General features: G+C 42.2%; 20 protein-coding genes across 33 annotated transcripts; 11 read left to right on the plus strand and 9 right to left on the minus strand.

Annotated features, from left to right (window-relative positions):
- The first annotated feature begins 8,065 nt into the window (after positions 1-8,065).
- LOC116707610 (somatostatin-1-like) lies at positions 8,066-11,176 on the plus strand. Of its 2 annotated transcripts, XM_032545025.1 has the most exons (3): positions 8,066-8,090; positions 8,159-8,323; positions 10,790-11,176. In XM_032545025.1, the coding sequence occupies exons 2-3, from the start codon at positions 8,177-8,179 to the stop codon at positions 11,000-11,002; spliced, it is 360 nt and encodes a 119-aa protein (XP_032400916.1). In that variant the 5' UTR covers positions 8,066-8,090; positions 8,159-8,176; the 3' UTR covers positions 11,003-11,176. The 2 variants fall into 2 exon arrangements, with proteins under 2 accessions (XP_032400916.1, XP_032400915.1); XM_032545024.1 differs by lacking the exon at positions 8,066-8,090 and having other exon boundaries at positions 8,097-8,323.
- A 9,839-nt stretch (positions 11,177-21,015) lies between these two features.
- On the plus strand, positions 21,016-55,136 carry ece2b (endothelin converting enzyme 2b). 2 transcript variants are annotated; one of them, XM_032590974.1, is made up of 20 exons: positions 21,016-21,048; positions 29,634-29,720; positions 32,330-32,465; positions 40,644-40,859; positions 40,942-41,066; positions 41,862-42,008; positions 42,091-42,156; positions 42,262-42,450; positions 44,142-44,284; positions 44,778-44,892; positions 44,969-44,974; positions 46,700-46,810; positions 46,895-46,993; positions 47,122-47,199; positions 47,322-47,425; positions 48,144-48,254; positions 48,359-48,426; positions 50,617-50,807; positions 50,926-51,021; positions 52,002-55,136. In XM_032590974.1, exons 1-20 carry the CDS (start codon positions 21,016-21,018, stop codon positions 52,176-52,178), a joined length of 2,298 nt encoding a protein of 765 aa, XP_032446865.1. In that variant the 3' UTR covers positions 52,179-55,136. The 2 variants fall into 2 exon arrangements, with proteins under 2 accessions (XP_032446865.1, XP_032446866.1); XM_032590975.1 differs by lacking the exon at positions 44,969-44,974 and having other exon boundaries at positions 52,002-52,178.
- A 1,496-nt stretch (positions 55,137-56,632) lies between these two features.
- On the plus strand, positions 56,633-74,982 carry LOC116737658 (anoctamin-7-like). 3 transcript variants are annotated; one of them, XM_032590981.1, is made up of 23 exons: positions 56,633-57,181; positions 60,850-60,901; positions 61,161-61,288; positions 61,484-61,591; positions 61,663-61,799; positions 61,887-61,944; positions 62,352-62,462; positions 62,534-62,699; positions 63,312-63,402; positions 63,554-63,650; positions 66,047-66,190; positions 66,269-66,406; positions 66,481-66,576; positions 66,717-66,819; positions 70,141-70,252; positions 70,416-70,470; positions 71,431-71,528; positions 72,392-72,540; positions 72,626-72,831; positions 72,902-73,032; positions 73,114-73,204; positions 73,941-74,060; positions 74,167-74,979. In XM_032590981.1, exons 1-23 carry the CDS (start codon positions 57,092-57,094, stop codon positions 74,314-74,316), a joined length of 2,631 nt encoding a protein of 876 aa, XP_032446872.1. In that variant the 5' UTR covers positions 56,633-57,091; the 3' UTR covers positions 74,317-74,979. The 3 variants fall into 3 exon arrangements, with proteins under 3 accessions (XP_032446872.1, XP_032446870.1, XP_032446871.1); XM_032590979.1 differs by lacking the exon at positions 56,633-57,181 and having other exon boundaries at positions 60,312-60,901; positions 61,161-61,591; positions 72,392-72,522; positions 72,611-72,831; positions 74,167-74,982; XM_032590980.1 differs by lacking the exon at positions 56,633-57,181 and having other exon boundaries at positions 60,312-60,901; positions 61,161-61,591; positions 72,392-72,522; positions 74,167-74,982.
- Positions 74,983-75,840: 858 nt separating this feature from the next.
- LOC116737645 (anoctamin-7-like) lies at positions 75,841-95,142 on the plus strand. Of its 5 annotated transcripts, none has more exons than XM_032590954.1 (25): positions 75,841-75,864; positions 76,314-76,384; positions 76,493-76,608; positions 80,089-80,140; positions 80,376-80,503; positions 80,817-80,924; positions 80,996-81,132; positions 81,207-81,264; positions 87,051-87,161; positions 87,233-87,398; positions 87,702-87,792; positions 87,926-88,022; positions 88,582-88,725; positions 88,804-88,941; positions 89,433-89,537; positions 89,685-89,787; positions 90,114-90,225; positions 90,381-90,435; positions 91,606-91,703; positions 92,941-93,083; positions 93,169-93,374; positions 93,447-93,592; positions 94,071-94,161; positions 94,306-94,425; positions 94,519-95,142. In XM_032590954.1, exons 3-25 carry the CDS (start codon positions 76,519-76,521, stop codon positions 94,675-94,677), a joined length of 2,658 nt encoding a protein of 885 aa, XP_032446845.1. In that variant the 5' UTR covers positions 75,841-75,864; positions 76,314-76,384; positions 76,493-76,518; the 3' UTR covers positions 94,678-95,142. The 5 variants fall into 5 exon arrangements, with proteins under 5 accessions (XP_032446845.1, XP_032446846.1, XP_032446847.1 ...); XM_032590955.1 differs by lacking the exon at positions 75,841-75,864 and adding an exon at positions 75,903-75,920; XM_032590956.1 differs by lacking the exon at positions 75,841-75,864 and having other exon boundaries at positions 75,968-76,384; positions 92,941-93,065; positions 93,154-93,374.
- An 840-nt stretch (positions 95,143-95,982) lies between these two features.
- On the plus strand, positions 95,983-104,390 carry eif4h (eukaryotic translation initiation factor 4h). Of its 2 annotated transcripts, XM_032544962.1 has the most exons (8): positions 95,983-96,106; positions 98,815-99,002; positions 99,932-99,996; positions 100,136-100,232; positions 101,377-101,460; positions 101,730-101,879; positions 102,280-102,395; positions 103,975-104,390. In XM_032544962.1, the coding sequence occupies exons 1-8, from the start codon at positions 96,057-96,059 to the stop codon at positions 103,978-103,980; spliced, it is 756 nt and encodes a 251-aa protein (XP_032400853.1). In that variant the 5' UTR covers positions 95,983-96,056; the 3' UTR covers positions 103,981-104,390. The 2 variants fall into 2 exon arrangements, with proteins under 2 accessions (XP_032400853.1, XP_032400854.1); XM_032544963.1 differs by lacking the exon at positions 101,377-101,460.
- A 7,285-nt stretch (positions 104,391-111,675) lies between these two features.
- Positions 111,676-123,105, plus strand: LOC116707927 (uncharacterized threonine-rich GPI-anchored glycoprotein PJ4664.02-like). Its single transcript, XM_032545633.1, has 17 exons — positions 111,676-111,873; positions 111,944-112,139; positions 112,402-112,487; positions 112,598-112,691; positions 112,794-112,922; positions 113,238-113,424; positions 113,495-113,664; positions 114,692-114,804; positions 115,488-115,604; positions 116,085-116,264; positions 116,374-116,509; positions 117,205-117,357; positions 117,445-117,537; positions 118,955-119,064; positions 119,516-119,708; positions 120,743-121,077; positions 121,231-123,105. Exons 1-17 carry the CDS (start codon positions 111,676-111,678, stop codon positions 122,845-122,847), a joined length of 4,107 nt encoding a protein of 1,368 aa, XP_032401524.1. The 3' UTR covers positions 122,848-123,105.
- An 856-nt stretch (positions 123,106-123,961) lies between these two features.
- rffl (ring finger and FYVE-like domain containing E3 ubiquitin protein ligase) lies at positions 123,962-129,563 on the plus strand. Its single transcript, XM_032544907.1, has 7 exons — positions 123,962-124,209; positions 125,539-125,719; positions 126,116-126,313; positions 126,418-126,645; positions 126,726-126,930; positions 127,815-127,838; positions 127,912-129,563. The coding sequence occupies exons 2-7, from the start codon at positions 125,540-125,542 to the stop codon at positions 128,097-128,099; spliced, it is 1,023 nt and encodes a 340-aa protein (XP_032400798.1). The 5' UTR covers positions 123,962-124,209; position 125,539; the 3' UTR covers positions 128,100-129,563.
- An 8,014-nt stretch (positions 129,564-137,577) lies between these two features.
- On the plus strand, positions 137,578-157,414 carry wdr62 (WD repeat domain 62). Of its 3 annotated transcripts, none has more exons than XM_032590920.1 (32): positions 137,578-137,679; positions 137,762-137,863; positions 139,514-139,605; positions 139,989-140,109; positions 140,183-140,350; positions 141,143-141,280; positions 141,363-141,545; positions 141,611-141,771; positions 141,844-142,033; positions 142,351-142,482; positions 143,277-143,440; positions 144,042-144,133; positions 144,238-144,363; positions 144,475-144,545; positions 145,021-145,142; positions 145,210-145,285; positions 145,349-145,460; positions 146,365-146,428; positions 146,502-146,597; positions 146,666-146,760; positions 149,731-149,784; positions 149,870-150,057; positions 150,137-150,207; positions 150,276-150,418; positions 151,627-151,740; positions 151,811-152,134; positions 153,522-153,662; positions 153,870-154,113; positions 156,191-156,351; positions 156,688-156,795; positions 156,880-156,977; positions 157,065-157,414. In XM_032590920.1, exons 2-32 carry the CDS (start codon positions 137,780-137,782, stop codon positions 157,269-157,271), a joined length of 4,140 nt encoding a protein of 1,379 aa, XP_032446811.1. In that variant the 5' UTR covers positions 137,578-137,679; positions 137,762-137,779; the 3' UTR covers positions 157,272-157,414. The 3 variants fall into 3 exon arrangements, with proteins under 3 accessions (XP_032446811.1, XP_032446814.1, XP_032446813.1); XM_032590923.1 differs by having other exon boundaries at positions 149,731-149,783; positions 149,875-150,057; XM_032590922.1 differs by having other exon boundaries at positions 141,847-142,033.
- A 388-nt stretch (positions 157,415-157,802) lies between these two features.
- Positions 157,803-171,075, plus strand: atg16l2 (ATG16 autophagy related 16-like 2 (S. cerevisiae)). Of its 2 annotated transcripts, none has more exons than XM_032591050.1 (18): positions 157,803-158,203; positions 158,696-158,744; positions 158,824-158,884; positions 159,576-159,649; positions 161,171-161,422; positions 161,501-161,566; positions 161,644-161,733; positions 162,105-162,158; positions 162,229-162,334; positions 164,771-164,876; positions 164,956-165,026; positions 165,098-165,169; positions 165,244-165,364; positions 165,441-165,546; positions 166,279-166,428; positions 166,506-166,553; positions 168,083-168,184; positions 168,552-171,075. In XM_032591050.1, the coding sequence occupies exons 1-18, from the start codon at positions 158,077-158,079 to the stop codon at positions 168,643-168,645; spliced, it is 1,749 nt and encodes a 582-aa protein (XP_032446941.1). In that variant the 5' UTR covers positions 157,803-158,076; the 3' UTR covers positions 168,646-171,075. The 2 variants fall into 2 exon arrangements, with proteins under 2 accessions (XP_032446941.1, XP_032446942.1); XM_032591051.1 differs by having other exon boundaries at positions 162,232-162,334.
- Positions 171,076-175,026: 3,951 nt separating this feature from the next.
- On the plus strand, positions 175,027-200,440 carry arrb1 (arrestin, beta 1). The gene is made up of 16 exons (XM_032544881.1): positions 175,027-176,731; positions 186,849-186,879; positions 188,903-188,963; positions 189,045-189,089; positions 189,206-189,402; positions 189,749-189,808; positions 189,883-189,950; positions 190,041-190,176; positions 191,433-191,517; positions 191,598-191,670; positions 193,273-193,410; positions 193,498-193,581; positions 194,501-194,524; positions 194,708-194,778; positions 195,490-195,538; positions 197,751-200,440. The coding sequence occupies exons 1-16, from the start codon at positions 176,712-176,714 to the stop codon at positions 197,860-197,862; spliced, it is 1,254 nt and encodes a 417-aa protein (XP_032400772.1). The 5' UTR covers positions 175,027-176,711; the 3' UTR covers positions 197,863-200,440.
- or55e1 (odorant receptor, family 55, subfamily E, member 1) lies at positions 200,355-203,137 on the minus strand. The gene has a single exon (XM_032544909.1). It carries the CDS (start codon positions 202,328-202,330, stop codon positions 201,317-201,319), a length of 1,014 nt encoding a protein of 337 aa, XP_032400800.1. The 5' UTR covers positions 202,331-203,137; the 3' UTR covers positions 200,355-201,316.
- A 2,997-nt stretch (positions 203,138-206,134) lies between these two features.
- LOC116707543 (olfactory receptor 52N2-like) lies at positions 206,135-207,902 on the minus strand. Its single transcript, XM_032544929.1, has one exon. It carries the CDS (start codon positions 207,139-207,141, stop codon positions 206,200-206,202), a length of 942 nt encoding a protein of 313 aa, XP_032400820.1. The 5' UTR covers positions 207,142-207,902; the 3' UTR covers positions 206,135-206,199.
- A 4,772-nt stretch (positions 207,903-212,674) lies between these two features.
- On the minus strand, positions 212,675-220,855 carry LOC116707547 (olfactory receptor 52N2-like). Of its 2 annotated transcripts, XM_032544934.1 has the most exons (4): positions 220,594-220,855; positions 220,448-220,496; positions 218,681-218,724; positions 212,675-213,868 (listed from the first exon to the last, which is right to left on the minus strand). In XM_032544934.1, the coding sequence occupies exon 4, from the start codon at positions 213,824-213,826 to the stop codon at positions 212,891-212,893; it is 936 nt and encodes a 311-aa protein (XP_032400825.1). In that variant the 5' UTR covers positions 213,827-213,868; positions 218,681-218,724; positions 220,448-220,496; positions 220,594-220,855; the 3' UTR covers positions 212,675-212,890. The 2 variants fall into 2 exon arrangements, with proteins under 2 accessions (XP_032400825.1, XP_032400826.1); XM_032544935.1 differs by lacking the exons at positions 218,681-218,724; positions 220,448-220,496; positions 220,594-220,855 and adding exons at positions 215,791-215,844; positions 215,995-216,042.
- LOC116707548 (olfactory receptor 52N2-like) lies at positions 217,413-218,512 on the minus strand. Its single transcript, XM_032544936.1, has one exon. The coding sequence runs from the start codon at positions 218,419-218,421 to the stop codon at positions 217,486-217,488; it is 936 nt and encodes a 311-aa protein (XP_032400827.1). The 5' UTR covers positions 218,422-218,512; the 3' UTR covers positions 217,413-217,485.
- A 1,259-nt stretch (positions 220,856-222,114) lies between the features above and the next one.
- On the minus strand, positions 222,115-223,817 carry LOC116707549 (olfactory receptor 52N2-like). Its single transcript, XM_032544937.1, has one exon. The coding sequence runs from the start codon at positions 223,265-223,267 to the stop codon at positions 222,332-222,334; it is 936 nt and encodes a 311-aa protein (XP_032400828.1). The 5' UTR covers positions 223,268-223,817; the 3' UTR covers positions 222,115-222,331.
- A 1,141-nt stretch (positions 223,818-224,958) lies between these two features.
- On the minus strand, positions 224,959-227,827 carry LOC116707542 (olfactory receptor 52K1-like). Its single transcript, XM_032544928.1, has 2 exons — positions 227,580-227,827; positions 224,959-226,223 (listed from the first exon to the last, which is right to left on the minus strand). Exon 2 carries the CDS (start codon positions 226,175-226,177, stop codon positions 225,236-225,238), a length of 942 nt encoding a protein of 313 aa, XP_032400819.1. The 5' UTR covers positions 226,178-226,223; positions 227,580-227,827; the 3' UTR covers positions 224,959-225,235.
- A 5,668-nt stretch (positions 227,828-233,495) lies between these two features.
- On the minus strand, positions 233,496-235,453 carry LOC116707546 (olfactory receptor 11A1-like). Its single transcript, XM_032544933.1, has one exon. The coding sequence runs from the start codon at positions 235,174-235,176 to the stop codon at positions 234,238-234,240; it is 939 nt and encodes a 312-aa protein (XP_032400824.1). The 5' UTR covers positions 235,177-235,453; the 3' UTR covers positions 233,496-234,237.
- Positions 235,454-237,431: 1,978 nt separating this feature from the next.
- On the minus strand, positions 237,432-238,730 carry LOC116707552 (olfactory receptor 11A1-like). The gene has a single exon (XM_032544941.1). The coding sequence runs from the start codon at positions 238,454-238,456 to the stop codon at positions 237,527-237,529; it is 930 nt and encodes a 309-aa protein (XP_032400832.1). The 5' UTR covers positions 238,457-238,730; the 3' UTR covers positions 237,432-237,526.
- Positions 238,731-241,510: 2,780 nt separating this feature from the next.
- On the plus strand, positions 241,511-242,614 carry LOC116707553 (olfactory receptor 490-like). Its single transcript, XM_032544942.1, has one exon. It carries the CDS (start codon positions 241,644-241,646, stop codon positions 242,565-242,567), a length of 924 nt encoding a protein of 307 aa, XP_032400833.1. The 5' UTR covers positions 241,511-241,643; the 3' UTR covers positions 242,568-242,614.
- Positions 242,615-244,591: 1,977 nt separating this feature from the next.
- LOC116707550 (olfactory receptor 10A3-like) lies at positions 244,592-245,910 on the minus strand. The gene has a single exon (XM_032544939.1). It carries the CDS (start codon positions 245,545-245,547, stop codon positions 244,615-244,617), a length of 933 nt encoding a protein of 310 aa, XP_032400830.1. The 5' UTR covers positions 245,548-245,910; the 3' UTR covers positions 244,592-244,614.
- Between the last annotated feature and the right edge of the window lie 2,028 nt (positions 245,911-247,938).

Consider the following 247,938-nt stretch of genomic DNA (forward strand, 5'->3'; position numbering starts at 1 on the left):
CCTCCCTTTGTTTCCACGGTGACGAGCTGACAGGTGCCTCCGCTGCACGGCTTTGTTTCGGTGACCTGAAGACGTTCGAGTTTTTAGAAACCAACAGAACAAATCAAACTCACCGAATCAGCAAATCCATCCTGCTGCCAAGGGACAGAAAATAACTACAAATAAACAAGAAACTTCAAAAAACATAGAAATTTTATTTATTTTCCCTGCTGCTCTAAAGCCAAACCATCAACCTCCATTTTCATTTCTGAACTCGTGAGCCGCGGCTCGTCGTTCATCGGCGTCTCCATGAGAATCACAGGAGAGGAAAACGTCAAAAAGCCGCGAGACGTTCGTATCGCAGGACGACATCAACCTGCGTCAGCAAACGGTGAAAACAAGAACATCCGTCCGTTCTTCAGCTCCGTTCAGCCGCTTTAACCCGACTTCAGTCCATTTGTCTAGAAAGTGGTTGGTGAGGTGTGACCTCTGACCTCTGGTCCTCCAAACCTCGTCTGGGTTCGGTTTGAATGTGAACGCCAAGCGGACCAGAGCAGGAAGTGGACTACAGCGCAGGGCATTCTGGGTAAATACAACCAAAGCTAACTTGCTAGCCTAGCGCTAGCAGCAGAAATGGCTCCTGGTCTTCAGCCAAAGACTAAAGAGAAAAATCTGACGCCTCCATCTTGTTTCCATCCTGTGAAACAGGAAGTTGCTCTCAGTGTCTTCAGAGGTTTTTGTGTCGTTTCCTTCAGTGGTTCTTGGTGTAGCGCCCCCACAGGCCAGGAGGGGAACAGTAGAACCAGGTCGACCGGACCATCGGGTCTTTAATGTCACAAAGTTCTGACGTTCCTGAACTGGAACAAACATCCAGAGTGAAAAATAATGGAAACATGATGAATCAGTTTATCTTGTTCATAAACATGTCAGGATTTTTCACTCTAACTCTTTTATTGATATGAATATTTAAGAAATTAACTTTTCATTCTGAACCAGAGACTCGTTTTGTTTGATGAAGCGACTAAAAATAACTTTTCCCAGATTTCTGTCAGTTTTTCTGCTCTCCAGCCTCCTGCTGTTCGCTCTGTTCTCTCATTTTTATTTTCTGTCCGTTCTTCCATGTTTCCATCCTGTCGTGACGACATGTTTTCCAAGTTGCTTTGTATAAGCAGCCTTACCCAGAATCCCGCTGGGCGTCAGCGGGGGTCACACAGCGTTGAGCTAACGGGCTAATCATGGAGGGCGAGGTGACTCGGTTCGGGTGAGCGTTTCTGCGTTTGACCGACAGTCGCCCGCTGAGTCTCCGCTCATCGATTAGTCCGGACTGACGGGCACGGCGCCTCCAGCCGGGCGTCTGATTGGCCGGCCGAGGCGAGGCGTCTGATTGGCCGGTCCTCTATGGACCTCGGCTGGACGCGCAGCCTCCCGTCGACAACGCTCGGACTTGACCTTTGAACCCATTAAGGGAACGTTTCACACATATTAAAGTGTTTATTATGAGGAGAGGCAGAGTGACAGCCGGAGATAAACCGGATTTTTTCTGCGTCCCAGAGTTTAAATTTCAGATCAGCAGCTCAGCCAGAAACATTTCACCTGATGGGTTTATTTTCTGACTCATTTCATCAAAGGACATGAACATCCAGGATATTTCAGATCTGTTTACCAACGATGATGCATTCACTGAACCTCAGGAAATTTCTCACTAACAGTTTAAATTATATTTTAAAATAGGTTTTTAAAAAAAGTATTTATGGCATCCCAGTGTGGCAAATTGTGCAGCTCAATCTCAGCTCTATGAACACGGAGGTCAGATTAAAGATTATTTAGAAAATGAAAAAATCAAGCAAATAAATTTAATGTTTTTTGTGCAAGAAATGGATTTTATTCATCAAACAGCAAAAAAAGGATTTTGCCACATTAAAAGGAAGAAAATGATTTGTTTTGGGCTCAAATTAATAATCATCAGTTACAAAAACAGGATCTTCCAAAATGTTTTCATAAATTCGGTAAAAGCTCATTTGGATGCAGCAAAAACGACTTTTCAGTAAAAGTCTCTGAATAAACACAGTTCTTATGATAAAATCTTAATTGTAAAAAGATGAAAATATTTTGTGCTTTACAAGAAAAATTATGTCAGTAATAATTTTACACAAATTAAAATTCATCTGCATCAACCACAGTACCATTCTTAATTCACAGTTGGGGGCCACAAAAAAATCAGCCCAAGGGCCACAAATGGCCCAAAAGCTGCACTTTAGCATTTTAGCTACTTTAGCATCCAGCTTGTAGATGCACAACCTAAATGCTAAATTAGCCAGGATGCTACAGTTAGCTTAAATGTTGTCAGTAGCATATTGAATTTACTTTACATAAAATAATGATATAAACATCTAAACATTCCTCGCTGGCTGACCCTCCTTATCGAGGTAGAAATGAGGTTAATAAAAAATTCTTAAACTTAAATTACTTTTCAACATCCACTTGCTAAAGTCATGCTTTCGTACCAAGTGCATCTTCTTTCCTGGTGCCCCCATGCTGGAGTCCACTTCCTACTTTAACCTTTCAAAATAAGAGTTGTAATAACAAGAAATATGAATAATACAAAATAAAACATGCAAACTAAAACTATGGCAGTAAAACTGAATGCATATTAATATTTGGTGTTTATACACAACCCAGTGTTGTGTAGTTTTGTTAAATCTGCTAGTTTTACATGTGAACGTTTGAATTTCTGTTTCTTATAACAGAAGATAAAAACTGGAACCGTATTGTTGATGATGTCCAGCAGGTCGGTGCAGACGGAGTAACGATCCGCTCCTCCGGTCTGACTCACTGGCAGCCTGAACCAATCAGCTGCCAGAACAGGAGGCTGCCATTTCCCGCAGTAACAGGGCGGGACGGGCGTGAAGCTCGACGTGTCCTCTGCGGTTATCTTCCCCACACGGCTGCAGGCAGATCCAGGACGTTGCTAGGAAACCAGAGATGTCACCATGGTTACCAGGTGAAACGACGGGTGTTTTCTCCCGTTGGAGTTTAAAGTTCCTGCAGCTCTAAGGGATGTTGGGGGGCATATGTGAAAGAAAATGGAGTCCACAAAAAACATGAAAGTTCCCAGAATTCACTGATGTTGGCGAGAAGGAAAAGCTGTTGTGTTTCGGCGGTGCGCTCGCTTCCGCTAATCCGCTAATGCGCCACTAGCAGAGCTAATTTTTAATTAGCTCTGCTAATTAAGTTTGCAAAAAGTTTGTGTTTTTGCAAACTTTGAAAATGTTTAGCACACTTAGCTTACCCTAAATGTTTTTTTTCTGTATTAATTTTAAAGCTCTGAGCTAAAAATGAGCGTTGCTAATAATAGGGGATCTAAGTTTTAGCTTAACATTTTAGCTAACTTTGAAAACATTTACCTCAGTTAGCTTCCTCTCAATAGATTCACTGGATAAATTATAAAACACTAAGCTAAAAATGAGCTCTGCTAATTTTTAGTGTTGCAAATTTGCTTTGATTACATTTAGCTCACCTAGCTTCCACTCAATAGATTTTATAGGATAAATTATATAGCGCTAAGCTAAAAATGAGCTCCTCTAGTAATAGCAAAGCTAATTTTCACTTTAGTGCTTTTGCTAAATTTAAAAATACTTAGCGCAATTAGCCTCTACACAAGTTTATTTTTAATTTACTTGGATGTTTTGGAAGTTTTCAGTTGAATAAAATCTGACATCTATGTTGAAGTTTTAGTTATCAACTATTAGATATTCTTCAAGTAGTTTGGTATTTATATTAGTGCTCTTATTTTGACATTTGCTTTGCAGCAGTTCCATTTCTTTTCTTCATGTTCTCTCAAGTATTTTACAAAACACTTTTTGTATTTTATAAAATATCATATTAGCAAAAAAATAAGAAGAAAAATAAAAAATAAAACTCAGCAACTATAAAACTAAAACTGTGAGTCAAATGTCTTACAAAGAATCACAAACTGTAATCACAAGTCTCAACATATTTTTGCAAAGTATAATATTGGAATCAGGTTTCAGCTCTAATGTTTATAACTTCAGAGTTAGCATAGCTACATTTTCAGCTAGCAGTGCCAACATTTACAAAAATGTTTCTCTTGTCCATAAAAACTAAATCTTGGCGCAGCCGATGAATACATCTTATGGTAAAATCAGGATCCAGCAGAATCTTTGACGTTAAGATTTATTTTTTTTGATTCAGAAAAAGCTTTAAAATCTGAACATTTGCCTGATTTGCGCCAAACCTTTCGGGGGAAGATCTGAGGAAGCAGCAGGATGGATGTACGCTGTGATGGATTCTTCAGTTTGTTGTTTCCAGATAGAAGCTGATGAATGGTTTAAACACAGCTCACAGCTCACAGCGCAGTAAAACAAACAGCAGAGGTTTGATTAGTGTTTGCTGTAGCAGCAGGAACAGGAACATTACTGAAGCTCCCACAGATTTACCACATTAAAGAAGATTACAGCCTCCACTGCGGGATGAGTTCAGGGCAGGCTGGGAAAAAAGAAACACGCAGAGATTTTCAAGTAAAGCCAACAACTTCAGGCAGAAGAAGCCTTCCAGGTCCAGAAGACTCACCGGGCCGACTCACCTGGCCGAGCCCCACTGCAGAAACACGTCACGATGTTTCAGCTTTGGTTTCGTAAGGAAAGAGGAACGGCTGTTAGGAGGTCATGAGGAATAACTGAGGTCAGAAGAGCATCGTGGGACGGTGGGACGGTGGGACGGACCGGAACCGAGGAGAAGGAGTTCAAGGTTCTGGTCCAACAGATATGCATTTCATCTGTGTTCTGATGTCACCTCCCGTTTTAATGACCTTGTTCATCCAACACCTAACATGCCGGTCTCTGTAGAGGAGAGGTCAGAGGTCACACAGGTTCGTTTCCACATAAAAACAAACCAATAAAATTCTGACCAAACACAAAATCACTTTTCAGTCAAAACTGGTTGTGACAAAAAGGGTCTGAGAACACAACGTTGTGATCTTCATGGGCTCTCTAATGTTTTTAACCAAAGAGGTCAGTTGTTATGCAGATGACGCCTGAATCTACAATTATGACCTGATAATCTTAACTCATGTCAACGTCATGTTTGATAATAATGAATAGTTTCTACTTATGGACATGTTAATGGTTCGTCATTCATTCCCACCAGCCCAGTTCGGCTTCGGGTTCGGTTGATGAGATGTGAACGCTAATCGAACTCCGGTCCGCCGACAAACCTCGGTCTGGGTTCAGTTGAAGTGAACTCTGGTTCGGTTTGAATGCAAATGAACCAAGTTCATTTGCAAAGCGGACCTGAGACCGCTCCAAAAGCAGGAAGTGAACTACAGCACAGGGCATTCTGGGTAAATAAAAGCAAACCAAACATGCTAGCCTAGCGCTATCAGCAGAAATGGCTCCTGGTCTTCAGCCAAAGACTAAAGAGAAATCCTCCAACCGCTAAAATCTGACGCCTCCATCTTGTTTCCATCTGGTGAAACAGGAAGTTGCTCTCAGTGTCTTCAGAGGTTTTTGTGTCGTTTCCTTCAGTGGTTCTTGGTGCAGCGCCCCCACAGGCCAGGAGGGGAACAGGTTGGTTTGACTCAGAGAACCACAGCAGCTGGAGGTGGAGCAGATGATGAGGTTCTATTTCCAGTAGAACCGGGTCGACCGGACCATCAGGAGGAGAAAACTTCGTTAGATGTTTTTTCAGGAATAATGAGACAAATTAACACCTGGAACTTCAAGTGGATTTTAAGAGAAACCATGAAGCTAATTAGATGAAACGAGTTGTTGTTACAGACAGGAAGTAAAGGCTCAGCGATGTTCCAGGTTTTTCCTTCGTCTGTCCTACAAACACGAGCAGCTCAGACAGGAGCTCAGATATTTGTGTGGAGGAGGATTTAATCAGGAGAAACAATAAGTGTCTGCAGCATTTAATAAGCGTTCAGCTGAGTGTTTGTGCATCAGCGAGTTAATGACAAACCTGCAGGCATCGGGACCATTACAGGCCGGCGTGGCCAGCGGCTCGCTGTGATGGACCCAACTGGGAACCAGGAGGAAGAGGGGGAACTAATGACTAAAAGCAGATTCTACGCTTCACCGAACGCATGACATTTATCACTGGCTCCTCAAACCGTTGAAGCCTCAAAATGGGCGAAAATTTGATCATCTCTGCAGGAAGAGTCAAAAATCCTCCTTAATGCTGCATGAGTTCAGTTTGACTGGTTTGGTACCGACGGCTTCAGACGGCCCAGTTACAGAAAACCGAGTTTAAACTCAGCTCTGATTTATTCACTACACTGAAAACCATCAGGACTCTAAAATCTGCATTAAATGAGGAGCCACTTGCTCTCAGATCTGCCACACTATTCAGATTCTCTAAACTCCCTGGTGCTCCAGATGTTTCTGGACTTTCCAGAAGCTCTAAGACACTTATGATAAAAAACATCTGGAGGTTGTGAACGTTTGAGAATCCAGTCACTCGGTTTTGCTCCTGACGCTTCAGCTGAAAACATTCTGGATGTTCTAGTTCTAGATTCTCCAGGCGCCTCAGATTCTTCGGAGGACATTAGTTGTGTTTCCATCAAAGTTGCATTAAAAAGGTCGAATGAACAACAAAGTTCAAAATAACTTCCTCATCTTCTGAAAAAAGTTTTACGCTCGTTTGAGGTGGTTTTTGGTTTTTCTGAAAAAGATTCGATGCGTTAAGAGGAAATGGAAATGCTGAATAAGTTCTGATGTCGTGAACGTTCCCATCCACCGGTGGCTCTGAGCCTTACCAGAGGCACCAAACAGGGGAATCTCAAAGTCTCAGTTTGTCTGAGATGTTTGCTCTATGCTAGTTAGCGACCTCTACTTCCTGTTTACCACGGCCATCTGATGACATCAGGCTTCCAGCGCCTGGTTGAGTCTCTCTAAGCTGGCAGATGGGAACACAAATGATTTGTGTTTTTTTTGTTGTTTTTTTTGCGACATTTCAAAAATCTGCATGATAGTTAGATGGAAACATCTGAAGCTCCAGAAACAATAAATATTCTGGACCTTAAGACTCTGAGTGGTCCTCTGGACCGTCTAGATGCTCGAGGAGATCTGAATGTTCTGGACTTTTCGGAAGAAGCTCTAAACGATCAGAAGCTTTTTTATGTTGAAGAAAACTTCAAAACATCTGGAAACTCCAGACGAGCCACAGAGGCTGTGACGCTCTGCTTCCTCCAGATGTTCCAGGTTCTTCAGATTTTTGGGATTTTAAGAATTTCACTGGTCATCATTCCCACCAGCTCTGTCCAATCCGCTTTAACCCAACTCCAGTCCGTTGTTTAGAAAGTCCTGTCCGGTTGGTGAGGTGTGACCTCTGACCTCTGGTCCTCCAAACCTCGGTCTGGGTTCAGTTGAAGTGACCTCTGATTTGGTTTGAATGTGAACACCAAGCAGACCGGAGACCGCTCCAAAAGCAGGAAGTGGACTACAGCGCAGGGCATTCTGGGTAAATACAGCCAAAGGTAACGTGCTAGCCTAGCGCTAGCAGGAAAAATGGCTCCTGGTCTTTAGCCACAGGCTAAAGAAAAATCCTCCAACCGCTAAAATGTGACGCCTCCATCTTGTAACCATAACCCTTGTTAAAATGACTCAAGTAAAAGTAAAAAGTAAAATTATTCCTAAAAGTTTTTTTTATTTTCAAAAGATTTACTGAAGTAAATGTAACTAGTTACTAGTTACCCTTCAAATAAAGTGGTACAGAATATTCTAATGGACCAAATACAAACTAAACTGATAGAGTCAGGAAAACGCCTGAACTGTGAACTCTGACCCCCGGATCGCCTCGGAGCGTCCAGCTGCGGGTCCACGGGCCTCAGGTTGACAAACCCACGGAGCGATCAGCAGGAAACCAGAAGAAGAAGATTTTAAAAACGGATCATTTCACTAAAAAGATGGAAACATCATCATCATCATCATCATCATCATCATCATCATCATCATCATCATCATCATCATCATCATCATCATCATCAGTCACCCCCTCCGTCCATCGGGTGACGCCAGCAGGGCTATAAGAGCCGCTCTGTGCCGGGACAGAGGCAGAAGAGCCGCCGCGCCGCAGACAGACAGACAGACAGACAGACAGTCAGTCAGACAGACAGACAGACAGACAGACAGACAGACAGACAGACAGACAGACAGTCAGTCAGACAGACACACAGAGGATGAAGATGTTGTCCTCCCTCAGCCTGCGCTGCCTCCTCCTGCTCCTCCTCTCCCTCAGCGCCTCCATCAGCTGCTCCTCCGCCGCACAGAGAGACTCCAAACTCCGCCTGCTGCTGCACCGGACCCCGCTGCTCAGCTCCAAACAGGTCGGTACCGATCAGAACCGATCAGAACCGCGCTTTAAACTGGACCAAAGTTCTGTTTAAAGTTACAGAGAAATCTGAAATGATCCCGGGTCATAAAAGTAAAGTCGGTGTTTTAATATTTCATTAATAATTTTGCGCAACAAAAGATTTTAATGATCGGAAAAGTTTATTTCTCTGAAGTCAACAAATTAAGACAAAAACTCAGCAGTTTTTAGTTTCATTAATTTAATCATTACGGTGTTAATTAATGATTATCATTAAAGGTAAACGTTTGATTTACATGAAATTATTTTATAATAATTTCTAATAGAGAATAAATATTCTGGATTTTACATCTGAGTTATTATATTTTACATTTTATTAATTTAAAAATATGATCTGAACCTTAGAATCCCTTTTAGAAACATTTTTATTTAACTTGTGACTAAACTGATTTTCAGAAATCCCATTTGCTGGTGAAAATTATAATTATTAATATTATTAAATATAATATTCTCTTTGCATTTCCTTCTGTTTAACTTTATTTTTACCACAAACTTACTCTGGAATATGGATTTTAATTTATTCTCCGTATTTGCTGCAGAATAATTATCCCGTCAGTTTATTTCAATATTTCAACACGGCTTCAGTGAAAATATGAAGAAGTTCAGATTTTATGACGTTTCTTTAGTTTCATCCAAAACTTTTAAAATACAGTAAAAAAAAACAAACAGTTTTTTTAAGCCGTTAATGTTTTCAACAGAATCAAACTAAAATATTTTTTTTGTTGTAATTTCTAAATGTGTTTATAATAATTTACAAATATCATCTTTTCAAACATTTAAACTTTTTTTACATTTGCGTTTTGAAATGAGTTTTATTTCTCTGGCAGATTGTAAATGTTGCAGACGCCTGCAAAACTGGAACTGAAAATATGAAACAAACTGAAATGAACGTTTTAAATGAACGTTTTAAATGAACGTTTTAAATGAACGTTTTAAATGAACTTTTTAAATGAACCTTTTAAATGAACCTTTTAAATGAACCTTTTAAATGAACCTTTTAAATGAACGTTTTTATTTGAATTATAATGAATGAATGAGTTAAAGCTGCTGGTTTCTGGCTGATCGACTGTCGTGGAAAAATACTATTTCCAAGCACTGTTCAGGTAAAATCACTCAATCAGGTTTATTCATGAATTGTGCACAACTCAGAGAGCTCACAATCAATCAGTAATGAAGCAGGTCTGAAACGAAAAGCTCTGCCAGCAGAGAAACACATGAGTTTTGTACAAAGGGATCCAAAGCAGGGAATCAGACTGGTTCCCATGCAGCTGAGAAAAACAACGTCCAACCTTGTGCATGAAACCCAAACAGCTTTAACTTGGTGGGAAAATACAGAACTTAGAATAAACATATAGCAATACAACCAGCAGGTGGAACCTAACTGTAATTTTTCCACATCATCGACGTTTCGGCTCAGAATCTCCAACTGAACTAAAAATCCTCTGAAACGAATAAATCAGAAACGGCTCAGTCTTAAAAATCTCCATCTGAGGAAAACAAATTTTATTTACTATTTGACTATTTTACTATTTAATGTTATTTATTTTGAACTGGTTTTATCCCAGAATGAACCAGTTTAATGAAGCTGATGTGGTTTGTGTTTATTATCTGCAGTTTCAGAACAAAAACTGAATCTAATCTGTTTTCCTGTGAAGATCCAGAAGAAACTCAGGTTAAAAGTTGAACTCTGACCTCTGTGTGATCAGTTCACATCCAGCTCTCGTTGTTATTGAAGCATTTTTAGCTCCAGATCTGGAAACTTTCAGGATCTTTCCTGAAGCGCAAACGTCTCATCGTTTCATTACATTCTGGCTTTTAAACTGAAGACGTGACGTTAATGAATAATAATAATAATAATAATAATAATAATAATAATAATAATAATAATAATAATAATAATAATAATAATAATGTCCTCAGTGATGGACATCGCTAACTGAAAGGCTAGCTGTGCTAACACCACAGTGCTAATCATAAACCTTAGTTCAGCTAACGCTAAAGCGCTAAGTTCAATTCAAATCATATCGGACGTTGAAAGACTGTAACCCCCAGGAGGACAGGAAATGGAACTTCAAAATAAAAGCTGAAAAACAATCGTCTAACTGAAGAATTTTTAACCCAAACTTCAGGCAGGTTTGCTGAACTTCCAGGTAAAAAACGCTTTAGGATTTATTCTGAGAAATAAATGTAGGGGAAGCTAAGTGTGTTAAGTGCTAACCGAAAAAATTAGCTTGGCTATTAGCAAATTAGCGGAAATGTTTCCCTTTGATCCCAATGGGTCCAAAAGTCAGAGCTTTAACATTTATGTGTTAAAGCTGTATGGTTCAGCGAAAGAGCAGGCGCCCCCTGGTGGCAGGACGTTTTCTGATTCCTTCCTGTGAGTTGGAGGAACCTGCAGGTGACCGTGTCCTCTGTCCCTCAGGACGCGTCTCGCTCCTCGCTGGCGGAGCTGCTCCTCTCCGACCTCCTGCAGATGGAGAACGAGGCTCTGGAGGAGGACGGGTTCCCTGAAGGCGAGCCGGAGGACATCCGCGTGGACCTGGAGCGCGCCGCCAGCAGCGGGCCGCTGCTCGCCCCCCGGGAGAGGAAGGCGGGCTGCAAGAACTTCTTCTGGAAGACCTTCACGTCCTGCTGAGCCTTCCTCCTCCTCCTCCTCCTCCTCCTCCTTCTCCTCCTCCTCCTGTACAGAAACTGATCCCTGGTCAGTTTGGGTGAAATGTTCTGACCTTTCTGAGCTGATTCTTTCTGAATGTAAACACCATGAAGCTATTTTTAATTGTTGGTTTGAATAAAATCTGTTTGAGAAAACCTCCTGTGTCTGCTGAGGAAGACGAGGGGCGGGCTCGGCCTTCATTGGGGGTCTCCATGGCAACGAGGAGCTGATGACAGATCAGATCTGAGCTCCTCGGTCTCCGAACAGGAACCATTCAGTTCAGTTCACTTTATTTAGTTATTTAGAGCCAATTTATTACTAAAATCACCTCCAGGCAATTTTTAAAAGTAATAAATTGAATTCAAACATTTAAACAATCCGGCCAAATTAACTGAACTTTTCTGATCTCTTCCTCTTTCATCTCCATGGCTTCATTGGTCCAGATTGATTTAATGAACTGTTTGGATTAAATTATTCTGGCTTCATATAATCTTCCAGATATTGTGGTTGACATGCTGAGAGGGTTTCAACTAAAACATTAAAAGAACCTGTCAGTGGGTTATATGAGCTCAATATAACACAAACTGACGAAAAAGTTCTGGTTTTATTAGAAGATTATTTCATTTATAATATGATAAAATGTCTTATTATATGTGAAATAACAGAACTGGACCTATTTTTCCTAATATCTTGCTGAAAAGCTGTTTGTTAGTTTTGTCTTATTTCAAGCTAACTGAGATGTTTGCACTAAAAATATTACCAATCTTTCTTGGTAAGATATTTTATTTTTGCAGTGTTATCAGTAAAGTCACATCCTCCACATTTATCAGCAAGTTAATTTGCAAATTAGCTAAACATTTAGCTATGAATTAGCATTATAGCTAAATGATTAGCTAGCTCAGATCTGAATATTTAGTTTGGAGCTACATTTTTAGCTCCTCGCTAAATATTTAACGTCAAACTAAATATTTACTATGAAACTGTTACATTTATTAAATAATAAATAGGACAAATATGACTTTAAAAAATGAACCCCCAGTTTTATCTCTAATGACTAATAATTATCTCTAATGGCTAAAAAACCCAAATTACTGCTGTTAATCTACAAACGGCCCATAAACTCAGTTTTTATCTTGACGACGTTTCGGCGACTCGCTGCTCTCGTCTCCGTTTATCCAACATCTCATATTGAAGTTTTTCACTCGCAGCTTTTCCTCTTGTTAGTGTTTTTAATGAAATATGTTTCAGGGAGAGACGATGGAAACAGAATTGATTTAAAGTTTCACTTTAATAAAACATTCGCAGCGTTAAAATCCTCGTTCTGCTTCTTCTCCCACGTTTGGAGGAGAAAGAATCAGTTCTTCACACATTTTAAGTCCTTTGGATTCATTATGTGGCAGGAAAAATCAATATTTAATTACTCATTAAGTTTCTGTAAATAAAGAATACTGAAGTTTATAATTATTAAGTTGAAATGTGCAAGAAAACAATCTAGAATAATCCAGAAAATCACATTTATTTATAAAAACCGCACTTTATTTAGTCATGTTTGTATCAAAAAATAAGAATAGACGATCAGAACATGAACACAAAAGTCCAATAAGAAATATAAATATTATTTATTATTCCTCAGTGAGAAAATTCAGCAGCAAAGTGACGAGCAAAAAACACACATAGGTTCAGAAAATACTGAAAAAAGCTGCAGTAAGAATAACAACGTTACAAACTGCAACATGAAAGTCTGTGAGGTCGTCATGACGCTCGTCTTTTCTCTGCTGGTTCCCCTCAACACACCGTCAGGATGCTAAGCTAGTTAGCATAGCCGCCACTTACAGAGCATTAACAGTTTATCTGCAAAGGTCTGATGTGTCCCCACCATTAGCACACTGAGAAGCGTACACCAGGGTGATTGACAGCACTAAGCCCCTCCTCCAGTAGCAGGACCTTTTCACAGGCTAACCGTCAGAACTTTATTCTCATAATATTAAGACATTTTTTGTCATTTCACTTTATTCTCGCAATATTCTGAGTTTATTTTTGTATTATGATTTTTGTTACAACTATTCTTTTTCTCATACAACTTAATTCTAATTATATTGACTTTATTCACATAATATTCTCATATTATTATGACTTTCTTTTGTGTATTATTGTGAGTTTATTCTTGTAATATTCAGAGTTTCTACTGTTCTTTGTACTTTGACTTTATTTTTCATATTATTACGACTTTATTTTTGTGGTTTTCTTAGCCTGGTCTTATTACTGCGTCCTAATTTTGGACGTAAAAAGTCAGTTTTGGTTTGAGATGCTTGTTGTTGAACGAATGTCACAAATTAAAACGTTTCGTAACATTTCAGTAAATTGCAGCTGGTTCTGAGGTTCTGCTGCTCCGTCGGTCCAGAGCTTAACTCTGAGCTGAAGTCGTCCTGCGGCGCCGCCGGCGCGCTGCAGGTGTCTTCACACGCCGAGCGTTTCTCCGCTAACAGGAAGCTGCAGCTGCAGAGGCACAAAGAGCCCAGCAGCCAATCAGACGACTGCGTTTCAAACGCTCTAATAAACGCTGATGAGCTTTAATTACAGCTGAAAGCTTTACTGGAACACACACACTTCAGCTCAAAGTGTGTGTGTGTGTGTGTGTGTGTGTGTGTGCGTGTGTGTGTGTGTGTGTGTGTGTGGGTGTGTGTGTGTGTGTGTGTGTGTGTGTGTGTGTGTGTGTGTGTGTGTGTGTGTGTGTGTGTGAATAGATGCTGATGCCGTTTCTCACCTTAAAAAGTCGATTCATTGGAAACAAAAAGACGACTAATCAGCAGCAAGAGGAAGCATCTCACTCACACACACACACACACCCACACACACACACACACACAGCATGACAATGTCATTCCATCTCAAAGGGGTCAAAGGTCAAACTGCCATCAGTCAGCCCTGACTAGTGGGACAGCAGCAGAAACAAAGCTGGTTGCCACGGTTACGTTATCGGGTGTCGGCAGATTTGGATCCGAGTTTAACCCTGGTGCATTGTGGGTAAAGCGCCGAGCCCTCGGGTCGGTCTGCAGGCCGGTGATACGGAAAGAGGGCGGAGCCACAGTTTGACCCGAGAGGCGATTCTGTTATCGCTGGAAGGTTCTACTTCCTGAAGGAACAAACTGGGAGACTTAAAGTTTGAATTTGATAGAGTTCTGGTACCGTCAAGCAGTCGTTGTGGACGGTGATGCGGTCGCAGCTGTAGCAGTCAGTCTTACAACAAATCCAAAGAGGCCTCTGACTGAAGACCGTCATGCTGAGCTAACAGCTCCATATCCAGGCAGCAGAGACAATATCCCACACTAACATGTCCTGGATGACTCCATCCGCTCTGCTGTTCCACCTCCTTTGCTTTTGCTGCTCCTCTTTAAATCTCTGTCTGGCCGTGTTGGTTAGAAAGATGTTGGAGTAGGGGATATGTGACGTTTTTGTTTTGCTTTTCACTGTTAGCAGAGAAAAAAACCCCCCAAAATTTACTAATGTAAGAGCAGAACTACTTCAACATGTTTTTATCAAGTAAGAGTAAAATAATGAAACTTTTATTTCATTAAAATAAAAGTTTTAATGAAACTTTTATTAAAATGTTTCATTTAAAAGTTTTACAAAGTAAAAAGTAATGAAATTTTGGTATTTTAAGGACCAAATGACAATAATTCATATAAGTTACAAAAAATAACAAAATCAGGCAAAATAAAATGTTTCCAAATCAGTTTCTTTCAATAAGAAAACATAAAACTTTAGCATAACTGCAGCTGTGAGTCAGTCTGGTGGATTTTTAGTTAAAACTTGTTTGATGTTCATTCAGTGGGAAGAAAATCCAAAAATTTTACCCAAGTTAGAGTAAAATGTAGTAAAAATACTCCTAAAGGTAAATTCTTTCCAAAAGGTTACTGAAGTAAATGTAATGAGTAAATGTAACTAGTTACTACCCGACTCTACATGGATCCAATCAGGACAGAAACACAGATTTGAATCTAAACTCATCCGAGTCGTTTTGTTTTTCTCTGTTGAATGTCGTCCACTGTCGCCACGGCGTCTTCCTCGTCGGCCATGTTTGTTTCCTCTGAACTCACATCCGACCTTGAGAGGTTTTACAAAATTTCCCGTCTGGATGTTTTGAGTGAAATTGGTTTGTATTTCACTCCACACACTGTACAACCAAACCTGTTACAGCCAAGATGATTTATTATCAGGTTTTGAAAACTGGCCGACAGTTTTTAAACCAGGCTTTCCAAAAACATTCAGTACCACTTCCACCTGTGAGTCCAACTGAAGCAACCTGTAGATGCATTAATCCAACAGTAGGTGGCACTATAAACAGGTCAGGACTCTTAGGGTTGGTTCTGTTGAGAAGCTATGAGTGGTCATCATCTTCCTCCAGCCATCCTTAAACTAAGAAGAGAAATGATCATTCTCCAGCTAACAGCTGCACAGAATCCAGAACCAGAGGGGATAATCAATCAATCAATCAATCAATCAATCAATCAATCAATCAATCAATCAATCAATCAATCAATCATTACAAAGGAAACACCGTACAGTCAACAACTGAACAAACGTTACATTTTGATGAGTGACATCATCAAAATCATTGATACCCATCAAACATATTGATTAATGTTCCATTGATTATGGTTCAGAATCGACTCTGACAAGGATTTTAGTCTGAAGTTGAAGGAACTCAGTGTTTCTGCAGTTTTACAGTTTTCTGGAAGTTTTCTCCAGATTTGTGGTGCATAGAAGCTGAATGCTGCTTCTCCATGTTTTGTTCTGGTTCTGATGCAGAACAGAACCAGAACCAGAACCAGAACCAGAACCAGAACCAGGAGACCTGAGAGGGCTGACAGGTTGATTGATCCAAACATCAACGATGAAAAAGGTCAGGAAGGAGAAATCAGTGCTAACGTTCGATCAGTTAGAGGCCATGAATCAATCAATCAATCAATCAAATTTTATTTGTATAGCACATTTCAGCAGCAAGGCATTTCAAAGTGCTTTACATCATATCAAACACAGAAACACAATGCAATATAGAATCAATCATTAAGTCAAGTTACATCAATAAATTTGTAATTGATTACATTTCAAATACAATTCTAAACAGGTGGGTTTTCAGTTGAGATTTAAAAGAAGTCAGTGTTTCAGCTGTTTTACAGTTTTCTGGAAGTTTGTTCCAAATTTGTGGTGCATAGATGCTGAAAGCTGCTTCTCCTCGTTTGGTTCTGGTTCTGGGGATGCAGAGCAGAACCAGAACCGGAAGACCTGAGAGGTCTGGAAGGTTGATACAACAACAGCAGATCTTTAATGTATTGTGGTGCTAAGCCGTTCAGTGATTTATAAACTAACAACAGTATTTTAAAGTCTATTCTTTGAGCTACAGGGAGCCAGTGGAGGGACTTTAAAACTGGTGTTATGTGCTCTATCTTCCTGGTTTTAGTCAGAACGCCAGCAGCAGCATTCTGGATCAGCTGCAGCTGTTTGATTGATTTGTTGGACAGACCTGTGAAGACGCTGTTGCAATAATCAATACGACTGAAGATGAACGCATGGATGAGTTTCTCTAGATCTGGCTGAGACATTAGTCCTTTAATCCTGGAAATGTTCTTCAGGTGATAGAAGGCCGACTTTGTGACTGTCTTTATGTGGCTCTGGAGGTTCAGGTCAGAGTCCATCACTACTCCCAGGTTTCGGGCTGATCGCTGGTTTTCAGTTGTAATAACTGAAGCTGTGCGTTGACTCTAGATCTATAGCTCTAGATCTATAACTATATATCTATAACTCTAGATCTATAACTCTAGATCGTTCCTCTTTAGGTCCAAAAATAATAACTTCAGTTTTGTTTCTGTTCAGCTGGAGAAAGTTTTGGCACATCCACACATTTATCTGTTCTAAGCATCTGTTCAGTGATTGGATGGGGTCAAAGGTCACCTGGTGACATCGTAATGTAGAGCTGTGTGTCATCTGCATAGTTATGGTAGCTAATATTATTTCCTGTTATAACCTGAGCTAGTGGGAGCATATAAATATTGAATAAAAGGGGCCCTAGGATTGAACCTTGGGGTACCCCACATGTGACCTTTGACCTCTTTGATGAAAAGTTTTCAATTGAAACAAAGAAATCCCTGTTCTTTATGTAGGATTCAAACCAGTTAAGCACTGGACCTGAGAGTCCGACCCAACTCTCCAGTCGATTCAGTAATATGTCATGGTCAACAGTGTCAAAAGCTGCACTGAGATCCAACAGAACCAGAACCAGCACTGTGGTTCTGCCACAGTCCGTATTTATATGGATGTCATTGAACACTTTTACCAGGGCGGTCTCTGTGCTGTGGTGAGCACGAAAACCAGACTGGAAGGAGTCAAAGAGGTTGGTTATAGTTAGGAAGCTAGTTAATTGTTTACACAGCTTTTTCAATAACTTTGCTGATGAATGGGAGGTCAGAGGTCGGCCTGTAATTCTGCAGTAGTGATTTGTCCAGATTGTTCTTTTTTATAAGTGGTTTGATTACTGCTGTTTTCAGAGCCTGGGGGAAAACGCCTGACGAGAGCGATGAGTTACTATTTGGATCAGATCAGCAGCAATAACAGGCAGGACTGAAGCCTGAAGATGATTCATGTCGGCTGGAAGGTCAGCCGCTGAAAACCCAAACCCGGTTCCTCTGTTCTCCGCTGAGCCCCAAACGGCCTTCAGATGTCAACAGGCTGTTTGTGTTTCTGCATTTTTCTGTCAAACTGCAGAAGACGAGGCGCGCGCTCTGACAGGTGAGGATGATTCAGCTTCCTGTCGCCTCCGTCTCTCTGAGAACAAAAAGCTGCAAGAGCGAGACGGCGCCACCACGAAGGTTTTCATCTTCGTCTCTTTCAGAGACGCAGCTGCGGCTTTTCTTCTGCCGAACGACAAGGTGACGATGAAGAGCTGCTCTTTCACAAGTTCCTGCTGACGGCGCCTTGGGAAGCAGCAGAGGATGGAAGGAGGAAGAATGAGGGGCTGGGAGGAGCTGCTGCTGCTCCACAGATTTCAGGATGTTTCATTAAAACGATGCGTGTGTGTCTGATCCTCGTCCTCTGAGTGACTTCAGCTGAGTTCTGGTCCAAACCGAACCCAACCAGGTCAGAACATCAGGCTTCATCGCTGTGGGTTATGTGTCCAGAACCCGCGACACCGCGGAGCTGAAGGAGCACGCTCCGACGTCAGAGAGGAAAACAGGGACACTGAAGACCTGCTAGTGCAAGACTGAGTCCAGACCAAGACCAGAATATATCGAGTCCAAGTCGATACCAAGACGGTATGGGCTGAGAGCAAGACTGAGGGAGACCAGAACCAAACTAAAGACTTTCAGGAACTAAGACACGTCGAGTTCACTAACAGGAAAATATTTCACAATTTGACTCTGAAAATAAGGAGTCAAGCCCTCGATACTGATTAGTGACCCGATCCACTGCACCAGCTGCTGCAGCGGATCAGAACCGAACATCACCAGCTGCTGCAGCGGATCAGAACCGAACATCACCAGCTGCTGCAGCGGATCAGAACCGAACATCTCCAGCTGCTGCAGCGGATCAGAACCGAACATCTCCCGGTCCAACAGTTTGCTGTTTTAACACTTCCAGAACCAACCGCCGTCTCATCACCAGTCTGACCTTCGGACTGACTAAACATTTATAAAATGTAGCCCTGAGTTAAACATTTAATTAGCAAACTAAAAGTTGAGTTTAACTAAATAAATAATTCTGATTATATGTTTAGTTTCAAACTGTGAAAATATGACTCTGAAGATGAAACCATTTTTTCAGCCTGAATAACTCAAATTATTGCTGTTGTTTGACTGTAAGTTTATTATGTCCAGTAGGTGGAGCTGTTTCCACATGTATTGGACTCATCTGACCTCTGACCCCACTCTTTTTCTCACCTTTAAAAGCTGTGAAGCCTAAACTCTCTGATTACCTCCAGGTCTGAGTTCGTCTGCAGCAACAGCAGATTTATTCTTCTTCTTCTTCTCCTGTTTCTTCTTCTTCTTCTGCAGAAATTTTCCTCAGACTCAGCAGCTGCAGGACGACGAGCCGCTGATGTTTCCTGTCAGAGAAGATGAAGATCCTTCTGAGGATGAGGAGGATCGTCTCAGATGAATAAAGCTGCTGAGAAGCTTCCTGATCTTCAGACTGCGCTGTGGGTCTGTGACCAGCAGGGGGAGCTGTAAGGCAACACTTAGATTTAACTGATTCCCAGCTAATCAGCCAATGAGCCGCAGGAAAACAGGTCAGGACCAAAAACTGATTTAGTTAGCAGACTAAATATTTAGCTTCAAACTGAATATTCAGCTTGCTAAGTATTTTGTTTGAAGCTAAATATTTATCTCACTAGCTTAATATTTAGCTAGAGAGATAAACACTCAGCTCCAGACATTTATCTTAAATCTAAATATTTAGCTTTAAGCTAACTCTGCTAACGCTAACTCTTAAATATTTTTCATCAGAATCTCCTCTGGAGCTCAAACATGAAACATAAAATGACCAAGAAAAGATTGTCTTTTTATCAGACAAATATATTTTTATTCAGTTTGAACAACATTAAATATATTTTTATTCAGTTTGAACAACATTAAATATATTTTTAAGACTCAGTCTGAAGGTTTCCATCGGCGCAGTTCCACCTTTCTGCCGGCAGGGGGCAGAACTGTTTATGCTTCTGGATCATCTCAGAGGCTCCTGACGGAATCCCCCTGATGCCTTCAGGTGCAATCAGGATATTTATGCGTCCCGCTGGGTTACAATCCTCCCTGCTGCAGAGCCGCACCTGTTCAGGTAACAGGAAGCAGGAAGTAGGAAGTAGAAAGTAACCGCTCTGACACGTCGTACAGGTGGTTTCCTGCAGAAACACGGTCGGAGCTCAGAACAGAACTCTGCAGAACCTTCAACTCAAACCAGAACAATCAGCTGCCTGACAGGCTGCAAGTTCAAATCCCTGCCAAGGCCCTGGTTCTGGTTCTGGTCCAAAGCCCTGACCGGGTCCTGGTTCTGGTCCAAGGCCCTGATTGGGTTCTGGTTCTGGTGCTGGTTCTGGTTCCGGTCCACTGTCAGCTGAGAAACCCCAACTTTCTCCTCATGATGACCATCAGCAAAGATGGAGTCAGGAGGAAAATATTAAAAACAAATAAAATGAAGATTTACTGGAAGAAAACAGAATTATGGAGCAAAACATGAGAAAATCAGAATAAAATCAGAATAAAAGCTGAATTAAATCAGGTTCTGACCAAGAATATAAAAAATAAAAACAAGAAAAAATACAACAGAATAAAAACTAAAACAAATCACTTTGCAAGTGAAAATAAACGAACAAACAGATAAAGACAGAACTGAATCAGGATATAAAAACAGGAATAAAGTCTGGATTCAATTATAAATGAATAAATAAAAATATAGTATAAAGAAAAAGGTTTAAATTAGGACAAACTCCAGGTCAGAATGAAGGGAATAAAATCAAGATTAAATCAATAAACTAAAAATAATAAATTATAAATAAATGAAAAAAGAGGAAAGTTAGGAGGAAAAAACATGAGAAAATTAGAACCTCAGTAGAACTTCAGGTTCTGACCATCAATGCATAGATCCAACTGACCCGGATCCACCAGAACCAGAACAGATACATAGATAGATGTGGGAGCTGGAGGAGGTGACGTAGGCCGTGTGATGACGTCAGTCCCCGTGTGTCTCGGGGTGTGTTTGTTTGTGAGAGGAAGCGGCTGGTTGGATGTTGGGCGGGGTCTGAGGAGTCACGGAGAGGCAGAGGAGAGGAGAGAGCAGAAACCCGTCCTGATCCCGATCCCGGTCCCGGTTCTGCTCCCGGTCCCGATCCCGGTTCTGTTCCAGCGGCAGCGGCGGACACACCGACCCAGCGGAGGCAGCGGACAGGCGGACAGCCCGGGGAGGATGGGCCGGCCGTAGCGCGCTGCTCTCCGGCTCGCAGCTCCAGGATGAGCGTAGCGCTGCAGGACCTCCGGAACACCGTGAGAGACACGCACACGCGCACACCGGCACGCGCACACATGCACGCGCAGATACGCAGGCGTTCACCGGCCCGCGTGACCGTCACAGCGCACGCGCTGAGGATGCTGATCAGCTGTCAGTCACTGAGATTGATTAGCGCCGAGCTTCCGGCCTGTAATCACCTTCCCGGTGACGTCACTGAGCAGATAGATGACGTCAGATCAGAGCTTGACCTTCTTCAGCAGAGTCTCAGGTGATGCTGGGATGGTTTCCTGAAGGGTCTCCTCAGCAGAATGGGTTCTGGTTCTGGTTCTGGTTCTGGAACCAGAGGACCTGGAGGACATTCCCACAGGAAGTCCAGCTGCTGGTTTCCAGGTTGGACCGAGGCTCTGAGACAAACCGGTTCGGCTGGTTTCAAACTGGACCAGAACCTCCTCGCTGCTGGCAGGAAGTGGATCTGAGTAAAAACGGCTGTTTGCAGTAATAGATGCAGAACGACTCCAGGAGTCCAAACACTTGGCCAGGTGGGACTCCAGGAGCATCAAACATTAAAACTTAAAACCGTGTCTTTATCGTGTATTTAATACAAATAACTCATCTTTTCATTATTTGATATTTTTATTACAAACATTAATATAAGCCTACTATCATGAAAAAGTTTTAACTTTCAAAATAATGGACAGATTTTCACTCGCTGAATGTTTTCATTTCTCTCTAAAATACTTTATTCCTCATCTTGATACATTTTAGAATCTGTACTTTAAGACATAACATCAAATAAAAAAAAAAACATGAAAAGTGTCTCGTTAAACAAAAGTTTCTCAACGCCTGTGGTTGTACATCTGTTGAATGTCTCTGATGTAAAGGAGCTGAAAATTTTAAGAAAATTTTGCTTAAAATGGTAAAATCTTATTTTGCTAGAAGAAATAAAACTCCTTGGAGAGTTCATTAAACGGTCGGAGACGATGCAGGAAACAGCCATCTCCATCCATCAATGACGGCAGAAACATCCTGTTAAAGTAAATATTCCTGCAGCAGCCGTTTAGAATAGAATAGAATAGAATAGACTTTATTGATTCCCAAGGGGAAATTGCTTATTTGTTGATAGCTACTCCATCTCAGGTAATAAATACAAAGTTTATAAATATATCTATATACCTAAGAGGAATAATTTCAAAATGACTGGATATAAATAAACAAATAAATAAATAAAGAACAATCACATGCAATATATTAATTAATAAATAACCTATAAGTGAGCGCAGAATTTTTTTTTATCAATTAGCACAAACTTGGGCATCATAAAGCCTGATGGCAACAGGCAGAAATGACTTCCTGTGGCGTTCTGTGCTGCACTTTGGCAAAATGAATCTCTGGCTGCTGGTGCTCCTGTGTCCAGCCAGCACATCATGGAGGGGATGAGACTCGCTGTCCAAGATGACCTGCATCTTGGACAGGATCCTTCTTTCTGACACTGATAGATATAACGCTGATATTACTGTGGAAAATATTTCATCTGGTTTAAACATGAAGCTGTGTCTGTGGAGCATCAGCGCTGCAGGGGAGGGACAGGCTGCAGCCTCGTGGCCCCAACATACTGGGGGCCCCAATGTACCAGGGGCCCCAACATACCAACATACTGGGGACCCCAACGTACCAACATACTGGGGACCCCAACGTACCAGGGGCCGCAACATACCAGGGGCCCCAGCATACCAGGGGCCCCAAAGTACTGGGGGTCCCAACGTACCGGGGGTCCTAACGTACCAGGGGCCCCAACGTACCGGGGGTCCCAACATACTGGGGGTCCCAACGTACCGGGGGTCCCAACGTACCAACATACTGGGGGTCCCAACATACCAGGGGTCCCAACATACCAGGGGCCCCAATGTACCGGGGGTCCCAACGTACCGGGGGTCCCAACGTACCGGGGGCCACAGTAAAGTTGTGATAAATTATTTTGGTCATGCTATCTGAGAGTTTTGGTATAAAATCTGTTTTTAAAAGACAAACAACGGTGAACTTGTTGCTTGTGGCAACAAGATTTCCACCATAAAAAAAAAAAGCTCCAAATACGGCAAGCCAGTTTATCATTTAGTGTCCTGACGTTTTTTGTGCAGGTCTAACTCAGCTGGATTCTGGTTGTTGTTTAATTTTAGCTGGTTTAAAATTTGTTTTAAACCGGGGCGTCCTTAGAAGGAGAAAATCTGCTCAATTATTTTGCCATGTGAACTAGAAATTAATTACACAGGACTTTTTATGTCGGGGTGTCAGGAGGAAAAGGAACTTCACGCAAATGCATGCCACACTTTTCAGATTACACATTGTTAAAAATGTTGTTTTGATTCCATATCACAGTTCAGTTCAGGGTTTGGAAACTTTCTTTGTGCTTCTCTTACTCATTCTCTGCAGAGAGAAGGTCAGCTTTGACTTCTGCGGTTTGGTGAACGTGTCACAGAGAGGGTAGGAATACTTTCTGGCTGCTGTGCTCCTCCCTCCCCCAGGAGAAGCTTTAACTCCCTCCTGAGGCCCTCGGGTCAGGAGGTTAATGCGTTCCTCTCAGATGCGGCGCTCCCTGGAGTTCCTGCTAATTAAAGCCATCGTTCCCAGCAGGAAATGAAACTTCCTGCATCAGTGCTCGGCGACATGTTGAGAGCAGAGAAACCTGCAGAGCTTACCGGAACAACCTGTCGGGCCCGTTCAGGCTCCGTCTCCACCTTCTCAACGAGTCTCTGCCTGCAGGTTCAGGAAATGAACCGAACACTTACTGACCAACTGGGACCGGTTTCATTAGAACCAGAGGGGCAGCAGGGACACATAAACCCATGACTGTCGCTAATAAACTCAAACTAATCAAGCTTCGTCTGTTTCTGGTGATGATATTAAAACTCATCTCCATGAGAGAAAAATATTTCCCAACAGAGCCACACAGCAGCACGGGATCCATTCAGCTGCAACTTCAGAACCAGTTCTGATCACAACTTCTCTTCAGATCCACCATCAGACACAGAACCAGAACCATTTGCTTGTCTGCCTTCACACACGATCTCTACTGACACCCAACAGCTTCATCTCCTCTGGGATGCTGACATGTTTTTAGAGAAGTTTCTGACCAATTCTGAGGTCAGACACTGATGTTGGGCAAGAACTCACAGCGTTTTTCTATGGAAGCATTTAACTGCTACAGCTGGAAAATAAATTCAGTAGCAATGCAATGAGAAACTTTCTCATTAAAATGAGACAACTTCATGTCATTGTAGTGTACAAGTGGGCCTGTCACGATAGCAAATTTTGCTGAGCGATTAATTGTCTCAAAAATTATTGCGATAAACGATAATATTGTTTGAAGACCTTTTTACACTGATTTAATGGAAATGACATAATAATCCATGCGATTTCCTGCCAAAGATAGATACACTTTATTTTCAAAAGAACACTAAACACTGGAACTGATAAACAAAATAAACAAAACAACCAAAAACGAAAATAAAATGGTCTCCATTAACAAAAAATGTACTTGATAAAAACTAAACAACATAAAGCCAAAGTGGAAATAAATACTGCATTCAACCAAAAGAGTGCAGATTATGAAGTCTGTATACTATGTTGCCCTTCAGTAATAATTAGATTTAAATAGAGAAGATGGGCACATCGACTACCTGATGCAATAATTCACACTACATGATTTTTTGCTCCTATTTTTCCCCTTAAGACAATCTTAAAACGTTGATCTTTCTAAGATTGTGTGGTGTGTTACGGTAGATCATCGTTGCCGCTCCGATCCAAATCAGGGTTTTTCCCCGACTGGGATCTTAACGCAGCCTGTTGAATGTGACAGGCAGCCAATCAGAAAGCGAGGATTCTCCTCCAGCTTTCTGAGGGTAAATTACGGAGGGGAATCCCAAACAGCTGACACGGCGCAACCCGAAGTCCAGCGGACATTGGAGATGATATGTGGAAACAACATTAATGTTTATTCAACATGCAAAGAATATAGAAATGACAAGGGGAGGAGTTGGAGCGAAATTGCTACCGCAGTTGATAAACCCGGTAACTTTTCAGCTGTTCTTCGTTAACGTGACGTAAATAGGTTATAATGATTTTCATTCAGTCAGGACTTTACGCTGACACTAGCCACATGCATTGCAGGTAGATTGTAGTAAAGCATTGATTAATGCCTGGTTTTAAAATTAGTTCACTGAACTTGTAGCCATTATTTTGTGCCCATTGTTGGACACCACACGGCAGAAATGAACCCGATCGAACCGTTATAGCTAGGATTTCTGTCGGCTCATGTGTGGGTCTGTCAGGTTTTGAAAATGGGCCAACAATCGGCCGACAGCTCTAAGATCGTGTGGTGTGCGCTGGGCTTTACACTGAGGAAATGAGGAAGGGAGGGTCAGTGGAGAGCACCGGAGTTGAGCCTTTTTTTCATTCAGTGTCATTAACAGAAAGAGAAAAAGGCCGGAAGAGACGATAATGCCGATAATTAAAATGACATCGATAGTTTTAATTTATCGTACGATTAATCGATTTATCGTTTATCGCGACAGGCCTATGTACAAGTTTCTCAATGTAACAAGATATAAAAATATCACAACACAACTTGTTAAAAAAGTCATTAAGAGACTCGCCAAGACTCTCCTTCTTATCACCCCGTTTCTTCTAAAAAGTCCAAGAGTTGTTTCTGTTCTACTGCTGTGGTCTATCTTGTTTAACATAGAAAATATTTTTGGTTTTCTTGAGATATAAATCTAGTTATAATGAGATACTGCTCCTGTATCTGGTAGTTAAAGGCTTCCGTACATTTCCACTATGCAAACTCTCATTCTTGAACTGGTTTGAGTTTGGATACCTTTGAACTTTGGTGCCCATTTCTGCCAGTTTGGGGAAACCAGCCTGTGTCAGTGGGAGTTACACAACACGTTGGAGAACGTAGTAGCAAGATGGCGGCACTGGCTAAACTGTAAGCGTTACTGCTTTGTTGACATATTTTAATTTAATTTAACAACTCTTACTGCACATGGCAGGGAGGATAATGTCATAAATCAACAGAGACGTTGATGACTTAGCGTGGTGCTCTGTGAACTTGAACCCGGTTTCTATGCTAGCTGTTTCAAACGTTTGTAAATCTATGAAGCCCAACCAGGTCTCTTACGTTCACAGACAGTTAGCTCAACTCGAACAAGTAAACGCCATGAATAAACTGGCAAAAACAACTTAGGAAAACTTTTGGAAAACAACTTCATTCACTCTGTTCAAGAGATGATCTTAGATCTTCCTGCCGTGTGTTCAAGTGATCTGGGGCCTCATTCATAAAACACTGCGCAGTTTTCACACTAAAACTTGCTGTATGGAAAAATGTAGAAAAGTGCGGCGCACAAAAAACCCAGATGCATAAAGCCGTGGCTGCGCACCTTTCCTTTATAAATCCTCATTTGCTGCTCCGCCTGTCGCCTCCATAAATACATCTTAATGTATATTAGTATAAATACCCGGAAGCAGTAACCATGGCAACGTCCTTGTTAGAAGCAGTATAAGTATTTATAATAATAATAATTATATTTTATTTAAAAGGTGCTTTGAGGATACATAATGTCACCTTACAAAATAAAAATACATTTTAAAGAAAAAAAATCCAAATTAAAAAAATTAAAAATAAAGAGATCCTGTAAATGGCCGTTAGAGCAGCAGAGCGTTCAGCTGGATTTAAAGACAGACAGCATGTCAGAGAGTCTCTGAGTGGGAATGTGGACATTTATTCTAAATACTAGATGCTTTATGTCCATAAGGCGCATTCACAAAGCGGGCGACTCGACTGAAGGATGACTCCAGCTGGACCGGTACTGGTACCTGTACTGCACGGCTCTTTTGCTCAGAGCTCCAGGATGATCAGTCTGGATTAATCTAAACGCCCATAAACCATCATCAACATTTCCCACCAGATCAGTATGATCTCTGAACAAACGCTCCCTCTGATCCTTCCATTGGCGATGTTCTCCATCAGAGCCAAAGCTCCACAATTATATGGCTCACTTTTACGCAGTTACTTATATATGTGTGATTGCATACACACCTTGATCACCTTAAAAATAACCAAATCTGTTGATGTGGTGTTCCCCCAAGGTCAAACGAGAATGTGATGCGTAGCCAATCAGATGGTGAGACGGAAACATGGACGGCAATCCGAAACACAAAAAAAACAAACCAACTGCCATGGAGAACCAGGGAGTCCAGTGGAAGTTGGAGATCATCCAAGATGTCTTTGTATTGTTGTCCACTGATTATTGCCATGGGCGGCCATGTTTGTTTACTCCGAACTCACTTTTGATCTTGAGGAGTTTTTTGAAATTTCCCATCTGACTGAGTGGTGGTGATTGAAATCGGTCGGTGTGTTGCGTGTTGTCACATTGTACGACCAAACCACCAGGGAGGCCAGTGGAAGTCGGAGATCATCTGAGACATTAGTGTTGTTTTTCTCTGTGAATATCGTCCACTATCGCCATTGCTTCTTTCCGTTCCATCTCACAGGTTTGAAAATGAACAATGGCTGATGTAACATCAGCAGCGGTGCATTATATGTCTCAGACTGTACACGGGACCTCTACATGTCCGGTTTCCAACGTAGACACGTAAACACAGATAAGGATTCTCAAATCTCCACTTAGGGCAGAGTTTTTATTAGTTATATTACATAGAGTTTACATGTGGATGGATATGGAAGAAAGGGAATTCTCACTTTTCCACAGGTTTTTTACTTTTTTTCTCAGAGTTTTGACTTTTTCTCAGAATTTTTTACATTTACTCAAGATTTTGACTTTAATCTACTGAAATCAAAAGTTAGAATTGTGATTTTAAAAGGACTTCTCTTTTCCAATGGCTCTCTTCCTCCTCTGTAGGTGGATCTGTAAGTTTTTATAACTTTGGAAAAGCTGGAAAAACTTTGGTTTCTGTAGATGTTTAGCACCAGAACCTGATGGATCTGGTTCCGGCGTCTCAGAGCTGCAAGATCTTGGGTTTTTCCTGCCGTATTTGTCTCAGGTCAGAGTATGGAGGCTGGAAGGGGACAAAGAGCAGACAGACAGATGTTATATAAGCTGCAGAGGACTCCATTAGAGCTGAATGGAGATGATTCACACACATTATCTAATTACACACACACACACACACACACACACAATGACATCAGGCTTCACAGGGAGAGACAACACACACTCCCATCTCCTGGCAACCTGATCGCTGACCCCCCCACTCTGTGTGCGTCATCAATTAAAGAGAACACAGCGGGGCAAGTGACACAAAAGGAGAGAGAGAGAGGGAGACAGGTTTCAGTGTGGGTCCTGAGGAAGGAAACAGTTGGAAACCTTTTGTTTCCTGCAGGACACCGACGCTCTGCAGGCCGACGGGAAGCTGTGCTGCAGGACCTGCTGCAGCAGTGTGCTCTGCAAGCTGCTGCCGCCACCGAGGCCTCCAAGGCCACGCACTGCCGCTCACTGCCGCCACAGCTTCACACAGAGCTAAATTATTCACATATAGAGTTAAAAAGCCAAGAAAGCAACAACAAACTGATAGCCGACAAGAAAACAAGCTGTGATTGATTCAGAGCAATTAATCAGATTAATCACTTAAGCAAATAATCATCAGCTAATTTAGTGATCGATTAATCATTAACTGGAGTATTCAGACTCAAAATGCAACTTGAATAAAAACACATTTTTGTCATAAAATCCAAGCTTTGTTGATTTGTGAACTCAACAAAAGGGGATGGAAACTTTTGAATACTTTGTGAATACATAAAGGTAAACTTAAATCTCCTCTAACATTTTACCGCCGGATTGTTTGACTTGAAAAGGTGGAATTCAGTTTTATTTGACGTGTACTTTGTTTTACTCTCAGCTTGAGGGGCTTCCTGTAACTTCACTCGAAAAGTTTCTGGTTTTATGGAGCTCTGATTTTAGTTCAAATCTTTATGAATAAATAAAAAATATAATTTTACTGGCCAGCCTGAGTAGTGAAAGAGTTACTGTTGTCCCATTTTAAAGAAGTAAGGACAAATGAAAAATTCACCTGGTACAACCTGACCTTTAGAACATAGCTGAGACATAAAACAGTTGAAACATTGACAACACTGCAAAAACACAAAATCTTATCAAGTATTTTTGTTTGGTTTCTAGTGCAAATATAAAACTAAACTAAAATTAATATATATACACATATAGAGTAGTAAAGTCATTAGTCATTAATATTAATGAAAAAGTTGTGGTTCCACAGATTTTTTTCACTTATAACATGGAAAAAATGTATTCTAGGTAAAATAATCTAGTACTTTTTAAATATTAATATTAAGGAATTCTTTACTTAAAACAAAGTCCTATTTCTTGCTGAAAAGTTAATGTAAGTTAGATTGATCTTATTTGAACTGAGATATTTGCACTGGAAACTGAACAAGAGACCCAGAGTGTTTGTTTGGGATGATGCGTTCGAGTCCCAGTAGAGCGATCCAGCTTCCCGGCTGATGCAAACAGACAGTGGATCGGCGTAAAAACGCAATCTGGAGAGGAGCACAGAGTCTGATCTGATCCCGGGTCTGTTTGTCTCCCTGCAGATGTCCAGCTACAAGCGAGCTACGCTGGAAGAGGAGGAGGGCTCCGACACACCGGCTGAGGCAGCCTCGTCTCCCGACAGAGTGGAGGTCAGTGAACGCACCGCACAAACAAACAGGAGCCAGGCTACGGGGGATCCTGTGAGCTTCCAGTTGAAGTCCTGTCCGGACGGACAGGGGCCTCGCAGGGAGGAAGCTCCGCAGGGGCCCCCCGCTGAGAGGCCCCCTTCAGTAGGGGGCCTCTCAGCGGGGGGCCACAGCCACCAACACAGAGTAGTAGCATGGGGCCTGGAGTGCCGCCAGGCCCTGAAAACAAACACGCTTTCTGTGTGAGAGAGAGAGCAGAAAATCATAAATCCTGATAGGAAAACAGGCGTTTAAACGAAAACACAGTTTCTTCCAACAACAGCTGACAACAGCAAAAGTTTCAGTAGAATTTGTGTAATTTGGGTTTTATAGTGTATCTTCCACACAAGCTTCTTCTTCTTTTTGGTTGCAGCTGAAATCTTTTCATAACTCAGTTGAGTTTCACTCAATGTGCTCTACAAAACATTTTTAAGAAGCTTCCATCCATCCATTTTCTACCACCATTGTCCTTAGTGGGGTCAGGAGGGTCGCTGGTGCCCATCTCCAGCTAACGTTCCGGGCAAGAGGCGGGGTCACCCTGGACAGGTCGCCAGTCTGTCGCAGGGCTTTAAGAAGCTTTTAAAATGGAAAAATGTGGAATATTTGACAGGAAAATATGCATAAGCTTTTTATTCAGTCCGATATAAACCTTCTGATCCAACCTTCTTTTTAAATATGCCTTATTGTTGAACCAGATGTCAACAGTGATTACGACTGATCGGCCAGTTAGCTTAACAAAAATTACAAATTAAACAAAATATATCTAGACATTCATAGAAAAATAGAAATTAAAAAACTGATGGTTGGGTTCTGTCATTTTCTGAAAATGGCAGGTTAACAGATTCACAGTTTTATAACTTTATGCTACTCTATGCTAACAAAAGGTTAAGTAAGATAACTTATCTTTGCTTATGTTAGCTTAAGTTTGATATGCACGAGTAAATCAAGCCAACATTCATAAGATGCTTATGCTAAAGTAAGCCAAGATAAGATAATCTAAGCTACACCATGCTAAAATCAGCTAAGCTAACCTCAGGTAGCTAAACTGATTAGATTATGTTAGCTTAAATTTAAAACAAGCTAAATACAGATAAATTAAACTAAGGTAAACTAATATAAGATAACTATAGTTAAACTGTACCAAGCCTAAATAAACCTGTCAAACTAAATTAAGGCAAGAAAAGACAAAAGTTTGTTATTTTGACCTAAAATAATACAAGTATAAAAAACAAACTAAGATAAAGTAATTATAGCTAAGTTAAGCAAAACTAAGTGACACCAAGCTTAAATCAGTCAAGCTAATCTCAGGTAAACCAAGCTGGTGTAGACTAAACTAGATTAACTAAAACCACTAAATATAAATGGTAGCGCCTGGTAGATTTCTACTTGGTCATTTTTACTGGGCTAAGACCAGCAATCTGTTTTCCAGTTGCTCTTGAGATAAAATAATTTTTCTGAAAACTTTGGTCAGTTATCAGCTCAATGCTGAATCATTCTGAGTTCAGGAGCTTCTGTTTATGCTGGAGGTCAGAGTGAAGGAAAACATTCCTGTATATTTGGCCCAGAATAAAAGCAAGAGTCTGAAGAAACCCGAAGCTGCTCTCACTAAATGCTGCAGGAAATAAGTCTGTGGAGGCGAATCAGCCTGATTACAGCGGCGAATGTTTTCTATCCCAGTAGACTCTAATCACTTTAACTCCATCGTCTCCTGAAGTCGGGATGGATCCATGTGGTTCTGCCCGCTCTGCTGTTTCAGAGAAACACAGAAATCAGCAGCAGGAGCACAAAACCAAATGAGCTCCACCTGGAGCAGAGTTGTGATGTCACAACGAGAGGGCATGGCCTATTTAAAACCTGAAAGCACACGCTCACCTGCAGCTTTAACACCAGAGATAAATGGATAAAGAGAGAAGTGTTGAGACGGGATAAACAAATCAAATCAGGATTAAAGAAAACAGAAGATAATCATCAGGAACCAGACTCTTTCCGACCCAAAAGGGCCAAACAGAACATTCTGCGGGTTTCTGCTCAGTCAACAGTTTGTCTCGACCCCAATCTGTTTGACTGCAGAAGAAATCCAGAGGAAGGGATCTGGAGTTCAGATGGGACAGGTTGGTGTTGGGCCTTTGGTGTCAGATCTCAGAATCTCAGAATTATTTTAGAAAAAAAGTCAGACATTTCTGAGTTTAAAAAGTTTGAAAATTCAGAAATTTCTAGATCAATCTAAGAAATTTTCTAGAATTTTTTTAACTCTATAAATTTTCTTGTTTTTCTAGAAAATTTGTGAGATCTCAAAATTTCAGAATTTTTTTCTTGCAAATTTTAAACTTTACAAACTAAGAAATTTCCACAATTTTTTTTAAGAAATTTTTTTTAGATTTATATCAATATTTCTGAAGGGTTTTTTTTTCTAGGACATTTTTGATTTTGAAACTCTTTTTCTCATTGAGTTTTTCTTAGCAGAAATTTACTCCTCGTTCTTTTTCTATCTACAATGTCCCTAAAACACGGTTGTAGATTGGACAGGTGTTCTCCAGGTGTTCCTCAGATAAAGCCTCCTCTCTGTGTCCCAGGTGGGCTTCAGGAAGGGAGGTGTGGACATCCTGGGCCGCCGGACCCAGCTGGAGGTGTTGCTCTCCGTCATGCTGCTGGCCGCCCTGCTGGCTCTGTTCGCCTGCCTGGTGGTTCTGGGACTGGGATTCAGCTCAGGTAACTGGTCCTATCTCTCTCTCCCTCTCTCCTTTTGTCCTCTTTTCCACCTCCTCCCTTTCCTTATCCTCTCCTCCTAAAGCTTCCTTGTTTTCCGGTCTCCGCCTTTCCTCCTTTGCCTCCTCCTTTCCTCTCTGACTGATCTCCTCTCTTTCCCACGCCTGATTATTTTCCTCTTCCTCCTCCTATTCTTGGTTTTGGTTCCATCTTCTCATCCTTCCGCTTCCTTTTCTCTGCTCCTTTCTTCTTTCCGTACCACGGCATGGGCGTCTCCTCTGCGTTGAAACACCCACGCTTTTCCCTCAGCTGAGCGTTTAAACATCATACTCGCTCACTCCATGTGTGTTCTGGCGATCGTTAAACTCTGACAAACTAATGATCACCTATGGGAAGCCAAAGGTGCCACAAATTACAAATTTTACCACAAGTTTGGTTAAAAACTGTTTTCTAAGTTGAGGCCATAAATATTTAGAAAATTCTGTCAAAATAGAATTTTGACAGAATTTTGACAAAATTTTGACAGAATTCTGTCAATGACCACATTCTGAATGACAACATCCAGAATGTGGTCATTATAAGGCCACATTCTGGATGGTGGAAAAACAAGTTCATTCTGGTCATTGAATGCCTCTTTTTACATGTGACGGTGCTCAACGAATCTATTAAATAAGTAAATGCTGCTTTTTTTTTGCTGTTTTGATGAGATTTTTATCATATTTTACGTTGTCCTAACTTGTAAAATGGTGTTTTTTATGTAAGTTTTTAGACATGCACAAGGCAGCTAAAGTGTGATTTTTGGCACTATTGTTTTGCAGTTATTAAAAAATGAGGATCATTAAATGCTAGCTTTGGACAAAACCTTTGGATCCTTCCTCTTTTCCTTTTGCCCGGGATCGAGCGGCGTTCTCCATGAGCGACCCGCAACCGCGTGCTATTAAAACGAAACAACAACAAAACGTGTTGACGTCACAGATCACGGAGTTTAATCTCATACAAAGCAATCGACAACAAAGCTGCAGAGGTACAGAGATATACATTTTATACAGACAAGAGAACAGACAACACGAAACACAAAAGACAGACAAAGGCGCCCAAAATGTGGAGGAAAAGATGGAAAAAAACCTCTCCGTTGGCTTGCTGACTTGTACTTTTAATGAAAGAGGTGTTTCCCTATTTAATATATGCAGTCAAGGCGTTCCGTTCTTTGACCAATTAGAAACTTCCTCAACACCCAGAGATCCTGGGACTCCCCCTATCTCAGCTCCGATGTCTGGCTTTTATCTAAGTCAAAGGGCGGACGACTTCGTCCTGGGCCGCGCCAGGTACGGGGAGAGGCGCCAAGAAGTCTCTTCTACTCTCTCGGAATTGTAAATTTTATTGCTGTGTCTGTCAAAAGGGGGAGGAAAAAAGGCCCTGCTTTGGCCTGCTTCTTCAGCTGAATTCCCAAATGTTCAACAGAAAACTATTCCAAATTAAAGTGTTGGCTATACCTTTACACATGTCGTGGATTAGCTATATTAAGCACCAAACAATAATTATTTTCTTTACAGTTCCCCCTTTTGAGGTCTTCAAAAAGACCTCAATAAAAATTGATTAAGCCTTCTAATGCAGAACCAAAACTATGTATTAAAAAAATAAAACAAAACAAAAAATAGAAAACAAAAGGTTGACGTAGCCTAATTATATACAGTTCCCCCTTTTCAAACAAAACCCAAGGGTAAAAACGACTTATCCTTACAGAAATATAAAATCATAAAACAAAAACACAGGATAAACAAAACCCAAAATGCACAATGAAAAATGAAAAAATAAAACAGGGACATACATAGTAAAATTAGTAAGAAATGCTCTGCAACTTAAAAGACAACATTCACCACCCAAGTACAACCTGTCAAATGAGAAAGACACAAAATTACAATCTGTTGCTCGTCTTTTTCTGTTTTTTTTTTAAATGTCCATCGACAGTCTCTTAAAAAATATGAAGTCTTCGTCAGGAAATGTTCAAAAAATGCGCGCAAAAAACAAAACGACAGTCCTTTCCAGAGTTCACAACGAACGAAAAACACGCAATAAAAGTTTATGATGATCCTCTTGCAGCTTGATCTTCTTCGACTGGAAACCTCAAGAAACGACCTGTCACAGGTCATTACACAGACATTTTGTGTTCAACATGAATTTCATTAGCATCAGAAACACAATTACCACATTCTTTAATATCATCTTCATTACAGTCAGCATAATCAAACGATGGTTTCACCTAAAAATAAATTTGTTTTGTTATTTTCCATCCAGGGAAATTATTTTAATCCTTTTTATCAAAGAACGCAGACTTTGAAGGAGACCACATCCGCAGGGCACCAGGAAACCAGCTGCAAAACTATAATGACAAGACAGAGATCAGATTTATCCAAAGGCATCATTCATTTGTGTAATTCAACACAAACATCTTCAATTCACTTTGTGTTCAAGTGAATCCTCCAACGCTCGTGGCTCTGTGGCTGTTGTCTTCGAAATAAGTGTGAAGCCGCTTCTCCAAGGAGCCCCACCCCCGCCTCGCATGACACAGCTTGTATGACAGAGTCCAGAGTCCTGGAGCACCGAGCTCCAGGGCAGTCTGTGTGTAAAACCATGAGCAACACATCACTTGAAACCTTATCTCCTACTCTGTCCAGTTCTGTTCATCAAATGGTGGATGTGATCCCTTCAATTTACGTTTCAATTATAATATACTATAGCTCCTAACCGATGGAAAACACCAAAACCCTGTAATCATTTGCTTCAAAAGACATGTTTCCAAAGTAACGTGTTCCCAGAATGTTAAACATATGCAGATCTTTTCTTAAACCAATCTTGTAAAAATAGGATTAAACAAACGAAACAAAACAATAACAAAAACTTAAAAATGTAGTTGTAAAGCTTACATTTACCATCAAAATGAATAACAATGTGAATTAAACAGTCCAGTTTAAATTACTTTCATAGAACAAACTAGATCTTATTGGTTATCTGTGTAAATCATTTTACATGCGTTCCTTAAACAAAATTCAAAAGTTAGACTTGGAGAAATTATAATGAAACAAATCCAGACATTTTCAAAATACACCAATTGTACCCAGGCTTATACTTGTCGTCGAATTTAAAGTTTTATTCAAAATCGTTTTAAATGGATGTAAATCAAAACAAAAATCAAGTTTAGAAAAAACCATTATAATCCCACCTGTGTACGTTTCCTGATTAATGATAACTTTAATCAATGACAGATTCTTCAAAACATTTCTTAAAACATTCATGCTCCATTAAATTAATGCTCTGAACATGGCTGACACAATAATATTTTAATTTCTATAATTATTTTCCCAAGTTAATTAACCAAAATATGCTTCATTATCACTATAAATTTATCTATTTTCTCAAAATATGTTAGCCCATTGTCAGAAAATCTTTTAATGGAGAACAACTCAAACCTATCTAAAATAAGCACATATATTACCAGAAAATATTTTCCTTTCACTTTTATGTGTAGCACAGATCAGACATGTTCTTCAAAAATTTGTTTAAGTATTATAAAAGATGAACCCATGCATCTTCTCCCCCTTTGATACATTACTGGCTAATGTATCACTATTTCTAGTATGTGAAATAACGATGTTGATGAAACAGGGTTATTATTTAAGCTAAGAAAAATCCCACCGATATGCAACGTTGCCCTCGTCTAAAAAGTAAACCTTTCAAAAACAAACAGAACAATTCATTGTAGCATGCTTTAAACCTTCAAGATTATTATGTTCAAAAAACATTTCACATTACAGTTTCAAAACTCAGTATTCAATTTAACTCTCATGATTATCAAATAATTCGTTGTAGAAACTTCTCAAAAATTTTCAGCAGTGTTTGACAAAACGTGTTTACCAATTAAAAACTCAGTGAAGGTTATGCATAAACCAGGCAGAGAGACGTTGAAAGAGAAAAAAATATAGTCTTAGTCAAGAAAATCTAAAAATGATAAATTTCGAAAAATACTTGTCAGAATATAACCAAATCTACAAATGAAAGAAATTAAACTAAAGACCAAAGTTCCCTATCCCCTGGTGAAGGGTCCAGAGGAAACTGATAACTCAAAAAAAATAATTCGTTATATTTAACAAAATAAACAAAGAACTGACACAAATAGCCAAATAAAAAATCAGACTAATGTAAAGAAATGTAAAGAGTAAAATCCTAAATTACTCACTACTTAATATATAAAGTAATATGAAAGGAAAACAGAAAATCATTACCAAGAGTGTCTGTGTGTGACAGGCGACTCAGTGTTTCGATGCTACAAACTTATATTTTACATTTTCCAGGAGGTAGTTTAAACGATGGGAGAGAAAATTATTTGCCTTACAGTTGTTTGTTCTTTTCTGCTGAGCTGCTGTGAGCAGAGGTCGCTTTGTACTTAAAATTAGTGATATGCAAAAAAGGTTTCACATGTTAATTAGTTGAATCTAGTGGGGGTAGAAATTACAGCACAGCTGTAGCTTGTTCTCCCGTGCTGAACTTCTGTGAATGGGGGTTGAAACTCCTCCCTGAGCTCCATTATTCTCATATCTTAAATAAACATACTTGTCGCTTCTTCTTGTTTTGTTCTATGTATTTATTTTACTTAATTTTCTTATTTTATTTTATTCGAAGCCCTCTCGTCTGTCTATAGGCAGTATTGAATCATCTCGTATTACAGTTTAATATTGATTCTCTACAATAGTTCCATATAATCTTTTTTATTTATTAACCAATAAGTTATTTCAAACTTAATGTTATCCTTCAACAACAAATCTTGTAAATTTTAGCAAACTTTTCTATATTTAACCAATTTCTATTTAACAAGAGAGTGACTTCTAATTTATCCTGTCTAATTATCCGTAAGTCCTGTAGATTTAACAATATTTTATCTATCTTAAAGTTTTGGTCTGTTTGAAAAAGACTGATTGTGAAAATATCTAGAGTCAGTTGTATATTGCAGTTTGTTGTTATCTGAACAATTACCTCTTACAGTTAGAGCCTGTTTCTCTAAAAATCTTCGTTTTTTTTTTTTTTCTTATCCTCAACTCATGAAAAAAATCCTATTTTACTCATTGTATGTTATTCCATTTTCCTACTACCTTCACAGCCTTAGAAGGAATAATTAACATTATATCCACTATTCAGTTCTCAAGTCTATATAAATTTTTATTTAATTTATTTCATAGCTGTACCTAATCAGTTATGTATTTATCTATTTATCCATTCAGCATATTTATGTATTTAACTATTAATTTGCCAAGACAGCATTTCTAGAATCCTCTGTGACCTAATTTTCTTGGCTTATTCTTTCTTTCGTTATTTATTTATTCATTTATTTAACCGTAGAACCCATATTGTAATTTCAATTTGTTCAGATAATGTATTTTATCAAGATTCTATCCTTTAATCACCTTCCAAACTGTACACTGCAGGTCACAGTTACTGCTGTTATTGTTTAATTTTAAGAAGTTAGTTCAATTTAACACAGAGGATGTTTGTAAAAACTAGAAATTTTGCACCATCAAACAGCACTGAGAAAAATTCAGTAGTTATATGACATAAAATACCAAATGGTATTTTATCTCCAATCACACACTCTGTCAAACCAACATGAATTATAACACAAACAAAAACACACAACACATTACAGAAAACACAAAACACACACATCTGGCCAGGTTTTATAGTCAGTCAAAATTTCATCAGTCCCCAAGTGTCAGTCTGTGGTCATTATTCTATCAAATTTTACTGTAATTTATATCAATTTTACTAAAATTTATATGAAATTTACTGAAGCTTCAGAAATTGTCCAATGTTGTCATGTGTCAATTTAATTAATTTTAAACCCCAATCGTCAGTAACCTTTTAAATCCCCGTGCACGTTTAAAAAGAGAGACATCTCAAAGGTATGTTAAAATCAAACCACAACCAATAATTTTGTTTTCTGGTACCAGTTTTATGTACTGAACTCCTATTTATTTTATTTATTTATTTATGTTTTAAACTAAACGACCACGTTTTCGCCATCGTTGTACTTTCCCCGTTACGACTCTTCAACGAACCCCGACCATAAAATAGCGTACAGCACGTGTCGCAACTCAGTGTCCATAATAACTTCACAATAAAACGCAGCAAAATCAATGCAAATTCACACACACAGCGCTATCCAAACAACTTAACACTCTGCTGAAACACACAGCCAGCCCGAACTCGTGCACGCGCACACACACGGCCACACAGACACACACGCAGACACACATACGCACACACACATACACACATACACACACCCAGAGCTCTGGAGCAGACAGCCACGTGTCGCGGCAACAAGCACAGATCGCGACACACAGAGAAACATAAACACGTTTTCAGACAAACGTAACAGACAGACGGGGAAAAATAAAATGCCGGCCAAAAAATAAAAAATGCACCATATCAAAGCCTACCGCAGGCCGTTTATAAAGTCTACCGCAGACTATTTGTCAAAGCTTCCCGCAAGCTATTTTTAAAGTGTGCCAAACACTAATACTTGATTCCTGAACAGTCTACCTCAGACTATTGTCAAAGCTTCCCGCAAGCCATTTTTTTAAAGTGTCCCACACACTGAATAAACCTACCCCAGGTTATTTCAAAATACACAATTCCTAAATTTCTTTCTTTAAGGAGCACAGCCATGGGTCTCCAGGGAAAAAGACATAAACTTAAGAAAACCCAGCTTTTACAACTGAGGGAGCGCAAAATCCTCAGTCTGAACCCGCTACGGTCCGCTGTACATGCGTATTTCCATACAGTGTACCACACACTGAAAGCCTACCGCAGGCTATCGTTAAATTCCAATTATAACTAACAACAGACTATTTTAAAAGCAAAACTATCCACCCTTGCAGCTCCGAAACTCCGCGTGGCTGCGCACAACAAAAGAGTAATTAAAAAACGTCTTACCGCACCAGCCGGACGGATCGATCGGGGAGAAACCGCCACCCGCCAAGATTCCAGAACCGGACGAAGCCCCCAAATATTAAAAAATGAGGATCATTAAATGCTAGCTTTGGACAAAACCTTTGGATCCTTCCTCTTTTCCTTTTGCCCGGGATCGAGCGGCGTTCTCCATGAGCGACCCGCAACCGCGTGCTATTAAAACGAAACAACAACAAAACGTGTTGACGTCACAGATCACGGAGTTTAATCTCATACAAAGCAATCGACAACAAAGCTGCAGAGGTACAGAGATATACATTTTATACAGACAAGAGAACAGACAACACGAAACACAAAAGACAGACAAAGGCGCCCAAAATGTGGAGGAAAAGATGAAAAAAAAACCTCTCCGTTGGCTTGCTGACTTGTACTTTTAATGAAAGAGGTGTTTCCCTATTTAATATATGCAGTCAAGGCGTTCCGTTCTTTGACCAATTAGAAACTTCCTCAACACCCAGAGATCCTGGGACTCCCCCTATCTCAGCTCCGATGTCTGGCTTTTATCTAAGTCAAAGGGCGGACGACTTCGTCCTGGGCCGCGCCAGGTACGGGGAGAGGCGCCAAGAAGTCTCTTCTACTCTCTCGGAATTGTAAATTTTATTGCTGTGTCTGTCAAAAGGGGGAGGAAAAAAGGCCCTGCTTTGGCCTGCTTCTTCAGCTGAATTCCCAAATGTTCAACAGAAAACTATTCCAAATTAAAGTGTTGGCTATACCTTTACACATGTCGTGGATTAGCTATATTAAGCACCAAACAATAATTATTTTCTTTACACAGTCCACCTTCAGATATAAAAAAACAACTTCCAATAATCAGAATAAGCCCAGTAGGGCCAAAAATACGCAAATGTTCATGTGTTTTTAACATAAAAGCAACTTTTTAAAATTGTGTTCACAACTTGAAGAGTAAGTAAAAGAGCCACACTGAGCGCAGACAGATTGCTTGCATCCAATCAAAGTATTCCCTGCTATTCCCTGGCTGAAAAAGAACCAATCAGAGGCAGAACATCCTGTTTCCTGCCAAACCTCTTCGGTTCTTTCCTGTGGTACCAGTCTGTATCTTCAGTCATCCTCTGATTGTTCTCCTCCGTGGTTCTTCCTCTCCCTCGGGTTCAGCCTCTTCTGAGCCGTGACCGTTTTGCCCTCCGTGTTGTCTTGCAGACAGTGGGCGGGGCCTGTGCCTGTCGGAGGCGTGCGTCACTGTGGCCAGTCAGATTGTGGAGGCGATGGACCGCAGCGCCGACCCCTGCCAGGACTTCTACCAGTTCGCCTGCGGCGGGTGGATGAGGAAGAACCCTCTGCCGGACGGACGCTCGCGCTGGTCCACCTTCAACAGCATCTGGGAGCAGAACCAGGCTCTGCTCAAACACCTGCTGGGTAAATGAGATAAAAACAGACAATGGGTCAGAACCGGCCAGAACCAGGTGAACACATTGATGGGTTTTCTTCCTCTGTGCAGAGAACGGGACGTTCAATGGCACCAGTGAAGCCGAGAGGAAGACCCAGTCCTACTACCTGTCCTGCCTCAACACGCAGCGCATCGAGGAGCTCGGCTCTCAGCCGCTCATAGACCTGATAGCCAAGGTAGCCGCCAGTGGAGGGCGCACTTCTGCTAATAGCGGAACTAATCTTTTTCTGTTTTGCATATGAGGGTTCTCTCTAACTTTGATAATATTAGCTTCCTCTGAATTACTTTAATTGAATTTTTATGGATAAAATCTAAAGCGCTAAGCTAAAAGTTAGCTCCCATAATAGTAGCAGAAGTAATTTTAGGCTAGTGCTTTTGCTATCTTTGAAAACATTTACCATAATTAGCTTCCACTAAAAAAAATGTCTGGGGAAATTGCTAAGCAAAAAAGTTTCTCAGCATTTTGAAAATTTCAGAAATATTTACCACGATTAGCTTCCGCTAAATACATTTTTCTGGATAATTTCTTAGGTTAAAAATTTGTTCTGCTTTTCCTAGCTTAGCGCTGCTGTTAGCTTTGAAAATGTTTAGCGTTCCCTAAATAAATTTTTCTAGTTAGCATCAATGTGGTTGAGGTTAGCGGTGTTGGAAGCGTGCGTTAACATTAGCAGATCAAATATTTATTTTTAGCTCTTAGCACAGCTAGCCTTTTAGTTAGCGGTGCCCACCACTGATAACCGCCCATTCAAACTGTCTCCATAGTAACCGCATTGCTAAAATTACGACCCACTTGACCTCCATGAAGATTAGTAGTCTTCCTCTCTCTGGAGGATGATGGTCTTCAGTCATTTTGGAGATGACCTTTAACCCTTCCAGTAACAGTGGCTGCCGTCTTTCCACCCTGGTGTTGTGGTGAAACACCACAGTCTGCCTGACCCGTCCTGACCTCTGACCCTGTGGTCCTTCTGCAGATCGGCGGCTGGAACATGACGGGTCCGTGGGACAAAGACAACTTCATGGAGGTTCTGAAGATGGTGTCGGGTCCGTACCGAGCCCAGCCGTTCTTCAGCGTGGGCGTCAGCACCGATCCCAAGAACTCTAACAGTAACGTCATCCAGGTACTGATCCAGTTCCAGACGTGTAGACTAACGAGTTCCTGACCTCCAGGTAAAACCGCTCACCTGCTGCTTTGCTCTCCAGGTGGACCAATCGGGGCTCTTCCTTCCGTCCCGGGACTATTACCTCAACAAGACGGCCAACGAGAAGGTGAGGCTCCCTGCAGGGGTTCAGTGGCCCGATACGGTCTGCCTGTGGTTCAGTGATCCCCGGTGACCGGGTTGATGACCCGGTCCGCCTGTGGTTGCCCTGCAGGTGCTGGCGGCGTACCTGGACTACATGGTGGAGCTGGGGACGCTGCTGGGCGGAGAGAAGAGCGCCACCCAGCTGCAGATGCAGCAGATCCTGGAGTTTGAGACGGCGCTGGCCAACATCACTGTTCCGCAGGACCAGCGCCGCGACGAGGAGAAGATCTACCACAAGGTCACCATCGCCGAGCTGCAGGTGAGAGCCGGGTTCTGATTGGTTTTGAATGACATGAAAGAGAACTTTGGACCGGTTCTGTTCTGTGGTTCAGGTTCTGAGTCCAGTCCTGCTGAAGCTCAACCAGATTCTGGAATGGATTTTGCTGCTGAAGGCTGCAACAGACTTTTTCCTTCCACTCAACTTCCCCCTTCTATAAATGTTTACCAGCGCCCTCCTGTGGTTTCAGTTTGGACTGCAGCAGAACTGATCTGATATAATCCAGTTTATATTTAGTTTTTTTCAGCAGCTGTAAGTCAGAATCGACCAGTTCATGTTTTTTTTTTTTTTTGTTTGTGATGGACTGAGTTCTGATCCGGGTCGGCCGCCATTGGTTGGGGTCAAAGGTCGTATTTCTTCCCTCCGATCTCTGCAGGATTTAATCTCTAATCTGATGGGAAAGCAGAGAGTTTTCAGCTCTGTGCCGCGTAGCATCCTCTGTGTCCTTCAGGCCTGTGAATGCTTCAGGGTCACCATGGCGACTGTTGCCATGAGCCGTTGCTATGCGCCTGTATCTGTTAGATAACAGGTTGTTGCATAAGCCAGAGTCGGTCTGGTTGTTTTGGACCGTGGTGCTGCTGCTTTACCTGCAGATTCTGATCAGATTTGATTCTTAATCTCCGTCCTGCATCAGAATAATCCAGAATATTGGGATTAAATATCAGCGCAGCTCAGGGAAAAAACAACTCCGATCAATAATCTGTCAGAAGTCACGTGACCTCTAGCAAGAATGTGAGCCACTAAATAACTTATTTTATTAATTCAAATTACAGAACATTAATGTAAATGATGTTCTGCATCAGCAGGTGTGAACGGATGAATGGGAGATTAAAAGCGTCACATTTCAGCATCTGACCCCCTAAAAGTGCTTATAGTTATTTCCCTCTATTTACTTAAAAATAAATGTAGATATTTATCAGTATTTTTAAGTGAATTTTTAAAAAAAAGTTTTTACACGTTTGTTCAAACTGAAACCATGTTATGATAGTTTGAGAAATAATCTGTGAAAAATTTTATCTCCCTCCTGAGCTGCTGCCGTCTGAAGAAAACAACCAATCAGAGCCAGGAGGCGGGGCTTAGCTCTGTTACTCAACTTCATGTTGTCATTGCTAACTGTGTGGCGTTCAATGTCCTGGATATTTTTCAGAGTTAAGAGCGTCGGTCTTAAAATGTTAAAATCTCCAGTTGGGACTTTCTTCACATTTCATGGCGTCCTGATTTTCAAACGGCCATTTTTTACTTCACAGAAAGTAACAGGTTCCACAAATATGTAAAAATGATTTTTTTTAAAAATGAGTCACATACTGCAGCTATAATAATAGTCACCTGATTGCAAAACATGCATCTGTGAACAATAATAAAACAAATGTAATAAAATTTTGAAAACGTCTATGTGACCACCTCCCGCCAAAAACCTGCAGCCCTGGGCCGCTGCCCTGTCTGAATCGGGTCCAGCTCTGCTGCCTCCTGCTGGTGGGAAACGGTAGGAAACCTTCTCATTTGTGTTTTCCTGAACGTTCAGGTTCTGCCTCAGCGGGGATTATTTTTGCCCTGCAGCACGCTCATATTGCTGAGCAGTCTGGATCAGCGTTACATGTCTGGTTTCCATGGCGACCTGCAGCCGAGGCTCATGGGAAACGTAGTGCTGAGTGTGGCCTCTTCCTGTTTTGCAGCTGCTGGCTCCAGCTGTGGACTGGCTGGACTTCCTGACGTTCTCCCTGGCTCCTCTGGACCTGAACGACACCGAGCCTGTGGTTCTGTACGCCAGAGAGTACCTACAGCAGGTGTCCGAGCTCATCAACAAGACGGACCGCAGGTATCTGCTGCCGGTCCTGGAAGGGCCCGGCCCTCTGACCCAGACCACACACTTCCACCCGAACAGCTTCTGATCCACAGGCAAAATATGTACAAAACATTTAAATTTACTGTTTTTGTTTCTTGTTACATCCATTTACCACAAATGCTGCTTTGTACCTTCAAATTTTAGACTTTATTATAACTTTATTAATCTGATGTTGAATCAGACCATGCTGTACTGTGTTGATGTAGCGCTTTAGCAGAACTAATTTTGTCTTGATAAGAAAATATGTGCTCATCTTTTCCCATCATTTTTTTAAATCTCAAACTATGTTTTAAAATGATTGAAAAACAAATTAAATTTATGATTAAAATGATTTTTTTTTCCCAATGTTTTGTGGCCCTCTACCATCTCCTGCGGCCTCCCCATGGGGTCGCGCCCCTCACTTTGAGAAATGCTGCTCTACCTGGTGTTTCAGTTGCTGACGTTCCTGCTGCTGTTTCGCCTCTAGTCTGCTGAACAACTACATGATGTGGACGTTGGTCCAGAAGGGCGTCGCCACCTTGGATCAGCGCTTCGAGAACGCTCAGGACAAACTGCTGGAGAGTCTCTATGGCACCAAGAAGGTACTTCTGCTAACGCTAATGCTAACGCTACCTCACCTGAGCTCAGTTCACCTGCTGACGGCCCTGTCTCTTCCAGATGGAGGTAGGAATTCCCCACGGTTGGTAATCCTCATCCCTGGGCTTTGAACTGGAAAAACCGAACTGGTTTAAAGTGGTTTCTTGTGTGTGTTGATGGTTCCAACTGGTCCAGTTCTTCTGTATTTACTGGGAACACTTGATTCTCTCCTGTTGTAACTGGTTCTCACTGGTTCAGCTCTGCTCTTGATGGAAAGCAGGAGTTAAACATAATTTCAGAGATGAAAGTCTGAAAGGATGTTGAATGATTCTGTGGTAAATAATTAGCTCCAACCTTCTTAACCTGACAGGTAATATCAAAATAAAGTCCTAAGCAGTGGTGGGTAGACTTCCTCTAATCTAATGGTGGAACTAATATTTTGTTGAGTGCTTTATCTAACATTGAAACTGTTTAGCACACGTTGCTTCCCATAAATTAATTTTTCCAAATAATAAAATGTGAAGCTAAAATTTAGAGGTATGTTTTGCACTTTTGCTAGCTTTGAAAACCTTTAGCTCACTTAGCTTCCCCTAAATAAATTTTTCTACATACATTCTAAATCTCTATTTTACTTGGCTGTTTTGTAAACATTCGCTTTAAGAAAGTTCAACATTGTTTTGAAATTTTATCGACTGTTTAACTTTATGCTTTTATTTTGAAATGGGGAAAGACTGTTTACACAGCAGTTCTGTTTCCTGTCATGTTTTAATTTTTTCCGTTTATTTCAACTCCAGTTCTCCCATTACCCAACCTGCATTGGGAACACCTTGACCCGTTCAATCTGGTTCTGTTAGGTTCTAACTGGTCAGAAGAGATTAGAATTATTTTGAATTACTTTAAATTTACCAGTTTTGCGTTAAGGTGATGAACTATGTCTGACCTGGGTTTTAGTCGCTTATTGAAGGTGGACGTTTCTTCCTTGAATTAAGTCATGTTCCTAAATTGAAACGGTCATTTTTACCCCATTAGCCTGTGAGAACCAGTCCACCTTTTCTTCTTTCTTCCCGTCTGCTGCTGGTCCTAACATTTCTGCTGCAGCTGAACCCGGTGTCTCTTCAAGCTGTTTTTCTCAGGCACTGAGGATCATCTTCCTCTGGATGATTGGGAATCACTGAAGCATGCTTCCATAGAAGGCAACTGGTCTTCCTGAAGATGGTTCTCATCATGAAACCTCCTTCAGTATTGGTTATGGATTGGGATGTTCAGATCCTTGCACTAATTGGGTTTTTGAAGTCACTCGACTAACTCATCTCTTCCTGATGTAGAAGCGCTTTGGATGGAGGTGAAACCTCATCGAGAAGCAAACCGAGACCAGCTGCCCTCGACTGAGGGGCTGTGGGTTGTCATCACCTGAACCACCGATGTAACTCACCAAGTTGGCTATGCTCATCCTGGTTTTAATGGTCTCTTCAGTCCTCTCCTGTCCATCAGTGGACATAGTCTTCTGTAATGGACTCTAATTCTTGTCTAATTTGGGTTTTCACATTTGTGGTTCAAAGTGAAGAATGTTTTTGTTGAAACTGGTTTTGGACACTGGATTTTTCTTTCATCGCTGCATGCCAATGGTTCTTAGAGGCTGGCAGGCTTGACCTCACCTCTGGTTTGGCTGAACATCGTCTCAGCTGCCCCTACCTTTCTCTATTACTGCCTGTAACTGGCTGCAGCCACCTCCACCCGGACGCAGTCAGCGCCAGTTGGTCGCGGTCGGCCTCAGTTAGCTCCAGCCGGTTCTAACTGGTCATCTTTTTGCAGTCCTGCACCCCACGCTGGCAGACCTGCATCGGGAACACCGACGACACTCTGGGCTTCGCTCTTGGCGCTCTCTTCGTTAAGGCAACGTTTGACAAGCACAGCAAAGAGATTGTAAGTCCCTGTGTGTATCTGTTGCCTTGGTCTTGGTTGGTCCAGGAGGTCCCACCTGGTTAACTTCAGCTCTCGTCCCATCAGGCGGAGGAGATGATCAACGAGATCCGCTCTGCGTTTAAATACTCTCTCGACCGTCTCAGTTGGATGGATGATGAGACGCGACAAGCTGCTAAGGACAAGGTACGTGGATCGAGTCTTAGGACTACCAACAACATTCAGACATGTCATTGATGATGCCTGCCTGACGAGTTGCTGTCATGGAGACATGATGTCCTGAAGGTACTGGTGGTATCTGTGTCTCTTGGCAGGCAGACGCGATTTACGACATGATCGGTTTCCCAGAGTTCATCCTGGATCCCAAAGAGCTGGACGACGTTTATGACGGGGTGAGTGACTGGTGTCGGGACAGAACATGGCTCACTCATGTTCTGGTTCAGATGTTAAAGTGGACCTCCTCTGCCCCCTGCTGTTGGAGATGTGTCATTACTTAATCTGGGCTCTGTTTCAGTATGAGGTGTCGGACGACAGTTTCTTCCAGAACATGTTGAACTTCTACAACTTCTCAGCCCGAGTGATGGCCGACCAGCTGAGGAAGACTCCCAACAAAGACCAGTAACCCATAAACGCACCTCAGAACATTTTCAGATCCTCGTTTCACCCAACTATGTAGCTTCATCAACAGAAAATCATGAAGTAACTTGATAAAACCTGAACACACACTCTGTAGGCTGAATCAATTCCAATCAGATTGTTTGACTTATTTTGAGACTGACTCCAATTCAACAGCAAAGTAGGAACAATACAAAAAAAACATTTTATGCAAAACCTTCAGCTACACACTGATTTAATTCATTTTTGTATGTGTAATCTTTAAGTGATGACCGTTTACTGATTTGCATTAAATCTGTTATGACAAACATCGGCAAACACAACCAGCCAGGAATGGAAGCGGGAACTGGACTGAGAAAATGTACACAATGTTCAGAGTCACAGTTTCAGTTCTTATGGGTCACCACAAACCTGTTCTTGGGTTTCTAGGTAACAAAGCATTGTGCTGATATGAAACCGGTCTCATTTCATAGAAATGAACCTTTGTTCTGTGATCATATCAGGGTCTGACTTCAATTGAGCCAAGAAAATCTAAAAGGCATTGCTTCTTTGTAGAAAATCTGTAAGAAGGTCTGTAAACCGATCTCTTGGTGTTTTGGTCAAGAACTGGACTTAAACACATCAGCACACTGTTGCTTCTGGAGAAATGAAGAATGTTTGAAACCCGACAGATTGAATTATTAACTCCAGTTTGTCCTCTTTCCCTCTTCTCCTCCTGCAGGTGGAGCATGACTCCTCCTACAGTTAACGCCTATTACATGCCCACTAAGAATGGCATCGTCTTCCCCGCCGGGATCTTGCAAGCTCCTTTCTATGCCCACGACCACCCCAAGTCCGTTTACCTCCACATCCACCCTTCTTCAGAATTTCACTTCATGTTCTGTTCTGGTTGTTGTCAAAATATTTTAAACTGAATGAAATGGTTTTGTTTTTCAGAGCGTTGAACTTTGGCGGTATTGGGGTTGTGATGGGTCACGAACTTACGCACGCCTTTGATGATCAGGGTAAGGACACCTACCTAATGTGTTGCTGCTCTGAAGCCCTGTATGTCTTAGAAATGGTGCACAAATGTTGTCCTTTCACTTTATTGCTCTAAAAAAGAAGAGACTGAGCAAAAAGGGCATCCATGGTAGGACACCAAAACACACTTTAGTTCCTTCTCCATTGTCAGATCTCACTGTAGCCGGTTAATGTCTGATTGGGTTCTAGCCAAGTTCGGTGCATCTCCATTGGCAGCAATGTGGATGGTCCCAATATGGAGCCCTGTGGAAGACAAACAAGCCCTTAGATTAACAGAGAGGCGCCTGCCTGTGAGGTCTGACCCATACCAGGAAAGAGTTGTACCACTGAAACATCTGAATCCCTTGAGAATTCAGTTATAAGAATGTTTGTTTAAAAAGTCTTGAAAGGGTTGAGATTAAAAACGAAACTCCTCATACATGTCACAAGTTTTTAAAAACGTTTAGGAGTCAATTAAAAACCTCTTTCTCCAAAACTTTGGATAGAAAAGGCAGCATGGATTTTTGGCTTGCAGTTGGAGGGAACAGTTGGGTTGAGGTGGAAAATGAACAGCTTTAACATGTTAAAATAACAGTTTCCTTTAATCTTTACAGGCCCTGCTAATTGAATCCAGATATATCTCAATAAAGGCAATTCTTAACCATTTCAGCTCAACTACCCTCTGGTAGCTTGAAGTCTACCAGAGGGTGAAATGATTGGACTGTAACTGCAATATTATCAATTCCTAATATTCTCATAAGCTTCTTAGAGCACATTGTCCTAATGTACGGTAAATAGAGTTCAAGTAAAAACATTTAAGAAAAAAAGATGAATGGCTCCATCTGGTGGCCAAAGTTAGGAAGTTAATATTCAAGTGACTTGGCACCCTGTCGGTGTCTTCTTCTGACATAAAAACATGAGAAACACAAATATTAAATCCTACAAAACGTTTTCATGGAAACACATTTCTATGCTGGTCCAGTTATTTTTTATAGCACATTTCAGTAACAAGGCAGTTCAAATTGCTCTACATCACAAAAACATCATGCATTTGACAAACTGTAATGCATAAACATTACATTTTGTCGAATGTCATCATCAAAATAATCAAGCAATTATACATCAATTTTGTTGTTCAATTTTCCACTTCAGCAATCTGATGGTAGTTGAAAAGAAATCTCTTTACCTGCAATTCAGGCTGTGGTATCATCAGTGAGAACTTCTTGACTATGGTTATGTCCACACTGCAAGTCTTGATGCTCAATTCCAATTTTTCCTTGCACCAATTTTTGTATTTTTTGGTTTTTGCTTGGTCGGTCAGACTAATTACATGCGGCTGTAATCAGACTTCTGTGTGAACGGTTCGCGACCCCAAAGCAACCCACAACCCACCAAGCATAGATGTCACACAGCAGCGGTTTTTTTTACGGCAGTAATAATGGATGCTATCGTCTATGGATGGATTTCTAAAGTTATTCAGGAATGGGAGCCGACAGCATGACCACCAGATCAGAACAAGACGATGGAAACTGATTAAAAAGAAAGCCAAGCTAACAGCAACGGCTGTTAGTTTGGCTCCAAACAGGCTGTTAGTCTGTTTGGATGTGGAGTTGGACCAGGAGTTGTGGGATTGGGATCCGATGCACGTCACTGAGATTTTTTTCCTAAGTTCATAATTATTATAATTATAAATTGTTTGTGTCTGAATTTACTGCATCTGGTTTCTTCTGGTGAAGAATTATGACTCATGTCTCACATTAATAATGTAAAATTTGGATAGAATTTGACGTGATCATTCAGACTGCAGACACTTTGAAAACTATTGGATACATGCGGTGAAAAGATCGGAATTGGGTCGTTCAGACTCCAGTGAAAGTCTGATCACATCCCAAACCCTCGGCTGAGGAAGAAGAGGGTACGGCTGTTGGACTTCCCTTCATGCAGTCCTTATTGGTTCCCAGAGGAGATTGATGAATGATGTGAAAGTCAAAGATGTGAGGAAACCCTCATTCTAAAATATTTGGAGCTAGAACAGGACAAACATGACACCTGGACCCTTTCATAGCTTGGTTCTCAGTCCTGAGGTCCAGAATGAGTTTCAGTCTAAAATGCTTGAAGTTGATTCAGAGCACATGTTGCGTTTTAGAGTTCTGATGCAACACCAGGCTATTTGAGACCATCTTCTTGTTCATCAGGTCGGGAGTATGATAAAGAGGGGAACCTGAGGCCATGGTGGCAGAACTCCTCAGTGGAGGCGTTCCGACAGAGAACAGAGTGCATGGTGGAACAGTACAACCACTACACCGTCAACGGAGAGCCAATCAACGGAAAACAGACACTAGGAGAAAACATTGCTGACAACGGCGGACTGAAAGCAGCTTATCATGTTAGTATGTTCACAAGCTGTACCGTTGTATACTACAAGCACCTCAAACCGCTGAGTTTTCTTGTTAATATTCATGCTTTAATTTGACGTCATCAAATAAAACGATATTTTTCTTAAGGCATACCGATCATGGATCCAGAAAAATGGAGAAGAAAAGAGACTCCCTGCAGTCAACCTAACTAACGACCAGCTCTTCTTTCTAGGATTTGCTCAGGTGAGTTTCTTCCAAAAAATAATAAAAACTTGCTTATCTTTCCAGTAAGATTGAGTTATGCAGGTATTGATACTCAGCAAAACATCTACAGCAGAATGACTGAAAATGAAAAGAGCCACAGTTGTCCAGTCCTTAACTTGATTGAAATTCTGTGTTTGGAGAATTGGAGAGATGTACAGAAACCTCAGTAAAATCAGATTTATTTGTCAAATTTGTGCATGTAAACTATCAATTTGACTTTGGTTATACTTGTCTCTTAAATGTTAATCTATAAACTGTAGAGACTGCTGCAGTCTCTGCAGCACTACGTTAAAGGTGAAAGACTACACAGTTTGTGCCCAACATGTGTGGGGTCTGCAGAGATGCTACCTGCCCTTTTCCTGACACTAGACCAGTTCAAGTTCTGGATTGAGGTAAGGTCAGTCCAAATGATCCTCTCTTCAGATCTGACTGTTCCCTGCAGTCTGGATGATTTTTGTGGACGATCCAAACCACACAGTGATGGACCAACAATAATGAATAATGACCATGGAGGAGACGACCAGCAGCCTGTGTGTAAGATTGGAATTCTTGAGTTGCTGCAGAAAGTCTAGTCTCTGCTGGATCTTCTTCTGAACAGCGTCGATGTGTGCAGACAATCTCAGGTTCAGACGAAGGGTCGATCTTAGTGACAACTGGAAGTGATCGACAGTAGACAAGGTGATCCACCTCTAGTCTGCACTCATCACCGACTGAGGTATCATCTGCCAACTTTAAGAGTTTCCACAGACAGACCTGCTGAGATCCAATCAGAGAGAGAGAGGGAGAACCCTGGTGGTTCAGGATGAAGTTTAGTCCCAAGTTGGCAATGTCACCTAAAAACTATGTGAGAAGTTAGAAAGTCAAACAGAAAACAAGTATAAGTTACAAGTTATGCTGGTCATCTGAGGTTGGATATATTGTCCTGATCTATGAACCATCTTTAACGCTCTCTCTTTCAGGTGTGGTGCTCGGTTCGAACACCAGAGAGCGCTCACGAGGGCCTGGTGACTGACCCTCACAGTCCCCCCAAATACAGAGTCATCGGCACTCTGGCCAACTCTCCGGACTTCAGCCGCCACTTCAACTGTCCGAAGGGCACGCCCATGAACACTGGGAAGCCCTGTGAGGTCTGGTAGAGGAGCGAAGAGGACCGGTGGTGGTGATACGGAGAGGTTAATCAGGTCAATCTCCGGGTTGGCCGCTGTTTTAGTGTCTTAGATTCTGCACGACCCCGTGTTGCGTTCGCGGCCCATGTGTAATCTTTAGTTCATCAGTTACTCGGCGACGATCAGACTGACTTCCTGTCTGGAAACCGAATGGCGTCGTTGGACTTCAGAGACGTGACGGACCGATGGCGATGAAGCCGCTGGAGGGGGGCAGTGTTGCTGATGTTTGCTTTATCACCGTTAATATTAATGGTTATTTGTGGTTGTATTTTGTACGAGAGATCTCTGTATCTTCGTCTATCACTGTGATGACCTCATACCAAACTGGCCCATAACTTCCCTTTGTGTGAGGAAGCTGTCGTTTGATTGGCTGGATGTCGGGAGGTGAATGAGTACATTTGTAAGAAATCAGAGGATTTAAATGATCAATCTGTACAGTTTGAGGTTTTATTATACACCAGATCGCTTTAATGTTTAAAGATCTATGTAATGTTTTCATTAATCCCACTGACGGCCAATTGAACGGACAGTAATTGGCATTAGTCTTGGCTTTAATCATAAATGTGAGTTTTGCCTTTCTTTTCATTGTCGTTGATCCCCATTTTAAAATATTTCATTTCTTTTGTTTGTCTGTCACCTTGAATCCAAGTGGAATTAATCACCATTTTATTTGTGCCAGTTTCACAGTTGAGTCCTTTATAGTCCACTCTACCTAGAATTCATGTTAAACTCAGAGGTTAGTGACTTTTATTTCTTCAGCTGTGAGGAACAATGTGCCATGATCCAGAATGTTGCCTTCTAAGTCCAAAATAAAGTGTTGAAATGTTAAATGAGACCCAGAGAGTGTGGCTTAGACAAAAACGGCTGCAGGTATCAAGCATCGGAGCTTCAGTAAAGAAATGATATTTCACAGATGAAACCTAAAGTCTCTGAAAGACTTAACCCTTGGGGAGGTTGAGGTGTTACTGGGGGTCAATTTCACACCGAATAAGGACCAAGATAGACTCCATGGTCTATTGGAACATGGCTGGATTACAGCCAATTTGGAAAGGCACTCACAGTGCTGCTTTGCCCCACACTCAACAGCCTACATCCTCAAGACTCCTTCACCATGGTCTTTAAGGGAGAAACAAATTCTCTACAAGGGGTCTGCAATGCCAGTCCTTGAGTGCCACTGTCCTGCAACCTTTGGATGCATCTGTGCTCCTATACACCTGACTCATAAGGCCGAATTACCTTCCTGGCATGTCATCCAGTTCATCTACATTTCGAGCCTCACCTATGGTCATGACACATGGATACAGAATTAGTGTCCTCTTGTAAGGTGGCTGGATTCTGCTTTAGAGAGAGGTGTGGAGCGCCGTCATTTGGGGGGTGCTCAAAATAGAATCACTACTTCCCCATATCAAAAGGAGCGAGTTGTGGTGGTTTGGGCATCTGATCAACATGCCACCTTAGTGCCTCTCTTCAGAGGTTTTCTGGTTCTGTCCCACTGGAAGGTGACCCCTCAGAAGACCCAGAACTCACCGAAAGGACTGTGTATCTTGTATACTCTACAAATGACTTCCCCAGCATGACTTGAAATATGTTGCTGGAAAAAGGATGTCTGGGGTTTGCTCCTGGTCCTGTTATCCCACGTAACCCAACTCGGATAAGTAGAAGATGATGGATAGATGGCATGTCTATAAGTTTTGTAAAAGACTAGTCATTTGACTCAAGTGTGTTGGAGCATGGCTCCAAAAGTTGCAGGACAGTGGTAATTGAGAGCCATCAATTGCAGCTTTGTCAGGATTTTCATTCACCATCTAGTTTGGGTCTATGAATTGGATGAAGACTGGTAAAGAGTTGCACCAAATTCATTACAACAGGTGTTATGCAACTGGATCTGAAGGCATTGTGATAACTTGCTTGACGTCCTCCAGGGTGGAGTGGGTGGGATTGAGAGACATTTGGAAACTAACACAGTAGGAAAGTAGTTACCATCTAAAGTTTTTGTAAGGGAGAAGAGTTGAGTTTAGCGTGAAATATTTACCTACCGACTACTCAAGATGTGTGAAGCGTTCAGTGAAGAAACTACCTCCAACGATCGGTTCAGGAACTTTGGCTTTGAAAATATAACCAGAAAACTTAGTTGATGTTATAACACCATCACATTCTGTCACTTCCTGATGACATCATTACTGTGCAACATCTCATTTGTTTAAGAAAGCTGCTTCCTGCCAAAGATATGTGCGTGTTTCATCCATCCTAGTGAGGACCTGTCTTCATCTTGTGGGACGTTTTGGGGAGTTTGGGAAGTTGGATCCAATCCTCACTTCTTTGAGTTAAAGGGCTTTCAGTCATGGCCAGGTTCAGTTCAGGAGTCTGGGGTTGCTCCAGATTTAAAGGGTTCCCAGAGAAATTAAAACACAACAGAATGTATGCCCATATTCCTGAATTTGTGTTTGTGAGGACCTACTTGTGTTTGAAACCTTTTCTTCACCCATTCACTGGGACTGTTCATGCGCTCATAGTTAGATCGGTTTTTGGAGTCTACAATGGTCCTTACAGGCACAGTGTGTATAATTATCTGTCAATGAGACAAAACTGATATAGAATAACGCTGCTTGTTGTAATCTGTCTGGCCTGAAGGGGGCAGTAGATGTTTTCTCTCAAACACAATAAATCACTTTTCTTTTCTCTCTTTAAACACACAGCATCCCACAGAGACCCTCCAACATCAATAAAGTGAAGTAAAAATGCTTCATTTAAGTGTCCCTTTAATAAAATTAAAAACTGATTTCAGATGTTTATTTTTTTTAATAAATGTTAGTTTTAACTGTATAACAAAACATCCAAACATTGCCTTTTGCTGCTGGTTGTTTGAATCCAAGCCAACTTCTAATTATGCATGAAAATATTAAATATTGATTGTTTCATGAACTATAACTGCTAGTTATGATTTTTCTCAGCCTCCAAAGAAACCAGAGACATTGAGTACTGAAGAGCTTAAGCCAAAAGAGTTTAAGAAACATGTCTTTTGAAATGTGTCCTTAATTCAATCTGCACAAAATGTTGCTTTGATTTTGAAAGTTTTTGTCATCTTCCCAAAGTCTTTCTCACTGCTGATTACATTAGCTTGTGTAATGCCATGCTGGGGAAACATTGGTTTCCGGTTGCCGGTAAATGAGCGTCTAGGCTGAAAGTTCCACTAGTTCCACCAGGTTTTAAGGATTTTACTAAGAAATCCATCAAATTACTGCTGAGTAAAGCTGTTTGTAAAGTCACACTGTCTAAAATTACCAGCAATAATGTAGGTTATTTAGCCTGCCATAAGAGTAAAACATAGCGTGTTTTTCAAGGTCCTATTTTTCCTAAGTTGTTTATTTACAAATGCCACAGTTTCAAACCAAATGTTTAGCTAGTAAGATAATTATTTAGCATGGAGCTGGATAGTTAAATGCTTTGACTAATTTAATAGGCAGTTATAAGCATTTTTATGGAGAAACCAAAAACAACTCTGTCTCAACTGTTTGCTGAAAGAACATGGAAGATAACAAGGAATATTTTAGCAGAGCATCCATCCTCTTTTATGTCAGTTTGAACCTTCTGAAGGCGTTTTTGTGTCATTGTGTCTGAGACTAGGAACATCGATTAGAAGTCATTTATTAACAGTACAATAATTATTCTTAACCAAACTACATGATAGCATTTAGCAATAGCATGCTAACTGTTTAACTCTATGCACAAATTGTTGATATTGTGAATGTTATGAATGTTTTATTGTTTTAGGGTCGAAGGAAAATTTCCACCTTGATAGACTAAATAATTTCATCTTATTTTTTCATATATATGACTCTGCCAACAAAAAGTCTCTCAGAATAATATATGGCACCGTAAAAGCAAAAATGGACATTTTTGCTTGTATCTGTTTAACAACCAGATTTTTTATTCTGTGAGCCGCGGATAGACATTCATCCATCTTCTTCCGCTCATCCGGGGGTAGCATTTAACTGACATTATTAAATTATTTCATAAAGTTCTTTTGTAGTTCCAAATGTCTCGACTATTTTTGATCACTTTTCCTGATCACACTTTTTTTTTTAACTTTATTTATTATAATAAACAACAATACAATTGTACTGTGAACAAAACTCAGGAAGATAATAACAATAATTTACCAGGGGGAGAATAAAATAAAGCAAGAAGATAAGAAAACGACAATCAATATAAATATGTATAAAGGAAATAGCACAAATTGTGATATGTGTGCCAGATGTCACAGTGGATTAACATATAATATAATCCAAAATTCCAAGTTGATTACAAGCCCGTATTGTTGATTCTGCTTTTTGATTAGTGGAGGATTGAACTGTTGATAAATAATGTTTAAGTTCGATCAAAAAAACTAAAAAAATTGTTTTTTTCTTCAAAAATTTGCATTTATGTAGGTGAAATTTAACCTTAATAATTAGTAAATTGATAAGGAGACTCTTTACATTCATTCCTCCATTTTGTTGAAATCCAAATAAGACATTTTCCCAAAATAACTGAAAGCCTGCTGAAATTTTGGAATCAACAAAGTTACAAAAATGTTGCCAAAATATTTTAGAATGAGGGACAACCAGAACCGATGAGTGACCGGTTCTGGGCAAACAACACAGAAGGAACAGTTCACATCAACGTTAGAACTGAATTTCTTTAAATAGACTTTAACGGGGTAGATTTTCCTGATCACACTTGACCAAATATGCAAGTAATGCGATGACGTCATTCATCGAATTTTAGAATAGCCAATAGCTACTTTCCTTGCTGACCGGTTGGCAATGGCAACAGTGACGGCGGCGTTCCTCACCGTTAGCTTGCCGGGGTCGTTGCTGGTTAAGTGGATGTAGTTAGAAAACATGAACAGAGCGCCAGAAAGCGGACAACCAACCGCTGTTCAATGTTGGACGAATACACCGCCTATTAAAAGGAAGGAAAGGAAAATTCAGGTGAATATAAATGTACAGTTAAGTTGGCTGACGATGTAATGACTCTATGCCAGACGGTTCAGGTGTTTTGGCTAGCTCCGTTAGACCTGCTAGTCCACCTAGCATGACGATGAGGCTTAAGAAGACGAAGGTAAACAGGCATATTTGAGGACAAATACGATAGTGGAGAGGACCTGCATCATTTAAAAACAAAAAAGAAGCTTCTTTAGTTCAGTCAAAATCCAAGTATTTAATGCTGAAGTAACTAAAAGGTCCATCAGGTAACCAAACTGAAGTTGCCAGTTCTATAATTTAGATTTACATGTATACGGAAGTATATGTATCTCTATGGGCTCTTTGCACCTGCCGCGCTGACGTCACAACCGCATGCGCAAATGCGGCTCTCTTTTTCCCGCTTTGAGTTACCATGACAGCTAGAAAAGACAAAGTCTTATTTCAGACGCAAATAAAACAATACTATGAACATTGCTGTCTTCCTAATATAATGAGCTTTTAAGTTTTCATGGATTTCCAAACGGTCCTGAATTAAGAAGACGGTGGCTTGTAAATATTCGTCGCTACCAGTTAAAGCTAACGCCGCACAGCAAAGTTTACAGCCTTCACTTCACTCCGGATCAACTTCTTCAGCCTAAAGCAGAAGGTAAAGGAACCTCCTGTGTTATTTCCATGGAATCACTTCTGTATTCAGCCTGAAAGAGTTTATGGGAACAAGAGAGCAGACCAGAGCCAGACAGCCGAGCTACTGACCCGCCTGTACACACCGCTGTAAACACCGTCCTGCTTCACAAGAAGCATGCAAAACTAATAAAGCGAAGTAACACGGAGACCTTAAGGAACACGGCCATATTTTTCTAAAAGCAACAACTCTGAACCTGAACAGTCAGCTGAACTAGAACTGACACCAGAGCTGCTCTACTGTTAAGCTATGGGCTTGTTGTTCCTCAGGCTTCAGAAGCAAAAAGCCTGAACCTTAAAATCCCCGTTACTTGGTCTCTGACACTAACGACAATAAACCACGTAATATACTTGAAAACAAGGTAAAAACATTGTCTGTTAGAATGGATGAAAAATGTTTAGATACTTAAATAGCACATTTTTACAAGAAAAATGTCAGAATATTTCCTACTAGCATAAGCTAAAGCTAATGTTAGCCACAAAGTCTAAAGTAAAACTCACCTTCGTATCTGTGAATGTATAATGAGGCGAACATCTTAAAACCTTTCTCCAGCTTATTGTCGGGGCTTCGGATCGATGTTCATCATTAACTGTTACCTTGGACAAGCCCTGCAAACACCCAGTGGAAAGAGCCTTTTTCAATAGATCGGAAAAGATTGAGCCGCTTTTCCCGAACGAGGAAGCTGAGGTGCAAAGAGCCCATTAACCTGAACAATATCAGCAGGTGCCAGGAAGACATATTAGTAATTACAAAAGCCTCCTCTTTGTTTAAAGGTGCATAAATAAATAAACTACAGCAATTAATGAAAGGTATACCCTTAATAATTGAACTGTTCTATTTTTCTGTAATATATAAACTAAACTAGTTTTACTCAAGTTTTTTTTAAATTTTTCTTTATTTAATCAGGTAAACCCCGTTGAGATCTAGATCTCATTTTCAAGAGGGACCTGAAACAAACTTCACTCCCGTCGGGGAATCGAACCCCTGTCTCCCGTGTGACAGGCGGGGATACTCACCACTATACTAACGAGGAGACAAATTTAATGCTTACATAAGATTTTATGTATTCAGTTATTAACTAATATTAGTTATAGTTATATATAACTGTAATAAAGCCTGAAACTGGAGGAATATGGGGTTCCATTTGTGTCAAAAATAAGCAGAAGTCATATGTGTAGATGTTGTTGGTCTATGTCGTTGCTATGTGTCTTTGGTAGATGTCTATGTTCTTAGTGCTTTATGGATATGTCAATGTTGCATGTAGATGTTGCATACGTATGTCTATGATGCATATATGCATATATATTGTATATAGGTGATGCATATATGCATCATATATACATACATCATATATGCATCACCTACATATGCAACATTTACATGACATAGACATATGCATCATAGACATATGCAACATCTACATGCAACATTGACATATCCATAAAGCACTAAGACCATAGACATCTACCAAAGACACATAGCAACGACATAGACCAACAACATCTACAGACTTTCTTCTTCTGTTTTATTTTTTAACTGATGAGGAGCTGTGATTTAGCGTGGCGGCAGCAAGAAACAGGAAGTCTGTGTGAGGAGATGAGATCTTTGTTTTCTCCATCAGTGACATGTCTGTCATAAGTATCGAAGACATAAAAAACAGAGTTTAAGAGGAAGGAGCTGATTAAAAAAAATACCATGATAAAAATGAATCATATGGGATTTCTACACATAAAAATGTTGATTAATGCAGTGTTTCCCAACCCTGGTCCTCAAGGCTCACTGCCCTGCATGTTTTAGATATTTCCCTGCTTCAGTCCAGCTGATTTCAATTGATGACGGATTAACAGGCATTTGTTGAACTGCAATCAGTTGAATCAGGCACATTAAAGCAGGGAGACCTCTAAAACATGTAGGACAGTGGGCCTTGTGGACCAGGCTTGGGAAACACTGGATTAATGGAGCAATCAGCAGCATGCGTCATCCTGATAATGTTATCAACTAGCTCAACTGGAAAATGCTGGTTGGGCAGCAGGAATCATAGTCTCTAAGCAGAACAACAGGAGCTCATTTCTTCTGGAGTTTTGTCAAAAGACACCATTTTTTTCTTCGGGTTTTCTTCTTGTACATACATATTTTCAGTCAATACATCCTTGAACAAGATGTCTTGATCTTGTTGCCCTGAAGACAAACATCATATCCAGACTTTTTCCAATATAGAACGCCACAATAAACTCCAGTAAATAACACAGTCGGGGTGTGGTGATGGATTCTGACCTGAACCTTCAGAGCCACATAAAGGCAGTTAAAAGTCGGTCTTCTATCACCTGAAGAACATCTCCAGGATTAAAAGACTGATGTTCCAGCAAGATCTAGAGAAACTCTTGCACCTGTTTGTGTTTGTACCAGACAAACATGGAGAAGCAGCATTCAGCTTCTGTGTACCACAAATCTGGTACAAACTTCCAGAAAACTGCAAAACAGCTGAAACACTGAGTTCCTTTAAATTGAGATTAGAAAATCTGCCTGGTTAGATCTGCTTTTGAACCATAAGTAAGTTGAAAGTCTGATCAATATGGCGAGTAACGAAAAGTCTCATTTACCGTCATACATAAGCACAAATATCGGAACATTTCTTATGAATGTTTCTAAAGTAGCGCCACAAAATTTGAGAGTTTGATAGAAGGAAACGTATATAAAAAAATAAATCATAAATTCTTGGAGTGACTGATTTACAGTCCCACGAATGATTTTGTTTCTCTTCATGACTTGCCTCTGGAAACTGATCATTGATGGAGGAACATAAACTCCACAGACCCTGAACCTGACGGGGAAACGACTGGGAACAAGAAAACACAGAAAGTCAAAGTTTTCATGAGGAAACCGACACACATCAGCCACAGAGACTCAGAATGCATTCTGTTCATTGAATACTGGTTTGTTTAGAGCAAACTGTGTGTTTCAGGTAAATTGGAAATTTCTTGTTGTTTTCCAGCAAGCACCGACTCTAAACAGGAACGTGTTCAGAGACGGAAAGATTCGAATTGGTGAGACGGATTTTACTGAAGTCCTTACAGTTTATAGAAATTTATGTTAGAAAACTTTGGTCATTTAACATCTTTTTATTGGAAAAAAACTGAGGGATTAATTTCAGTATTAATTATTAAAATATTGTAAATCAGCTCACTGGTGAAATTCTACAGCTTTATGTTGTTATTAAAACATTAATTTGTTCATGAAGGAATTAGGAATATCTTTTTCCATCTGCATGAGTAAACGTTTGAGTGCTGTTTTCCGATTGGTCAGATTTTGTCCTGGTGTGGGAGGAGCTTCGGGGTGCTAATGAGAACGACACAGGTAATAGCGCCACCCAGAGGAAGTGGAGGGAACAGTTTCTGAACAGACTGAGAAAAGTAGGCCTGCTGCAGGAGCAGGTGAGCAAAACAAACACACCTGAGAGTGAAGTTAAACCCAAACAGAGCGACATGTGAGTGAAACGGCTGCCTCTGATTGGCTGTGATGAGGGGATGGAGGGCGTCCCACATCATGACGCCTCCTCCGTCGTGCTGGACAGGTGCTCTGTGTCCTAACATGTCCCCTTCAAGGTCTTTCTGTCCTGTTGTCCACAGAGAGAGGTCTTCAGGGCAAAGAAGAGGATCCGCTTCATCCTCCTCAGCGCCCCTTGGAGGGTCCTCTGCTACTACGCCGAGGAGATCAATCTCAAAGTCCCGCTGGAGGTAAAGCCCTCGCATGCAGCTGTCCTGCCTCTAGTGGACGTCCTCTCACAGTGTCCTCCATCCTCCTGCAGGTGGTCACCGATCCGATGACTAACTGGTCCGAACATTTCCTGTCCAAGCTGTCCCTCCCCAATCCACTGTCCCAGAACGTCCCCAACCCACCGCTGGAATACTACACCTGTCAGTTCAAGTCCAACAAGCTGGAGAGGTCCGCAGTGTCTCCATCTTCAGTCTCTGTCCTCAGTCTGGGACCAGACTAGTTTCTGAGGCAGCATCACCTGTCCTCTGCCTGCAGGTTCCTGGGAAGTGGTGACAAGGAGACGTTCTTTAAGACCACCCAGAGACACCAAGTGGTGAGTTCAGGCACCGTACAGCATCTAATTATTCTTCTTCTGAGATGAGGACAAGAAGAAAATGAGTTCAAGACGAGTGTCGAGCCCTGCATCCCTGATAATCTGATGTAAAAAAAAAAAACAAGTTGTTGCTGTCGGACAAAAACTGGGTATCCCCAAAAATATAACTTATGAGGAAAGAAATTAATTTGAACTTACGTACTGTACATACTCAGCTATAATTTATCAGGCACAGAAATTCTGAATTTGGTGACAGTTATTTCCAGTCAAAATATGTTAAGCTGTGTTTCTCATGGAACATTAATAATTCCTCCGGGACATGTCTTGGTGTCCCTCATCTTTCTGGTTCGTAATAGTTTGATGTCCTGAAGAAACTCAACATAAAACGTTTCTCTGTGTCTCTGCAGCTGTATGAGATCCTGGCCAGAACTCCGTACGGTTCTGTGAACCGGGGCGAGGTGGGCATCGACCGGCTGATCAGTGAGGAAGTCTTCACGGCAGCGTACCCACTGCACGAGGTCTGAACCTGACATTCCTGCACGTTTAAAATGACTTAGAGGAACCTTTACAATGTCAACTCTGTTTGCAGGGGGACTACAGGATGCCGGACGACCCAGTGCCCCTAAAGTCTTTAGTACTGAGGCAGATCCTGCATGGGTACTGGTCAAAGTGGTCCTGCTGGAGACGCTACCAACCTCTGGGCCACATAAGGGAGTATTTTGGGGAAAAGATAGCTCTCTACTTTGCATGGATCGGTAATTACAGTCGTGATTGAAATGTCCTGATCCAGTCCAGACGTGCCTCGTTTCCTCTGAGCGCTACAGTTCGGTACGCTATTCTGTTTGTTTCCATTGTAAAACCGGCCCATTCAACCGGCCCTACTGGGTCCCCTTCAGTTGTAGGTCCATAGGACAATGGTACGGTGCGGTTAGGATGGCGCCACACAACACAGTCCATTGATTGTGAGACAGAAAACGTCACTTTGCAACAAGTTTGTTGTTGCACTCATATGGCGTAATGGTCCAACCAGCGGAGCAATGGCCACACCAATCCGGACCGCACTGCTCTGTAGAAACGAGGCGATAGTCTTCCCCCGTTTTCCATGCTGTGATCCAGTTTTTGCCTTAATCCTTTAAAGTGGTCTAAATAAACCCTTCACCAGTCTGACTGGAGGATATGAGGGGTCTTTAAGATTTTCCCTGGACTTCAGCAGCTTTCTGTAGGATGAGGAGTTCCCATGGCCGAGTACTGGAGTCCCTGGTGTGGCACGTTAAAAGATTTTAGTGTGTTTTCTCCTCAGAAGGCAGATTTAACCCAGAGTACATGACTGTAATCCTACTCAGTGTTAAGTCAGTGGGTGTCTGCAGGTTTCTACACTGCCTGGCTGCTGCCTGCATCTCTGATTGGGACTCTGGTCTTCCTGTTGGGTTTTGTAGATTTGTTCTCTGATGTCCCAGCGTAAGAACACATTCTACCTTTATTGTTTTGGCTTTATGCTTTTGTAACAATCCCAATTTCTGTGCTGCTTGACTTGTCTGTGGTGAAAATGATTCACCACCCAAATAAAAGCCTGGATAGTTTCTACAGAAGATGTGTTTTGCACCTGCAGGAAGGAGGTGTGTGAAAGCGGAAACTCTTTCATCATGTGTCCTCTCTGTAACATCTGCTCCACTTGGAACTATTCCAGCATCTGCATCACCTATAAGGTATCTGTGAATCAGTTCATTCATATGAGGGGCCGTTTAGGACAAAATTTACGTTTTGTCTCTCACACACTACCAAAAACTCTCGCATACTCCAAAAAAGTAGCCACGCACACTCCAAAAAATTACGTTTTGTCTCTCACACACTACCAAAAACTCTCGCATACTCCAAAAAAATAGCCTCGCACACTCCAAAAAATTACGTTTTGTCCCTCACACACTACCAAAAACTCACGCATACTCCAAAAAAATAGCCTCGCATACTCAAAAAAATTACGTTTTGTCTCTCACACACTACCAAAAACTCTCGCATACTCAAAAAAATTACATTTTGTCTCTCACACACTACCAAAAACTCACGCATACTCAAAAAAATAGCCACGCACACTCAAAAATTACTCACGCACATTCAAAAAATACTCAAATTGCGTATACACACACTACTAAAATGTCACACACACACACACAAACGTTAACTTTCTCGCTCACATACACTACTATCAGCTCGCTCACATACACTGTACTAACAGCTCGCACACACACAGACGTTTATCTCTCACATACACAAGACTAAAGTTGAACACACACACAGTACTAAGACTCGTTTTATGAATGTGTGAGAGCGACACTCTTTATGAATGTGTGAGAGTTGTCACGGAAGAGGCGGGGCATAATTTTTGGATCAAACTGCGCATGCGTAGATCCTAACCTATAAGTTTCGATTGTTGACTCACTGTATGTTCTATTACTTAGTATATTTGTGCTTTTAAATATATATAGAACGTTTAACTTTCTTGTAGATTAAATGTGCTATAGAAATAAATGAATCTGATTGATTGATTAAAAATAGCAAAATTGCTGTAGTACAATCTGTCCACTGGGTGCCAGATTGTAGCACTGCGGGCAGTCGTTGAATCGTTTAATGCGCCTGTCAAAGTGCTGGTTGCCTCCGGAGAAGATAGAATGGTGTTTAAAATGGCAGCTGCCTGACCAATTCTCTCTCGTTTCGAATTAGAGTTAGCCATGTTCGGTATAGCAAACTCTTTCTTCTTCGGCACTAGTTGGCGCCGGTTAATAATTCCTGTAATACTGGCACCCAGTGGACAGATTGTACTACAGCAATTTTGCTATTTTTAATCAATCAATCAGATTCATTTATTTCTATAGCACATTTAATCTACAAGAAAGTTAAACGTTCTATATATATTTAAAAGCACAAATATACTAAGTAATAGAACATACAGTGAGTCAACAATCGAAACTTATAGTTTAGGATCTACGCATGCGCAGTTTGATCCAAAAATTATGCCCCGCCTCTTCCGTGACAACTCTCACACATTCATAAAGAGTGTCGCTCTCACACATACATAAAACGAGTCTTAGTACTGTGTGTGTGTTCAACTTTAGTCTTGTGTATGTGAGAGATAAACATCTGTGTGTGTGCGAGCTGTTAGCAGTGTATGTGAGCGAGAAAGTTAACGTTTGTGAATGTGCGAGCTGTTAGCAGTGTATGTGAGCGAGCTGATAGTAGTGTATGTGAGCGAGAAAGTTAACGTTTGTGTGTGTGTGTGTGACATTTTAGTAGTGTGTGTATACGCAATTTGAGTATTTTTTGAATGTGCGTGAGTAATTTTTGAGTGTGCGTGGCTATTTTTTTGAGTATGCGTGAGTTTTTGGTAGTGTGTGAGGGACAAAACGTAATTTTTTGGAGTGTGCGTGAGTTTTTGGTAGTGTGTGAGAGACAAAACGTAATTTTTTTGAGTATGCGAGGCTATTTTTTTGGAGTATGCGTGAGTTTTTGGTAGTGTGTCAGGGACAAAACGTAATTTTTTGGAGTGTGCGTGGCTACTTTTTTGGAGTATGCGAGACTTTTTGGTAGTGTGTGAGAGACAAAACGTAAATTTTGTCCTAAACGGCCCCTCATACATTCATTGTTTCCTACCACAGCTGGGCTCTGCCTAAACCAGCCTAACCTAACCGAAGCATCCTCAAATACAGAGGTTGTCTAATCTAAGTGGTTTGATTTCTCAACGGTGCTTTTAATGTCTTTCAACAATTTGCTTTAGGTCAGTTGACTTGGATCTTATTAATGGATTAAATGTTTTTTACACATATTTTCTATTGGTCTTTTCTATTAGAAATTCAACATATTAGTATAAATAGGACATTTTGGCCTAACGTGCCCTGCGTTGTCTTGTAGTTAGTACTCTGGAAGAATCGAGCTGTAAGCCACCTAACGAGGCAATTTCAACTCCCTACAGCAGTTAGATCTTGTTTCCAATGACTGATGATGCCTCTTTCCTGTATCGTTCATATCTGTATGCTCCTGCTAGCTCAGGTTATAACAAGAGGCACAGCTCTGCCTCTGAATGCACTCAGCATGTCCTTCGTGTCTGCAGGCGGGTCTCCTGTTTGACAACTGGGGGACAGTGTTTCTCAGTCTCTTCATGTCTTTGTGGGCCGTCACATTCCTGGAGTACTGGAGGAGAACTTCTTCAACTCTTTCCCACCGCTGGGGCTGCTCTGACTTCGAGGACATTGAGGTTAGATGCCGTGATGCCTCGCTCTAAAATGGTTCCACTTTCCAGAAGCTTCTGTAAGTCCTTTCCTTCCCCGAACAGGAGCGTCCGCGTCCAGAGTTCTCGGCCATGGCGCCGATGACCACGAGGAACCCGATCACTGGGGCCGAGGAACCTTATTTTCCTGAGAATAAACGCTTCCACAGAACTGTGACTGGATGCATGGTCATCATTGTCATGGTAACTCTCCTGATCTTCAGCGTATACCATCAGAAGTTAGAATAAGAGGTTGAACTTGAGTTTCCTGTGTGCAGATTTCTGTGGTCCCGATGTTCCTCATTTCCATTATTATGTACCGTACCATCCTCAGAGTCGTACTCTACAAGTCAACTACAACTGACAGCTCCTCTGTGAGTCTAACTGCCGGGGCGTTCCTTCGAGTGTTCTCAGAATCTGTACAGACAGTACAGATTTCTGAGTACGCTGCCCTGAGGGACACCATGCATTCCTGATGTTCTGATCCTGAGCTTGAACTGGTTTCTGCTTTCAGGCTGGGACGATAGCCAGCATTTCAGCATCAGTGCTGAACCTGATCATTATCCTGACATTGTCCAGAATTTACACCTGGCTGGCCGGCGTCCTCACACGCTGGGGTGAGTCTCTATTCTCGGGTCTAGTAGAGTTTGACCAATCGGTTTTGTTTCATCCCTACTGACCGCCAGAGGGCATTGCTGAAATCACTGAACGTTCCCTTCAGGCATTCGCCGTTCCAGTAGTAATACTAACAGAGTCACACCTGTAACATAACAGAATGATCAATCAGGGGATATATAGCCTGACATCATCTGTGGCTCTCTTCCTCTTCTCATATGCGGTTCGTTTTGTGTGGCATCAACCTTTTGGATGTTGGATCATTTCACTGCCATGAGGCGTCCAGTTGCCTGTTGGCTGGAATAGTGATGTACCGCCCTCCTACAAACTTTGATGGTTTGATCTTTGTTCAAGGTACTTTTGGTCTTTGTTGGTGGTGACAACATTTGCGCCTAACAAAAACATTAATAATGCTCGAGCTTTATTTGCAACAGTTGACAGAATCACAAACCCTCCTGTGACGTTACCGCCTGATTTCCAATGTATTGCCGCCTGCAACCAGTTTTCCAGCTTCTTTTCAGAGAAAATTCAAAAAATCAGAGGATTAATCTGCACATCCACTATAAAGTCAGTACCAATGCTGAGCCCAAACAAAACAAATACAGGAAAAATGACCCAATTTCAACTACTTAATTATAAAACCTTAGAGGAAATTATAAGTCAACTAAGCTCCAGTTCCTGCTGCCTGGATGTCCTAGATCTATAACTCTAGAACATTTCTTTAAGAAAGTCCTGCCTGTTATTGCTGCTGATCTGATCCAGATAGTAACTCATCGCTCTCATCAGGCGTTTTCCCCCAGGCTTTGAAAACAGCAGTAATCAAACCACTTATAAAAAAGAACAATCTGGACAAATCACTAATGCAGAATTACAGGCCGACCTCTGACCTCTGACCTCCCATTCATCAGCAAAGTTATTGAAAAAGCTGTGTAAACAATTAACTAGCTTCCTAACTATAACCAACCGCTTTGACTCCTTCCAGTCTGGTTTCCATGGTCACCACAGCACAGAGACCGCCCTGGTAAAAGTGTTCAATGATATCCATATAAATACGGACTGTGGCAGAACCACAGTGCTGGTTCTGTTGGATCTCAGTGCAGCTTTTGACACTGTTGACCATGACATATTACTGAATCGACTGGAGAGTTGGGTCGGACTCTCAGGTCCAGTGCTTAACTGGTTTGAATCCTACATAAAGAACAGGGATTTCTTTGTTTCAATTGAAAACTTTTCATCAAAGAGGTCAAAGGTCACATGTGGGGTACCCCAAGGTTCAATCCTAGGGCCCCTTTTATTCAATATTTATATGCTCCCACTAGCTCAGGTTATAACAGGAAATGATATTAGCTACCATAACTATGCAGATGACACACAGCTCTACATTACGATGTCACCAGGTGACCTTTGACCCCATCCAATCACTGAACAGATGCTTAGAACAGATAAATGTGTGGATGTGCCAAAACTTTCTCCAGCTGAACAGAAACAAAACTGAAGTTATTATTTTTGGACCTAAAGAGGAACGATCTAGAGTTATAGATCTAGAGTTATAGATATATAGTTATAGATCTAGAGCTATAGATCTAGAGTCAATGCACAGCTTCAGTTATTACAACTGAAAACCAGCGATCAGCCCGAAACCTGGGAGTAGTGATGGACTCTGACCTGAACCTCCAGAGCCACATAAAGACAGTTACAAAGTCGGCCTTCTATCACCTGAAGAACATTTCCAGGATTAAAGGACTAATGTCTCAGCCAGATCTAGAGAAACTCATCCATGCGTTCATCTTCAGTTGTATTGATTATTGCAACAGCGTCTTCACAGGTCTGTCCAACAAATCAATCAAACAGCTGCAGCTGATCCAGAATGCTGCTGCTGGCATTCTGACTAAAACCAGGAAGATAGAGCACATAACACCAGTTTTAAAGTCCCTCCACTGGCTCCCTGTAGCTCAAAGAATAGACTTTAAAATACTGTTGTTAGTTTATAAATCACTGAACGGCTTAGCACCACAATACATTAAAGATCTGCTGTTGTTGTATCAACCTTCCAGACCTCTCAGGTTCTGGTTCTGCTCTGCATCCCCAGAACCAGAACCAAACGAGGAGAAGCAGCTTTCAGCATCTATGCACCACAAATTTGGAACAAACTTCCAGAAAACTGTAAAACAGCTGAAACACTGACTTCCTTTAAATCTCAACTAAAAACCCACCTGTTTAGAATTGTATTTGAAATGTAATCAATTACAAATTTATTGATGGAACTTGACTTAATGCTTTGTTTTGATTATTGATTCTATATTGAATTGTGTTTCTGTGTTTGTAATGATGTAAAGCACTTTGAAATGCCTTGCTGCTGAAATGTGCTATACAAATAAAATTTGATTGATTGATTGATTGATTGATCGTCTCCCAACTCACAGCTCACATTTTAGCCAACCTCATAATTGGTCTTGAATTGAGCTAGCAGTGTTAGCCTCTCTCTTTTTGGTGTTTTGCTTTAATTGTTGATTGCAGTGTTTCCCTCTCCCAGTTTTGGTTGTTTTTTATGCACTGTGTTTAAAAGCAGCCCTCTCTCCTCTCCTTCAATGCTTGTAGTGGCAATGTCATCATTCTGGTGTTGATGGCTGTATGGTGGGGGGAACTAATCTGGTTTCTCTGTTTCTGCTTGGTGCTCATTGGTTGCACCCACAGTCGGTTCCACAAGCACCAGTTTGGGATCTGCCCTTGTTCTACCTACCCTCCATTAGAGGCAGGCAGACCTCAAGTGGAGATCTACTTGCTCTTTCTGTCAGCCCTTCATGTCTCAGACGGGGTTTTGTTGGCTATGATGTTACCATGTGGCCAAACACTGCATTTGTGCCTAAAGTGTTATCTCATTCTCACTGGAACCAGCCACTGAGATTGACAGGATTTCAGCCTATGTCAGGAGGATGGTTATGGTACCACCCCTCATCTTCTTGGCCAGGTTCTTCTGCAAGAACAGGTTCTTCTGAGCCTTCTCAGTGAGGTTTGTGCTCTGGACTCCTTGTGACATCGCTGGTATTAGTCACCAAGGTTTTCAGCAACGCCCTCTGGTGGTCAGTAGGGATGAAATAATATGTATGTAGCTATGGATCAATGAATCCCAGATGACCGTTAGAGATTCTCTGAACTTGCATTCCATGACAAGATTCTGTAAGACCAGAGCCTCAGATGATGTCAGGCGATATCATATGGTTGATCAGCCAATATGTCACAGCTGTGACTCTGTATCTGGTGTTTAAATGATGGAAACTTTTAGTCTTCACCATCTTCATGCCTGTGTGTTTGTTGCCATTCAGAGATGCATCGCACTCAAACCAAATATGAAGACATGTTCATCCTCAAAGTTTTCATATTCCAGTTTGTGAACTTCTACTCAACTCCAGTCTACATCGCATTCTTCAAAGGCAGGTGAGAGCTGCTCCAGCAAATCGCGACAGGCCTCTAAGCTTCTTCAGTGTAACATTTTTATCAAGTATTTGAGTGGTTCTGCTTCTAATCCTAAAGTTGTTTGATTTTCTCCAGAGTTGGCCTGTGTTTGTCCTAACGATCTTGTTTGTTGGTGTCTCTTCAGGTTCGTTGGTTACCCTGGAATGTACAACACTCTGTTTGGAATTCGTAATGAAGAGGTGAGTTTGTCATTGTTAATGTTTGAAAGAAAGACAGATATTTCCTTAATGAGAAAATCATTTTTCAAGAGGCTGCCTGCAAATGTCATGTTAGGGGATGAATCTACCTCAACCTCTAACATCCTGAGGCTCTTCAGGGATGGCAGGCTAGATGGATCATAACATCTTCACAGGCGTGAACCAGGGCGAAGGACGAAGTTCTGATCCAAGTTCTGATCCACGCATGGATGAGATTAGGAGACTTCCTGTGGAGGGCTTCATTTGGAGGCTTTCCAGGCACATCCTACTGGGTTAAGACTCTTGGACTGATCCAGAACTTTCTGAAGGGCCTATGAATGCTTATGCCTTATTTCCAAAATAGCAAACCAGTGCAGTTTGGTATTTTATAGTCTGACGTGTTTAGGAAAGTATTTCAACCACCAGTTGGACTCTTACTGGGCATGCGGGGTTAAACCCAAGCACCTACCGTTGCATCATATTAGTGGGATGATGGATGTGATGTTTGTCGCAAGCAGTGACATTTTTCCACCCCCAATCAATAGATGGTGTTGTGTGACACCAGTAGATCCTCCCTAACTGGACCGTACCATTGTCCTTAGGACCTACAACAGAAACGGGCTCAGGATTTTTGCAGTATGGGTCACAGGAAACAGACAAACTAGCGAACCGAAGTGCACCAACCTGAGCCGTAGCGCTCAGTGGAGATTCTCAGACTGCGCCTGAGAGTGTTGCTTCAGTAAGTGATGTCTGGGTTTGCCTCCTGGACATTTTGGACCTGCTGATGTTGTACCATATAGACATAGGATCTACCAGTTTGTTATGTTTAAATATGTTAGAGGACAGAAGCCGCTGTAAATATTGTATTGACCTCAGCAAAAAGTTCCAACGGGTTGATTTTTGCCACAGGCAGATAATATGAATGAAGAAGATGATGTTCTTGTCTCTGGGTTTTGGTTCCAGTGTGGAGCCGGCGGGTGTCTTATTGACCTGGCTCAGGAGCTGCTGGTCATCATGGTGGGAAAACAGATGATCAACAACGTCCATGAATTCATCTCCCCGTAAACGACACACACAGACAACACACCATCACCAAAATCTAATCATTCCTCTGCTGTTCACGGCTGGCGGGAGAATTTAAACTGCTATTCATCAGAATCCTTTCAGATCCCAAAAACTTAGATCCAGGTTTAGCTTATTTAGCATGGCGCGCATGTCCACTCGCATTTCAGGTCTGGATTTATAAATTGTACTGCTTTGAGTTTCTGAAATGGCATTGATGATTCTGTTGCATCATAATATGTTTTGTTGCTATATAAAAATATTTAATTATTTTTAAATGATCATTTTTATTGATAATAATAATAAATACCAGTTATAATACGCCGGTGTTGGTCCAGGTCATGGCTCCATGCTGTTGCTAGTTCTGGTCAATATACATTTCAAGCAAGTTACTTAAAAAAGGACAAGTGAGATTTGCTCACCCAAGCCAGCTTTAAATTTGGTGAGTGAGCCAGGAGCCATGTTATGTGAAGAATTAAATAGGACCGTATAAAACAAATAAAAAAGAGGGTATAATAATTATAGCTTATTTCAGTGTCAGTACAATGTATTTGCTCATTCACTCATGACTCCATGCCATTTATACTTCTGGTCAATGTAAAATACAAGCTAGTTACTCAGAAATATTTCATATTTGCGCATCAAGCCAGTGTTTCAATGCTTCAGCTTCTAAGACTATTTCATCTCCAAGAATGGACAATTTTCAAGCCACACTTACTCCAGCAGTGGAGAAATGTATTTGACAACATTGATTTGATAACTTTACAGAGACTTTATGTAAATCAAGTTCCAAAAGAGTCTGTCAACAGCTTTCAGACTAGACTGCAAGACGCATGAAGCAGAAGGCTTCTTGTTTCGGCAGGAAGGTTCAGGCGTGGTGGCAGAAAAACAAAATCCGTCCTCCACAGATGGCAGGGGAGGGGACTCAGACGATGATGAACGTTTCTCCTTGGGAGGCAGATTACGACCTGCTGGTCTGTGAGGGACTCTTCGGTGAATATCTGGAGATGGGTAACCAAAGCCTCTGTTTGCTCCAAAATAAAAGAATCCTCCATGACTGTGGGTTGTTTCTGAAATCTAGTGCTGCTCTTCTCAGTGCTTCAGTTTGGTTTCATCACCATCTTTGTGGCGGCGTGTCCTCTCGCTCCTCTCTTCGCTCTCATGAACAACTGGGTGGAAATCCGTTTGGACGCTCAGAAGTATGTTAGAGAATACCGCCGCCCGGTGGTGGAGCGAGCTCAGGACATCGGCATCTGGTTTCACATCCTGCAGTTCATCTCACACATAGCCGTCATCAGCAACGTGAGTCTGATCAGGAGCAGCTTTCCTGAGTGAGAGAAACAAATTAAACTTTTCCTAAATTTGTTTCCAGGCTTGTCTCATTGCCTTCACCTCGTCCTTTGTGCCTCGGCTGTACTACCGTTACACCAGAGACAGCACCCTGAGCGGCTTCGTTAACTTCACCCTGGCAACAGCCCCACTCAGCCACAACACCACCTGCAAGTAATGTCCTCAGTCCGCCTGTCCAATACTGTTGTCCTCCCAATGGCAGCAGTTTTGCACCTTAACATTGGTTTTGTTCAGGTATAGAGGTTACAGGGATGATAATGGTGAATATCTGCCGGAGTACTTTCACCTCATTGCTATACGACTCAGCTTCGTCGTCATCTTTGAGGTCAGTGTCTCTTACAGTTTCTAATAGTGCATCCAGACCAAACGCAACTTGAACATCAGGGGCGTCTGGTTTACAACCTCGGTCTATGGTGGATGCGCGTCTAGGGGCATCGAAGTCTCGGACACGCTGGTGCTGCACCTTCTGAAGTGTGTCTGGCAGCAAACGCTAGAGTTAGAAAATCTGAACTTTTGCAGGTGACCGCAGCGTGTCAACCCATCATAGAGACTTGAGTTGGTGTCCTGGCAGGAGAAGATCAGCAAGTTGTCAAACTGGACTGAGACGTGCTAAAAGCAACCCTCATCAGCACGCAGCTCTGGTGAAACTCACCAAACTCAGAATGCCTCTGAATTATCTGGTGAACTCAGACACAGCGCAGAGAGGCATGATGACCAGTTTTTCCTGCTTTCAGAAAATAAAGCCAAGCTGCTCTCTCTATTTCCTCTGCCTTTGTACAAAGAGACTGAAAGAGAAAAACAACTTAAAGTCAAGAGGCTCCTCCCTTTCCACACTTTGCTCAGTTGCGATTCTAGGGCGATTTTGATGCTCAGTATCAAGGGTTTGACTTCAAAGTGTCCAATTTGAGGCGTTGGCTGCCTTGTTGACGTGTGAAACGTGTTCGGTCTGAATGCTCTATTAGTGTCATGGACCTTCACTGGAGAAGCTTCTAGTTGAGAGAGAGCGCCATCAGCGGTGAGTGAAAGAAGATGATGTGTGTTTCACCATCTTTGTACCTCAGCATGTGGTCTTCTTCATCGGCCGACTGATTGACCTGACGGTTTCTAACGTCCCAGAAGAGGTGGAGATTAAGATAAAGAGGGAGCACTACGTGGCTAAACAGGCGCTGGCTGAGAACAAGGTCCAATATTTAAGTCCTTGAAGTTTAGTTTGATCATAATTTCCTTTCTGTTAGGCCGTGTGTTTGGCAGGAATGGTTTTAGATACATTATCTTGTGTACCTCCAGGCTTTGGGGAAAGCCATGATGCCGAATGACAAGGACGTTGGGTCAGGTCATTGTGGATCCAGAAGCCTAGTACAATTCGATCCCTGCATTGCATTACCAACACATCTGATCACGATCCCAGAGAAAACGGATCCAGCTAGCGGCTGCTGACCTGAAGCCCGACTGCATCAGAACTGATGGCTATGAGACCGGTTCCTGTGGAGGTTTTACAACCTGCAGAATGGGGCTCCTTCTGGATGTTTACTGGATTTATATACAATAATTTAGCTTTCCAACTTGTCATAGAACAGTGTGCCGATGAAGTATCTTCCTACCTTTACCTTCTGAAACCGGAAGACCTGTTAGATTTCTGAGTAACTCTCCTGAGAACCTCGACCGACCCAAAGCTTCTCAGGAACTTCCTCAGACAGAGAGGCTGGAAGTAGAACCACTTAAAATGGAAATGTGTTTTATTCTGCTGTTGGAGGGAACTAAAGCTTATTCCAAGGTGTTTGTGATGTACCATCATATTTAGAAAAACTGACATCTCCAGCATTCTGGATGTGGGAACTTTAAATATTCTTGGCTTAGGCTATGAATGTTTGTGTTTTGGTCACTTGCAGAGATATAAATTAGTCTGCATTTGCAGCATTAGATTATTTCCATTTCTTCCGGCTGCTCAACTATTGGTCAATTAATGTAGATTTTTAAAAATATTTTAAATTTAGCTCATTAAAAGCAACACCAACTTGTCTTAGTGAGAAAAAGTAAATATTTACTGCAAAGTTCTGAATGTTACATATTTATTTTATAGGTCAGATGTGATGTTATTTTTATTGTATTTTTGCTAATGCTTGATTAAAAATGAAATGTAATTGTTGCATGGGAAATTATTCATTTTATTGTTACAATAAAGAAACCATTGATTTGAAGGCTTGTTTCATTCAGGACATTTCAGTTCATGTTATTCACAATATGTCTGATTAGTTTATAATAATTTGAACATAAAGGTCAAGATTTACTGAGCCCACCTGAAAGGTAAGAGCCTCCCACATCAGACAAGAACTGATATCAGAAACATTAATGATGTTCATCATGAGTCCAGACAGAAACAGCTTGGTGTGAGACGCAGGTCAGCAAACATCACATGAAGATCATAACCAGTCAAAGTGGGAGATGAACAGAAAAATCAAGAGTTCAGAGGAAATGGAAACGTTGTAGAAAATCTTTAGAGTCCTGCTTGCTTTGACTCCTGAACTGGTAAAGTAGCTGCAGCAGATTGAAGACTAAAGCCTCTGACCTCTGACCTGAAGGCTTTGAGCTGCAGAAACATGATTAATATTCAGCGGTACGCTGCAGTTCTCCTGAGGCGCCAGCAGGTGGCAGCATGTTGCCACCTGGTTCATTTTAGATCCTGAACTAAATATTTCACATCACTTGAATATGTCTTATATTTAAAAAACCTGCCATGATTTATAAAATAGTTGTTTTAAATATGATGCTTATGCCATATTGTTGTTTTTTTTAGCACATTTTTCTCGTTTTTGTTAGTATATAAAAGTTACTCACTGTACGATCTGTTCTGAAAACTGTCAGATTTGGATATGGGCGGGGTTAGTGTGAATGGGGGGCGGGGTCAGTGTGAAGGGGGCGGAGCTTCACGGTCTGGGTTGCTGACCCAGACCGTTTCCACTCAGAGGAAACCAGACCGGTTGCTTGGTGGGTGAGCAACCTGAGGAAACTGATCCTTCATGTCACTTTGACTCACTTTTAGTGTAAACAGGAAAATCATTTATCATTTATTAAGACAGCAAAACATGAAATTGATTCAGGAAATTGTTTTTCTTGTAAATATTTATTCTTTTATAGTGATTAATCGCTATATACTTTTCAATGATCAAGCAGTGATACAAGTTGAGATTTTATTAATTTTTGATTGTTTATTCAAGTCGTTCTTTTTTATTATTAAGCTGGAATTAAGGACAATCATTTTAATTTGTTGGATTTTCTCTGATTCACACAGGATCAAAATGATACTACATGCGTTAATTAGTGGCTTCCATTTAAAATTAAATCTAAACAGCAACAGAACATTTAGACGGTTTCTGAATTTAAAACCACGACCTGAGCCGTTTTTGAATAAAAACCTCTGCGTGTTTCTGCTGAAGAATCAACGACTCCAGCATTTGAGCTGCGCTGAATTTACTGGGGAAAACGGTGCAAGTGTTCATTTAATCAGGTAAGACACCCGAACAGCGCGACTCGGAACGACGGCAGACCTGGTGGAGAGAAAGAGACGACAGGACGGGAGGTGAGAGTTATTGTGCGTGTCTGTGGGTTTCCACAGGAGGAGGAGGAGAAAGGTGAGCGAGGATGAAGAGCAGAGGGGAGAAGATAGAGGACAGCAGCACCCTCATTGCCATGGAAACGACCTCTGAGATCAACTACGGCAGTACCACCAAGGTATCCGCTTTCCATTCACCACAGACGAGGAAATTCAAACAGCATCCGGAAGCTGTAGTTCCTCCTGGTGTCCTGCTCGAGTCCCTGCTTTTTAAGTTGGACATTATTTTAGCTGAACTTAAGGTTTTTGTCAGACTAACACATCAGCTTCGTTCAGAAGGACGACGATTCATTCTCACCAAAACTGAAGAATCATTTGTCTCCGTGAAAAGCAGAACTTCTGGTTGCCTTAGTTTTGCCCCTGAGTTCTGATCAGTGATTATCGATTATCCTACCGAGATGCTAAATGTTCTTCCTGATTAGAAATTAAAGCTATTGCTGGAAGCTAATTCATAACCCAGTGTAATGTTTTTACATTTCAGTGCTGTGGGGAAATCTAAACACAGGAAATGTTTAACTTGTGTTCAGCCTTTGGCAGGAAGTGAACCAGTAAACCTATTTACAAATGTGCTCATAAGTTTACATACCCTGGTGGAATTTGGGATTTTTTGAAAATTTTTCAGCAAGTAGAATATAATAAAAACTTTATACATAGTTCCTACAAGTCACAGAGGAGGGTTTAGTACTCAAAATGGTTCTCCAATAACTGTTGTATGTTGTTTATAAGTTAGACAGGGACGATGCTAGAGCTGGTTCAAACCTTGTGGCTTGTTTATTGTTGTCATAGCAACTCCATAGCAACTGTCAGAACTGTTAGTGCCTACCAAGATGGCTGTCAACTACAAAGTTGACGTTACATGAGAACTATGTATTGAAGAGGGAGTCTGCTGTTGTTCAAAATGGCCGTCGGTTTGGTGAATATCCCTCCCTACTGCAGTCCTTACAGCTCTTCCCACCAGCTTGTCCAGAAGATTAAATTCCTGGTCTGTGAGCTGCTTTTGTAGTTGTCTTGCTTTCCTCATGACTCAGAAACCAGAAACGTCAGTGCAGGCCTGGATGAAAGATACAAGCGTCTGTCGGGAGCCCAGTAACTCGCTCAGCTGTTCACACTCATTTGTGTCAACAGGAATCTGTGGCCAAAACCACCAGGGTATGTAAACTTTTGATCACACATTAGGTAGTTTCTGTTGTCCTTATCATTCAAAAAGAGCAAACGCAGTTGTTAGACAATAAACGGCTCGACCCAACCACTAAGTGAAAGGAACAGTTTTGTGTTGTCCTTTACATTCTCTTGAAAAATGGCCAAAAGTCAAAATTAGAGAAATTAGACAACAGTGGTCCTGTGTTCACCGGGGTTAGAACCACAGCCACCAGGCGCCTCCACCCAAGAGTAGCTATGACTATTTTAATAGTTTAAATAATAAAACAAAAGACACTTTTTGGGAAACGTAATTATTACACTAAAAATATAACCTAGTTCAGGTTGGAAGAGTCTAAGTATTGAAGTTTTTAAACTGGACAAATTAAAGATGCTCCAGGAAGTGAAAACTTAGGTGGAATCGCCCGAATTGGTAACTACAATCGGAAACCAACTTCAGTATAAAACAATGTTTCTTCTTGATGTCACAGAATACTCTCTAAAAAAACTCGTGTCAATGGATCCAACGTGTGTCGCTTACAAGTGTTCTACGTCAACCATTGTTCTTGATAAAGTTTCCTTTAAATAAAAAAGCACAAGTCGAGGGTGACCAACCTGGAGATGCTAGTTGTTATCCTGACAGTCGACATCCTCTCAGCCTGTCCAAAGTTTTCTGCTCTTCTCATCGGGCAGCGCCGGCCGCTCAGTTACCGGTGCCAGCCCACCAATCAGAGCAGTAGCTTCGGAATGGGCATATCCTCCTGCAACAACGAAGTAGTCACCGCTGGCTGCACAGTAGTCTTAATTTTGACCATAACACCACAGCAGAGATGTTTCGCAACTTCTAGATGCATTCATGGTCCAACACACTTGAATCAGACGAATGGTTAACGACCAGGCCTCTGGAAAACTTGCTCACTCACCGAGGAGGTGATTCAGCTTTTCGGTTCAGGTGTGTTGGAGCAGGGATGGCGATTCAGTCACCCTGAATCGCACCATCTCTCAGGTGTTGACTGCCAGTTAGACCCACAATGACGAACCTGTTACTGACTGAAAACTCTATTGGTTTTAGTTTTATGATTTAGTCAAAGCTTGGAATATCAAGAAAGTCTGAGATGCAAGTATCTAAAATGCAAAAATCAAACAAAGTTGAGCTCCGTACCTCCATTTCAGCCTTTGTTTCTGTTTTTAAAGATTCATATGGTTAAAGTTCATCATTATAAGCATCATGTGACCTCAGTAAAGCAGGGTTAGCATAGCTTAGCATTAAGCTTGGAACTGGAGGAAAACTGGTTACTCAGAGACTTTCTCCTTCCTGCTGAGGAGCTGGGATCCAGCATGGCTGCAGCAGGAAACAGGACGTCTGTGTGAGGAAATGAGATCTTTGTTTTCTTCATCACTGACATGTCTGTCATCAGTATCATTACCAACGATAAAGACACAAAAATCAGAGTTCATGAGAACAGACCAAAATACACCATGATGAAAAGGAATCAAATGAGATTTCTACACGTGAAAAGGGGATTAATGGTGAAATCAGCAGCATGCGTCATGCTTATAATGTTATGAGCTAACTATTAAGGAGGGACAGATAAAGCCTTGAAGGGGGCAGATCACTTTAACAAGATTTGAAGTTGACTGTTGCCTGCTTAAATCCAACTCTAGTTCATTTGCCTAGAAAGTCTTCTTCGGTTGGGGAGGTGTGAACGTGTTATCAAACTCTGAAACAGACCAACAAAACAAACTCTGGTCTGCCTACAAACCTCAATGTGGGTTTGAACTCTGGTTCAGTTCGAATGCCAAGTGGACCGAAAACCGCTTCAAAAGTAGGAAGTGGCCTACAGTGCAGGGCATTCTGGGTAAATACAACCAAAACAAACATGCTAGCTTAGTGCTAGCGGGAGAAATAACTTGTGGTCTTTGACTAAAGACCACAAGTCAGCTAAAATCTGACGCCTCCATCTTGTTTCCATCTGGTGAAGAAGGAAGTAGCTCTCAGGGTCTTCAGAGGTTTTTGTGTGGTTTCCTTCAGTGGTTCTTGGTGCAGCGCCCCCACAGGCCAGGAGGGGAACAGGTTGGTTTGACTCAGAACCACAGGAGCTGGAGGTGGAGCAGATGATGGAGTTCTGGTTCCAGTAGAACCGGACTATCAGCTGGTTGTTACATTCAGCAGTCCCTCCAGTTTTTCGTCATCCTGTGATTATGAAAAATTTATGCAAAATCACCCGATTTGTTGGGGTTTTTTTGCGCTATTGCATGATTTTGAATTCATTGTAAATTTTTCACAAAAATTGTCATAAATAGTGGGTTTAAGTGACTGCTAACTCTCAGCTGCAGGTGGCAGTATTTCATACTTGTACTGCACTGCTGTCTCACACTTACTTGATGTCAGTGTATTGTCTGTGATCATTATGGCATGTATTAGAAAATCTAATTTACAGAATATTCTTCTTGTTTTCCAGAAAGCAGCGACTCAGGACAGGAACGTGTTCAGAGACGGAAAGACTCGAATTGGTGAGACGGATTTTACTGAAGCACTTTACCAGAATTCCTGTCAGGTATCATTTATTGGAAAAAGACTGAGAGATCAATTTCAGTATTAATGATTAAAATATTGTAAATCAGCTCACTGTTGAAATTCTACAGCTTTATGTTGTTATTAAAACATTAATTTGTTCATGAAGGAATTAGGAATATCTTTTTCCATCTGCATGAGTAAACGTTTGAGTGCTGTTTTCCGATTGGTCAGATTTTGTCCTGGTGTGGGAGGAGCTTCGGGGTGCTAATGAAAACGACACAGGTAATAGCGCCACCCAGAAGAAGTGGAGGGAACAGTTTCTGAGCAGACTGAGACAAGTAGGCCTGCTGCAGGAGCAGGTGAGCAAAACAAACACACCTGAGAGTGAAGTCAAACCCAAACAGAGCGACATGTGAGTGAAACGGCTGCCTCTGATTGGCTGTGATGAGAAATGTGATGCCTGAATGTAAACAGTTCAAGAAACAGAAAGGCCATAAATGTTTGTAAAGAGAGGTAAACCGGTCCAAGCCCACATCATGAGGCCTCCACCACCGTGGCGGCGTTCTGTTTCTTGCTGTGCCAAACATTCACTTGTGCCTTTGTGTCCTGTAGAGTTTCTGTGGGGTTGGTGGGATCAGCATCGCTCTGATGGTTCTGTCCTGTTGTCCACAGAGGGTGGTCTCCCAGGTCAGGAGGAAGATCCACTTTGTCCTCCTCAGCGCCCCCTGGAATGTCCTCTGTTACTACGCTGAGGAGATCAGTCTCAGAGCGCCCCTCCAGGTAAAACCCTCCCAGGCAGCTGTCCTGCCTCTAGTGGACATCCTCTCAGCATGTCCTCCGTCCTCCTGCAGGTGGTCACCATTCCAATCACTAACTGGTCCGAAAGATTCCTGTCCAAGCTGTCCCTCTCCAGTCCACTGTCCCAGAACGTCCCCAACCAACCACCTGACTACTACACCTGTCAGTTCAGGACCAACAAGCTGGAGAGGTCCGCAGTGTCTCCGTCCTCAGTCTGGGACCAGACTAGTTTCTGCTGCAGCATCACCTGTCCTCTGTCTGCAGGTTCCTGGGAAGTGACAACAAAGAGACGTTCTTTAAGACCACCCAGAGACACAAAGTGGTGAGTTCAGGCCCTTTTTGTTTTTCGTGGGAAAAAAATGCTCTTCTTTGCGTTGTTGTTGTTGCGTTTTGTATCATCATATGCAGATGATATTCAACTGAGCCTGAAGTTACTAGCAGGTTACCTTACTGTCTCATCCAGACGGTATTTCAGATCAAACCATCCACAGAATAAGTTAAATTCAGTCAGTACTGAGTCAGTGCTGTGGTTAACAGCACAGTTAACCACATTCAGAAAAGGCTAAAGTCTGCATGTGAAAAACTGTAGGAGGAGCAACATGTCTAAAAGAGACAAAAGGTAAAGTAAGGTGATTTGATTGATATAGCACATTTTCAGCAACAAGGTAATTCAAAGTGCTTTGCATGAATTAGAAGGAAATACAAACAAAATAACAAACCAAAGAAAAGAGCAAAAAAAGAAAAAGAATCTAGTAATGTTGATCCAAAGTATATAAACTATATACTCCTGTTCAGGATTGCTAGATAAGCATAAGTAAGTAAGTAAGTATCCTCTGGACTTTCTATGTATGCTCTGAATTTGTAAAAGTAATTAACTAAATATGGTGTTCGTTATGGACAATCCATGGCGAGCACAGAAGTCCAGCAACAGAACACCGCTCGAGTTCAGGTCGGGCGGGCCGTTCCTCCCAACCACGCCCCTCCAGGTCTCACTGTCATTGCCCACGTGAGCGTTGAAGTCCCCCAGCAGAACAAGGGAGTCCCCAGGAGGAGCACTCTCCAGTACCCCCTCTAAGGACTCCAAAAAGGGTGGGTAATCTGAACTGTCGTTCGGCCCGTAAGCACAAACGACAGTCAGAACCCGTCCCCCCACCCGTAGGCGGAGGGATGCTACCCTCTCGTTCACCGGGGTAAACCCCAACGTACAGGCGCCGAGATGGGGAGCAACAAGTATGCCCACTCCTGCCCGACGCCTCTCACCTTGGGCAACTCCAGAGTGGAAGTATGTCCAGCCCCTCTCAAGGAGACTGGTTCCAGAACCAGAGCCGTGCGTCGAGGTGAGACCGACTATTTCTAGCCGGAACCTCTCGACCTCACGCACTAGCTCCGGCTCCTTCCCCACCAGAGAGGTGACATTCCACGTCCCAAGAGCCAGTTTCTGCAACCGAGGATCGGACCGCCAGGGTCCCCTCCCTCTGCTGCCACCCATCCCACACTGCACCCGACCCCTTTGGCCCCTCCCACGGGTGGTGGGCCCATGTTTCCTCTTCGGGCTGAGCCCGGCCGGGCTCCATGGGTAAAAGCCCGGCCACCAGACGCTCGCCATCGTGCCCCCCCTCCAGGCCTGGCTCCAGAGTGGGGCCCCGGTGACCCGCGTCCGGGCGAGGGAACACCAAGTCCAAAGTTTTCCTTCATCATTGGGGTCTTTGGGCTGCTCTTTGTCTGGTCCCTCACCTAGGACCTGTCTGCCTTGGGTGACCCTACCAGGGGCATGAAGCCCCAGACAGCATAGCTCCTAGGATCATTGGGACACTCAAACCCCTCCACCACGATAAGGTGGCAGCCCATGGAGGAGCTGCGGCCGTATGTCTTGGACACTCGGGTGAAGAGAGGTGCGGAGCTGTCCACTGACCACTACCTGGTGGTGAGTTGGCTCCGGTGGTGGGGGCGAAAGCCGGTCAGACCTGGCAGGCCCAAACGTGTTGTGAGGGTCTGCTGGGAACGTCTGGCGGAATCCCCTGTGAGACGGAGCTTTAACTCCCATCTCCGGCAAAACTTCGAACACGTCCCGGGGGAGGTGGGGGACATGGAGTCTGAGTGGACCGTGTTCCGTGCCTCCATTGTCGAGGCGGCCGATCGGAGCTGTGGCCGCAAGGTTGTCGGTGCCTGTCGCGGCGGCAACCCTCGAACCCGCTGGTGGACACCTTCGGTGAGGGATGCCGTCAGGCTGAAGAAGGAGTCCTATCGGGCCTTTTTGGCCTGTGGGACTCCGGAAGCAGCTGATGGGTACCGGCGGGCGAAGCGGCATGCGGCTCGGGCGGTTGCTGAGGCAAAAACCCGGGCGTGGGAGGAGTTTGGAGAGGCCATGGAGAAAGACTTCCGTACGGCTTCGAGGCGATTCTGGTCCACCATCCGGCGTCTCAGGGGGGGGAAGCGGTGCAGCACCAACACTGTTTATAGTGGGGATGGTGTGCTGCTGACCTCTACTCGGGACGTTGTGGGCCGGTGGGCAGAGTACTTCGAAGACCTCCTCAATCCCACCAACATGCCTTCCACTGAGGAAGCGGAGCCTGGGGACTCTGGGTTGGGCTCTCCAATCTCTGGGGACGAGGTCGCCGAGGTGGTTAAAAAGCTCCTCGGTGGCAGGGCCCCGGGGGTGGATGAGATCCGCCCGGAGTTCCTTAAGGCTCTGGATGTTGTAGGGTTGTGTTGGTTGACGCGACTCTACAATGTCGCATGGACATCGGGGGCAGTTCCCCTGGATTGGCAGACTGGGGTGGTGGTCCCCCTGTTCAAAAAGGGGGACCGGAGGGTGTGCTCCAATTATAGAGGGGTCACACTCTTAAGCCTCCCTGGCAAGGTCTATTCAGGGGTCCTGGAGAGGAGGGTCCGTCGGATAGTCGAACCTCGGATTCAGGAAGAGCAGTGTGGTTTTCGTCCTGGTCGTGGAACGCTGGACCAGCTCTACACCCTCGGCAGGGTCCTGGAGGGTGCATGGGAGTTCGCCCAACCAGTCTACATGTGTTTTGTGGACCTGGAGAAGGCGTTCGACCGTGTCCCTCGGGGAGCCCTGTGGGGGGTTCTCCGGGAGTATGGGGTACCGGGCCCTTTGATACGGGCTGTCAGGTCCCTGTATGACCGGTGTCAGAGTCTGGTCCGCATTGCCGGCAGTAAGTCGGGCTCGTTTCCGGTGAGAGTTGGACTCCGCCAGGGCTGCCCTTTGTCACCGATTCTGTTCATCACTTTCATGGACAGAATTTCTAGGCGCAGCCAAGGTGTTGAGGGGATCCGATTTGGTGGCCTTAGGATCTCATCTCTGCTTTTTGCAGACGATGTGGTCCTTTTGGCTTCATCAGATCGTGATCTGCAGCTCTCGCTGGAGCGGTTCGCAGCCGAGTGTGACGCGGCCGGGATGAGGATCAGTGCCTCCAAATCCGAGGCCATGGTCTTGAGCCGGAAAAGGGTAGAGTGCCTTCTCCGGGTCAGGGGGGGTGTCCTGCCCCAAGTGGAGGAGTTTAAGTATCTCGGGATCTTGTTCACGAATGGGGGAAGAAGGGAGCGGGAGATCGACAGGCGGATTGGCGCAGCGTCTGCTGTCAAGCGGGCACTGTACCGGTCCGTCGTGGTGAAGAGAGAGCTGAGCCAAAAAGCGAAGCTCTCGATTTACCGGTCGATCTACGTTCCCACCCTCATCTATGGTCATGAGCTTTGGGTCATGACCGAAAGAACGAGATCGCGGATACAAGCGGCCGAAATGGGTTTTCTCCGTAGGGTGGCTGGGCTCTCCCTTAGAGATAGGGTGAGAAGCTCAGTCATCCGGGAGGGACTCAGAGTAGAGCCGCTGCTCCTTCACATCGAGAGGAGCCAGTTGAGGTGGCTCGGGCATCTGGTCAGGATGCCTCCTAGACGCCTCCCTGGTGAGGTGTTCCGGGCACGTCCCACCGGGAGGAGGCCCCGGGGAAGACCCAGGACACGCTGGAGGGACTATGTCTCTCGGCTGGCCTGGGAACGCCTCGGGATTCCCCCGGAGGAGCTAGAAGAAGTGGCTGGGGAGAGGGAAGTCTGGGCCTCCCTTCTGAAGCTGCTACCCCCGCGACCCGACCTCGGATAAGCGGAAGAAGATGGATGGATGGATGGATGGATAATTAACTAAATATTCCTGTTCTGGACGGTGGTTTTGATCCAAAATGGCCAACTTTCTGTTTATTTTGGACCATGGCTCCAAGAGACTTTGTAGTTGGTTCTGACATGACACATAGTGCCAAATTACATCATTCTATGTCAAAGCATGGTATGGGGCTGATTTAAAAAAAACAGATTTCCAGGGGGCGCTGTGGAGGAATTAAGTCACACCCACCAAAAACTGGACTGCATTCCTGTTGGGGGTAAAACAGAATCGATCAAGTTTGGTGCAGCTCATCTTTGCTTTGTAAGAGTTACAGTGTTTTGTTTTGGCGAGTATGCAAAGTTCAGTGCTTGGCTTCTCCCCCTAAACATACTCAAAAAGTTGAGATTTTGATAACCTTTTATCCCCCATCCCTTAACTGCACACTGACCAAAAATGTCGCTGATAGCTCAAAATCCCTACGAGGAGTTTGTTAAAATTCAAGTTGAGTAAGCAAGAAAAATGGCCAAAATTGCCCTGTGACCCAAAATGGCCGCCTTCCTGTATATTTTAGGGCAAATCCATAAGAGACTTTATTTTCTGGAGTTGGGGGGGCCTCTACCTATGTACCAAGTTTCAGATTTATGCAATGAACAGTTTGTCCTATCTCACTGTAGGGGGCGCTGTAGAGCCGCTTGGTCACAAATACTTTTGATTCTATAAAAATCCAATCAAGCAGGAGACAATTTTGGGCAGTTGGTGAATTTTCAGCCAAACCCAGATAAAAACAGTTCCAGCTGCAGCAATAGCTGTCAGTTCAGATCCCACTCAGACTCCAGCAGAGCTCCAGTGAACTGGACTCTGTGAACTGGTTCCAGTCCCATCACCAGGACCCAGGCTGCTGCTCATCCAGCCTCAGATCCAGGATGTATCTGTCAACAGACGGATCCTGCAGAGAGCAACGCCTCCTTCTGCAAACACTCAGAGTCTAACACAAACAGAGCTGGAAACGCTGCAGGAAACCAGTTTCAGAAATTGAACCATCAACCCCAAACAGGAGCATGAATCCAGAGCAGAGAGCTGAAAATGGGCATAATGTTGCTGCTGTACATAAAATCTGAGTGTTTTTTCTGTCTGGCTTTTTATAAAGTTACTTTGTTTTCAATAAACTAATTTTAGAGAATGAAGTGATTATTAAAGGGTGCAGTACTTCGTCTGACCTGTAGGGGGCTGTATTTGACAAACGAAGCTAAAAACACAGATGTTAGATTATGATTTTTTTTTATTTGATTTTTCTTTGCATTTAACATTTAACTGTATATTCTTAAAGTTGGAATATTGCTATCATTTAGAAAAATTGCTTAAATATTTTTATGTTATTTCTTAATAATTAAGATCTTAAGGATACAAGAAGCATTTCCCCTCTCAAATGTCCTTAAACTCCTAAACATTTTGAATTGTTATTGACAATTAATGTTGTTTTAAATTAATGATATAATATCCTAATAATATATGTTATTTCAAAAGAAATCAGTATGTCGTGTTTTCAATACTGCGACAGACTGGCGACCTGTCCAGGGCGACCCGCCTCTGGCCTGCACCCTGCTGAGCCCACTGGGGACCAGGTGTTAGAAAATGGATGTTAGAAAATGGATTGTTTTCATCTTGTTTTCAATATGAAAACAAGATGGATGAGACGGAAACGCTGCATCTAAATCAGCAGCAATGGCGTAAACAAAAGAAAAACATGTTGAAAACAGGAAATATCCTCAAATATGTTTGGTTTTTTTGGCAGGAAATTAAATAATTTTAAAAATATTTTCAATTTCAATTAGTCGTGTTTTGTTTAATAAATCGAAAGAAGCTGTTTTTCTCATAAAACATAAAATACTGAGAAGTTCCTCAGGGGCATGTCCTGGTGTTCCTCATCTTTCTCTTTCAGTTTGTAACAGTTTGAGTTGAGGAAGAAACTCAACATAAAACGTTTCTCTGTGTCTCTGCAGCTGTATGAGATCCTGGCCAGAACTCCGTACGGTTCTGTGAACCGGGGCGAGGTGGGCATCGACCGGCTGATCAGTGAGGAAGTCTTCACGGCAGCGTACCCACTGCACGAGGTCTGAACCTGACATTCCTGCACGTTTAAAATGGCTTAGAGGAACCTTTACAATGTCAACTCTGTTTGCAGGGGGACTACAGGATGCCGGACGACCCAGTGCCCCTAAAGTCTTTAGGACTGAGGCAGATCCTGCATGAGTTCTGGTCCAAGTGGTCCTGCTGGAGACGCTACCAACCTCTGGACCACATAAGGGAGTATTTTGGGGAAAAGATAGCTCTCTACTTTGCATGGATCGGTAATTCATGTCTTGTTTAAAATGATCCGGTCCAGATTGTCTTTCCCCGTTTTCCTTGCTGTGATCCAGATTTTCCTGTAATCCTTTAAGGCGGTCTACATTAACTAGTCTTAGACTTTCTGTAGGATGAGGAGTTCCTCAGGGACGTGTGCAGCGTGGCTCTCAGTAATCTATTAACTTTAAGTGAAAAACAAAACAGCACCACTTTAAATGATTTCAATCAATTCTCTCCTCAGAAGGCAGATTTAACCCAGAGTACATGACTGTAATCCTACTCGGTGTTGAGTCAGTGGGTGTCTGCAGGTTTCTACACTGCCTGGCTGCTGCCTGCTTCTCTGATTGGAACTCTGATCTTCCTGTTGGGTTTTGTGCTTGTGTCCTCCGATGTCCCAGCGTAAGAACAAATTCCACTTTTATTGTTTAGGCTTTATGTTTTTGCAAGAATCCCAATTGCTGTGGTGAAAATGATTCACCACACAAACAAAAACCTTGATAGTTTCTACAGAAGATGTTCTTTGTACCTGCAGGAAGGAGCTGTGCGAGAGCAAAGACACTTTCATCATGTGTCCTCTCTGCGACATCTGCTCCACCTGGAACTATTCCAGCATCTGCTTCACCTATAAGGTACCTGTGAGCCATCTTGCTTTCCTTGAAGCAGCCTCAGTCGGGCCTAAACAGCGAAGGGGTCAGTTATTGTCAGAACTAAGAGTTTTCATTTCTTATCGGCATTTTTATTAACTTTTAACCAGTTGTCTGCTGCTGCTCAGCTGATTGGCTCTCAGCGTTGGGTTTTCAACGTTCTCCTGGGTTTCCTTAGATAAAAAACTTTTTATACTAAATTGAATAATAAACTTAATGAAATGTTTGATAATTAGGATCAACTGAAATTGTTTATTGGATTAAATTGACCTTTTTTTGTCGAGCGCATCGAGATGATGCGTGTTGTGAAGAGGAGCTAAATAAATGAATTAAACTGAACTGCATTGAACTGGAGGCAGGCCAAGTTTGTCTCTTTCAGCCACACAATCACTCTCAGGGTCGTAACTTTTGACACGCCTGATTTAATGTTTCTAATGCAGCTTTGTGTTTATGTTTCATGCTGACTCCAACACTGTGATTTCCCAGCATTTCCAGTGTTTTGGATGCCACTGCTCCCCTCAGCATGTCCTTCGTGTCTCTGCAGGCGGGTCTCCTGTTTGACAACTGGGGGACAGTGTTTCTCAGCTTCTTCATGTCTTTGTGGGCCGTCACCTTCCTGGAGTACTGGAAGAGAACTTGTTCAACTCTTTCCCACCGCTGGGACTGCACCGACTTGGAGGACATTGAGGTTAGATGCCGTGATGCCTCGCTCTAAAATGGTTCCACTTTCCAGAAGCTTCTGTAAGTCCTTTCCTTCCCCGAACAGGAGCGTCCGCGTCCAGAGTTCTCGGCCATGGCGCCGATGACCACGAGGAACCCGATCACTGGGGCCGAGGAACCTTACTTTCCTGAGAATAAACGCTTCCGCAGAACTGTGACTGGATGCATGGTCATCATTGTCATGGTAACTCTCCTGATCTTCAGCGTAATCCTAATAATAATGGTTTTGTCTTCATTAGTACAGCAAAAAAAATTTGCTAACTATAAAGACGATTGTTTCTCAGTTTGTCTCTCATCTTCATCTCCTTCTAGTTACGACTGAGCTGAGACTCAGTCCTGTTTCAGTTCAGTCATCTGATTTTAATAAATGTTGCTCCATTAAAGTTACATAAATTGAATGGCTATTGTCGAAAACATGTGATGTGACATAAATTTAATCCAAGTCATGAAAATGGATAACAACTTTATGAAAATAATTGTTTTAAAAAGCTCAAAAACAACGGCCATCTTGAATGGGAAATGTGAAAAACCTACAATCTGAGGAGTGAGCATGCAAAAATAAACAAATAAATAAATAAATAATAATAGGATGTAAGAGTTTTACAGTAAGATACTGCACCATAGCACCAAATAAAGGTGAGAATAAGAGGCTGACCTTGACTTTCCTGTGTGCAGGTTGCAGTGGTCCTGATGTTCCTCATTGCCATTATTTTGTATCGTACCATCATCAGTGTCGTCATCTACAAGACAGTTAGAACTAACAGTTTCTTCGGCATATCTGTGAGTCCAATAACTGCGGCGTTCCTTCAGATGTTTTCACAATCTGCACAGAAAGTGCAGGTTCCTGAGTACGCTGCCCTGAGGGACACCTTATGTTCTGATCCTGTCAATAACTCTGAATGAGCTTTACCTGATTTCTGCTCTCAGGCTGTGATGATAGCCAGCCTCTCAGGGTCAGTGTTGAACCTGCTTGTTATCCTCATGCTGTCCAAGGTTTACACCATGCTGGCCGACATCCTCACACGCTGGGGTGAGTCTCTGTTCTCGGATGTAGAGTGTGACAAATGGGTTTTATTGCACCATTTATCTACTGACAGTTTAAAGAATGCAGCAACAACAGAAAAAGAGCAAAACCAATAATAATAATTTAAAGTTATCAATGCTCAATTAAAATCAATCCTACTGAGCCAAAGTAAAAAAGCTGTGAGTATCGTAGTCATTCCTTTCTGCTTAAACAGGATTTAATGATGAAATTGATTTTTCAAAGTGAGCAGTTATCAGGTGTTCATGTGAGGAAACCTCTCAGTCTTCACCGTCTTCATGCACGACTGTTCCTGTGTGTTTATTGCCATTCAGAGATGCATCGCACTCAAACCAAATATGAAGACATGTTCATCCTCAAAGTTTTCATATTCCAGTTTGTGAACTTCTACTCAACTCCAGTCTACATTGCCTTCTTCAAAGGCAGGTGAGAGCTGCTCCAGCAAATCGCGACAGGCCTCTAAGCTTCTTCAGTGGAACATTTTTATCAAGTGGTTCTGCTTCTAATGCTAAAGTTGTTTGATTTTCTCCAGAGTTGGCCTGTGTTTGTCCTAACGATCTTGTTTGTTGGTGTCTCTTCAGGTTTGTTGGTTACCCTGGAATGTACAACACTCTGTTTGGAATTCGCAATGAAGATGTGAGTTTGTCATTGTTAATGTTTGAAAGAAAGACAGATATTTCCTTAATGAGAAAATCATTTTTCAAGAGGCTGCCTGCAAATGTCATGTTAGGGGATGAATCTACCTCAAGAGAAAGTCTTTAAGCATCCTGAGGTTCTTGAGGATAGATGGATCAGAACTTCATTCACTGGTGTCCATCTGATTAGGAGACTTCCTGTGGAGGGCTTCATTTGGAGGCTTTCCAGGCCCATCCCACTGGGTTAAGACTCTCGGACTGATCCAGAACTTTCTGAAGGGCCAATGAATGCCCTGACCGTTACAGCATGGGTCAATGCTGTTTTATGGTCCAGCCCGTTTAGAAAACCATTTCAAGGGTCAGTTGGACTCTTATTGGGCATGCGGGTTAAACCCAAATCCATAACGATGCATCATACTAGTGCGATGATGGATGTGATGTTTGATGTCTTTCTGTCCCCCAATCAATAGACAATAGATCCTCAAAACTGGACCGTACCATTGTCCTTAGGGCCTACAACAGAAACGGGCTCAGGAATATTGCAGCATGGGCCAATGGAAACAGACAAACTAGTGAACCAAACGGACCTGAGTCGTACCGCTCAGTGGATATCCTCCGACTGAATGTTGCTGGAGTAAAGCTGCATTCACACTGCAGCACGAAGTGACCCAATATGAGAGCTGATGCGTATGCAGTCTTTTCAAATGTGACCTGAATCCTAAAGGCCAGGTCCATGATACTCCATAAATATCATTACTCTGTGTCCTGATACTCGCAAGCTGGAAGAGAAACAACAACCATGGTGGACAATAATGAGGATTAAGTTGTTAATGTGGCTCCGTTGGACAACAGCTTCAAAATACGTAAGATATGCTCCGCCGTTAGCATCCGAGGTCAGGATGCGCAGATTCTGACCACTACTTTTTTATGGCGGTTGGCAAAACTTTCTCTATGTCTGATGTTATTGCGCCCTCTACTGTGCATGTGAGACACTTTCAGGTCTGCAGTGTGAATGTAGCCTAAGTGATGTCTGGGTTTGCCTCCTGGACATTTCAAATGATGTGGCATCATAACTCATATGGACAAAAAGCTCCAACAGTTGGATTTTTTCCAGAGGCAGTCAGCGTAAATGAAGAAGATGATGTTCTTGTCTCCGGGTTTTGTGTTCCAGTGTGGAGTCGGCGGGTGTCTTATTGACCTGGCTCAGGAGCTGCTGATCATCATGGTGGGAAAACAGATCATCAACAACATCGAGGAGTTCATCTCCCCGTAAATGACACACACAGCCACACAAACAACACACCATCAATAGAAATGTCTTAAGTCAGAGGAATTTAAACAAGCATTCCACGTCCTTGTAGATCCCAAAAAATATAAATCCAGATTTAGTTTAGTTAGCAGCGCCACAGAGGAGCTAAGCTAAACCCGTGGTATCTAAAACAGCTTGTAAGTGAGAAGTGAGGTTAAAATTAAAACCAGTTTAAAAATAGTAGAGTAATTCCAGACAAATCCAGCTTGAGGTATTGTCTGGATGTGGTGATATCTTTTATCTTTCTCTGGCAGGCGGCTGAAGCCCAAATGCCTAACTAGGTATCATACCAGTGTGATGACAAATGTGACACATTAATACTTCTCTTGATTGTTGCAAGCAGTGACATTTTTCTTTCTCCCAGTCACTGGACTTTGTTGTGTCACCCTAACTGTACCATCGTCCTCTGGACCTTCAGCTGAAGGGGGCCCAGGAATGGTGCAGTACGGGTCCTTTGAGTGTTTGATCAACACTTCTCCAGCTTGTTGAGCCAATTTTAACATAGAAACAGACAAAATAGCATAGCAAACTACACCGACCCATGCAATACCACTCATTGGAAACGAGGCACGAGATGCATGATGGAATATCATCTACAGAATAATGACGAGGGAAACTGAGGGAAACACAATCCATTGCTAAGGAGGCCAAGTGCTGCACATTGGGAAACATCTTAATGAAATTTCAAAAGTTCAGAGCTTTTCTTTTCTGACAGAAACTCAGCGATCCAGAACTAGCATCCACCTGCATCACTGAGGCTAAACAGCAGGTCCAGACACAGAGGTCCCTCAGTGGGCAGAATTACAGACTTGGATTTGATTTGGTCAGGCATAGCCTTGCCTGCTGGCATCTGGTGGTGGGTCAGTAGGGCCGGAGGTGCCACAAAGCAAACTGTGGCTACAATGCAGTAGCTTATCACAATCAGCTTGTGAATGACTGAATATACTGTGGAGCTTCAAGGTCATCTGGATTTGATGAAGCACAATACAAGTAAAAAATATGTGCTAATGTCGCCCTTTTTCAAGACGATTTGGACATTTTTTAAGTCCTACTTACTCCAATAGTGGAGAAATTGGAAGAGTATTGATTTGATAACTTTACAGAGACTTTATGTAAATCAAGTTCCAAAAGAGTCTGACAACAGCTTTCAGACTAGACTGCAAGACGCATGAAGCAGAAGGCTTCTTGTTTCGGCAGGAAGGTTAAGGTGTGGTGGCAGAGAAACAAAATGCATCCTCTCCTGACGAACAAGGCTCAGACGATGATGAACGTTTCTCCTTGGGAGGCAGATCACGACCTGCTGGTCTGTGAGGGACTCTTCGGTGAATATCTGGAGATGGGTAACCAAAACCTCTGTTTGCTCCAAAATAAAAGAATCCTCCATGACTGTGGGTTGTTTCTGAAATCTAGTGCTGCTCTTCTCAGTGCTTCAGTTTGGTTTCATCACCATCTTTGTGGCGGCGTGTCCTCTCGCTCCTCTCTTCGCTCTCATGAACAACTGGGTGGAAATCCGTTTGGATGCTCAGAAGTTTGTGACTCAATACCGCCGCCCGGTGGTGGAGCGAGCTCAGAACATCGGCATCTGGTTTCCCATCCTGCAGTTCATCACACACATAGCCGTCATCAGCAACGTGAGTCTCCAGTCCTGATCAGGAGCAGCTTTCCTGAGAGATGGAAAAAACTTCCCCAAAATCTGTTTCCAGGCTTTTCTCATTGCCTTCACCTCGTCCTTTGTGCCTCGGCTGTACTACCGTTACACCAGAAACAGCACCCTGAGCGGCTTCGTTAACTTCACCCTGTCAACAGCCCCAGAGAGCTACATCCAGCAGCAACACAACATCTCCTGCAGGTAATGGCACGAGGTTGAGAGAAAAACAAAGGTCCATGGCATTTACCTCATCCATCCATCCATCCATCCATCCATCCATCCATCCATCCATCCATAAAACCATCCATCCATCCAACCTACCATCCATCCATCCATCCATCCATCCATCCATCCATCCATCCAACCAACCATTCATCCATCCATCCATCCATCCAACCATTCATCCATCCATTAATCCAGCCAACCAACCATCCATCCATCCATCCATCCATTAATCCATCCATCCATCCATCCATCCATCCATCCATCCATCCATCCATCCATCCATCCATCCATCCATCCATTAATCCATCCATCCATCCTTCCATCCATCCATCCAACCAACCATTCATCCATTAATCCAACCAACCATCCATCCATCCATCCATCCATCCAACACTGTTTTCCTCCCAATGGTTGCAGGTTTCAATCTTGATGTCGGTTTTTTCGTCTGCTGCAGGTATCGAGGTATCAGGGATGAGAAAGGTGACTACCTGCCGGAGTTCTATGAACTCCTTGTTATACGACTTAGCTGTGTCATCATCTTTGAGGTCAGTGTTTCTCACAATCTGTACATTTCATGAACCTTCACTTGTGAAGCTCTGAGTAGAGGGAGAGATCCATGAGATGTGAGTGAAAGAAGATGTTGCATGTCTGGGTTTGATGATGTGTGTTTCACCATCTTTGTACCTCAGCATGTGGTCTTTTTCATCCACCGACTAATCGACTTGATAGTTCCTGACATCCCTGAAGACGTGGAGCTTAAGATGAAGAGGGAGCACTACATGGCTAAACAGGCGCTGGCTGAGAATAAGGTCCAACATTTATTGTTTGAGCTTTATTTCCTCTAAGTTAGACTGTGTGTTTGGCAGGAATATGTTTAGACACTGTTTGTTGTTTCCCTCCAGGCTTTAGGGAAAACCTCTATTGCAAACGATAAGGACGTTGTGTCAGGCGACATGCATCATCGTGGATCCAGAGGCCTAATACAATGGAATGACAGTCGATCACCAAATCTGAAGAAGGTCCCAAAAAAACGGAAATCCATCATGCAGCTGCAGACCTGAAGCCCGACTGCATCAGAACTGAAGGCAACGAGACCGGTTCATGTGGAGGTTTGACAACCTGCAGAATGGGGTTTTCTTCATGGATCTTCTGGATGTTTACTGGATTAAATAAAATAATCCAGTGTTTACTTGTCATAGAACAGTGTGCCAGTGGAAAAGTTGTATCTTCCTGCCCTTATCGTCTGAAACCGGAATCAAAGACCTGTGAGATTTCTGAGTAACTCTCCTCAGAACCTTGACCGACCCAGAGCTGGAAGCTTCTCAGGAACGTCCTCAAACAGAGAGGCTTGAAGAAGAATCACTGAAAATGAAAATGATCCAAGGCTCTGCTGTTAGAGAGAACTAATGCCTGTTCCTTAACTAGCTTTCGTTGAGTAATTAAGCAAATGTTTGTGATATTTTATAATATTTTGGAAATAATTTTGGAGATGTTTCTGTTATTGCATTAAACTTCTGATACTGACATTGTTTTTCTCATAATTTCTCCTCAGTTGCAGTTATATGGGTCATTGATGTATAAATAAAAACAATAGTGTCGATGAAAGTCTTCGGATAGTGAACCTGTAGTACAGCTAATGCTCTGGAAGTTGGTATATTACTGGACTGGACTTTGCATATTAGCCACGGTAGCTGATGACGATCCTCGGGCGCCATTACTATGCATTGAATAATGTCCACAAAGCCATATTTCAATGCAGTATAAGCAGGATTCTGTCATAAACATGGTTGTAGCGCCCTGAATTCTTATCTGTTTTCTATAAAATATGGATTAAATGAAAGCTGAGAACATTTCCAATTTTTCGATAAAAATATATTTTCTACCCGTATATAAATCAATAAACAGTTTGGTTTATGTTAGTTCTGTCAAAATGCAAGAGAGGACTAAGCATATTTCTCTTTTGTATTGATCAACAAATTGTAGAAGTCATACTTGGGCTCTTATGCTTTATGAAATATTTCAACCAATTTAAAATTGAATATTGTCACATTCTACAAATAAAGTTTGTTTTATTCAGGACATTTCAGTTCACGTGATTCACAATACGTCTGATAGGTTGGGTAACTGTGTGTATGTGTGTGTACGTTAGTACTTTAGTAAGTATTGATTCATTATTTCATTTTATTATTTCATGTAATTTCATTAGTTTAATTCAATCCACATTAGTTCAGCGTCATTTACTGAATTGCGAGGACACGTACTATACTAGTTAGTTTAGTTTAGTTTAGTTTAGTTTAGTTTAGTTTAGTTTAGTTTAGTTTAGTTTAGTTTAGTTTAGTTTAGTTTAGTGCGTTTGTTGTTTCCGGTCAGGCGCTGAGCGGGCAGCTGAACCCGCTCGGCTGTGACGTGTAGGACCTTCCTCTCCGACACAGCAGCAGTAATGGCGGACTACGATGATAGGGCCTACGGCAGCTTCGGCGGCGGCAGAGGGTGAGTCCTCGTTCCGAAACCCTAACGTAGAGTCGGACCGGACCGGCTTTTTCTGAATCCCGGCTCCGGACCCCAACCACACACGCTGACTGGACCGGTACTGATAACTATCGGCTCGGAGCTCTTTGAGCCTCTGCACTCTGTGAGCAGGCCGCGCTGGGGTGTGGGGAGGGAGGTGAGGGCGGCCGGGAAACACCGGGGATCCTGGAGCTAACCGCTTCAAAAAATGCAGTGATGTGGCGCATCTGTCACCGACCAGAACAGCATGGTTCTGGTCGGTGTTCGTAACAGTGATCGGGTTCCGGTGCCGGGCGGCACCAGAGGCGCGGCAGGTGGAGGCTGAGGTGGAGCCGGGTTGCTGCTGCAGGCTGCCCGCATGGCTGCATCATGTGTCCGCAGAGGCATCCACAGGTCCCACAGTGAGCCCGAGGATCGATCGCTGCGATCAGATACCGACACCGGACGGTTCTCGTGTTCCTGGTCGGGGAGGCTGCTGGTTTCTGACTGTTTCAATGGTTTTATCTGGAAACCAGTTGCTTTTCTTCAGCATGTCTGCATCTTTCATTGAACGGCTTGATGCGTCTATAGGTTCCCATTCACTCAGATTATTCATTCAAATACCCGATTCAGTTACATTTAGAATCCTGAAGTCGACATTTTAATTAAAAATACACAAAAAAATTCAGCTTTTAAATATAAATAGATGAATTTTTCAGCCCCCCAAATCCTTTGATTTATTTGTATAGTTTGTGCTTACGTTTTTTATTCCAGTTTGCTGGAATAAAAAATATTAGTAGAGAAGTGCATCACTATTTAAATATGTGACATTTACAGGAAAATACCAGAAAATATTCTCATTCACCTACAAAACATGAATAATAAACGTATAAATCCTTAAATCTGCCAGTTATGGAAAACTCAGCTGGAAATGTTGTAACCTGGCAACTGTAACTGGACACTTGATCACATGATCAATACTAGATTTATCTGTGATGATTGGTTAGAGGTGTTTGTGATGCAAGAAGAGTTTTCAGGAGTGAAGTCTCCTCAGGACATCGGATCGTATTTTAAATCCTGCAGCTCTTTGATTGGATGTGGATGCTGTGGAGTCTCCTGTAGCAGTCAGTTCTGCTTTAAACCTGAATATGCCTCTGACTGAAGACTACTAATTTGGTTTTGCTGCTCCTCTTTAAATCTCTGCCTGGCTGTACGGTTAGAAATGGGCGGCGAGACGCTGGAGTAGGGGATACGATGAATGAAGGAGACAGTTTGAACTTCCTCCTGAAGTCTCCTTTTCATCTCCTCTGGGATTTGGGGTCATAGTTTAGGTATTGTTTCAGCTTTTGAGATGCCAATCTGCTGCTCTGTTGTAAAAATACCTTGTTGCCACGGCTACACATCATAACAGCTGCCTTAAAGTAAAGAAGTTGGAGCAAAAGCATTCTGGAGGGAACCTTTGGGTCGGCCATGTTTGTCTTTAAACTGGTTTCATGCAGAAACCAGTGGAAATGCCTCCAGTGCTCTAAGCTCTACTGGTGACTAGAAGCTCAGAGTTTTGTGTCAGAACTTTATAATTAATCAATGTTATTTACTTCATAACCAAAGGACCAAACGTGTTCCACCGTCAGTTTGTTTATAGTAAACAAGTGAAACGAAACTGAAACTGTTGGTGTTGGTAGGAGAACCGGACTGCAGATCAAGAACAGATGCTTCATTTTAATATTTATTCATGTTTTTCCTCAAACAATATTTATTTATCTGTGAATGATTGTTGTTTCAGTACATTATAATTATTATTTCTATAATAGAATCTGCTGGGCATCAATATTTGAAACTGGTCAGTTTGTCTCCATCTTGCTGCTGTTTGTGTTCTGGATGGTGGAGGGATTGGGATGGTGCTATTTGTTTGGTCAAGTGATGCTGATGCAGCAAAGGATTATGGGATGTTTAACTGAAGCAGAAAAGCAAAGTGAGCAGTTCTGGTTGGTTTTCATGGAAAATGAGAATAAAACCTTTAATATCTGTAAAAATTCATCGACTGTTTATCACCCAAATTTTCATATGAGTGCGTTCTTAAAATCTGTGATATCTCTAGATTTTACTTTATTAATTTTTAGGGTCTTGAAAAAAAGATGCTCCATGTTTTATTTGGCAATGAAAAATAAAATTATAGATGTTAATATTCATATTATTTCACTGTTGAAGTGTTTATACCTGAATTTGAAAAACACTTTCCTAAAATACATTCATAATTTTTTAAAATAATTTTTTATGCCTAACTTTTTATTCATTTTTATATTTTTGGATTTTTCATTAGTTTTTATTAATTTTTATGTATTAACGTTTTTTTTATGAAATGTGTTTTTGTTCCTTTATTTTTATTCATTTTATGTATTTTTGAAATGTATTTATTAAAATAGTTTTTTACCATTTTTGTGTGCGCTGCAGCAGCTTGATGGAGAGTTTACTGAGGAATGGGAGGAAACATCAAAGTGATTATTATTCTGATGAGATAAAAATCTAAATTTTCTTCTCCTGAATTTTCCTCTGTAAGGATGAAACCAGATCCAGACAGTTTGGTCCTGAAATGGTTTGCAGAATCTCGGCTCTGCAGGTTTTCTGTCTGAGCAGAAAACTGTCAGATTGTTTAGCAGCATCAGGAAAACGTGCTCAGGATGTTGAGCCTGATTTTGTGGTGCGTCCCTCAGGCCGCGCGGCGGCGGAGGGTCCGGAGGCCCCCGGAAGCAGAAGGAGCTGCCCACAGAGCCCCCGTTCACAGCGTACGTGGGAAACCTGCCTTTCAACACGGTGCAGGGCGACATCGACGTCATCTTCAAAGAGCTCAACATCCGCAGCGTGCGATTGGTCCGAGACAAAGAGACAGACAAGTTCAAAGGTGAGCGGATGTTATTGTTTTGATCCGGTCGGAGCGATCTGGGAACGTTTAGGGAACATGGATTCTTCACTTCAACGGTTTAGTGATGAAGGAAAGTTTATTTTACGGCACCAAAACTCAAACATCCATCAAGTTCATCAGGTTTTTGATCAGAGAATCAAACTGAACATAAATCCAGTTTATGGACCAGCAGAATTTTAACTTTAAATTAATTACTTAATAGTGAGAATAATAATTTGAAATAAATAGTATGACAGCATATTTAAGCAAGTAGAATATTTTTAATAAATAAAATAAAAACATTCAAGTAAATATTTTCAAACATAAACAAGTTAGATAAAAAAAATACTATTTTAAATATGAAAACTAATAAATAGTTTTCTATCAATAAAATAAATACATAAACAATACATTCTAAAATATTAATAATCTGCTATATTCAGCGTTTTGCCCAGTGTATAATCAGCCTGGCGGGCCACCAGGCTTTACTTTGGTCCCCACTGCATTAAGCATTGTTTATTTATTTTAGCTTTTTTAATGCCTGAGATTTTAAGACTTTATAGTTGGTGGTCAGGTATTAATCTTCCAATAATACATAATTATCAAGTAATATTTTAAAATTTAAACATTTTTAACTCAAAAATCTGGCAGTCATCTACCACTGAGCTTAGCAGGTTTTCTGGGGGAAACTATGTTAAAAATATATTCCAATAAAATACTTTCCTCAATAAATATAAAAACATTTCTGAACACATTCATTACATTAACAGTTTATTCTTGGAAACTATAATTAATAATCTTTAACTGGAATGTGTTGAGCAACTGTGCACTTGATTTTTAAAGCAATTCAACATTATTATTATTATTATTATGCCTAACGGCTCTGAACTCGGTGAGACTCCTGACTGAGTTTGTTTTTGTCTCTTCAGGTTTTTGTTATGTTGAGTTTGATGATTTGGAATCTTTAAAAGAAGCGTTGACGTACGACGGCGCGGTAAGTTTCCGCTCAAAACGGTTTTTTACTTTAATCATTCAGTAAAAAACAGACTGACTCCAGACTGCCGGGGGATGATCAGGAGTTCAAACAGGTGGTTCCGTCCTGTGAGGCTAACCTGACCCTTTGACCTCTGCAGTTGCTAGGCGACAGGTCACTGAGGGTGGACATCGCAGAGGGACGAAGGCAAGAACGAGGAGGGAGTGGCTTCGGCTTCAGGAAAGACGACGGTAGAGGTATGAGCACCGAAACGCCAGCAGGTGGCGCCAGGTGTTTGGAGAAGCCAACAGCAGGAGAACAAATCAGTTTAAAGTTTAAAGATCCCGGACGAGCCCCCGGTCAGATGAAAACCAGACCTGGATTATATAGAACAGGCGCAGAGGGAAAACATCCAGATCCCTGATCAGATGAGATGTTAGCCGCTGGTTTAGCTAGTGAAAGACCTTCCAGGTGGGTTTACCTGGTTAACATGTTTCTGCTGATTCCAGCTGTGCAGGGCGCGTCGTAGACACGGCGTCCAGCCTCATGCTGGGCCGGTTCTGGTTCTGGTTTTCTGCGTCGTTCTGGTGTTTTAATGAGGCTGCAGCTTTGATTCATGATCCAGGATTTTATTCTCCTTCTTTTTGTCCTGAACTGTTTACTGAAGGTTGAAGAAAGAGAAGAACAACAAATCATGCAAACGGAAACTATTGAGTTTGTTTTAATTTATCACCTGGTCAATTGATTTATTGATTATTGATTCCAACCATGCTGTTTATTAAAGCTAGAGATTTAATATGAATCTATTATTTGGTTCTATAAACGGAGTTAATAAATAATGAAAAGCAGCTGATTGTAGTAACAGGGTTCATGCTATAGGTGGCGCACCATGACAGGAATGTTTCAAACAGCTGAATTAGTGTTTCAGCCAGCTGGCCAGCAGTGTGCAGCAGCAACAGGGGAGCCTGGAGAACCTTTGGCCCACAGGAACATCTGGATCAGGACTGAACTGTGGGAGACAGAAAGGAGAATATCAGACAATAATTAATAATTATAATTACTAATAATAAATAAAGTTATGAGAGTTTTAAGTATTTAGATCAAATGTTTTTAAGTTTGTTCTGACGCTCCTCTTTCTCCATCCTCCCTCTCCTCTCCTCTGACCAATAACAGCTTCTGTTTCTGAGCTTCACTGCTACTGCTTCTAACGCCTCCTCTGATTGGCTGATGGGACACTAACAAGCTCCGCCTCCTCACTAGCTGCTTCTAGAAGGAGATGCCGACTCCTCCTCCTCCTCTCTCTCCTTACAGCCTCTTTTCTCCTCCTCTCTCGCCCTAACCTCCTCCTCTCCTCTCTTCTTCTTCTCTCCTGTCGGTGTTAAACTCCCGTGTCGTCTGCAGGACGAGGAGGTTCTCGAGGAGGTTCCCGAGGAGGAGGCGGAGGACGGGACTCGCGAGATGACTTCTACGACCAGCAAGGAGGAGGTGGGGTCAGATGATGCTGGCCAATCAGACGGCTGCTAGCTGGGCTGCTGCCAATCAGACGGCAGCAGGGTAGTTTGACTTACGAGCGACTTTTTAACTGAAATCAGATCCAAGCAGCGTCAGAGTTGCTCTACTTGTCCAGCAGGTGGCAGTGAAGCTCGCGGAAGCCCCTCCCCCCCGTATTGCTTCCCATCATCTCTTTCTGTCATCTCATGTTCACGGCGCCCCTGGTGGCGGTAAGCCGACTGACGGTCCGCTCGTCTCCGCAGGTTTCAGAGACGACGACTACATGGGGGGGCGGAGTCGAGGCGGCAGCAGTCGTCCCGGCGACCGGCCGCGGGGAGGCGGAGGAGCGATGGGTCGCTTCAGAGACGGGCCGCCGCGCGGCGGAACGACAGACTTCAGGGAACCGTCTGAAGGTGGCGCCACCTGCTGTTACAGCTCACTGGGCTCTTTACAGAGGAAAATGATTATTTGCTCAAATTTAAACTTTTCTGAACAGATGATGGAATTTGAAAATCCTTCAATAACAACAGGAAAGTTTTCACACCCTGACTGTTGGAGTCTGAAATGATCGCCTGGGAAAAGGAGGGAATCACCATAGCAACCAGCTGTTCAGTGTCTTCCTTCAAACATCAATCAGATCCATATGAGTCTAAAATAGGAACAAAAACTCAAATAATTCCTGAACTTTGACCCCAGATCACATCAAGTCCCCTACTCTAACATCTAGTTAATCCCAGCTTTTGCATCAAGCTGAATTCAGCCTGAGTTTGAACGCTGACATTAACGTGTGTGTGTGTGTGTGTGTGTGTGCAGAGGAGCGTGCACAGCGGCCCCGCCTCCAGCTGAAACCCCGGACCGTCTCCGAACCGCTCAACCAGGTCGCCAACCCGAACTCCGCCATCTTCGGCGGAGCCAAGCCGCGAGAAGAGGTGATCTCAAAGGAGAAACCATAAGAGACTGACGGCGGGGGGGGGGAGGGGCGGGGGGGGAGGGAGGGAGGGGGGAGGAAGGGGGCGGAATCAGAGGATGAGTGAACTCTGGGTTAAAAACGCGGAATGATTGAAGCGGCACAGTTAGCATTCCTTCAGACAGACGGCTGGACGGACGGCGAGGAGAAGCTCCTCCTCTTCCTCTTCTTCTTCCTGTTGGAGCAGAATATTTATTCTTAGTGGGAATAAATGGGAACCACAGACACTCTGTTCAGTAACAAACCTGTACACACAGCGAGCAGCTCGCCAATGCATGTCCAATCTGGGTTTCACCTCCGCTTACTGTGATGTCACACCTGCATCCTCCCGTAGCCCCGCCCCCAGCAGGTCAAACCTGCACCACGCCCCGCCCCTTAGACCTCATTGGTCAGGGTATAGACAATTCTCTCTTTGCCCTGCCCCTTTTTTTACGTTTCCATGGTGACTGATCTTCAACTTTTATTTATCTGCTTTTATTCCTGAAAGGGTGGGGCTTACCCTACAGGCCCCGCCCCTTCAGGTTGATCCCCTGGTCTCACCTGCTCAGGTGGAGAGAAACGTTGCCTTCACTGTCCGCAGGATTTCCCGAAACGCCGACTCACAGGTCACATGGTGACCACCGAGGGGCGTGGCCTGCTAAGCGGCCCGCTCTCATTGGTTGTCAGGCGGTGATGTCATCCACTCAGAGGAAGAGCTCTCCTCTGATTGGTCCGTTGATCCACACTGAAAACAGGAACGTTCCGGCTTTTCCTTCTCCGCTAAAACGTAACTGGGAAGTTTATTCCCTCCGTTCAGCCGGGAACGGTTTTCATTTTAGTTTCATTTTAGTCAAATTTCCTGGAAACTTTCCAGTTTCATTTCTCCCCACAGGGTGGCGCTCATGCTGCTTTCTGGACGGTTAAGTTTTTACAAACAGCTTTAATTACTGGTTCTGGTTCTGAGTCGGTTCTGATTCTAAATTTGCTGCAGTTATTCATTTATTTTTTTAAAGTTTTGAGCTGCCATCTCTGGACCAGAAGAACCGGCTCCTTCATTTCTGTGCTGATTTCTACGACGGCATTTTAAATAGAAAAACAAGGAATACGTTTCTGCCAAAATACTCAGAAATCTTAAAAATAATATCAGAAATTTTCTGGAAAAAAACAAGGAAATTTCTGATCTCCAAAAGTCAAAAATTTGCTAGAAAAACTAAGGAATTAATTTCTGAACTCCAAGAGTTCAACATTTTTTAAAAGCAGAGAAAAAAATCAAAAAGTATGAGAATAATCTTTTTGACTTCTTTTCTAGAACATTTTTGAGATTATTCTCAGTGTTTTGGTGGGAATGTACTCCTTTGTTCTGACTACAAGGTGCCGCTGTAAGTGTCTGAGTAGCAGAGCGGATCTGTGAGGTTCTGGGTGTTTAGCTGAACGGATCGTGAATGAAGGAGGAAAGAAAGAGATTCTGAAATGTTCTGTTTAAATTCTCATCTGCTTTTTTCCCCTTCTTTCTTGCTGCGTCTCCTCTCCCCGACTCTGCTTCCACCTGTCTTTGAATGCAGCACTGACTCGTTTAAAGCCGCCGCCACAGACTCCCCCGACCAGACGGTGGCGCTAACACGCCTTGTTGCCAACCCAGAAGAAGAAATTAGAAGTTTTGTTTGTTTCAGTGTGGATCAGACGCAGACTTCCACCGAGATAAATGTTGTAAAGTCCAAACTCTTCCTGTCCAATAAAGCTGGATCTTTGGTTTGTAGCTCCAACTGTAGCGTGTGCTTCTTTTGGTTTGTCGGACCGGGTCACCGGGTCTGGGTGTCGGTGTGGATCTGGACCGGGTCTGGGTTCGCTTCCCGTCTGACAGAGCGGGTTTTCTTTAGTGGGACGGTGAAAGGACGACGTTTTACTTAATCTGCCAGCTTTTTGTTCGTTTCTTGATCCAATCTGTTTATTGCAATAAAACTGTGTCATCATCATCCAACACCGACCCGGGTGAGTTTGATTTCATGGCGGAGGAGGGCGGGTTGCTGCCGGGTCCGTTTGGACGAGCAGCAGAACCGGCGAGCTGCTTCCATTTACTTTAGTTACTTTTTGAAAAGAGTACTTTTAGGAGTATTTTTACTTTTACCTGAGTAATTTTATTATAAAGTATTTTTACTCTTGAGTAAAATTTTTGGATTTTCTCCCCACTGAATGAAAAACTAAAAGAAAAAACAGACAAACCTGCCGTTTCTGTTTTATATTGAAAGAAACTGATTTGGAAAAACTTCAATATTTTTATTACATGAATTATTGTAATTTTCGACCTTAAAGTAACAAAATTTCCATGTGGCTTCATAGTTTGGTCCGTCTGATGATGTCATTTTTAAATATTAAATGACTGGTAATTTGACCAGTTGGTACTTTTTACCAAATACTTTTTACTCGTCATTTTTTGATACTTTTTTACTTGAGTAAAAACATTTGGAGTATTTCTACTCTAACAGTTTTTGGGTTCTCTGCCGCCTCTGCTCAGAAAACTTCGACCACTGTAACCTTGTGAAGGTCTTCAAGGTCAAACCAGCATCAAAGTCGACCCCATTTTTATTTTTTATTAATAGAAGTGAAACATTTAAATCGGCGGTGGGAACACTTCCACTGATAGCTGAGCTGCTTTTTGATCGTTTCAAAAACATTTAGCAAAGTTAGCTTCTCCTAAATACATTTCCTGGAATAAAGATATAATTTATTTAGCTGTTTAGTAAAATTTTAGTTGAATAAAGTTTGATATCTGTCCTGGAAGTTTTGTTTATCGACTGTAGTCAAGTATTCACATACAGTATATGCTTTTATTTTGAAGTAGTTTAAGCAGCAGTTCCATTTCCTCTCATTTTTTCAAAACTATTGAAATAAATATAATCAATTCAAAACAGTCATTTGTTTAGTTAGCCAAACTGAATAAGTATAAAACTGAAACCATTAAATGTCTATTTAAAACAGGGGGGGCCAAACTCCAGTCCTGGAGGCCCGCTGTCCTGAAACTTTTAGATGAGCCTCTGCTGCACCACCTGATTAGAATAATGAGGTCATTAAGGTTCTGGAGACCTGATCCACACAAGGAGGAGGTAATGAAGCCGTTTCATTCCAGTGTTTTGTACCTGTGGCTCATCTAAAACCTGCAGGACAGCGACTGGAGGCCTGGAGTTTGATTCAAAAGAATCACTTCCTGAAGCGCAAACATTCAGAAACAGCCGCAGTAACAGCTCAGGCCTGCTGAGGGCGATGTAACGTGGTGAGTATCAACATTGTTGAATGTAGCGCTTTAGCAGCGCTGACCTTTATGATGAGTGTTTTAAGGTTAGCGCAGCTAGCATTTTAGTTAGCCGTTCTCACCGCTGATTATAATAAAATGAAAACCTTCGTCCCAGTTTTGGTTGCTGCTTCCTGTTCGCTGAAATCCTCCACTTCCTGTAAATTCTCGGTTGTTCCTGGAAGTCTCTCCAAAGTGTCTCAAGACCAAGATGGCTTCTCCAGGACCTTCAGTCTTTACTGGGCAAAAGTTTTAGAACACCTCAGATTTTTCAAGGTTTTTCCATGAAATGATGCAGTTTAATGTCTCATTGCTCTAAAACAAAAGTAATTGTAGTTAGAAAAGAAATTGTAAAATCAATTTGTAGACCAGAACTGGTTCTAGACGTTTGACTCATTGAAGTAGCCGCCTTTGGCAGAGATTAAAACTAAACACATTCATGGTTTCATCTTCAGAAAGTTGTTCCAGCAGTTCCCATGACTGTGGGAACTGCTGAACGTTGCTTTGGTTTCTCTCTCCTGTCCAGTTTACCATCTCATCATTTCTCCTTCCACCAAGATAAATGTAAAGTCTAAACTCATTTCAAGGTTTTTAGATAAAAATCTTGAAATGAGTTTCAAGGCAAGTTTTGGGTCAATCCTTGGTTTAGGATGAACCCTGACCAGGCGGCACTGCAGAAGGCCTTGGTAGCCATTTTGGTTCAGGACGCCTCCCACTCTGAAAAGGTCGTGGAGCCCGACTCCAGTCTCCGCTCTCTGTGTCCGCAGGCGACATCGATACTTTTGAGGAGCGATTATCAGATGCACTAATGGATGCTGGCCGGTTTGATGACAGTTGTTCGTCTCGCCAACAGATCCACGGTCACGCTGCGCGTCTTTCCGTCCGACTCTCAGTTTTTCTCATTCAAAACATTTTGATGTGAACAATGTTTTTCGCCAAGCATCTTACTGTTTGACACCAGGCACACGTAAAAGTCCATCTCTGGTCGGATGTGACCGGCGGACGTCAACGAATGTCGGCGCTGCATTGTTACAGAACAGATTTAAATTTTAACTAATTTTCTGTTCCCTGAAAATATTCAGTTTAGTGTTACTTTACTTTACTTTACTTTACTTTACTTTACTTTACTTTACTTTACTTTACTTTACTTTACTTCACTTTACCCTTTTAACCTCTGGTAGTTCAGCAGTTGGCTTCGTACCGATTCCAGTTATTCATTGGACTTTAATGATTTGAATGGAAATACAGAACAGGAAAGATTTCGGGAGTTGTTGTTGTTATTATTATTATTATTGTTGTTGTTGTTATTATTATTATTATCGTTGTTGTTGTTGTTATTATTATTATTTTATTTTTTTGACCCGTAACGTAAAATGTCTCTCTATTGTTCTTGTTGACTGAGAGGTCCAGAAACCTTCTTCCTTAAGGTTCTGACCCAACACAGAGTCCGTCAGGAGCCGGTTCTGTTCCCGGTTCAAACCCTCAGAGGATGAACTTTGACCCGATGGATGCCATGCCTGATTTCATCTCTGACGTTTGTCTGTTTTAATGATATTTCTAAGAGTGATCAGATCCGTTCCACCCAGCTGGACTTCCTCATACCGGCGCCGCCGTTCGCCTTCAGGGTCGGATTATTTACGCTCAGAGTAAAGATGAAAACCTGCAGCTCCTGTTTGGATGACGCACAAACTCCTGCAGAGCTCAGTCTGCTCCCCTGAACAACCCGCCCAAGGCTCCAGGTAACCTTTGACCTTTGACTGGGCTGCCGACATTCATTGAGTTTTGACCTTTTTGCGACGTTATTCTTGAAGGTTTGTTGACGATCCACATCGGTTCGGATCCAGGACGGATCAGGAAATTCAGTTTTACTTTGGGATCCGATTCTCTTAAGTTTCCCTTCTTATAAACCAGTTACATTTACTGGTTTATAAGTAAACCAGTAACTGAGTTACATTTACTGAACTATTTTCAAAAAATTTACTTTTAGGAATATTTTTGCTACTTTTTACTTTTACCTGAGTAATTTTATTATGAAATATTTCTACTCTTGAGTAAAATTTCTGGATTTTCTTCTCATGTTTTAACCAAAATTCACCAGACTCAGACACACCTGCAGTTTCTGCTAGAGTTTAATTATTTATGTTATTGAAAGAATCTGATTTTGAAAAAAAGTTTCTGCCTAATTTTGTTAATTATATGAATTATTGTCATTTTGAGCCTTAAAATATCAAAATTTGGGCGTGCCGTGGCGGCGTAGGGGATAGCAAGACCGATATTTGGAGGCCTTGAGTCCTCCACGCGGCCGTCGCGGGTTCGACTCCCGGACCCGATGATATTTGCCGCATGTCTTCCCCGTTTCCTGTCAGCCTACTGTCATATAAGGGACACTAGAGCCACAAAAGACCCCCTGGTGGGGTTAAAAAAATCAAAATTTGTTTGAGCCCACAGACTTTGCTCAGTTTGGAGTTGCAGTAAACGTGGCTGTGATTTTACACGCCTGTTTTCTAAATAATCATGTTTCCATAACACATTATTGCTGAAGTGGAAGTGAAGAAACCTGAAGAACCGGAGGCGTATCAAATTGTTATGAACTTAATGGTCTAAAGTGGATGAGATTTATGGTTTTTGTTCTGGTTAATCCTAAATTAATTTGTCTTTGGGTCACAGAGCGTCCCGATCATTGCTGGACCAGATCTGACGTCACTGCAGCTGATTGTGATGAGTTTCACTGTAAACGTCAGAAAACCCGAGAGTTAAAGGTAAACCGAAACCTTGAGAAGAACAGGAACCAGGTGACGGGATAATATGTGTCCTCAAGCGAAAAACCATGTTTGACAGATGAGCAAAAACAAAAAGCAAAGAAGAAAAACATCTTAAAATCCCCTTTTCATTGTGACATAACAGAATGAACACATTGAGGTGATGGAGGGAAACAAACCTTTTATTTCCAGACGTCCCGCCTCTGCATTCCGGGCGCCGCGTTTCACGCGGCACAGGAACGATCTCTGGGATGAACTTCGTTAACCCGGCACCAAGTGGACGGGCCAAACGGATCCCGACCCGCCCTGGTCACTGCGGCGGTCCGCAGGGCTCCGTTTTCAACCCACTGACTTCTGACAATATTCTTGTCATTGTTATGTTGATGATATCCAGGTGCTTTTCAAACTTCTTCCAAATTAAGTTTAAAAACTGCAATTTTTTTCTGAATTCAATTATTGAAGGAAAAACGAGAAAAACCAGCGGTAGAGATGAAGCAGGTCCTCGGCTCTCTTGGTTATTTTAGTTCAATCTTTGGTTAAAAACCTTGAAATGAGCTGCAGCTCTTTAAGATCATGTCTCATCTCTGGTTCGTTCCTGTTTCCAAACTCAACCATATTGTCTGTTTTCCAGAAACGGAAATCTAACTCCAGGCTTTAGTTTCTTCATGACTGCGTCGCTCTGAGCGTCTCACCAAAACCAGTCGGTCCAACATTTAATGTTTATTGTCTGCAAATTTATTGCTGTTATCTCACCTTGGTTTGTTAAAAATATCCCAAAATTACAGCATAATAACAAACATATATATGAATTCTGTAAAATAATGCATTCCCACTTTTTGTTGTCAAAGAATAATGTAAAATAATATTAATCTGTCTTCATTTAAACCTGGTTTTCTCTGTTGAATTGGAGTTTAACACCAGAGTCGGGTATTAACTCATTTACCTGAATAATGTTTTAAATGTACTTTTAAGAAGTAATGTTACGTTTTCCTTTTACTTGAGTCATTTTGTTATGAAATATTTCTTCTCTTACTTGAGAAAAATTTCTGCATTTTCTTCCCACTGAATGAAAAACAACATAAAGTGAAAATCCACCAGACGGATTCACACCTGCCTGTTTTCTACTGAAAAAATTTGGGAAAATTTTATTTTGAGAAATTTTCTTTTTTTGTTACTTATAGAAATTATTGTCATTTTGTTCTCTAAAATACCAAAATTTCAACTTAATTTTATATTTTGGGCTGATGATGTAACTTATAAATACTAAATGATTGATAATTTGATCAGTTAACAGCACTTTATACTTTTTACCAAATATGTTTTTACTTTACTTGAGTATAATAATTTTTGGATGCTTTTTCCTCCTCTGGTCTGATTCCTTTCTAAATTGAATGCCTCCCTGCCGCAGCGTCAACATGTCAAACATTTCTCAAACGTTGGATGAAACGTCGCAGACTTTGACTAAACATCCGTTAAAAACAGGACATTTCATTTTCTGAGTTTTAAACTTTGAGTTTAACGTTTTAACTGTAAATGTAGCGTCTTCCAGCAGGTATTGAAACGAAAAGTCTGTCAATGAAATCTATAAATACATATTTTATCTCCATGTAATTCCAAAATAAAAGCCTTTAAGCAGATTGTGAAAGGTCAGCATCTATAAAACATCATCTATTGATGACAGTAAACAGCTTAGATTTTTCTTTAATTATGTTTCTGTTTCTCCTGGTTTGGTAATAAAATTAAAATAATTACTGGTTTTAAACTGATCCAGGATTGAGTCTGCAGACAATTCCACAGATTTATTCTTTTATAAAATAATCTGCCGGTGAAACTAGAACTTTTTCATCAAATTTAAAGAATTATTCACTTAAAACAATTTTCTATGTTGCTGAAAAGTTATATGTTACTTTTACTTTATTTCCAGTGTAATAAGACATTTGCACTAGAAATCAAACGAAAATATTTGGTCAAATGTTGTGTTTTTACAGTGTAGATGCACCTGCACATATTTCATTTCTTGTGAAGTTCATGTTTTTGGGCTGTTTGCAGGTGAAGTTTTGTTTGTCGGTCAGTAAGTCTGATTGTGATCAGATCTGTGATGGGTGATCAATGAACCTGTGAGGAACATGGAGGACGGCGTGTCGCGTGTTCCCACCACCTTCACGCTCAGAAAACACCGAGGCGTTTCACTGAGCGGAACAATGCAGCTGATTTGGTTCTGGAGAATGAGGATATGAAGTGTTTTTGAGTGCAGCGTCACACGCCCTCCTCTGATGGAGATATAAACGGTCCGCCGTGGCGTCGGATCAGAACTCCCTCAACGCTGCGCTGAAACATCCAAAGGTTTGAAGATGCAAAACATTTCCTGGCTTTTTAAAAACATTTTGCATATAAGAGATTTTTAAATTACATTCATTGGTATTTAGTTTAGTTTGTTTAGATCTGTTTAATTTTCCTGTAACACTTTATTTGATCACACTGCAAAAACAAAATCTGATCAAGTTTTTCTGGTCTGGTTTCTACGGCACATGTTGTAGTGCGCCTTAATTAAGACAGAATAACCTTAAAGTAACTTTTCAGCAAGATACAGGAGCTTTTACAAAGTAAGTAATAATTGATATTGATGAAAAAGTGGCAGATAAGTTTACTTATAACATGACAAAAATGTTTTCTTATAAACTAATTTATCTGCCAAAAGAACCAGAACGTTTTCATCAATGATCAAGAATTATTGACTCCAAACGAGTTTCTGTCTTGCTGATCAGTTATTGTTCAGTTATTTTGTCAGATATTTGCAGTAGAAACTCGATCAGATTTTGTGTTTTTGCGTCAGAAACATGAAGGAGTTTTTGTGACTGTTGTCTTTGGTAAATAATGACATTTTTAAAGTTGCATTAAAAGTGTCATTATTTAAAAAATGACAACACACCGTCACACACAGTTCTGATCATTTTCCTTAAAGTTCATTTTCTTTGTGATTAACTGATAATAACAGGACTTATCTTTTGCTTCACTTCCATGTTTTCATCAGAGACTCAGTCGGTTTGGGAACATTGATTTTTTAGCAGCTGTTTGTTGGCAGATTTTAACTGTAAATATTCAGCGTTTAAATAAGAGCCTGAAGTGAAACTCTGTTGTTCCTCAGATCCAAACTGCATCCAGTTCTGCAGCAGCTGGAACAGATAAAGTTTGACGCTTGCGGTCCTTGCAGCTCTACCATGGCAGTCGGAGCCTCTCTTCGCCTCCTGGCAGCGTTGATTCTCACCCTCCCAGGTTTCGCTCAGAGCTTCATGCCGAACTCCTTCTTCTCCTGGACGCTGAGTCATCGTGACATCACCCAGATCGCGATTCTGAGGAAAACAGCTGAGGTTTGCCGGGACGTTGCTGCTGCAGAGGGCAGAAGCTTCACTTTGGAGGTGACTGACCTGGAAGTGGTCTTCTGCTCAAACATCCTCAACATGATCTGAGTTTCATTTTTGCCCCCAGATAACCGACACACTGTCGGTTAACAAAGTCCAAACGGCCTGCTCTGTCCCGCTGCCCGGCTTCCCCGTCTCCAGCGAGATGCTCCAAGCTGCAATCAACAGCGTTCACGACAGCAGCGACGCCCTGCTGTCACCAGACCCGGCCTTCCACTTCCACAGCGAGGCCTTCCTCACCGGCAGGGACCTCATCACTCAAGGTATAACTGCAGCACAGAGTTAATCAGAGAAATGAGAATCATCAAATTCAGAAATAAGGGTTGGAAATATTTCAGTGTAAGTCATCTTTATTATTAACGGTGTGAAAGAAGCAACGATAAATGCTCATATTGAGGAGGACAGAACTGCGGCTGCTTCATTGACAAACTTGGTCCAGTTTGTGACGCCAAATGGCTTCAGTGATGTTGCATCTGTTCTACTTCTTTCCTTTAGTTTTTCATGAATCTTTTGTCGATCTTTCAGGATTGTCGTCTCTAAAAGCTTCTGTGAAGGAGCAAAACTTTCAGGCAGCCAGAAACACTCTTGGAAGAATCTGTCACACCCTCCAGGTGAGGCTTGGGAACGACAGAGTCCTCTTTCTTTGGAACCAAGATACTTTTAAAAAAGATTGTTATTTATTGTTAATTGTTAATATTTCTATTTGTTTTTTTATCTTTAGGACTTTTACAGCCACAGTAACTGGGTGGAGTTGGGAAGAACCGCAGCTTACAGCGCTCTGATCAGACCAGATCAGCCTCTGGAGAACCTGGCAGGTAAAACACTGCAGGGAATCTAAAGCAACAGACATGGAGGTTTAACAAATCTTCAATTAAAGTAAAGAACATGATAAATAACCAGCTTTCTGAACGCATCAGGTCCTGATGTTCCAACCTGTAAGAGCTGTGCTGGGCTGAGCTGCAAAGACAACATACTGCCTGCAGTCCTGGAGCAGGGACTTCTCACCTCAGGCTACTACAGCACCGAATCTCCAGCAAAACCTGCAGGTAGAAACTTTAATTCCTCTGGAAAAAAACAGATTCTTCTGTTTAGTGTCCAGAGGGGAAGGACTGCACCTACCCTGGACATTTCCAAATATTATGACTGTAAGGGGCATAACTGAGACGTGGAGTAGAAGAAACACACACATACGCCCACACCCCAACATACGCACACACACACACACACACACACATATTTGTCCCCGTTGTCCGAGTTGACCCTCATTTCCTGCTGGTGGTGATCATTTGACTGATGGTCGCCTCGTTTCACCAGATTCTCCGTGACTCTTACTGATCTGAATCTATGTGTATTTTTTAAAGGTAAGTGCAGCCACGGTGGTGTCTATGACCAGACGAGCAGAACCGAGCCAACCGGCGGTATCAACAAGGACACAAACTCGTCTTCTCACGGGCAGCTGCACCGAACAGCGGCGGACCTGGCCGTGGACGCCACAGTGGACCTGCTGGAGGACATTAGAGTCGCTATCGGAGACAGAGCATTCCTGAGGTAGGAAACGCAGCGAAGCCTGCTGCCCAGTGTCCACATGAGAAACCTGATTGGTTCCTGTGTCCCACAGACTGATGGACATCTCACAAGCACCTGCGCTGGTTTTTGTGGTGGACACCACGGGTAGTATGGGTGATGACATAACTTATGTCCAAACAGTCACAGCTACAATCATAAATGAAAGAAGAGGAACACCGATTGAGCCCTTCGAATACATTTTGGTCCCTTTCAATGATACAGGTATCCAACCAGCAGAAGAAAAATAACCTTTTTAATTTATTCCCAGGTTTGCATTCAAGTCTCCTCTGTTTCTGATAATTATGTGGATGTCTGCAATCAACAGTCAGATGATTAGATAATTCACACACCTGCTATAAACTTACATACATACATAAACATATTCATGACACCCTTTATTAAATCAATTTCTCTTAGGTGTAATACAAATAGCTCAAAATTAAAGTACATTTTTGGGTACTGGTGAGTGGACCGGTACCGGGCTGATTCTGAGCCTTCAAATCATTTCAATTTCTTTAACTTATATGTTGTGAAAATAATGTTTGTTTCAGCTACATGAATTATCATGCACAGCAACAAACAGCATATCACTACAGCTTAGAGCAGCTCATTGGAATATTAATTAGCCTGATCTAAAAACATTTCACTAGATCAAACCCTGAGAAGTTTTAACTAATGTTATCAAACGTTATGAAGCCAAAAACCCTCAAACATTTAGGACCAACCACAAGAATCAACTTATTTAAAGTTAAAACTCAGTTTCACACAAACACAAAGACGCTAGCATAAATGTTTGGCTGTTGAACTGGACCATTCAAGGATGCTATCAAGCTAATTTTCTATTAGCAGCTCCACTCTTCTTTTTTTATAACATAACATTACCAAGATACATTTAAAAAACCTTTACCTTGGCTTTTTCTATTCTTCCTCTTTGTTTTCTCTGTCCTTTTTGGGACATTGTTTTGCTAATTTATCTTCTATCAGTGATTTGGAGGTTTGGATGCGATCTGCACGTTGCACGGCAGTTCAGACCACCGGCCACTAGGGGGACCCCAAGAGCAATTTGTTTTTTCTTTTAGCCCGCTTAAAGAATGATTTCTACATGATCAAATATATATTATTGTAAATTTAAAAATCACAATTTTATAATGAAATTGTGTTTCTGTTAATGTAATCACAGAAATTATTACTAAAAACATAAATAAATCAGCTCCATTTTGGGGAGTTCACAGTTCTACCTCCTCTGCAGAATTTGGTCCGGTGATGAGAACAACGGATGCAGATGAAATGATGACCAAGATAAACAGCCTGACTCCTAGTGGAGGTGCAGACGGCCCGAAGATGAGCTTGTCTGGACTGAGAGTGAGTCGACACTGGATTTTAATAACCTCCATCAAAAACATCCCACAACCTAAATGCACATGGATCCAAAATGTTTCCACTCAGCCAAACAGTGAAGTTCCCCTTTTTACTGGTCTGTCTGGTTCCGACCTGTGAGGCCTGGATCATGATCAAATCAACGACATTTGATCCTTGGTAGTGATGTGTGGATTGATACTTAAATAATGATACTTTCATTACTTGAGTCACTTAAGATAATAAATCTTAGCAAGAACTCGTTAGAAAGCAATTGAATTATTGAGATCTTTCCTAAATAAGAGAATCTTTACGAAGGCAGGAGAAGTTCTGGAAAATGAAACAGACCGAAGGGAAAACAGTAAATATCACGTTTTTTATTGACAGAAGCTGATTTTGAATTTTTTTTATTTTCTTTTTTTATTTTAATCTTCTTTATTTTATTTTTTGCTATTTAAATGAATTATTGACATTTTCGTCTTTAAAACAAATCACCATCTGATGGTGTAATTTTTAAATATTAATGATAATTGGATCAGTTACTCAGTACTTGAGTAACTGATCCAATTAAGAAAAGTAATACTTTTCTTACTTTTACTTGAGTAAAAGTTTGTGCTGCTGCCACTGGAGTGTAATATTTTGGTAATCTGCTTCTCCTGTAAATAACGATTCTTGTTTTTCTCTGACAGCTTGCCCTGACAGCAGCTCCTCCTTCTTCCTTTATTGTTTTGTTCACTGATGCTGAAGCCAAAGACGCGTCTCTGAAAAACGCTGTGACCGCTCTGATAGAAACCACGAAGTCGAAGGTAAAATACAGATGAGGCCTAATGGGCAGTATGAACTTTATTTGCATTATTTTCCAGTTTTCCAGTTCCTACAACTCTTAAGCAAGTTCATTGTTTAATGTAAGATAAGTTCTGCTATTTGTGTTGTAATACTTATGTGAATTTGTTGTTTAAGTTTTATTGAAATTTAAACCAAATTGGCATAACTATCAAAATTACTTAATGCAGAAAAAACATTGAGATATTTTTTTGTCCATATCACCCAGCTCTACCTGAACCTGTTCAGGTATTAGCTACTGTTGCTAACCGTTGCGTAGCAACGGCAGCTAATACCTGGCAGCGAGTCTTTAACGTCTCAGTGGAGGAAATTGATCCGTAATCCAGACTGATAGATCTCAGTTTGAGATCAGGAAATGATTTGTTTCTTTCTTTCTGCTTCATTTTGTTGAAAATCCACACATTACTTATGGATGGTGTTTATTAATCTTTCTCTTCTTCCAGGTCTTTCCCATCTTGACCTATTTTAATGCCAGACGACGCAAAAGAACTGTAACTGTAGCTTCTTCCAAGCAGCTGGATCTGGATCTGGCCCAGGCGTCTGGAGGTCTGGCCATTGAAATCAGCAAGTCCCAGATTTCTGCGGCAACTCCTATTATAGAGCAATTTTCAGTCGGAGCCGTGGTGAGACTCTGAGTCTGAACCTTGGATATGGAGAAACGAACAAGTCTCCAAGTCGTTTGCCGCTTTGTTTTTCATCGGCGCAGCAGCTTTCCTTCCTGTTCTCCTCCAGGTCACCGTTCTCCACGCGGCGGTGGATCCCGGCACGCCGAGAAATTTGACCTTCCTCGTTGACACGACTCTGAGCTACGTGCTGATTTACATCACTGGAGACTCATCTCTCACCTTCACACTGACAAGCTCAACAGGTTCAGTTCAATACAATCTGCTTTTAACCTAGTATGGCTCCACCTGTCGGTGGCCTGTTGTAATAACACAAAGTCTTACCAAGTGTTTTTATCTTTATTTGAAGGGATGTGCATCTCTGCCAGAGCTGGGTACTAACTAGTTACATTTACTGGAAAAATGTTACATTTACTTGGGAAAATGTACTTTTAGGAGAAATTTTACTGTGCTGTGCTTTTTACTTTTTCTTGAGTAATTTTATTCTGAAGTATTTCTTCTCATACTTCAGTAAAATTTCTGGATTTTCTTCCCACTGCATGAAAACAAACATGTTTTAACCAAAAATCCACCAGACAGACTCACACCTGCAGTTTCTCTTAAAGTTTTTTATTGAAAGAAACTGATTCAGAAAAATGTTCTTTGCCTGATTTTGTCATTTTGTAATTATGATATTTATGACTCCTTTTGGTCTTTCTGGTACTGATGGTGTAACTTTTACATATTAAATGATTGACTGATCTTAACTTTCATGAAGATTCCTTCATGTTCAGGTGTTATCAGTCTTCAGGCCTTCTAATAAAGTGTTAGCAAAATATCTTAGCACACTTGAAATAAGAGAGAACTAAATTACAACAAACGTTTTTAGGCAGTACTGACTTATTCACTTCTTTTGCTTATAGAAACAGCTACATTTGTTAACATTTATTGTAACTTCCAGGAGTTTCTCAGAGCTCCAGTGAGTCCAGCGGCTCCCTGGCATCGATTTCTACAGCAGGAAACCTGTGGGTGTTAAGGCTGAACCCTGAGAACCAGGCAGGGCAGTGGGCGATCGCGCTCAACTCCAACACCGCCTACACAGTCAAGGTCACAGGTGAAGAAAGAAAGGTCTGCTCAGAGGCTTTAAATCTTTATTTTTTCCAAATCTGAGATTTATTTTCTTTTTGTGTGAATGCATTAGGTCGGAGTTCCTTGAACTTTGTCTACAACCTCGTTGAACCACAAGAGGGCACCAACGGCAGCGTCATTCCCAAGGAAGGACGTCCCTCCACAGGTCAGAACCCAAAATATCACAATATTAACCATCCTGAAGAGACTCAGTCTCTGTTCTCAGACATTAACGCTCCTGAATTTTGTTTTTATAATTTGTTCAAACAACCTGAAAAATAAATTGAAAACTAGATGCTGTCATGTTGTGTGTTTGTTAACTGGATCCAGATCAGCTGAGGCAGCGAGTTGATCTGAAGATTTAATTAATAAAAAAAACCTGGAAGCACAGGGAGCCAGAGGAGAACAAAACACATCAGGAACAAACAAAAGCAGAAGGATCATGACGGGGGAACAGGATTAAACAGGAGCAACTGAGAAAGAGTTTTATACGTCCTGGGGAGATTTGTTACCAAACAAGGAAACAGACGGCTGATTGGAAACGGGTCCAGGGGTCAGGAGAGAGAGAGAGAAAGTGGCACAGGGGGCGAGGGACTAAAGAATAACTAGACCTAAGAAACATAATTAAACTGGAGTAATATAGAATAACTAGATACAAGGAATAAATGTAGTAAACTAGAATCAATACACCGTGTTCCAAATTATTATGCAAATTGGATTTAAGTGTCATAAAGATTAAATTTTTTGTTGTGCTATTACATTTATAGATGATATTGTGTGACCAGGCTCTTTGAATCACTATAATTAATTTCAGAGAGCTGGTTGATTAGTTTGTCTGCTGAGATCAATTAAAGGAAATCTACTTCAGAAGGATGTTCCACATTATTAAACAAGCCACAGGTTTCAAGCAATATGGAAAGCGAAAGAATCTCTGATGACAAAAATCATCAGATAGTGTAGTGGCTTATGACAAAATATGAAAACATTCGATATTTAATGAAAACTGAAGCGTTTATCGTTCTGTGAAGAGATTTGTGGCTGATTCTGAACAAAGATGGTTTTACAGATAAAGGCAGAATGAGGAAAGTTTCTGTTAGACACATTCATGGGATTAAGAGAGCAGCTGTGTTAACATGTAACTGGGTCTGTTAAGATGTTTTTGATTGAAATAGCTTTTAATTTTAGTACATGTGAACACTTAATGCTGCCCATTCAAAGAATGACCGTGTGCAGTTCTTTATAATCCATAAAATGTTTAGAAAATCTGCTGTACATAATAATTTGGAACACGTTGTAAGGAAGAACTGAGCTAAAGTAAAACAGAAACAAGAAGAACTGATCAAATAAAAAGAAATTATGGAAAACAAAATAATAAATAAACCTCAAAACATCTCAGGATCCTAACAGACGACTTTTTTAAAACATCAAACATTCAAAACTTTTCCAATCTTCAGATCTACAGTGAACAACATCTCTCTCCTACTAAACAAAAAAACAATCAGATGACTTTATTTGTTGTATTTCAGTTTGGACTCCTCTGTCCTGAACTGTCTCAGTGACTCCGTCTCTTCTCTGATCTTTAGGTGATAACGTCACTCTGTGGGTCACCGTCACAGGAAGTGACACAGCCACAGTCAGAGACGTCTCTCTGTTCGACTTCTCCAGATCAACACAAGTCAATGGATCAGTCCAGGTATGCAACGTTCGCTTTGTAGATCAATTCACCTCTTCAAGAGATTAACTCCAGATTATGACCCAACTCTTTTCTGTAAAATCACAGAAATTAAATATCAATTTAGCAGGAAATAGTCTTAATCTGGAATGCCTCATGTAGGTAAATCTGGTAAAATTACAGAAGAGGATTAAGGCAGCGGAAAAAAATTTATTCTGACTTTTTTCTCAAAATTCTGGGGATCTCAGCAGAATAAAGTCTGATTTCTGAGAAAAAAGTAAAAATTATGAGATTAACGTGAGATTTTTTTTTCTTTTCAGTGGCTCTAATTCTCTAACATATAAGACACACAAAGCATAGTAAAAAAGATAATACTGTGTCTAAATAATATAGTTTTTAATGCATCATTTGGTGGAAACACTGAATAGATTTGGATGAGGAACCAAGTTTTTGTGTTTTGTTTTTTGGACAGTCGATAGGAAACGGCGACTATCTGGTGGCGTTCAGTGAAGTCCCGGCAGGGAGCTTCCTGCTTCAGCTGACGGGACAGGAGACGAACTCCACCTCCGCACCAACCAGCTTCCAGAGACAGGCTTCCACACAGATCACACCCTCCAGTCTCTCTGTTACCGTCAGTACCCTTTCTGTTCACTCCGGTCTGCAAGGTGTGTCCACCACTGTGAAATATACACGAAGGGACAAACACCATGGTTATCTGAAGGATACACTACCTGTAGGGCGGTTTTCTCAAATTGTGGTTTCCAAACCACTGGTGGTCCGCGGGTGTCCCCTAGTGGTCTGTGAGATACTGCATGTAAACAACCGAGCTCAAAGTGCAACGCTACAGTTAGCTTACCAAAGTACTGTGTTTAAAAATAGTAATGGATTAATGGCTTAAGACTGGGTCACTAAAATGGATGGATCATCCATCAAAGCGATCACCCATCGCAGGTAGCGATGAGTGACCCATCCGTACCTGCGATGAGTGACCCCACCTCTCGGCCGTTGACATCTGGAGAGGCACCAGCACCCCTCACGACCCCAGTGGGATAAGGGTGTAAGAAGATGGATGGATGGATGGATGGATGGATGGATGGATGGATGGATGGATGGATGGATGGATGGATGGATGGATGGATGTATGTATGTTGGGCTACCTACTGGCTAAAAGAAAATGTCTGTTTTTGCCAACTCTACTCACGTCTATTTTTCTTTTATTATGCTTCTAAATTACAAATATCCCTAAAATGTTTTTAGTGCACACAACACTGAGAGCTTTTTTGACTTCCATGTGTTTTCCATCATTGGAAAGCTTAGAATCTTTACTCAGAACTTCTCATGGTTTTATTGTGGCCAGTCACACTTGTGAGTCGAGCTTTAGGCATATAGCACTGGAAAAAAGGTTTAGTTACTTTTTTAGTACATTTCCTAAAAGATAAAAGAAAATAACACATATGTGCACATACATAGTTTTATTCTGGAGTTTCATAAAATGGACAATATTGACCTGACTTCAGATGTGATTTGATTAAGTTGATTACTATGTTGAATCAGTGTTTGATCACGACTTTAGAATTGAATTGAATTGAATTGAATTTGAATAAAATCAGTCCTTTTATTGCTCGAATTGATTACTGTGGTTACCTCAACAAAAGATGATTCAAGTTACCATTTTTAACCAGAATTACTCCATCGATTTAAAACCAAACATTTTTTTCCTTTCCTTTATACCAGGCTCAAGCTGACAGCCTGAGCATCGAACCTGGCTCCAGCGTCTCCGTATCTTTCACCGTATCCTCAGAGGAAACTGGGACATTCACCATACAAGCCAACAACGACCGCGGCTTTGGCACCGCACGGCGTACCTCGGTGAGCATCGGCGCAGGTGATGGCGGACAAGCCAATGGCACAGTGACCTTAGCAACTCCAGCTGATGCTGCTTCAGGAACAGATGTTTCCCTCACTATTGTTGCCGAGAACGCTGATGGTACTGAAATTAACTACGTTGTGCTCAGGTTTTCAATATCTACCAAGGTGAGATATGACACAGCTGGGCATGTTCAGAAATCAGATACTTGCATCTGATTTCTGAACACAACAACTTGTTGTGTTGAACACAACAAGATGGAGGGTTATAAGTTTTTAAAATAATTTTCCTTAACCTCGTTTACCTCCTTCTCTGTCCAGGTAACTGACCTGTCTGCTCCAGTGTGCCAGGTAGTCAGAATGTCAGGTGTTTGTCCAGCCTCTCCTCTCTTCTGTGCATCTGTCCACTGGGAGCTTGTTGTTAATTTCACAGATGGAATCAGTGGGACTGGAATTGAAACCATTTCTCTACGCCAAGGGAATGGTACTTTGAAAACCAGCAATGTGGTTGAAGTAGGGGGGGAGAATATAACAGTAGTTTCTTACAGCTCCACCTGCTGTTCACAGAATGTACAGCTAGCTGCTGTAGACAGAGTGGGAAATGTGGGCACATGTACAAAAACCGCTATAGCCCTTACTACACCTGCCCCAAGTAGCACACCTTCACTTGTGACCAACATCAGTCATATAACCACAACCATTCCTGTGCTCAACAGCACCTCTGCTTCTACACCAATGCTTATCGCCGAGAACATGGCAGTAGTCCCAAAGATGGCTGGGACCACTCCTGTGACTACACCAATGCACATGACCAACACCACTCCCGTGACTACACCAATGCACATGACCAACACCACTCCCGTGACTACACCAATGCACATGACCAACACCACTCCTGTGACTACACCAATGCACATGACCAACACCACTCCTGTGACTACACCAATGCACATGACCAACACAACTCCTGAGACTACACCAATGCACATGACCAACACAACTCCTGAGACTACACCAATGCACATGACCAACACCACTCCCGTGACTACACCAATGCACATGACCAACACCACTCCTGTGACTACACCAATGCACATGACCAACACAACTCCTGAGACTACACCAATGCACATGACCAACACCACTCCCGTGACTACACCAATGCACATGACCAACACCACTCCCGTGACTACACCAATGCACATGACCAACACAACTCCTGAGACTACACCAATGCACATGACCAACACCACTCCCGTGACTACACCAATGCACATGACCAACACCACTCCCGTGACTACACCAATGCACATGACCAACACCACTCCCGTGACTACACCAATGCACATGACCAACACCACTCCCGTGACTACACCAATGCACATGACCAACACCACTCCTGTGACTACACCAATGCACATGACCAACACCACTCCTGTGACTACACCAATGCACATGACCAACACAACTCCTGTGACTACACCAATGCACATGACCAACACAACTCCTGTGACTACACCAATGCACATGACCAACACAACTCCTGTGACTACACCAATGCACATGACCAACACAACTCCTGTGACTACACCAATGCACATGACCAACACAACTCCTGTGACTACACCAATGCACATGACCAACACAACTCCTGTGACTACACCAATGCACATGACCAACACCACTCCTGTGACTACACCAATGCACATGACCAACACCACTCCTGTAACTGCAACCAGCCCTGAAACTCCAAATGTCCCTCACAATTCAACTCCTGCCCAAACTACAAATAGCTCTGTCGTCACTACAGTTTTTGAAACTGCAGGTACAACTATCTCAACATCCACTGGAGGGGAACCTGTATGCTTGTCCTATTCTCTGTGCATTGCAGCTATGATTTGTTCAATCCGAGTATTATTCTTCAATGAGGCAAATTGAAATGTATGTAATTGACTTGAATGTGTCTCTATAATGGGATTAAATTGACTAAATATTTGTAGTGCCTCAGCTCTATATTAATTTAATGAATTGAATTGATTTTTGTCTGGGAGTAAATAATTTGAGCAGATTTTAATTGTAGTTTATGAAGCACTGTTAAAATTGCATGTAATTTGAATTATTTTAGCTTCTGTTTAATATGCCTGTCTTTTTTGTTTGAGAGGTGGAGGGGGAATTCATGCAAGAACTGTTAAAGTGATTCTGTCAACTAAATAAATGAATATACTTACAATTGAGACTTGTCTTATTGAATCTTATTGTAGCCAATAGCACTACTTACACTGCCCTGCATTAATAAATGCATTACGACCAAAAATCTGCCTCCTATTCTATTTATAGAATAGGATAAAGGGCAACATTTTTACAAGTAACTAGTAACCATGAAGGACTGGCCTCTTAAAATGGTCTTTGCCCTGACCTTTGAGACCACATGGGATGGTTTTATATTAGTTTTTTCTACATTTTGTGTATGACTTTAACTGCATGTGTAATTTTATTTTAGGTTTTATTGACTACCTTTTCTGTTTAATGTGTTTTATTTTCCCACATTTTTACGTGTTGTACTTTGGTCCAACATCATAATTTTGTGGACTGTATGACTGAAGCTTGATTGGATCAGATTGGAGTTTTATTTTTGCATGACTGGAAAATAAATAGAAAATGGCGAAAATAAGGCTGGGCTGAGCCCCCTGTACTGCATAGTGTTAGGAACGGCCCTGGATAAAAAAACTGAAAACTATTAATGTTAAAGTTTTAGTTCCCAACTCTAATGTTGTGCATTAGTGCAGTGTTTCCCAACCCTGGTCCTCAAGGCACGCTGACCTGCATGTTTCAGATGTTCCCCTGCTTCAACACATCCCATTCAGATGAGCACAATTCAGCAAAACCCTGCTGATCAGCCATCAATTGCAATTTGTGTGTTGAAGCAGGGATTTCCTAAAACATGCATGGCAGTGTGCCTTGAGGACCACTGTTGAAAAACACTGCGTTAGTGTGTGTGTGTGTGTCCTATTCACACACACACACACACACACACACACACACATACGCGCCTTAGGGTGTGCGTATGTGTGTGTGTGTGTGTGGTTAAAAACTCTTCCTGGTTCTGCTCTTATCTTGTTGCCTTCACTTTGACTTTATCGTTTGAGCTCCTCCATGTTCAAACATCGTCATGCTAACTAGTTTTGTTAACCAGTTCCCCTCCTGAGGCTCAGACTGCTGGTTAGTTCTAGTTAATAACATTAACTAGTTGCTAAATTAGCCAAGGCTGACTGTTAGCGGTGGCTCTCCTGTCTCCAACAGGTAAGCATTTCGGCTTAAACTTCTTTTTTATTATTAATCTGGGTTAAACGGTTAACCAGGTTACTTTAAATCCACTCCGACTCTGAACTAAACTAGTCTTCTTTATTGTTTTGAGTCGGTTTTCTTTTTCTTCGGTGTTTATAAACTTGTTTAATTAGCCTGACGTTAGCCTGCTAGCAGCCTGGGGTAATTTCCAGACTCGCCAGCCGGACTCCGTTAAGAGAATACGCCATTAAATATTTTGTTCTTTCGGTAAAATATTTGCTCACGTAAAACGCACATACTGACTTAGGACTGATAAGATGCGGTTGTGTTATAATTCGGCTTAAATAAAACTTAAAATTAAGGTAAAACAATAACATTTTTTATATTAAATTAAGTTTCCTCCATCAGCTTTACATGGATTCAAGTTGCTAAATAATGATCGTCTTCGTTAAATTTTCAAGCCGAATTTATCCAAGGACATTTTTTAGTTGATTATGCGTATTAGTTTTTCAAAGATCAGGTCAAATGTTTGGTTTCTGTATAATGAAAGTAAAAGTTTTCTCTCCGTGGTTTGGCGTGACGTCATCTGTAAACAAACCCAGTTTGTGGTAAAAAGGATCTGCTTTTATTTTTAATGACAGCAGCAGTTTCAGCCTGTATGTTAATTCCTGTAAAATGCCACTTCATGAATTTGTCTTTATGGGGTTTCACAAAATCACTATTAATTAAAAAAAAACGTATAAGGAATTTTATAACCAATAAATAGAAGTGATATTTCTTGTTCAACTATGTAATATAGACTTCTGCCATTAGGTTATGTAAATAAATTCACATAAGAGATATCAGTGTGCTTAATGGAAGTGATAAAGGTCTTTCACCTATGATAAAAGTCATAGCTGTAGTTGAAATAAAATATTTTATCTGTCATAAATGAGTCCTGAGAGCAAATATTAAAGCAGAATCTCGTCCAAAGTTCAGTCTTGTACTCCCTCTCCTTCAGGCTTCTCTGCAATCATCTAAAGTTTTTAGATTGATAGTTTCCGAACTGCAAGTGCTGGTGGACTGCAAAAAACAAAAAATGTTTTTTGAGTTAAAAAACTGTTAAGTTGCAAGAATTTGGATGTGTGCAAGCAGGCATCATAATTTGCGAGTTAAGCCTGGCGAGGGTTGGGGTGGGTTAAGCCTAGTGACCCGCCAGGCTGATAATGCACCTCGTTTTTGGTTCCTATGCAGCTGATGACACATTTCTGGTCTGACTTCCAGTGTACGGAAGAGTGTGAGTGCTTCATGGTCCAGATCCGTGACCTCTCGGGTCGGGCTAACGGTTCTGCTTGTTGTGGTCAGGATGTTTGCCTGCTGCTGTAACTGGCTCTGCCTGGACTCCACGGATGTGGACCCGTCAGGCCGAGCTGACAGGAGACACCAGTCCTACACCAACTCAGCCTTCAACTCCCAGCCGTCTCCGCCTCCACCTGAGCACACCTGTAAGGCGTGCGGCGGCTCCTTCGACACACCTGCCAGGAAGGTAACTCCGCCCCCATCAGTTTCAGTCTGGAAACTCCCGAACCTCATGGACTCTCAATTCAGGAGCCGATCTGATGAGTTCAGGAGCCGATCTGATGAGTTCAGGAGCCGATCTGATGAGTTTGGTTAAACAGACAGATTAAAGTTAGAAATGCAGGAAGTTCAGTCTGTTGTTCCAGCTGGTAAATGTCCTCTGTCTAAAGAGATGGAGGACAGAAGGTGTAACATGAAACTGAAGTTTAGTTGAAGTCAAACTGTGAAACGTTTCAGGTGAAATGGCGCCCTCTGGTGGAGCAGCCTCGGTTTGACAGTTCTGATTTTGCTGATTTTTCATGTTAAACTGGCTGAGTTTCCTGCTGTCCACTTATGTCTCCACCTGTCTCCACCTGTCCCGCAGCATGTGTGTGTTGACTGTAAGAAGAACTACTGCAGCGGCTGCTCCGCCCAGCAGGGGCTGCGGCCGCGCCTCTGCCACACCTGTCAGCGTTTCTATGGCAACCTGCTGGAGCGGGCGGAGCTGATGAAGCTGAAGGTGAAGGAGCTGAGGGACTACCTGCACCTACATGAGGTCTCCACCCACCTGTGCAGAGAGAAGGTGACGTGTCGTCGTGGTTTCAGCAGCAGCCAATCAGAGAGCGGCTGCAGGTGTTGTGGACGTGTTGGTTCCCTCCAGTTAAACCACTGCTTCATGTCCCCCAGGAGGAGCTGGTGGAGCTGGTGCTGAGTCAGCAGTCGTCGCCTTCCGGCAGCTCTGCCCCCGACACCCCCACCATGACCTCTGACCCTCCTGACCCGACGCCTCGCATCTCCGTCTCTGATTCGTCCTCTGACGCATCGAGTCCGGCCCCGCCCACTCCGGAGCCTGAAGCTCCGCCCCCAGACTCAGAGACTCCGCCCTCTGATGGTGAGCTGGAGGAGGATGACCCGGTAAGTTCCATAGAAGATCTGGACGTCCGACCCAGTTCGGCTGACCGACCCAGTTCAGTTGACCGACCCGTGTCTTCCAGGCCTGGGACCCGGAGGAGGCGCCCGTGTCGGGGCGACGGGCCTCGCTGTCGGACCTGAAAAGCGTGGACGACATCGAGGACCTGAGCGTCCGGCAGCTGAAGGAGATTCTGGCCCGGAACTTTGTGGATTACAAAGGCTGCTGTGAGAAGTGGGAGCTGATGGAGCGCGTGACCCGGCTGTACCAGGACCAGCAGAACCTGCTGGGTGAGGATAACCCAACAAGTTTCACCGTGTTTGCAGGAACCCATCAGAACATCTGGGTTCTAATGGTTCTGATCCAGTCAGACCAGTATCAGTTCTGGTTCTGTTCCAAACCGAGCAGGAAGTGTTTGATTGGTGATCTGCAGTGGTGGGCACACTTATGCTAACCCTCTGGTAGTAGAGCTAATGTTAGCTTAGCAATTAACTAATTGTTAGCTCCTAAAATAATATTTCTGGATGAAAGCTAAGAATTAGCTCCGTAATAAAGGCGGAGCTAATTCCATTTTTGCTATCGTTAAAATTATTTTGAGCACTTTACTTCCTCTAAATTATTTTTTCCAGATAAATTCTAAAGCTCTAATTTTCTTGGCTTTTTGGTAAACTTTCAGTTGAATAAAGTTCAACATCTGTTTGAAATATTTATTGACTGTTAAAAATTCTTCAAGCAGCTAATCTTTTATATTCCTGCTCTTATTTTGAAGCAGATAAAAACTGTTTATACAGTTTCTCTCTTATTTTCCCCCCAATAACTTTTTGTATATCAAGAAACATATAGTAACAAAATAAAACGGACAGTAGAGAACAAGATATAAATATTATATGTAAGGGCATTACAGGACGTGTAAATTATAATGTCAAAATTAAAGTGCAGCTTGAGCGTTGTTGTCTGTCGATGGCAGTTAATTTGAATTCAAGTTGGTGCTTTAGCGTTAGCTTTCACTAAAATTAGCTTCTGCTAACCACTGTGTTGGTAGAGTGATTTAGCATTAGCTTCTGCTAATTAACATATAAGTCGAGCGCATCAGCGTTAGCAGAGCTAATGTTTTTGGGGATCGCTGAATCCCATTGGCTGCTTCTCTGATGATGTCACTGTTTTTCTGTTTCAGCGGCTAACTTTGTGAACGCTGCAGGTGAGTGTGGTTCTGTGGGTCCGGTGGGACTGTTGCATGGTTCCGTGTCTGACGCTGTCCGGTCCTCCTGCAGGTGGCGGCGGCGGGCCGGCGCCGGGCCAGGAGGAGAACCTCTGTAAGATCTGCATGGACTCGCCCATCGACTGCGTCCTGCTGGAGTGCGGTCACATGGTCACCTGCACCAAGTGCGGCAAGCGGATGAGTGAGTGTCCCATCTGCCGGCAGTACGTGATCCGGGCCGTGCACGTCTTCCGGTCCTGAGCCGCGGTTCTCCAGAACCAGCCCTCATCTCCTCTTCAGAACCGACCGCCTTTAAAGCTGCGAACCAGAACCAGAACCTGCTGAGGAGACTTGATGACTGCTTCCTCTTTTCTTCTGCTGTGATCGAAGCGTTTGGTACTAGTGTGACACTGTGAGATCGGACCCGGCCCGTTTTCAGGTCCTGGACCAGAAACCCAGAACAAACAGAGCAGGAATCCTGCAGCTGCTCAGACTCTCCGCTTTGCCTTAATCTGAATCACGTTTGGGTCACGATTGGACCCGACCGGGTCAGAACTCTGAGCTTTTTAATGTTTCTGGTTAATTCTTCCTTCAAAGTGCCTTTTGGGAACCGTTCCCACAATCCAGGTGTACCGGACCTGCTACTGGACCCGGCCAGTGGAGAGGGGCATCTCCATGGCAACAGACTGTCGCATGTGCTGCTATCCGACCCATTACTCACCGTTCCCCAGAACCATAAAGAAGATTCTTTGGACCAGACAGGAAGTTTTACTTTACCTGAATAAACCAGCACTTTTTTTTTCCAGAGTCACAGTTTGTTCTCCAGATAGTTCACGGGCCAGAACTGTTCTGATGCTACGAGGGAATTGCCATGGCAACCAGTGACTCAGCATTTCCTTATGAAACCCGTCACCAGGGGTGCTGGCAACTCCCAACAGAACCAACGAATGCAGGACCTTTTAAAAGTCTGTAATAAACTGATTCAGCTCTCAGGTAACAAGCTCCAGGTGTGCCGTGTAGCTCCGCCCCCAGCCTCAGATGATTGGCTCAACAAGACGAGTCTGAATCTAACCAATCTATTTTCATTATTTATGTTGAAATTATGGGATTTAAAGTGTTCAAGAGAAGTATCTGACCTCTTACAACTTTTAATGAATTACTGAATGAAAGGGAAACTAGAATCTGATCAGGATTTCACTGCCGAGCCACCAGGGGCAGCAGAGGCGGTCCTTCTGCAGTTTAAAGGGAATAAAGTGAAGTTTTCTGGGAATGTCCAGAGCAGGTTCCTTCCTGCTCTGGACCTTTAGGAACCAGGAAGGTTCTGCTGAATGTCTGAAGTCTAACAGATGATTTTATGATGTTTACCGGCAGCCTGTGTGAAGTTTTCTTCTTCTTCTGTTTGCACTAAAACCTTTTGATGCTGAATCACTTTAAACTTCCTTCTCTGGGGTTTTATTTTGCTCTTGATTTTTCTCTGATTGTGTTAAATCTGTTGTTTCTGCCTGCTGGTTTTGGATCAGAACCGGACCCTCCAGCTTCAGAGTTAAACTGATCCAGTGTCCGGCCCTCACAGAGGCCCCGAGCCACAGGTTGGGAACCTCTGCAGATACTCCAAATGAAGCTGGAAGCTAAATAAACGTCCAGATGATTCTGGAATCAGAGGGATTATTTGTAACAGATTTTAGTTTGTGGATTGAGCGCAGAATAAATTAGTAATGAAACGGATCTGAGTCGTGTTTTCATTCAGGCAGCGTTTTAAAATTATTAAAATAAAATTTAAGGTATTTTAGAGGAAGTATTTGTTGAAATCTTTAATTCAATTTATTATTGATCAAAAAAGGGAAATTAAAGGTAACTCATTAATTCAATAATCTTCAGAGCTAAACTAGACTTTGAAGCTGTGGGTATGAAATTTCCTGTAGCAGTCTCTGTTACAACTATTTTGAAGAAACCTCTGACCAAAGACACTTTTTTCTGTAATTTTCTTAATTTTATGTAAAATCTGTCTTTGCACCATAATCCCCAAAGGTTCTACAGTCGTCCCTGAACAGAACCAGCTTTCTTCATCAGATTGTTGAGCCTTTTCTGGGATTCAGAGTTTTTTCTTTTGCCTTTTGCTTCCAGTTGCTGTTTGATTTTTTTGCTGGATCCAACAACTCCCAGGACAATTTTCACACCTACAGAAACAACCTTTATGATGAGACCTAAATGAATTTACCTGGGAATGCTGATAATAATTGGGACCTGTCCAGATGCAGAGCTGCAGAAGGTGCCAGGATGTGATGGAGACGTCCAGATGGGGTGGAAGGAGGCGGAGCCTGCAGCTATTGATGTGAGCTCAGAGTTCAGCCTGAACAGACGGAGCGCTTCCACGGACGGCTGCAGGTACGTTGATCTGAAATTCCTGAACACATAAAGATCCGTCTCTCTGCAGGTCTCTGCTTCCCTTCCTCAGCAACTCTCAGCAGAGTTTTTCTCTCTTGCTCTGTGTTTATGTTTGTCCCCCTGTGCTTGACACTCCCTAAAAGTTTACAGGCTCTGGCTGCATTTCTGCAGCCTCTTATCTCGCCATGTTGTCCAGGAACTGAACCAGCTTGAACTATTTGTAACTGATTGAACTGAGAAAGTTTGTTGCTCAGAAACAAATCGACGGCGGCATTTGAGGGATCACCAACTCGGGATGAGAGGGCAGAAAACGCTGAAACCAGATGATCTTTCTGCACCAACAACCTCTGCATGGTGGAAATCTCCGCTCCTTCCTGTAGTTTAACTCAAACTGGCGTAAATGTAAGAAACGGAGCGTTTCAGTTTGGATACTGGTTCAGGGATCAAGCAAAAACCAGAACCTTTGTTCAGTTGAGACCTGAGTCTGGACTGGTTCCATCCCTAGATGCCTCAAGGCATTGGATCACTGTCGTGTGATTGGCTGGTTTTTGTGTAACACCCAATTGTCTCACTGGGTTCTGGTTCTGTCCAGGAGTCTCCACCCAGGGAACGCTGCCTAAAGCAACCAAGCAGAGGCCCCACGGCTCAGCTCCTCAGCTGAACTCCCATTTTAGTAAACTTTGACATTTCGTATTCCAGTGTCATAACCTAATAATTTCTTCCTTTACATTTTTCATAACCCAGAACTGAGGCAAACTACATCAGCTCAGTAAGTCAATGTTCTGAAATGATCTTTTTAGATTCTGCTCTGTTTATTTACAAAACAGCAGCTGATAAAAACTAGAAAAAGCAGCTTCTTTCATAGACCAGAGCAGTGAAAGCACTAAGAAGGTAGTTCTTAGTATAATTATAAGAAACAACAGGAATTGTTTCTTATAATTATTCTGCCAATGTAGCAAAACTCACCAAACTTTGGGGAAAAAAGTCTCTTGGAGATGTACAGGAAGGCAGCCATTTTAAAAGAGTAATGTTTGGCTATTTTTATGTTTACTTATTTTTACAAACTCCTTGGAATTTTAAGCTATAGGCTTCATTTTCTGTCAGTATGCAGACAAGGGATGGAAGATTAAAAGTTATCAAAATGCTGAGTTTTTGAGCATGTTTACAGGGTGTGGCCAAACTGCAAACTTGGCGTACTTGCCAAACAAAATGCAATAACTTTCACATGGAAAGGCTGAGTTGCATCAAGACTGGCATGAGTCTTCCATGTTGGATGACAATCCTATGTGATCATATTCTGATGTCATCTAACCCCGCCCCTTCAGAATAGCAAGTCACTTTTTTTCCTGGAAAGCTCTATCTCTTACCCTCTTGACCTAATCAATATGATTTTGTGTCAGAAGATAAATAACAAGTTGGTCTGACTGGCTTTAAAGCACAAATAATTTTCACTGGAGGGCGTGGCTGTGGCGGCTTGGTGAGGTTAGACGTCAAGCTGTTGCCAAACATTTGGCTCTAATTTCCACAGATTTTTGCCAAGTGGCACCAAACTGTATCTGGTCCAACTAATCAATTCTAATCTATCTCCCAACAGGAATTCTTTCCAATATTTAGTGAGGTGGCTTAATTTCTCCAGAGTACCCCCTAAAAATCTTTTTTTTTATAAAAAAAAAAATCAGCTCCAACCCATTCTTTGACCAGCAAACATGGAATTTGCTACACATGTAGCATGTCAAGATATATGACAAAAAGTCTATTGGAGACGTGATCAATACCGAACAGGAAGTTGGCCATTTTGGAACAATGCCACCTTTTGTCTCTTCTAGACATGTTGTGTCTGAGCGAACTCCTCCTACAGCTTTTCACATGCAGACTTTAGAATCACTCAGCACAGTCTTGAGGCTTTGAGGATCAAAAATTACCAAAACCTTTTGGCTGCATCAAAGCATGTGGGCGTGGCCAAGCCTCAACATCTGACCATAAAACATCAATGGTGAAAAAACTTCCACTGTGCGTCATTCCTGACCAGCACTGATCACATTCACATGGTCACTTGGTAACATCACCTTAGCCCCGCCCACTTTCAACAGGAAGTCACCTGATGGGCGTCTTCATCCATCTGACATAACCAACTGATATAAAATAACATGATGCTGAGTCCTCTCATCACTGGCTGGTGGCTGAACCATGGGGGCGTGGCTAACTCTTGATTACAACTGTGATAACCACTCTACAGGAAGGTCTCGCCAATCATTCACCATAAATCAGGAAGTGATAATAACTCCTGTCTTGGTTTCCAGCCTAACTTTAAAGACTTGCAGTTGGACTCGTACTGATCTGGAATGAAGACTATTATGAAGACTCTCCAAATGGATTGCCTAATTGAATATGGTCTGAGAGGGTTCTACAGGAACGGGGTGGCAGACCCAGCGCTCCGGCGGCCGCCATCAGGCCGGAGCGGCGCTGAGCTGCAGAGCTTTCAGCTCTAATTGTTTTTCTTTCTGTCTGATTCACAGCTCAGATCTGAAATGAAAACTGGAAACACAAACAGACAGAAACCAACATATTCCTTTCAGAGCCTCTTGCTGAATATGGACCACACCCTGATGGCGCTCCTGCTGTGGCTCTGCAGTTCAGGTAGCTGATCAAACAATGTTTGGCTCAGTTAAACAAAATCATGCAGGAAATTACTAACAAACTGTCATCCAAAGTTCAGCCTCTGTCTGCAGCTGCACTGATAAAACCTGAGATGAGCCTTCAGTTGTTGCTGGGAACTAATGAGATGTGTTGAGCTGAAATGTACTGAGATAAGAGAGATTAGTGAACAGCAAAGGAAAATCTCACTGTGGTTCAGATCCTGATCCTCTCATCTCTGATTCTCCTTCCTGACATTTGTCCCAGGTGTTCATGCAGATGAAACCCACAGCCTGAAAGGTTTGTTCAGTTCTAGACTTTAGTTCAAAATGAAACTTAGTTTGTTAAACAGTAAAATGATGAATCCTCTGTCTGGTTTCTGTCCAGAGTCCATCAGGTTGATGGAAGGATCCAGACGCTGTGAAGGTCAATGGCAGTTGAATCTGGGAGAATGGAAACCAGTTTACATTGAATATTTTTCTTATGACCTGAAAGAAGCTTCAATCATCTGAAGACAGCTGGACTGTGGCGCACCTGTTTCAGCTACAGTACATCAGCCGTTAATATTAATCGATGTATGGACGATCACCTCAGAGTGTCTTCTGTCTGGATCTGATCTCAAGGACTGTGCACAAAAAGGAGAAACATTTGGTTCTATATGGTTCACCTGCATAGGTAAATCTGTCACAAACATCAAACTTTTCCTCACTGGTGAGTTTGACTGAGATGCTGAGCTATGTGAAGACTGCATCTGGGTTTCAGTTTCATCATTAACCTTTGTTAAATGTAAAGAATCAAATCTCCTGACAAGTCAAATAAATGAGTAAACTAAAACTTCTCTTAGAGTTTTCAGAGGTTCCAAATCCATCAAACGAGATATGATCAGTTAATATGACCAGTTAATGTGACCAGTTAATGTGACCAGTTAATATGACCAGTTAATGTGACCAGTTAATATGATCAGTTAATATGACCAGTTAATGTGACCAGTTAATGTGACCAGTTAATGTGACCAGTTAATGTGACCAGTTAATGTGACCAGTTAATGTGACCAGTTCTTCTTGTCTTGTTTTAACCTCAGAAGTGACGACATCACTTTTACTTCTTCACACTCCTGTGTGTTTCCTCCTGTCAGGTTGGTGATGTTTGTCGTTAGCTAAGAACTTGTTCCAAAGTCCTGGTAGGGATGGACGATATGACATTTCATATCGGTCAATATGGATAATTATCGATTTGGTTTTTGATTTTAAAACTCTGAAATACTACCAAACATTTCCTGTGACATTTCCTGCTTCCTCCACTGGTTTCTCTCCATGTTGTTTTTTATTTTCAAGCAGTAATGAGGCGCAGTGGTGAAACCTGAAACTGCTGCTGCGCAAGTTACTCAACACATTGTTGCTAGATAAACAGAAGTTAGTCAACACATTGTTGCTAGATAAACAGAAGTTACTCAACACATTGTTGCTAGATAAACAGAAGTTAGTCAACATGTTGTTGCTAGATAAACAGAAGTTAGTCAACATGTTGTTGCTAGATAACCAAAGAGTGAGGGAGTTAGTTGATTTCAGCAGCCTAGCTTAGCTAACTGTGAGACGTTGATCAACTAAAGTCTTTCTTCTGCCTACATTCCCCAGAATGCTGTGCGATTCTGGATCAGAGTTCAGTGAAATTATTGAATATTCTATCAGACATATTATCTATTGACATTGATCATGTACCCACCTCGATATACTGTATATTGTCATTGATTTATAGTCCAGCTCTAAGTCCTGGTCCATTTGATCTCCAATTATATAAAGCTTGCATAATTTTCTAAAGCTAATCCCTCATGATGATATTCCAAAAATTCACCAGTAGTGTGGTTTGTTTGGCATGTTGTGTAGTGCCATACCTCCTACAAAGATAATGTGAGTGCAGTGTTGGAAACCCACCACAGCCACATAGAGAACAAGAACTGAACTGCACACAAAGAACCAAGCAGACCAGTAGGGAACTGGGAATCCTTGAATTGTTACCATTAACCAATGGGCATCATGTGCTCCTATGAAGGAGGTATTTTCACAAAGTTGGGGAGTCCCTGTGATGTCAAAGGTTAAGGTCCATTCACTTCCAGAAAAACTGTAGCACTGGAGTTCAGGGCGATGGGATGGAATAGGGTTTGAGGTCAAGGGATTTGGGTTTTGCCTTGATGGAACAGTGAATCTCTGGGTACTGGGTTTTGCTTGGCTGGCCCGGGTTCTCCCTGACTGCTGCCGCTTCATGGACCACTACTCTGTCTGGGTTCCCTGGGGTTCCTCAGGGGCTCTGTGGATCTCTTGGAGTTCCCTGGACTTGGTCAGCACAGTAATGGTCTGCAGAAACCGTTCATGCACAACATTGTGGATAAAATATTTTCTTTCTGTGAAATTGGTGAATGGGGGAGATGACTGTTCAGGCAGACTGGAGGTGAAGGTCTCCCAGTCTGACCAGTCAAACCAGAGTTGGTCTTCAGTTTGTGAAGCTGACTTTGACCACCTGGATGCAGAGGTGGTGTGTAGGGAGATTAACTGTGGGTCTCCTACAGTCCTGAAGGGAGGGCTCTATGGAGAGGTGGAGGCTCCAACATGGACGCCACAGTTTCAGTGTGAAGGAAATGAGTCTTCTCTCCTGGACTGTAGAAGGTCCAACTCGGCCAGAAACTCCTGCTCACCTGGAAAAGCTGTTGGACTCACCTGCTCAGGTAGAAGAGGAGCCACAGATATGATAATTTCTGCTCCATGTTTTGCTGATGACTTTCTGCTTTCTCTTTAGAACCATTGAGGTTGGTGGGGGGACCCAGGCGTTGTGACTCCAGATAAGACAAGAGGAAGAATGGCGACTAGTACATTTTAGTGGGCCCTATTATTGGGACCACAACCACACAGAGATTTTCTGTAAATGGCTGAGCTGTGGCTCTGCTGTTTCCATGGAAGAAAACACCGAGTCATTAAAGCAAGAAATGTCTTGGATCAGTGCTGGATGCACTGAGCAAGTACCTTCTGTCAGGTCCTGTGGGTTTCATTCATCATATTCAGCTGTAACCATCAAACTCAACTGTTTAGGTGAGTCCAACAGTAACACTTCTTCTCTAACTGGGTCACAAGTTCTGCTGAGTAACATGAAAGTAAACATGAAGGATGAAAACTTATCTGGAGTCAGAAACATGTTAGGCTGCTTGAGGAGCATAACAGGTTCCTCAAACAGCCTTTTAAGGTTTGCTTTAATTTTCCTTCATGTCCAGACGAGTTTGGAAAAATGTTGGATTTTCCAAACTTCCATTTCCTAAAGAACAACAGTCTGTCAATGCTAAATAAACCAGTGGTTGCTTTTGCTTCAGATTTGATAAATTTCACATCAATCAATCAATCAATCAATCAATCAATCAATCAATCAATCAATCAAATTTATTTGTATAGCAAATTTCAGCAACAAGGCAGTCCAAAGTTCTTTAAATCATAAAAATACAAAAATACAAAGTCATAAAGGGTTAATTCTGCTCACGTCCAGCCAACAATCTCCCTCTGCTTTGTGTTTCCAGAACCAGACAGAACCACAGATGGGAACTTTCGTCTCACAGGTAAATATATGCAGAGGAGAAGATCTGACCCAGAGTGAAGTGAATTAGCTGAACTCACCTGCTAGCTGACTTGTTCTCCTGAAGACTGTCTGATTCTGATTCACTTTCAGTTTTTACAACAGTTTTTATTTTCTGTCTGGTTCTCCTGCTGCTGAGCGTCACCTTCTTCATCTTCGCTCTTTGCTTCACCTACAAGTCACTCCTCGCTGCAGAGCTCCTGCACATGTTGAGCTGTAGAAACCCCGCAGTAACTGTGCTGCCATGTCTCCGCAGCCCAGCAGGTGGCAGCAGTCAGGACAGTGAGCTGAAGATGCAGCAACGATCGATGATGGAGATGTTCTCTTCACCCTGACCTTAGAGGAAATGTTCAGTTTCCTCAACTCCTGGCCTCAGTTATATGGCTCCTTATTAAATCAATTCAATTTTGTTTTTCAACTATAAAAAGTATTTTCCTGTGAAAGAAACAGTAATATGAGCTTCTATCTTTCTATCATGTTATGATGTTTTTCTTTTATTAAAAACAAACTTGGACTGTTGCCTTGATTCTTTCAAGCATGTTTGATTAATCCTTTAATCTCCTTGGCAACCATTCAGCTGCAAAACGCCTAAATGGACCTAGCCCCACCTTCGAAACTGCCTGGATTCTGGATCTGAATAGTTCCAGTTTTCTTCATAGCAATGAAATTCATCAAAATCACAAATGACCTCCTTATGGCAGCTGATTTTAGACTTCCTTCGACACACCACCCTGCTAAAGACTATCTTCACCTCCAAATAAAATGTATTTTTACGATCTGTAAGTGTTGGTTTCAAACGTTTTATGTTCAAAAGAAGTGCTTTTTCTACCTATTTTGTATGATTTTTTTCTATTTAGTCATTCTATTATCACAATTTGCACATAAAATTATGCTTTTCTCCATCTGATAACATTATCAGATATTCAGCTCTTTTGCAAAGGGATATTGAAGTACGGTAGTTGTTTTTCTTACTTCGCACTTTAGCCATGATAGATTTTCATCAGTTTTAGAGCTAAGGGACTTTTTTTTAAATCCTTATTGGCTGGTTGTTTCACTTGAATAAATCCCTAGTAGCTGATTGGCTGGTTGTTAAGTCAGTGGGCGGGGCTCAGTTTGAACCTCAGTCCCGCCGCCTACATCGGTATCAAATTTCCTGCTGCCATCATGGCGACCAGCAGAAGCTTGTTGTGAACAAAACTTTCTGAACCAAGTGAGATATATTTTGCGCTTTTGCTCGGCATTAAAGGCATTTCCGTGGCTATTTTATTTATGTTTTTGTTCTCTTTTGAAAGTTTAGCGCACTTGCCGGTATGGCTGATAGAGCGGAGAGGAGGAGGCAGCCAGCGGGGCGGAAGAGCCGGCAGAGCCAGCCGAGGAAAAGCTCCAGCGCCCGGGTACAGTCTTGAGCTACAGCCGTTAGCAGTTAGAACCGTTAGCTGGCGCTTCGCGGCGATTTTGAGATGTTCTAATTATTCTGAGAAGCTAGAACCGAATTATCTTTTGGGGAAAAAAAGCTTTTGCCAATTATCCGAGTTTAAAAAACGTTGGTTAAATAGTTTAACCAACGTTTTGGTTAAACGTTTTTCCTAGCAAGGGAAAGTTTAGACAACACACAAGTAGGCCACCGGTGTTGCGGTAAATTCTGTCACCCCTCACATCTGATGTTAAACTGCTTCGAGTTCAGGATCCCGTTAAAGGGATGTTTCACTCTTTTCAAGCTTCGGTGTTTATATTTTCCACTGAGAGCCTTTTTTTAAACAGCTCCCATGTTTTAAACCCCAGTAGTTGAAGTCATATCTATGCTTTCAGTTTATAACAACATCTGGGCTTCTTTCACCTTTCCACTTGCATCCACTGAACACAAACAGGCTCTTTTAAAGCTTTAGAAATATTATGTAGGTATCCATAGTTTTTTTTTAATAATGCCGTTGAGAATTTCCATCCTCATCATGCAAGACAATTATTTATTCCTGAAAATGTTTCCTCTTTAAGTCCAGTTTAACAATTAAATCTTTTTTTTTTCATTTTATAACTTTAAATTGGGATTATTTAGGCTCACCAATCTCCATTTTATTTACCTAAATTAGTACATGGAGGTAAAAGAAAGTGTTGCCTACTATAGAACCAAATCATATCATGACAATATCATCAGTTTCATTGTTGGTAAAAATAAAATAATTGGAAAAAAGATATTGTTTTACTTTGGGCGCTGAAGTATCTTTCGGGACTGGAAAGGAGGAAGAAAATATTTGCAGATTTTATTCCCTGTCCCATTATCTGAAAGTTGTATCCATAAATGTAACATTTGTTTAGTGAGATGATCAAAGCTGCTGAATTTGATTTCATGGTTTCAGCATAAATGAAAATATTTTAAATTGTTTAACATTTATATGTCAGATTTTAAGGAGCTGGCAAGTTTACTTTGTAAAAGTTCATAGAACAATATTCATAGTTAGATTGTTTTGTTACCATAGCGACAATCTGATGCTGTGAGTTTGAGCTGTTTGTTCACAAATACAAATTAATAAACTGTAATTATAACTGATTGTTTTCAGGTTGGCCAGTTAATCTACTCTCTCTCTCCCAGATTAAATCCAACCCAGAAACTGTTAGAGGTGCTGATGGTTTTAGCAGCAAGCGGGGCCCCTAGGTCAGATTCTGCCCCAGGCCTCATGCAGCCTTGGACCGGCCCTGCAGGATGAGTTCAATCTGCTGCTCTGCGCACTGCTGCTAATTCATTTAATTAATGCTGCCAATTAAATGAATTAGCAGCATTTAATTTAATGCGGTGGGGCTAGTAAAGCATGGCAGGCCGCCAGGCCTATAATACACTGGGGGAAACCTATTTAAGGTGAAGAAGATTAGCAGTTCTTCACGCCAAGTTTGGAACCATTAGCTTAGCATGCCCCTGTAACAGCAACAGTCTTCAGTCAGAGGCCTTTTTTGGACTTTTGCAGTTATCAGCAGGTTTAGATTTATGTGACTGTTTCTGATTTCAGACGGTGAACGGTTTGATCTTTAGCAGTCTGGTCTGTTTGCTTCAGGTGACTCTGGAAAAGGTTCTTGGGATCAGCCCGGTGGTCAGCAGCTTCCTGACCTCTGACCCTAACTCTGGCCGTATTGCCTATCCTGCAGGGTGAGTGCCGCGTCACGTTGCCTCTCCTCCTCCAACCATCTTCACCTTCTTCAAATCTGACTAAACTGGTTTCAAACGTTTGTGCAGCAAAACATTTTGTTTGTACCGCAGTCATTTCAAAGATATTAACTGTTTCCAGAGGTCATTAAAGGTCAACATCACCTAATTCACTTCAGACAAATTTGGTGCCAATCAATCAACTCGACTATGTTTGTGCTGCTTTTGAAAATATTGATCATGACCTCTGCATATGCATTTATGTTTTTTGGTTTTATTTAATATATTTATTGATTTGTTCAGAATAAACTTATTCATATTCAAACTGTCACAGAAGCCGATTTGAGCAGTGGCAGCGTGTGATGACGTTGCTGTTCCTCCTCCAGGTGTGTGGTGGTTCTGTTGAGCCCACAGAGCAACAAGCAGGATCACATCATCAACGCCTGCAGGAAGCCCTTCACCGCTCTGAGCTTTTCTCCTGACGGGAAGCACCTGGTGACCGGAGAGGTGAGGGACAAACCGGACGTCTCTTGGTGTTTGGGTTGTTTTGGTCTCCTCATGTCGCCCCCTGCTGTTCCAGAGCGGCCACATGCCCTGCGTCCGGGTGTGGGAGGTGAGCGGAGGCCAGGTGGCCGAAGTCCAGGCCCATAAGTACGGCGTGTCCTGCGTGGCGTTCTCCTGCAGCGGCTCCTATGTGGTCTCTGTGGGGTTCCAGCATGACCGGACCGTCAGTGTGTGGGACTGGAAGGTGAGGACACACACACACACACACACTCACACACTGAGTGGGTTCTGAATCCCAGCTGCTGGGTCCTGGCTGGTTTTACACTCAATGATCCTTTAAAGCCTGTAAAACACCCAGGGTTTCCTTACTGGGAGTTAAATCTGTACGTTTGATTGGGCAGATGAATTAAGTCACATTTTGACAAAACTACCGACAACCTGATTGTCCGATCCTGTTGACAGGAAGTGAAAGAAACAGGTTCTCTAGGAAAATATCCCTCCAGAACAGACTTATCATAGTTTCTTCACATAGTTGATATCCAGGATCTCAGTGCATCCGTAAATTCTTGTATCTATAATTAAAGCCTTAAAATGTCTTTGACTAATTTAAAAAAAAAAAAAGTAAATCGCCATTAAATATGTTTGTCAGATGTTCTTCGACTCAAGGCGATTGAGGCTGCCAGGAACTAGCTGCTGTTATAGCCCTAAACGTTAGCTCACCAGCTAGCCTAAAAGATTTTTTGGTAGCTAGAATGAAGGTCATTTGCAAAACTGATGTTCATATTTGCAAAATCCGACCCTAGTTTCAAAACGGCCAGTACTTGAGGCCAGTGCATCAATCCAAGCTTTATTACCTTTTTCTGTTCATAAAATATTAAATTTCATTCATGATGGTGGTAAATTCTTATATTTGAGTTATTCTGAAAGCAGAAGGTTCTGGATTGTTTTCTGCTACATTATTATGTTATTGTTTATGTCTTTCCATCTGTACTTGTTGCTAACATTCTACCTTACCTTGACCTTTGACCCTGAGCAGAAAGGCTCCATCATCGCCACCAACAAGGTGTCCAGCAGAGTCTTCTCCGTCTCCTTCTCCCAGGACAGCAGCTACTTCGTTACCGCGGGAAACCGACACGTAAAGTTCTGGGACCTGGATGGCTCTAAGGACCGGCGGGTCAGCTGACGCCTCCTCAGCCAATCACAGCCCGGCTTCCTGCAGCTCGCCTGGCTCTCACCTGTTCCCTCTCTGCTCCCAGGTGAACAGCACCGTGCCGCTGATTGGTCGGTCCGGGTTGCTAGGCGACCATAAGAACAGCGTGTTCTGCGGAGTGGCGTGTGGGCGGGGCCAAGCTGCGAGCAACACGTACTGCGTCACCGCCGCCGGGGTCCTGTGTCTGTTCAACGGCAGACGGCAGCTGGAAGCCTGGGTGGACCTGAAGGTCAGAGGTCGTGATGTTGGCATGTCGGGGGCGTTCCCGCGATAACCCGGCCTCTTCTCCTGCAGACGGCGGCGGCGAGCGGCCTGGCGGTCAGCGAGGACTGGGTGTTCTGCGGCTGCGCAGACGGAGTGATCCGGGTTTTCCGGCCGGCCGACCTGGAGTACGTGGGAACGCTGCCGCGGCCGCACCGCCTGGGCGTGGATCTGACTCGGAGTGCGCCGCACAGGTCGGAACGCCGCCACCCCCTCTGCTCTGCGCCGTCACACCCGTTCTGACCTCTGACCTCCTGCTCCCACAGCAGCCCACCTCCCGCCGGCTCCGAGGCGGCGCATCCCGACACCCTGGCGCTGACCTTTGACCCCAGAGGGCAGCGGCTCAGCTGCGTGTACACGGACCACAGCGTGTACGTCTGGGACGTGGCGGACGTGAAGAACGCCGGGAGGCTGCACTCGGCTCTGTACCACAGCAGCTGCGTGTGGAACATCCAGGTCAGGAACGCATCATCAATATTCTGATCGATCATCAATCAGTAATCAATCAGTAATTTATAGTCACTCTCATCTAAATCTGTTCATCACGGATTCACCGATACGAAGGTCTGATCTCATAACACCTGCAGAAAATGTTCAGATTTACCTGAAGGAAATGCAGTTTTGGAAGCAGAAAAACCTGGACTGGACCAACCGAGTTGATCAAATATCAACGTTATGAAGTTATTAATAAATCAGGAAACTTCTCCTTTGGCACCAGAAGGATAATGTTTTATTTTTAATCCACTGACGGTTTGGAATGTTTTGTTTTCCAGGTTTATCCGGAGCTGCAGGATCCGTCTCAGGCCTGTCTGCCTCCATCGTCCTTCCTCACCTGTTCCTCTGATAACACCATCAGGCTGTGGCACTCTGACGCCCCCATCAGGCAGAGGAACCAGTACAGCCAGGTGAGACCGGACCGGTTCAGGCTCAGCTCATCACAGTGGCTTCAAATGATGCGATTAATCAAAATTAATTCAAGCTAAAACACTGAAGGAGAGTTGTTTCTTAGTTATGATTCTTTTTTTAAATCCTTTATTTTGTATTTTTATTCTTTGGAAACTTCTTTAAAATGTCGGTTTGAAACTAAGTAGGCTTATTCTACTCTTTCATTTTAATCAGAACTTTGCAGTTTGGTGCCAGACAGTTTTTAAAGAATATCAGTTTAATAAAAAAAATTCCGAGGACTGTTCAGCTAGCTAAGCCGCTAGCTGGCCGGCTAGCTAGTGTTGGGCCTAAATCTTGGCCCAGTGAAGCCTTGTTCCACTGCGGCGCGGTTCGCTGCAGTCCAGTTCATTTTCAGGAGCGTTTCCAGCGCTAACGGACTCGGCCTGGCAGAGCGGGTTGAACCCAGACGGCTAACGCTGCTCATGCTAGTGTTACGTTTTCTGTCCTCCAATCAGTGGACGGTGTTGTAGCTCCGTTGAACCGGTTCTAGGTCCAAAATAAGTCTGATTTACAACAATAAGAGTGTGAGCGGTTATTGAGTCACAGCAGTTATCAGAATAAATATTTATCCACCAACAAGCTTCTGTTACGATTTGGGTTTTATCTAGAAGGACCAGATGGGTTCTGACCGGTCCGGAGTCCGGCTTTAAACCAGAATTGTTCTCTGGCTTTGCCTGACGCTCCGGTTCTGCCGGGTCCAGTCAGTGGACCTGGTGGTTCGTCCTCAGGCTGCAGCGGGTCGTTGTGTTTCCAGGACCTGCTGAAGATCCTGTATGTGGGGGAAGACGTGCAGCCCCTGCAGGCGGCGGGCGAGCGGGCCGAGGCCGACGGGCCGGATGGGAAAGCCGGGATCCGGGTGCTGGGAATCAGTCCGGACGGGAAGCACCTGGCTGCCGGAGACCGCTGTGGGAACCTGAGGTGAGAAACCGCCTCAGGATGCAGAGCCTCAGGTTTCTGATCAGAGCCGGACATTAGCCGTTAGCTAACAGAACCGGAGTTGCTTCAGGTTCTGAAGGTTCACCCCAGTTCAGAGAAACTCAGTCTGGATGTGGAGGTTTGGTTTAATCATTTATGATTCATTTAGTTTTTTTTTTACAGTTTACTTGTTCAAATCAGAATTTAATTTCATCCAGGATTCTTTAAATGTTGCCGAAACTCGTCCTCTTCTGTTAAAGTGTTGAACTGATTCACCTCCTAAGTAGGGCTGCACCGATTGCAGGTTTCTGGCCAATTTTATCTGATGGTATTTTATTTCATTTTTTTTCTGATCTGTTTCTAAATATAGCAAGAAAGAGTCGGTCAGCCAATGAATGGTTTAGCCGATGAGTCGGTCAGCCAATGAATCGGTCAGCCGTACTCCTGATGCTGCTTTAGAACGCCATCAGGATGAAATCTTTACATTCTCCTGAGGACTCAGAGACTTTGTTCTGTAGCTTGGTGTTTATCAGGTTTCCTTCCTGTGAGCCGTCATTTGAATGAATTTGAATTTCTGTAACCGAGTGGTGCCTCCTGTTTCCAGGATCTTTGACCTGGAGAGCCTGACTGAGCAGCTGAAGATCGAGGCTCACGACTCCGAGGTTCTCTGTTTGGAGTTTTCTCCTTTGTCCTCAGGTGAGATCCAAGCTGTTGCTCCACGTTACCATGATGACGTCTGAACGCAGAACTGGATCCTGTAGAAAAGCTGACTTCCTGTTTACTTCCTGTGACTGGTTCAGGAGTGAAGCTGCTGGCCTCAGCCAGCAGAGATAGACTCATCCACATCTTCAACCAGGAGAAGAACTACAACCTCCAGCAGACCCTGAACGACCACTCCGCCTCCATCACCGCCGTCAAGTTCACCGGTGAGGGCGGGGCCAGCCAGGCGCCCACTCCTATTGGCTGCTCTGGTTCAATCTGCTCTGAGCCAACGATGCGTTCAGGGAACATTCAGCTTCTGCTTGTTCTGGGTTCAGGTCAGAGTCCAGAGGTCCAGCTGGTGAGCTGTGGAGCCGACAAGAGCATCTACGTTCAGACGGCCGAGCAGGTTGGAACCTGAACGCACCACAGCTGCATCTCACTGCGTGTCAGGAAGGCGTTGCTGTTCACGCCACAGGAACGCTGAGCTTCATGTTTCCATCCTCCACTTCCTGTTTCCTGCAGCCAGGCGCAGCGTCAGTCTGTTTTAGTCAATCAGAAGTTGAACCAATAGAATCCATTTGCAGAGTTATGAACAGGGTGAAATAAATCAAATGACCAGGATAAGAATAAGAATAAAATGATTGGAATGAAGCCATAATGCTGAGAGGAAATAATGTGATAATAAGAGAAGAACGTTACTGAGACGTTGGGCATGTTGTGTTGTTGCACTTCAGTAATAGTTTAATAAATATGGAAATGATGTGTTTTCAGCATCAGAACCGTTTTATCTCATTAAAATGATTTCATGGCTCCTGAGCCCGGCCTGATGCTCTGCTGAGCCGCTCCACTGGGTCTGATTCTGGTTCTGGTTCTTTCCCCAGACGCCGGACGGGTCGCTGTTCTCCCGGCGCCACCATGTGGTGGAGAAGACCACGCTGTACGACATGGACCTGGACCCGACCGGAACGCGTGTCTCTGTGGCGTGTCAGGACAGAAACGTCAGGTAAAGACCGACCGGAGCGCTCGGCCTGTTTGACCTTTGACCCTCTGACTCAGCGCTGCCTCCTCAGAGTTTACAGTGTGGAGACCGGGAAGCTGGAGCGCAGCCTGAAGGGCTCGGCGAGCGACGAGGGAGCCCTGCTCAAGGTAACCGGAACCGCTTCAGACCGGGCTCTGGCCGACCTCTGGCTGACCTCTGGCCGTCTGCAGGTTCACTCGGACCCGTCCGGATCGTTCTTCGCCACCAGCTGCTCTGATAAGAACATCACCATCTTTGACGCGGAGACCGGAGAGTGCGTCGCCACTCTGTTCGGTCACTCAGGTGAGGAAGAGGAAGATCAGCAAAGAAATGTTCTGACTGAAGCTTCTAGAACCTAGAGCTGCACCGATCGCAGATCTTCTGAAAGCCTGACCTGCCGATTCTGAGTTTGGCCGATAGCGTTCTTGTATCGGTTCACCTCTACTAGAAACAGCAACATTTTTCTGGAGACGTAGCTCTACTTCACTTTATTTTTGCTTAAGTAATGTCTTAAATCACTTTTTCCTTTTCAAATCAAAGTATTGAGTATCATGATCAATCAATCAATTTTTATTTGTACAGCACATTTCAGCAGCAAGGCATTTCAAAGTGCTTTACATCATAAACACAGAAACACGATGCAGCATAGAATCAATGATGTCATCAGATGGAGAAAAATCTAATTTTAGGTCCAAATTCTGAATCTTTTAAAGACAAAAATAAAAAATGAACACAAATAAACTGTAAAACAATTCTGACAGAAAAAACTTGCAGTTAATGTTTTTCAGTATAAAGCTAAAATGTGTAATGAAAACCTTCAATGAAAACTACAAAGCTGGTCTATGAACGAGAGGTCTCACTCCAACATAAACTAATGCATTTATTCAGTTTATTCATGTTTGAATATTCATTCAGTGAAGTTACTCAAAGTGGAGTTTCTACTTTATCCCACAGAACAACTGAACTGGTTTGTTTGCTGGATTTTCATATTTAAAAAATGAGAATATGCTAAAAAACAAGTTCAGTATTTTTTTATATTTATAGAGACGTTACAGCGTAACGGAAACGACCACAATATTACTAACAGGTTTCAGTGTATTTATAGAAAGTTGGGTGGAAGGAAAAAGTGCCCAAACAGGATAACTGCTAACTCCATTGCAGACGATGGCGGCTCCTGCTGACCTTTTGACCTCTGTGTGTTGCTCAGAGCTGGTCAGCTGCATGCGGTTCAGCCAGGACTGCAGACATCTGATCTCAGCGTCCGGAGACAGGTAACCTCTGACACGGAGGCCCATCTGGCCGTGACCTCTGACCCCGCTCTGACCCCCTTCTGCTGTTCTGCAGCTGCGTGTTTGTGTGGCGCCTGGATCCCCAGATGAGCAGCACCATGAGGAAGAGGCGGGCCCCGGGGCCGAGTGGCCCTCAGCAGCCCAGCATCAGGTGGGTGGCATTCCCGGAGGCGACAGCAGGGGGCGCTGGCCGCTTCAGCCGCTCTGTCTGTGTTCCAGGAGGGAGACCTTCATCACCGTCCCCGCCTCCCAGCTGCCTCTGGTGGAGGAGAAGGAGGATCAGCTGACCCCCGGGAGACCGGAGCCCCCTGCTGGTGAGTCTGAGCAGATCGGCCTGAACCCAGGAGACGGAAAAACATCATTTATTTATTTCTAACAAGTTTTTAAACATAACAGGGGGACTAAAAAACTCAAATATCCCCCAGTGATCAGGAGGTAGAAATGTTCCATTCAACGTATGCAGACTGGATCCAGAACGGTTTGTCATGTTGGCAAAAAATCTGAATATATTTCCATGCAGCAGAACCTGCTGCTGGCAGAGCAGTTTATGGAAGATCTGTCCTTCCTCTGAACTTCATGAAAACCTCCTAAAATATTTCATTTTATCACGATGGCGACTCTCTGCTTTAGATAGACTTAGACTGACTTTATTGTCATTTTGCATGCACAGGGTGTATACAGAACAAAATTTCTTTGCATACGGCTCAGAACAATGTTTTGAGGTTCCAATGTTATGAGGTTTCTCCGGAATATAAATCTAAATATAAAATATAAAGTGCAGGACTGACAGTAAAATAGAAGTTATTTAGCTCTGTACATGTGCAAGGTATGAAGTGGAGACCAGTTTTTGAGTGCAGTCCAGTTAAGAGTTCAGCAGTCTGATGGCAAGTGGGAAGAAGCTGTTTCGGAACCTGGTGGACCTGCACCGGATGCTGCGGAACCTCTTTCCAGAGGGCTGCAGGGAGAACAGTCCATGGTGGGGGTGTGAGGGGTCACTGACGATGTTTCGGCCTCGGGACACGCAGCGCTGGGATGAAATGTCCTGAATGGAGGGAAGGGGGGCCCCGATGATCCTCTCTGCTGTCCGCACCACTCTCCTCACGTTCTTCCAGTCGGAGGCGCTGCAGCCTCCACACCACACAGAGAGGCAGCTGGTCAGAATGCTCTCTATGGTGCTTCTGTAGAACGTCTTGAGGATGGGCGGGGGCAGGTGTGCTCTTCTCATCCTCCGCAGGAAATACAAGCGTTTCTGTGCCCTCTTGACCAGAGACATGGTGTTCACAGTCCAGGTGAGGTCGTTTGTGATGTGCACCCCCAGGAATTTGGTGCTGCTGACCACCTCCACAGCCGAGCTGTTGATGAGCAGTGGAGCGTGGCTGGGCCGGTTCTTCCTGAAGTCGACGATCATCTCCTTCGTCTTGTCAACGTTCAGGATCAGGCTGTTGTCTCTGCACCAGTCCACCAGCTGCTCCACCTCCTCTCTGTAGTCCAGGTCGTTGTCGTCTCTGATGAGGCCCACCACCGTTGTGTCGTCCGCGAACTTCACTATGTGGTTGGTGGCGAACCTGGGGGCGCAGTCGTGTGTCATCAGAGTGAACAGCAGAGGGCTCAGGACTCAGCCCTGAGGGGAGCCTGTGCTGAGGGTGATGACATCGGAGGTGAGTTGTCCGATCCGGACTGACTGAGGTCTGTCGGTGAGGAAGTCTAGCAGCCAGTTGCGCAGGGGGGTGCTGAAGCCCAGGTGACCCAGTTTTTCTGCCAGATGCTGTGGGATGATTGTGTTGAACGCTGAGCTGAAGTCCAGGAACAACATCTGCACATGAGTGTTCTTCTCCTCCAGGTGAGCCAGGCTCAGGTGTAGGGCGGAGGAGATGGCGTCCTCAGTGGAGCGGTTTCGGCGGTAGGCAAACTGGAACGGGTCGAATGTGGAGGGGAGTCTGGAGACGATGTGTTCTTTTACCAGCCTTTCAAAGCACTTCATCATGATGGGAGTCAGTGCCACAGGCCGGTAATCGTTGAAAGAGGTGACTTGAGGTTTCTTTGGCACCGGAATGATGGAGGCAGTTTTGAGACAGGCTGGCACTGTGGCTTGGTCCAGTGAGGTGTTAAAAATGTCTGTTAGGCCACCAGCCAGTTGACCTGCGCATTCCCTGAACACCCGCCCAGGTATGTTGTCGGGGCCTGGGGCCTTCCGTGGGTTGACTCTTTTCAGAGTCTTCAACACATCGGCTGTGTCCAGGCAGAGTGCCTCCTCTTCCTGGTGGGGAACAGTTTTCTTTGCCGGAGTACTGTTCAGTGCCTCGAACCTCCCAAAGAAGTTATTGAGTCCATTGAGAAAGTCAGCATCAACTTCGCCCACTGGGGGGGACGATGGATTGTAATCTGTGATCGCCTTTATGCCTTGCCACATACTCCTGGTGTTGCTGGTGTCGTGGAAGAACTCCTGTATTTTCTGACTGTGGGTTTGCTTTGCTAACCTGATAGCACGGTTCAAGTTGGCTCTCGCTGTCCTCAGTGCCTCCTTGTCGCCAGACTTGAAGGCTGAGTTCTGTGCTTTTAGCATTTCCCGTACCTCCTTAGTCATCCAGGGTTGTTGGTTGGCCCGGGTGATAATGTTCTTAGTGATGCTGACGTCCTCTGTGCACTTGTTGATGTAGGCTGACACCGTCATGGCGTACTCATTGATGTTGATCTGGTCTTGTAAGTGGCTGCTGCCTTGAACATCTCCCAGTCGGAGCACCCAAAACAGTCCTGAAGTGCCTCCATGGCCCCCTCAGTCCACACCCTCACCTGCTTCACTGTAGGTTTTGTTCTGATCAGCAGGGGCTTGTATGCAGGAATTAGCATGACAGATAAGGTGGTCTGAAGAGCCAAGGTGGGGGCGGGGGGCTGCTCTGAATGCTTCTTTGATGTTGGTGTAGGCCAAGTCTAGAGTATTTCCTCCCCTGGTTGGAAAATCCACATACTGGTTGAAGTGAGGGAGAACAGTCTTCATGTTGGCCTGGTTAAAATCCCCAGCAATGATGAAAACGCCCTCTGTGTGTGAGGATTGCAACTCACTGATGGTCCGGTAGAGAACACTCATAGCCTCATAGACTCATAGATCAGGGCTGGAGCTGCACTGGATTAATAACTGGAACCATCAGGAAGATTTTGACTGTTTCATAGCTGATGACTGTAAATCATTTAAGTGATTAAATGATTGAGATTTAGATTATTGAGATTATTGAGTTCTGCCTTGTTGCTGAAGGTTCCACATTCATGAACTAAACTTTGTTTTTCAGAGACGCTGCTGCTGGAGACCAACGGGAAGATGCCCATGTGGTTCCGGAAGCTGGTCGGTTCCCTCTGATCCCGACGGTATCGGACCGGTTCTGGATACCGGACCGGTTCTGTGTGGATTCTGTAACGTCGGGTTTTGTCTGCAGGCCGAGGCTTCGTCTGTCGACCAATCGGAGGCGGAGCCCAGCCAGGTACGCAGCCGGTGGGCGGAGCCTCTGAACCCGCTGGCCTTCTGCTCTGGCCTAAACGCCAGCCATGAGGAAGAGGAGGAGGAAGAGTTCCACCCTCAGAGCCTGGACAGCCTGCTGGGAGACGAAGAGGAGGAGGAGGTGGGCGGGACACCTGGGTGATGTCATCAGCTGTGTTTGTGATGTCATCAGCTGTGTGTTAACTCTGTGTGGCGTTCAGGTGCTGCAGACGGCCAGGGGAAACCAGACCTTCATCCTCCAGTCTGACGGCAGCACCGCCCTGTCCGACAGGTAAGCCCCGCCCCCTCGGCCCGGTGCTGCGGTTCTGTTCGGGTTTGAACCTGGACTTCCTGTTCCAGGGACTTCAAGGTGGAGGCCGGGGCCGATCCTGCGCTGGAGGTCAGAGGTCAGGGGGCGGAGCCTGTGTGGAGGACGCACCCCAGTCCGGACTCGGCCTGCTCCGAAGGGTCGACAGGAAGTCTGGAGCCGCAGCACGACACCGGTAAACAGCGCCGGCGCCGGTCCATCTGCAGAGATACAAACCAAAACCTGAAGATCCAAGAGATCTTGGATCTCTAGAGGGCCCGGCCAGAGGGTCCATGGGGGCAGGGGGGATTTTAGGGGCCAGAGGGTCCATGGGGGCAGGGGGGATTTTAGGGGCCAGAGGGTCCATGGGGGCAGGGGGGATTCTAGGGGCCAGAGGGCCCGGCAGGGGGCGCCAGAGGGTCCAAATACCAGGATTTTTAACATGTAGGAAACATGTGGAGTCATTTTCTACACTGAATAAAACAAACCGAATTGGAGAACGTTCTGTCCTCTCGTGACCTTTGACCCAGACAGAAACCGATGGTGGAGAATTGAAGCTGATGTTTAATTTCAGTCCATATGAAACTTTATTCATAGATCGACTATATGATTAACTTTTATTTTGTTTTATTTTAGTAGACGTTTAAATCCTGGGAGAGTCGAGTTATTGTGAAGTTACTGTCCTGAAGTTTTAACAGACCATAATAATCGAACCTTGGACTCATTAAAATCCTCAGTTTAATCTTCAGCTCAGCGTGAGGCTGAGATACTCAGAGACGTTTAAACCTGAGCTGCTGTCATTTCCACCCACCCGCTGGAGGTTTTTCTCCAGTTTCACCTGGTTTGTCTCCTTTGCTGTTTCTAAAAGCTTTAAGTTACCTAGCAACCGAAGGCGAGCTCCAGCAGCCATTGTACCGCTGGTTTTCCCGCTGTACAATGGCTCCTGGAGAACACAAAGCATTTTGGTGTTGACTCACCATCCAGAAGCCACTTGCTGCATTCTGATTGGTTGTGCAGGAGGCTCCACTTCTGCTTTTCAAAGATGTATGGTTATATTATTGTGCATGTTTGCAGCCATTTTGACGTATCAGTGTAAACGTAGAGTTGGGGGCGTGGCCAGCAGCAGCTGATTTGAAATCTCTAAGAACGATTTTGTGTAAAACGTGATGAGCTTGTTTTGTATAGGCCATGACTAACCCACTAAAGGAAACAGAACCGGTCGCCTTTCAAAGAATCCAACATGGCTGCCTGAAACTAAATAACCCGAAAGGTTCTGCAGAATTTAACGTTTGGATCTAAAATATAAGAGCTTAACTTGGGTTTTCAAAACAAAGGCGTCATATTTAGAAGTAGAAGTGTGTTTTGCTGCAGGATGTTCTGATCCAAACTGCTTCTCTCCGTCAGACACCGACTCCCTGAGCCAGAGCAGCTCTGTGGGCAGTTTGGGTCCGGAGGACGACGAGGACCGGAACTCTCTGAAGAACCACTTTGAGAGTTTGGCCTCCAGTCTGGCTGAAGGTAAGAACCTCCTGACCCGACCCGACTTCCTGCTGCTGCTTCCCGCTCTGAGCGCCGTGTGGTTCTGCAGAACGCTTCGATGCGGACCTGACGGCGCTGCGGCCGGCCCAGGAGAAGCCCTTCCTGAACCCGCGCCTCAGCATCTCCACCCGCTTCCTGTCCCGCTTCCAGGACCGAGTCCGGTCCATTCCCCGCGGCCCGGCGCCGCCCGAGCACCGCACTGACGCCGACGCGGTTCTGGTGTGCTCCAGGGTCCGACCCGGCCGGATCACAGGCAGGATCTCTGAGGAGAGCAACTCAAACCCGAAGATCGGATCAGAACTCCAGATGAGATCCGAGCCCAGCGGCGCCATCGGGTTTCCGGGATCGACTCGGGGAGAAAACGCTAATGGAGGCGAGTTCTGATCCGGTCCAGTCACGGTTTATTACACGGATTCCTATTTAACTGTTAGTGGAACTGAACATATTAACTAATCAGAACCGTTTAAAGCAGATCGTTGTTTTAATGGATCCTTAATTCCTTCAGTCTGAATCCTGGTTATTTTAGCTCCACTTTGTTTTACTGGTTTTGATGCCGTTTCTTTAAACGCCCCACTATAACCCCTTCGGCCATTTTGCTGGCTTGATAGCAGATACACAATTAGCTAACGACGCAGAAACTTTTTATTCCATAATTCAATAAAACATGTCAACAGCAGACTTATCCATTCAGCCTCCACAGCTTGTTAGCGAGTTAGCTAATGCTAACGCTACGTTACTGTCTGCATTTGGATCATGTTGACAAAAACAATGCTGGACTGTTTATGTAAAAATTTGAAACAAATGATTCGGTTCTGTCCTCAAGAAGCTAACAGCTAGCATACAGTGCTAACATTAGCAAAGGTATGATGCTACTGCTAGCAAAACGGCAGCCAGGACATCACAGACACAATAAATGAATGTCTAACATATAGTTTGTCATCTTAACATGAGCAGCTTTCCGCTTTGCTTTGACTGAACCACTTCTAGTTTCCTTGAACTTGGACTACAAAATTACTGTAAGACCTAAAAATGGCGGATTAACAGAACATGTTAGCCTGAAGTCCATGACCTTGTTCAGCAGTTCTGCAGCAAATACTGTGATGTGATAGTTCAAAAAACATAGAACAGACTGAAAGATGTGACCCAATAAAATAAAACCGTATCTATGCAGCTTCTGCAGAGACGAGATTCAACCTTCCGGCTGCCCCACAGACTCAGATATGCAACTGAATGGATTTCAGGGTTAAAATAATCAAGAATCTTTAAATGTCCTCAGATGGCAAACGGGACCTTTAACTCTCTGCTTGTAGTTCAGTTTCTACACAGAATTATAACAAACTGAGGAAAAGTTTTAGGATTTTCTTTGTTTAAACCTGAAGTTGGTGATAAACCAGCAGCAGGTCGGTTTGTTCAGACGGTTCTGTTTGGATTCATGAGCTGAAAGCCAAGTTCAGCTCGTCTGACCCAAACGGTCCGGTTCCGCCCGGGTTCGTTGAACTCCGAGGGACCGGAGCCTCTTCAGGAACTCTTTTGTTTGGAAGCAGGCAGCCGGACCGGCTGGACCGGTCCTGCTTCAGATCAGATGAAGATTGACGTGACTGAGCTCAGACCGGTTCTGAACACTCAGATCGTCCCCCGATACCGATCAGACCTGGAAGGCGCCGGTCGGGTTTAACGGATCTGTTTCTGGTCCATCCAGGAGGCCGGGAACGCCTCCCTGAGGAACTCCAGATAAATTCACATGTTCCGTTCGCCAACAGGGAGTGTTGGTGTGACCGCAGTGGGAGGTAGAGCGGTGCTGGGTAGCAGAGCTTCCTGTGGGATTTCCCATGAGCCCCGGCGGCGGGTGGCCCGCAGACGACACACGGTGCTGGTGCTGCGGTGCAGGAAGACGCTGGGAGGTGTGTGAGCGACTCGCGGTGTGTCTCTCACGGTGCAGCCGAGGCTTCTGGGTGAAGGTTTCTCTCCTGATCAGCAGATGATTTCCAATCAGTCGCATCAGGACCAAATCGGTCTGATAATCATCTGACGGAGCACAACTTGGGCGTTTCCTCTGACTCACCTGAGTCAGCTTCACTGCCTCACCTGTTTCTGTTTCCACCAATCAGATGTCACGTCCAGAACTGCCAACAGCGGCGCTTCGTCTTCAGTAATGGAGGAGTCCCGCCTCACGTTCCTGGACATCTCCAAACCCGCCTGCTGCCCCCTGGAGGAGAACAAGGAGAACCAACAGATCATGCCCACATCCCTACAGGCTCCGCCCACATCCCTACAGGCTCCGTCCACATCCCAACAGGCTCCGCCCATATCCCTACAGGCTCCGCCCACATCCCAGCAGGAGCAGGGCAGCAGGTAGGAAGCTCCAGTCACTTAAAACATGGCAGCAGTCTCCAGGGGCCTCATGTCTAAAGCGGCGTGCGCACGAAAAATGTGCGGCGCCATATTTTACACACAAGTCGGCATGTATAAAAATTTACTTTGCGTCAAAGTTTGCATAAATATATGCAAATTTTCGCTGGTGTGAAAATGTGCAGCAGCCACACAAACTTTTTCTGCGGACAATATCAAACTGCAAAGAGTCAAAACTCACCTAAATCCACTGAAATCTGATGACATTCAGTTATTTAGACCAAGAAGCATCAAACCCGGTGTTTTTTATGATTTTAATATTTTATTGTTTAAACGTAAACGACAAAACTGAACCGCATTTATCGTCAGACAATAAGCTAACATGCACACAAAATAAAGAAAATAAAAGTGTGTGAAAACCTCACTAGAATGTAAATAATACTTTTTCTCAGTTTTTGTCTCATAAAGATGAAATGCATCGGTCCGAGCGCCGAAGCGCAAAATGCATCTATGGGTCATTTCATTCTCACTAAAGGAAGAAAACAGTGTTGGATCAGCAGATTAACTCAGACCTGCTGATTACAAATAATCAACAGGTTTGATTATTTTAAGGTGATCAAGGTGTGAATGCAGTCACACGTATTGAAGTAGCTGCATCAAGGTGAGCTGCTACCTGAGGAGCTTTGGCTCAGATGGAGAACATTGCCAAGGAAGGATTCAGAGGGAGCGATTGATCAGAGATCAGATCCATCTGCTGGGAAATGTTGATGGTTTATGAGCGTTTAGATTAATCCAGACTGATCATCCTGGAGCAAAACTTAAAGAGCTGTGTGGTACCGGTACCGGTCCAGCTGCAGTCGTCCGCTTTGTGAATGCGCCTTATGGACATGAAGCCTCTAGTATTTATAATAATCGTCCACATTCCCACTCAGAGACTCTCTGACTGTCTTTAAATCCAGCTGAACGTTCTGCTGCTCTAACAGCCATTTACAGGATCTCTTTATTTTTAATTTTTTTAATTTGGATTTTTTTTTCTTTAAAATGTAGTTTTATTTTGTGAGGTGACATTATGTATCCTCAAAGCACCTTTTAAATAAAATATATAATTATTATTATTATTATAAATACTAATACTGCTACAAACAAGGTCGTTTCCATGGTTACTGCTTCACGCAGCGGCAGACTTCCGAGTATTTATACTAATTTACATTAATGTGTTTTTATGGAGGCGACAGGTGGAGCAGCAAATGAGGATTTATAAAGGAAAGGTGCGCAGCCACGGCTTTATGCATCTGGGTTTTTTGTGCGCCGCACTTTTCTACATTTTTCCATACAGCAAGTTTTAGTGTGAAAACTGCGCAGTGTTTTATGAATGAGGCCCCAGATCCTCAGATGAAGTCAGATTTCACTCTGACTCTGAAAAAGTACATTTCTGCATAAAAACTGCTTCTGAAAAAAAAAACATTTTTTCTTGCAAATTTTAGAATTTTGGAGGTCAGAATTTTTTTTTTTCTGAAAAATGTCTGAGTTTATTTTTCAGATTTATTTATTTTTCTTATTTACTCCATTTTTTCCATCGGCCCTGATTCACCGTCATGTTAAACTCTGAGTTCATACAGGTCCTTGAAAACCTTGGAAATGCTTTAATTTCAGTTGAGTGTTTTCAAGGATTGGGAAGTGCTTCATCTTCAAACAGTTTTGTAGTAAAGTTCAGTCTAACGTTTGATTAAAAACCTAAATTTGGAAAACATTTACAGTTGAAACCAGATGTTTTCATACTAACATGGTTTTTTCTCGCTGTTGAAGTTAAAGCAGACCAAACTTTTCTTTTAGCTTTATTAGATTTACCAAAATTATTTCAATTTACTAAATTCTAAGATATTGGAAAACATGTTTTATTATTCCTATTATAAACTTCAGATTATGATCTGAAGTTATATTTTAGTTTATCCTGTCCATGCTGCAGAATATAGAATAGTATCACAAGACATTAATAAATATGAAAAACAGTGTTTTTAATATTTATTAATTATTATTAATTAAGTTAAACATTATTATTTATCAGTTTTCTCCTTTTTAGCATGCAGGTTTTGGCCACGCCCCCTGCAGTGACATCACTGCGCGCCGGCAGCCTCGACGAGACGCCAACCAATCCCAACAGGACACTAATCCAGAGCCCCGCCCTCCCAGCGCCACCTGGGGGATGGAAAGGGGCGGAGCCAGGAAGTCCGACTGATCCAGGTGGGCTTCCATAGTTCAGTGACTTCACCGCGGCCATTTTGTTTGGCCGGCGTCTTTTATTGAGTTAAACTTTGAGTTCAGATCAACTGAAAGAGAGTTTGAATAAAAGCCCGTTTTGTTTGTCAGTTCTAAAGTTTTGGGGTTTTTTTTAAATTGAGGGAAAAAATGGATTAAAATTTTAACTATGAAGCCGACCTTGGTTCGGTCCGATCCGGCTCACCTGAATTCAACTCCAGATTTTAGGGAATCTGAAATATTTTTAAACTGAAAAATGTTTGGAAAAAAACCCGGATGAAGGTTCTGCTGAAGGCAAAGCTTACTTTATTTTATTTTTAGATGTTTCTGCTGCACCTGATTCGTCGGTATTTGCCCCGCCCACTTCCTCCTCCTCCCCCGTGTCAGAGAGGCTCCGCCCCCAGGCAGACAGTGGCACCTGTCGGACAGGTGAATCCTCGGATCGTCTCCATGGAGACGCTCTTCACTCTGAACCGATAAAATCATGTTTTTATTTTTGTTTTTCTGCTTCAGGTGAAGAGGGGGTGGAGCCTGTCAGCCTGCAGCAGTGTCAGCAGGCCGCCATTGTTCTGCGCCAGGCAACACAGCGAGCCGTCCTCCTGTTCCGCCAGGTTGGCGTCGTTCTAACGGCGGCCATGTTTAGACCATTTGGATCATTCGTCTGATTTCTCTGATTCTCCGTTGACGTTTTTTCCCAGCAGGTTTTCGGCTCTGAGGGATCAGAAAGCTGCTCCGTCCTGCAGGAAGCCGCCATCGCTGCTCACAGGGAGCTGCAGGCTGTGCTGCTGGCGCCGTGCAGCGGCGCCCCCTCTGGTCAGACGCAGGATGAGCAGATGATGTCACTCCTGGAGAAATACTCTGAGCTCCTGGTTCAGATGACTCAAAACAAACTGAATAAAATCTGAACGGTACGAAGCCGACAAAGGCCAGGACTAAAAGCACCTTATTGTTTTACCTGCAGTATTTTACTTTTACGTTTTAAATCACTCACTGTTTTTGAAATTGAAATTGTCTTTTAAATTCGTAATAAACTGTGTTTTAATGAACATATTTCACTGATTTTTATCCTGCTATGGATTAGAAATTCAAATTTTACTCGGGGAAACTATTTTGCTGCAACTCAGGTAGAAAACAAAACATCAGGCAGAGATGAACTTTATTGTTCTATCCACCCAAAGCAGGAGGATGATGACGATGAAGCACCGGAGAAAAGAGCAGATTTCAGATGAACTGCAGGTCCACATCTATATCTGTCCTAATTCATACTTTTTCTTGGTCTTTTTGTCCATTAATTATTTCCCCTTTTGGATTTTTTTCAACACATTGTTACCTTCCTAAAATAAAGGCCTACCTTTTTTTTCTGCCATAATTACCATTATTTTAGGAACGTGACGATATACAGTATCTCGTCTTTGTACTCAGAAAACTATTTGACAGATGAAGTTTTGGGGGCGTGGTCTATTAGGACAAATCAGGAAGAGGGCTCTGATTGGCTGGAATAAACTATCGCCCCGCCCCATTCAAGTGACGAATGTGAAAGTAACAACAAAAAGTTGAAAAACAAAAAATAAAGTAGACGGCGAGAAACAGCCCGGAGGGAACCGGAGGAGCGGGGAGGCCCAGAGGACCAGGCCGGTGTGAGAGCGTCCCTCAGCGGGGAGCGGCATGAGGCGGCCCGGTCAGGGCGGATCATGGCCGCAGTGATTCGGGATGGATCCTGGTGGGGCGTCGCGGCGAAGCAGCCGGTCCGCGGAGACCTGGAGGGGGCACATCATCCAGCAGCTGAAGCACCGGGACCGGATCCAGAGCGCCATGTTCCAGGACCTGATCCGGTTCTGTAAGAACCTCGGAGAACAGCTGGGTCCAGTCTGCGCCGAACTCCATTCAAAAAGAGGCCGATTTAACGGCGCACTCGAGCGACTCGTTTTTTTTACCTTAAATCTAACGTTATTTCTACAGAGTCTGGTTCCGTTGCAGAACCAGACCTGCAGCAGTTGAAATAATTCAGAACCGAACCGAATCTCAAACAGAAAGTTCCACTATTTTGCCGACATTTGGTACAGGAAGTGGTCCAAAACCCAAACCACAGGCTGGTCCACTTCCTCTAACGAGTGACTCATGAGTGACAGATAATCTGCAGCTGGTTCATCATCTGCTCTGAGCCAGCTGCGCACACAGAGGTTGACCTGGCGGAAATGGGTCTGAAAAGGGCCAGGTTCTGAATGGAGTTCGGTGCAGGCGGTGACAGGTGTTGCTGCAGTTTTCTATCGGTGAAACTACTTTGAGTTAAAACTGGTCAAGTTCTGACCCAAGTCTGGTATCTTTTCAGACACTGAGCTGCTGGAGAAAACCAGTATGACCAAAAGGCTCCTCAGCAGGTAACTCACCTGAGCTCTGCCTGTCGCTCAGTGTGCAGGTGTTTCAGTGCCTGACGGTGTGTTTGGTTTCTCCATCCAGACCTCCCGCTGAGGGCTGCGCCCGTTCCTCTCTGCAGCAGCTGAAGAAGACGACAGGCGAGGTGAGAAATGCTCCTCAGCTCACCTGCAGATAAACAGGAAATGCGTCATTATTTATCTAAGATAAACAAAACCAAACGATCCTGCCGAGTTTGACAGCTGAAGTTCTGCCCAAACCAGGATCAGAGGAAACCTGTGAATCTGAAGGCCGTCCATCTTTCTGACGGATTCAAATTCTCAGCCCAGACCAGGTGATGGAGACGTTTTAAATGTTATGGTCTGAATACAGAGCGGACTGAAGCCGGGGGTCAGGAAGCCTGCAGAGTCTTCCCAACTTCTGGTCACTTCAGTTAGTAAAATGTTCCCTGATTTCCAAACTTTGGCTTAAGTGTCGTTTGTAATTCCAGTTTCCATTGTGGCAGCAGAGACTTTTGCTTAAACACAAACAGGAGAAGAGTTCAGGTCCATGTGGACCAAGGATGAACGTTTGAGTTCAGGCCAGCAGGTGAACTGTTCATAATTTAAACTGAGGATCAGCTCCAAATCATACAGCAAGACAAGAACTTTCTGTTCAGTTTGAGGTTTCCTCTCTGAACTACTTGCAGGAACACCTGAATGGATCATTTCCTGAATTTAACTCCATGTTTTAGTTCATCTGCTGCAGCAGAACAACCTGCAGGAGGAAATGAGGGATTTATTTAGCCTGCAGTTTTACTGATGGGAGCTGAACTCAGACTGTTGGTGTCGTTGCAGCTGGCCTACAAGGTGTTGGAGCTGCAGCAGCAGATTAAAATCAAAGAGCATGTCCTGCAGGAACTACAAACCAGGTGAGTCCCTCACAGACACACACACCCACACACACACACACACACACACACACACACACAGACACACACACACCTGAGCCCGCCTGTTCTGACGGTGCAGCTGCTGCTGGTTCACCTCAACAACCACTTCAACCATCAACCTTTAATCTAATTTTACTTTAGCTTGGTGCTAATTCTAATAAGCTGATGCAGTTTTTCCTCTTAAACATTTAGCAAACAGTCATGGACCCAAATAATACAACATCTTGATCTAATAGAACCTGAAATGAACATTTTAGACTCTTAACTCGCTTATTGTTGTCGTCTTTGTTCTTCCTAATGAGAAAAGTGCTGCTGTTTTGTAAATGTGACTGGATGTGGGAAAACCATGAACAAGTCGACTCAAAGTGTGGATTCTAAGCTGACATAAGTATTTTATTTTAGGTGTTAAGGTGCAGGTAGTCAGCGCGGGGCGCAGCGCTGTTCACCGCCTCGTCCTGTTGCGTTCATCGCAGCCGCAGGTCGGACTGACCTGGATCTGCGTGCCGGTGCCATGCTACGCATCATAATACTTTTTTAAAAACGCAAAAGTTCTGCAACTCAGCCTGAGAAACTGAAAAATATTCCTGCAGACATGGATTCCTCCAATCATATAAATCGTCCTGCCATTTTCTTTCCACTGTGACCTTCAGCTTTTCTTTGAGGGACCCAGTCTTAAAACATTTATTCACCATCATTTTTGAACACAATCCTTTGGTATTCTAACTACGTGTTGCATTTTGAGCTCATGTCAGGTCAAATAAACGAAGGTTTACATGCAGTACCTCGCCGACCACTAGGGGGCGACCACAGGCAAGAGAAAGATTGCTCTAAAGGTTTATAGTAGATGTTTTGGAGGGGTGTCATTGTTTCTTCCATCTTCATCCTCGATAATGGGTGACAACAGGAGGCTCTCAGGGTTTGTCCAGTTCAGTCCGTTTTAATCCAACTCCAGTCCGTTTTCCTAGAACGTCCTGTTGGTTTGGGGAGGAGTGCATGTGTAGTCAAACCAAAAATCAAACTCTGGTCCTCCAAACCTCGTCTGGGTTCGGTTGAACTGAACTCTGGTTCGGTTTGAATGTGAACGCCGAGCGGAGCAGAGACCGCTCCAAAAGCAGGAAGTGGATTATAGTACAGGGTATTCTGGGTAAACACAACCAAAGCTAACGTGTTAGCCTGGCGCTAGCAGCAGAAATGTCTCCTGGTCTTCATCCAAAGACTAAAGAGAAATCCTCCAACACTAAAATCTGACACCTCCATCTTGTTTCCATCTGGTGAAGAAGGAAGTTGCTCTCAGTGTCTTCAGAGGTTTTTGTCGTTTCCTTCAGTGGTTCTTGGTGCAGCGCCCCCACAGGCCAGGAGGGGAACAGGTTGGTTTGACTCAGAGCAGAGAGAAAGAGAACCACAGCAGTTAGAGAAGTTCTGGTTCCAGTAGAACCGAGTCTACCGGACCATGAGGAGGAAATCAGCCTAAAGACGCTTCTCCTCCTCCTCTGTTCTCAGACTGCAGAAGGAGGGCGGTCGGCTAGCAGAGTCGTCCGAAGCTAAACAGGCTCTGAGGGATGAGGTGGAGCAGGTCAGACAGAAGAACAAGACGCTGAAGGCGGCGTATGATGCGCTGCTGCAGCGTCAGAGGGAGGCGGAGTCCAAACTCAGGGAAGAGAAGGAGAAAGAGGAGCGCGTCCTGGAGGACATGATGCATCAGAAGAAGCAGGCCGCCGCCCGCATGAACCACCGCAACGAACGCCGCTCCAGGTGGGAAATGCTCCCGCTCTACACCTGCTGCAGCAAGAAAAGGCATTAAGAGATTTTTTTAATGATTGTTTCCATCAGAGCTCGACAGGCAACCATGGAGAAGCAGCTGCAGACGGCTGCCAGGTCAAAGGTCATCGTCGAGAGGTGAGAGCTTCACTAAACGATAAATGAGGTTTAGAGGTTTAACAGGATGAACATCACCTCAGAGCGTTGTCTTCCAGTTCGTCCAGCGCTCCGACTTCCAGGTCCACGTCTCCAAAGCCGGAGGATCAGGACAAGTCCGGCGGCCGAGGAGCGACTCGCCTCTTCAGGTCGACCCGCTACGTTTCAGTTTTCACATCGCATGCTGTGTCAGAATGACTAACATCAGTAATTCAGTCCAGACTGAGAGAAAACACGTTTTTAATGTCTTCATTCAGTGTTTTATAGGAAAACTGTAAAATTTAGAGGGAAACTGAGTCAAATATGCTTGAAAAGTCACATTTTTAATCAAACTTTAGGAGTATTGAAATTCTTTAAAGATGTTAGAAAACAGATTTTTTAAATGTATTTTAAGGTCAAATTTTTCATTATATTTCTGCTTCTTTGCATCTGATTCTGTAAATTCTCACTGAACCAAACCTCTGCTGCCTTCCTGATATGGAGACTTTAGCAACAAGCTAACTCTAGCCCTGCTCCTCAGGTCGGCGTCGGCCTCCTCGCCGAGGTTCTTCTCCTCCATCAGAGAGATGTTTGAGTGAGTTTTTCGGGTTTGGGTTGTTCGCCGTTTGGTTGATGTGTCTCTGATGGAAAGTGTTTGACCTCAGCAGGAAGAGAAGGGGTCACTCGGTCCACAGCCTGGAGGAGGATCTGCTGTTTCCCGTCGGAATCTGTTTATCAGCCAGAGTTCCTGTCCGACCGCTGCAAGTCCTGGTAAAACTCCAGTTCCCATGATGCATTTCTGTCCTAACCTGCTAATCATGTCGGTCTCCATCCCTGAACGCTTTTTCCTGACTTTACTGTCAGCCTGAACATTTTCTGTAGATGTTTCCAGTTGAGTTCAGCACCAAACCCTAATTTCTGTATCAGATTATTTTATTTTTAATCTCATAATCTCTTCTGACAGACTAAATTTACACACATGGGGCTGCAGGTAGTTGGCAGGACGACCTCATCAGTTGGTCAAAAACTAAAATGTAAAGCATTCGAGGCTAAGTGCCCAACTAGCTCATCAAAGTTGTTAGCATCCATTCAGATTGTGAGAAATGAAGGAACCGTCAGTCAGCAGACAGCTTAAGCTGTAGCGTCTTTTTAAGGTTGGACATTTCAGGACAATAAATAAACAGAATCGTCTCTTAAAACGAGTGAAATCTGACCTCATAGTAATCAACTCATTTTATTAACATCATCCTTAAGTGGAGTATGAACTGCTCTGAACTCAGGGGTGAACAGTAAAACACAAATATTATTGTTTTTACAGTAAAATCTCAAAATCTTTCATCCCATGAATCACTGAAAGAAAAATTAAAGCCAAAAACAATTTTTCCAATTTAGAAAAATCCTTTATTGTCCTGCAGACATTTACATCATTCAGGTTCAAATGGCATCATTACGTCTGATATTTAATAAATGTAAGACCTGAACTTCCTCAGTTAAAACTGATTAAATCATTGTTTTAACATCTAGTTAAAGGAAGAAGAATCTGAATCTGACATTTGTCTCCATCTGGTGGTGAAAGGAAGAACTGCAGGAACCAATGATACACTGCCTGGCCAAAAAAAAAGTCGCCACCTGGATTTAACTAAGCAAATAGGTACAAGCCTCCTATTGGATAAGTGCTGCATAGGCGATTATCTTTCAGCTGGCAACAAGTTATTTAACCCCAGCTGATGCAATGAGTAACTCCTCATTTCTTAAACAACCATGGCAAAAGACACATCCTGTGGTCGTGGAAAAGACGTTAGTCTGTTTAAGAAGGGTCAAATCATTGGCATGCATCAAGCAGAGAAAACATCTAAGGAGATTGCAGAAACTACTAGAATTGGGTTAAGAACTGTCCAACGCATCATTAAAAACTGGAAGGATGGTGGGGAACCATCGTCTTCCAGGAAGAAATGTGGTCGGAAAAAAATCCTGAATGATCGTGATCGGCGATTACTTAAACGTTTGGTCAAATCAAATGGAAGAAAAACAACAGCAGAACTCAGGAGTATGTTTAATTGTGAACGCAAAAGCATTTCCACACGCACAATGCGAAGGGAACTCAAGGGGTTGGGATTGAACAGCTGTGTAGCCGTAAGAAAACCTCTAATCAGTAAGGCTAACCAGAAAAAAAGGCTTCAGTTTGCTAGGGAGCATAAAGATTGGACTCTGGAGGAATGGAAGAGGGTCATGTGGTCTGATGAGTCCAGATTTACCCTGTTCCAGAGTGATGGGCGCATCAGGGTAAGAAGAGAGGCAGGTGAAGTGATGCACCCATCATGCCTAGTGCCTACTGTACAAGCCTGTGGGGGCAGTGCTATGATCTGGGGTTGCTGCAGTTGTTCAGCAACATTGTGTGCCCAAAGAATGAGGTCAGCTGACTACCTGAATATACTGAATGACCAGGTTATTCCATCAATGGATTTTGTCTTCCCAAATGGAACGGGCATATTCCAAGATGACAATGCCAGGATTCATGGGGCTCACATTGTGAAAGAGTGGTTCAGGGAGCATGAGACATCTTTTTCACACATGGATTGGCCACCACAGAGTCCAGACCTTAACCCCATTGAGAATCTTTGGGATGTGCTGGAGAAGGCTTTGTGCAGTGGTCAGACTCTCCCATCATCAATACAAGATCTTGGTGAAAGATTAATGCAACACTGGATGGAAATAAATCTTGTGACACTGCAGAAGCTTATTGAAACAATGCCACAGCGAATGCGGGCTGTAATCAAAGCTAAAGGCGGTCCAACAAAATATTAGAGAGTGTGACCATTTTTTGGTGGCGACTCTTTTTTTGGCCAGGCAGTGTATTTTCTAACCAATATTTAACCAGTAGTTTTCTCTGACTGGACCTCGTTGGGTCTCTGACTGGACCTCGTTGGGTCTCTCTGACTGGACCTCGTTGGGTCTCTGACTGGACCTCGTTGGGTCTCTCTGACTGGACCTCGTTGGGTCTCTGACTGGACCTCGTTGGGTCTCTCTGATTGGACCTCGTTGGGCCTCTGACCCGTCCCGTCTCTGCGGTCGGTAATTAGATGCAGCCGCTCTTTGAACATCCTCTGAGTGTTTCTGCGCCCCATAAAGAGCTCCTCTATCCTGAGCCGTTTTTGACCACATGCTGACTAGTGGATGTTGCCATGGTAACAGTTGCGTCCTCCATAGGAAGCCCATGAGCAAGGCATCAACGCGGTGCGGTTCAGCTTCGGCTCGGACCTGCTGGCCACCGGCGGGACGGACCGGGTCATCAAGCTGTGGGACGTCCGGGCAGGTAAGGTGGCGCCGGTTGGGTCAGTTGACCGACCCGGGTCTGTTTCCTGTGGTTGTGACCTTGCTGATGATGTCACCAGGCTCGCTGACCCACAGAGCCACGCTGGACGGCAGCACGGAGGGGATCACCTGCGTGGAGTTCGACCACATGGTGAGCGGACGCCTCAGCCAGACCTCACCTGGCGCCCCCGAAACGCCACTGACGCCTGTTTGTGTCTGCAGGGCCGCAGGATCCTGGCGGCGTCGCACAACAAGTCCGCCCTGCTGTGGCGCCTGGATGACTCCGCCCCCAAGGTAACCTACCCAAACAAAACCCACCGCAGTGGCCTGGTAAGGGTGGAAATCCAAACGTTGTGTTTGTGGGTCAGGTGACTCTGACGGGTCACAGCAGGAAGGTGACAGCGGCCAGGTTCACCTGCGTCCCCCACCAGGTGGTGACAGGAAGCACCGACCGGACTGTCCGGCTCTGGGACCTGAACAGAGCCGCCTGTGAGTGTCCGTCTGTTCTCTCCTCTGATTGGCCGATCTCCTGCAGGTGTGTTTAAGGCGGACGCTGTGTCTGCAGGTGTCCAGCAGGGGGAGGTGGCGTCGTTCTGCAGCGACTTGGTCTGTTCTGACAGCAGCATCATCAGCGGACATTTTGACTGCAAGATCAGAGTCTGGGACAGCAGGTTCCTCTTCCTCATCTTCATATTTCCTATTAGCCATTTTCAACATGGCCGCCGTTCTGAGTCTTTTAAACCTATTATTGTCATAAAATGTTACAGATTTTCATGGAAGAACTTTATGTCGCATCACGTGTTTTTGACTTTGTTCATCCGTTTCATGCAACTTTTTGAGTTCAATCGTCAACTGGAAGGAGATGAAGATGAGACAAACGGAGCGAGAGAGACGGCCATCTTAATAGTTAGCGTTAGCTTCTGCTAATTTCTTTCTGTGTGTAGCAGTTTAGCGTTAGCTCCCACAAATGTTTCTTATACTTGACTGTTTAGTGTTAAAATATTTGTTTAGGGGGCGTGCTGTGGTGGCGCAGGGGGTTAGCACGCCCCACGTTTGGAGGCCTCAGTCCTCGACGCGGACGTCGCGGGTTCGACTCCCGGTCCCGACGACCTTTGCCGCATGTCTTCCCCCCTCTCCTCACCCTCCTTCCTGTCTGCCTACTGTGGAAAAAAATACGAGCCACTAGCGCCGCAAAAACTCTTCGGAGAAAAAAAAAAATATATATATATATATATATATATATATTTGTTTAGTGGTTTAGCATTAGCTTAGCTAAATGGTCTGATCCGATTCTGATCCTGTTTTGGTTCTGTTTCGGTTCTGGTTCGGTTTCAATTCTGGCTCAGTTCTGAATCAGTTCTGGTCCAGGTCTGTTTCGGTTCTGACCCGGTTCTGCTCTTCAGGACGGTGAGCTGCGTTCAGGAGCTTCCCTCTCAGGGCAGAGTCACCTCTCTGGACCTGAGCTCCGACCGGCGCCAGCTGCTCAGCTGTTGCCGTGACGACTGCCTCCAGCTACTGGACCTGCGCTGGACCAACGACCGGATGTGCTTTAGGTAGAGCCGGCCCGGTTCTGCTCCGAGGTTCTGTTGGGCCGGCTTCCTGTTGGTGACGCAGGCTGTTTCTGTTTCAGAGCCGACGGCTTCAAATGCGGCGGCGACAGCACCAAGGCGGTCATCAGGTGAGTCCGGCGCCAGCCATCGGACCGGTACCCGACCTGGGCCTGAAACGGTACCAGAGTATCGCCAGGCTCTAGTTAGACGGAACCAGAACCGCCAGAGAGCAAGTTCTGATCGCAGTTTGTGTTTAACAGCATATGGTCTGATTTTTCTGCTGTTTCCGTGACAACAGCAGCAGCAGCAGCTCCAGTTAGCTCAGGGGTGTCCAAACTTTTTGCAAAGAGGGCCAGATTTGATCAAGTGAAGATGCCCGGGGGCCAATAGTTTGTTCGGACATTTTTTAACTACAAAAGTTTCACACACCGTTATAAAACAATTTTCATTGTCACAATTATCTTTATTTTTCAAATGACAAAATAACCAAATATAAGCCACTCAGGCAGATGAGAACAACTCTAAAAACCCAAATTCTGCTTTTCTTTCATATCTGGAGAGTCAGATAACATTGAACAAACTGTAGGAAATACCTTAAATTTACATGAGTTTAAAAATATCTTTGCCTCAAGAACATTTTAAACAGGAGTTATAAGTAATGCAAAGTTATCTATTATTATTAAATCTTAAAAGAAGTGAATTTTGCTCGTCATTTACAATATCTTTCAGAAAGTATAGTTTGTATCACATCTACAGGTTCATAACCAAATCTTACTCAAGAGTTTAATAAAAATAAGTGCCATAAACCCAAGTGCATAAATGTTCTTTGGCTTTTCGCTGCTGATAGTGACAGATGTTACCGTTCAAAACTCTGTTTCATGTCCTCAACTCTCAGTGCCACACTGTTACGTGCCAGGCAAACATTTTTCTCAAATTCTTGCTTCTTCTCAGGGCAAATGTTCTCCACCATTTTCATAACACAGTCTTTGATAAATGTATCTTCAGTAAAAGGTTTGCCATGTTTAGCTATTAACATGGCCACTTCGTAGCTTGCTTTGGTGGCATTTTCTTTTGACTCACAGGTCCGCGTGAAGAATCGCTGTTGTGATGCCAGTGCAGCTTGGAGTTGCTTCAGTTTTTCAGCACGGTCACTTTCTGTTAGCTTGTTGTATGAGTTAGCATGTTTAGTCTGGTAGTGTCTCTTTACGTTGAAATCCTTAAACAAGGCAACAATCTCACAAATTAGACAAGCACAATTGCCCTGATTTTCAGTGAAGAAGTATTGTAATTCCCATCTCCCTTGAAAGCGGCGGCCCTCACTGTCAACTTTCCTCGTTTTCTTTGCAGTGGCAGAAATGAGTGGAGAGGGGTTCGCTGCACAGAGGCAGACTGATAGTATTAAAGTGGTGCTGCCACCATTTGGTGAAAGGAGGAATTACAGTTTCAAGTTTTATGATTTATTTATTCTGTTTCACAGTGCAGGCGGGCCATAAATAATACTTTATAAAACCGAAGCTGCGGGCCGTATGAAATCTGACCGCGGGCCGTGATTGGCCCCCGGGCCGGACTTTGGACATGCCTGAGTTAGCTGAACCCAGTGAAGGTCCAGCTCCGTGCTGGTTCTGCTGGTTCTAACCGTCATGTTTGGCCTCCGCAGCCCAGACGGATGCTACCTGGCGGCCGGGTCCGCTGACGGAGCCGTTTACATCTGGAACGTCTCCACCGGGGGCCTGGAGACCCGCCTCCCCGACCGGCACAGGTGATCAGCTGACTCATGATGTCATCAGGTCGGGTTCTGCTCGCTACCTGGTCCAGATCGGTTTTATCTGAACACAGGAGAGTCAGATAAAACCATTTAAAAAAGAGTCAAAGTGTCCGTGACGGTTTCCATGGAGAATTCAGAGCAAAGCTGATGCTTCACGCAAAATAAATAGATGTAAATATTTCATTAGCTAAACATTTAGCTTGAAGGTAAATGTTCCTCAAGCTAAATTTTTAGTTTGCTAACTAAATTAACTGGGAAGCTAAAGACTTGGCTTGCTAACTGAGTGTTTAGGTGGGAAGCTAAATGTTTATCTTCAGGTTCAGGGTCATCAGTTTCCTTTTCGTCGTCCGTCCTCCTGCAGCTCGTCCGTCACCGCCGTGTCCTGGTCTCTTTCCGGAGAACACTTCGTCAGCGTGGACAGGAGCCGGCGGGCCGTCCTCTGGAGTGACATCTGAACCGGCCAATCAGACGAGACTTCCTGTGGCGACGCATTTGAACCAGCCAATCCAGCAGCAGATCACGGCGTGACGATGGATTGGGTCTGAGGAATGACTCAGGGAAGGTTTACTGGTTTTTAGCCTCGTGTTGATGAGCGGAAAAAGGGAAGTTTGGACTTTTAAAATATTTTCTAACAGACCTTTGCTGCAGTAACAGATTTAACAAGGGAACGTTGATTTTTTACTAACTTTCAGCTTTTTAAACATGAAAACCGTTAAACTTTGAGATGTAGAACAAACTCCCAGGATGGAAAATACCAGCAGGTTTTATTGACATTTGAGAGAATGTGTTGATTGGTGCTTCGTCAGAAGCCAGGCGGACATCAGGAGCGTTCACTGGACAGGTGTTCACACCTGACACAGGTAAAACTCACTCAGCTGTTTAAACTTGAAGTCTCTGAAAGTCAGAGATGTGTGGAAATCTGGCAGAAGAATGTTTCGTTTTCTGCAGCACTTTACGGACAGAACATTCCCAAGAACTAAAAGTTCTCCCAGACTGAACTGGTTCTTTATGTAAGGGATAAAAACGGCAGAGCATCAACCAGCGTCCAGACTTCAGGGTTTCGGAGCAAACAGTCGCAGTTTGTTCTGATTGGTGCTGAAGAATCTGATCAACAGCCAGAGCTGCAGGCGGGTACCATGTGGTTCTCCTGAGATCGGACCGGGTTACGACACGGTCAGGACGGACTCACCAGCTGGAGCTGATGGATTTCATCTGACATGACAGACGACGGGGAGAAATTTCTGATTAATTATGACCGACAATTACGGCTCCAAAAACCCGATAAACATCGGATAAGCCCTGTTCACACGGATCTGTCGTTTTTAGCTGCCAACTGTCGCGTATTTTTAGCCCAATTGTCCCAGACTTTGACTGCAGTCTGCAATTTGTATTCACAAACACTAGATGGCGCTGCTCTCCTTAAGTAAGTAGAAAGCAACGAAGCTCTGAGTCTCAGAATAAGTCCTGCAGTCAGACAGTCACAGTTTCTTTTATAAAAGATGAGACTCTAAATCTAAATCCGTGGGTTTAATGTGTGATGACGAGATCAAAGCTCCTGACATGCAGATGAGAACAATTTATCTCAGCTGTTTTAATCACGTTTAATTATAAATAAGAAAAATGCGTTTCAGAAAATGCAGATTTGTATTTAATTAGTTAATTAGTAGTTAATTGTTTTTACATAGTGAAAGCAGCTTGAAGTTACAGTTTTACCGCCTTCTTCACCACTGGAAGACTTAAGGAAAAGAAACATTGTGTTGATTAAATCCGTTTTCATTTTCATGACAGAATTTATATCCATATAAATCCTGTTTATATGGATACGACTCCAATGTTGGGGAAATAATAAATACTGCAGGATGACGTCAGAAGTAACGGCGCTGACCCGTCTCCCGCGCATGCGCATCACAAACAAACATGGCGCCATTCGCTGCTGCCATGTCCTCTGTGGCAGCGCTACAGCGCCACCCAGTGGCCAGGCAGACATGTTACACCATTTACGGCGTCCTGTAAGTTCCATTTTACGGCGTTCGTCTCGTGTTTACTGCGTCTAAATTCAGCCGATAATCTTTAACTTACTGGAATCCAACAGGAGCCTGCAGCGCCCCCTGCTGCTGGTTTTTAAAATATACAAAATAGCTTTTTCTTTAACAAAATAATTTGGAGTTGTGCAGTTGCGGCCTCCTGCCAGCAGAGGGCGCTGCTCCAAAGCTTTCAGCTTCCCCTGGTGGCTGAAATCGGTTCTGTTGGTTGTTTTACTCTGAATCGTACCAGAACCTCCGGATCGGAGCAGAACTGGACCTGGTTTGGGTTTCATGAAGCTTCCACTCAAAGCTGATTGGTTCTGCAGGTGCTTGTTCTGGGTTTGGCTCAGATCTGAATACCAACCTTGGCTTGGATCGGGTCGGTTCTACAGAACCAGGTCTCAACTAAGAAGGAGAACTTAAGAGTTATGAAGTCAACCCAGTTCTGTTCTGGAACCAGTTTCTGTTCGGTTTCATCATTTGTGTTTGTTAAACTGGATCAGAACCGGCTGTGGAGATCAGAACTGCTTCTTCATCCGGTCTGGACTCTCAGGTTCTCAGATTAAACGCCTCAGGTTCTGGTTCTGGTTCTGTCCAGCCTGCTGATGGTTCTGTTCTTATGATGTTTGGTTGAAAAGGGAAGATGATATAAAATATTTGTATTTTTGCTGCTCTGCCTTTTGTTTGGTTCTGTTGGACCTTCTGGGTTTAAAGGGAACATTTGGATCATCTGGTTTTATCCTTCATTTATTTATACAGCTTATTAACTGGGACTGTATGGCAAGCCGTTTTCTACTTAATGAGTCCTGAAAGTTGAAAGTTTCTCTGAAATAAACCAATAAATCCTGAATTTAACCCAGATTGTTTCTGCTGATCTGGTTCTTCTTTCCGCTCTCCAAGCGCAGTTTAAAGCATTTAAACGCCTCATCTGGGTCCAAACCCGCCGTGTTTGATAAAACGAGTTCTGTACCTGATGGATCCATCTCAAAGTAACCCAAACCCACAGAAGCAGCAGATAACGGCGCCGTTCGGGTCCAGGAGCCGCATGTTTACTACAAAGAAGCTTTTTCTGTGAAGACATGAACAAATCTTCCTCTTCATTAATCTGTAAATCCATCTTATTATGGTGTAAAACACGAGTGCAACTGTGGTGCAAGATGGTGGGGAGGAAGAGGAGCGGGTCGTGGGGAGGAAGAGGAGCGGGTCGTGGGGAGGAAGAGGAGCGGGTCGTGGGGAGGAAGAGGAGCGGGTCGTGGGGAGGAAGAGGAGCGGGTCGTGGGGCTCCTCTTCCTGGAAGACCTTTTCTTTTCTAGTGTTAAGAATGAGGCCAAAACTTACATGTGAGCCAGACAGTCTTATTCTATAAATTAGGATATACGTCCTGATCAGGCTTGTCAGATTAATAATACCTTTTGAAAATAATCTTTTAGCAGGTGTTAAACATACTACAAAATATAAACATGTTGAAACATCTAATTAATCTATATAATGTCTTTCACTTGGAACTGCAATTCAGTAATATTTTTTGTAAAAGTTTTTGCCTTTTGTCTGATTTTATCAAGTGCTAAAAACATAAACAACATGAGATTCTGTAACGATCAAAATGTTATTAAACATTTCAAAAGCAGAATAAGTAACTTCTGCGTAAACCAAATGAATCCTTGTCGGTACAAACTTTGTATTTTTCAGTTATGTGATTCTGACTCCTCAGATGGTTGGCAAAACCTTATGTCCTGCTGAATTACACGTAGCAGATGAGATATGATGCGTCTTTAATATAGCAAATATTAATATATAGCAAATATTAAAGACACAAAACCTTTTTTGGGTTCAGTTGGTGAATAGTTTTTACTGGATTTTACCAATTTTGACATAACTTTAAACTCACTTAAATATAATTGTACCAAAATACACTTTTAAGAAATATGTTAAATAAAAGTATACTTTAAGTGAACAAAATATGTATTTGCCTAAATGTAAATATACACTTGCTCAAGCGTATATTTAAAAGATATTTAAAATATCTGTCAAATATATTTTGTGTATATTTTAAAATATATGTTTAAAATAGATTTTTTTTTAATTCACTTAAAATTAATTTAATGCCTACTTTAAATGATTAATTACAGTAATTACATCTCACTATATACTTTAGGCTAATAAAGTATGCCTTTTTAGGTGCCTTTATAATCTTTTACTATTTTTGTTAAAATGGCAAAGAATAAAACAATAATAAACCTTATAGTGGAACTTGATGTAATGTTGTTCAATAAAGTAAATAATGTGTTCATGCCAAAATATCAAACATTGATACTTTAGTGACAGGTTCTGCAACAAAAACAATATTTGTCCTGAACACTAAATGTAGCAGGTATCTTCTGTTTTACATCTCTCCGAATATGATCTGTTGTTTTCAGTTTTTTTAAAACACGGAAGCTGTTTTTACCCAATCCATTTTCAGATGTATGATGTTAGATCTGTTATTGAACGGCATTAGCTGCAGTTCACACTCCAGACCAGATGGTGGCGGCATTGCACACTTTCAGTTTTTTTGAAAAGCGCCATAAAGAGAAGATAACAGACGCTGTTCAAATTCGCAATTTTTACTCGAATAATATTGAATTAAAAGTAGAGAGGGCCTTGATAATAGTTAGTAGTTTTGGTAAATTCAAGCTGGTGACGTCATAGTCCGAGTTAGACGACAACACAACAGGACAAGAACCGATGGAAATGAAATGTGGGTCACGAAAAGAGCCGAAGGGACGAAGGCTGCTAACGTGTTGCTAGCTGGTGGTAAGTTTGCTTCCAAATGCTAATTATCTTCGTTTAATTATAAACAGTAAAGATATAAACAAACTGACGTTGGTTTCAGAAATAATTATTTTATCAATTTTATTGTGACTTTTATGATTATTACTATAACAGTCATTCAGCTTCATGTTCTAACTGCATGGAGGCTGTTTGTTGCGACTTAATTGTGAGGTTGTTATAATTCGTTCATCATTGTTTTTATCGTCATATTTTTGCAGTCTAAACAGATGAAGATGAAAGAGGAAGCCAGGGATCAGGAAATAAAAAACCTAAAGACTTTCTGTCTCAGAAGAGGCTCTGGATCCACCAGATCACCAGATCCACCAGATCACCAGATCCACCAGATCCACCAGATCACCAGATCCACCAGATCACCAGATCCACCAGATCACCAACCAGCTCTGAGGATGAAGCTCCACATCGTCTTCATGGTGGAAGGATTTTGATTTTTACTGAGCAGCTGGCCACAGTTTAACAGCAGAACCTGCTGTGTTTCCAACACTAAGTGCTTAATAAATATGATTTCATTTGAAAATAATTGGACAGAATTTATTCCCCTCGTTTTTTTTGAAGAATATTTTTTATTGAATTTTATAACATAAAAGAAAGAACAAGTGACAGTGATACACTTAACACAGATTCTCATTAAATAACTTGGTCCCCAAAGCAAACAAACACAAATAAACAATAATGAACAATGAGAAAAAAAAACCAAACCCAGCAATCTCTGCACAGTTCTCTTAATGTCCTTTGTAACGTTTCAGAAACTCGGTCAACGGTGACCATGTCTTTTCAAATTTCGCTCCTTTTCCTCTGACAATATTTCTTCCCCTTGTTAATCCACCATTTCTCTTTCATACATTTTATTCATTGTGAGCTTTCAGGGCCTGTGACGGACCGGTGACCTGTCCAGGGTGAACCCGCCTCTCATCTGTTGACAGCTGGAGACGGGCCCCACCGGCCCCCTCACCACCCTGCAGGGACCAACGTGTTCAGATCATAGAAAGATTTTAAGTTAGTTTGTCTCCCTTAAGTCCACTTAAAGCAGCTTCATAGTTAATGCCAACATCAACTGATTCTATGATATTCCTGGCTATTTTTTCTACTTCTAACATAAACAGGTAAAGAAAACACCCAGGAATGTTTTTTCACTCCAGGCATCCGGTCCAATCATCACCGGTTCTGATGATGTCACATACATAGCGAGTCCACAACGTCTTAAATTGTAAGTCATACTTTTTTCTTTGCTGTTTTTCTGTACTCTTTAAAATACAAAAGCTTTCTCTGTTTAGTTATTGTTGTTTTTTGTAGGTTTCTGTAAAGTGAAATGTTCTGTTATTGATCCTCACTGATCTTAGGAAGGAGAAATATCAGTTTTTCTGCAGTAAAACTGGAAAACTGTGATACTGAATTAAAACAAAACTCTGTCCTTGGCGAAATATTTTTCACATTTTCTCTAAAGTGTACCTATTGTGTTATTGTGCTAATTTTCATAAGCATGTTGTCTGTAAACTTTGAATGTATTGACAATTTGTACAATTCTGTGATGTCAATGTACTCTTGATAAATGTGGTTAACACTTTATTTGACCGGGTCATAAGACGGACATGATACTGTCATAAACATAACGCCTGTTAGGAACATACCAACAGGTGTCATTCAGTAAATAATGACACATTTAATGAGAAGTTGCTTTAAAACTTGGATTAGAAGTCCAATAAAAGTGCCAACTTTGTAATATTTTGTAAATGACACTTTAATGCAAAGTTGGCACTTTTAATGGACTTTTAATCCAACGTTTAAAGTAACTTTGCATTAAATGTGTCATTATTTACCAATTGACACTTCATGACAACAGTCAGACATTCATAGACTCCTTCAAGTTTATGACAGTGTTATGTTTATGACAGTGTTATGTTTATGACAGTGTTATGTTTATGACAGTGTTATGTTTATGACAGTGTTATGTTTATGACAGTGTTATGTCAGTCTTATGACTATATCTGTCAGAAAATCTGTGTGTTGCCTTATTTTTGTGTTAATTGAACCGAAATAACTGCAGCAAGCGTACATGTTGAAGTGATAAAAGGTAAGATAGCACAGCTAACCTGCTCTCCACTTTCTAATGAAAGCTTTTTACTGGCCTGTGAAATGTGATCCCTTTGGATCTATTTATCTTGCTATCGTAGTGACAATTAATATCAAAACTTTGCGTCCTGTTCTCAGATTCTTTGCTTGACTGTCATTTCCCCACCACCGACGTTCCTGACTCGCCGTAAAGCAACAGATCATGTGGCGCAGAATAAGTCACATGATGTTCAATCCACTAGATCACTGAGTGATCTCTCTTCTTCTTCTCCGTTGGATCATAAAGCGGTCGTTATTCCGTTATTCCTCTCTTTTCTGTCAATTAAAATGAAAAATGACTTTAATAAGTCTGAACTGATTTCTGTTCTTCGTCCTTTCGCTCGTCTTCGCCTGCGGGACAAACTGCTGAATTCGGCTTTGAAAAGCACCAGGTGGTGATGATGATGATGATGAGCTTCGGCCCCGCAGGCTGCTTCACACCGACGTCGTTAATGAGGGACCAGCTGCTGCCTCCAAACGACGACCTTTGACCTTCAGGCGATCGACGGGCCTTAATTTACTGCCAACTGTTTCTCCGTTCGCCAGCAGCTTCATCTGTCGGCTTTTATTCTTAGAAACCAGTTTGGTTGTGGAAATGGTTCCAGTTCAGCTCAGAAGTTTCCATCAGCATCACAGTGAAAATCATCCAAACGCAACGAATTTTAAAAACGATTGTTTGTCACATGAACTGCGGATGAGTTTGTGCTGAAATCTGCTTGTTTAATTCTTTTTTTTCTTTTTTTTTTAACAATATATCCTCTGAATTTAATGTAAAAGAGCCTGAAAATAATAGAATAGATTTATAATATTTCAGGTGCAAAAACAGCAAAGAGTCAAACAAATGGGAACAGATTCAAACTAAAAATATAAAATCATACAAGAGAAAAATATACTTTACAAATGATTAAATGTCTGAGTAGAATCATTTAAAATATAAATAAATGGAATTAAATTTCATACTTGCAGCAGCTGAAGCTTTCATCGAATCTCAGGAGAAAATCACAAAATGAAGGTCATCTGCATAAAAACGGACTTTTAATTTTCTTTATTTTTTATTTAATTCTTTATTTCAAACAGGAATGAACAGGAAATGACGTCATAAACAAGGTGAGGTCCTGACACACAGCCCTGCGGTAGTTAACTGCACAGCCGTTTTTCATGTCAAAATATTTGATACAAAAATAAAAAACCTTTAAAATGATTAATAAAATGATTCAGTTGTTCAGTTAATTTTCCGGTTTGTCTTCCTGATCTAATTGATCCTCATCGGTTCTCAGCAGGTCGCTGCAGCTGGAGACACGAAACCAGTTCAACACCGTCCTGCTAATGAGGAAGAGGAGGAGGAAGAGGAGCAGCGACTCTCAGACATCAGAAGGTTTTTTTTCCTCTATCTGACGGCGTGACGGCGGCTTCCTGTGAGACGTCCTCCCCTCTGTTTCCACGGTGACGGCATCCGCACCCCCCCCCCCCCTCCTCCTCCTCCTCCTCTTCCTCCTGCTGCTCCTCTTCCTCGCCCATCGCTCGCTGTCCGGCTCCGTCGGCTCGTCGGTGTCGTCAGGATGGGAGATAAAGGAACCAGGTGGGATTTGTTCCGTTTCTCTTTGTCGGTTCTGCTTCGGTTCTGTTCGGGCTCGCGGTGCCGTGGTGTTACGTAACGGATCGGAACCTGCAGGAGAGTGACGTCTGCGTGATATTTTCCTCATTTCTGCGTCTCATATTGATGGCTGGCGGTGAGAGGGGAAGCTGAAGGACGGGTTCGGTTCGGTCCGGTCCGGTTCGGTGAATCCGCGCTGCGGTGTCACTGCCGGACCTTTAACTCTGAATGCATGAGCGCACGCGGTGCCGGAACAGAGCCGATGCTTTGTTTTGAATGGATCAGAGTCAGAGGTTCCGGAGGTTCTGGAGGTTCTGACACGAAACTTTGAGATTCAAGTCAAATCAGTAAAAACTGGATCGGTCCGATCCGAGGGCAGAGCTGCAATCAGAAGGTTGTAGGTTTGATTCCTCCTCTCAGGCACTAAACCCAAAGTTGCCCACCGATCCGGTTGGTGAATAAATGTGAGCTAAACGTCTTGCGGTCAAAATGACTGCCAGAGTTTTATAGGTCCATTTAACTCCAGAACAATTCCCTGATCGTTTCTGGTGCCGATCCAAACCTTTAATAGCTTCAGTGCCCGAACCCGGTTCGGTTCTTCCTGTTCTTTATCTTCGATCTTTGATTCTCTGGGGGAAAATGTTGAGCCAGCTTTCAGGATGCATGTTCGGTTCTGTTAGAGTTCTGGAGGTTTTCCTTCCAGCTGATTCCCGCCACAGTTCGGTTCAGTTCAGTTTATTTCACAAAACATGTCTTCTTAAGACAACTTACAAAAAAAGTGACTTCAGTTCAATCAAACAGTGAATTAAGCTGTTAAATATCCAGTTTAGTTTAAAAACAGTTTCCTCAGGACTGTTTGTTTATGACGTCATTTCCTCCTACATGACGACAAACTGCATGAAATTAGCTAAAAGTCCGTTTTTATGCAGATGAGAATCTTTTATTCTTTTATTCATGTTCTATTCTGCCAGAGAATCAACGTTAGCTCCATGCTAAAGCTGCAGCTGCTGCAAAAATGCTAATTCAATTCAGTTTGTTTCTGTAGCACCGTTTCTCCAGGCAGTTTACAGAAAAGTCATTTTAATTCAGTCAGACATATTCAGATTAATCCTAGTCATCAGTCAATACTTTAGGTTAATTATTCAAATTAGTGTAAAAGTTTCTATCCAAGGAAATCCAGCAGAGCCGTTGATTTGCAGTATTCACTCCTCCTGACCAGCAGGGGGCGACAGTGTAGAGGAAAACTCCCGTTTTACAGGAAGAAACCTCCAGCAGAACCAGAACCAGGCTCAGTACCAGCAGCTGTCTGAAGGCTTGAAGAGACAAACAGAAAGAGAAGAACTGATCCAGGATCATTTTCTACGTTCATGAACATTAAAACATTAACAGGGAGAACGATGAGGTGATGGCAGCATCATAGCCAATCACAACGCAGAGCAGGTGTAGCTTCTCTGGAGAGAAAACTATGCAAACTAGAGAGTAGTAGAAGAAGAAAGTGGCCAGTTGGTCCTCCAGTCAACCAGTCTATCAGCTTGATCAGAAAGGAAAGTTTTAATCCTGGTCTTAAAACGGAGTTGTCACAACATCCGGTTTAATCCCTGCTAATGTATAATGACTAAAACTGACATTATCATCTTGGGCAGAAAAGAACAAACAGTAAAACCCATAAAACCTCTGCAGTGACCAGAACAGAAGGATCTACACCCAGTGAACCGTTGGTGAGTCAGTGGATGGACTCAGTAGGAATGTTCCAGATCTTTTCCAGTCTGGCTTGAGAACAGAGGCGGGTCCAGATGTTCAGCGAAGGAGGCCAGAGAGGAACTGGGAAGTAAAACCATGAAGGGAATTGTTTGAGACGTAGAATTTAGTATCAGAGTTTATTTAGGCTGCGCGTCGTTGTGGAGACCAGAGATGATCATTTCACTGTAAAATGATCATTTCTGAAAAAAACCCCCACACACAGCAGGATTCAGAACCACTTAAAACGAAGTAGTAGGTCTTCCAGGCCAATCGGTGGCGCTGTAACGCAGTCACAACAATGCATTAACCACAGAATGGCGCCATGTTTGTTTGCTAGAGTGAGAGAGATGGAGCTCTAATGCGATCGTTTACAAAAAGACGCAGATAATCAAACCTTGTTCTCTGTTTTTGTTCTGACACAGCGCCACCGATTGGCCCGGCAGACCTACTGCATCGTTTTCAGTGGTGCTGCATCCTGGCGTTTGGGCTCACATTTTCTAAATATTTGTTTTTAATATAAATGTAGCGGTGTTGGTGTTTGTGTAGGTGGGGCGTTAGTTTCCTGAACGCTCAGCTGAAAGTTGAGTAAAGAGTTTGTGTGTTGGGAACTCAATGGATGGGAAAATGTTGTCTCATAAAGATATGAAGGAAATTGGGGATAATTTAGCTGTTTGGATCATTTGACTGATAAACAGCTGTGGTCTGAAGACAACAACTTGAGGAACTCTTTGATTGATTGGGGCTGGACCATGGAGGGAGTTTCCTGTGGAGGTAAACTGTTTCCTGTTGGATCAGAAAGATTCAAACCAATGAGAGAAGCAGATGAACTGAGGAACCTGTCAGTGGAGCTGAACGGTCCAGAAGAATCCAAAGACTGAGACGCTGAAGTCCAGCTGCATTGGGCCAGAGGAGGATGGAGAACCGGGCCGCAGTGGAAGAACCAGGGATCAAGGCAGCCAGAGAGAAAGAGCCGATGAAGGATGGAGTTCTACTGGTTAAAGACTTTCAGCTCCTCATCACCACTGAATCTGGACAAACTGAGCCGTTTCACTGAACATGGTCAAGATGTTTGGGATTCGCTCCGAGGATCCGGAAGAGGAGAACCCCGACCCACGGTGCTCCTCCACCGTCTCCATGACGCTTCTGGTTTCCCATCATGCCAGAGATGATGGATCAATAATTCATGCTCTGCTTCCATCCTTACGCCGGAGCACCGCATGTTCGCTCTTTAACCTGAAGAAGGAGGAAACCGGTCAGCATGGAGCGGCCTTTAAATCACCAAATGGTTCTTCAGACATCAAGTTCTTGTTCAGCCTGAGCTCTTACTTTGAAATTCATTTTCCTCATGGATCTTCCTGTTTGTGAAAACTTCAGGTTTCCGTCATTTCTGTTCCGGTTCCCTCTTTTCCTCTGTTCTCCTGCCGGTGTCATGGTGGTACTGGTGCGGTTCTTGCCTGACTATGGGACCCATCAGCACCAACCGGACCTCATTTGGATCATGGCTTTGCAGCAGCTGTGTGACATCATCTTGTTGACATGATCTGGGTCTTGTTGGGTTTCAGACCCAACCAGCCGGGTCCAAGTCTGGTCCAGAACTCAACTGGTTGTCTGAGTCTCATGGGTTGGTGTCTGCAGACCTTGTAATGTCCCTGTGCTTAGTGGGTTTATGGATGTTTTGGTGTGTGTCTGGGTCTTGATGTGTGTCTCTGGGTTTCGGTGTGTCTCTGGGTCTTGATGTGTGTCTCTGGGTTTTGGTGTGTGTCTGGGTTTCGGTGTGTGTCCCTGGGTTTCGGTGTGTGTCTGGGTTTCGGTGTGTGTCTGGGTTTTGGTGTGTGTCTGGGTTTCGGTGTGTCTCTGGGTTTCGGTGTGTCTCTGGGTTTTGGTGTGTGTCTGGGTTTCGGTGTGTGTCTCTGGGTTTCGGTGTGTGTCTGGGTTTCGGTGTGTCTCTGGATTTTGGTGTGTGTCTGGGTTTCGGTGTGTGTCTCTGGGTTTCGGTGTGTCTCTGCAGGCCTTGTCGGGTTTCCGTGACTCTCTCCGTGTCTCTGTGTTCTCGGCCTCGATGATCTGAGCCGTCGTGTCGGGAGAATCTTAATGAGCTCAGAGCGACGGTCCCGACATACAGAGCAGCTCAGTGATGCGGCTCTGCCATCATCACAACAAGCTGCTTTAATCCAAACTTCAGCAGAGCTGGGAATCAGGTCTAGTGGTGTTACTGGTGAGATCCCAGCATGCTGCTGGTCTCTGCAGCTCTAAACCAGTAAATGTAGTAGAAACCTGCAGCTGATGGTCACATTGTCATCATCATAATTTGACATTAAAGCGTTTAATAAATGATCATCAGAAGGCTGTGAGGATCTGGGTTATTACCTCCTGTTTGTCCTGCAGCTCCTTCCTCCTGTTTTTGGCTCACGGCTTGGTGCTGCAGTCGGTCGGTGCTGCAGTCGGTGCTGCAGTCAGTCAGTCGGTGCTGCAGTCATCTTGAAGGGCAGTTTGTCAGGCCGCCAGCGGAGCGGCAGGCTGGATGGACGCTGCTCCTCATCAGCAGAACGTAGAGTTTCTGCATAGATCCGCTGAGACGTGATGGAACGGAGACGTTCTCGTTTCTGCATGGAGGAAAATTTAAACTACTGCAGGGATTCAGCTGGAAACAATCATCAGATTAAATATGAATTTTTTTTTTTTTTACCCCTCCAGGGGGTCTTTTGTGGCTCTAGTGTCCCTTATGTGACAGTAGGCTGACAGGAAACTGGGAAGGAGAGGGGGGAAGACATGCAGCAAATATCGTCGGGTCCGGGAGTCGAACCCGCGACGGCCGCGTCGAGGACTGAGGCCTCCAAATATGGGTCGCGCTAACCCCTACGCCACCACGGCACGCACCCAAATATGAATTATTTTATGATATTCCTGCACACACAACTTTGTGTGCAGGAAGGATCTCCAGTAACAGTCAGTCTTGCAGCAAACCTCAAGAAGCTTCTGACTGAAGACACTGTGGCTTCACCTGTTACAATAAATCAATTAATACCATAATATTCATAATCCATTTAGTTTTGTTTGTGCTGTTTATGTTTTTTATTTCTGTTTTGCTTTATTTTGGATATTTAAATTAACTTCCAGTTCCTGTTTTGATCTTTACAAATGTACAGTTTATTGTTCTTTGAGATCTAAACTTGGATTACCAACATTTTACTTAAAAACTGTTTCAAAACAACAATATTTTTATTTATCGCAAAAACTACTGGGACAATTTATCCTCCAACAAAATTAGTTATTGTGACAGGCTAGCTGTGGCTGTTAGCATCACATGCTAACAGCATCACATGCTAAATCTAAAGAAGCGGTTACATGTTTTACAGTCATCTGAAGTCATCTCGGTGGTTTCCAGGCAGCCAACAATTGCCTCTAATAAGCTAAAGTACTGTACCTCTCTTATGGAAGTTAGCATCACATGCTAACAGCTCAACATCCATGCAGCAGAAGTGATATATTGCACAGTAACCTGGATGACTCCATCATTGCTAACCGACCTCCTTTGCTTTTGCTGCTCCTCTTTAATTCTGTCTTTTGGGGAGATGCTGGAGTAGGGGATACGAACCTTTCTGTTATGATGGATGGTTTGAAGTTCCTGTCTCTGCATCCTGAAGCCTTTTCAACTCCTCTGGGATTTGGGGTCAAAGTTCAGGCCTTCTGAGATGCTAACATTTTGCCTTGTTGCTATCAAAACAAAATCTTAAAAGTAACAAAAGAAAGAGCAAATGTCCTTCCAGCTGCACAGCGTCTGAAACCAGAGGGAATAATTATCCAAAAAGTCAAAGTTTTCTGCCAGAATTTAATGTTTTAAATAGAAAAACATGAGAAAGAAATCATCACACTTTGTAATTTTTCACATGATGACTCCAACTCAGTTTATTTTCTTAGTTGCTCATAACTCAACCAAAATGAGCTAAAAGAGTTAAAAACATTTAAATAATCCATCATAATCCCGGATTATGATGTTCGGCTCATCAGTTTATTGGAGCTGAACATTCAGGACCAAAAAGTTTTTATATTACAGTTTGAATAAGTTAAAATAGAGAAATTTCTGTCCAAAGGAAAGGAAATATTTTTAGCTCGATGTGTGAAACGTAGATATGGAGATAAAACTGACAGCAGCTAAAATGAAACATGATTTTCTACAGCGCTTCTGAATAATCTGTTAAACATCTTCAAACTTTAACTGTGATTATATCAAAACTGTGAAACAGATCCAGGTTCTGATCCAGTTCGGTAAAGTTCTGGTGCTGAACAGATGAACTGAGCTGTGAAGTTTGAGCTCTTCAACACGGGAGGAGAAAAAATCCTCCTGGAAACAGAAATACAAGAAGTAACAGAAATATTCTTCTTCGAGCTTCAGTGTCGTTGACGTTCTTCTCTCTGGATGTTTAAATCTAGGGCAGGTTTAAGATTTGCTCTGAAGCAGGAAGTAAACCTTCTGCTTTGCGTCTTTCTGTCCTGCAGACTCTTGGAGCTGCAGAGTGAGTCGACTGCAGGTCGGCGTAAATGAATCCGCCGTTCATTAATCAGGCATAAACGGGCCGATGCGACGCTGCAGCGTCCAGGGAGCCTTCAGGATCCATTCAGGCTGACACAAACATCAGCCATCGATCCGGCGGTTAGTGTTCCCTCAGTGTTGGGCGTCCTGATCGATCAGATGAATAGAGTCTGAACACAGAAGCTCCCATTGATCACCTGACCTGATGTAACTACAGCAGATGGAAAACAGCTGCAGGTTAAAACCTGAGGAAGTCGAATAACCGAGACAGAGAGTCGGCGAATCAGTCGGTCTGGTTTGGTCGGAGCTCTCTGATTGGTCTCTGACGTTTTAACCATTTAGTGTCTGCTTGAAGCGCCATTAGACGTCACGGTGTGCGGCGCCGAGCGGCTGATGTCAGGAGGGAGCGGAGGAAATCAAACGCTGAGCAGCTCGACTGCATCGCTGTGGGATTTTCACCAAAATGTTTTATTAACAGATCAGATCATTATTTCAACATGGGAAAAACAAAACAGTCAATATGCAGTAAATATAGAATAAGAGTCTTACAACACACCCCTGAGGAACGCCAGAGTCACGAGCCACAGATTATAATCAGCTCTGGTTCAAAAGACACTAAAACATTAATCTGTCAGCCAGATTATGTTGGGGTCAAAGTTGAACTTTGTATTTAGTCTTTAAAGATGTTGTAACTGGTACACATCCAGAAATTTCTTCAACATTGAGAAAATTTAAATATCTGTAATAATCCTCCACATTGCGCCAAAATAAAAACGGAAACATTTGGATTAATGAGTGACAAATCTTAATTATATCGTTTTCTAAAGTGAATCGGATGAGTTTTGTGTGTATGATCCTCATGTGGCTGATTATGTGATCATTTAGGTGGTGGACTACAAAAATGGCCGACATTTTCCTTTGCAATGGTGCATTAGAGTCATTGTAGATAGAAAATTTAAAAAAAGCAGCAATAAATTTCTGCCAAAAATCTTGAGATCTGACATTTTCCATAAAAATTTCTTTGCTTGAAAATTTAAAATTTGCTGGAAAAAAACTCCCAAATTTTTCCAGCAATTTCTGAGAATTTCTAGAAAATTTCTGAAATTTTCTAGAAAAATCTTGATAAATTTCTGAGTTGCAAACGTGGAACATTTTCAGAAGTGATTTTAGAAAGTTTCTGTGATTAATCTAAAAATGCCAGATTTCTTTCTGTGGCTGTGACGCAACGTCGAACTTCCTGCTGCCTGCTTGTTTCCCACAGCGCCCCCTGCTGACACTAAAACACTCCAAACATGGCGGATAATTTGTTTGGTTTGTCTGATGGACAAATCCACCTTTAAATGTTTTACTGATTTGTGCGTCAGGAGTTATTGGTTCTCACGCCAGCATTGATGAGTGATTGATCAGTGATTGGTCTGTGATTGGTCTGAGGCTCTAATCACTTCCTGTCTGCTGTCAGATGAGTCTGATGAATCTTTAATGTGTTTTCGTTCTTCCTCCAGCAGCACATAAACCCGTCCGACTTAACGAGCCGCGCCGATCAATCAGCTCCAGTTCCTGTCGCTGGAGGAGTGAAGACAGATCACTTCTGTCTGTAAATGAATGAATGAATGAATGAATGAATGAATAAACTCCACAGTAATTAAAACTGATTCCACTGATTCAACTCAAACCAATATTCTCTGATTTCTTTAAAAATTCACACATTTTTAACCAAATTTATTGTAATTTCAACCAACTCAGTCCAACCAAACTATAAACCATCAAAACAAATTAAATGTCAATTTCCTTTAATCTATGTTAATCCAGATCCATTTCTAATCTCAAAATCAGTTTAAACCAAATTTATTCCAGTTTAAATAATGACCTTAGTCTAATGTTCTCCATGTTTAAACATTAAACTAAATAATTCATTATAATCATCACATTCTAGTTTATTCCAACATAATCTGTTGTAATCAATTTATTATTAAATTTAAACCTCTCAGACTCCAAACCGACCAATCCTAATCCCAACATTTCACTTTCTTCTTACTCAATCTGAAAACAAACAGAAATAAATCAACTGGATTCTTCTCCAGTTTCCAGTTCATCCCAGTTAAATGCAGCCCAGTTTGAGACGTTCTAATTCACCCCAATGCAGTGATAATCCCCCTCAATCCGGCTGTAATCTGAAGGAAAGCTTCACTTAGTAAAAATATAAACGTATCCCAAAGGCGTTTCCTCTTATTTCACTGCAAATGGATCCAGTTATTCTCCAGTTCTGGACCAGTAAAGCCAGTCGCACTGCAGCTCCATCCAGTTATGAATAATTTACAGAGTCCAGTTCAAACCAGTTCATCCAATCTGGTTTTAGGTTTATTCCATCAGTTCAAACTGATTCCAAATGGATCCAATTAGTTTTTTATCATCTAGCAAAATTAAATATGTTATAAATATTATATGAAATAAAAAACTTTCCAGTTGTACTTTTACTAAACCCAGTCCAGTTGAACCCGGTTAGTTTGGTCATTCAGTCCATTCAGCCTCTTCTAAGGCTTTGAGTTGTCCAGAACCAGAACCACATGCTGGACCCAAGTAGACCTTCAGTTACTGGTTTCACTGGTTTCACTGGTTTCACTGCATCTCTTCATGCTTGATTTTTGCAGAAACATCGAAGCTGGAAAAGTGAATGTTTTTTATCCACAACAAGAAACTGAATTTGCTGCAGTGATCAGGAGAAACAGCGCAGCGGCTCTGGGCGGAGGGATCTGAGGCGGTGCAGCGGCTCTGGGCGGAGGGATCTGAGGCGGTGCAGCGGCTCTGGGCGGAGGGATCTGAGGAGCTAAAGTGTAATTGGGATAATTAGTGAGTTTATGGCGAGCGGCTGATGGCGCTCTGAGCTCCCAGGAGTCCGGCCGGTTTCCAGTAACACGCCGCCCCGATGCTAATGGAGCTGCTGGAGCTAATTTATTACCGCATTACCTCAGAGGAGGGGGCGCAGCGGGGCGGGGCGCGGGCCCACGGGGGACGGGGAGGGACAGCAGGAGGCCCAGCCTGGTTTAAACTCTGCAGGGCCGCAGCAGCAGCTTTTAGGGCCCCTGTTGGCTCCAGCTATCAGGAATATTAGCTGCACTTCATGGTTTGTTTATTTAAGTTTTTAATTCACCTAAAACACATTATAGATATTAATTCACTCAGACTGATTTTTTAAAGCTTTTATTTCTGTTCATTAGGATTAAAAACCAGACCAGAACTTTACATCAGACCACAAACATTTTAATACAGAGATGGTGATTTAATAAAAAGTTTCCTTTTCCACAAATACTTTTAAGTTGAGAGATGAATATTCAGATTTATTTAATATCAAAAATATATTTGAAACTTAAAGTGTTGGTTTTATTTTGTGAAAAATGATTTGGACATTTGAATTTATGTTAAAATTCTGGCAAATTTGCTCACAACTTAACATCTTATCCATCTGATTACATTGTTTACTAAATTTATTTTAGTAAACATCTAAAAATAAATTAGATGTTTACTGGAGGCGGCTTATTACCAAATATTTTTTATTCTTTTTAATTTTCTTATCTGTTGCTCCAGGAAGCTGCAGGTCAGCAGAGCTGCACTGTAAATCATGTTATGATTTAATGTGATTTACAGAAAATCTGAACTGTTCAGTTCAGAACTGAACTATTCAGTTCAAATCAGAACTGAACTGAACTGAACTGTTCATATCTGAACTGAACTGAACTGATCTGAACTGACCAGAACTGTTCAGTTCTGAACTGAACTGAACTGAACAGGTTTATTTTGTTCCTGACCCGTTTCTGTCTCTCTGTCTGGTTCCAGAGTGTTTAAGAAGGCCAGTCCCAACGGGAAGGTGAGTCTCAGTGTTTCAGAAAATCCTCCTCCATTTTATTTCAGGGCAACGCGCTTTGGAGGCCCGGAGTCCTGAATTCACCAAAGTATTAAAAATATTATGCTCTATTTACACTGAAGTTATGAAATGAACATGTTAGTGAACTGAAGGTTCAGATGGTTGAAATGGGCAGAAGCCCAGGGTGGCATTAGAATGTGGGCGCCACTGTTTGCTGCTGAGAGATCAGGATCTGTTTGCTTCTTCTAGTTGGAGTATAAACTGTGACTTTAACTAGGCTCCGAGCAGGAAATCTGAATAAATGAAGTTTTTACAATCTGAGTTTGGAGCGACAAAGAAACTGTTTTAAATCGGTTAAAATAAATATTTAAAGTTCCTCAGTATTTCAAACACAAAGAAAAGTTAAAGTTTGTATCATCAGATCGTAAATATAGTAACAAAACCATCAAACAATGATTATTTGCTCTTGTACAAAGTTAACAAGCTAATTTGAATCTTAAAATTAACCTATAAACAATTTAAAATATTTAGATTATTCTACACCAGGGGCCAAAATCATTGAGTCTAGAGAACCGGCAGGACGAGAAAGAAAAATAAAGTCAAGCAGATAAATCAACAAAAATCAGTCTAAGGGCCACAAATGGCCCCTGAACCGCAGTTTGGACATCCCTGACCTACATTGAGACCGTCCAATAAGATTCAATAGAATTCTCATTTTCTATAAATGTTTACATTTGAAAACTGAAACATTTTTCAAATATAAAATGGTTTTGGTTTAGTTCACTACTTTGAATATTTATATATAAAATAATGTTGTTTTCTAAAACAAAATAAAATGATGTTTAGTGAAACATAATTTCATGTTTAAATAAACAGAAAAATGTTTCAAGTTATTCAGCCTTGTAGCCAGATTTAGTTTTTCTGCTGCGTTGTGTCTCATCCATAATTCATCCTCACTGTTCCCGTTTCCTCAGTTTCTCTGCTGCGAATCAGATTTAAACAGATTACAGATTATAATTCAGTTTTATCTGGATTTTACTGAACTCAAAACAGAAGAACACGCTGTTTGTTATTGTGCTTAAAGAAGATAGATTTAAGATTTTCACTGTTATTTGACACCAGCACATCTTCATCAGCACAGACTGAAAACTGTAACGTTTCCACTCGGCTGCTTTAATGGGATTAAACTTTTTTTAGTCTCCCCGTTTGCACTCACACTGATGAGCAGATTAGCAGGGAACCTGGACTGAAATGCTTTGCCTAACGGCACATCCACTGAATTTAAACTCTCAACCTTCTACCTGCTAAATAAGTTCAGTTGATATTGAGACAGAGCAGCCAGCATGTGAAAGAGGGCCCCATACGGACGAACAAAGACTTTCTTAACACAGTATAGCATAGCTTAACATAGCATAGCTTAACATAGCATAGCTTAACATAGCATAGCTTAATATAGCATAGCTTAACATAGCATAACTTAATATAGCATAGCTTAACATAGCATAGCATATGATTTCATGTCATAGCATAGCTTAACATAGCATAGCTTTACATAGCATAGCTTTACATAGCATAGCTTTACATAGCATAGCTTTACATAGCATATGATTTCATGTCATATTGTAGCATAGCATGTTGTTGATGAGTGAAAGTGTCTATCTGTAAGTAAATACTGTATTTATGCTGCTGCTACTTGCCATAACACTTGGAAAAAGATTTTTAATCTCCAGAAGATTTTATCCTGGTTAAATAAAGATTGAATTCCATAAAGTACCATAGTATAGCACAGCTAACCATAGCATAAAATACCATATCGTACCATATCTTGTTATACCAAAACAAAATGTATCATATATTTTATTTGCTAATCACATTAACAGAAATTACAGTTAACCAAATGTCGCACAATGAAAACAACATAAAATAGAAGAAAAGTAAAAACCACTCTGCAGGTGTCGGCTTGGTTTTACATTTTCATTTCAGAAAATGGATACTTTCTGAGCTGAAGGTTTTGTTTCTCCTCCAGCTCACGGTTTACCTGGGGAAGAGAGACTTTGTGGACCATGTGGACCTGGTGGAGCCCGTCGGTGAGAAGTTTTAGTTCAGGCTGTGAAATGAAACCTGGCCACCGTCAGGCTTCTCTGTTCACTCTGTGTGTCTTCCTGCAGATGGTGTTGTGTTAATTGACCCAGAATACCTGAAGGAGAGGAAAGGTGAGGCCCCTGAGAGTTGGTTGTGTGGTGTTGGATGTGAGGAATCGGGGCTCTTTAATTTGGCGGGGTTCCTCTGGGAAGCGTCCTGGAGCTGCTGATCTTTCTGCTCTCTCCAGTGTTCGTCACGCTGACCTGTGCCTTCCGGTACGGCCGGGAGGACCTGGACGTCCTGGGGCTGACGTTTAGGAAGGACCTGTTCGTGGCGAACATCCAGGCGTTTCCTCCACTGCCTGAAGAGAAGAAGAGTCTGACTCGTCTTCAGGAACGCCTGATTAAAAAACTGGGGGAGCACGCCTACCCCTTCACCTTCGAGGTACCGACGAAACTGCTGCTCTGGTTCTGCATAAAAAGTTTCACTTTCTGGTTGGTTTTTTAGAGATGAAAGATTTGGTTTTGCACTCTGACTTCAATCTGTTTCATAAATGACGCTGACCACTGTAGATGTTTTATCTGCTGGATCCAGGCTGGTTATTGGGCCAGTCGGCTGTTTAAATGGCAGATAGGCTCCGCCCACTCACCTTAAAGGTTGTTAGCTGTTCTTTAAACGGCTCTGATTCAGGAGGTTTGGCTCTGGAATCAGAGGAGACGCTGTTCCTCCTCCTGCTGCTGAGTCATAAATGTTTGAGTGAGGTTTAATTTTTAAACGGGTTTGTTCCCAGATCCCTCTGAACCTGCCGTGCTCCGTCACCCTGCAGCCGGGACCGGAGGACACCGGGAAGGTAGCATCATTTTTCTGTCCCGTCTGATCTGAAGGAGGATTCAAACCGACGTCTCCTCCTGTTGCTGTCCTCAGGCGTGCGGAGTCGACTTTGAGGTGAAAGCTTTCTGCGCGGAAAATCTAGAGGAGAAAATCCACAAAAGGTAAAAGTCGCTGAGCCGCTGTCGGGCCCCTGGTAAGGCAGGGATTCCTGTCGGGCTGCTGGGATTAGACTCTGCTTCTGGTTGTTTCAGGAACTCGGTGCGCCTGGTCATCAGGAAGGTTCAGTACGCCCCGGAGAAACCGGGCCCCCAGCCGACGGCTGAGACCACCAGGCAGTTCCTGATGTCGGACAAACCGCTGCACCTGGAGGCGTCGCTGGACAAGGAGGTAACACCTGAGACACGAACAGACGCAGCAGTGTTTAAATGGCCCATCTTCAGCTGGGCCATTTAAACGCTGTTTGATTTGGGCTGCAGTCATCCAAAGCTAGGGAAAATATTTACCTATTTAAAGGGGCAGTGCCATGTGAAATCAACCTTTTTTTAATCTTCCCATCATGTTATGATGTTTTTCTCTGGAGTGTTGCTTTGATTCTCTCAAATGCATGTTTGGGAAATCCTTTCATTTCCATGGCAACCATTCCACTGTACTGGTTGGACCTAGCCCCGCCTTCGAGGCTCAGCTCCTCCCTCTCTCAGCTCCTTCAGACTAGCCAGCAGCAATTAGCAAACAGCTGGTGGAACTGAGCTCATCATAGGACCTTCTGCTCAGAGCATTGCTGGTAAAAACGTCGTTAAAGGGTTAATAGAGGAGCCATGTTGGGATGACTTCCTAGAGGAAAGAGCAGGAGATTCTTAAAGTGACAGAGACCCAATTCCAAGGCATTAAATTACAAAATCAAATTTCTTTTAAGTCATATTTGAAATATACAGCATTTTTCTAACAACTGATGTTAAAATAGTTATAATGTGCTTTAAAATGGAGCTTTGTGGCTGAAAAACACAGCGCTGCCCCTTTAAGATATTGCTGCATGTTGCGTTCATATATGTTTCTCTGGTTTACCTGCTGAAGCAACGCCCAGCACCACATGATGTGATGTTTTACAGTGAAACATTTCGCCTCCTGCTTGGCAGATCCTCAGATCCTCAACAGAACCAACTTCCAGTCATGGTTTTTTACTTTGGCTGCTATAGTTGAGCTTTTAGAGGTTAGCATTGAGCGCGCGAGCTGAGCAAGCGGTGAGGCTTTTTACAGTTGGCACACACACTGGAGTTTATTCTCTGGATGTGAGCCCTCATGGTCAACCTGCTCTGCAAGAAAACCCTCCGAATCGTCTGATTTTAGTGAATTCAGAGACAGACAGTGTGATTGATCCTGAAAGTACATTTTCTCTAACAAAATGACTCAGATAAACGTAACTGAGTTAATGTAACCAGCTGCTGCCTGACTCTGGCTCAGTGGAGTTGGTTAAATTGGTTTTATTTTGTTCTTCAAGCTTTGGAAACATTGTTTTAGATAAACTTTCTTTATTTGTTGGAGACGCATCGAGTCTCCAAATATTCGGTCTGTCCAGAAGGGGGCGCTAACGGTGGGCTTCCTGTCCAGACGTGGTTCCTGATGGAAGTTATTCTGCTCTGTCTCAGATTTATTACCACGGCGAGCCCATCAGCGTCAACGTTCACGTCACCAACAACACCAACAAGACGGTGAAGAAGATGAAGATCTCAGGTTCCCCTCGCAGCCGTTTCCTGTGGCTCCTGCAGCGGCAGCCATGTTGGATGGTTTAACTCTGGTTTGTGTGTCTGCAGTGCGGCAGTACGCGGACATCTGCCTGTTCAACACGGCGCAGTACAAATGTCCCGTCGCTGTGGAAGAGTCGGAGTGAGTCTCGTTCAGTAAAAACACAAACACTGGCATCGGTTCTTATTGATTAACATTTTCTAATTACTTAAATCAAAGCTTCAGGAACATTTAGTCTCTGATTACAAACCCAAGAACAAGATGCAGCCGATTCCCAGATGAATCTAATCAAGGATGTTTTCATCTCCGTGTCAGGATGTTTCCACCAGCAATGTTTTGACAAACAACGGTTTAAAATGATTTTCTATATTCTCTTTAGAGTTTACTGTAAGGAAATATTTTATTGTCATTAATATTAACTCCTACCAGCAGGATGGTGTCATTTAATGTTACTTTAGTTTAATCAGAATCACATATTTTAGAAGCTAATTGGTCCAAACTGGGATCTGAATCAAAATAAATGGAAATAAATTGTTAAAATGAAATGTTTAGTTTATAATAAACCTGTCATGATAATAAATGTTGCTGGATGATAAATTGCCCCAATAAATATTGTGATAAATGATAATATTGTTCGTTTGAGACCATTTTCATGTAATATATTGATAAAGGTATAATAATGAAAGTTCGTCACTTCAAACCATTAAACTTTAATTTTATTTTTAAAAATCAAAAACAGAAATGAAACCATTTACAACAAATTGATAATGATGTCACAAACCCTGAAGAAATATCAACCAGAACGGAAATGATTGAGCACATTTTAATTTATTATTCTATTAATGGATTAATTACTAATTGTGACAGTTTAAAATATGCATTAAATTTCAAATTAAAACACATTCATACCTAAGTAGAGACCAGCGAACCTAACAGTCACGTTTTGGGACTGTGGAAACCCAGAACCAGTCGGTTTGGGTCCGGTCTGTGGCCCTCAAACTGCAATTAAAAAATTATGCAAAGTCTCCCCGCAGATGCAGAATTAAAAATAGTTAATTTTCTTACATGGGAAAATGTAAAGTATAAGGCAAAGTGTTCATGTTTTCTAACCAGGTTTTAGTAAAAGATAAAACCGAGTTTATCCAGAGACCTTTACTGAAAAACCAACTTCACTGCGTAAAGATCAGCTTTAATCTCTCTTAAACTTGGATAAATATGGCAAATGTTTTGAAACAAAGTGGCCCAGATCCTGTTATTATAACTGAAAATAAACGTATTCAATCAAGTCCAAAAGAAACTGAAAATTTGATGCTTTTGCTTTTAAAACAGAAAACCTGCAAAATCTGCTGCAGCGTTTTAGGGCAATTGCAGAAAACTCAGAAACTTTGAGAGTAATCTCTATTTACAAAAATAATATATAATTTTTAAATTAATATCAGAAATTTTCCCAAAAAACGTGGAAATTTCTTAATTTCAAATGGCATAAATTTTCTTTTCATAATTTTCTGAGAAAATGTCTGAGTGTTTTTGCAGAAATGAATTCCCGTTTCCTTCCTGCATTGGCCCCAGCACACGTCGTTAAAATCCCTGTCAAGTTTTGGCTCTGCAGTAAATATCAGGCTACTTCATTTGCTTGATTTTAGTTTTGTTTTCTTCCGGCCCATGACTCCTCGTCAGTCTACAGTTTTGGCCAACATGGCAGAACGTTTGGACTGAGCAGTAACTCTGTCTTTGTGTCTTCAGTGACGTTGTGGCTCCCAGCTCAACGTTCTGCAAAGTTTTCACCCTCACTCCATTCCTGGCCAACAACCGGGAAAAGCGCGGCCTCGCCCTGGACGGAAAACTGAAGCACGAAGACACCAACCTGGCCTCCAGCACTCTGTGAGTCCCGCCACACTCGTGGTGCCTTCACTGTCAGTTGGAGAGATGGCTGCTGATGTCTGACAGCGTGTTTGCTCTCCTGGGAAGCCTGAGAGAAGGAGCCAACAGGGAGATCCTCGGCATCATCGTGTCCTACAAAGTCAAAGTGAAGCTGGTGGTGTCACGAGGCGGGTGGGTTGCCCCTCAGTTTTACTTTAAATCATTTCAACCGGAAAATACGCCTTAATAAACAGTACTGTGAATGCATCAGAATAAGCTAAAATGCTGGTTTTGATCTGAAGTCTGAAGTCTGTAGTTGGTTTGAGACCCAACCATTGGGACGTGTTGGATCCGGGTCGCCATCAGGAGAATGTCTGTCCTTTAACCTGAGTTTTACGGCAGGCTGCGTAACTTCAGCATAAAACCTTGAATTAGTCTGAAATCCTGCCAACAACGCCACATTAGTGCGAGAAGGACGAAAGCTCCACAGAGAAATCCTGAAACTTCATGGGTTTCGTTTAAAGACAACCTGCCACAAAGACGCAATCTGATCCCAGTTATTTTCTTAAAACCAAAAATAACTCAGTTTAACACAGTTTGAGAGAAAACAGGATTTAAGATCAAATAGAGTGATTTACCTGAAAACCTTCTCAGGATGTTGTGAAGGACCGAGGAAAATATTTCTTCTGAAAGTATTGATTAGGAAAACTTTGAAGAACCACAGGAGACTGAAAGGAAAATGGGAACTGGTCCTGAAGTTTTTAATTAATTTTAATAAAGATTCAGCTTTAGAGTTATTAAAAGAAAAATGTCCTGCAGTTTTCATGCATTCTTTCAGAAAATAAGAAAATAAGCCACAGTTACTCACAGTTTGTGTGTCTGTGGCTTTAAGTCTAAAGGAGCTAGCTCCTAATCTGGATGACCAAGAGAAAACTCTAATCTCTGTCTCCAGTATCTAACATGCGCTCTTTGGTGAAAGAATCAGCTTGTAGAAATGACTAAGTGCATTAAGATGATGTTGATAACATGAAATGAAGAGACTGGCTCAGTTTAAACAGCTGGAAATGCTGCTGCTCTGAAACTGACAGTGTTAAATATTTATTGATTTCAGGCTTCTCGGAGATCTGGCTTCCAGGTAACCTTTCACTCTGTCACGGATGGAAACGTTCATGCTGAGATTTACAAAAGGTCATCCGAACATCTTACTGCACACAGCCTTTCTGGTGGCGACATATATCCACTTTAATAAATGCCCTTAATGAATCTGCTGTTGAAAAGTGATGTTTTATGAGCTTCACCTGGTTGATCTGTTTTCCAGTGACGTCTCTGTTGAGCTGCCCTTCACATTAATGCACCCGAAGCCGCTGGAGGAGTCCATCTACAGAGACGGTGAGATGTGTTCATATTTCTGTGGCTGAATAATAAAACTGAATTATTTCAATAAAAAAACTTCCTATTTTCTGGATTAAAACTGTTAAATTTGCTCAAATTCTCCATCATAGCTAAGATTACATTGTTGGATAGAAAACAGCCTAATGATCCCGGACAAGCCCCCAATAAATCAAACAGGAGGAATTTCCTTCAATAAAAACTACATCTGTCCACTTTAAAGGCTGAAAACCAAAAGTTATTTCCCATCTGACATATCTTATTTCTTGGTTGTTGATGCCCTTAATATGAATACATGAACAGTTGCTATGGTTAACAGTTAATATTCATGGTTTGGGGTTTCTTTTCTCCCACATGGAAGCGATCTGCTGTATAACTGTGAATAACGATCCTAGTGATGATCATCTGCTAATGTTAGCAACAACATTGGTAATACAGTGATGGGCTGTTATTACACTGAAATGTGCATTTAGAGTGAGTTATATTTTCTCCTGTAGAATATTTGTAGAATGTCAATATAACGATGTCAACATGATGTGAAATGTGAAGACATTTTTCCGGTGTGTCTCATTTCTGTTTGCGCTGTTGACAGAAATCCTGCCAACTTTGTCTTAGAATAAAAAGAAACCCTACATGGAGAAGAAGAGTGAATCATCTTAGTTTGTGATGTGATGACAGAGCTCTGATTGCCTCTTTCTGGCTTCTCCACAGCTCCAGATGAAGCTCCGATCGACACTAACCTGATTGAGTTTGACACAAAGTAAGCAGCCCTCCAGTCTTTCCTGCTGGTCAGCTGGCTCTCTGATTGGACGGTGCTGGCGGCAGAGAGGGTTTCCTCTCGGCCCGTTAGCGCATTAGCAACTCTGAAGCCATCTCCTGAGTCTCAGCCTTAATGCATCCTAATGCTGTGGGAGCTGCAGGAAATGGGCTTTAAACTGGAAACTCTTCCAGCTGTCAGCAGCCACTCTGGATCTTACTGATTATTACTATGATAGTGAGATTGCTTTAAGACCCAATTAGGAGGTTTGCCTTGCTCAGAGGGATTCATTACTGGTTTTATTTTCAGTTTTAATGCACTTTCTGATGTTTTCTTTGGAAGCTTTTTAATTGAACTCGGTCTAATGAGTCTCATTAAGGCTGCGCATGAATTTATCCTCAGTGAAATGTTGAAAACGTCCAGATTGGTTTGTTGGCTTCATTTTCTCAAAATACATCCAGGCTCTTGGTGTGCAGCATGCTCATCTCATGCTTATCAAAGGCTTTACTTTAAACATGTAAAGTGTGTGTACATCTCTACATTACCTAGCAGGGAGTCAGCAGAAGCATCTCTATGTCTGTTGAATTAAAATTCATCCTCTCATCAGGCTGGACACTCATCTGGTCTACAGATATCGATTCCACTTCACTTTCTGTCTACTTCTCAGCTCATCAAACATGTATTGCTGTCTGGACAAAGTCAAAGATTACCAGGTGTTTTAAAAAGTTAGATGGACAGCCATACTCAAACTGGTTTTCACCCATTCACACCAATTCGTAGGCAACTTTGGGTCAGGTCAGCATGTGACAGGAGGAATCTGGGATCAAACCTACAACCTTCCTCTGAGCCACAGTTTAGGATGAAGGTTGTGATGTTGGTGCTTCTCATCTGAATAATCTGTTTTTTCTTGTTAGAAAAGGTTTATTTTTAAAGACGCCTGTTCAACAAAATGTGAATATAAAGATCACATCAGCCAATCACATGGTGGGAAGGTAATGGATTTAAGCCTCCAGGCATGGAGGGGACCAGCTGTTGAAGTTCATACTGGACTTTGACTCTTCCTGGCTGATGGTGATCTTCACCTCACAGAGTCACAGAGAACGATCTGACCGAGTGGAGCAGGCAAGATGCCCAGACTTATTCATAAATGGATTTAAAGTTATTTTCATTTAATCAAAACATTTGTTTGGTCAGAAATGACGCAGTTATTCCCCAAATGATAATAAGACAATGTACGTGTCCAATGTAATTTTATTAGCATTGGAACAAAAAAATAGCAAAACCAAAATAATCAATTAATTTCTCACCAGTAAATGTAAAAATATTTACACAGCAGCTAAACTCTCACCATAATTATTTTGTCATTTACTTTAATTAGGTTTTCTGTTGACTGAAAAATATGCCAAACCATCATGTTTCCACCACCATGTTTCACCATAAATGCTTTTACTTTTTAACATCAAACATTACATTTTAGATTTAAATGAAGACCAGAAGATTTCTTTCCACAGAGATTTATCAAAGGCCAACCAGACTTGGCGCAATCTGACCTTGAAAAGTGTCTTTCTGCCTGCAGGCGTCTGTTGGCCTGTCTGGACTCGGCTGCTGCTGCTGCGCCGCCGCAGCTTCCAGGACGGCCTGGTCCTTTGGTTCTCCTTCACTTCTTGCATCACCAGTCTTGCCAGTTGCTCTTTTACTTCTGCAACATTCTTTGATATTAGTTTTTATGATGTTTTGTGCTGTGGCCATTGGGAGTCAAAGACTTCTGATTATTACCTTGCAGCCGTTTCTTGCAGCCATAATTTGCAGTGACGGGTCCTAATTTAGCACTTTTGTTGCAGCCATGATTTGAATCCAAACCAAGTGCAGAAAGCTGCTGTTATTCCACTGAGGTCATCTGCACACATTAAACCGTGTTTATTTGGATAAACTATTTGGAACATTGGAGAACGCAGAAAACTCACAAAATCCCAAAGTTTTTTCAGGTAGAAATGAGAATTTGCATAAAAGTGGGACTAACAAGTTTTTTTATCTTTTGACCCACATAGTTCCTGTTACAGTAAGAGGAAATATTTCTCAAGTTAAGCAATAACTTTAAATCTAAATTTCCCGGGGTATGAATAATTCTGGGCACCGGTCTGTTTGTGTCGGCAGCAGATTGATGATGTTGTACCAAAGCTCTGAACTAACCTCAGTCACATTCTCCGTCCCTCAGTGACGATGACATCATATTCGAGGACTTCGCCCGCCAGCGGCTCATTGGCGCTAAAGACGAGAAGGAGGAAGAGGAGGAACCGTTGGACTCACCCAAACCCGACGACAGATAGAGGCGACGGGCGTCACGGCCGTCACTGTTGTTGTTTTGCTGCTGTTTGTAGTGTGGAGCCGGCAGAGGTTACCTGTAGGCCGAGCCGCAGTCTGGACACCCTCCAAACACTCGGTGGTGGCGTGTTTGTGTGTTTGTTCATGTCCGTCCTCTCTCTGCGTCCCGCAGGGTGTAGAATACCGCAGCCTTGTGTCGTCGGGCCGAGCCTCGGCAGGAACTCAGAGCCGGCGATCGCTGGACGCATGCCTCTCTTTGTTCTTCGTATTTCCATTAGAGACCGATCGGGAGTTCAGTTGTGTTGAGATTAGTTTCAGTGTTTTATGTTGAAGGGTCTTTAAAAACACTGCCAAATTCAGATGACTTGCAACGGTTCCCCACCAGATCAACATCAGGGACTTCAGCTTACGTCTGCAGGTGAAGAACCGACCCAACGAGACAACAAGGAACCAGTGCATGAAATATATCAGTATTTTATTGTTTATTGAGGTCATGAATAATGAAGTTATCCTTGGTTTGTTTCGACATGTTGATCATTACCCAAATCATCATCATTGGGTTAAAAATATTCTCCCAGCTCATGAAAGCTGTGCCTACAGTCACCAGTAGTAGAAAAACCAAAGCAGTGGTTTAGTTAAAGAAATGCAGTGAGACCCACTGGAACATGCATGTTGCTCCTAAACGACACCAGAGATCGTTAGAAGTCCAATTCCACAGAGTTCTGTTGTACTTTATGGTTCTTCTTAAAACCCAACCGCGGTTCTGACCTCCAGGTGAAGACAGTCCTACAAGATCAGTGAAAGTGGCCTTAATTAATGACATTTCCTATGTATGGTCCCAACAACTGGTCTGCAGACCAACCAGCCAAAAGATTATGACCCCAAACTTTATTAGGTTGTCTACAGATTCTAGACTGGATGTGATTGGATGTGATTGGGCGAATGGGAGCCAGAGCCTCGTCTGGCTGGTTGTTGTGTTGCTCAGACGTCCAGCTGGAGTTTTCTGTCTTCAGGCTCGTGTGACATCATCCTGCAGACCAGCTGGTATCAGCGTTTTATTGTCTGCTTTCCTTCTTGACACCATGGCTTTTAGAGATTTACATGAAGCTGAGCGTCTATGTGGTGGAAAACAACAAAGCCCATCAGAGCAGTCTTGGTAAAGTTCTGATGCTTGTGCGTTCAGTGCAGCAGGTTCAGGTGGTGGATCTTGGTGATCTGCTGCTTCACAACCACAAACAACAGTGAGGAGGCGAACTCTCCAGCTGAAATGTAGCAAATGTTGCAGTTTTGGTTCCCAATCGAACCGAGTTTACTGGACTATCAGGAAGGAAAACACCCTAAAGCTCTGCAGACCTCACTGCCTCAGTTAAGGTCAGAGGTCATGCTTGATGACAAAGAGAGAAAATGGGAGAGTTCCAACTCTAGAACCAGAGCTGATCCAGAAGAACATGAAGGTCTTCCTCACATTTACTGCTAACACCCTGATGACCTCCGACCTTTCAGGGGAAATCCTGATGAGTTTAAAGTGGAAGGTGTTGGTCCCGTTTCCTCTGGAGTAAAACCAGCGCAGCATTTCAGCCGTCAGGGTGTTGGTCTCTCCTTCCTCTGATGATTTGCTGTAATTGGTGGAACCATAATTTCTGCTCTCTGAGAGGAAACCCTGAAGGAAGAGTTCACTTGAACTCAAGCTCTCTTGCACTGATCCGGTTTTGCAGCAGGATATTGATCAACAGGTCAAAATGCAAAACAGAAACCAAAGCTATGGAGTGGCCAAGTCAAAGTTCAAGCTAAAGTCTGGTTCTAAAACAATTCCTATACTTCCACAATGATTTTTAAAAATCTAGTCTGTGATTTAGAAGATTACTGGTCAACAGAAGTAAATTCACTGTTTGATCTGGTTCAGGTGGTTTTAAATCATTTATTTCCCCTCAGTAAAATGAAATCATCTGAATTTACTGGAGTTATCTCTGTCTGATGAGTGAATTAGTTTCATTTCAATTAAATGTGATAAAGTATTAAAATGTGTAGGGGTGAATACTGTTAACCAACATTGCACATGTTTAAATTCTGTTGTTCCAACCTGCTGTGCTACCGCCACCTGCTGGTGGCAGCCTGAACAGCAGATACAGTAGAAGATGAAACCCCTTAAATTACTTGAGTTTTGACAATATTTTCCACATATTAATATATACAAAAAAATAATGACTTTAATCTGTAATTAACTGTAGATTTCTGTGTGAGTTTTATTTTTAAAAAAGCAGAATTTGTTCCTCTAAACTCCTGATGATCAGTGAACTGATCATCTGTGTGTTAAACGTTCACAGTTTTTCTCTTCGTCAACCCTGTGGCCGTAAACGACGGTTTCTGTTTAATATTTGCTGATTTTAATATGAAGTGAGATTCTGAACTTGTATTTTCTGACAGATGTTTGACACCAGGTTGTCTTGGAGACTCGAAGTCGGAGGATGAGGAAGAAACACATCATGTCTGTTTATACTTTAGTTCCAGTTGTCTTTTATTTTGATATTGTCAGAGAAAACTTGTATATTCCCCACAGTCTTTAATAAAAACACTATTAGAAGCTCTGAGTGTTTTCACTGTCAGTCATGATATTCACACACAGCCTGACATTTGTGACCAAAACTGTTTTAATTTTTTAACAGCTTTTTCCAGTTTCACATTATTTCACTTACAAAATTGATTTTGTTTTTAAATATAATGGTAAGGTATTATTAAACCCTTCCTGCTCATAAATATCTGTACAGTCAGAGAAGCTTTACTCATTAAAACAGCTGGAATGTGACACTGAAGAAACAAAAGACAGTTTGACGCCAGAGGAGGAAGTTAGACATATTCTAAAAAAATAGAAATGATGGCATTAATTTTAGCCGTGGGAACTCTTCTAATTATTAGCTCAGCATTTTGGCTAACTTTAGCGTTTAGCGCACTTAGCTTCTGCTTCATTAATTTTTCAGATACATTTTAAAATGCTGATTTACTGTTTTGTAAACTTTCAGTTGAATAAAGTTAAACATGTAAATTTAGATTAATGACTGTTACGAATTCTTTAACTATGTTCGTGCTCTTATTTTGAAGTGGATGAGGACTGTTTACACAGCAGTTCCACTTCCTCTTCCGCCATGTTGGATATCAATATGGTGGAATTTAGCACATTAGCATTAGCTTCCGCTAAATACCAGAAGCTAATGCGCTTTATTGTTAGCCCAGCTAACGTCTATGATTAGTGCTTCAGGTTTAGCACAACTGAATGTTTTTTATTTGTTGTTATTGAAAACACTTCCTGTTCACACTGGGATCCGCCCACAATGACCTGCTGGTCCAATCAGGTGCGGCCTTTGAGAACCGGATTATTTTGGCTCCTAATTTGTCTCAGTGTTGGTTAAAGTCATGATACTAATTAAGATGGAGGCTTTCGGTTCATAAATATTTTACACTGCGTTACTTTTGAAGAGTCAGACTTGTGGGCTCCTGACCGGATGTCAGTCGTTTTCCAGAAGAAACCTTCAGAGCTGAGATCTGGAACATCCTCTGAAGGCCTCGGCGGATCTCTTTGGTACGAACACCGTAGATGATGGGATTGACGGTCGCGGGGATCAGGATGTACGCGACGCCCATCAGGGTGTTGATGCCCGTTGCTATGGGAATGTTGATGCTGCCGGACAGGAAGGCGATGGTGCCCACCAGGTAGAAACACACCATGACCATCAGGTGCGTGCTGCAGGTGTGAAGCGCCTTCATGCGCTCCTCGCTGGCCGCCGCCGCCCTCACCACGACCTTCACGATCTTCACGTAGGAGAAGAAGATGACGGGGATGTCCACACCCACGAAACAGACGATCACCGCCAGCCCAGCCGCCTGGTTCCTCTGCGTACTGACGCAGGCCAGGCGGACCAGCGCCATGTGGTCGCAGTAGCAGTGCTGGATGACGTTGGAGCCGCAGAACCACAGAGAACCGGCCAGAACCACCAGCGCCGACATGATGGAGACGCTGCGCAGGAGCGCGAAGACGAGCAGCTTCAGGAAGGCGGAGGAGCTCATGATGTCCGCGTAGCGCAGCGGCTGGCAGATGGCGACGTAGCGGTCCAGCGCCATCACCAGCAGCAGCGTGGACTCCAGCGACGACAGGAAGTACGTGGAAAACATCTGGATGAGACATCCGGTCAACGAGACGTGGCTCCAGTCGAACAGCAGGTTGAGCAGCATGTTGGGGAGGATGGCGGAGGCCAGCAGGGCGTCCACCACGCACAGCAGGGACACCAGGACGTACATGGGGCTGTGCAGGCGCGCCACCCTGCGGATCACGTAGAGCAGCGCAGAGTTTCCCAGCAGCACCGACAGGAAGCAGAGGAAGAACAGCAGCGCCAGAATCCAGCGGCGGTCCTGCAGCTCCGGAAAACATCTGAACCGGAAGCTGGAGTGGGACAAGTTCTTGGTGAGTGGAGCGTCCAACATGGCGCTGCCTCACCTGGAAACAACAACAGGTTGGATCGATCGATCGATCGATCAATCAATATTATTTATATGACACATTTCAGCAACATTCAAAGTGCTTTACGTAAAAACCACAGAAATAAAACCTCATAAAAGACATTACATGGTAAACATTACATGTTGCCGTTGTTACGCATCAGAATGTTGATCAACGTTTCATTTATGATGTTTCAGAAACAACTCTAAACATGTGGCTTTCAGTCTGGATTTAAAGGAACTCAGTGTTTCTGCTGTTTTGCAGTTTTCTGGAAGTTTGTTCCAGACTTGTGGTGCATAGAAGCTGAAAGCTGCTTCATCTGGAAGGTTGATCAGCAGCAGATCTTTAATCTGTTCAGTGATTTATAAACTACCAACAGCATTTTAAAGTATTTCCTCTCAGTGGAAGGTGACAGAAGTCCGACCTTGTAACTGTCTTTATGTGGCTCTGAAGGTTGAGGTCAGAGTTCATCACCAGATGTTCACAGATGATTCTGTAAAAATATTGTCTGATTTTCTCTAATCTAACTGTTAAGCAGGGAAAATGAACCAGTAAAGATTCAGATCATCTGTTTTTATAATAATTGTTTTTGCTGTGATTCCTGATTCTGAGATGTTTTAAAACAATTTAACAAACAGAATTTATTTTTATTTGGTGTTTTGTGCTGAGGGGCAGAAAACCCAAAGCCTGTAGTCAAGTTAGAGCAAAGCTACTTCAACAAGTTTTTACTCAAGTAAGAGTGAAAAAGTATTTGGTAAAAAGTTTACTGAAGTACTGAGTACTTGATCAAATGATCAAATTTAATATTTAAAAATCACAAAATTAGACGGACCAAAATATAAAGTTAATAGGAAATTTTTGTTTTAAGGACTGAAATTAAAATAATTTATATAAATACAGAATAACAAAATCAGGCAAAACAAAAATATTTCCAATCAGTTTTTCTCAATAAAAAACTGATTAAACTTTGACAGAAGCTGCAGGTCTGAGTCAGTCTGGTGGATTTCTGGTCAAAACATGTTTGTTTTTTATTCAAAATCCAGAAATTTTACTCAAGTAAAAGTAAAAATTCTCTCAAAAGTATTTTTTTCCAATAAAGTTACTCAAGTAAATGTAACTTTAATATTTTTATACAACTCGCTTCCAGAGTTTGGTAGTAAAGTTCTATTATTTAGTTTTGTTAGTCTGTGAAGTAATGAAACATCTATTCAATAAAAAACACAGATACTAATAAAATAATTTTTAAAAATTTCCCCATAATGAATATGAATTTAATGGTTCTAAATAAATTCTGAATATTTAGATATTAAACTCAGTGGAAGAGATTTTATCATCTATAAATCCTTCAAACTATTACAGAAACAAAACTTATCATAAAACTGCTTAAATACAAGAACTTGGTTTGATACAGGAAAATAAAAAGGTTGAGTTATTTCTTTTTAGTTCGCATGAAGCTAAAGAAATTCCTGTTTTTTTACATCTGGATCATTTCATTTCATTTCACACTGAAAACTAAAACCTAAATGTTTCTTTAGTTTTTAGGATCATTGTTTCAGAACCTTTTTAAATCGACACAGAAAACAGAAATAATTCACAAATGATCATATAAAAAATGTAAACTAACATCGACAAAGGATTATACAGGAAAAATCAAATAAATATTTGTTAAATTCAATTTAATTTTTGTATTTTAATTTAAGAAAATGGAAAAAAAAAACCAATTTGTAACTAAACACTAATTAATTTAAATTAGGAACTTTAAGTAAAAATACAGTTTTAAAAAAACCTGCAAGAATGTGAACACAATCCGGATTTCCATCACTAACTGGATTAATAGAAGAACCAGAGAAATTGTCTGGTTCATTAGACCGGCTTAAATTTAAATCAAACAGTCGAGTAAACATGAAGTTATTGAACAGGTATTTGGTAAAACCAGATCTAATCTCTGATCTGCTTAAATAAATAAACTCCAGTTTCTGTCTGGAAACATTTAGAGGGAAACTCAAACAGTCTAAAAACCCAGTTAAATTTCCTACCTGCTGCTGGATCCTCATCAGGACACGCCGAGTCTCCCCTCAGCTCGTCTTATAGCCGACGTCCAGACGTCCCACAGGACGGCTGACCCTGAAGGCAGCGGCGCTGTGATTGGCTGCAGGAGGTTTAAATCTGATTCTCCAGAGTTTATTCTCCATATTGGCATAAACGTGAAGTTAAACTCATAAAAATGTGTTTATCATCACTGAAAAACAAACTCATCAATAAATTACTGATCAAAATGATCAGTAATTCTATACGTTTTCCTTCCTGGTGTTGAACCAGAAAAGGTCAGATTTTCACCTCTGTCTGCAGATGTTTTGGTGAATTGGTTGGTTATCTGCTTCATTAGTGTCTCCTGCTGGGAGTCCCAGAGCTGCGGCTCTGACCTGAACTCTGACCTGAACTCTGACCTGAGCTCTGACTCAGGATGCAGAGCAGTTTGCTGCGTGGGTTCGTCACTCACTGCGCCATGACTCGGCTCTGCAGCAGCTCCTGCTCTGGTCCTTCACAGATGCTGGGAAGTTAGCTGATGATGAGACAACATGCAGAAGATGTTGTGGAGAAACAACGATGAAATCAGATTATTATTGTTATTATGCAGATGTTTCTGACCTTCCATGCAGCTGGAATGAGTCTTGAAACCTGATGTGAGTCGTCCTTTCTGGGCTTTACCTGATCATGTCGTGTTTTGTAGCGTTTTGACATCCAGTGGCTTTGGTTGATACTGATGTTCTGGTCTAATGTGGGGACAGAAATAACTAAAAAGGACTGTAAGGATGTTTTCACACCTGGTACGCTCCGTTCTACTGGAACCAGAACATCTGGTCCACCTCCAGCTGCTGTGGTTCTCTTCCTCTCTGCTCTGAGTCAAACCAACCTGTTCCCCTCCTGGCCTGTGGGGGCGCTGCACCAAGAACCACTGAAGGAAATGACACAAAACCCTCTGAAGACGCTGAGAGCAACTTCCTTCTTCACCAGATGGAAACAAGATGGAGGCGTCAGATTTTAGTGTTGGAGGATTTCTCTTTAGTCTTTGGTTAAAGACCAGGAGACATTTCTGCTGCTAGAGCTAGGCTAACACGCTAGTTTTAGATATATTTCCCAGAATTCATTGCGATGTAGTCCACTGCCTGCTTTTGAATGCTAATCAAACTCTGATCTTCCAAACCTCGGTCTGGGTTCAGTTTGAATCCATATGTGAACACCGAGCGGACCGTTGACCGCTCAGTGGTTCTCGGTGCAGCGCCCCCACTGGCCAGGAGGGGAACAGGTTGGTTTGAGAGAGAGAGAGAACCACAGCAGCTGGAGATGAAACACATGTTCTGGTTCCAGTAAAACCGGGTCTATCGGACCATCAGGTGTGTCCGTGAAAAGATAAATTTTATGCAAATAATTTGGAGTTACGTTAAAAATCTGTGAATACTGAACCACCAGTAAGGCGATGTCTTAAAGATCTTGTGTGTGTGAAGGCAGGATGCTATAGGCTCCATGTTCTGGTTTCTAACTCTACAGTTCAGAACCGTAGTTTGTTCTGATCACGTTTCCAGACCAGGTGCTGGTTTGCTGGTTGATAAATAAAGTTCAATTCAGCCATGAACCTGCTGGATCAGAACAAATCAGGTTTAAAAACAATAAATGTGGCGACAGCCTGGGCTCAAAGTTCAGACTTAAAGTGATTCCTTACAAATATCACAGTATTTTGAACTGTTAAAGAAAAATCCTCTTAAAAACTAAAATATTAACAAGCAAATGTTTGAAACATTTTTATTAATAAACAATATGGAACCAAAAATTGAAACAGTTTTTCAGCTGTAAGTCACAGCGTGCGAGATGACAGCGTCCTCCAGATGTGTTTTCGGATCTCGGTGGTTCTGATGCCGTAGATGATCGGGTTGAAACAGCTCGGCAGAAACAGGTACAAGATGCTGACAGAAAGGCGACCAGCGTTTGGAAGGCTGTTTCTGATCCGATACGACAGGAAAGCCGTGAGCACGAAGGTCAAACTGATGACGATGACGATGATGTGAGTGACGCAGGTGTGCAGAGCTTTAGCACTGGATTTACCTGAACGCATCACAGAGCGGAATATGATTATATATGAAGCGGTGATGCACAAGAAATCAAACACAGTGACCAGGAAGACTCCTAATAACCCAACCAGACTGTTGATGGCTGTGCTGCCACAGCCCAACTCCACCAAGGCCATGTGTTCACAGACACAATGGTTTATCACGTTACTGAAGCAGTACAACACTTTACCTGCTAGAATCACCACCGTCACGATCATGACCACATCCCTGACCAGAAGAGGAATCACAAACTGGAGGAATCTGGGTAGAGACATGTGATCATGGTAGGAAAGGGGCCTGCAGATGGCAAAGTATCGGTCCAACGCCATCCAGAGCAGCAGAGTGGACTGACACGTTCCTGAGAAATGAACAAAAAACATCTGAACCAGGCAGCTGCTCAGAGAGATCCCGCTCGCGTTGAACAAGATGTTCAGCAACAGGTTGGGGATGAGAATCAGTGGCAGGCACATATCAACAAATGACAAGCAGGAGATGAGGATGTACATCGGGGAGTGGAGGCTCCTCTGTGAAATGACCACATAGATCAGCAGGGAGTTGGCAAACAGAGACACAAAGAACAGAATCAGGAAGGGGATCGAAATGAAGGATTTCAGAGCTCCAAGCTCACTGAAGCCACTGAAGATGAAGTATTGATGTGAAGAAATGTTTTCCTTTAATGGTTCCATCATCGTTTTCTACCAAACCGTCCTGGTCCAGAGCTTCAGGTCAGCCTGAAAGCAAACAGATAACAGATCAATATTCATTTCTTAATGTCCATCCATCATTTTTTTTTTACAGCTTTTCAAAAATGAGTTGAATGATCTGATTGTTCTTCCCAGTAGAGACGTTCCTGGACCGACCGTCAGACTGACCCGTCTTTTGTCTGTGTCTGTGTTTCCACTAATGTAAGAAAATACAATTTCACTATTGGTGTGTTTCCATTAAAAAAGAAACTCAGTTAAAATCACATCAATAAGTTTGTTCACATGGTAGCTTATTAAAAACATGGATCCTGTCACTTCCTGTCATCTTCTTGGTCGTTTCTGACTGTTGTTGCTTCCATTTGATACATCCAAAGACCTAGCGCAAAACCTTTCACTAAAAATAATTGTATTTTTTTCGTGTTGCTAACTGGACCCATGGAAACGCCCAGCCGATTCAAACTGATGTCCACCTCATGCCTGCAGATGTTTCTACTTGTTCCAGTAATGAAGGTCCTTCTGCAGCGTCAGAAAACTTCTGCTCACATTTCAAGACACTTTAGACAAACTAAAAAAACTAAAACTAACACAATAAAAACCAGATTTTACCCATTAGCTCTCACCATCCTGAATGCTGCCAAGAGGTTAGTTGCCTATTTCTGTCTTTAACTTTTATATTTTTTATCTGTAGAGTTGCACCTGAATTTTGTTGTACAATGTTTCATTGTTACAATGAGAATAAAGATTTTATTCTATTCTACTGAGTTTTGTTTTGCATGGTTTAGATTTCGCCCTCTCCAGCCGATTCAAACTAATTTATATCTATGTGCCAATAAATTGTTGCAGTTCTGCCGTCATGAAGTCCAATCATGTCTGAGTCTCACTCTCAGTTTTCCAGTTATGTCAGTTTTTAATTGAGTTCAACTCGTCTTTGTTTCACAAGTTTGTATCTTTGGAGTTTGTAGAGAAAAACTAATTAGTTTGTCTTAAATAACTGAAGAATATTTTACCTGAGACCTGGAAGATAAAGACTTTCTGAGTTGAAATTTAAAACAAAATAAGATGCAGAATATGTTGCAGGTTGAGACATCAGGCTGTAATTTTACCCTAAATGTGTTGAATATTCAACCAAACCAAACCACTGACATGCTCATGTTTTTAAAAAGTTGCATTTTTGTATCTTTATGAGATCTTTATGTCCTTCTTTCATTGGCGTTTGTACTTTGAAGGATAAACTTCTGACCTCTGACAAAGCAACAAAGGTGGGAGAGAACATGAAGGTCAAAAACTGACTGACATAAAACTGATCTGGAAGCAAAACAGAAATGATCACAAACAGAAAATTCTGTGTTTTATCACTTCTTGTGAATTTAATGTGATCCCTGACAAAAAAAAATCCCGTCACCTTCGTTTTTTAAGAAATCCTTTTTGACTCCAAATTTCCGACTCGCATAAGAAAGAAAACAATGGAAACTGGTTATATATAAATAACATTTTGAAAAGTAGTATTTCAAACATCAGACAAACCCCAGGAAGAGCAGAAGAAGAAGAAGAAGAAGAAGAAGAAGCTGTTGTTTTATAATTTAGCTTCACGTCAATAAAAATCCTGAAGAAATAAATTGTGACGTTCAGATCAGCTGCCTAGATACCAACCATCCTGGATTATGAGAATAATAAACAGACAAAATCAAAGATTTGATGGTTGAACTGGGAGTTACTGAAGCTCTGCTGACAGTTCAGCTCTAAATGCTTCACCTGTTGCTGCTGCAGTTTGTTGCTGAATGTCTGCAGACTGACGATGACTTCAGTGAAAGGAAACCCACTGAATCTCCACCTTTATACCCTCTGTCACGTTACCATTGGCTGCAAAGATTATAACTTAAAACATGCTAAAAAATAATTAACAGAATACCAATAAATCTGCAATGTTTCTTCTGTTTCCTTAGGCCATCTATACAGTTTGAAAATAAATTATTTCCTGTACTGTTAACTTCATTTCTTCTGGTAAAATTAATCAATCTTTGGTATAAAATCCATAAAAAGTTGTTTCAATGCACAAATTTTTAGTTAGTTTTTTTCCCTTCACATTCTAACCTTGAGAAAACAAAGAAATAAAGAGCTTTGTTGTAAACTTGTCTGTTTTTTTCTGAAAACATGTTGATGTGTCCAACACTAAAGAATCCTACTGGTCATATCTTTGGTTTCTCTCACACACTTTAAATCTTTCCTTAAATACAATTCATGGTAACCTATTCACCTCTAACAGTAATGTTTAACTTTTGGTGTTTTACATTTAAACATTTTATTATTTATGCCCTTTAATAGACACATTAAAATATTCACGTGTACTTTTTGTTGACATTTAACGTGCAGTACAAATAGTGTTTTTTTTTTCTTTGTTGTTGCTAGTAACTGTCATTTACTACCGCAAGTAAATCCTTTTGGCTGCTTCTACCTTATTGGTCAGTCAAGGTTAATATCAAGTTTAAGCAATTTGATTGGCTATGATGGCTGGGGGTGAGTTGGGGGCGGAGCGGGAGGTAAGAACTGCGATACGTCACAGCGCCCGCCATTTTGGATGTGACAGATCCATTTTGTCTTAGCCAGTAAGCTAAGACAAAATACAAGTGAATGAACCGAACATAAAGCGCTCTTGTACGAAGTATTTTATTTTATTTTTAATATTTATGGTCATGGTGGGAACAATAACGGAGCTGTACGTTCCCGCTGTACGAACTGTTGTTCACGCCGGAAGAAGCTGGATTCTATGTTGTGGACTTTTTAAAAAACTAAATAACTGGAGCTATGAAGTTTTTCTGGATGTTTTCCTGGATTCTGGAGCTGCAGAACCGGACCGTGAGCCGGAGTGGACATTTGGACCGGAGTTGGAGCGGTTTTGCTGCCGGACCGTTAATCCCCGGTGGGGTGAGTAACCTGGTGGGAACCGCCATCATCAGGACGAGCATAACATGAACGTCCGCTAAGCTTATAAAGCTAATGGATTGATTTATTCCTGAAAGAGACTAAATATGTGAAATGGATTAATTTAGTTCTCCAGTCTGCTTTTTATTGTTGGGTTTTCTTCATTTTCTTCAGTTTAAAGGAGGTTTTGTGCATAGTTGTGTTGTAGTTACATTTACTCAATTGGATTTACTTGAATTAACTTTCTGAAAAAAGAACTTTTCAGAGTATTTTTTACTACGTTGTACTTTTTACTTTTATGAGTCATTTTATTATGAAGTATTGCTACTCTAAATTGAGTTTGATTTCTGGATTTTCTACCCACTGAATGAGAAACAAACATGTTTTAACCAAAAATTCACCAGACAGACACACACCTGCAGTTTCATGTTATTTATTGAAAGAAACTGATTTGGAAAAATATTTACTTTTACTTGATTTTGTTATTTTTTTGTTACTTATATGGACACTTTTTGACAGCCTGAGACATCCAACATATAAACATTTTATATATATAGTGGAGAAAACAAAGTTGATATTACAAAAAACCTTAACATCTTCAGTTTTAACCTGATCATTCAGGACTTGAACAGGCCTAGAGTCAAGAAATGGACAGCTAACATCTCTGCACACCCCACACATCCTGGACACAGACACTCCTAAGACTTGAATCTTTAGATTTGTGCTACAGAGAGTAAGTTACAAAAATCAGCCGCCAGAGAGGGAGTTTATTCCCCGGGGTGTCTCTATAATTAACCCAATGAAAACCTTACGCTGAGTAGTAGTAATAATAACAATAATAATTATAATAATAGTAATAATAATAATAATACTTTATTGATCCCCTAAAGAGAGGGGGAGAAGGATTTAGTCAGTTACTCTATGAAATCGCCACTACCACAACCCGCTATTTTTGTGTTCTTTTTCCTTAAAGTTTGTCTAAATGAAAAAACAAAAAGTACATTCTGTTCATTTGATCCATTATTGTCTATATAAACTCCTGATCAAAATCTTAAGACCAGTCCAAAAATTGCAAGAATTAGCATTTTGCACTATTGGATCTTAAGAAGGTTCTAAGTAGAGCTTCACAATGTTAAAAGGACAAATCAGTGCAAGAGACAAGAACATTTGAGCTGGGAATTGTCTGAAAACTGCATTTACACTCAAACATGATTTTTTCAACTGATCAAAAGTTTAAGACCATAGTCTTTAAAAGACAAAAGCTGTGCAAACATCTGGATTCCATGTCATTTTCTGTGAAGTCTTTACACTGTCAAGACCTCCTGATGGCAAAAGCAAAAAAGCTCACTGACTTTGAACGTGGTAGGATTGTTGAGCTGCATAAGCAAGGCCTCTCACAACGTGCCATGGCTGCTGAGGTTGGACGCAGTAAGACAGTCATTTTGCATTTTTTAAACGATCCTGAGGGTTATGGAACAAAAAAGTCAAGTGGTAGACCCAAAAAAATTTCACCAGCTCTGAGCCGCAGGATCCGATTGGCTGTCCGTCAAGACACGGGACGATCCTCTACCCAAATTAAGGCCATTACTGGTGCTGACTGCAGCCCAATAACCGTCAGACGGCATCTGTGAGAGAAGGGCTTCAGAAACAAAAAACGTCTTCAAAGGCCACGTCTTCTTCAACGCCACAGAATTGCCCGTTTGGACTTTGCAAGGGTGCACTAAACATGGGACATTGAAAGGTGGAAGAAAGTTGTCTTCTCTGATGAGAAAAAATTTAACCTTGATGGTCCTGATGGCTTCCAACATTACTGGCATGACAGGGAGATCCCACCTGAGATGTTTTCTACACGGCACAGTGGTGGGGGCGCCATCATGATTTGGGGTGCGTTTTCCTTCAATGGAACAATGGAGCTTCAGGTTGTGCAGGGGCGTCAAACAGCAGCTGGCTATGTGGAGATGTTGCAGCGGGCATCCCTCATGACTGAGGGCCCTCGTCTGTGTGGTAATGATTGGGTTTTTCAACAGGACAATGCTGCAGTTCACAATGCCCACCTGACAAAGGAGTTCTTCCAGGAGAATAACATCACTCTTTTGGACCATCCTGCATGTTCCCCGGATCTAAACCCAATTGAGAACATTTGGGGATGGATGGCAAGGGAAGTTTATAAAAATGGACATCAGTTCCAGGCAGTGGATGCCCTTCGTGAAGCCATCTTCAACACTTGGAGCAACGTTCCCACTAGCCTCCTGGAAACACTGGCATCAAGCATGCCTAAACGATTGTTTGAAGTCATCAACAAGAATGGTGGAGCTACTCATTACTGAGTCCTTTTTTTTGACACTTTGTTTCTGTTTTGGGGGGTTTTCGGGTTTTTTTGAGCTATGGTCTTAAACTTTTGATCAGCTGAAAAAATCATGTTTGAGTATAAATGCAGTTTTCAGTTAATTCCCCGCTCAAAAGGTTTTGTCTCTTACACTGATTTCTTCTTTTAACATTGTGAAGCTCTACTTAGAACCTTCTTAAGATCCAATAGTGCAAAATGCAAATTCTTGCAATTTTTAGACTGGTCTTAAGATTTTGATCAGGAGTGTATGTGTATATCAAGTATGGTGAAAAACCAGTGTTTTGAGCTTTTTTGACATTTAAGGATCTTCTTGTAGCTACTGAGTGAGCCATAACCTCTGTTGTTGAGTTAAATGTGAGTGATTCTGTTCAACGGCTGAAGTTTGGTCCAAACGGATCAATGATCCCAAACATAACAGCAGCAGAATGATCGTGGTCTTATTTTAGAACAGTATTTCATAGTTCTTATTTACCGATAAGAAGGCAGCATTTTGACGATGTTTTGTCGAATCTCAGTGGTTCTGACTCCGTAGATGATCGGGTTTATACAGCTGGGAAGAAACAGGTACATGATGCTGACAAAAACACGACCAGCGTTTGGGAGACTGTTCATCCGATAAGCCAAGAAAGCCGTGAGCGTAAAGGCCAAACCGATGACGATGACGATGATGTGAGTGATGCAGGTGTGCAGAGCTTTAGCACTGGATTTACCTGAACGCAGCACAGAGCGGAATATGATTATATATGAAGCGGTGATGCACAAGAAATCAACTACAGTGACCACAAAGACTCCTAATAACCCAACCAGACTGTTGATGGCTGTGCTGCCACAGCCCAACTCCACCAAGGCCATGTGTTCACAGAAGCAGTGGTTTATCACATTCCTGAAGCAGTACAACACTTTACCTGCTAGAATCACCACCGCTGACACCATGATCACATCCCTGATGAGAACTGGGATGATAAACCTGAGGAATCTGGGTAGAGACATGTGATCATGGTAGGAAAGGGGCCTGCAGATGGCAAAGTATCGGTCCAACGCCATCCAGACCAGCAGAGCCGACTGACAAGCTCCTAACATGTGAATCAAAAACATCTGAACCAGGCAGCCGCTCAGAGAGATCCCGCTCGCGTTGAACAAGACGTTCAGCAATAGGTTGGGGATGAGAATCAGTGGCAGGCACATATCAACAAATGACAAGCAGGCGATGAGTATGTACATCGGGGAGTGGAGGCTCCTCTGTGAAATGACCACATAGATCAGCAGGGAGTTGGCAAACAGAGACACAAAGAACAGAATCAGGAAAGGGATCGAAATGAAGGATTTCAGAGCTCCAAGCTCACTGAAGCCACTGAAGATGAAGTAGTTGTGCAAGGAAATGTTTTCCTTTAATGGTTCCATCATCGTTTTCTACCAAACCGTCCTGGTCCAGAGCTTCAGATCAGCCTGAAAGCAAAGGGACAACAGGTCAATATTCATTTCTCAATACCCATCCATCAATCCATCCATCATCCATTTAACCAAACAGCATGTATGGAAGCTGCTTTTCATTTCCATGGTAATGAGTGGTTAGACAACCAAAGGTCCTTCTTCACAGCCTCCACCTGTACCTTTAATTTTGTTTTAGTTTCTGCCAACCTGACTTCAGTCATTTGCATTACAAAGTCTCTTTTATGGTTGACTGCTACAAACCTTTTCCTTTCCTTTCCTGCCTGTTGTCCAATTTCCAACAAGACAGACAACCAGTACCTTCCTCGAAGCTACATCTACAACAAAGTCTTGAAGATGCCCATTTAAATTCCCAACTACAACAAAAACAAAACTCTGAGGTTTAAGTGGAAAATCTTAGAAAAAGTGATCTCCACATGTCTGTAGCTTATCCCAACAGCTTGATTGGGTTCACAATGTTTCTTACTCTTTTGCACCTCCAATTTAACAGCAGTCAATAATTGATTTAACCTTCTGTCCCTTTGTTAGACATGTGGCTGTAGGTGTACTGATTATTGGCGTCTAGTCCTATGTGACCAGACCAACTGTTTGTAACTTTCTCTCCAAATGCATTTCATTCTCACCAGGAACACAATTACACAAATAAAGTAATATTTTTATATCTTAGTTTCTTTGCACCAAACCTTTCTGTACTCACAGCTTCCTTTCTGTAAAGGCCTTTAACAGCCGCAGAGTGAAATCAGACAGGACAAAGATGTCAGAAAAGAAGAAAACACTTTGGTAAATATAACCCTTAGATTCCAGGACATTCACAAATAGCTTTAAATATGGAGAAATATTATAAACATTTACCATAAAACATTTTATTCTAGGAGTTGAGAGCAAATAACTATTCATGTTCTGAACAAGAACCTTTAATGAACTCTGATAGTTTTTACATGATAGATGAAAAGTATTTTATAATCATTGGTAACTAATTTAGCAATAACTTGTGGATTACCTATTGCTAGAATCTGGTGCAGTGCTGGGAAAAGCAAAAAACTAAAGAAATCTGCAAGGAGGTAAATAACAGAGCTGTAAATCTGCAAAGTTTTAAAAGACAAAATATATCTATTGATAAAAACATTAAAAATACTTCAGTCTCATGAGAAATTAACAACATCGTAGAAAAAACACAAGCAATTTTGGTCAGGAAAAGAGGCAAAAAATGTTTCATTTGCTTCATCACAGATTTTTTTTTACCTCAATAACAAAACTTTACATTTTTATTTTAACAGAAATTGATGTCTAAAAGATTTTAAATTTATTGTTAGCATTTTATATCCATAATTTTATCTTACAAGTTTCAGAATTTCAGAATGACCTATATGAACAACAACATTTCAGCGTGATTTATTAAATATGTGAGTTTATGCCAAGTAAAATTCCTGTTTGCTGTAAAAATCTTGTCAAAATGAAGCGATTGTGATGGAAAGCAGCTTTAAGTAAAACCCCAACCTCCAACGCCTCACACTTAGTTCTCCTGTTTCACTGAAACAAGAAAACTTGTTGAAAAAGAAACAAATTTGGAATCTATTCAATATTTTCTCACTGGAATTTTTCTCTTTTTTACCTTTTATAATATTGTCAATAAGTAAAAAAAAAAAAATAGGGAAATGACTTTGCACCATCTTCTCCTTTCACTTGAGTTTATAATCTTAGAGAAAAGCAGCTAAAGGCTGAGCTGGTTTCAGATAAATAAAAACTGAACAACAGTTAAAAACTAAAATAAAATCTAAACACATACTGATTAAGCAGTTCCCTGCTTAACTCAAAACTTCAGTGATTTCAGATTTCAACCTCAAAAGACAATGATATAAACCTTTAGCAGAACTTTAGAGAAATCAGTAGAACTTTAGTGATTATTTTGTCAGACAAACCTTAGAAAAAGCAGAAGTTATTTCCTCGGGTTTGACTTCACATCAACAAATATGCTGAAAACACAGAAAGAAAGTATTTATTGTTTTTGTATTGGAGACTAAAGTCCATGAAAGATAAAGTGACACAAAAGTTAAAACCTCAGTGAGAACAGAAATGATCTGGAGGTTAAATTGGAAGTTAACATAATGCTGTAAATGGTTCACCTGTTGTTGTTGGACGTGTGCTACTGAACGTCTCTTCTTCACCCAGCTGTGAGAAACTACTTCCTCTGACTCAGCACTTTTATACCTTCTGGCCATTGGCTGAAGACAAAATAGAGCTCATCGCCAAACTATTACAACTCCAAAAGTGTAAATGCTGGGAAGGGAAATGAGAAAAAAAACACATGAACTCTACAACTTCCTTTAAACTTTTAATTCTGAGTGCCTAAAAACAGAAAAATTAAGGTTCTTTAGGAGATTCAAGTGAAAAGTCCCAATGTTAATTTGATTGAGATGATGTGGCATAACCCTAAACAGGCAAATCATGCTCAAAAACCCTTAAATGCAACTGAATAACACAACTCTGCAAAGGAGACTAGACCAAAATCTGTCACTGGATTTGACCAATCTGAACTCCAGCTGTCTTTCCCAGTTAAACTCTGTTTCCCAGTTAAACTCTGTTTCCCAGTTAAACTCTGTTTCCCAGTTAAACTCTGTTTCCCAGTTAAACTCTGTGCAGTTTGTTCCGGACAGAGGCTTTGATGATTTCATGATGAGATTTCCTGATCTGCAGGTCAAAGGTTTCTACTAACTTACAAACTTTCACACAATCAGAAATTGATAATTTCCTGATTGTTTTAATGTAAAACTGACATCTACCTTGCTCTAGGTTTCATAGTTCTATGCAGGACTTGACTTTATGGACAAGACTCAAATGCTTCATGAACCATGTTGCAAACATGCACTAAAGTTTCTATTCTAGTTTGTTTACAATATTTGATTAGAGATTTTGCATCGTATGTTGATCTGATTGTGAATGTCCATTTTAATGCAAGGAAATGAGTCCAATCTAATAATACAATTTACTTATTAATTTACTATATATATTTTCAAGAATTTCTGCCGTTTTGGTAAGAATTGCTGTCTTGTTATGTCCCCTTGATGCACATTTGTCCTCCACATGCTTATGGACCATCTGGGCATTAATACTGGAGCATTCACCAAACCATCCATTCAACAGACTGTTCCCTAACACACTGATGAATGGTCGCCATCTGTGAGCACCTGGGTGTTTCATGATGTCATCTGGGAAGGTCACCTGTGGGCTGGTAGCAGGACATGGTCTCCCGGCGGGTTTATCAAGTCCTACTGATGTAAAACGTTTGGTCAGGATTTTCCAAATTACTTGTTTGTGCACTCCATATTCGTCAATTATGGTGATTCTGATATCAGAACAAAACTTGATTCCAACCATCACTGGAGATAAAACTGGAGATTTAATCTTTTTTGTAGCCAGAGGACAAAAAACTGAGTGGAGTGTGACTCCTTTACCAAAGGGAGGGAATTGGTCTGACGGCTGAAACTTGCTCCAGTCTGGGTCGTAAACCAGTGATCCCGAATGAAGCACATGTACGACAGAATGACTGAAAAAGTACTTTATTGACATTGGTAAATAAAATTTCTTGGTATTAAAAAATAATTCACAGTTTTTACCTATCGACAAGAAGACAGTAGTTTTAAGATATTTTGTCGAATCTCAGTGGTTCTGACTCCGTAGATGATCGGGTTTATACAGCTGGGAAGGAACATGTACATGGTACTGACGAAGAGACGACCAGCGTTTGGGAGACTGTTCATCCGATAAGCCAAGTAAGCCGTGAGCACGAAGGTCAAACTGATGACGATGACGATGATGTGAGTGATGCAGGTGTGTACAGCTTTAGCACTGGATTTACCTGAACGCAGCACAGAGCGGAATATGATTATATATGAAGCGGTGATGCACAAGAAATCAACAATAGGGACCACAAAGACTCCTAATAACCCAACCAGACTGTTGATGGCTGTGCTGCCACAGCTCAACTCCACCAAGGCCATGTGTTCACAGAAGCAGTGGTTTATCACGTTACTGAAGCAGTAAAACACTTTACCTGCTAGAATTGTGACCAGTGACACCATGATCACATCCTTGATCATAATTGGGATGATAAACCTGAGGAATCTGGGTAGAGACATGTGATCATGGTAGGAAAGGGGCCTGCAGATGGCAAAGTATCGGTCCAACGCCATCCAGAGCAAAAGAGACGACTGACAAGCTCCTAACATGTGAATCAAAAACATCTGAACCAGGCAGCCGCTCAGAGAGATCCCGCTCGCGTTGAACAAGATGTTCAGCAACAGGTTGGGGATGAGAATCAGTGGCAGGCACATATCAACAAATGACATGCAGGCGATGAGGATGTACATCGGGGAGTGGAGGCTCCTCTGTGAAATGACCACATAGATCAGCAGGGAGTTGGCAAACAGAGACACAAAGAACAGAATCAGGAAGGGGATCGAAATGAAGGATTTCAGAGCTCCAAGCTCACTGAAGCCACTGAAGATGAAGTATTGATGTGAAGAAATGTTTTTCTTTAATGGTTCCATCATCGTTTTCTACCAAACCGTCCTGGTCCAGAGCTTCAGGTCAGCCTGAAAGCAAACAGATAACAGATCAATATTCACTTCTTCATGTCCATCCATCATTCATTTAACCAAACAGCAGGTATGGAAACGGCTTTTCATTTCCAGGGTACTGAGTGGTTCAGCAACCAAAGGTCTGTTTTTTACAGCTTCCTGCCATTCCTTCAGATTAAAATTACGGAGGTTCACCTTGTTTTTTTCTCCAGGTAACTTTTATCATTCCTACCTGGACATTAAAGGCTCCTAACAGGACAAACTCAAGATGGCGGCCTGGCGAAGAAAACATTCAGAAATGTTACAAAGGTGAAGTAATGTGAGCCACTGAAGGATCCATTACCACAAAGCTCACTCCTTCATCTGTCAGGGGACACGTTTCACAGGGGAGAGCACCGACACTCATCTGGATGTTTCTGAGTCTCGCCTCTATCTAGAAACATGGTTCACCATTCTGGACAAAAATTACAAGTTCATGCATTTATTTCACGGCTTGGATAAAACCTTCTGACCTGAAACTTAAACTGATTTTGTAAAGAGAACGGGCAGACATGATGGATTTGTGTAATTTAGATTTTTTCTCCAATCTTTTCAGCACTCTGCTCACATCTTCCTTTATCTAATGGCCTTTATCCTCCTCAGAGCAAAATCAGACAGGATGAAGATTAAAGTGCATAAAGTGAACACTTTGATAAACATAATCCTTAAATTTCAGACAGTTTCTTCTTCGCGAACAGGAAATCCAGAGATGGTTTTAAAGATGCATGAAAAGTCACATTTTACTATAAACTAACATATTATTCTATCAGCAAAAGAAATGTATCATCTGGACAGTTTCAAAGCTTTTCTTTTCACAAGAAAAAAATAAAATCATTTTTCTAATTATTAACAGCTGATTTAATAATAATAAGTGATGGATTGCCTACAGCTGGTATGTTGTGCAGCTGTGGAAAAGTGGGATAAAGAAAGCAAAAAAAAAAAAGAATCTGCAAGCAGAGAAACTACAGCGCTGTAATTCCAATGATCTACAGAAAAAATAGCAAAATAAAATTCTTATAATTATTATATTATAAACATTTAAAACAACACATAAACATAAGAGTCTGTTTCTAACCTCGCCTGTGATGCACTAACTGATATTTCCAGATAAAAACAAACTATTAAGACAAACATTTAAAACTCTTTAGTCTCAGGAGAAATTAATGCCATCTTAGAGGAAACATGACCGTCTTTTGAGTTATTAAATTCTTCTTTTACTGGGGTTATTCAGGTATAGAGGCACAAAACATTTCATGGGTTTTATATCTCAATAATAAAACTTTTCACCTTCACAGAAATAATTAGATTTTACATTATTTTCTTTGGCATTTGACAAAAATTGTAGTTTTATTCATCTAACAAGTTTCTCAAATTTTTATCTATGTCCACAATAACATTTCACAGTGACTTTGTCTTTAAATCTTATTTTACTTTTTAAATGTGTGCTAAGATAAACTCCTGTTTCTGTAAAATACTCTGCAAAATCATGGCTGACGGCTGCAACGAACTTCCCACATTGATCAACTGTTCACACACTGAATGGAAGAACGTAAATCTCCAGTTTTACTGAAACAATTGCTTCTGAATGAAGAGAGATAATGAAAAATGTTGAATGTTCTTCTTACATTTTAATAAAGTTCTCAAAAAGTAAAAAAAATACAAGAAAAGATTTCACCCCTATTTGTAGCCTAATCTGTTTTTACTAGGATTTAAAAAATAAAGGAGAAAAGCAGCTAAAGGTTGAGCAGGTAAACAACAGATCAAACTCTGCAACAAAACCGGGTTGTAAGCAATTAAAATCTAAAATAACTTGAATACTGTTTTAAAAATGTTCTGGTTTCCTGCTCAACTCCAAACTTTACAAATTTCAAAACTCCAAAGAAAAGAAACTAAACTTTGTGGCATCACTTAAAAATAAAAATATCAGTTAAACTAAAAAAGAGGAATTTATAAATCAAACCTTCAGAAGAGCAAAAGTTTCCTCAAGTTTCAATCACATCAACAAAATGCTGAAAACAGAAAAAAATAACAATTTCTGTATTAGACTCAAGAGCCTGAGAGAAATAAAGGAAAATAAATAAAGATAAAACAGCAGAAATGGTTAACCTGGAAGTTAACGTTTGATCCGCTGACATCCCGGCTCTGAATGTTTCGCTTGTTTGGAGTTTGGTACCGACCGTTTCTGCTGACTAGGCATCTTTCCTTCCTCCAGCTGTGAGAAGAAAATCCCTCTGACTCAGCACTTTTATATCTTCTGTCACGCTGTGTTATTGGTTAGAGAAAAGTTGGAACAAATCTCTGAACTTTTACAACCTGAGACGTAAATGCTGGGATGGGAAATAACACAAAACTTAACTTTTTAATTGAACTTTCATTTAGAGCCAATAGAGATGAAAGATAATTTATGTATCAATTTTATCAATTTAATTGCATCTTCAAATGTCTTCCATTCTTGTTCTCAGACTTCTTGTCTGAATGATAAAAAATCTGATAAGATTGGAGATTTTAACACTCATGGTGAGAAAAAGTTACAGTCTTAGTAAAACCTGTACTGATATCTTAAAATGGGGTTTACCTAAAACGTCTGCACTGCGACACACTACTGTTGCATTCTTCATCTTCACTCATCACACAGAGTGAAAACTACGACTTCCTTACAACTCTGACTTATTTGATCAATGAAACATTTTTGGGCCACATAATATTTTAGGTTTTGATTTTAGAAAATGATCAAACAAAGACGTCCACTGGCTCAGCTCTCTGTGGCGTTTACTGTTTAAGGCTCTAGTGGTTGTGGGTCGGTGTTGGGGTTTCCCTGCTCTGTTAAAATTTGTGCTTTGTGTGACGGTTTTGATTAAGGAGACGTGAGTCGACTGGTTCCTTTCTGGACATTTATTAGCTCCATCAACACTAAATGTCCAATAAAGACCGGCTGGAATCAGATGATTAAATGGTGGGCTCATGATGAACTTCATTATCATTGTAGAAAACACAAAGCTTAGCTTGGCTTTCCATTGTAGCTTCTGATGTTGGTGCCAAGGCGGTTACCGGTGTCCCTCCATTCAGGGACAAGTTCAAAAATGATGTTCCTCTGCGCCGAACTGCTCCTTCTGTCTTCTCAGCACTTTGTGAAATTTGTGGAATATTCCACGCTAAAGGCACTCTGAAGTTAATCATGTGACAATATGTAGTATTGATGACTGATGCCTTTAGAAGCCGTTTGGTTCTGTAGTATAATAAAATATTAGCTGGAATTGGTCAGTTTGTTGATTCCAGTCTAATGCATTTCTGTGGGTTAGTCTGCTAGCTTGATGCTTTTAGCATTAGCTTTTAAAACACTGTTAAACTCCACATTGTAGCAATTAAGTATTCTATTGGTTATTCCAACAATTAGTCAAATAAAAGAAATTGGTGCTTTCTGTAGGTTTTTCATTTAAAGGGAACATAATTCAAAATCCAATTTTTTTAGCCCATAACTATATTTTTTGTGTGTCTAGGAATGCAAACTGTAGTTTTATTCTTTCGCTGCTGCGTAGATATCTTTATAATCTCTTTGGGTTATATTTTTCAGTCCGTTCATTCTCTATTGTTTGTAAACACAGAGAAAACACAGTAAACACAGTAATGTTTAATGTCTCATCACCCCATTTGCTGTGGAACTGCTAAACAAGGTCATGACTTCCTGCTAATCAGTTTTATGAATCCGCCATGTTTTGTCCTTGCAGCAATTTTGTAGTCGAAGTTCAGTTATGCTGGAGTTGCAAGTAATCAAGTCAAAACAGATCCTCTCGATTAGAGATGTGGTAACAGGATGACGTTTTAAAAAATGTTTCCCAGTTCTTACCTACCGATAAGAAGGCAGCATTTTGAGGATATTTTGTCGAATCTCAGTGGTTCTGACTCCGTAGATGATCGGGTTTATACAGCTGGGAAGGAACAGTAACATGCTACTGACAAAAACACGACCAGCGCTTGGGAGACTGTTCATCTGATACGACAGGGAAGCCGTGAGCGCGAAGGTCAAACTGATGACGATGATGATGATGTGAGTGACGCAGGTGTGCAGAGCTTTAGCACTGGATTTACCTGAACGCATCACAGAGCGGAATATGATTATATATGAAGCGGTGATGCACAAGAAATCAAACACAGTAACCAGGAAGACTCCTAATAACCCAACCAGACTGTTGATGGCTGTGCTGCCACAGCCCAACTCCACCAAGGCCATGTGTTCACAGACACAATGGTTTATCACGTTACTGAAGCAGTACAACACTTTACCTGCTAGAATCACCACCGTCACGATCATGACCACATCCCTGACCAGAAGAGGAATCACAAACTGGAGGAATCTGGGTAGAGACATGTGATCATGGTAGGAAAGGGGCCTGCAGATGGCAAAGTATCGGTCCAACGCCATCCAGAGCAGCAGAGTGGACTGACACGTTCCTGAGAAATGAACAAAAAACATCTGAACCAGGCAGCTGCTCAGAGAGATCCCGCTCGCGTTGAACAAGATGTTCAGCAACAGGTTGGGGATGAGAATCAGTGGCAGGCACATATCAACAAATGACAAGCAGGAGATGAGGATGTACATCGGGGAGTGGAGGCTCCTCTGTGAAATGACCACATAGATCAGCAGGGAGTTGGCAAACAGAGACACAAAGAACAGAATCAGGAAGGGGATCGAAATGAAGGATTTCAGAGCTCCAAGCTCACTGAAGCCACTGAAGATGAAGTATTGATGTGAAGAAATGTTTTTCTTTAATGGTTCCATCATCGTTTTTTACCAAACCGTCCTGGTCCAGAGCTTCAGGTCAGCCTGAGAAACAAGTAGAAAAAAGAAAATCAGGTCAATATTGATTTCCAACCAACCAACCAACCAATCATACATTAATGAAGTTGAACTACTTCAAGTTGAAGACACCTGAATCAAATAAATGCAATGAACTGTAGAAAACCCCTCAGCATAAAAAACACATCAAATACAAGAAAACCTCAATGTAAACAATCTAAACCAACTATGAAACTTTCCATATCCCCTAGAAAAAAAGAGATATTAACATGTATTTAAAATACATGTTAATATTGGTTTCATAAAAAATTAATTTGGCCATCTTTTAGAAGTCCTAAACATGTTTTGTGATATTTTATCACTGACGGAGCAAAACACATCACTTGCTTTGTAGGTTTTCTCTAGATAGGAATGTTTGATTTTTATCTTAAGTTTTTTAGCATAAGTTTTGAGTTTAAGTTTTTACCTGTATTTACAACATGTATTTTATTTTACTTGTTAAAAAGTGTATTTGCACCTAGAAAAACTCATATTGTCTTTAAAATCTTTGGCAAAAATAAACATTTGTTACATAAACTTTCAACACCGACAGTTTCTCACATTTCTTCTTTTTGTACTGGAAGAAAGTGAAGAGTGATCCTGAAGATTTGAAATGTAATCACAATCATTTTCTCATCGGAAGTTTTTACTTCTTTATCTTTTGAAAACATTCAGAGTTTAAAATGGCAGGAAAACACCTTTATCTGCTTTAATATGACATCCAACTTGAGAAGGAAAACAGCTAAATGCTGAACAAGTTGCAAACAAATTAAACTTACCAACATTATTCTATTGTAAGTTGTTAAAATCGAAAATACCATATATACTAATTTTGCACATCAGAAATGTATGTTTAAAGGAAAAAAGTGCTTGTTCCCTGCTGACCCCTGAACTACATCAGTGACTTCAGATTCTGATTTTAAAAGAAAACATATTAGCAACATTTTAAACATACATGTTGAAACAACCATAAAGGAGAAATTCTCTCATCAGACAAACCTTCAAAGGAGAAGTTTTGATCTCTACACACATATGCTAAAACACTGAAAAGGATCAGTAAATGTTCCTGTGTTAGACTCAAATCCCTGAAAGATGTGAAGGAGAGTAAATGGAGTGAGAGCAAAGTTAGAACAATAGAAATGATTTGAATTTAAATGATAATCTGCTGGTAGTTCAGCTTTGATAGTTTCACCTGTTACTGAACGTCTGCTCATATCTTCTTCACCTGGCTGTGAAAACAGACTCCCTCTGACTCAGACCTTTTATATCTTCGGTTACTCCGACATTTTAAAGAAAACTTTGAGCACATTTCCTTTCCTGAGTCACTTGGGGCAGCTGGTAGGTTTGCTGGACCGTTCCTGGGATCGCTGCAGGGTTGAAGTTCACAGATGGTGACCTTGGCATGACCGTGGGAAATATTTTACCTAACAAGATTGATTATTTGATTATTTATGGTGAAATGTGAATAATAAACACTGAGGAGCTGAACTAGGACTGGAATAAGTTACAAAATAAAATAAAGAAGGTTATGCACAACCCTGATTATCCTCTTCATCAGACCGAACGGTCTGATGAAGAGCAACAACAACTCTGTTGTTGTGATACAACAACAGAGTCTCCTGAAGGCTTATTCAGAGCCGCTGAAATACAGACTGCTACAGGAGACCTTTTCTGCTCACAGCCATCAATTACAATATTTAGCTTCTCTTTGGGATCGATAAAGTATTTTTTAATTGAATCGAACCACATGGTTTAATATATAACCACATAACGGTAACCACTAATCTCAGCTTGAACTAGAGAATAATGATCTGCAGTGATGTTAGTGTTTGAAATATTTATGCCTTCAGTCTCCCATCAATATGTTTTATTGTAAATTCAACAGCAGCATCTTTATTTGAGTGTTTAGGAACACTAAGGTCCAGTTTGGACGAATCGTTTCCAGTGCGTCAGTGTGTTCAGAATGTGCTGCCTGATCTCGGTGGTTCTGATGCCGTAGATGATCGGGTTGAAGCAGCTCGGGAACAACAGGTACATGGTGCTGAAGAAAACTCGGACTGCTGCAGGAAGTTCATTCTTAATCCGATATGAAAGTAAAGCAATGAGAGCTAAGGCTAAGCTAACCGTGATCACCATTGCGTGAGTGATGCAGGTGTGTAATGCTTTGACGCTGGTCCTGCTGGACCTCAACATGGTGCTGATTATCAGAATGTAAGATGCAGCGATAAATAAGAAGTCAAAGACAGGGATGAGGAAGACAGTAATCAGACCTACAAGGTTGTTGATGGCGGTGGATCCACAGGCCAGCTCCACCAAGGCCATGTGCTCACAGAAACAGTGGTTCATCACATTCCTGCAGAACGACAGCTTTCCTGCCAAACTCACAAACAGAGAGATGAGCAGCATGTTTCTGACAACCAGCAGGACGATAAACTTCAGGAATCTCTGCAGCGCCATCAGTTCATGGTAGTGGAGTGGCGTACAAATGGCAAAGTATCGATCCAGAGCCATCCACACCAGGAAGGTGGACTGAAACGTTCCAAAGAAGTGAATGAAGTGCATCTGAACCAGGCAGCCAATCAGAGAGATTCCCTTCCAGTCAAACAGGAAGCTGAGCAACATGTTGGGAACAAAGAACACCGGGAGGCAGAGTTCAACACAAGCCATGCCGGCGATGAGGATGCTCATTGGCTGATGAAGGCTCCTCTGAGAAACGACAACATAAACCAGCAGGGAGTTGGCCAGCAGAGCCACGATGAACATGAGGAGGAACGGGACGAAGAGGACCGGCCTCAGGTCGCCCAGTTCTGCAAAACCGTTCAGGACAAAGTGCTGCTGTGAAGAGACGTTCTGCATCTTCTTTTTACTTAATCCTGCCTGTTACAGCCTTGATTCAGTCTGCCTGAAAACAAAGACAGAAACATTAGTTTCTATCAGCCTCATGAATACTATGAACAAATCAATATACTTTTGTTTTTAGTTGAGTTTCATGCTAAGTTTTGAACTTCAGATCATTTTTAAACCCTCCTGCAGTCCCAAGAGTGGGTCCAGTGGACTCTTCATAACATTTTTTTACTCTGTGCGCAGTCCTGGCAGAGTCGCACTGATCCCGCGTACGCCTTTTTGAAGTTGGGAACTGACAGGACACACCCCTCAGTTCCCTGTTGTCTGATCGTGACATCTGCTGCGCTTTGCCTGAGCGTCGCGCTAAGACTGGGAGGGTTAAAGGCAAAACCAAAGCTTTATAGTCCAAAACTGGAAGATACCAGTGTGGCACAGAAAATCTGTGCAAGGTTGAAAATCTGTCACATGTTAAAGCACATAGTAACATGAATCATGCTGAAGTTAAAAACAAAATTTGGACTGACAGCCAATCAGCAGACAATATGACCCATAAACGACACAAGATTCAGAACTTAAGGGTTTTTCTCTCTCTAACTTCTGCAAGAATCTGTTAATGAACCATTTATTTAAATCAGGTGTATGAAACAGAAAAAGACATCTCAGAGCAGTGTCCCTCAACGGCCTCAAGGGTTGGTGTCCATCGATTCTTGGACACTGCTCCAACTAATTTATTCAAAGGACTGAATCCTCCTCCACCTGTGACCACTGTTTGCAGCCAAAGCTCCAGGATGCCCCGCTGCCTTCGATTTAAACTATACACTATAAACTAAAGTCTTCTAGAGTCCAATGTTTGTGTATCAGTCCAACAGCTGAAGCTTGTCCCAAACTGGGTCATCAACAGAGCGACTATCCCAAACACAGCACCAGATCTACAGCAGAATGGCTAAAAAAAGAAAAGATTCATTGTGTTTAAGATCGAGTCCAGACTTCAATCTTAAAGAAATGCCGTGGTTGGACCTTCATGGAGCGACAGAGAAACAAATGTCCGCAAATCTTATTAAACAGAAGCAACACAAGAAAGCAAACAGGAACCATAATCCCTGAACACCAAGCTAAGAGAAAGTCAGATAGAAACCACAGCTGAGTTATTAAATAAACAATGACATTGTGAAAAAGGTCATTATTTGTTATTTATCTGACGACTGTCTACAATCTGCTCAAACTGAGAAGCCTGAATCTTTACCTTCAGCCCTGTTGGTTTTGTGTCAAACACAGAAACTGATCAGAAAACAGAGCAAAGCAGAGAGATTATTGTGTAAGATCTACGATCATGAGAGGAAATGAGAAGCTCAGATTTTACAGACAAATATTATAACCTGGAAACCCTTATGCAGAGCTGAGCATCAATACTTACTAAACAATGTGAAGTTTGTAGAAGAAACAAGTCAATAGCGTGAAATATTTGCTATAATTAAAGTACAAAGGAATACACATTAATACTAAATGCACACAATGGTTTGAGGAGCAGATGGAGAAAATTTCACTACAATAAGATCCTTTGACTGTTTGTAAAAACTCATCAGCATCATTAAAACCCATCAGATCGAAGCTGAAACCACGGATTGGATCCTACAGGATTTCAGCTGGTGGAGCTGCTGCAGGTCAGCTAGTAAGTGAAAATATCTCTTACTGTAAAAAACCTCTGATGCTGCATCTTTATACTCTCTGTTTGACTGCTGGAGGTCCAACTCCCCACTGAGACAAAGCGCTGCGCAACTAAACCAAGACGCTAAGCAGCAAAGGCTTCGCTGGATTCTAAAGTATAAAAAAACAGATTAAAAACGTCCTTATGTAGCTGTTGACAACGTACACACCTTATGCAAAAAAATGTGAAATTAAAGCTTTGTGGATGTTTGAAACAAATACAGATCAAAGCAGGATGTTTGATTCCAGGCTCTTGTTATCAGATACTAAAAAAAGAAACAAAAGTAAGGAATGTTTCAATCTGTTGGTCGCACCAAACATTGCGTGAGTAAAGATACATATTGATCAACAAATATCATTTTTTTAAACTGGTCAATATTTGCACATAACTGTAGAACCACAACCACAAATATGTAACTGTTAATAATGTTTGATTAAAGTTACTTAATTTCTATAGTGTAAATTTACAACATGTCATCTCAAGGCATTTTAAAATGAAAAGTCAATTCAATCTGGTGACACACCCAGTCCGACTGATGCTACAATTCAAATAACGCAGTCATGTTCAGTTTATTATTTAAGGCATTCATGGACAAGCATGTAGTGACAGTGGAGAGGAGAAACTCCTCTTTAACAGGAGGAAATCTCCAGCAGGACCAGGCTCATTGTGGACGGCTGTCACACAATGGCTTCTGAAGAAGTGACGTTGGAAAACTTTGTATGCTAACAAAAAGTAGAAATAGCCTGCTCTTTTATAGCTCTTTATCTAGTCCGGAGAACTCCAAAGCACTTTACACTCCATCCAGTCATTCCCCCATTAACACACCGGAGCTACATAGTAGCAGACTAACAGAAGCGAGTCCATCAGAGCTGGTTGGATGTTCCAACAATCCCTTCATGTCATGGTACCGATCTTTCTTTCCCATTCCTCCGTCAAAGTGAACTTTCCCACTCTGTGCCTACATCCAAGTTTGTTGGTGTTTTTTGAGAATTCCCAATCTAAGCAGATAACTCCCAATGCCTTTCAAACCTACACAACAGAAGGAATGTGTTGGGAAGCAGATGCTACTTTGATGGTTACTAAGAGTTCATACAGCCACACCAGGAGCCTGTAGAAGGTCCTGAGGTCTTTGGACCAACTCAGAGGCAGAAATGAGGCCCACATGCAGAAACTCTGTGTGTATTACGACCAGGAAGCCGCTGGATTGAGGGGTTAGTTGAAACAAAGATCAGTCTAAAGGTTTCCATCCATCCATCCATCCATCCATCCATCCATCCATCCATCTATCTTCTTCCGCTTATCCGAGATCGGGTCGCGGGGGTAGCAGCTTCAGGAGGGAGGCCCAGACTTCCCTCTCCCCGGCCACTTCTTCTAGCTCTTCCGGGGGAATCCCGAGGCGTTCCCAGGCCAGCCGAGAGACATAGTCCCTCCAGCGTGTCCTGGGTCTTCCCCGGGGCCTCCTCCCGGTGGGACGTGCCCGGAACACCTCACCATGGAGGCGTCCAGGAGGCATCCTGACCAGATGCCCACCTCAACTGGCTCCTCTCGATGTGAAGGAGCAGCGGCTCTACTCTGAGTCCCTCCCGGATGACTGAGCTTCTCACCCTATCTCTAAGGGAGAGCCCAGCCACCCTACGGAGAAAACCCATTTTGGTCGCTTGTATCCGCGATCTCGTTCTTTCGGTCATGACCCAAAGCTCATGACCATAGATGAGGGTGGGAACGTAGATCGACCGGTAAATCGAGAGCTTCGCTTTTTGGCTCAGCTCTTTCTTCACCACGACGGACCGGTACAACGCCCGCTTAACGGCGGACGCTGCACCAATCCGCCTGTCGACCTCCCGCTCCCTTCTTCCCCCATTCGTGAACAAGATCCCGAGATACTTAAACTCCTCCACTTGGGGCAGGACACCCCCCCTGACCTGGAGAAGGCACTCTACCCTTTTCCGGCTCAAGACCATGGCCTCGGATTTGGAGGCACTGATCCCCATCCCGGCCGCTTCACACTCGGCTGCGAACCGCTCCAGCGAGAGCTGTAGATCACGATCTGATGAAGCCAAAAGGACCACATCGTCTGCAAAAAGCAGAGACGAGATCCTAAGGCCACCAAATCGGATCCCCTCAACACCTTGGCTGCGCCTAGAAATTCTGTCCATGAAAGTGATGAACAGAATCGGTGACACTAAAGGTTTCCAATGGAGCCAAAGTAGCAGAAGCATCCAGATGTAAGAGTTGACAGGACCAGAAAACGGTGAAGATGCAAAGAGGAACAACTTTCCCTGAGACCCGGCCAGAGGTCCTGCTCTTTTCTGGCAAAGTGCTGGCAGCATGAATGAGAAGTTATGAAGTTTAGTAACCCCACTGTCATACCGCATATAACGCAGTAGTTTAAATAAAAAGGAAATGAGCTTTGCCACGAGACAAGCCCATACCATGATCCCACCCAAACCCAGAGGCCGGTACTGCATAACGAGGACGCTGGATGATCACAACATGTTTTACTGGAAGCCCTGGAACATGTACAGTACAGCCATTCTGTGCCGAAAAGCATTATGGGAACTCTAGTCCTGTTGCACTGGACTAGAGTTCATAAAAAGTTGCTATCAGCAGTAAGATCCTTTCAAAGAGGTGTCCAAAAAATAACCTACAAGTACAAATAATATTTTAATAAAATGGCAGCAGAAGTTCAGAGTAGCAGTTTATTTGTGGAAGGCCTGCTCTGTTCGAGCTTTTCAGATTGCATCCATTACTTTCTTTTTCTGGGTCATTAAACTGCAGTAACAGATGAAACCACTCTGAGCTGCAGGGTGCTGTCAAGGTCACCGTGGGAGGTCATCTGTACGGTTACATCATGCTAACTGTGTCGTATCGTTAATGAGCCCCTGCTGAGATCCCCAGCTTCACCATTTGGAGCACAACGCCGGGCCCAGAGGGCGTCTCTGTGTGGACATTAGGACACAGGACAATTAGTGCAGCCAGCAGTGGGAGAAACCAGGAGAGGATGCTCTGCTGTTGCCATGGTTACCACCAATCAGCTCCAGGTTGCTGCGTTGGGTGTTTATTCTCTGCTGTGCTTAAACGAGGAAGGATGGCAAAACAAGGACAAACTTTATTCATTAGTGATGCAACTCACCATATAACTTTTAAAATAATTTTAGTTTTAGCAACATAATCTGGTGATTGCGAGTCTTTTCAGTCACCTTTATGTCTGCCAGTTGAAACAGACATAAACTGATTATGTTTCTATCAAACTGGAAACTGAACTTTCCTAAAGTCTCAAATCATTTTAGGTAATTTACCCCAAAGCTTCATGTTAACCCAGCATATTTAAAATCCTCCCTTTCTGTCTTCAGTTTGTGAATTTTTAACCAAAACGAGGAAGAGAAGATTGTCTAATAAAAAGGAGCATGATAAAAATCTTTTATTATACTAATCTTAGAAGTGTCATCAGAGTTTAGCTGACAATTCAGCTAATGACAGCAGAGTTTCTCTTCTTAGCTGTATTTCCTTAATAAATGTCAGTATTCCACTAATGTTGAGAAAACAAAATTTTGCAATTGTGTTTCCATGAAATAAGAAACCCAATTAAAATCACACATAAGCACATTTGTTCATGCGACAAGTCATTAAAAATCATGTTGCACCATCATCCTCCAACGACTTCCTGTCGTCTTCGTTGTTTGCGCCAGCGGCAAGATCCAGTTGTTGATCATGTGACTCGTGTGATAAGGAAAAAGTTCCCATTGCAGTTTTGTGAAGTAAACCAATTCTGATGCAGCCTCATCAAAGAGGCAAAATTTTTTAATCAAAAAACGAGAATTTTCTTTAGAATTTTTTTGTGTTTCCATTAAGCAAATTTATTTTTTAAATGTCAAATTGCGCAATTATACTGTCAATGAAAACTTAGCTATGTGAGATTGATAGTTTGGGTTTGAAGATGAAATGAAATCTGACCTGCATAGTTGCTTTTTGGGAAACTAAGATGATTTACAATGAAATCAGTCATTCCCATTCATGCACACATTACCATGCTGATGGCTACTGGATAGTAGCCAGTGCTGCCCTGAGGCAGTCTGACAGGCACCGGCGCCATCAGCCCTTCTGACCACCAGCAGGTGCGTCGGCGAAGCGTTTTACCCAAGGACACAGCAACAAAGATGGGAGCTTGAACTACCAACCCTCCTGCTACAGGACGAACTCCTGCCACCATCAACACCATCGCCCCAAAGATGCACCAAAAACAGGAGAAATGAAGCTTAGGTCCAGCTGCTCACAGTGAAAACCAAATCCATGAAGTTGTTTTTGCTTTGCTCTCTGGCTAATCTCAACACCACAAGAGTGCTGGAGGTCTGTGGTCACTGACTGATGAAAGATGGCCACCTCTCTGCACTAAGTGGCTCAACATCCCACTGACCCCATTCTATGATCCGACAGGCCTACGCTTTGAGACTAATATAAGTTCATCATGAGTTCACTCCTATTAAGAGACAGGAAGTCTATGCTGAAGAAAAAACAGATGTCGGACGGCTATTATTTTTCACCAGAACACAGTAAATGTTGAGTTTCATTGTGTCCTGTCTCTGAGAGTCTTGGGTTAACAGAACCTGTAACTGGAGGTTTTTCCATATCAACTGGTCCTGTGTGACAACAAAAGCCAGTTGTCACACAGGTAGTTGTGTGATCTGAACTGTTCATATTTCTTTGAGAACTCTCTTATGATTCAGCTAAGATTCATCCAAATCTGACCAATATGTCAGTTGCAATAATCAGTAAATCAATTCATGGCATGATAAATTAAACCAACCTCAATAATTTCTATTTGCATGATTTATAATTTTTCTCTTTTCTCTCTCTATGCTAAAAACCGGATGATGAAAGTCTTCAGTCTGGTGCTTTGGTTTCAACTAAACCTTTTTTTAAGGACAGATTTGTTTACAGAAACTTCATAATTTGTTTGATTTGCTGTTTCTGTTGTTTTGTTTATAAATTTGGTGGTAAATGTTCATTAGAAATTAAGATTTATTGATCTTTGAGAATGTATTCTTGCATTATAATACCATTATTGCCATTATATTCCTTGAAGTGGTCTCAAAACAACATTATCATTTATCGCCGTAACTTGTGGGACAGTTTATCACGCAGAAAAATTTGTTACAGTGCCAGGCCTTGGTACCAACATGTTGTACACATTGTCACCTTCAAAAGGTCAATGTTAGAGCTCTATGAAGATTACACTATTTACACAGACTTAACTGAACAAAGAAAGTTTTTTTGTTTTTTTTTACCATGTTGACAAGGAAATTAAAAATCTGTGCACTGGGTCTGAAGGGATCTCAGGGTTGAAACTCCAATAAACGATGGCCGGGAGACATGAGACAGAGCTGGAGTCCAACAGGCGGAGAGACGGGCAGGAACACCAAAACATCCGCAAATTTAGATACAATTATTTATCTTACAACAAAGATGAAGACGAAGAAGACGATGAGGTAAAGTGGGAGCAAAATCATCCTGGGACTAAAGTGAAGATTCTGGAGAGGCTGAACAGAAAAGATGAACAATCCAACAGAACGAGCAATAAGACAAACACACACACACACCCCCACACACACACCCACACACACGAATCTCCAATAAACTATCAAGTCAGTCTCTCTTCATGCAGACACACAGCACACAGTTTCTGATGTTTGGTTCTTACCTCAGCATAAACTGTAAACTATAAACAGAGTCAGGGATGCGTATCTTGCCTTTTTTGGTTACCCTCAGTGTAAATCTTTGGACCAAACCCAGATCCAGTTTGTTAGATGACCAGATCCACCTCTGTGCATGTTTACGCTATCTGACAGCTTTATGCATGACTTCTCTATATTTACCAGAACAAATACAAATTATAAACAATAAATTTCTCTACAATAACTTTCTGAGAAGAATCTGCAAAAACAAACAAAAAAATAAATCATTATAGTTGATCTAAAGATGTTAGAGAGCAGCCAGGTGAAACTCACATTTATGCAGGAAGAAATTCTTTATTCTCATATTTTTCTCCACTTTTGCACCATTTTGATAGACATTGGATTTAATTTAAAAGTTATAGATGCAGCTTTTCTAAAAACTAAAAACCGCCTTTCAGTTGGTTTTACATTATACTAAAATTATCAGACTTTCTTCTGGGAATCTTTCTAAAATGCTTTCCTGTCTTTTTGTGCTTAAGACATGTTAGAGGAAAAAAATGGTTTAATGAAATCTTTTTAAAGATGTTTTAAAAATCCTCTGGAGTTGGAAGCCATATATATGGAACCAATAAAATCTTGGATTTGATATAAATGTGAACATCAGGCACTAAAAACATTACTTTTATTCTTATGTATTATGCTTTTTTAAAATATTCAGAATTCATAATTAGACTTTTACAAATATTTCTGATTTTTGACATCTTCAGGCCGTACATCAGCGGGTTAAAAAGAGGCTGGGCAGTCAGGAAGTAAAGCGACAGAAAAATCCGCAGAACATTTGGCAGAAAACTCATATCAAATCTGCTCTGGGAAATCTCAAAACTTCCACCACAGGAAAAGTTTAAGATGGAGGCCAGGTGAGGTGTGCAGGTGTTCACAGCCTTCTGACGGGTCTGTTTGGACCCAGAGAAACACACAGCCAGGATCTTGATGTAGCTGTAGAGGATCAGGAGCAAAGAGATGAAGATGGTGCTGAACGTAGCAAAAAGTCCATAAATGTTGGTTAATGCTGCATCTGAACAGGCCAGTTTGACCAGAGAGTGCATGTCACAGTAGACTTTGTTAATCTGGTTCCTACACAGCTTCACTGGCACCAGAGACATCATGAAGGACATCGCCACAAACGGATACAGCCAGCTCACAGCGATGAGCGCTGCGATCTTGGTTGGTGTCATCCTGGTGTTGTACTGCAGAGGGTAGCAGATAGCGAGGTAGCGGTCATACGACATGACAGCTAGGTTTAGAAATTCAACAGCCCCGTACGAATGGACGATAAAAACCTGAAGCAAGCAGAACGGAGCAGCAACTGAGTGAAGATGAGAGAGGATCTGAACCAGCAGGAAGGGAAACAAGCCTGAGCTGCCGTACAGTTCGTTCACAAACAGGCTGCAGAGGAACATGTACATGGGTTCATGTAAGCTCCGGTTCACACAGATCACCGCGATCAGCAGGACGTTGGAAACGATGATTAAAATATACAAAAGCAAAACAGCAGTGAAATATAAATACGCCAGAACCCCAGAGTCAATATAAGCAGTCAGGAAGAAGAATAAAACCTGTGAAGAGTTTGTCATTATAAGGTTTCACATTCCCAATAGTTTGATTATAATGTTAAAAGTTTCCTTTAGTGAAAGAAACTGAATTTAACCACAAACTCCATCCTACATGTTGGACACTGTAATAATACTGACAACAATCTGTGAGGATTTTCAATCATTCAGTCATGATCAGGCTGAAGGTTTGAGTCAATGGTATCTGGAAAAAGGAGCCAACATCTACAGCATCTTCTGCAGTTGAAGTTCGTTTGACAATGGAGATTCATTAGCACACAGAGACCAACACCTTCCTTCCCACAGTCCTCTTGGTCACACCGGTGACTTCCTCCAAAATGGGAATGTCTGTGGTGTTTTATTTTGTTTTTAAAACACCCACAGCTGCAGTGGGACATCATTAACAGAAGTTTATTGAAGTTCAGAAAGTCTAGGAGAGAAAGAAATATAAAATCTGTTTTGTTATGTAGCCAGGCGACAGGTTGTCTTCCCGCTGTGGCTGCCATCGTGTAAACACAACCACGAGTAATATTAGTAATGTTCATAGTACTACTACTAATAATGATAGTAAAAAGAATATTAATACATCCTTCTGTCCATCACATCCATAATATTTGCTGTACCTTATTGGGTTGAGGGGTGTTGTAGGTTTAGTGTTGTGGTACATCTTGAAAGGGTAACAACAATAACATAATAAAAAGGTTGATTGTTTGATGGTCATCTTCAAATCCCAAAGGGAAGTGCAAAGTCTGTTTGGGTTCACACAGTTCAGTTCATCTTCCAAACTGATCCTGGACAAACATAAGACAGACTGAATAATGACTTTGGAGAAGATGACCAGCAGCACCTGTGGATAGTTAAGTTGCTGCAGGAAGTCCAGCACAGAGAGTTGCAGGATAGGTTTATTCTGAAACACCTTAGGAAGCAAAGAGAGTTTTAATTGTATCTGGAGGAAGATCCAGACAGTGGGCAATCATCAAGCTCCTTGGGGACCAACAACATGTTTTACTGTTGTTGAATTCCATTGATTCAGGTGTGTCTGTTTGTCTTCAGACCATTCGGGCATACAGACCGATAAAGGTGCAGTCAGCCCTCAAACCACTCAGAAGCAAAGGGTTATATGGTAGGTATCATAAAGAAATCCTTGAGAAAGCCTAGGAACAGTATCTGAGAAGATCTGAAGTCAAATCTTGGAGAGATGATCAGCAAACAAGGAGATGTAGAGGTTGTCCTTTTTAAACCCTTTGTGGGAGGAAGTGGAGCGCAGAGTTGGGTTGTCTAAAACGCCACGTGAGACTGAAGTAGGAAGTCTGGACCCATTCCAGAACATCCATCCATCGTTCATGTCCACTTATCCTTCCAGGGTCCTGGGAGACCTGAGGCCTATGAACACCAGGTATTTGTGAAAGGCTGGACACCCTGAACAACAACCTGAATAGGTCACCGTATCTAAGGCCAATTTAGAGAGGCTTTAGGTCACAGGCTCAATCTACTGCCACAGATCTATTCAAATGTGTTCATGATTTCTTTAACAAAGAATAAAGGTGGATATCCTGCACTTAGCAGGCTAATGAACCTCTAACTGCTTTGACTTGAACATACAGCGAGGAATGTAGAGTAATATTAAATTACATTTATTTATTTCCTGTAATAATATATAGGGGAAAACATATATTTAGAATGAACGTAAATAGCACCACACCTTTCATTCACTCTTGGCTATAATTTCTTCAACTTTTATTCACTGAGGAAGCTTGAACACCATAAATCATCTGTCAGAACTAAAACGTAACGCCCCACCTCTTGACTAAAAGTTGCATTGTAATTTTGTGAATTCAGCAGTAAATATCTTATCCATCCATTTTGTGCACAAGGTGACAAAAATTGTAGGTTTGATGATTCACCTCTATGCATAAAGACTCTTAACAGCTTTTAATTAGGCCAGAGCAAGGAAGAAGTTATCTTTATCTTCTGCCTCTTTCCATTTACCGGATATTTTTATATCAAGTCCATTAGGTAAACAGTGAAAATTATTGTTTTAGCATTTAATCTCTCTTCATAATCATAATGGTTGAAATGCAGAACTTAAAGAACAGTCAGATGATAGTTGCGTTTTTCCAAGAAGATTTTTATTGTCATGTATTTCTCCACTGTTACACTTTTTGATAGACATTAAAACTGAACATTTTATAGTCTTTTTGTATATAAAATACATATTTTTGAATATATTATAATTATCCTTTGCTTAAAAATAAATAACTATTTCATTACTGATTTGATTTGTTTTAAGGTTCAAAATCTGCCACTAAAAACCTTAGTATTATTTCTATAATATGTCAGTTTGTATTGGTTGTTGAATACAATAAAAACCATGTCAGTAGTCTGTATTCATAATTAGACTTTTACAAATATTTCTGATTTTTGACATCTTCAGGCCGTACATCAGCGGGTTAAAAAGAGGCTGGGCAGTCAGGAAGTAAAGCGACAGAAAAATCCGCAGAACATTTGGCAGAAAACTCATATCAAATCTGCTCTGGGAAACCTCGAAACTTCCAGCACAGGTGAAGTTCAAGATGGAGGCCAGGTGAGGTGTGCAGGTGTTCACAGCCTTCTGACGGGTCTGTTTGGACCCAGAGAAACACACAGCCAGGATCTTGATGTAGCTGTAGAGGATCAGGAGCAAAGAGATGAAGATGGTGCTGAACGTAGCAAAAAGTCCATAAATGTTGGTTAATGCTGCATCTGAACAGGCCAGTTTGACCAGAGAGTGCATGTCACAGTAGACTTTGTTAATCTGGTTCCTACACAGCTTCACTGGTATCAGAGTCATAGAGAAGGACATCACAACAAACGGATACAGCCAGCTCACAGCGATGAGCGCTGCGATCTTGGTTGGTGTCATCCTGGTGTTGTACTGCAGAGGGTAGCAGATAGCGAGGTAGCGGTCATACGACATGACAGCTAGGTTTAGAAATTCAACAGCCCCGTACGAATGGACGATAAAAACCTGAAGCAAGCAGAACGGAGCAGCAACTGAGTGAAGATGAGAGAGGATCTGAACCAGCAGGAAGGGAAACAAGCCTGAGCTGCCGTACAGTTCGTTCACAAACAGGCTGCAGAGGAACATGTACATGGGTTCATGTAAGCTCCGGTTCACACAGATCACCGCGATCAGCAGGACGTTGGAAACGATGATTAAAATATACAAAAGCAAAACAGCAGTGAAATATAAATACGCCAGAACCCCAGAGTCAATATAAGCAGTCAGGAAGAAGAATAAAACCTGTGAAGAGTTTACCATCATGACATTTCAGTTAGAGCATGAAAAAACTTCCTTTAGTTAAACAATTTCACCAACAAAACTGAATTTAACCACAAACTCCATCCCACATGTTGGACACAGCGTAATAATACTGACAACAATCTGTGAGGATTTTCAATCATTGAATCATGATCAGCCTGAAGGTTTGAGTCAACAGTAACTGGAGAAAAGAGCCAACATCTGCAGCATGAAGCTCTCTGAACGCTGGAGGTTCATTAAAACACGGTTTCCTTCTCCCAGTCGGTGTGGAACATCGGCGGATCCCCCCTCCCTACGTCTGAGCAGACGCTCATGTCCGCCGTCTTTTATTATGTCTGAAAGACACCCACAGCTGCAGGGGGCATCACTGGCGGAAGTTTAGGAATATATATTTATAAAATATAATGAGGCTCAACAACAGCAGTAACAATGATAATGTTAACAATATAACACAACAATACAATTTAAGTTCTTGGGTAAAGGGGTTTGGTGCCTATCTCTAAAGATAAGAGTGGAGATAATAATAATAGTGATACAGATTGAGGCACCTGATTATAGCCAATTTTCAGTCTTAGCTATTGCTTATGAATATCTGTCTTCTAAGGCAGTGGTCCCCAACCCCCGGGCCGCGGACCGGTACCGGTCCATGGACCAATTGGTACCGGGCCGCGCAAGAAATAATTAAATATATCCGTTTCATGTATTATTTGAGTCTGGAGGATCTTTTATTTTGAAAATCCTTTAACCGGATTCTCTCGGTTCCGTCTTGCCGCCAACATGGAGCCACAAGCAGCAAAATGAGTCAGAAACGGATCAGATGTCTTTGGAAAGTTTCTTTCTGAAGGGAAAAGGCCCAGAGAAGAGACAGGAGGATGGATTTATCCCAGCAGGTGATTCCCACAGTCCAAGCTCTGCATGATATGGTGACCGGATGTTAATGAGGCAATGAAGCTTCAAGCTGCTTCTCCACTAGAGACCAAGAACCCTGAGCATCAGCAACACTTCCGGTCTCATTGTCTCTCGTCTCTCCCAGATGGACCGTCTGGTTGCAGAGAAACAAGCTCAGGGCTCCATTAGTCGTTAACCTGAGTTAAAGTTTTCACAAAAGTAAAATGTTCGTTTTTGTGGCGCATCTGTATCTTATTTTGAAGGGATATGTAAACGTTACCATAGCGACCCGAGTCAGAGAGCGTTATGGCAGTGGAGAGACGAGAGGAGAGGAGTAGAGCTTGTGAGTTTTAGGTCTGGTTCACACCATTTAAGGATTGTGGGCCTTTGTGACCACAGAGCCGATAAAAGTCCAACAGGTTCGGTCGGTTCGTGAGTCCAGCAGCAACACACCACAGAACCGATTCCAGAAGAAAATCCAGTAAAACCTCCAACAGACCAAACATGAATTTATGTTGAATTTACATGAATTTAGAATAATAATTTAATAAAATAATAATAATTTACATGAATTTAGAATAATCAAACAGGATGACGATGTAGAAGCAGCAGTGATAGTTTGTGGCTCATTTTAAGCGATAAAAGACGTAAAAAGAAAAGGAGTTTGATAAAAGACGGCGGAGCAGCCGCTCTATTTGCTGCTCTATGATTGGGAGGTGAGTTGTGTTTTTTGTAGTTAACATTTTTAACTGAACAAACATAACCACATGTAATAAACATATATAAAAATGACCTTTACATATAGTAATAAACATTTCCACATATCACCTCTGATGTCCACCGGACTCTCAGTTGCCATGACAACTGTCTGGGATTCCCCGCCGTTCTTACGTCATCGCGCTTTCTGATTGGCTACCTGTCACATTCAACAGGCTGCGTTTCGCTCCCAGTCAGTAAAATCATCACAGGCTGAGATAATCGGGCCAAAACAATGTTGAATATGCCAGATTTTAGTTCAGGCATATTCAACACACCACTCACTGCAGGACGTTTTAAGATTGTCGTAAAGGGAAAATCGGGGCAAAAAACCCCCAAACAAACAAAAAAAAAGGCTTTAGCAGGAACACCAACATGAAGAAGCATTATCTGACGGCCCCCTCTCCCCATCCGCCCGGGTCGCAGCAAAATTACCAAGTCTTGACCGGTCCGCGGTAATAAAAAGGTTGGGGACCACTGCTCTAAGGTATTAAATGACAATTGATGAAGGATTTAGTAATTTTCTCTCTTGACATGTTTTTACCAAAAATAATTCACCCTTTATTAAAATACATAAACAATAAAAAAATGAATAGTTAAATTAAGATCTAAACAATCAGAAACAGATCAGACACCAATGGATCGTGATAATTTCATCCTGTATGTATATTTATGACACTTTGTTGGTCCCCACACAAAAAAATACTTTTATAAATAGTTATCCATTAAAAAAAATACAGCTGTATAAAAATAATAATTTGTATTAACCATTTATAGGCTGAAGTTCACATGAAGTTCATGATGAGTGCGTTTTGACTCCAGCCACCAGGGGGCGCTAGGTGGACCTTAAAAAGTTGGAGGGAACATGAGAAAAAATGTGTTTATAAAAAAATAAAATTGAACAGTGTATGAGGCTAAACGGATGTAATAATTCCTGAATAGTGAATAAAAACATGTTTCTTCACATGTTCTGTTCCTCGCTCAGAAGCTAACGCTGTTTACAGGCTGCGGCCAGGAGACGTTCGGGGACCGATGTGTGTTTTTCAGTTGTGTTGGAAATTCGTGGCGCTGTGGGAGTGAAGAGCATTTAAAGGAGGCAGAGCAGCTTCAGACTGAGGCTCCAGCCAGTTAGCTGGAAATATTTTAACCATAAAGCGCCTCTGTGTTAATGACTGTAGAGAAAAATCATGTGGATTTTTCATGAGTAATTGTTTTGCTGTTTGTAATGAAGCTTTGCCTTAACGTTTTGTTTCAGTGAAATTTCTAATGAGTTTTCATCTGTTGTAATGTTGTTGTGAGTGAATCAGTCTGTCAGGGTTTAAATCTCTGTGTTTGGTGTGTTTCTCTCATGCCTGTGAGTTTTCTCTGGATTTTATTTGTTTCTGCTGCTGTGAACCTCAGTCTGTGTCTCTGCAGCACAAAAATGAGATTTTAAACCTGGAAAATGAGGAATAAATCTCCGTTGTGAAGATTCCTATTAAGTTTTCTCTGAAACACTTTAACCTTGATCATTCACCTCCTCTGTCTTTATAAAAGTGCAGAGGTAATGAACGTTTCGCAGGTTTCATATTTCACTCTGAGCGCCTACTTTGACATCGGCCTGTTTAAGTACGTCGTTTTCCTGGTTATCATGTGTGTTTATATGTTCATTATCGGCTCCAACGTCCTGCTGATCGCGGTGATCTGTGTGAACCGGAGCTTACATGAACCCATGTTCCTGTTCCTCTGCAGCCTGTTTGTGAACGAACTGTACGGCAGCTCAGGCTTGTTTCCCTTCCTGCTGGTCCAGATCCTCTCGGACGTTCACTCCGTTTCTGTTCCTCTCTGCTTCCTGCAGATCTTCTGTCTCTACATGTACGTAAATGTTGAGTTTTATAACCTAGCCATCATGTCTTATGACCGATATCTGGCCATCTGCCACCCTCTGCACTACAGCACACAGATGTCCCTCAGCATGGTCGTTAAGCTGGTGGTGCTGTCATGGTGTCTCCCATTCGTTGTCATTGTGGGCATGATTTGGCTGAATGTCTCCTCTGCGCCGTGTGGGAACGTCATCGACAGAGTTTTCTGCAACAATTATTACATTGCGTTGTTGTCCTGCAGCGGAGCGACGGCCAGTAACGTCTACGGACTGGTCTACACCTTCTCTGTGCTCTTCGGCCTCGCCGCGCTCATCCTCTACACCTACGTGAAGATCCTGCAGGTGTGTTTTTCTGGATCCAAAGAGACCCGGCAGAAAGCCGTCAGCACCTGCACGCCTCACCTGGCCTCTCTCATTAACTTCTCTTTCGGCTCGTTCTTCGCGGTGCTGCAGAGCAGGTTTGACATGAGCAGAGTTCCCAACGTGATTCGTATTATTTTATCTTTATATTTTGTCACCTGCCAGCCTCTTCTGAACCCGCTGCTGTACGGACTCAAACTGAATAAGATCCAGATCACCTGCAGAACCCTTTTCTTTGGTCAAAAGTAATCTGCTCTTTTTAGTGTTTGTTCATAATGTTGAGCTAAATACCTCAGTAAAACTGTAATCTGGTAAATGTCAATATTCATTAAGTGATTTTCCTTGTAAATGTTCCTGGAATAAAACAAAATCCTGATTTTAAAAAGAAAATCCATCTGATTGTATAAAGAATAACAGATAAAAATATCAGGTTGTTGGGGCGTGCTGTGGTGGCGCAGGGGGTTAGCACGCCCCACGTTTGGAGGCCTTAGTCCTCGACGCGGACGTCGCGGGTTCGACTCCCGGTCCCGACGACCTTTGCCGCATGTCTTCCCCCCTCTCCTCACCCTCCTTCCTGTCTGCCTACTGTAGAAAAAATACGAGACAAAAATCGGAGAAAAAAATGGAGAAAAAAAAATATATCAGGTTGTTGCTGATCAGATAAATTGATTAACTGATAATCATCAAATAACAGGAGTAATTTTCTGAAAACATCAGCAATGACTGTAAAAGCAACTGTTGCTGCTCACCAATCTGGGAAGGGTTAAAAGGTCATTTCCAAACTGTCTGAGCCAGATTAATCATAATCGACCAATCTTGTGTTTATTTTAAAATCTCTGTGTTCATTTAAACGCTGAACAGCTAAATCAGTTCATTCAGGTCTGAGGTTTCAGCAGCACAAGTTAAATTTACTGCTATCACGTTTCAGCAATGAGGCAGTTCATCGTGTTTTAATGGTAAATCACAATAATTATGAAATAAACATCGTATGTTGTGAAATAATTATCAAGAATAATTATCATTATATTAATATTCTGTTTACTACAAAGGAAACTCTAAAACCGTGAGTCCGGTCCGATATCTGGACAAAAGGCCTGTTAGTCATCAGATACCCAGCTAGCATTAGCCTGGCTAACACAGGACATAGAAACCACTGTAATAAGAGTCACGTTGCATTGAAAATGCCGGTTCTTTATCCCTGTGTAGACAGATTCAGGGTGAAGGACTTCATTAACCCTTCAAACACATTTCGAGTCGAACATTTCTCTGGATGAGCTGCTTGTTGATTTAATGTCTGATAAACTAGATTTCTCCAAGATGCCTCAAACTGTCCTGAACCAACGTGTAATGTCTGCCACCTCTTAATATTTCATCTCCTCTCTTTTCTGTTACGTTCTGCATGACTTTTTTCTGCTCAATGGTATTTAATTTGCTCCAGGACTTTATCTAGACCAGTGGTCCCCGACCCTGGTCGCCCTGCAGGTTTTAGGTGTTTCCTGGCTCCAGTTCAGGTGTTTGGTGAACTGGAATTAGCTGAATCAGGCGTATTGAAGCAGGGAAACATCTGAAACATGCAGGGCGGTGAGGAGACGCTGATCTGGACAAACATGTCCGAAGTTTGAACGGACGTTCAAAGACCAGGAAACAAACTGGCCTAACTCGATTTCATTTTAACGTTATGTTTGGTGATGTTTGTGTAATGCTTCCTGAGCCGCCCAGCCAGTTGGGCCTTCATAGAGAAAGACATTTAGGAAAATATTCCAATACTTTCACACATTGTTGCAGTCCCACTTCACCCACCAGTCCACCAGTCATCTGTTTATTTTAAATCAAAACATCAACAAATGTTGTCAGATATGACAGAAATGCTGCTGAAGAATTTTAATTGGCAGCTTCTTATCGTTACACATAGCAGAGATTTACCTCCTTTCCATTTAGGGTCAGGGTTTTACCGCTGTGTCATGAGAAAAATTATTATCAAATTATTAAAGAGATTCAAAGTTTCCCTCTGAAAATGTTGCTTTATTGTTGTTCATGTTAATTTTAAGGTAAATCTTAAGAAATAATCATTTCAAATCATTTTTATGCTGCCATGAAGGTTGTGTGTTTTTTTTTTCAGCTCAGGTTTATTCCTAGTTTTCCTTTCACTGTCCTGCATAGTGTATGTGTTCTTTTATTACACTTTATTTTATAACAACATTGATTAAAAAACAACCAAAACACAAGTTAATACGAGTACAGATGAATATTTATTTAATATTCTGGTTCACAAAGCTTTAAAATCAGCTTAAAAACTTTAAGCAGGTTTTCTACGATGAAAGAAGAGAGTTTTACAAGCCAGGCGTATTTTTCCCAGTTTTAACCCGTATACAAGCGGGTTAAAAAATGGCTGACAGGTGACAAAGTACAGAGATAAAACAATACGCAGGACAGCAGGGAGTCTGCTCAAATCAAACCTGCTCTGCAGAATCTCAAAGAAAGAGCCAAAGAAGAAGTTCAGGACTGACGCCAGGTGAGGCATGCAGGTGCTGATCGCTTTCTGACGCGTCTGTTTGGATCCAGAAAAACAAACTTTCAGGATCTTCACGTAGGTGTAGAGGATGAGCGCGGCGAGGCTGGGGAGCACAGAGAAGGTGTAAACCAGTCCGTAGACGTTACTGGCCGTCGCGCCGCTGCACAGCAACTTTGTCACATAATAATTAACACAGAAAACTTTATCGATTATGTTTCCACACAACCCAGAGGACGCGTTCAGTGAAATCATCACAATTATGTTCAGCAGAGGAATGAACCAAGAAAACACAACCAGCCTGCTGACTTTGCTCATCTGCATCTGTGTGCTGTAGTGCAGAGGGTGGCAGATGGCCAGATATCGGTCATAAGACATGACAGCTAGGGTATAAAACTCAACATTTACGTACATGTAGAGACAGAAGATCTGCAGGAAGCAGAGAGGAACAGAAACGGAGTGAACGTCCGAGAGGATCTGGACCAGCAGGAAGGGAAACAATGATGAGCTGCCGTACAGTTCGTTCACAAACAGGCTGCAGAGGAACAGGAACATGGGTTCATGTAAGCTCCGGTTCACACAGATCACCGCGATCAGCAGGACGTTGGAGCCGATAATGAACATATAAACACACATGATAACCAGGAAAACGACGTACTTAAACAGGCCGATGTCAAAGTAGGCGCTCAGAGTGAAATATGAAACCTGCGAAACGTTCATCCTTAATAACACAATCAGTTTTTATGAGATAAAGACTTCAGGTAAAGGAAAATTATTCAGAACTGTGAAAACAGATCATTTGTTTTTGTAAATGCAGAGATATTTTCCATTCCTCCCCCGTTCCAGTGAATGTTACAGCCTTCAGCTGGTTTCCTGCGGCTGCAGGTTCTGCTCTGCTGCCTTTAAGAGCTTCAGTTTGTAGTAAAACACACACTCTGCTACACACCTGCTCTGACTGACGGCAAGGAGGGGGCAAGGAGACGACATTTCAAAGACTATACACGTTTTACAGCAGGTCGAAAAGCATCCAGAAAGTTTGGATGAACTTCTAGAGAAAGACATTTAGGAAAATATTCCAATACTTTGAAAACTTCCACACATTGTTGCAGTTGCACATGTTAGCCTAGGCCAACATGTTGGAAGATCTTCCAAATTGTATTTGGAAGTTTGTGGAAAAGTCTTTCTTGGTAACGACGTCATCAAAGTTTCTCCTGCATGGAGAAACGATATTTGCTCAGATGGGATTTGACCAAATTCTTCTGCTCTAACTTTACATTTTGGTGGAGATGGAGGTTCACTCTATCTCCACTCATCCTCAGGTTTTTTTGTTTTTTTGTCATTTGCATTTTTAATTGATTTTAATCCACATCCACAAACTACTCATTAGAATTTCCAATGGAAAACGTATCTTCAGTTTTATCTATAGATTTTAAATGAATATGGTATCTTTTACCTTCTTTCTCAAAAACTTGTGAAGAGTTTCTTCTGGTTAAGTTTTTAATGAATCAATGTAATCAGTGTGATTAAAGATAAATGCCTGGAGGAGACATTAGTCCTCTAATCCTGGAAATGTTCTTCAGGTGACAGAAAGCCGACTTTGTAATTATCTTTATGTGGCTCTGAAGGTTCAGGTCTGAGTCCAGATTTCGGGCTTTTTGATCAAAAAGTACAAACTCTTTGTATTTCCCCCCCTAATAAAGTTCATTTTTATTTAATGTTTTCTAAGGAAGTTATTTATTTATTTTTTATCTCATTTTATTAAGAGAAATCTTGTTTTAGGCTCTGTTTGCACTTTAAGATGTATTCTGTTCTCAGGTTTTTTTTAATAAAAATTATTAAAAAGTGCAGATTTACAGAGAGGTTGTGAACATAACAAGATCATGAAAGACAAAAGTTTGACTTTTGTTTGGACCTTTAACTGGAAGGAAATGTTAGTAACCTGAAGCTGGATGAGTTTACCTGAAATCTCCTGGTTTAGATGGAGACTTTCTGATGTCTGATGAAAATGAAATGAAAACGGTTTGATTTAATTTTTCTGATAAATTTCTGTTTTGTTTTTTTTTAACAGGTGTTTACTCAGACTGTGGGTCTGGTCCGGACCCAGGAGGAGAAACTGGTCCTGAATGTCCTGAAGCCGCCCTGCGGGGCCCCTGGGGGACACAGCGTGTCCTCTCTTGCTGATAATTGTCCTGTTGGTGTCCAAAGCGCCGCCTGGGCAGCATCCTCTGGGATCTCTCACTGCCAACAGCCCTGCTGGGGCTCATTAGAGTGAGACGACACAGTAAACATGATGCAATCACACCAGTGACCTTCGACTGAGACCCAGCAGCTCAGAGTGGAAAGATCTGATGTTTGATGTGCCAGGAAAGTTACAACCTCAGCAGAAACTCTGACCGTGTCCAAATGGAAAGAATCAGTTTCTCACAGAAACTGAACACTTTGGTTTTCAAACAAGTTCAATCACTGGGTGATCGCGAATCTCAAATTAATCAGAAGATTCATGAAAATATGAAAACATTCACTGCTTCCTTCTCTAAGGCTGTTTCCACCTGATGGTCCGGTCGACCCGGTTCTACTGGAACCAGAACTCCATCATCTGCTCCACCTCCAGCTGCTGTGGTTCTCTTCCTCTCTGCTCTGAGTCAAACCAACCTGTTCCCCTCCTGGCCTGTGGGGGCGCTGCACCAAGAACCACTGAAGGAAACGACACAAAAACCTCTGAAGACGCTGAGAGCAACTTCCTGTTTCACCGGATGGAAACAAGATGGAGGCATCAGATTTTAGTGTTGGATGATTTCTCTTTAGTCTTTGGCTGAAGACCACAAGACTTTTCTGCTGCTAGCGCTAGGCTAACACGTTAGCTTTGGTTGTATTTACCCAGAATTCCTTGCGTTGCAGTCCACTTCCTGCTTTTGGAGTGGTCTCTGGTCTGCTTGCCGTTCACATATCAAACCAAACCCAAACTGAGGTTTGGAGGACCAAAGGTCAGAGGTTGATTAGCGTTCACACCTCACCAAACGGACCGGAGTTTGTAAAAATGGACTGGAGTTGGATTACACCGGATTATGAATCAGCACCCTAACTGGTCCTAAGAGCTGAATAAAAAGAAAA

Source organism: Xiphophorus hellerii, chromosome 18 (genome assembly GCF_003331165.1).
Source record: "Xiphophorus hellerii strain 12219 chromosome 18, Xiphophorus_hellerii-4.1, whole genome shotgun sequence".
NCBI classification, from domain to species: domain Eukaryota; kingdom Metazoa; phylum Chordata; class Actinopteri; order Cyprinodontiformes; family Poeciliidae; genus Xiphophorus; species Xiphophorus hellerii.

What these genes read in the sequence shown, in the direction of transcription:
- LOC116707610 (XM_032545025.1), top strand. Translation starts at nt 8,177, where the DNA reads ATGAAGATGTTGTCCTCCCTCAGCCTGCGCTGCCTCCTCCTGCTCCTC. An exon ending in CGCTGCTCAGCTCCAAACAG is followed by an intron (nt 8,324 to 10,789) that starts GTCGGTACCGAT and finishes TCTGTCCCTCAG; the next exon opens with GACGCGTCTCGCTCCTCGCT.
- ece2b (XM_032590974.1), top strand. Translation starts at nt 21,016, where the DNA reads ATGAGCGTAGCGCTGCAGGACCTCCGGAACACC. An exon ending in CGTCTCCCGACAGAGTGGAG is followed by an intron (nt 29,721 to 32,329) that starts GTCAGTGAACGC and finishes TCTGTGTCCCAG; the next exon opens with GTGGGCTTCAGGAAGGGAGG. An exon ending in TATGCCCACGACCACCCCAA is followed by an intron (nt 48,255 to 48,358) that starts GTCCGTTTACCT and finishes TTTGTTTTTCAG; the next exon opens with AGCGTTGAACTTTGGCGGTA.
- LOC116737658 (XM_032590981.1), top strand. Translation starts at nt 57,092, where the DNA reads ATGAACAGAGCGCCAGAAAGCGGACAACCAACCGCTGTTCAATGTTGG. An exon ending in TCTCTACTTTGCATGGATCG is followed by an intron (nt 62,700 to 63,311) that starts GTAATTACAGTC and finishes GGGTGTCTGCAG; the next exon opens with GTTTCTACACTGCCTGGCTG. An exon ending in CGGTGAATATCTGGAGATGG is followed by an intron (nt 72,541 to 72,625) that starts GTAACCAAAGCC and finishes TGCTCTTCTCAG; the next exon opens with TGCTTCAGTTTGGTTTCATC.
- LOC116737645 (XM_032590954.1), top strand. Translation starts at nt 76,519, where the DNA reads ATGAAGAGCAGAGGGGAGAAGATAGAGGACAGCAGCACCCTCATTGCC. An exon ending in GTCTCAGAGCGCCCCTCCAG is followed by an intron (nt 80,925 to 80,995) that starts GTAAAACCCTCC and finishes GTCCTCCTGCAG; the next exon opens with GTGGTCACCATTCCAATCAC. An exon ending in GTGTCCTCCGATGTCCCAGC is followed by an intron (nt 87,793 to 87,925) that starts GTAAGAACAAAT and finishes TTGTACCTGCAG; the next exon opens with GAAGGAGCTGTGCGAGAGCA.
- eif4h (XM_032544962.1), top strand. Translation starts at nt 96,057, where the DNA reads ATGGCGGACTACGATGATAGGGCCTACGGCAGCTTCGGCGGCGGCAGA. An exon ending in AGCTTCGGCGGCGGCAGAGG is followed by an intron (nt 96,107 to 98,814) that starts GTGAGTCCTCGT and finishes TGCGTCCCTCAG; the next exon opens with GCCGCGCGGCGGCGGAGGGT. An exon ending in CGTTGACGTACGACGGCGCG is followed by an intron (nt 99,997 to 100,135) that starts GTAAGTTTCCGC and finishes TGACCTCTGCAG; the next exon opens with TTGCTAGGCGACAGGTCACT.
- LOC116707927 (XM_032545633.1), top strand. Translation starts at nt 111,676, where the DNA reads ATGGCAGTCGGAGCCTCTCTTCGCCTCCTGGCAGCGTTGATTCTCACC. An exon ending in TAGAAACCACGAAGTCGAAG is followed by an intron (nt 115,605 to 116,084) that starts GTAAAATACAGA and finishes CTCTTCTTCCAG; the next exon opens with GTCTTTCCCATCTTGACCTA. An exon ending in GGTTTTCAATATCTACCAAG is followed by an intron (nt 121,078 to 121,230) that starts GTGAGATATGAC and finishes TTCTCTGTCCAG; the next exon opens with GTAACTGACCTGTCTGCTCC.
- rffl (XM_032544907.1), top strand. Translation starts at nt 125,540, where the DNA reads ATGTTTGCCTGCTGCTGTAACTGGCTCTGCCTGGACTCCACGGATGTG. An exon ending in TCGACACACCTGCCAGGAAG is followed by an intron (nt 125,720 to 126,115) that starts GTAACTCCGCCC and finishes CCTGTCCCGCAG; the next exon opens with CATGTGTGTGTTGACTGTAA. An exon ending in GGACCAGCAGAACCTGCTGG is followed by an intron (nt 126,931 to 127,814) that starts GTGAGGATAACC and finishes TTTCTGTTTCAG; the next exon opens with CGGCTAACTTTGTGAACGCT.
- wdr62 (XM_032590920.1), top strand. Translation starts at nt 137,780, where the DNA reads ATGGCTGATAGAGCGGAGAGGAGGAGGCAGCCAGCGGGGCGGAAGAGC. An exon ending in GTTTTCTCCTTTGTCCTCAG is followed by an intron (nt 144,134 to 144,237) that starts GTGAGATCCAAG and finishes TGACTGGTTCAG; the next exon opens with GAGTGAAGCTGCTGGCCTCA. An exon ending in GGCCTCCAGTCTGGCTGAAG is followed by an intron (nt 151,741 to 151,810) that starts GTAAGAACCTCC and finishes GTGGTTCTGCAG; the next exon opens with AACGCTTCGATGCGGACCTG.
- atg16l2 (XM_032591050.1), top strand. Translation starts at nt 158,077, where the DNA reads ATGGATCCTGGTGGGGCGTCGCGGCGAAGCAGCCGGTCCGCGGAGACC. An exon ending in TCAAAGGTCATCGTCGAGAG is followed by an intron (nt 161,567 to 161,643) that starts GTGAGAGCTTCA and finishes GTTGTCTTCCAG; the next exon opens with TTCGTCCAGCGCTCCGACTT. An exon ending in GGAGCGACTCGCCTCTTCAG is followed by an intron (nt 161,734 to 162,104) that starts GTCGACCCGCTA and finishes CCTGCTCCTCAG; the next exon opens with GTCGGCGTCGGCCTCCTCGC.
- arrb1 (XM_032544881.1), top strand. Translation starts at nt 176,712, where the DNA reads ATGGGAGATAAAGGAACCAG. An exon ending in ATGGGAGATAAAGGAACCAG is followed by an intron (nt 176,732 to 186,848) that starts GTGGGATTTGTT and finishes GTCTGGTTCCAG; the next exon opens with AGTGTTTAAGAAGGCCAGTC. An exon ending in AGGCCAGTCCCAACGGGAAG is followed by an intron (nt 186,880 to 188,902) that starts GTGAGTCTCAGT and finishes TTTCTCCTCCAG; the next exon opens with CTCACGGTTTACCTGGGGAA.
- or55e1 (XM_032544909.1), bottom strand. Translation starts at nt 202,330, where the DNA reads ATGTTGGACGCTCCACTCACCAAGAACTTGTCCCACTCCAGCTTCCGG.
- LOC116707543 (XM_032544929.1), bottom strand. Translation starts at nt 207,141, where the DNA reads ATGATGGAACCATTAAAGGAAAACATTTCTTCACATCAATACTTCATC.
- LOC116707547 (XM_032544934.1), bottom strand. Translation starts at nt 213,826, where the DNA reads ATGATGGAACCATTAAAGGAAAACATTTCCTTGCACAACTACTTCATC.
- LOC116707548 (XM_032544936.1), bottom strand. Translation starts at nt 218,421, where the DNA reads ATGATGGAACCATTAAAGAAAAACATTTCTTCACATCAATACTTCATC.
- LOC116707549 (XM_032544937.1), bottom strand. Translation starts at nt 223,267, where the DNA reads ATGATGGAACCATTAAAGAAAAACATTTCTTCACATCAATACTTCATC.
- LOC116707542 (XM_032544928.1), bottom strand. Translation starts at nt 226,177, where the DNA reads ATGCAGAACGTCTCTTCACAGCAGCACTTTGTCCTGAACGGTTTTGCA.
- LOC116707546 (XM_032544933.1), bottom strand. Translation starts at nt 235,176, where the DNA reads ATGACAAACTCTTCACAGGTTTTATTCTTCTTCCTGACTGCTTATATT.
- LOC116707552 (XM_032544941.1), bottom strand. Translation starts at nt 238,456, where the DNA reads ATGATGGTAAACTCTTCACAGGTTTTATTCTTCTTCCTGACTGCTTAT.
- LOC116707553 (XM_032544942.1), top strand. Translation starts at nt 241,644, where the DNA reads ATGAACGTTTCGCAGGTTTCATATTTCACTCTGAGCGCCTACTTTGAC.
- LOC116707550 (XM_032544939.1), bottom strand. Translation starts at nt 245,547, where the DNA reads ATGAACGTTTCGCAGGTTTCATATTTCACTCTGAGCGCCTACTTTGAC.